Source organism: Pinus tabuliformis, chromosome 9 (genome assembly GCF_031772625.1).
Source record: "Pinus tabuliformis cultivar Carrire ecotype Pingquan chromosome 9, CPIR1, whole genome shotgun sequence".
NCBI classification, from domain to species: domain Eukaryota; kingdom Viridiplantae; phylum Streptophyta; class Pinopsida; order Pinales; family Pinaceae; genus Pinus; species Pinus tabuliformis.
Genome location: NC_142307.1, coordinates 1,442,533,052 through 1,442,821,409, shown reverse-complemented (window position 1 = coordinate 1,442,821,409; position 288,358 = coordinate 1,442,533,052). Strand labels below are relative to the sequence as shown.

General features: G+C 38.5%; 1 protein-coding gene across 1 annotated transcript; it reads left to right on the top strand.

The window, feature by feature from the left end:
- The first annotated feature begins 86,898 nt into the window (after positions 1-86,898).
- Positions 86,899-217,119, top strand: LOC149153990 (uncharacterized). Its single transcript, XM_089439206.1, has 11 exons — positions 86,899-87,057; positions 87,189-87,625; positions 118,553-119,108; positions 119,617-119,782; positions 120,161-120,274; positions 120,529-121,012; positions 140,587-140,895; positions 141,373-141,463; positions 170,670-170,824; positions 216,440-216,506; positions 216,663-217,119. Exons 2-11 carry the CDS (start codon positions 87,479-87,481, stop codon positions 216,809-216,811), a joined length of 2,238 nt encoding a protein of 745 aa, XP_089295332.1. The 5' UTR covers positions 86,899-87,057; positions 87,189-87,478; the 3' UTR covers positions 216,812-217,119.
- Positions 217,120-288,358: the final 71,239 nt, after the last annotated feature.

Genomic DNA, 288,358 nt, shown 5'->3' with positions numbered 1-288,358 from the left:
AGAAAGAGGGCTGGAAAAAGATAAAAACATCCACATACAGGAGCACAGAGGGGTGAAAACAATGAAATCAACTCCAGGATTAGCTACTAGAAATCCAGGAAAGAAGAGGGGCGGAAAAAGGAAAAATGAGCTCTTGATGGAGTGTGGAAAGCTAATGATAGATTCAGGTAAGATGAAAGATCTAACTAGTTACTCCTTTATACATATTTAATTATGAAGTTCATATCTTGGAATATCAAAGGTCTAGGTAGTAAAAGAAAATAGAGAATGCTAAGTAACAGAATGAAACTAGCAATGCCGGACATAATCTTCATTCAAGAAAAAAAATGCTCCATTCAGAAATTAAAACAAATCCATAACAAATGGCTTAGTAAATTTGAGTTTCTAGAAGTTAAAGCAGAGAACACAGCTTGCGGCATTCTCACTCTATGGAACCCCCAAAAAGTCAGCATAATAGATGCAGAGGCATCGAGAAATTATTTATTAGTTATCATTCAACCAGTGGGGGTATTGGACACCTTCCTGGTTACAAATGTTTATGGTCCTCAAAGAATAGATGAGAAACTCAGATTTCTTGACTCCCTAGTAGATCTCAGAAGCAGACATGTAAAAATCCCTTGGGTCATTGGAGGAGATTTTAACATGATAAAATCTCTTTCGGAAAAAAAAGGGAGATACCAGAATGTTAAGTAAAGATTCAGTAGTGTTCCAATCCTTCATAGAAGATATGAAAACGGTTGACTCTGAAATGCACAACGGCCTTTTTACTTGGAATAACAAAAGAGGTGGTTGGTAGAGGGAAATGTTACCCTAGGGCTTTTTGGGTTGAAACCCTAGCAGACTGAAAGTTATCTATTCAAAGAAACATACATTCATACAGCCATTATGCTATTATAAGAAAATTCTATGATAAGGGTACGTACCTTTGGTCCTACGTTTGAGAAGGCCTTTAGGGTGCAAACCCTTCTTGGAGTTCCCTACTTCTCTTTTGTCCTGCAAAACAACCAATCCAAAGGATATAGCAGTACATGGACAAAAACTTATAAAGAAACCATCTTCATGTTATAAAGAAAGGCAGTTAGTTATGAAATCCAAACAACCATTTACATATGAATTCTAAGCATGAATATCATTAACATAAAGAAGATTCATTTCGGGAACCAAGACATGTGTTTCTTTTATTATAGACAAATAAAGTACATAAAAAGGAATATTTTCACCTGAGTCACCTTCAGCAGGCTCCAAGTAAAGCTTCCTTCCGGATCCGTTCCAGCCTCAAGCCTCTAACAAAACTCCTTCCATGACTCTCTCCATGATGTCATAAATGGTGGATGAACATCAACACACAAGGAAACAAAGGTTTCCTGTACAAAATGGGGGAAGTGCAGAAGGCACAAGGGACTTCAGACCTGGTCAAGGGAAAAATCTCAACATAATAACCTTTCTCTCTCTTCTCTCCTCCCTTAGGCCTTCCCTTTGAGGTCTTTTTATATCATCTCCAAAGTAGTTTTTTAGTTAGGAGTTGGTTGGGAACAGTTGGGCCACGGGCACTAACAGGTGATCAGCAGGTAAAACCCGCGATCTCCGCCCGAAAATGAGCAGTTTTATATTTTTTTAAGTGTTTTAATACATACACGCGGGTTGGCTATACACATACCCGCGTATACACGCGTTTAACTCAGGGCAATGTCGCGTATAAGGGATAAAACACTGTTTTTTAAATTTTAGGACCAGGTCTGGAAGGAGGGGTTGCCCTAGGCCATGAGTACAACATCACAAGCCATAAGAGTGAGATTTGGAGCTATAACAGATGCCCCCTAATATATGAGGTCAGAAGGGGTACATGATGGCCGAAATATATTATGCGAGTACATGGAAAGGAAGTCTGTCAAAAACCGAGGAGGACTTCACCAGAATTCAGCCTGCTAACCACCAAAGGAGATCAGAAAGAAACACTGTCTGACGCAGGCATACCCATGCTCAGAAAAAGTAAAGCATGTCCGCAAATCAAGTACAAGCAGATCCACTAAGTATAAATGACTGAAAGATACATAATGGATCATTTGATCATAATGAACAAGTACATGTCTGAATATCATATATAAGACTGTCAATGATGCTGAAATATGCAACGGATCACTGATATCAAAGACTGATCCCCAAAAGGTACATGTTAGCGCTTGAAATTTCACCTCAGGCTGAGAAAGGTAAACCTCAAGGCAACATCAAACCACTTAGCCTCGTAGCTAGCCCTACGGGGCAGGAGAGGGCTCTCTCCGGTCTATCTCGGTAAAGCTATTCAATTGGTGAGATGACCAATAGGGCAACATTGATTTTAGGCTAGTAAACTTATCAAAAGGGTTGATTTGGGGTTTTTAGGGTTTTTTGGTGGCAAATTGAGGAGATGGCAATTTTGGGTGCGGGAATTGGACACAGTTTCTGCAGGGGGTTCTTTGGGGCGAGATAGGAGACAGTATTGATGCCTTAGATTGAGGTGAATGGATGAGAAAGACAAGTGAGGAGCTAAGGAGAGCAAACAATAACTTTGAATTCTCCTTAAACAGTAGAAAACATTGAAATTAAACAAACTTAAAAGCAGAGCATGACAATCATGAGTTCTACTTTAACACTTCATTTGCTTAATGTGCAGAAGGAAAAGAAAGGAAATGATTCACATAACACACTTACAAGTACATAGAGAAACACACCATCAATACATGTAACCACAAGAATCCCAAAAAGGACTGCAAAACCCTGGTCTTCCTTAGCCAAAAATTGCAGAGGTACAGTGAATAATACAATGATAGCTTCTCCCTCAAGAGTCCAACCATGAAAATGAGCCAGAAAGTACATAATATAGATCATATAACATCTTTCCCTGCCTCTAGGGGTCGAGATCACTATCCTAGGAGCTATTTCAACCACTTCTAAACTAAGCACTGAAAACTAGGCAGTCAAAACAACTTGCCTCTGTAAACTAGGAAAACAATTCATTCATTTAATTTTCACCTATTTCATGAATGAATCTTCTAGAAGAGATACATGAGTGTAAAAGTGTCAAAAAATTACATTATTTACATCAAGGAGGATAACAATCCACTCCAAAAAGTCAAACATGGTCAAAACTGCGTTTTTCTGGGCTGTACAATGAAATTTTGAGAAACTTGCCTGATAGGTCCCCCGCCATTCCCTGACGGGTCGCGCGCCTTTGAGGGAACTTTTAGGGCACTTCCAGGTGTCCAAATGGGGCAAGAGTAGGCTTGTTGGAAAGCTCTGTGAGTCTACTTTCCAACCCAACTGGAATTTCTGAATTGGGAGGTCATTTGCCCCTCCAAAATTGCAATCTTCCAAGACTGCTTTCTGTGTCTCAAAAATGTGGCAGAAAGTCATTTTTTGCTTGTTTTTTGACCTTCTGGAGGCCCAAAACTTCATAAAATCTCTTGGCAATGGATGAGAATGTGTAACTTTTCATGAAAAATCTGGAAATGCTGAGTTTTTGCAAAATGGAGTTGCCAAGTGAAAGGGTCGCGCGGGGGGTGAGACCCGTTAAAAGGACAAAACCTGTAAATTGCCTGAAAAAACCAAAATTGACCCAAAATGTTCAAAATTTCTTGGGATTTGTGCTGTGACTGAGCTATTTAGTGCCTTGCTCCTTCAAGGAAGCCTCGGCCAAGATGTGGAGGGGATTGGGCCTTTTTCTTCTTTTTTGTGCCTTGGCCAACCGCCTTTGGAACATCTTCATCTTCGCCTTGCACACGTGCATCCGCGCCCAATAATGGTTCTTCATGTTTCTCAACAATTTCTTATCTTGGTTGGCCTTAGCCAATAGCCTCTCCAAGTGAGCATTGAGCTGGATAAGCATGGACTCTCACTCAGCGGGCAATAGATCACCGGGTCTTCTTCGATTCAAGTTGCGGTCACTACGAATCCTCCACAACTCATCAAGAGCTTGCTCATCCTCCAACTGTTTGTTGCGCTGCTCTAGATATGAGATTTTCCATTGTGCCCCCTCTAATCTCCTCTGCAATGCATCATTTTCAGTCTAAGGTGTTTAATGATCTCCTTCGACTCTAGGCTAGGAGAACTGACATCAAGATCAATAAGCTCTATATCTGGAACACCTGATGGCCCCTCATCAATCTTGGGCTGCTTGCCCCTTTGTGCTGCCGGTGCTGCTAAAGAAAGCGAGGCCCCTTCCACCTGCTATGGAGATAACACTCGCTGAGCTGACGAAGAAGGCGAGACCCCTTCCACATGATGTGGAGAAAATACTTGTCGAGCTGCTGCAAATAAGGCCCTTTGGCCTCTCTGATAAGTGACAAGCGGAGGAGAGCTGACATGGCTAGTCCCAGGGATATCATGCTACTGTGATGGTCCTCCCTCCTCATGAACAATCTCCAGATGTGGTGGTGGTGCTGTAAAGAACTCACGAGAGATGAACTCCTCCCATGAGATGCCCTGCTGAGCCAACTGATGTAAGACCACAAGCTGAATCAAACCATAATGGTAGAGGCTCCTATACTGTTGTGCTGGGCTCTTCCGCTGCATCACGGGCACCATCCTCTCAATGTTCTGGCAGAAGAAAACAGGGATGTTCATCATCCGTACCCGTGTGAAATGCATCAATAGGCGAATATGGTACGAATATACCTGTGAAAATATGCCCTCACAGGTAAAATAGAGCATGATAAGCCTCATCATGGGAGCATACTCACTCCTGAGAAATCTGAAGGGAAACACACCTGTCAAGTGTCTCATGAGTGTGGGCCTAACGAAAGGCTCAAACTGAACACTGTCCAACACCTTGCGCTTATTCCATACCTCTCCAACATTAGGTATCCCCATGGCCTGTGCAATCATCTCGGGTGTCAATGTAAAGTCCACCCCGGCAAGGTTGACATGTCCATCATGCAAATGTAAAACAAATAGGCGAGCCAACTCTCTGTGATGCTGAATCCGAGAGATCCTCTCGCAAAACTCATAACAAGACATATACCGGAAACATGAGACTGCCATAGGACAAGCCTGTAAATCTGTCAAAGAAGTGGGCTCCTCTCTCTTATGATGACCACCCTTTCCACCCTTATGAGGCCTCCTCTGTACCTCAAAATCTGAAGTTGATGCCTGGTCATCACTTTGCTCGTAATTGGTTTCGGTTTCTGACATTGTTTAAGGAGCAAAGTGGCTGAAATGTATTGTTGTTTCTGCTTGGTAAAATGCTGATTAAAATGTTGTTTCAAGGGGACAAGGAGCACGAGGGGAATGTTAGGGGAGGGACATTTTAAAGGGAAAATGGGAATAAATATATAAAACAGGGATTTTTGGGAAAAATCATTGCAAAATCATTTCATATGCATCATTATATAAATGTGTTTACATGGGTATTATGAGAGGTAGGGTTAGGGCTTGATTTTTTTTATTATTTTTTAGCGAAGAGGGGTAGGGTTTAGGTTTTCTTTACAAATTTAAAAGGGAAATTTACATAGGAAGACAAGGAAAATGAAATGGGAAATGGGGAAAAAATGATTTCAAGGGAATACCTTAAAACAACATAAAACCCTAGCCATTTTTTACAATTTTAAACCACAGCCACATGGAGCTTTTCTCTTGCAAATATAGATCTTTAAAAATGCAATCACGATTTCCTTAGACCATAACAAGCAACAATTTTTAAGTTGGAGGGCCTACCTTAGGAAATTCAGCGATTTTTGTGGTTCCTTGGATGAATTTGCAGGCAGTTTGATAAGGAGGGTGCTGACGGGTCGCGCCCGTTAAAAAATTGCATTGTCGGAGGGCGCTCAACGGGTCGCGCGCCTCTGACGGGTTGCGCACCTGGTCTGACGGGTCGCGCGCCTGTCCAGCTCTCAACTTCGGCCAATTTCTCACCCAATCTCTCTTGCAAGTGACTTAGATGCACAATGAGGCTCGATGGAGGGAGATTGGGCTTTTATAACCTTGATTTGAATTAATTTCATGCCCAAACCCACTTTATAATGTTTTTCTTTGACACTTTATAAACTTGATGTTTTTGGTTTCCTTTTATCCTGAAATTGACTAATTTGATGCTTTTTCTCGATACTTTTTGCAGGGATAACATCTGAGGGATCTTGGCAAGGGAGCCAGGGTTACATGCTATCCTTTGAAGCCTTTTGAAATTTTACCATTTTTTACAAAATTTTGAAAAATGACCTTGGCTTTAAAAACAGGGTTTTTAAATCCAAGGTGAAAATTAACTGTACAAGATAGAAATTTTCGAAGAAACACCTTGAAAATCATCCCTCTGGCTTGCTGAGCACTTATTGACCTTCAGAGACATGACCTTGAAGACAAACTTGACCAAAACCCTAGACCTAGAATTTTGACTTCAAGACAAGACAAGTAAGCTTTAAAAAAATTTAAGGACTGAAACAACTTTGATCCAGCAATGCCAAGAGGGGGACAAAAACACCAGCTCCTCCATCAGGGTTATGGCATGCCTAATGGAATGCAAAAATTGACACTGATCAGACACCTACTTATGCAAATGCAAAGAGTTTTGATCGCTGATGGAGGGCTACTAGACCGACTCTAACATTGGCTCCAATGGGGATGGTAGCTCCTTGGAGGTACCAAGAACCTTAGACCTCTGGGAGAGCAGACCAGTGCTTTATCATCATTGGGCAATGAAGTCAATATTTACACATGTGACCCAAATTTGGACAACTTTATTGACTTTGACAATTGATTGAAATTTGAACTAACTTTGACAAAAACTGACTCACTTTATGCAGAAAAAAGACTGATTAAAGCAACTTGAAAAACTCACACCAACTAATCACCAGCTTCAGAAATATAGCCTTCACCGCGGGCCCTAGACTGAAGATGGAAGATCAGTTCACACTTGCTGCAGAATGAAAGTAAAATGGTAATTACAATGAGACTGATTAGAGCAGAAAATGCTCAAGCATGATACCTTTTGAGCAGCCGGCCATTCACCGACCCACCGAGACAATCATCACCGTTCATTTCTTTGAGAAGAAAGGCATTTGGACCACGGTATGCTGCAATTTTGTAGGGACCTTTCCACAAGTTGTCGAATTTTCCATGTTTCCCTTTGTCTTCATTTCGGGCATCCCATCTCAGAACAACATCATCTATCTGAAAATCATCCGGCTTTGCTTTTCTGTCATAAATTTTCTTTATGCGCTCCTGCAACTTAAGGGAATTTTGAAGAACCTCCTCTCGTGTCTGCTGTAAATGAATCATTTGACTAATCCGCCGTTGCATAGGATCCTCCTCGCCACCAGCTTCTTGAAGCAACTTTGCTACCGGAATACTAAGAGAAGTAGGAAACACTGCATCTGTCCCATAAACCAGTTCAAAGGGTGACATACCAATTGACTTCTTTTGACTTACCCGATCAGCCCATAATGCATTTACTAACTTTTTGTGCCAGCTCTTCTTATTGATTTCCAGCAATTTCTTTATGATGTTCACTAGATATTTGTTCGAAGATTCGGCCAGCCCATTTCCTTGCGGATGGTAGGCGGTCGAATGCCCCAAGCTGATGTTATATTTGTAGCAAAAATCAACAATTTCTTCGACTTAAAGGCTGTTGCATTATCTGTAATCAACTTATGAGGACAACCGAAACGTGACAATATGTTATTCTCAAGGAAAGAAATAATTACCAAATCTGTGGCCTGCCGAGTGGGAATGGCTTCAATCCACTTCGTGAAGTAATCTGTGGCGATCAAGATCCATCGATGCTGCCCGGAAGATGCTGGGTGGATTTCGCCAATAAAATCCAAGCCCCATTGTTGAAATGGTGTGCTGATTTCAATGGGCTTGAGAGGTAACGGCTGTAATTTCTGCTTTCCTTGAAAAATTTTACATTCATGACAACTCTTAACTGCTTTATATACATCAGAAAACAATGAAGGCCAATAGAAACCAGCTCTTAAGATCTTGTTAGCCGTGGTCTTCCAAAACAAGTGACCCCCACAGTCACCTTTGTGAAAATCCTCAACAGCTGTCTTAGCTTCTTCTTCGACTAAACAATTCAGCAATATGCCACCGGGGTCTTTCCAAAAAAGTGCAGATTTGATGATACAAAATTTGGCAGCCTTTAACTTCAATGTTCTAGCTTTGTTTCTAGGCATCCCAGGGGGTGAAGACAAATTTTGAAGCACATATACAATATTAGCATACCAAGGAGAGGAAACAAAGATATCTGATACCTGTAGAGCTGAATTCTCTTCGTCTTCATCGGATAAGGCAGCAATCAAATTGATGTCTAATACATGAAGATTTGTTTCAACCATCAACTTAGCAAGACCTTGACCCTTGATCAACTTGGTAGGCTTAATTTCCACATCATACTCTAATAGTGCAGCGATCCACTTACCCCTTCTTCCTTCCGGTTCCGCTTGTACCAAAACATCCTTAACAGCTGCGTTGGGAACATATGCCAAAATATGAGAATTCAGTATGTATACCCGGAAATCTTTCAAAGCTTTTATCAGCGCCAATGCTTGCTTTTCAATGATATTATAATTCAGCGCTCCGTCCCTTATGATGCGGCTGAAAAAAGCTATGGGCTTCTCAACTCCATCTCTCTTTTGCATCAACACGGCTGCCAACGTATGCTCAGAAGCAAATGAAAATAAAATAAAATCTTGTGTATAATCCAGGCTGATCAAAGTTGGGGCTGAAGATAAGATTAACTTTACCAAGTTGAAAGACTTTACCGCCTCTTCGGTCCATTTGAGCTCGCTGTCCTTTTTGAGCATGTTGGTTATTTCTCTAAGATGTTCGGCAAGATTGGGAATAAAGCGACGCAGAAAATTCAATTTACCATTGAAGGACTGAATCTCCTTTTTGCTTCGGGGCTACTCTAATTACTGAATTGCTTCCACCCATGTAGGATCGATACGAATGCCATCTTTAGAAATAATATGGCCCAGCAGCTTGCCTTCGCTCATAGCAAAAAGGCTCTTCTTCGGATTCAACGAAATACCATACTTTCTGCACTTTTGGAACACCTTAGTCAAATGAAACAAATGCTCTTTATCAGATTTAGAAAACACGGTCAGATCATCAAGGTAAACGACCAAAAAGACATCTTTCTCATTAGCAAAGGCCATGTCCATTGCCCGCTAAAATGTGGCACCTGCGTTCTTCAATCCAAACAACATCTTGGCATAATGAAGTGTCCCCCACGGAGTACTGAATGTTGTCTTGTCTCGGTCATCTTCATGTACCAAAATCTGATTATACCCGGAATAACCATCAAGTAATGACATCCTTGATGCCCCAACTACCCGCTGCAATATATGATCCATTTTGGGCAGCGGATAATTGTCCTTCAGCGACACCTTATTGAGATTTCTGAAGTCTATACACAAGCGAATCTCACCAGTCTTCTTTCTCACGGGCACCAAGTTGGAAACCCAATCAGAAAATCGGATTGGCACTATGATTCCAGATTTATATAACCTGTTGACTTCCTTCTCGATCAATGGCAGCAACTTAGGATTAATTCTTCTCAACTTTTGTCGGAAAGGCTTTTGATTTGGCTTTATGGGAATGGTATGCTGAATGATACTTGTGTCATAAGTTTTCAAATCTGAATAGTCCCATGCAAAAACATTAGAAAACGAAGACAACAATATGATATATTCTTTCTTTACCTTGGGCGACAATGCTTTCGAGAGCTTCACCATCTTTGGATTTTCGGCTGTCCCGAGATTCACATCTTCGACACCTTCTTCCGTTGGCCTCAAAGTTGGTTTGCGGGCCACATCATCTTGATCGAACAATTCTTCTAAAGGAATTAATCCTTTAGGAATGTAATTGTCCTTGAGTTGCAACACATCCATCTGATTTACTCCTTCAGCTTCCGTGTCTATTGAGATGTCTTCGAATTTACCCTCAATTTGCAGAAAATCTTTGATTTCTTCGTCATCTTGGAAAACTTGCCAACACCTTTGATTATCTCGAATTGTAGGACGATGCTTCACATATATCTCAAACTTATTGCTGGAATTCATGGGTATTTTCAGATTACTTGCTGCCTTAGCCAATGCATCCGCAACACCATTTTGAATCCGGGGCACACATGTCAAAGTATGTTCTGAAAACAGTTTTAAGATATCTAGGACAGCATTCCAATATGCTCGCATACGAGGATGTTTGGCCTGAAATTCACCTTTCACTTGCTTGATAACCAACTCGGAGTCGCCATATACCGCTATCTTCTTTGCCTTCAACTTCCGAAGGATTTTCAGACCAGCAATAAGAGCCTTGTATTCCGCCTCATTATTTGAACAATCAAATGCCAATTTATATGAACATACCCGTACCTTGCTAGGGACTTGGTTTTGAACTGAAAATGGGCTTCGAATCCACACACCTATACCAGCACCATCGCTGCCCATCGCGCCATCAAAATCCATGGTCCAAAGACCATCCTCATCGTCTTCTAAGTGCTGAAAATGTGATGTTGATGCATTCTCTGTTTGCTGCCCATTTATTTCAGCTGATGGCTTTATGACAGCAGACCTTTCTTCACTTTCCTTTCTCAAAACTTCTCTAAAATTTTCTGTAATATCTGGTATATCTTCTGCTTGAACTGACTGACTATCTATCTCATTTAAATTATCCGCAAACAAAACAAAAGATTCTAAATCTGTTTGTACATAATTTACAGGATGATTGACGGGCTTTTCCTTACTAGTGATCATGTATTTCATCTTTTGTTCCCGATACAACTTCCTCATCTGACCAAAAACGGGAATTGTAGCATAGGAAAAATCGAGTTGAAGTGTACCTTTGAGCTTGGCTCCCCATGACCTCGAAAGCAACATGCCAAATCGCGGAGGAATATCCGCCACCACCACGTCCATCAAAACATTCTTTGCTGGGATTTGATCTAGACTCACCACCAAGTCCTTGATCAAACCAATACATTTCACCCGGCTGGAATCAAACGAATACAAATCATGATACTTCCTTGTGATGTCAAGTCCCAGCTTCTCCATAATCGCTTTAGGCATCAAATTATGTGAAGCTCCTGAATCAAACATGGCATTGTGTAGCACATACTCATGTAATCGCAAACTGATATAGAACGGAGGAACATCACTCTCGGGAGACTCACCATCTAAAGCGGGCCCAAAAATCAGCTCAGGCTGATCATCTTCTACATTCACCGTGTCTAGCATTGGATCGAAATTCAGCATCTTGGAAATCTGGCCTCGGTAAGTGCTGTTCTTCATGATTTCCGTCAAGGGAATAGACACCTTCAACTTTGCAATCTCATTCTCCAAACTGAAAGCTGAAATCTTCTCACCTTCTTTAGCCGGATTGTCTCTTTTTTCACCTCTATCTCTTGGTGCGTTTGATGGCTGATCTATCTTGGCTGCTGATGGTAATTGACTTGCTGAAGGACCAACTATGTCTTTTCTTGTTGTGTGTGGGGAAGCCGAATCATTCTTTGCTGATGTATCTTTCCTTTTCTGAATGGGATTTATGGGAACAGCTCGGTTTCTCAATTGCCTTTGCTGACCTTGCTGAGCTGATAAAGCATGCAAATACCCTCTTTGATACTCTTTGGATTCTTCTTGAAGTGCTGCATCGTTTGACAAAATATAATGCTCATCTTGGGGAATGATGGAATTACTCACCAACTCTTCCTCTTCTGTAATATAAGTGGGCAGATCATCAGGAGTGAAGAAGTGATTTTCCTCTCCAACATTATCACCTTCATCCTCTGATTCTTGGCTAACAAAATTCTGCTGAAAAGGAGGTTTCATTTGCTGCTGAACTGCTGCCTCTTGTTTTGTTTCACGCTGCTTGATTCTATATTGTTGTTGCTGTGCACCTCGGAAATTAGGATTACGGATCTGCGGTTCCGGCTTGTCAAGACGAACCTTTTCAAGTGCCCTCTTTATCTGTTCAACATCACGAAGTCGTTGATTTGAGGTGGATGCTTCCTCTTTGATTGTGACTCGCTTTTCTGCCTTCATTCTTTCCCTTTTATCATTTAAGTTTGCCTCAACGCTAACAACAATTTTCTGCATATCCTCCAAGGTAGGAGGATCTCTGTCTCGCAATGAATAAGCCATCTCCGGATCAAAACCATCCGGGAACTTAAGAAGTGCTGATTTTCTAGATGGCCTCAAATCATCTGGAATAGCATTGTAAACTGTATTGAATCTGATTATGTAATCTTGAACGGACTCACCCGGATTACGCTTGAGGTTGTTGTATTCGGCATTAATCTGAAGCGGATCCTTTCTAATTTCCCATCGATCTAAAAACTAATTCTGAAGTGCTTCCAAGGTGGCAATGCTTCTAGCTGTCAACCCTCTGAACCACTTTCTAACTTCTCCTCCAAATGTTTGCACGAACAATCGCATAGTAACATCTTCTTCATCTATCTCATATAGATCAAAGAAGGTGGTCATTTTGTCAATATGTTGCTGAGCAGAAATACTTTGTGGAGTGCCATCAAACATGGGGATTTTACTTTGATAATCGCCTGGCATATCATGAAGATTTTGGGGAAGAGCAAGTGGGGAAAATTGGGCAGCCATTGCTTTAGGAGGGGGAGTAGGACGAGTATAAGGAGGAGGAGTTGTGATAGCAGGGATTATAATAAGAGGAGCTGTAGTTTGTGGAGTTGGGGGAGTCGGAGGGGTATGGGATGTAGAAGGAGAACCGACTGTGGATTCGGGATAGGTGATTATAGGCGAAACTGAAACAAATGGAGGATAAGATTCTTCGTGAGCCGTGATAGTGGATCCAATATGATCAGAGATATTCTCAACAAAATCCGCAAGGGTAGTAGCTTGAATATGTGTCTGGAGATGTCTCAAGATGAAATTTTCGACCAACTTGTTGTGTCTCTCAAATTCAATGGCAGCTGCAAAATCAGGGTCAAGGACTAGAGAATCGAGCGCACTTTCAGACTTGGCTTTAAACAGGGACAACTCAAAGCTTTCGTCAAAGTCTAGATCTTCAAAATACTTGATGATAGCTGGAGATGAATGGGATTTGAAAACGGGTCTAGGATTTGTAGCCAGGTTGTTTTTCTCAAAAAGACTAGGAAAGAAAAACCATTCAGCCTGTGAAAACTCTCAACCTATCATCAACGGCTTAGAGTTAACAATTATACTGGGATAAAGTGTCAATGAAGCGCTACGTTCACAAGCTCACGGAGATTGAATGAAGTAGCGTTTATCTACTAACGATGATGTAAAACAAGAGCGTTTTCGAAGGCTACCTAGCGTAACTTCAGGCTCCGTCTAAGACTTATGAAATAACACGTCAATGAGAAAACGATTAATTTGTTCTCCCCAGTATGGTCACCAATATGTTAGCGCTTGAAATTTCACCTCAGGCTGAGAAAGGTAAACCTCAAGGCAACATCAAACCACTTATCCTCGTAGCTAGCCCTACGGGGCAGGAGAGGGCTCTCTCCGATCTATCTCGGTAAAGATCTTCAATTGGTGAGATGACCAATAGGGTAACACTGATTTTAGGCTAGTAAACTGATCAAAAGGGTTGATTTGGAGTTTTTAGGGTTTTTTGGTGGCAAATTGAGGAGATGGCAATTTTGGGTGCGGGAATTGGACACAGTTTTTGCAGGGGGTTCTTTGGGGCGAGATAGGAGACAGTATTGATGCCTTAGATTGAGGTGAATGGATGAGAAAGACAGGTGAGGAGCTAAGGAGAGCAAACAATAACTTTTAATTCTCCTTAAACAGTAGAAAACATTGAAATTAAACAAACTTAAAAGCAGAGCATGACAATCATGAGTTCTACTTTAACACTTCATTTGCTTAATATGCAGAAGGAAAAGAAAGGAAATGATTCACATAACACACTTACAAGTACATATAGAAACACACCATCAATACATGTAACCACAAGAATCCCAAAAAGGACTGCAAAACCCTGGTCTTCCTTAGCCAAAAATTGCAGAGGTACAGTGAATAATACAATGATAGCTTCTCCCTCAAGAGTCCAACCATGAAAATGAGCCAGAAAGCACATAATATAGATCATCTAACATCTTTCCCTGCCTATAGGGGTCGAGCTCACTATCCTAGGAGTTGTTTCAACCACTTCTAAACTAAGCACTGAAAACTAGGCAGTCAAAACAACTTGCCTCTATAAACTAGGAAAACAATTCATTCATTTAATTTTCACCTATTTCATGAATGAATCTTCTAGAAGAGATACATGAGTGTAAAAGTGTCAAAAAATTACATTATTTACATCAAGGAGGATAACAATCCACTCCAAAAAGTCAAACATGGTCAAAACTGCGTTTCTTTGGGCTGTACAGTGAAATTTTGAGAAACTTGCCTGATAGGTTGCGCGCCATTCCCTGACGGGTCGCGCGCCTTTGAGGGCACTTTTGGGGCACTTCAAGGTGTCCAAATGGGGCAAGAGTAGGCTTGTTGGAAAGGTCTATGAGTCTACTTTCCAACCCAACTAGAATTTCTGAATTTGGTGGTCATTTGCCCCTCCAAAATTGCAATCTCCTAAGATTGCTTTCTATGTCTCAAAAATGTGGCAGAAAGTCATTTTTTGCTTGTTTTTTGACCTTCTGGAGGCCCAAAACTTCATAAAATCTCTTGTCAATGGATGAGCATGTGTAACTTTTCATGGCAAATCTGGAAATGCTGAGTTTTTGCAAAATTGAGTTGCCAAGTGAAAGGGTCGCGCGGGGGGTGAGACCCGTTAAAAGGACAAAACCTGTAAATTGCCTGAAAAAACCAAAATTGACCAAAAACGTTCAAAATTTCTTGCGATTTGTGTTGTGACTGAGCTATTTAGTGCCTTGCTCCTTCAAGGAAGCCTCGGCCAAGATGTGGAGGGGATCGGGCCTTTTTCTCCTTTTTTGTGCCTTGGCCAACCGCCTTTGGAACATCTTCATCTTCGCCTTGCACACGTGCATCCGCGCCCAATAATGGTTCTTCATGTTTCTCAACAATTTCTTATCTTGGTTGGCCTTAGCCAACAGCCTCTCCAAGTGAGCATTGAGCTGGATAAGCATGGACTCTCGCTCAGCGGGCAATAGATCACCGGGTCTTCTTCGATTCAAGTTGCGGTCACTACGAATCCTCCACAACTCATCAAGAGCTTGCTCATCCTCCAACTGTTTGTTGCGCTGCTCTAGATATGAGATTGTCCATTGTGCCCCCTCTAATCTCCTCTGCAATGCATCATTTTCAGCTCTAAGGTGTTGAATGATCTCCTTCGACTTTAGGCTAGGAGAACTGACATCAAGATCAATAAGCTCTATATCTAGAACACCTGATGGCCCCTCATCAATCTTGGGCTGCTTGCCCATTTGTGCTACCTGTGCTGCTGAAGAAAGCGAGGCCCCTTCCAACTGCTGTGGAGATAACACTTGCTGAGCTGACGAAGAAGGCGAGACCCCTTCCACATGATGTGGAGAAAATACTCGCCGAGCTGCTGCAAATAAGGCCCTTTGGCCTCTCTGATAAGTGACAAGCGGAGGAGAGTTGACATGGCTAGTCCCGGGGATATCATGCTGCTGTGATGGTCCTCCCTCCTCATGAACAATCTCCGGATGTGGTGGTGGTGCTGTAAAGAACTCACGAGAGATGAACTCCTCCCATGAGATGCCCTGCTGAGCAAACTGATGTAAGACCACAAGCTGAATCAAACCATAATGGTAGAGGCTCCTATACTGTTGTGTCGGGCTCTTCCGCTGCATCACGGGCACCATCCTCTCAATGTTCTGGCAGAAGAAAACAGGGATGTTCATCATCCGTACCCGTGTGAAATGCATCAATAGGCGAATATGGTACGAATATACCTGTGAAAATCTGCCCTCACAGGTAAAATAGAGCATGATAAGCCTCATCATGGGAGCATACTCACTCCTGAGAAATCTGAAGGGAAACACACCTGTCAAGTGTGTCATGAGTGCGGGCCTAACGAAAGGCTCAAACTGAACACTGTCCAACACCTTGCGCTTATTCCATACCTCTCCGACATTAGGTATCCCTGTGGCCTGTGCAATCATCTCGGGTGTCAATGTAAAGTCCACCCCGGCAAGGTTGACATGTCCATCATCCAAATGCAAAACAAATAGGCGAGTCAACTCTCTGTGATGCTGAATCCGAGAGATCCTCTCGCAAAACTCATAACAAGACATATACCGGAAACATGAGACTGCCATAGGACAAGCCTGTAAATCTGTCAAAGAAGTGGGCTCCTATCTCTTATGATGACCACCCTTTCCACCCTTATGAGGCCTCCTCTGTACCTCAAACTCTAAAGCTGATGCCTGGTCATCACTTTGCTCGTAATTGGTTTCGGTTTCTGACATTGTTTAAGGAGCAAGGTGGTTGAAATGTATTGTTGTTTCTGCTTGGTAAAATGTTGATTAAAACGTTGTTTCAAGGGGACAAGGAGCACGAGGGGAATGTTAGGGGAGGGACATTTTAAAGGGAAAATGGGAATAAATATATAAAACAGGGATTTTTGGGAAAAATCATTGCAAAATCATTGCATATGCATCATTATATAAATTTGTTTACATGGGTATTATGAGAGGTAGGGTTAGGGCTTGATTTTTTTTTTATTTTTTAGGGAAGAGGGGTAGGGTTTAGGTTTTCTTTACAAATTTAAAAGGGAAATTTACATAGGAAGACAAGGAAAATGAAATGGGAAATGGGGAAAAAATGATTACAAGGGAATACCTTAAAACAGCATAAAACCCTAGCCATTTTTTACAATTTTAAACCACAGCCACATGGAGCTTTTCTCTTGCAAATATAGATCTTTAAAAATGCAATCACGATTTCCTTAGACCATAACAAGAAACAATTTTTAAGTTGGAGGGCCTACCTTAGGCAATTCGGTGATTTTGGTGGTTCCTTGGATGAATTTGCAGGCAGTTTGATAAGGAGGGCGCTGACGGGTCGCGCGCCTCACCCAACGGGTCGCGCCCGTTAAAAAATTGCACTGTCGGAGGGCGCTCAATGGGTCGCGCACCTCTGACGGGTCGCGCACCTGGTCTGACGGGTGGCGCGCCTGTCCAGCTCTCAACTTCGGCCAATTTCTCACCCAATCTCTCTTGCAAGTGACTTAGATGCACAATGAGGCTCGATGGAGGGAGATTGGGCTTTTATAACCTTGATTTGAATTAATTTCATGCCCAAACCCACTTTATAATGTTTTTCTTTGACACTTTATAAACTTGATGTTTTTGGTTTCCTTTTATCCCGAAATTGACTAATTTGATGCTTTTGCTCGATACTTTTTGCAGGGATAACATCTGAGGGATCTTGGCAAGGGAGCCAGGGTTACATGCTGTCCTTTGAAGCCTTTTGAAATTTTACCATTTTTTTACAAAATTTTGAAAAATGACCTTGGCTTTAAAAACAGGGTTTTTAAATCCAAGGTGAAAATTAACTGTACAAGATAGAAATTTTCGAAGAAACACCTTGAAAATCATCCCTCTGGCTTGCTGAGCACTTATTAACCTTCAGAGACATGACCTTGAAGACAAACTTGACCAAAACCCTAGACCTAGAATTTTGACTTCAAGACAAGACAAGTAAGCTTTAAAAAAGTTTAAGGACTGAAACAACTTTGATCCAGCAATGCCAAGAGGGGGACAAAAACACCAGCTCCTCCATCAGGGTTATGGCATGCCTAATGGAATGCAAAAATTGACACTGATGAGACACATACTTATGCAAATGCAAAGAGTTTTGATTGCTGACTGAGGGCTACTAGACCGACTCTAACAATACCAACTGAACATGATGGAATAGGATGGTACTACACTACAAACTTAGGTGCCAGCATATAGGATGTCGCCATGACTGACTGCAACATATAAATTGGAGTGGTATCAACTAGCAGCAACAGGAGCAACTGTCAAGTGAACCAATGAATGTTGATACAACCTGAGGTCTTCACCGACCACCGTGGTACATTTCTACACCATGGGAATAAATGATCTGAAGTCGACCATGTGAGAAATCGTTTGATTACCGGTCATTGATGTATACCGTTAAAAAACGCGAGACTACTCACCGATAATGATAATGAGCGTCAAGGTACCCAGTACAATCTAACAAGTGTGAATAGATGAACTGGAGTCGAACACCTATAAGAATATATCGATCAGGAGACAATGATGGTTTCCCACTGTCGATAGCGAAGGATCTGCCACTAATGACTCCAAACCCCAAGGTACTACCAAATGGACTCTAGATCTTTGCCCCAGAGCAATGAGTCAGAGTCGATAGGGAAAGATCCGCTAGAAGGAAGGCATTAAGGCATCCTTCATCAATCTAGCGCGAGTGTAACCCGTAGGCCAATAATGTGGAAGGAATTGGACGAAAAAGATGTAGTAACCCAACCGAAGTATGTTTCCGGTGTATACAAGATGTGGCTAGTGCACGGTAGAAACCCTCTGAACCAACCAATGATGAAAGCTGACACAGAGGTGAGGTATCCACCAATAGGGTCAAATGGAAACCAAGGTACTGCATGAATCCCAATGTGTGATAATGTAAGCTGATGTTGAACACAAGGGAAACCACTCAGTCAAAGACCCATGATATTGATCGATGTTGAGCACAAGGTAACCTATCAATAATGAAAATAGGGCCAGGGTGCAGCTCTAGGCCTGTCCTCAGAGCAATGTGTTGTCGTCGATAAGGACAAGACCCGCCAGCAAGAAGTCAATGGGGACCTTCTCAAACCGGCACAAGTAAAGGACCAATATAACTAATGTGATGATAGACATGATACTGACAACCAGGGATGGCCGACTGAAAAATGAGTCAAGAGACACCACAGAGAGGCCGACTCAGGCTAACTTCCCTTGAACAAAAGCACGACTCAATGTGACTATGTGGTAGCATATGATGAATCTGTATAAGTTCGCTATGCAGGAGGCACGAACGAACCCTCCATATGATTGGAAGAGATAACCAATTGAGGGAGAACTGACTCAATAACAAGGTTATGGTGTACCTAAGTAGAACTAAATCCCACCCATACGGAGGAGACTTTGTTTTGAGTGCTTTGTTCAAGGGCGACACGACTGACTCTAGCTGCCAACAATAAATGGAAATAATGTCCCGTTCCTGCTCTTTTTGGAATATTTAATTTTTTTGTCTTTTTCTGTTAAGCCGGAAAAAGAATAAAAGAATGCTATGGTACAGTGGAAAGAACGAGTGTCGGTGAAACAGATGATCTAGTTCCTAGGAAAGGAACGTTCCTATGCTCAATGCAGGGAGGTGAAAACTGGTCAGTGACACTCAAAGGTATGTTCCTTCCACGAGTCAAGGTGTGTCAAGCAGCAGAAGTCAAAGGTATGCAAGGTTGATTTTGCAGACGTCATGGTCAAAAGTTGGCTTAAACACGAGTCCAAGTGAAGCCGGCTCTAGTTCAAAAGGTGCAAGTGGTCAACATGCAATGCAGTAGTACAACTCAACACAAAGGAGCCTCTAGGGTATAAGGCCAGAACAAAGTGGAGAAGCTAAGAGGAATGAGTCTTCAACGCATAAGTCATGGCGGGACTACAGAGGACTCCCGAGCCTACTCAAATCGGAGCAGCATGAGCAACAAATGTCAGTGAGGTGCTAACTAGGATGCCCATGTAAAGGATGGCTCTACCATCGTGTCATGATTTAAAAAATCGGCGAGTGAAGATGGCTTACGAACCATAACACAATGGGATCGATCCTATGGCAGATGTATCGGTCAAATGGAGGCTAGTATGCATAATGCAACGGAAAAATGGTGTCCCTAACCTATATGCCAGTGAGAACACGATACCTGCCATGACGGGTCAGCAGTCATGGAACCGCCTCGAAACTGAAAATCGTCCAAAATGTCTTGAAAAGCAGACCAATCTCGACATTCCAAGCTCCCAAGTTAAAAGTCACATGAGGCCAAACAAAATAAAAATAAAATTTTGAAAAAATTTTGCATTTTCAAAACTTATAAAAAGTATTTTGGACTCGCCATTTTTACCATTTGAGTTTGAGAGCAAAGGATTTGGAGCAAAAGGAGCAAACTTCCCACAGCCAGATTCAACCATTCAAATTCATCAAAAACCTCCAGGTAACTCTTATACTTAGCTTGCAATTGATTGTGACTGGTTTTAAGATTTTTGATTGATGTTTTACCGTTGAACTTTTGTCCAAAATTTCCTCGCGGCGTATACGCGGGTTGGTAATATTGAACCCGCGTACACGCGGGCCCTATACGCGACTGTGTGCACAGGGACCCGCGTATACGCCGCGAACCATTTTTAAACAAAAACTAACGGTCTTAAATCGATTTTTTCTCAGGATGCCTGTCACGTGGTGTGAAAGAGAGCACGCAGCGGTAGATAATGAAGTTATGAACAGTACAGAAGCATTAGATGCCCCACAGGGATGCGGTTTGCTTAAATTTTTCAAATTGCCAAATATGAAAGCGAACACGCGTCTACTTGAGATGCTCATTGATTATTGGGATGTCGATGAGGAAGCTTTTATGATCGATCAGATGCCGCTCAGGGTAGAAGTGGAGGATATCTATTTTATTACGGGCCTTTCCCGAAGGGGAGAGGTAGTACAGTCCCCGAGCAGGACACGGAGTGCCCTCTCGATAAAGGACTATGTACAGATATACTGCCCAGGACATCCCAAGAAGGTTGGGAGCCAAATTTCCATCACACATGTGGAGAGTTTATCACTTAGGATAATCCTGTTTACCATGGCTTGGGTGAACGGATCATCCTCTCTGCATCAGGCGTCACGGCAAAACATGAGCGTGGCAGTTGATTGTCTCACTACTGTGTTCGACTGGTGTACTCCTCTTCTGACCATCATGAAGAGCTAGCTCACTTCTATCAGGAGGGGACAGACTAAAAACTTTGGATATGGTAGCATCTTTTGTAGTTTCTTTTTCGAGAAGGTTCCCGCACTCCGCCCCAGGGTAGCAGTTTCCATCAGCACCCCATGCGATCCACCCATGGGCCGATGGGCTGATCTGATGAAACGTCTGGGGGGTGGGGAGGTCCCAAGGACTGCCTTTGACGATGACTTCTTCACCTAGTGGGATCAACAGATCATTGCCGTGGATGACTACCCCTATGCTGGGCTGGATTTCCGAGGAGATCCTGATCTAGTGTTACCACCGAATGCAACATGGGGCGAGATCGGTAAGATTTTTTGATTTTATGATTTTTTGGATTTTTCAAATATAATAATGAATTTTGAAAATTATTTTTTGATGAGATTCAAATGACTGATATGATGATCATGTTCCAGACATCGGGCCTATACGACCAGATGGACGGCGCGGCCGAGGAGCCGCAGAGGCGGCTGCTGATACATAACGGACTCTAGACAACGTTCAGCGACACTTGGCGAGATTGAGCTGCCGAGTACCAATGGCCGTCATAGAGGACCTTCCTGAGGATATGCAGCGTCATGTGGTTGGCATGCCACGTGACTGGGTTCGCATTTTCCGGCGTGTGGCCAATGCTATAGTGACATACTTAGACGCTCATCCTGAGCCGAGGCATTAGATATGCCGGACATGATTATGGGCATTTGAGTCCCAATTTTGTATATTTTTTGGACACACATATGTACACTCGAGACGATTTACAATATATATATATATATATATATAGTTTGACTTTTTGATGCTTGATTTTATTATGATGAATGATTGATGTGCCAGTCTAATGCCTGATTTGCGATAGAATCAGCTAACCAATTATGAGATCTTGGAATGTGAAAATAATTAATATAAATAAATGATCTTTGCAACAACCTCACCCTTAAATACTGGCAATATAAAGATGGATCCCGTACCCGATAAATGTTATTTAATTGAGACACTAACAATTGAGAATCAAGATATACTACCAACGAGTCAATCCCATGAGAGATTGCCTCGGATAATAAATTAATAACAGCAGTATACTCGGCCATATTGTTTGAAGCAGGACCGATGCACACGCCTCTTGATGCCATCAATTGACTAGTTGGATAATCGAGTACCCAAGCTGCGGAATCAAGATTCTGAGTGTGCCGACTAGCACCATCAGCGAACCCAAAATAGACGAAATCATCCATCAACACCTGCCACAACAGACCAAAAAGTGCTGATATCATAAAAACTCTCGACGAAATATGTACAAATATACATAAAGTACAAAAGAAGCCATTGCCTGACCAAAACTAAGCAAATTACTTCTTTAGGTAGAGCCCGTTTTGGGGCTCCACCAGCTTGTTTCCCTCAAAGTCGATTAACTCATACGACCCTTTTTCTAAAACTCGTTTAATAATGAAAGGACCGTACCACATAGGCTTAAATTTTCATGCCCCCAAGGCGTCTTTATCTTGGTCATAGACCAAGACAAGGTCACCTTCAGAAAATACTCGAGGACGGACAGACTTATCATATTGGGTTTTAACGCCTCATTCATCGTGGCGGCATCTCGACGCTGCTCATCGAGATGTTCCAAGTGAACTAGGCGCTCTTTGAGACTCGAAGTCTCAGGAAGAAGCTCAATAGCCAACTTAAGAGATGGAATTTCACATTCAACCGAAAAGATAGATTCCATCCCATAAACCAACTGAAAAGAAGTAAAACCAGTAGCCGTTTTGACGGAGGTTCGATATGCCCAAAATTGCCGAATACAACATAATGTGCCAATTGGACTGATTTTTATCGATTGTCCGTTGGAGTATCGTCTTAAGAGTTTTATTGACTGCCTCGACCTGTCCATTGGCCTGAGGATAATAAAGGGACGAATGCTCCTGGCGGAAACCTAATTTAAGAGCCAATTCAGACATCAGTTGATTTTGGAAATGACTGCCATGGTCAGTGACAATCTCTCTTGGGATACCGAATCTTGAGATAACCTGATTGAAAAGAAACAAAGCTGTCGTGTCATTATCGTTCTTATAAGTAGGCATGGCCTTAGCCCACTTCGTAAAGTAGTCTACAACCACGATAAAGTACTTGTGATTCGCCGATGAAGGCGGAATACAAGTTGTAAAATCAATACCCCACTTAGTAAAGGGACAGATAGTGACAACGGGAAAAAGGGGAGCTGGATGCGCGCGCATCTTGCGAGTAAAAATTTGACACGGGTGGCAGCGTTTGACCACTTCCACACAGTCCTTAAAGAGTGAAGGCCAACAATATCCGGCACGTAAGATGCGCTGGGCTATAGCAAGCCCTGATAGATGACCACCACAAGCTCCACTGTGGCAGTCATTGAGCACTGACTCTGCTTCCTCTAAGGTTAAACAACGCCGAAGGATTGAATCAACCCCTCGATGGTATAATGTGTCACCAATGATAACATAGTTTTTAGCCAGGTGACGTAATTTTCGACGTTCATCCTTGGAGAAAGTAGAGGGAAACTTCGAAGTCTGGAGATAGACAATGATATCTCCATACCAAGGGTCGAGTGAAGAGATGAGGAATAAATTTTCGTCGGGAAAACTTTCCTCATAAACAGTATCCTCTCCACAAGGAAGCTCAGAAATTAGCTCCGCGAAAACCATGGATTTCTTAGACTTGGCTGACAAGAACTCGAGATCGAATTCTTGCAAAATGACTATCCATCTATTATATTTGCCCCCAATCACTCGCCTACTGAGGACAAATTGAAATGGATTGACCGCCGCTAAGACAAAAGTTTTTCGTAGCAAGATATAATGATGGAGCCTCTGGACAGCGTGGACAGCTGCCAAGGCCAACTTCTCAACCGGAGAATAGTGGAGTTCAGGACCTATTAAGCCTCGGCTCAAATAATAAATCACGTGCTCGGCGAGAGCATCGTCTTCCTGAACGAGAACCATACCAATGGTTGATTCTGCTGCAGCGAGATATAAAAGGAAGTCTCTACCATAATCCGGTGGACTCAAAAGCGGGGCAGAGACTAATGCCTTTTTCAAAGCATCAAACGACCGCTGCACAAAGTCATCCCAGACAAATGTAACTCCTTTTCGTAGCAAACACATAAACCCTTTAGTGATCTCGGCATAGTTTGCTACAAACCGTCTTAAGAAATTAGCCTTCCCTTGAAGACTTTGAAGTTGTCGAATTGAGGACGGGGGAGGCAACTGAACTATTGCCTCAACCTTGAAGGGATCAACATGAATCCCTTCATTGGACACGATGAACCCTAACAACCGACCGGACGTAACCGTGAAAACGCACTTGTTGGGATTCAACCGGATTTTATAAAAACGACATCGTTCAAAAACCAATCGAAGATGACTAGGATTATCAGTTCTCTTTCAAGAACGAGCAGCGAGATCATCCAAGTATGCCTCCATGACATGTTTGATGGCGTGGAAAGCATATGACATGGCCCGCTGAAAAGTGGCTCCAGCATTTTTAAGACCAAAAGGCATCTTTCTGTATGCAAAGGTACCCCAGGGACATATAAAAGTTGTCTTATGTTGATCTTCAGGACGGATAGAAATTTGATTATAACCCGAAAAACCATCCATGAAGGAAAAAATTTCATTACTCGCACACTCGTCGATAATCTGATCAATGAATGGCGTGGGGTAATTATCTTTCGAAAAAACCTTGTTTAGGTCCCTAAAATCGATGCATACGTGGATTGTTCCTTGCTTTTTGTCCACAGGGACTGGATTAGAAACCCAATCAGTAAGAGGAACAGGGTATACAAAACCCGCCCTTAGCAGCTTCTCAACCTCAGCTTTGATAGCTGCTGCTTTCCTAGGGTTAACCGGTCGGAGCCTTTGACAAACTGGTTTCGCGCTTTCATACGTCTTGATCTCATGTTGAACTATAGAAGGATCAATGCCAGGCATTTCTTCATAAGACCAAGCAAATACATCACGATATTCCTTGAAAAGGTCGATGTAGATTTGAATTTCTTCAGGCGAACACTCAATTCCGATGAAGATATTCTCGATGACGCTAGGGTCCCTAGAGATGTTTATAGGTATCGTTTTTGAAATTACCAACATATTACATTCGTCACGAATTTGTGCTTGAACCAAAGGGTTTGACACCGTACAAAAATCACTAGTGAGGAGCTCGGAGAATCTAGATTCTACTTCCTGCAATGGAGGAAGAAAGTATGAACGACGGTGTAAGTCTTCCCAAGGTCGATCTATACCCATCATTACTTCGAGGATTGCTTCTTCAGAAGGTAAAACCAAATCTAAGCAGCCCAGGGCAGAGGTAGAATCAAGGCTCCAAGCCGGGGCCACATGACCATCTAACTCCTCTTCGGAAAAAGGAGTAGAATGGTTGTCTGCAGAGTCTACGATAGACTGATATCTAAGCTCAGCTGCAGACATAGGGAATGCCATTCCATTTACTTGTCCTTCAATTAATGTGGTCGTAGGTGAAGGCAAGGTCCAAGGGTCTGAAAAATAATGAGTTCGAAAGAACTCTTCTCGAGGAGACTCCTTAGATGATGAAATAGCATTGATTTTAACGAAAGGAGAGGGAAGATCAAATGTATCCATAAATGAGGAATAAATCCCTACTCCTAAATTCTCAGTCGGCGGGCAAGGGTTATCCACTAAAGGGATAGTAGAGTCAGAACTTGCTTGAGGATCGACTGGACAATAGTCCAATTGATCAACCTTAACGATTTTCCCCTCATGAGGAAAGCAAATGACACGAAACAGAGTCGAAACAACGGCATCCATCTCGTATAGCCAATTCCTTCCTAATAAGAGATTATAGTCTAGGTTAGCTTCTACGACCTCTACTTCAATATTGACGACCTTTCCCCCAACACATATAGGAAAGGTCGGGATAATCCCATGCGGCTTATGAGAATGACCATCAAATGCAGTCAAGATGGTGGGTGAAGGAACAGCCGAAGGCGATCCAATAGCCTTCCAGCATGACATCGACATAACGCATGTGGAAGCTCCTTCATCTATAACGGTGCGAAAAATATTGATTTTTCGGTATGTAGACTTTATTTGGAAAGCCATATGATGAGGGAGTCGCTTTTTGACATTTAACATGTCAAAAGTGAGCATTAAAGAGTTAGTTGGATCGACTGCTCCAATTGCGGAGAGTAAAGCACTTCTCTGAGCCGGACACAACTGGAGAACCTCTAAAGCAGACATGGCGCACGGACTCTGAGCCAGATCCTCCACAATGGAGTAATTTTGGGCGGCCCTAGCATTAGGATTAATCGTCGCGCGTTTAGCGGAACCTTTCGGTATCCGTGGTATAGTCTCGACAGGGGGTCGCTCAATATGAAGGTTAGTACTTCCGGGAACAGTCTTGTCCTTGGAAGTTTCGGCTTCACCATAATCACGTGACCGAGTAGCCACATGGACGTTAGAACCCATCATGAAAACATTTGACGATTTTTCCCCTTCTTGGTTGCCCCCTGCGGAGGTTCCAGGGTTTGAATTCGCGCCAGCAAGAAGTTGCTGCCCTTTGGGAAACGGGTTGGTTAGCACAGCTTGAGAACTAGAAGTCCCTTGCTGTCCTAACAAGTGCCGAGCATCTTCAATCTTAGGGCAGAGATGAGTTAGATGGTCTCCATTGCACAATTTGCATGGAAACTTGAATTTCTTTCTCGACTCATTTCTACCACCACCAGCGTTGTTGCCGGATTTATTTGCATCAGGCTTCCCATCCTGGTTATTTTTCTTACCTCGTCCTTTCTTTTTCCCATTGGAATTTTGATTTCCTTTGGGGTTATCAGATTGGACGGCATTTATTGAAGAAGTTTGGGAAGCGGGGGGATTAGACGATGTGACTTAGTTGTTAGAAGCAGTTTGCAAGGACAACTGCTGCAATTGCTTCAACAAGTTCACGGTAGTTGCGTCTACTGACCCAACGATACCATCCGCGTGCGGACCTGGCTTCGACTTAGCTACATCAAAATTAGATCCAAGAGCATCTGGCAAGTATTTTTGTAGGATCCCAGACTGAGAGTAGATCAATTGTAATTGTTGGGCCCTAAAAATGGCTTTCTCCTCATAATAGACCCGAGACATGGAGACATCCTTGGAGATCTCGGGTTTTAACGACTTCAAAAACCACTCAAGACGGTACTCCGGAGGAATTTCGGCTTTAATGAGCCTCTTTCTCCGTCTCCATTCCTGAATATGGTCAAAAATGTGGGTTGCCTTATCCTGACGAAAGGTGGCCAGAAGTTCAGTTCCGGCATCATAGCGTACAGGCAACTGGAAATGATTTAAGAAAATGTTGGCTAAGTCAGCGAACGATGTAAAGCTGCCCCCTGGCAACTCTATATACCATTTGGCCACATTACCAGTCAAGGTGCGCTGAAAGAGTCTCAACCTAATCGAGTCATCGATAAGGGAGTTAGATGAGCACCACAAATGGAATGTGGTTACATGGTCACCTGGGTCCTCACCACTCTTCCCTTCGAATTTTGGAATGTCCGAAGGGAGTTTGGTTGGGACCGGAGGCCAGGCCGGATTGTACTTGATTGGGTCATTTGTTAACTTAGTGAGATCTGGCAAGTTCAACGTTGCCAGAAATGGAAGCCTAGGAGGACCTTGGGGATTCCACCTAGATTGGGCAGAACTCCCAAAGCTCTGAAAAGATTGTCCTGGAATTTGGGAGGCACCAGGCTGCCCAAAGTAACTAGTAGAACCGGCTGAACCAAAAGGCAAGCCTTGTGGTCCAGCAAAATTCGGAGTTTGACCAACTCCGGCCGTATAGCCTCCATAACCAGCAAAGTTTCCTCCTAAAGGATTGTAAGGAGTTGATAACCCTTGATACGGATTCCAAGCCGAAGCTAGGGGAGGAATACTTTGGAACGAACTAACCGTGGAGTACGACCTATTCCCTTGTTGGCCGATAAACGGATTCCCGGTTCCCGCGCTACTAACCCCAGGGTTATTCCAACCTTGGAAAGGATTGTTGCTTTGTCCTACAGAAGAAAAAGGCATGGATCCTACCGTCGGGTTGGAATGTGGTATATGACCACTTCCGAAAGGAAAACCTTGGAATGAAGCCGATCTGCCCATCATGGACGTAGCGGCACTAAACGAAACCGATGGAATACCCTGTGAGTGGGTGCCAAATGGGAAGAATCCAGTACCAAAAGCATTGGTTTGGGAATTTCCACTCGTGGACGGAATGGAGGTAGACCCAACTAAAGATGTGCTAGCAAAAGATCCAAAAAAGGAAGCAGAGGAGATGGAAATGGTTCCCCCCCTTGCACCGATGTTGGGGTTTGCATAGTCGTAGCACTTGTAGAAGCCATGCTTCCAGTAGTGGTCATCAATGGTAAGCGCGTAGCATAACCTGGACTTGATGGTCTATGCGTCGGAGTCCCAACGTATTGCAGTACGTCTGGATGATCAGATGGTAGTGGAGAATTTGGAGCCGCTAACGACTCTGAAAGTTCTTCTACCTTTATGTTATTCTCCGCTTGAAAGAGAACTCGAGAAAGGACTGGAGTGTCCCTCTCTTGTTCAGAAGTGCCAGACCTTGCTTGGCCACTAATGCCCCCGAGAGGAGGATCAATCACCGATGCGTCAACCAGCGTGGCACGGAATCCACCGGTAGTATTGCCTCTACGCCTTCTAGGAGAAGGCTGTAAACTTGGTGGCGAAAGACCACGAAGTCTTCGAGACCGTCTAGGAGATCGGTCAGCCACTTTGAATTTTTTGTTATGATCTAACTAAAGACTCAAAAAATTGAAAGCTAGGCCAACTAGGAGCACAGAGCACACACTATAAAGTCCCTAAAGATACAGCCAGTCAAACAACTTCCAAGTATTTCTGCTCCGGGTGATTAGGACCGGACACCAAAATACGAGAAAGTGAAATAAGGGGCCTTCCGAAGATAGTCCGGGATGATGAGGGCCCAGTCCTATCAACGAAGGTATCAGAGGAAGTTACGCTGACCTCCTAACAACAGCTTGCGCCGGTGTAAGCCCCCAAGCTTCGCAAGGGTGCCCTCCAGTAGTACTGTCGAGAGTGATGCAACGTCAACCTCAGGTGCCACAGGATTCCCCTCCGTAGCCACCTGTGTAGTTCCCTAGGAGCAGCAACTATGGATACCAACTCGTCGCAGAAGCCAGGCGGAATAGTCGTGAGGTAAGTTCATACAAGTAGGAGAGGGGGTATCTCTCTTCCCTGTCTTCACAGACCCTCGTGCTTAACTCCCAGATTCGGAGCTTTCCTGGTCTTCCTAACGCTATTGGATTTTCTCTCGTTATTCAGACTCCTACGTTTGACGTTTATATGGCCTTGGAGAGTTAACTCTCCACTCGCCTAATCCAAGGCCCTAAAATCCTAATCTTGTTGGTGTAACTAACCAAAACAAAAAGTTCTAGTGAATTTTAGTTAGCACTTGATTTTATTACGTTGTTCTTTAACTCACAAGGTAACGGAAGTGAAACTAGTGGTGTTTTTTGACGCAAAAGAAATTAATAAAAACTTAACTACATGCACATGCACTTTTTCGTTTTTCGATGAAGAGAAATTTCTACAGGGTTCAGAGGTACTTCTAATAAAGCAAATTTTTCTTTTATTTTCGTTAATACACACTTCACACTCACAAAAGCTAACAAAGCTATGTATGCCTAAAAAGGGGATGCAAATCTATCCTAATGCAACAACTATATGTGGATGCAAGATTCAAAACTACTCTAAAAACAAAAAATGAAAGTTTCTTGCTTATCAATCTTTATCTTGCCACTTAAAATGCCTAGATGGAATATGAAATGTTATCATTCATTTCGTCTAAACACTAAAAACAAGTTCTAAGACAAACATAAAGCACTTTCAATTACTAAAAGGAATTCAAACGAAAAGCAAGTTCAAGAAAGCAAAACTAAGATTTTCAAAAGATTTTCTTCAAAGCAACAAACAAAAAAGTCTTTTCAAAAAATGCTCTCAACAACACTGAAACTTGTGATTGAAGAATAGGTAATTAAACACTTTTGCGAATTGACACCACACAATGGATGAAGACTCAACAAAAATAAATGTGTTTGAAATCGCTCTTAACAATCAAAAGCAGAAATGAAAACCAAAAGATCAAAAAGACAAATTCCAAGAAAGTGTCAATCAACAAATTTCATGAAACAAATCAGTGGATGGTCACAAAGCGGTTTTGTCAAGCAAACAAAAAGTCACCCAAAAGCAAGTTTAACACAAAGATTGAATTCAATCTTCCTACCCTGATGAAACAGAGCAGCCAAGATTCCTAGCAAGAAATCTTGCGTGCTTTAGCAAAAAACGATGACGCTTGCAATCAACAAAAAACAAGACCAATACTCCTTATAATCAGAGAGAATTCGGAATGAGATGCTCGCTGTAAAACAAATAACTGATACTGGAAAATGACTGTTTCAGACTGACTCAAACCACTAAACAAACCTTCAGAGACTAAAAAGATTTATAGATCTTGAAAATTACAATATATACGCGACTGTACTTATGTACAGATTGCGTGTATACGCGACTGTGTTTGAGGAAACCTGCGTATACGCGGGTTCACTCAAAGAAACAAGCGTATATACGCTTCTGTATCTAAGAAAAACAGCGTATATGAAAAGCTTCAAGAAAAATAAAAAAGACAAACTGAAGAAACTGGCAAAACTTAAAGTTCAAAAACAGACCAGACAGTAACAGCAAGCAGACAAGGCAGCTGAGCCCTTATTGGCTTGAAAAACACCCAAACTAGGAACAACAAGAGTGTTGTCCCCAGTGGAGTCGCCAATTCTGGTAGAGGGAAATGTTCCCCTAGGGCTTTTTGGGTTGAAACCCTAGCAGACTGAAAGTTATCTATTCAAAGAAACATACATTCATACAGCCATTATGCTATTATAAGCAAATTCTATGATAAGGGTACGTACCTGTGGTCCTATGTTTGAGAAGGCCTTTAGGGTGCAAACCCTTCTTGGAGTTCCCTACTTCTCTTTTGTCCTGCAAAACAACCAATCCAAAGAATACAGCAGTACATGGACAAAAACTTATAAAGAAACCATCTTCATGTTATAAAGAAAGGCAGTTAGTTATGAAATCCAAATAACCATTTACATATGAATTCTAAGCATGAATATCATTAAGTCACCTTCAGCAGGCTCCAAGCAAAGCTTCCTTCCGGATCCGTTCCAGCCTCAAGCCTCTAACAAAACTCCTTCCATGACTCTCTCCATGATGTCATAAATGGTGGATGAACATCAACACACAAGGAAACAAAGGTTTCCTGTACAAAATGGGGGAAGTGCAGAAGGCAAAAGGGACTTCAGACCTAGTCAAGGGAAAAATCTCAGCATAATAACCTTTCTCTCTCTTCTCTCCTCCCTTAGGCCTTCCCTTTGAGGTCTTTTTATACCATCTCCAAAGTAGTTTTTTAGTTAGGAGTTGGTTGGGAACAGTTGGGCCACGGGCACTAACAGGTGATCAACAGGTAAAACCTGCGATCTCCGCCCGAAAATGAGGAGTTTTATATTTTTTTAAGTGTTTTAATACATACACGCAGGTTGGCTATACACATACCCGCGTATACATGCGTTTAACTCAGGGCAATGTCGTGTATAAGGGATAAAACATTGTTTTTTAAATTTTAGGACCAGCTCTGGAAGGAGGGGTTGCCCTAGGCCATGAGTACAACATCACAAACCATAAGAGTGAGATTTGGAGCTATAAAAGTGGTGATGCCCAGGTCGCCTCCAAGTTAGAAAGATTTTTGATCTCCAAGGAGCTGATGCTCACAAATAAAGAAATATCTGCAAGTGTTCTCCCCTTTGGAGGTTCTGATCACTGGCCAATTCATTTAGAAATCAAGGGGCTCGATTCTCCCAGGAATAGACCCTTCAGATTTGAGAATATCTGGCTCTCCCACCCAGATTTCATCAGCAACATTGAAAAATGGTGGTCCGAAGATCTGCAAATTCAGGGCACCAAAATGTTCCTCCTTCATAAAAGACTAAAGCACATAAAACTCAAACTCAAAGAATGGAACAAGAAGGATTTTGGTAACATTTTCATAGACAAAAAACAGTGGAAATTAAAGTACAAGAACTAAACCAAGCATTGATCAAAGATGGTTTTGATAAAGTCAAAAGCGAGCAAGCTGAAAAATACAACCAAGAATGGGAGAATTTATGCAAACAAGAGGAAATCTTTTGGAGACAAAAGTCTAGAGTTCAATGGCTCAAAGAAGGTGAATGAAATACCAGATTTTTCCATAGATCCACCATAGCCAATAAAATGCACAATAGGATCTCTTCGATATTGAATGAGAATGGGGAGCTTCATACCTCTCATAAGAATATTGAAACTGTGATGGTTCAGCATTCCAGAGGCATCACAAAGGAAAATAATCTAAACAGAGAGAAACACATTAAAGAAATTACAAAAAATATCCCTAGAATGGTGTCGAGAGAAGATAATTTTAACCTGAATAAACCAGGAACCGAAGAAGAAGTCAATGAGGTAATCAAAGATATGCAGAATGGCAAAGCTCCAGGTCCAGATGGTTTTAATGTAGACTTTTTCAAAGCCTGCTGGAATGTTGTCAAACAAGATATTTTGGATGTTGTACATGACTCTAGAAGAAGCAGGACCATTCTAAAAGCCCTCAACGCCTCCTTCATCTCCCTGATCCCCAAATAGGATTCAGCCCTGACTCCTGAGAAGTTCATGCCCATTGCTTTATGCAATGTGGTGTACAAAATTATTTCCAAGATTTTGGCTAGCAAACTCAAACCTCTTCTCCCTTCTTTAATTTCAGGGGAACAATGTGGTTATGTCAAAGGACGGCAAACCCTGGACAAAATTTTTCAGTCCCATCAGGTAGTTCATAAGCTTACTAGCATAAGGCAGGCTGGTATGATCATGCAATTAGACATTGCAAAAGCATATGATAATGTGAACTTGATTTACATCAAGAAGGTCCTTACTACTTTTGGGTTTGATCACAATTGGGTCAGATGGGTTATGGCTATGGTTACATCTTCCAGATTTTCAATTCTGGTGAATGGCTCGTCCTTAGAGATCTTTACTCCTTCCAGAGGCCTTAGGCAAGGAGACCTACTCTCACCCTTTCTCTTTATCCTCATGATGGAAGGACTAGGCCGATCCATTAAACATGCCAAAGTCTTAGGAAAGATAAAGGGCCTCCAATTAATGGAGAATGTTCAAGCTATGACCCATCAACAATTTGTGGATGACACCATGCTGCAGGGTATCCCCACAGTCAAAGAAGCTTCAGCGTACAAACAAATCCTAAATGACTTTGCCTTGGCTTCAGGTATGGAAGTTAATCTCTCTAAATCAATTTTTTTTTCTTAAATACTAACATTGCTATTCAGAGGAATATTTCTAGAATTCTGGGCTTCCAAAGGGATTCCCTCCCTTCAAAGTATTTGGGAATTCCCCTTACAGCTAAACCATTGCACAAAAGTATCTGGGAACCGGTGCTTAACAAGATGCAAGACAAGGTCAAAAAATGGACTTTCAGATCGTTGAACCTTGCTGGTAGGTTGATTCTGACAAAGGCCATTCTGCAAGCTATCTTTGTTTTCTTTTTATTAGCCCTTCTAGCTCCCAAAGGGGTCTTACAACAATTTAGGAATATCTAGAGAGACTTCCTTTGGGGTAAGCAGGAAACTAGGAAGAAATGGGCCATAGTTTCTTGGGATAAAATCTGTAAACCCAAAAGTCATGGAGGTCTAGGCTTAGATGATCAGGAGATTCTAAGTAATGTTTTAGGAGCCAAGCTCTGGTGGAGATGGGTTAAAGAACTAGGGGTTCAATGGGCTAAAACCTAGAAAGAAAAATATGCAAGCTCCTGGCAAACAAGTGATCTTATAAGAATGTCTAGAAACATAAAAGGCTCTTACATCTGGAATAAAGCCTGGGAAAATAGAAGCCTAGTACAAAACAATAGTTTCTGGGAAATCAGAGCAGGAGACCTAGCTCTCTTCTGGGAAGACAAATGGCAACAAGAACCAATGCTGTTAAGAGAGGACTTTATAAGCCTCAAGCAAGAAACTAATTCCCAAGGATTAATAAAAGTTAAAGATTTCTGGAATCTTTCTCATGACTCCGGAAAGTTGAGAAACTGGAGAAAAATAGACTGCAGAGGGGACAGAACCATAAAGGAAAAATAGAAGAACTCTTGAGCATGTTAAAACAAAGGAAGATCTTGGTAACAGATGGGCAGGATCAGCTAAGATAGGGCCACAATAAGGAAGGTATCTTCAATATTGAGGAAGCAAAAAGAATTATTCTAAACCTAGATCCATGTGTTTCAGCGAAGTCCTGGCAAAAACTTTGGAGCCACCAAGGATGGATGAAGATCAAGCTTTTTATGTGGTTAGTTCATCACAAGAAAATATTAACTTGGGAAAACATTCAGAAGAGGGGGGTTATGGGGCCCTCTAGATGTCAGTTATGTGAAGCTCAAGAGGAGACAATGGAGCATATTCTCAACAGCTGCACCTACACCACCTGGCTGTGGGATTCTTTTGACATCATTTTTCAACAGATAGACAGAGATAAGGGCAGTATCATTAATACCCTGAACAAGTGGAGAAAAAACTTTTCGGAGTATGAAATCCTTAATTTGGCCTGGACCTTTGTGCCAAGCTTCATTATCTGGAATGTTTGGAAAGAAAGGAATAAAAGAATTTTCAAGGAAGAAAAAACTACTCCTCTTCGCCTGATGGATTTGATCCTGAAGCAGATTAAGGAGACAGTTTCCACCACAGTGCACAGTCTTCCCAAGAATCCTCCCACAACGATTGAATTGAGAATTCTCAAGCATCTGGGAATGCATGAGATCATTCACCATGGTCTTAACAGAAAGGAAAGAGGGTGGGAAATGGAAAAGGAGTTCTGGCATCCTCCACCGAAAGGTTATCTGAAATGCAATATTGATGGAGCTTCAAAAAGCAACCCGGGGACAACAGGTTATGGAGGGGTGTTAAGAGATGAAGAAGGTAAAATAATCTTTACATTCCACTGTCATTTAGGCATAGCCACCAACAACATGGTTGAATTAATGGCATTGGAACAATGTCTAGAGCTTCTTAAACTAAATCACAGCTCAAATGTCATTATCGAAGCAGACTCAGAGATCTCTATAAATGCAGTCAAGAAGATCAGTTGTGGAACAATGCCAGAAAAGGTCTCAAAACATTGGAGACTAATACAAGTGTACCAGAGAATTCAAAAACATCTCCTGAGTCTTCGAACTGTTAGCTTCAATCATGTTCGACGAAAAGCCAATAAACTTGCATATTTACTGGCCAACCAAGGAGTTATTAATTCAGAATGTAGGATTGAGATGAAGTGGCAGGGGACGCCTCTAAGCAGGTTAAAAGCTCTCTGCAATGAGCAAGCGGTAGAGGATAGAGAAATTTTTAAGTATTGGGCTAAAAGGGTTTAATTTACAGTCAGCGGATGTTTCTGCTGCGAGTTCTGTTGTCAGCTTTCGCAGGATGGACGGATGGACCGATCCCACGTGGGAATTTCTCCTGCATTCCTCCTTCAGAACGGAAAACCAAGCTTTGAGCGGTATCCAAGCGATCGCGAGGCATTCGAATGGTAAGTGGTATAGGATTGTTGAGAGCGATTCCACTAGGCTCTCAACACGTGGCATGGGTGGGGTTCGTAATACCACCCTCCATCGCGCCTTATGGATCGTGCATCTTGGCTTTCCGATTTCTTTCTGAGCCGTTCATTTTTGTAGTGGGTTTCGACGGTCAGATTGGACCGTGCATTTTTGTGGGGCCGCTAGTATTATCAAACTTTGTGAGTTTATGATGGAAGGGATCACGGAGTTCAACTTTGGGTCAGCGTTTACCCGTGGGGACCATTTAAAAGGTTAGCTTGTCCTTTAGTTTGTTCTAAGGGTCACATCTATGGCAGTATGCCCTTGATGTTTCCGCAGTCCATGACAAATTTCGGTTTTTTTGTATATATTGTAACATTACTTTTGGTTTAATGGAATAGAAGGACAGTCTCTTACTTCAGCAAAAAAAAGAAAAGAAATCATATTAGAGGAATTGCATATCAACGTTTTGGTAATATACCACCCCTCCAAACCTTTGATCGCCAATATAGTGTTACCTCCGATCTCCGATTTGTTTAGAGCTATAAAATATGGGTATGAAATTCATTCAAAATAATATCGCGTATGATTTATTAAAAAAAAAAGTTAATTATCATCAACATCCTTACTGAATGTTAATTATCAACAACAACAAAAATATTTGTAGATTTGCACTTTTTCTTCAGTTTCTTGTTTTTCTTTTGCCACAGTCCTAAATGGAGCATAGTGTTATCATGGATAACCTTATCTACCTTGCTCTGCTCTTTGAGTGCTTCATTTTCCTACTTGATATGCCTATTTAGGACTTCTAATTCAAATACCTCCTGTTTCAAGGACTGAACTTGTGCATCTAGTGGCAGAGTGGTACTCGGACCTGTAGCTGATTGTTCTAAGGATTCCAGGTAGTTATATACCTCTTGTTGATTGGGATCTACCTCAGGTGTCTTTCTTGGACTAAGCTCAAAATCTGGTGGAGGAGGAGGGCTGCTCTCTATTTCTGGACGAAAAGGGCTTTCATCATGTGGAGGACTTGATTCAATGCTTGGCTGAGCTGGAGATTTCTCAAGTGTCTCTTCACCTAAATTGATAAAGTGAGGCTGTTTTTCTTGGGTTTTACTCCCCTTTCCTCTTAGCCTAGTGCTCCTCCTTAAGTATGGACTAGTACTATTTTCTTGTGTACTCCGTTTTTCTTTTTTCTTTTTCTTTGCTATAGCAGCGGCCTGAAGATGTACTAATCTTTCTGACAGTGGTTGATAATCCTCCTCTATGGATTGCTCAGGGGATGGATAGACTTCTTGGATGGTTCTTTTGCCTTTTTCTTTCTTCTGTTTCTTGTCTTTAGCTCTATCTTCTTCTTCTTTTTGGTCAGTTTCTTGAGTTTCTATAGTAGGGGAGTCTTGGACTGTAGTGTTCTTTTCTCTCCTCCTACTTTTTCTTGGAATCTTCGATGGACTACTTCCAGAGGCCTCAGATGGCTCTTGGAAGTAGTTTCTTATCAAGAATTGCTCCCAAGTATCTTTAGTTTTCTGCAGCTGGTCCTCAATAAGAATTTTTATGAGTCCATGATGATATAGATGAGGTTCAATGTTGCCTATGTGTTTTTGAACTGTAATACTCATTTTTTTCAAACTCAACAGTAGAAAATGAGGCAAATTAAGAGTGTGACCCTCTAAAAAATTCATCATTAGTCTAGCATGATACATATACATCCTTCACACGTGATAAATTTTTGGATAACTAACAGCAGACTAGAACACTCCTCTTTGAGTGCATGAACAGAGATGCCTCTTGTAAACACGGTGGTATCCATACCTTGGTTTTGTAGCATAATTCTCCATATCTGATCGTCCACACTTCTATTTTTAAGCCACCTATCACCTTCCTAAGGTAGGCCTGTGGCAGTTGCTACTGTGGCTTCAGTCACCGTGAGCTTCAAGTCTCCAATCTCCACTGTTTGGCCATCAAAAGACCGTGCAAAAGCTTTGGTCACCTCCTTGTTATGGCCTTTAAACTTTTGGATAAATCGTAACCATCTGACTTTCTTTAGCAATTCTTTAGTTTGAGGATAACCTTCCAAGTATTTCGGTCCTTCTGGCTCTGCTCTCAGTAATTTTCCCATCCTCTGTTTTGAATTTCAACTGAGAGCTCTTCTGCGTGGGAGGGTTCAGAGAAAAAAAATGGCTCGGTTACAGGGTTTAGGATAGACTGTAGTGGCTGCAATCGGGGTTTAGAATAAATTGTAGTGGCTGCAATCGGGGTTTAGGATAACTGTAGTGGCTATAGTCGGGGTTTAGGATAACTGTAGTGGTTGTAGTCGAAAATGGAGAACAGGGAATGGAAATACCTACATTACAGGAGGAACAGAGGGTGAGCAGCAGTAAACGAGTTCATAAAATGCGGATGCATGTGAGGAGTATGGTATTAATGGAGTGGTAAACGAATGGAGTAACATCGGGATTCTTTTGAATCGGATGACTGTGTATGAAATGTTACACGTCTCAATGGACGGCTGCGGAAAATACGGCTAAGAAGAACCGTAACAAAATAGGTCACGTCTCAAGAGTACGGGTAATAAATGAAAGTGCAGTCAGTCTTGAGTTTAAACTCAAAATAATCATGAGACTGTTGGAGAAATGAATGCAAGGTGTGTGGAGTGATATCATGGAATAGGAGTGGTAATGGAGCTATCATATCGAATCATTGCACATAGTAGAACTTTTCATGGTTTGATAACTATGCATAATCATGACTTTAATTGTTTTTTTGATAAAAAAAATTGCTCATACCTTTGGAAACTTTGTCGTTTCTTTTTTTTTTTTTCCGGGGAAAAAAGCAACTTTTTATTAGGATAATAAAAGTTTAGATCCAATGGTTCTTAAGCCACGCTGGGCTCATTGATACATTCACAGCTCAACCCGCAGGGAGCTTTTTTGCTGTTTGTAGCCTGAGAGAGTCTTCCTCCCGAGAGGAGGATGAAAATCCATAAAAACGATAAAACTAGTGTTATCCGGAGTCTCCATAATGGAAAACAACTCCATAACAGTAAAAAAAAGTGTCCACCGGCAATGTATATGTTCAAAAAAAAGTTAAGAGAGGTCTGAAAGCTGTGATCGGTCAGCCGAAAAGAAGAAAACTTCTATGGAGAAATATATACAATATATTAAAACAGTGTATAGAGAAAAACTATATAAGAGCCGTCAAAAATGGGGCGGATCAAAAACTGAAATTAATGCTGCTGATCATAAGGAGGCTGGTCTGATCTGAAAGACTGCCCCTGGTATATCTCTTCTATCGCCCAGCTGTCCGGATCCTGTTGTAGACCTGCCTTAGATAACTGATCTGCTTCTTCATTCCTTTCCCTGTAGATATGGCATAATGAAAACCTGTTAAAGAGAGTCTTCAGATATAAAATCTCTTCAACAATTGTCATTAAAATTTGATTTTGGCAAGCAGCTAAACCATTGATCCAATTTATAACATTAAGAGAGTCCCCAAATAACTGTATAGAGTTGATGTTTTTGTGTTGAAGCCAGCATAATAAGAGACGTAAAGAAGAGAGTTCTGCAAAATTGTTTGTTCCTGAACCCAGCCCAACCGAGGCTTTTAGAATGTGTTCTGAATTGATATGCATGCTCATGCCTGCGCCGGCCCGATTGTTTTGAGAGGCTCCGTCAAAGAAACCACAAGGGATATCCTCCTGAATTATGAAGTTATTTTGTTTTGTTCTGGTTTTTTTTTCTTCAGGGGGAGGCAGAGCAGAATAGATGGCTGTGATATTTGAGGCAATGACAGAGGGCGGTGTAATTTGATCTTGGAACAGACTCTTATTTCTCGCTAGCCACACACCCCAGCAGAAGATAATAGGCAAGTTCCTCATATTCCCTTCCGTATAAGTTTGCCACCACTTCCTCCAGGTATCGCCCAACGGCTCATTTCCCCATTGTGCAATAACCTTGAGAAAACCAGTGACCTCCTCCCAAATCTTCCTCGAGAAAGGACAGGTGGTGAAAAGATGATTTAAAGTTTCCTCATCAGACTTGCACAGAGGACAACGCCCTGGACCAGCTAAAAACCTAGATTGTAGGATTTCCCATGTTGGAGCCTTCCTTTTTAGAATACACCATAGAAAGAGCTTAGATTTTGCTGGGCTTTTGAGTTTCCATAAAGCTTTGGACCACCATTCCGGTACACCCCATCCTATCTTTCCCAATAGAAAAGAGTATCCCTCTTTTGGAGAGTATCCCCCCGTTTTGCTGTGAGCCCACATTAACCTGTCAGGTTCCTCCCTTATCCTAACATTGGATCGTTTTAGTTCTTTGATGAAACCTGTCCATTCATTCTTCCATCTAACATTTAGCCCTAACTCTTCATCATCCTTCCAGGCCTGTCCCCAAATAGTTGTCTGCCCAACTCTTGCCACCTGATTTAATGAGGTGATATCTTTGGACTCAAGATGTCGAAGGAGCCCTGGCGATAAGGCATAAGCTTCATTGCACCCGACCCATGGGTCTCTGCCGATCCTGATTTGTCTGCCATCTCCCACTTTCCATGCTAACCCTTGCTCAATCACTGAGAATGCATCCACCGTGGCCTTCCAAATTACAGAAGAGTTTTTTGCCTTCTTGTTCTGGCTCCGGATCCAATCTTCCAAGGGCGTTGGATCGATATACTTCCTTTTAACCACCCTTGTCCATAGATTTTCTATAGTTATAAGCCTCCAACCAGACTTTGCTGCTAACGAAGTGCTGAACTCAGGAAGTCTTTTAATCCCCCAACCTCCCCACTCTTTTGATCTGGCCACTTTGTCCCATGCCACCCACGGTAAACCGGAGAAATCCTTAGAGCCTGCCCAAAGAAATCTGCAACAAATTCTTCTGATTTTCTCCATTACACCTTTAGGAATCCAAGTTAGAGCAGCCCAGTAAACAGGGATGGCTAGCAAGACCGATTTGATGAGTGTTAACCTACCAGCTCTGGACAGCCATCTATAGCTCCAATGTGAGATTCTAGCTTCAATTTTTGCTATAATCCAGTTCCAATCTGCTTTTCTGTAAGCAACTGGTTTTAGCCAAAAGCCCAGATATTTGAAAGGAACATCCAAAGATTGGCTAGGAAAAGGAAAAAGATCGGCCAGAAGACTCCTTTCCCTTCTGTCCACATCTGCCAAACAAACTTGTGATTTCACAGAATTTATCTGCATTCCAGTTGCTTTTAGAAAAAGATCAAAAATGCATTTTATCTCCTTTAATTCGCTGTAATTACCATTTGTAAAGATCAATATATCATCAACGAAAAGAAGATGAGTGATGTAGAGATTTATAGCTACCTCTATACCTTTTACCTTGTCCTCACTTCTGGCTTTATGAATCAGCCTGCTAAGTCCTTCAGCCACAAGGAGAAACAGAAGAGGAGATAATGGACACCCTTGTCTGAGACCTCTCTGGCTAGAGAAAAAGGAAGAGGCGGCTCCATTGACCAAAACTGCAAAGCTGACATTTGTTATACATCCCATGATCCATCTGACAAATGGATAGTTGAATCCCACATGAGTAAGAAGCATTCGTAGATAGAGCCAGCTTATCCTATCAAATGCTTTGGAGAGGTCAATTTTGAGAACAGCTCCTTTCTTTTTCTTTATTTTGACACTATGGATTGCCTCCTGAGCAACCCCAATAGCTTCATGGATTTGTCTGCCATCCAGGAACCCAAATTGTTCCATAGATATGTTCCTTGACAAGATTGGAGCTAATCTGAGGGCGATAACCTTTGAAATAATCTTATAAATGCAGTTGCACAATGAAATTGGTCTGAAATCTTCAAAGCTTTCTGGCTCATTCTTCTTAGGAATGAGGGCAATAAATGTTGAATTAAATGGTCTATAAATGTCTCCTTTCAATCTTGACTCTTCTACAACTTCAGTTATCTCGTCTCCAATTAGATCAAAAAAATGGAGAAACAATTCAATAGTCCAGCCATCAGGGCCTGGACTTTTGTCTTTGCCTAAAAGCTTCATGGCTGCTTCAGTCTCCGCCTTAGTGACCGGTGTTGAAAGATCTTCAGATTCTTCTTCCTCAATGAATCTGGGAAAACATTGCACAGTTTTGAAGACTTCTGCAATAGTAGCCTCTCTCTGATCAGAATATAAGTTTTGAAAATGTCTTTTCCCTAATCCAGAAAGTTCTGAAAAGGACCTGACATCTCTTCCTTCTTCATTTTTAAGGCACCAAATAGTGTTTATTGATTTTCTTCCTTTTGCAAAATTATGAAAAAATTTGGTGTTTTCATCCCCAGACTTTAGCCAAACTGCCCTGCTCTTTATTCTCCATTCTTCTTCCCTTTCCAGAAGTATTCTGGTTTGCTGCTTCTCCAAAAGAAGAATTCTATCCTTGGATTCTTGAGATGAGTATCCATCTGAATCCAAACTCTCCATCTGCTTCAGTTCTTCCCTTATACAGATCAGCTCCTCATTTTGTTTCAATTTCCTAACCCTTGCCCAAGAGATTGTAGCTGATTTCAATCTTTTTAAATTTTCCATGAACAAATAGCTTTTCTCCTCTCCTGCATTGTGTTCTGGGTGAATCCAAGTTTTTTTAAACAGATCACTGAAAGAAGGATCTTGAAGCCAAGCAGGATTAAATTTGTAAGGGGCGGGGGGCTTGTGAGGAGGAGTAGATAGGTCTAAAAAGATTGGGAAGTGGTCCGAATTCCCAGTTTCCTCAACCCACTGTCTGATTAGGGGAACTTTGGCGGATAGCGAGTCTGACAGCAGGAAACGATCTAATCTTTTGGCAATCCTGTCTGCACCTACTCTTCGGTTCCTCCAAGTTGGCTTTAGCTTAATCGGGAGAGGGTCAACAAAGTTATTCTCTGAGATGAGATTATGGAAAAAATCTGTAAGAGGATCTTCTCTCGCCGATGGTCCCCAAGCTTCAGCACGACCCAAAGTGAAGTTTAAATCACCACCCAGAATCATCACAGGAGCTTTCAAAACAGATTTTGTCATCAAGTCATCCCAGAAAAGTTCCCTACCTTGACAAGGCCCATAGATATTTACTATGGTGATAGGGAAATGGAAATCAGGGGATATTATCTCCATTCCCATAACATTCTTCATCCCCCAGTTGTTGAGAACTTTAACCCTCCCTTCTTTGTACCCAATTGCTGTTCCCCCCGAATGTCCAAAGGCATCCATAGCACTGAAAGTCCACCCTGGAAGAAGAGCATTAAGCATAGGTTCAATCTCATAAGCCTTCCCCAGGGTTTCTTGCAGAAAGATAACATCTGCTTTTGAGTTGAAAATCCATTCTTTCAAGGCCAGTTTTTTGGGTTTGCTGGCCAAACCTCTGCAATTCCAGGATGTTAGGATCATTTGATAACTCCCTCAGGGGGATGTGCTGCTCTAAGAACCCCCTGGATGGAATATTGTTTGCCATCTGCAACATCCATCTTTGCTTTAAGTTTCGCCTTGAACAGGTCAGATTTCCGCCCTCGTTTGTTTTTGGATTTGTTCTGTGTAGGAAACATGCCCAGCCCACCTAAAGACCCCTGAGTCACTTGGTTCCCACCCAGAGATCTCAGATTGTATGGGCAAGGGGTCCGGGTCACAGGGAGAGGGAGAGGAGGCCAATTGTCTTCACAGTTTATATCCAGAAGAGGTAAAGTTTCAGTTAAAGTTTCCACATCCGGCTTTAACATAGTGACGCCCATATTATCAACAATATATTTTTCTTGCTCTTGATAAGACGAAGAAGCAATATTATGATTTACATTTGAATGCTCAGGAGAAATAAAAGAGGAGAGAGTCCCTGAGCACTTACCCTTCTCCGGATCGTCGGATAGAGTTAGATGTGTTTCCTCGACAGAACCTTTCACAGCTTCCGGGTCTTTAGCTATTACCTCGACGGCCCCTTCCACAGCTTCCTGATCTATGCCAATTCCCGCCTCCAATTCTATAGGTTGTGCGCTTGCATCCGATGGTCCTTTCTCTATCTCCTCTGCCTCCATATTCGTATGGTCTTGTGGCTCCGGCATGTCCTGCTCCATCCTTGTCTGAGCATCGTATTGAGCATTTACTCTGTGAGCGGATGTCCTACGAAAATGTCTCCTTCTTCTCTTATGGGGGCAATCTTTTGCTAAATGGCCGTGCTCATGGCACCAATGGCATCTAAAAGGCAGGTATTCATAGTCTAAAATCTGTTCATAGACATATTCATCAAATTGTAGGTTAATCTTTTGTGCCAAACCCCCGCTCGGTTTGAGCATTACTAGAATGCGCGCTGTTGCCCTATTATTTGTTGTTAAGAAAGACATATCCGCTGTCATGTATGCCCCCAACCTGTTACCGATAGTTCTGAATACATCCTCAGTCCATAGTAAGGAGGGTAAACCCGGAGCACGCACCCAGACAGGAAATATATCTGTGCGCTCCTTAATAGCATCAAACAAAGGAGACCATTTTTTAAATAGAACAGGAATGTTATCAATATGCCATATACGCTGCAGAACCCAATCCACCGTTTCTCTGTCATCAAATTTGAATTTGAACCATCCTTTTGCTAATACCTGGGCTTCGAAATTTACAGATCTCTCTGGTGTGAAACTTCTTTCGCCCCATTCTTGAAGAAAAACAGATGTATATGGCTTACCTCTGACTCTGCCTACCAAAGTGCAATCTGCCACCGCTAGAGCTTCTATCATAGATACCTCCATCCCCAGAACCAGGTTGTCCGCTATTACCTGTGTTCCAATGGGTCTTTTCTGTTTCCTTGTCGCTCCTCTTTGCCTTGAGCTTTCCACCACCGGTCTTCTTCCTTCACGATCCTCGTTATTATCTGGTGTTATCTGTGCTGAGCCCAAAAGGGTATCTGATTCCCACAGAGGCGGGATCTGTCCTGAAAGACCCAAATCGTCGTTCCCAGAGAACAAGTTATCCGCCCCCAAGCCATCATTTCCTTCCGGCCCACCTGCTAAGGAAATGCCGAGGACGCTTGGCTGAGTCTCGGGTTGGCCTTGGGAATCTCGTGGGAGGGAAATCCTCGTAATCGAGGTTGAAGCACCTGGAAATCTAGGTTGCTCAAGACCCGCTGGAAACCCTAGCTGGGTTATTTCTTCGAGCCCCTTAGGGTTTGTAAACCGAGATTTCAGAGGTTGACCCTTTGGATCCGAGGGCTGACTAGCCGCATTCACCCCTCTCCAATCAGACTCTTTCCCTTGTTGAATAGGGCCGACCTCTAGACCTTCATTCTGAGTCACTCTGTCCGGCTCCTTGCCTTGGAATAAAACCTGAGGGATCTCCGCCTGAGATGCAGACTCCAGACTGGGGATATCTACGGACCCAAAATAGTAGTTCACATTCTGAGAATTGATTTCCTTGCCCCACATGGAAAGTATATCTTCAACATCTGGGTCCAGTGCTAAAAACTCGGAGGGTTTAACCATGGTTGAAACTTCCAAGGAATAGAGACCACCGACAGACCAAAGTAAACGGAAACAGCAGACAGCAGACAGTTGACAGTATTTAATATTTTACTTTACCGACCAAAGGAAAAAGCCAAAACGCGGATTAACCTCCATCTGCCAGTTGCAAAAAGCTGAAAGGGAAGCTTCCGCGTCGGCAGCTGTGCGGGGAACAGGCCTCGTCTACCTACCCAAACCCTGTTCGGGGTTCAAGTCTCTGACCAGGGTTCGAAACCCTCCCCTGCTGCATCCTTCCCGCGTTGTTTTAACTTTGTCGTTTCTTGCTCAAGGCTTCTAACCAATTGCTCTTCCTTGATGTCTTGGAGATGCCCCATGTCTTTAGCTAAATTACACCTACATTTCATGATTAATGCAATAACAGTTGACTGTAAATTTGAAAAACAGAGTGATGGTGGCCGCGGAAATCATTTCTGACTGCGGAAACTGCTTCTGGCTGTGGAAACTGAGACAGCACCCACTTAGCTGAACAAAGATAGTTAGAGAAGAACTAACTGAATGAAAATAGTCCTGAAAGGGACTTTTATTGATGAAATGAAATGGAATGAAGTGGAGTGAAGTGAAATGGAAATGAGAATGAGATGGAGATGGAGTGAAATGGCAAATGAGAATGAGATGGAGATGGAGTGAAATGGAAAATGAGATGGAGTGAAGATGGAAAGAGAAGGAGAGGAGATTTTTTTTTTTAGAAAATATAGAGTGTCAAGTGTCCTTGATTTTCACTCCATATTTTCTGTATAAGACTACCAATCTATGATTGGTTTTCAGGCTTATACAATTTTTAATTTTATTTTATTTAATTAATTTATTTATTTTATTTTATTTTTTTAACTGAAAGAATAAAAGGTTAGGCTGATGGGGGAGAAGGATTCTTCTTCACCAGCCTTATTGCAGAATTCTCTTGGAACATTTTGACAAATTCCTCTTTTGAGAGTGGCTTATGATAAATTTTCAGTCGGTGGCCATTCACAACGAGAGGAGTTCAAAATTCATCAATGGTCTTGATTCTTACCGCTCCATTGTTAAAGACTTTGTCAATCTCATATGGCCCAAGCCAATGAGTATGAAATTTTCCTTTGAAGTCTTTAAACTTGGAATCAAACAGTAACGCCCAATCTCCCTCTTCAAACTTTCTCTATTTGATGTATCTGTCATGCCACTTAGCTCTTTGATGTTGAACTAGATCAGTCCATAAAATTGCTTCTTGTCTGATCTCATCTAGCTCATTCAGGTTCTCCATTCTGTGCTTTTGGGCTTCTGATAGATTCATCCCCAATTGGACTGCCATCTTGAAAGTCTTGACTTGAAACTCAATGGGGAGGAGGACCTCTTTCCCATAAACAAGTTCATAGGGAGAATGTCCTGTTGTGTTCCTCCATGTAGTTCTGTAGGCCCATAAGGGTTCAGGAAGCCTTTCTGCCCAATCTTTTCTATGTAGATGAACAGTTTTGGTGATGATGTTCTCAAGAACTTTGTTTGTAGACTCCACTTGGCCATTTGCTTGCGGATGGTAAGGAGTAGATTTTCTGTGCTTGATTTTGTATTCTTCCATCAGCTTCTCCATCAACTTAGATGTAAATTGAATTCCCTGATCTGTCACAATTTCTCTTGGGACACCAAAACGAGTAAAAATATCCTCAAAAAGAAATTGAACAACTGAATTTTCAGTGGCAAAAGGCAATGCTTTAGCTTCTACCCATTTAGTGACATAATCAGTGCATATCAATATATACTTTTTCTGTTTAGATGGTGGATTAATAGGTCCAATGAAATCTAAAGCCCATTTTTCAAAGGGTTCGATGAGTACCTGTGGTTGTAATGGCATTTCATTTGAAAGATTCGGTCTCCCAACTCTTTGGCAGCTGTCACACCTTCTGACATATCGTTTTGCATCTTTGAAAAGGGAAGGCCAATAATATCCCAAAGAAATGATTTTATAGGTCGTCCTTTTGTCAGCAAAGTGTCCACCACATGGTTCATCATGACATGCCTTGAGGATGTCAGACATTTCATATTCCCGAACACATCTTCTGATCACACAATCTAGCCCTGTTTTAAACAATTCATTAGAAATCCATGAATAACTTGAACTCTCCTGAATAATTTTTCTTTTTTCACCAGGAAATAGATGTGGAGGTAGCTTTCCTGTAGCCACATAGTTAGCAATATCTGCATACCAAGGAGTCTTAGTAGTTATTGCAAATAAATACTCATCTGGGAACTTATCCTCTATAGGAGAATCTTCATTAGTATTTTGGATTCTAGACAAGAAATCAGCTACTTTATTTTGTTTCCCTGGTCTATCCAACACAGTAATATTGAATTCTTGTAAAAGTAAGAGCCATCTTGTAACTCTGCCGTTAGTAACAGGTTTATTCATGAGATATCTAATTGCAGAATGATCAGTATGGACAAAAGTTTCACAGCCAGTTATATAGTGTCTAAACTTATTGATTGCATGAACAACAACTAAGAACTCTTTCTCAGTCACAGTATAGTTTAACTCAGTGGGAGTCAAATTTTTACTGGTGTAGTAAATGGCATAAGGAACTAAATCCTTTTGTCCCAACACAGCTCCTAGAGTTGTATCTGAAGCATCTATGGAAATATGGAAAGGAAGTTTCCAATTCGGCCCTCTCAAAATGGGTACTTCAGATATTCTTGTTTTCAAAGTTTCAAATGCAGATTGACAATCAGGATCCCATTTGAATTCACAGTCTTTTGTAAGTAATTTGAAGAGTGGAGATGATATTTTGGTGAAGTTTTCAATAAATCTTCTATAGTATCCAGTAAATCCAAGAAAACTTCTAACATCTTTTTGACAATTTGGAATAGGCAACTTGGAGATGACTTCAACTTTTGATCTATCAACTTTAATCCCATCCCCTGAAATATGATGTCCTAAAACAATCCCTTCAGTAAACATCATAAAGCATTTTTCATGACTTAATGATAGGTTTGTTTCTTTACATCTTATAAGGACTTTTTCCAAATTCTCTAATGCCTCTTCAAACGAATTACCATAAACTGTAAAATCATCCATATAAACCTCTACACAATCATGGATTAGATCGGAAAAGATTCCTAGTACTGCCCTTTGAAATGTTGCGGGTGCATTAAATAATCCAAAAGGAAGTACTCGGTAAGCAAAAGTTCCCCATGGATAGGTAAATGTGGTCTTGTCTTGATCTTCATGTGCTACCTAAATCTGATTGTAACCACTAAAACCATCCAAAAATGAAAAATACTTTTTGCCTGCTAAAGTATCTAATACCTGATGGATAAAGGGCAAAGGAAAGTGATCCTTCAAAGTTGCTTTATTCAATTCCCTGTAATCAATGCATACCCTCCATTTACCATTCTTTTTAGGTACTATAACCAAAGGAGAAACCCATCGGCTATCTGAAATTGGATAAATGAAGTTTACATTAAGTAACTTTTGGAGCTCTTCTTTCACTATCTCCATAAGGTTTGGATTCATCCTTCTCTGAGGTTGTCTGATTGGTCTATTGTTTTCCTCAATGTAGATGTGATGAATGCAAGTCTTAGGGTTAATACCTTTCATATCAGTATATTCCCATGCAAATGCAGTAGAATGTTTTTGCAACATTTTGGTTAGTTCTTCTTGTTGTGATCTTTCCAAATTTTTGTTAATATTCAATGTTTTTCCTAGAAAGATCTCAATGGCGGAACTACCAAACTCTTCCATAGAGAAAAGAGACATTTGTCTAGATGATAAATACTCAATGTCAGAATCTAACTGAAATTGTGTGTGGTCATATTCTGAAGATGTTTCAAAGTTTTCTAATGTGTTCAGAATTTGACTATCTTCACTAAAATTAGAAATGGTAAAGACAGGTTGTATAGTATCTTCATCATCAATCCACTCATTATCTCCTATTTCTGTAATTGCTTTTGGTGGAGGATACATATTGAATTTCTTTATCGAATTACCATCAGAAATATACATATCCCCAGACCTACAACTGATGAAAGCATCGGCTGTGGCTAGCCAAGGTCTTCCTAAGATGAGAGGTGTTCTCCTAAATTACTCTTGGGGGTTAAAATCATAAAATCTACTGGATATTCCCAAGAGTCTAAGGAGACTGAAATGTCTTCTAATACACCATCTGGTTTAATAATTGATCGATCTGCAAGTTGCAGTAAAGTAGGTGTAAAGAGAAGACTAGGAAGTTTCAGTTGTTCCATAGTCTGTCTACTCATAATGTCGATAGCAGCCCCTAAATCAATCAAAGTATTTGGAATTTCTACCCCATTGATATGTGTTTTGACAATTGGACTACCGGGATCTACATACTTCTGCATAGTAACTTTTCCCATCATGATGTCTGCAATTTTCCCTACTAGGTGGATTCTTCTTGTATCTCTAGGTTTCCTTCCTGGTCTTTTAAGACTCAACCCCTTTATTGTTTTTGCTAGAATAGGAATCTCTCTAATGGCTTGTAACAAGGGAATCTTGATACATACATTCTTCAATTCATCTAGAAAATCATAGTCAGGCAACAAGATTTGTTTTTCCACCCCTTTGTCAATTTGTAATCTTTCAGGAAAAGGAGGTGTGGATGAAGATGCAGGTTGCTCAACTATAGGAGTTGTGGGGGTTAGCTCTTTTTCTTTTTCTTTCTGAGTGTTTGGGTTTTGAAGAGATTCTTCAGAACCCTTATTGGCATCTATAGAAGGTTTATCTAGAACTCTACCAGATCTGAGTTGTACATCATTGAGAGGAACAATCATATAGGCAGGAAATTGTTGACCTTCTACCATGTAAGCATTTTGAGGGTTTTTATTATTGGGGTTTGGTAATGGCTGAGAAGGAAGTTAATTTGACTTTTGTTGGAATGGAAGCAAGAGTTGAGAATTTGGGTTCTGTTGAGAGGGTTGTTGTCGTTGAAATGGCAATGATAGTTGTGGGTTTTGATTTGAAAGTTGTGGAGCTTGTTGATTTTGAAAAGATGGAAGATATTGATAAAATTGAGCAAATCTCCCGTAAGGATTTTGCATACCTTGTACCCATGATTGAAAAGGATTTTGAGGTTGGGACCAAGGTTGTTTCCAAGGATTCCAATTTGGTGGGCGTTGAAAGTTCATAGAGTTGTTAAACCCTTGATTTTGTTGCCCCCGCCAAGGTCTCCTTGCAACAAAACAGAGAGACTCAATTGTATTTGGATCTTCTTGAAAGACAGCTTTGAGCCTAGGAATTGAAGGACAATCCTTGGTTTCATGATTTTCTGAACAAATTGCACATGTTTCTACAACTTTTTCATCCAAGGGACATTCCCTGAGAGCATATTTTTCTACATTTTGGGCAAAAGATGGCTAAAGCTTCAGCTTCTGCTTTCTGCTTATTGTGGATCTTAAGAGTGTCTAGTTGCTCACTAAGACTCCCTAATATATCAGTTTTGAATTCATCAAGCATGTTGCCAATCTCAGCCCTACTTACTGATCTAGTTGCAGATTTGTTTGCTCTAATGAGAGAAGGATCTCTAGGCCCTTTTCCAGTTTTAGATTTTCCTCTTGAGAGATGGACACACAGTTCTGCTATATCATGAAGTGGAAGTTGAGATATGTCTCCTTTTCCCATCATGTTCAAAATATCTATCCATTCATCTCTAATGGCTTTTAATAGAAGGGCTTTCAAGGTTTCCTCATCTAAGTTACTCATTTTTGCTCTTTTCAGATTGTATTGGAATCTTTCAAGTAAATCCTCCAAGTTTTCATCTTCTCGTTGTACCATTTTAAATACTTCATCCTCGTGGTTGGTAGGCATACAATAATCCATGTATCTATCCAGAAATGTTTGTTTCATATCATTCCAATTCCTAATGGATTGAGTGAGTAATCCCATGAACCATTTCAAAGCAGCTCCTTTCAATGTTTAAGGAAACAGTTTGAGTTTTTGAGAGTCTTCCAGATAATCATAAGTTCGACACACGACCTCAAACTCAAATAGAAATGTTTCAGGATCTTCATTTCTTAACCCATGAAAGTTTGGGAGGACAGATGGTGAAATATTTTTCATTGTTTCTCGAGAATCCTCATCGACTATAGGAAATCCAAATGAGTTATCTCCATCCCTATTTCCCCCATTGTTACCTCTACCTCCTCCATTATTTCCTCCTCCCCCTGCTCTACCTATACCTCTACCAAATCCGTTAACTCCCTCTTCTGTCATGGTAGTTTTCTCAGAGATTTCAGAGTCCTTTGGTTCCTCTACTAATGGCGAACGAGGAGGAATTTCTCCCTCTTCTTCCTCATATGATTCTACTTCTTCAATTACAATGTGTCTCCCTGTAGAAGAAAAGAAAGGATCTTTTCCTAATTCAGATTCGATGGATGGTGAGGAAGAGTCTCCTAACTCAACTACTGCCTCTTGAATTCCAGGAATCCTAGGGCTAGGAGTGTAGGTTGGAGATGATGGAGGTGTCTTTTGTCTATTCCTTGAGGTAGAAGGAGTTGTGAAAATCAAACTCTTGGCTCTAGCTAAAAACCTTGCCCTATAATCTCTTGTTCTATGCATGTCATTTTTTTATTTTTCTTCAAGTCGGGCTAATAATTCTCTTTCTGATCTTCCAGGTCACTCTAGGTGCAAGAAGAGAGCATACTCAAGAAACTATTAAACCAATAACTTTCTCTTTTCTGATCCTCTAGATCACACTAAGTGCAAGAGGAGAGCATACTTTGAGAGGCTATCAATTTTCCTTCCGTGATTTTTTTTTTTTTTTTTTTTAAGAAATTGGCTACTTAGTTTCACTTCCCCGGCAACGGCGCCAAAATGTTTGGTCAATTTAGTGTGTTCTAAATTGCTATTTAGGATTCGTAAACTAATGAAGTGAAGTGTACTGTATGTACAAGATAACCATTTTCTTAGTCTTTTGTCGTTTTTGAGTTTTTTTAGTTTGTTTTTGGATTTATCTTTTATGGATTCCCTAGTGTGTGATGGAAAAAATGAAAGTTAAGTATGGATGGTAATGGTGAATTCTACAATGATTTTCCAAACTTAAAAGTGTTCAAAAAGAAAGCTTTAAAATAACAGTAATGAAATCAATTCTTAAGAGGAAGTAAATGTATCAAACAATGAACTAATGACAATGGCCCAATATCCTTACTGTTGTATGAAAAAGAAAGTAAAAACTGAACTTAAAGCAACTCAAAGACTGAAAGCAAAGCAACTAATTCACACTACTTCAACTCTTCTGATCCTTTACCCTTCAACTCAATCTGCCTTATGGGAAGCAATCATGAACAAGTTAAGCAATATGATATCTAAATTGCAAGAAATTAAATTGCATAAAGGAAACTAATCACACTACTTCAACTCTTCTAATCCTTTACCCTTCAGCTCAATCTACCTTATGGGAAGCAATCATGAACAAGTTAAGCAATATGATATATAAATTGCAAGAAATTAAATTGCATAAAGGAAACTAATCACACTACTTCAACTCTTCTAATCCTTTACCCTTCAGCTCAATCTACCTTATGGGAAGCAATCATGAACAAGTTAAGCAATATGATATCTAAATTGCAAGAAATTAAATTGCATAAAGGAAACTAATCACACTACTTCAACTCTTCTAATCCTTTACCCTTCAGCTCAATCTACCTTATGGGAAGCAATCATGAACAAGTTAAGCAATATGATATCTAAATTGCAAGAAATTAAATTGCACAAAGGAAACTAATCACACTACTTCAACTCTTCTAATCCTTTACCCTTCAGCTCAATCTACCTTATGGGAATCAATCATGAACAAGTTAAGCAATATGATATCTAAATTGCAAGAAAGCAAACTAAATCACACTACAATAAGTAATATTCTGATTCCTTACTAATAGAGTCACTTAACTATAGAAAGAAACCATAAACAAATGAGTAGTATGATGTCTAAGTAGCAGAAAAATAAATAAGCAAAACACAATTTGAAAAATGACAGTGTTGGAATTAAACTTCAGAAAATGAAAATTAGCAGGAAGAACAAGATGATCTCATATGTCAGTAGTTATCAAAAAGATCAAAATTTTCCCGGGCTGCCTAAGAAAACCTGTAGAAAAGCACTGATCAGTTGACAGCTATAAGAAAACATAAATGAAAATGTAAACCGCAGTGAATTAAAAACATCAAAACAGCATGTTATATACAAGCTAATAATTATGAAAGCAGAAACATAATAAAATAAAATGAGAACTATACAAAGCTTTAGTGCACCTCAGCCAGTCAACGAACAGTCGCAAAAATGAGCTCAGGAAAGTAGTCTTCTCATGTATTAAAGCAACAACAAAACATGTAAAACAGAGTACAGTGGGGTGATAACAACAGTTCAAAAATTATATCTCCAAAAAGCTTTTTTACACAGCGTTTATCAACGCGTTATTTATAATGAAAAGTGTTGTAACTAACTCCTAAATCCTATGTTGTTAACTACATTGCCAGAGACACGTAGATCTCCTCAACCTGAGATCTAGCATAATGGTCATCATGTCCATTAAATCTTCGGAGTGGTAGCTGCTGGATTCAGGTTACGGGGTTGATCTCCAGGTGTGCCGATATCTCTGTGTGCTGAGGACTATGCCACGCAAACCTTCACATGCTCAAAACAGAGACGTGCCACCGCTAAATTCCTTGGTTGGCTTTGCCTTTGACCCTTGTTGACCGTGACCGTTTATGGATGATTTGGCTGATCTGAAGGGACACGTTTTATGTAAACGTCACATGTAGCTTGCCCATGTGGCTCATTTCTTCATAGGACACCTGTAGCATAGCCTTTCACAAAATGGCTGCGGAAACCTGTGCTGGCTGCAGAAACTAACAAGTTTCCGCAGCTGTTTGAACAAAAATCTAAACCAAAAAACAGTCATAAGCATAGTTAGAAAACCATGTCAGAAGCTCTTTTTAGACTATAATGCAATGATTTAACAGCTTGGTGGATGAAGTAAGTGGAAAAAAAAGGCTGAGAGGGTGTATAGGAAGGTGCAGGTTTGAGGCTCAACATCAGCCACTTCAATATCTACACTCCCAAACTAAGTTGCTACAATCCAGACATTACAGATGGATGGGTTTTCAACAAAAGTTTCATTTAGTCATCAGATATAAAAAGGGCATACATAACAAGGTTGCAGACATGTTATCTAGACCCATTATAAATGCATCTACCATACTTAAGCATAATTATGTGCTGCATGAAAGCTACATAGAACAGTATGCTCAGGATATGGACTTTAAGGATGTATATGAAACTTTGAGTCAAGGCAAAAGAGTAGAAGAATTGGACTATCATGTGAAGGACCGACGCTTATATCATTGCGGGAAACTCTGCATTGCACAAACCGAGAGAGTAAAGCTAATTAGGGAAGCACATACTTCTCTTATATCAGGTCACTTTGGGGTAAGTAAAACAATTGCACATCTACAAAGGTTCTTCTATTGGCCAAAAATGAATGAGACAGTTTCTAGATATGTAAAGGGATGTGCTATGTATGCTAAAAGCAAGCCCAGTAACAGAAAACTAGGCTTATACACTCCATTACCAGTTCCTTCTCACCCTTGGGAAAGAATTTCCATGAATTTTGTTGGTGGACTTCCTAAATCTAGGAAAGGTCATGTTTATCTGTATGTTGTTGTGGATAGATTCAGCAAAATGTGTATTTTGATACCTTGTAGTAAACAAATTACAGCTAAACAAACTGCAAAACTATTCTTTGAACATGTATGGGTTCATTTCGTATTACCCACTTCTATTGTATCTGATCAAGACACCCGATTTGTGGGGAAGTTTTGGTCAAGTCTGTGGGAACTAATGGACACCAAGTTAAAGAAAAGTACATCTTTTCATCCACAAACAGATGGCCAGATAGAAGTAGTTAACAGGATGGTGATCCAGTTACTGAGAGGATATTGCAGAAAACACCCTAAGCTTTGGGATGAACACTTGTGCTATGTGCAGCATGCTTACAATAGAGCCAAACACTCTACTACACAGAGATCTCCTTTTGAGGCCTGATTTGGTTTCATACCAAGGTCTCCTTTGGATTTTGTCTTTGGTAAAGATACCATGGTTGATAGACACAATGATGTGGAAAAGGCAACTAGGTTCATTGAACAGATCCAGGAGATCCATCAGGTAGTACAGGAACAGCTGGAAAAGAGCCAGGCCAAGTACAAGGCTAGGCATGATAAGCATCGGATGGAGCATAGTTTTCAAGTTGGAGACCAAGTCTGGTTGTATATCAACAAGGACAGGATGCAAGGTGAAGGTAAAAAGCTAAAACCTATCAGGTATGGACCCTTCAGGATACTTGAGAGGATTGGTGAAAATGCTTTTCGCCTTGATCTACCAGCTTACATGCACATCGACTCAGTTGCGAATGCGGATTGCTTGAGGTTGTTTGAACCTTCAATGAGTGAGGACCCCGAAGAGCAGAGTCAATTACCTTCTGTTGATGACCTACTACCTGAATATCTTAATGAGTTGCAGGAAGACACAGTGCTGGACAGGAAGGTAAGGACGACGCACAGTGGACAGGTGGAATACCTCAGGATTGGGCTTAAAGGTTCAAAGCCGAGCAGTGCGAAGTGGATTGAGATTGGACAAGTGAGACAACAGTTTCCTCACTTAGTCGATGCTTGAAGAAAACCAACTTTTGGTGGTCCAAAAGCTTTTTCAGTAGGGAGGTTGTGATCCGAATCAGATCCACAAAAGACTGTCAAGAACCTTGACTGTATTGAGTTGAACAAATCCTTGAAAATTCCAAAACAGCAATCGAAAACACCCTGAACCAGTGGCCATGGCAGTCAGCGTGGAACGACGAGGACCTCGGTCAAAGTGTGCTGAACGAGGCCAATGGAGACTGCGCGGGATGCCAAAATAGCCCCTGGGAGCCCCAGATCGGGAAAATGAGCCGATTTTCGATGCACATCGGTGGGAAAACAGGGCCAAAATGGGAAAGCCTGAGCACCCAATTGCGTGGGGGAGATCAGAGGACCGCGGGCGGAGAAACGAAAAGAGCCAACATACGAAGGTGGGACCCACGACCTGGAAACCAACGGTTTTGATCGGGCGCCCTTGAACGGTAAGAGGTTTTGGACAGGAGCGGAGTGATCCCATACACCGAGCGACGCGTGGCGGCGGAGGAGAGAGAAAAACCACCGTTGATCGCGCGCTATCGGTCGAGCAAGTCAACCGCGCTCGACGTGCGTATGATGTCGGATCTTGAGGAGCCCAGATCGGATGGCTGAGATTGCACCCGATAGAAAGAAGCGGAATCGACAGGGAATTAAGCCGTGATTTAAGGGGATTTGGAATCCGTTTGACCACCACGATGGAGAAAGAACGTATCCACGACATAACCGAAGAAACGAATCGACGAGCAGGCTGGCGTTGTTCCGATGGGGACGCGTGGCTACTTCCCGAGTGTTCATGTTGACGCCGAACAGGGAACTCCAAGCACGTAGGCGGTAGGCGAATCGACGTAGGCGGGAGAGGAACCGAATAGGCATAGGGATTGAATGACTAAAGCCATGAACAGAGACAGTCAAATTCAGATTCAGATAGGAGGAATAGAGATGAGTCCAAGCAACTAAGAGAGACAGTGAACAATGAACCCTGAGAGGAGGACTAAACACATAGAATAGTAAAGCCAAGCAGAGGAGACAGAGGGCCGAGCCGACCACAGGCAGCGTCGAGTGCCAGAGAGCTTGAAGATTCAATCCTTTCCCTTGAGGAATCTGTCCAGACTGAGCATCACATTTGGCTCTTTCCATTGTAGATCAAGGGTCACAGAGCTGGTAGGAAGAAAAAGAGTCTGTGAACTCCAAGTGGCTTGGGGAATCCAAGAACCACCCTACCAAGCAAAATCTGCTTTAGGAGAACTCACATTGAGTCCCTGTATTGTAATTTCTCTGCTGTAAGACACAATAAAACAAGGCCACCACTGAAGCTGGACCAGAGACGTAGCCCTGGAGAATAGGGTGAACTCCTTATTAAAAACTATTTGTGTCTTTGTGTTGCTTACTGTATTTCTCTGTTGTCTTTCCATTTATTTTCTGTGTATTGGCAATCTGATCAATCCATTGCTTAAATAACACAAAACACACACCATCACATGAGTCTGTAATACCTTTTGTTTAATAAATCTTTAACTGAGGTCACTCATAGGGTGATTATCAGATCAATGTGGAAAATCATCTATGTACAATAGCATATGGTCCCAATGAGAAAAAAACTCAGGTCGACACACTCATCTGACCCCCCCTCCTCCACCTCGTTTCAGTATCTACCCAGAGGCGCATCCTAGGCTCCTCTGGTCCCCCATCATGAATCTATACATGAGGTCAAATCGTGGGGATCTTCTCAAAGGAGAGTGAGCATAATATTGTCCCAAATGAATAGTTATCATTGGTCCTTTGTTTGCATAGTGTCAACTATCGTTTCAACGACGACAACATCATCTGGGCCCACCTATAGTAGGTCCCTCCTAGCACACTCTCCACCAGCATCATCATCCCTCCAGTGATATGGTGGAAGGTATGACTACCCAAGATCCGTAACACAGTTGCAACTATAGCTTGTGTCTCAAGCCTCTCTAGGTCACTGATGTGTATGGTTGTGCCCTTCTCATAAATCCCTGGTACATAGTGGCGATCAACAAACTCACCTATGTGCCTCTCATGAGGAAGAATTGGATGTATCTCCCCTACCACCCCCAAGGGGGGAAATCCTGTCAGAAAATATATGTCTTGGATCATGATCTCGATCTTGTGCCCCTATACTACAAAGGCCTCTTGATTTGGGTCCCAATAACTCACAATCCTCGATAGCAAGGGCTCACTAGCCCTCATCATAGGGTTCTCTAAGAACTTCAGCATACCATATTGTGCCAACACCCCTCTCACTGCTTGATTCCCCTGAATCTCAGCACAGAGGGACTCCAAATCTCGTTCTCACCATGATACCTTCAGCTCTACCATACCTGCAAAATATCATTATGTTTTGTCAGTCCAAAGTCAAAGGCATGCATGTCTAGTACTTAGCTTCAAATCACAACATACCACCAGTCCTACCCGTCCTCTTAGCCCAGAATATAGTTTTTACCCTCAAAACTACACTGGATGCACTTATGGGCCCAGTTTCTGCGCTCTATAGTGCAAAACAGGCCCCCAAAAGTGCGTTGCGAACGTGAGGATGAGCAGGGGTGCCCCATAGTGAACTGAAATCCTAATCTGAAAATATAATCCACCAAAAATGATGAGTAAGGTTAGGCCACCTACCTCACCCTTGCAGATCCTGATTCCGAAGGTCGGTTTGTCCACTACGATCTCCGCAAGATTTAGGGCCTTCTCCTCCTCTCCAAATTCTCCTCAACTCACTATGCAAATGAGTTGGATTTAGGGGCAAAAAGCCATTTTATAAGGAAAAACCTAGAGTTTTTTGTCGCTTATTGCGACCAAACCGTAGCTCCGTTTAATGAACCATATAATGGGTCTCTTTTTTGTTGTTGGTAATTTGACGCTTCACCGAGAAGCCATTTTTTCCATGAAGTCTCACTTTTCCACCTATTAAAATCGAATTTATTCATTTGAACCACCCATACTCTGGTACCGCTTTACCTTTGCATTGGTTGACTCATGTGTCAATTTTCGTCATGAGTAACCATCATTTACTCATGTTTTTATGATCCCCACCAGGCCTCCCCCACGTGGTAGCATCATTGAGTCACCCTTGTTCAGAGCACTCGTGATGAGTCACCTTTGTATCTATGGAGTCTATTTTGAGTCCAGTTATAATGTTCCATACATCATTGTGTCGCATCCATCCCATTATATTCACATGTGTCCTCCAACTCTACTGCTCTGTCTTTGTCGAATCCCTGTTTGAGTCATTGACCATTCCCTCTGAAATCGAGTCAACCATTGCCATGTCAACCATAATTACTATGCTCTGACAAGGGAAGTCATCAGTCAACCACCCATCTTGTTCCCTTCCATCATCATCCCTCGTGTCAGTCCATCAGTCACTCTACTATGAGTCCTCGTGCCTTAGTTAAGGATTCCTCGTTGCCTTAACTCTGGAAGGCCCTCTCCTGTCGACCTCAACACATATATTCCAGAAGAGTGGTCTAGAGGGCAGTGTACCTTGGTTCCAGCTTCCATCTTTTTTCAGTGTCTCAGATCAAGTAAAGGGGATCATCATTGCCCTTTGACTTGGTTGTTTCTCACGTGCTTGACATCAACTCCTTATCGCAATATTAAGATTCGTACACTTCACAGTTCGGTGATCTAGACGATTATCCCAATGATTCCCGGGTGTGTGTGAGATGTTTTAGGCCTCATGAGGGGGTGGCCCTTCAGGAAGCCCCCCACATGCCTGGATGACCATAGATATTGATACAACCTTAGATGCAGTTTCGTAGATGTGATGGGTTCGGTTTCCACCGCTTGCAGCTCCCACAACACGTATGTCTCATTTAGATGATCCATTCAGATCTTTAGAACCCTTTCCTGTTTAGCAGGGCTTCTTTGGTTGCGATCCCCCCTCACCATGTCAGCTTGAGGGACATTATGTCTTATGTACTCAAATGTTATTGTATGTTTGTCCAAACGCATTATGTATATGAGATCCATTGTATTATTTTCTAGCCCGTTGATGCCAATGTATCATGTATCATGTACTTTGTAGCTTAGTCATGCATTATTAGGCTCATCATTATTCTTTGTACGCAGTTCTCTTAGCGGGAATGGTTATGCCTCCCCCGCCTCATTTGAGATCATGTACTCCCACATAAAAGGAGACTTCTATCAGTTTAGTAGGTCTTGCCCCCTCCATTATTTGTCTGTCCTTGCATTGCTTCAGTTCTTTCTCTCTCTTTGACTCCCCTTTGGTGTCTCATGAAAGCGTAACCTATAACATATTTCAGTCATATGATTTTCTCCTAACACTCATACGTTGGGGGGTAATCTGTTATCACCAAAAAATGATCACCTAGCCATTTCTAACTAAGCGAATCGAAATACACCATGTAGGATTAAGTTTTCCATAGTTAAATCACTTTCACTATGGAAATTAATTTAGTAAACCACTTTTATTAAATTATATTCTGATTTAACAAAAAAAACCCTTTAGAATAATTAGACAAATAATTATTTATTTAATTTTCTCTAGGAGTAATTATTAAATCATTGTTTAAATAATTATTCCTTGTCATATTTGACTAAATCCCCTATGAATAATTAAATAAATCACTATTTATTTATTATTCCTTATTTTCGTTATTGGAATAATTGTTAAATCACTATTTAATAATTATTTCAATTTCACACCATTCTTAATCCTTGCGAAATAATTAATAAATCATTTTATTTGTTAATTATTTCTAAATAAAGATATTTGACCATTTTAAATATATTTTCCCTCTCCAATAAATATAATAAACTATTCCTAACGGTTAGATCTTGATTTGGTCAATATTATTTTATTATTCTCTATTTTTGAGATTATTTGCTTCAGTTCTTTCTCTCTCTTTGACTCCCCTTTGGTGTCTCGTGAAAGTGTAACCTATAATGTATTTCAGTCATATGATTTGCTCCTAACACTCATACGTTGGGGGGTAATCTTTTATCACCAAAAAATGATCACCTAACCATTTCTAACTAGGTGGATCAAAATACACCATGTAAGATTAATTTTACCATACTTAAATCACTTTCATTGTGGAAAATAATTTAGTAAACCACTTTTATAAAATCATTTTCTCATTTAAATAACAAAAAAATCTTTAACATAATTAGATAAATCATTATTTATTTATTTTTCTCTAGGAATAATTATTAAATCATTGTTTTAACATAATTAGATAAATCATTATTTATTTATTTTTCTCTAGGAATAATTATTAAATCATTGTTTAAATCGTTGTTCATTGTCACATTTGACTAAATCCCCTATGAATAATAAAATAAATCACTATTTATTTATTATTCCTTATTTCCATTATTGGAATAATTGTTAAATCATTATTTAATAATTATTTCAATTTCACACCATTCTTAATCCTCGCGAAATAATTAATAAATCATTTTATTTGTTAATTATTTCTAAATCAAGATATTTGACCATTTTAAATATATTTTCCCTCTGCAATAAATATAATAAAGTATTCCTAACGATTAGATCCTGAATTAGTCAATATTATTTTATTATTCTCCATTTTCGAGATTAACTCAATACTTTGTTATAAATAGGAGGGTTTTCCATTCATTCTTCATCGTGATCATTATCATTGTCACCATTATCATCTTTTCTCTTTTGAGCTCCCATTTGAGTTCTTCACATTGTTTAAGTTTTTCGCATATTGAAAGAGAAGATTGGTTACTGAAGCATCATGGACATCAAATGACCCATCCCACGAAGGGGGATTTACAGACCCTTTTTGTAGATCTCCTTCATGAAGTTGTATCAATAAATAATTTATTCAATTAAAGTCTTTCCAATTGCATTATTGCATTAGATATCTTTACTGTTGTTTGCTATTCTAGAACGTATGTGTTTTTGTTGTACGTTTTTCCATTTTTATTGCATATTTGAATCGTAATCAGCCATCAAATTGTTGTTAGGGTCACTTCTCACCTAGTGACTTAAGTGAAGTGTTTTTCGTACACCTTCCAAGAAATTTCACACTAACAAATGGCGACTCCACTGGTGTAATAACAACGTTCTTGGGTGACTAAAGTTTCAGTAAATTTCAGGGTTTTATACATTTATTTTTAGCCTCTCAATTTCTATTTATAGTGTTATTTCCTTTTTTTGTCAAATTTCTGGATTTTGTTCGTCTTCGGGTTCTTTCTGCAGGTCACAGGTACCAATTGAGCAGGAGACGACAAAATTTGTGTGAGATATGCCGACCGAGAGTCCCGGAAGCAAAACACACTTTTCAGCCCCTCATCTGCGTTCCAAAGCGCACTTTTTGGCCCAAAAACTGTGTTTTCCACTGTTCGAGGTTAGTGCCTGCGTTTTGGTATTTTTCCATAAATTTTTCAACAAAAAAAATCAAAATTGCGAAGAGAGTTGTCTACAGACTGAGTAGGGTACTTCACCTCTTTTTTTAGTCTCCCCTAGTCCTATATACACTTAATTTGTCTCTTTGAGGAAGGAAAAAGGTCCTTAGGCTTTAGAGTACACCTCCACATTGTTAGGATGAGATTTGTTGAGTGAGGAGTCCAGGGTTTCAACATTTTCAGCCATTGATTTTCATAGTTTGATCCATTAGTTTTTAGCACTTTTGGATAGGTTTATTTTACCTTTTCTCCCTCTAGAGTTTGGGTTTGCCTTTTCCTCCTTACGATCCCCTTGAGCATCCTAGGTTTTAGAGCTTCACTCCTAACCTTTCTAGCATTTTCACCTCTGATTTTTTTTTTTGTCCGCACCATTTACAGCAGATTACTGCCTCTATATCTCAGTCCCTCGACATTAGATCTTTTAGGTCTTTTTACGTGTCTTTGATTAGTTTGTTTTCCCTCTCTTTCTTAGCTGATTGGTAACCCTTATGGGTGGGGTTTTGTGTGCTTGATTGGTTGTTTATTTTCTGTCATTTTCAGATCTATTTACAGTATTTCAATACTTTATTTTTAGTAGCACATGGCATCATAAAACTTTCTCAATTAACTCTTCCACTTGACACATCATTTCACACAGTTAGACCGTAAGCAAACATGAGTTGGTTAACACCGCCAAGCTAAGACTTAAAACACTACACCATCACTCTTTGTGCTTAGGACGATCATCTCTCATAGCCCCTTGGCTTATATCGCAATGGCATAATCAAAGTTGTCGGCAAAACTATCTTTATTGACATTGAAGTCATCGATGCTCCCTTAGACTATAACATCCTTTTGGGTCGTAGTTATACCTATGCTATGCCAATTGTCCCATCTGTAGTTCATCATAAGATGTGATTTCCACACAATGGAAAGATCGTCACCATTGATTAGTTGACGTACTATGATCCCAAAGCCCAGACTTCACCTCAGTGCAACATCTCTTCCGTGACTTACAATAAGATTGTCTCATCCCTCGCCAATGTCTGTCTAGGAGTCTACAAATATTCCATGTTGCTTGGTGCTTATTATAGTCCACCACCTACCCCTTATGAGCCTAGCTCATCCAGTGTTTTCATTCTCCAAGCATCACGGGCTGCCCACAAACGGTCTGGTATGCCTTCACAATAGACAACACCTTAGCAACATGTTGTTCCAAACTCAACCTAGCCTTCTCGAACTACTCCACGAGGATCATTTCCTTCTGTTGGCATCTCTCCTAATCCGTTTCCGCTCGAAACCATTCCCTCAGGTCTTCACCATCTCGGAGCAGTTCCTTCGGGCCATTATCCTTCTTGTCAAATACTGTTCTTATTCCCCCCCCTAGATTTTATTTTACACCTACGTTGATTTTACCCAACATTACCTTGGGGATCCCAGTTTGGTACATCGATCCTCTCGCAAACACTCCCCCTAATCAACTCAAACCTTACAATGCTTTGACCTCGGTCCATCTTGTTGTTCCTACCCCTTCCTTTGCTTCAGTTCCACAACAACCTCAATAGGAACCTACTCCTTTTGCAAAAGCATCTAGCGAGGGGGGGAAAGCCCATAAAAAGGGAACCAAAGATAAGGCACCCTAGAAACTTCATCTCCTCCTAAGCCGCCAAATCCTATTCCTCCATGTGATTTATGTGATGTTATTGGTCATGCCACCAATAATTGTCTTGAACTCCCTCATGTCAGGAATGTGGTCTCTGACACCTTACCTGATTCTAACATTCCTGAGGTCCATGTCACCTTACCTAAATCAGCTAAGAGGAACATATAATTACGCATGAATCACCCATGTGCTTGGTGTGATAATTATGGCCATTATTCTCGAATATTTTCGTGATACACTTCAAGTGCTTCGCGAATTAGAGATCACTCGTAGTGAGTCTACCTCTGCTCTACTTGAGAATTCTGGTCCCACTCCTACATAGGAACAGGAGGTCTCTTAGACACCCATTGTCATCCCTCCCCCTGATGTTGAGATTATGGATAGTACTGCTACCCTTCTCTACCTGTTGTCATCCATGAGATTGATACCTTGGAACCCCTTGATGTCTCTTATCGCGATTCAGTTGAACCTTTTTCGATGAACCTTCTAGAGACAATTTTGTTCTTCAAGTTTCACCTCCTCGAGTATAATAACTTGAGGGTTCTCATCTTTGGCTAGATTATTTATTAGTTTCCACTTTTCATCACTCCCTATGCCTCTATAATTCCAAAAGATGGGTTTCATTATATATGGAAAATCAAAGTATTTGTAGATTAGAGTTGACTTTCCTTACTTAATAATCACTTGTGATATTAGTTGGCCTTTTATTACTTTTATTTCCTCTTCATCAATCAATTACCAAAACAATGAAGATCACAAAGATACAAAGTACACAAGATCTAGGCTCCAAGATAGCCCAAACCCCTCCAAGGGGAAAACCCAAAAAGAATACTTCTCTTCTTATAGAATCAAATCAAAATGAGACTTCCAATACCCAAATACCAAAGCCAAGATTCCTTCCAAGCACCAAATCAGCCCTCCAAAAATATCTCTTCCAAATAAGTCAAAGTCTAAAAAGAGTCAAAAAGGTCAAACTGTTCCAGTTAAAGCAACTTCAGGTCTACAATTCAACTTACAACTTTCGACCTTGCAACTTGCCCAGAAAACCATAATTTTCCACATGTGTGAGCATAAACAATCTGAATTCGAGGCTCTCTACCTTCACTCTAGACTTGTCCTTTTATCCTTGACTTTCTCTCTTGAAATACTTCGTTTTCTTATTACATATCGAACTTGTATGTGATCTTTCAAATGAGTCAAAGTTCCTTCTATTTATACACTTCTCAAGAGGTCGAATAGGCCTCTTCTAGGTTGACTTCTCCATGGCAAGGCCGACTTGGTCTTGGAGGAAAAATTAGTTTTGTAGAATAAAAAATAATAATTTTCTTTTGTTACAACAAGTCAAATAGGACTATAATACATGACAAAAATTCTTACTTGACTCAACAAGCCCTAGATGCATGAAGAACATGCTTTGACCTAGACTTTGAACATGAAACCCATGCTTGAATAAATAAAAAAATATTTTTCTCTTTTTATATAAAATATACAATGTGATGATTACAAAAATTTTTATGAAGACCAAATCTAGTTACATTCTCCAATACCCCCTCTTAACTAGGGAGGTATTCATAATCCCATCATGTGGTACAAGGATTCTCAAATTGAAGTATTCTCATAAGAAGAGTAAGTTCGATGAGCCATCTTTCAAGCATCATTATAACAACCAACATTGTCAACATAGCAAGGCATTAACTGACAAGCTCTACACATATTTTGGAAAATGCGAAGATAGTTTTTGTTGTTTTATCAAAGTCCATCAGTTTAATTTTCCCAAAGTATTTCCAATATCCTCTAGGATCTGATGGTGCCTAGAGGAAGGGGGGTATTTGTTAATCTCACCCAAACAAACGCTGTTGTAACCACCATGTGTGTGGAATCAAAATTAGGAAACTATGGGGTAATGAAGAGCCTGACTCTACCCCAAAACCATGGTCCATCATTTATAACTTTCTATAAGTAATTTTTCTATCAAATTGAACTATGAAGAAACCCATTGAACATAAATAGATTTCACAGTTGGGTGTTCAAGAAGTATACACCCACTCATGTAAATCTTCATACCACCACCATAAACCATTAAATATGAATATTAACAGCGTAAATTGAAGAATAGAAAATAACGATTTTGCCTGTGGCCATTTTACTTCCATGGCTGGTACTTGTTTCACTTGCTCAACTATGTAAGATCCTGGAATTTTTTGGCTCTAATCAACAAAAGTGACAACATTTCCTTTCACTGAATCCTTGAACGAGACAGGTCCATTAAGGTTTCTAGTTCTCGAAGCTCCACCCCGTAGCCTCATATTTAATATTATGGTGGATTTCCTTGTATTGTCATAATATTACAGCTAAAGGGCATCTCAGAGTAGTTTCCCCTCAAATATCAAACTCTATAAGAATAATAGTAATACCCATATTGTTTTGAATGATCTGCTTCAAGTTTTTCACTAGGTCTGACTCCTAGATCTGTTGAAGGAAATGTAACTAGGCTAGGTGTTCATAAATGTAATTTTGATATTTGTACTTATTCAAGAAAAGAGAAATTATTTTTGTATTATTTTCCAATGAGTTTCTTGCTCATTGAAAATAGGTCAACCACATTTTGAAGTGCTTCTAGAGAGTCAAAGTCAAAATGTAATTATGATAAGACCCTTTGAGGGCATGTTACATAATGTATGTCATCATACAAGGTCATGGGAACACCTCCAATCATAGTCAAATCCTCTCATAGCACCAACAAAGTCTACAAGCAGCAAAACAATGAATAAAAATGAATTATAGAGCAAACTGCCATGTCGGCCTAAAAGACAGTCAAGTCGGCCCAAAGAGGAGGGACATACCTCTATTTATAGAAGCTATCCACTCCTCATACAACGCATCACCAAGCTCTGAAATTATGAAGAAGGATAGCCGAGTAAGGGTGGAGGAAAGACAGGTTTGAGGAGCCTCTAGTGTAGCGAAGGAGAAGAAATAAAAGCCAAAGTCAAAGGGACAGTCTTTAAGGAGAAACACAGTCACACGTGCAATAAATAGAGTCACCTTTATGGTCACATCAACAACAATATAACAGTCTCAATTTTATCATTGTTTGGGCTTCTAAATACGCTTACAAGGCCTCCCATCCAATCGAAGAGAGAAGGACCTCAAGCCAAGTTAGAAGGAGCCATATACCTACAACTAGGACCCTCCCACGTGCGAATACTAGGGCTGTAGTGCTATCACACTCAGCCTACTACCATACATCAAGAGGGAACTCAGATGATATAGAGGAGTGAGTATCCTTAGGTGAAGGATATCACTAAGTAGAAATACCTCTCCTAGAAGATCTACTTACTATAGAAGGAAGAACGAAGTGCCGAAAGTTATAGTGCAAAAGGAGGAAGGATTTGACTTATGCTTGGAGGATATCCTAGTCAAGGTCTAGGGTTTGACAGTTGCTCAAATAATAAGCTTTAATAAGAGAAAACTTACAAAGGGTTTTCCTCTCAAGAGTGGAGAGGTTTTGTCCCTTGCAGAGAGCCAAACTTTGTGTTTTTGTTATTTTGTTTTGGTAGCAGTTTGATGAAGTACACACATATACACTAACAAGAAGAAGAAGAAGCATAAGTTAACAAGAAAAGCAAAAATACTCCACAAATTGTTATCAAGTAACAATGAATCATCACAACACTACTTTTCCCTAGATTCTTCAACATGGTATCAAAGCATAGGTGACACATCAAGGAAAGGGCAACTCAAGAACACTCATCAAAAGAAGCATCTGCAAAGTTGAAGCATCAAGCATAGAAGTCTCAACCACTTCATGGACAAGAAGGGTATACAATCCATCATTCATCAAGAAGAGCCTTATATAAAGGCACCTACAAAGAAGAGCAGATTGAAGGAGGACCTACATCAAGCTACAATTCTTCAAGCAAGTCCACTTGAAGGAAACTTGAAGAACATCAAGATCCAGGGAAGACAAATCGTCAAGCCTTCTAGGAGGAAGCAAATACATTACATCTAAAAATCTATCAAGTAAGTACATGTCGTCTTCTGAATATACATCAATGTATTTTTGCAAGGAAAACAATAAATTGGTAGGTGCCAATAACTTTCTTGCATGGAGGAAGAGGATTGATATACTTCTCAAGGAGAATGAACTCCTTGAACATGTCAAAGGGAATATCGTTATCCCTGGTAAGGAACATACTCAACCCTTAGCCAAGTACAATAAGGATGAGACAAGAGCTCAAAGGATTCTGATTGAATCAATCAAAGACTCTCTCATTCCCTATGTCTCCAAGTTTGAGACATCAAAATAAATTTATGATAAGCTAGTAGAGTTATTCTCGATATCCACCACTTGAGAAGTAATATCTTTGAGGAATGAATTATACAAAATGAAGATAACAAAGGAAGGAATAGCTTCCTACTTCATGAAAATCTCTAAAATGAGAGATATTTCAAGAGCTTGGGGAAGTCATGTCTGACATAGAGATGACAACTGTTGTACTCAATGCTCTACTTGAGGAGTGGGGAAACTTCAAATCTAGAATTTATGCCAAGAAGGAAGCAACCACTCTCAGTGAAATGTGGTCTCTGTGCAAAATAGAGGAAACTAGACTTAAGGCAAAAGAAGATGTGGGATCAAAGGAGCAAGAATTTGCTACAGTGGCCAAAAGAAAGGGTAAATTTGGCAAGTTTGGTCCACGAAGAACAAACAACAAATACATGTCCAATATCCAATGTTTTGGATGCCAAGAATATGGACACTACAAAAGGAATTGTCTTAAGCTTAAGGGGGACAACAATAACAAAAGGAAGAGGGAAGAAGCTCACATATCTCAAGAAATGAAAGAAGAAGGAAAGAAGCAAAAGAAGGAAGATCCTTCAGATCTCTACTATGACTAGGTCAAACTCTTTACTTCTAGACTTCTTTCAAAATTTTGAGTAGAATACGAGCATGTAGGAATAAATTAAATTACATGGCTAGAATCACCCTCTAGAATCTAGCAGCATAATGTACATAGAGTTCTAAGCACTCATGTATATGTAGCATTTATGATAAGAACAAAAATGCATAAGTAGAAATATCTTCTATAATATAGGAGCATGACACATATAGATCAAGATATTCATGTATAAGAAGCATACCTAGTATAGGACCTCATATATGATGAAAGAAAATTGACCATGATAAGAATCTTAGAAAACCTACATCATCAAAAAGAAAGGAAACATTTGTAAGGTAAGGATATTTAAGATCATATGACAGGATCTTCAAAAGAAGGTTCATGGACCAAATCAGATGTCTCATTGGGAATCCCACTCATGGGATTCAAGAAAAGGATGATATGCACGCAAGCTAAGATGAAGCAAGAAGGGCCACACCAAAGGATGATCAAAGGAGAATCAAGACGAGGTATGAATGCATTAAAGTTTAGTCATATCATTTGTGTATTATTGAGTTAGGGTATAGTTCTATAACATGATCAAGCATGAAACTCTTTCACCAAGGACATGTTTGAAGGCATGCACTAAAATGCGATGAAGGTCAACAAAAGAATATGCTCACATAAGGAGCATAAGATTGCTGACTAAGAAGCAAGAAGAAATGCTGACAAGTCCAGAAAGAAATCAATGAAGGAATGCTCTCACAAGAAGCATTAGATGGTTGACCTATTATAGGAAGAAGAAAATGAAGAAAAGAGATCAAGCATGTGAAGAGCACCATAATCACCGAAAATCACTATATGATAAAGGCCTTGAAGACATCTCCCGAAAGAAAGCAGGAAAACTATGATAAAGGAAGAAAGGACCCTTAACACCTATGAAGGCCTTGGAGATGCAAAAGATGCAGATAATTGATTCTACTCTACAGAGGTGTCGTGATGAAGAAGCCATCCAACAAAAGAAAAAGCAATGTTGAAGCAATATCAGGATGAAGTCATGATGGGCTACTAGGTCAAAGCATGTAACCTAGCAAGTACATCGAAGCATCCATGAGAAGAATATTCCAAAGCATGGACAAGATGACAAAAGAGTAGCCAAGATGACAAGAAAACCTGATGAATGACAAGAAAGCCACTTTCCACAAAGGAAGCAAGACATGACAATCCAGGAAGGAAAGTGATCGATGGATGGTGCCCTACATAGAAGAAGTTTGAACAAAGACTTCATGACATCAAGAAAGGAAGGAGATCAAGCAGCTAGAGGACCCACGAAGAAGAAGTTGTTGATGAAGGAAAGAGTCCCTAGTTAAGAGGGAGCTCTGATAGGTCCCTGATCAACAGGGATTTTTGGATCACCCCTAATTACAAAGGAGCGACAATTGTGTTTTCCATTTCATGGGTCATGCACTATAATAGCCATAAGTATAGATGAAGGCCATGAATGGAAATGTAGACACAAGATAAACACAACATTATTGTCCTCACTTGGGAAGAAAGAATGGGTGGATTAGGTAATCATATGGCATACGATACTCTTTGAGGACGTGTACGATATCCAAGACAAGAGTAGGAAAGAGGACCGATATTCTTTGAGGGTTGGGAACCAAAAGATAAGAATAGTCCTAGAAGGTCATACTTGGAGAACACTTGGGTGGGTATGTACCTTGAGAGACAATGATGAAGGTGTCTATAAATCATTAGTCTCGCCATCTTTATAGCTCATGGTATCATAAAATCATGGAGCTGTTAGTCAAGGCCTTACACTATGACAATGTTGATGGATATGATGCTATAATAGATGGATTGCAAATCCAGTTTCTCTTATGTGAATTCTTCAAGATTGAAAATTTCCAAACAAGTTGTAATGTTGTATGAATACCTCCCTAGTTAAGAGGGAGTGTTGAAGGAAATGTAACTAGGCTAGGTCTTCATAAGTGTAATTTTGATATTTGTACTTATTCAAGAAAAGAGAAATTATTTTTGTATTATTTGTCAATGAGTGTCTAGCTCATTGAAAATAGGTCAAGCACATTTTGAAGTGCTTCTAGAGAGTCAAAGTCAAAATGTAACTATGATAAGACCCTTTGAGGGCATGTTACATAATGTATGTCATCATACAAGGTCATGGAAACCCCTCCAAGCATAGTCAAATCCTCTCCTAGCACCAACAAAGTCTACAACCAGCAAAATAATGAATAAAAATGAATTATAGAGCAAACTGCCATGTCAGCCTAAAAGACAGTCAAGTCGGCCTAAAGAGGAGGGACATACCTCTATTTATAGAGGTTTTCCATTCCTCATACAATGCATCATCAAGCTTTGAAATTAGCGAAGAAGGATATCCAAGTAAGGGTGGAGAAAAGACAGGTTTGAGGAGCCTCTAGTGCAGCGAAGGAGAAGAAGTAAAAGCTGAAGTCCAAGGGAAAATCTCTAAGGAGAAACATAGTCATGCATGTGAGAAATACAGTCACCTTTGTGGTCAAAGCAAAAACAATATAACAGTCTCAACTTTATCATTGTTTGGGATTCTAAATAGGCTTATAAGGCCTCCCATCCAAGCGAAGAGAGAAGGACATCAAGCAAAGTTAGAAGGAGCCATATACCTACATCTAGGACCCTCCCATGTGCGAAGACTAGTGTTGCAGTGCTGTCACACTCAGCCTACTACCATACATCAAGAGGGAACTTAGATGATCTAGAGAAGGAGTGACTAACCTTAGGTGAAGGATATCAATAAGTAGAAATATCTCTCATAGAAGATCTACTTACTATAGAAGGAAGAACGAAGTGCCGAAAGAAGGAGCAGAAGTGCCGGAAGACAGAGGTCCATGTGCCAGAAGTTATAGTTCAGAAAGAGGAAGGGTTTGACTTATGTTTGGAGGATATCCTAGTCAAGGGTCTAGGTTTTGGAAGTTATTCAAATAAGAAGCTTCAATAAGAGAAAACTTACAAAGGGTTTTCCTCTCAAGAGTGGAGATGTTTTGTCCCTAGTAGAGAGCTAAACTTTGTATTCTTGTTATTTTGTTTTGGTAGCAGTTTGATGAAGTACACACATATACACTAATAAGAAGAAGAAGAGTCATAAGCTAACAAGAAAAGTAAAAATACTCCACAAAGTGTTATCAAGTAATGAAGAATCATCACAACACTACTTTGCCCTAGATTCTTCAACAAGATCTAGCAGGCGTAAGTCTTCCCATTAAAGTTTTTTATGAAGATCTAGATTTTTTCTATCTTAATCTATCTCTCATTCGGATCTAGTAGAGAGAGACGAAATGGTATCCCCAAGGAGGACAAAACCCCATTCTTTGGTATTTCCAACCTTAGATCTAGCACAAGGGGTTTTTCTTTTTATGGGTTTTCTAACTTTCTTCCAATCGACTTAGATCTAGGATATCAGACCAGATCTCCTTGCATAGACAAAACTCCCTTGAGCACCAGCCAAGACACCTCCTTAATACGAAATGGAAACCATGCATAACATGTAAAAGCAACCATATTTAATAAGAAAGGAGGTTTTAATGGTGTCTAAGATCTACACAGTCACCACAACCACTTTGAAAGATCTAAAAGCTATCATCGAATGTGAAAAGGTGCAACACAAACCTTGTGCTCCAAAGGAGCCATCTTTCCAAGAGAGAAAACAATCCCACAAAATTATGCAGGCACGATCTAACGTATGCATTAAAATAGGAGGCATCCCTAAAAGGTTGACTCGTCTTACACTACCCTTTAGGACACATGTCGTCATAGTTATTAGTTTCTTTATTCAACAACTGAGCTTTATCGTCTGGGTTGAGGGAGAGTCAGTCATGTGTGCACTATATCGAAAAAACTAGCCACTCCTCCTCATGAAACTCTTTTGATTTGTAGTAGAGATGGTTCATAAAAACCCCTCACTCATTGTATCAATGGAAGCAGATAACTGCACCATTGCAACGATCATTGTTTGAAATAATGTAAGAGATTGTATAATAAAGAGACTAGGTCAAAATAAAATAAAGATAAAAATAAAATAAAATAATTAATTTCTATATTCAAGTTTATGTGATCCATAATGAATTAAGCAAAGTTTTCGGTGGAAATCACATAAGAGAATTTTTTGGCTGACGCGTTTCGAACCAACAAATATGGTTCATCACCAGGACAGATGAAGAGACAGACCATGGCAAAGGCTTAAATAGAGAGCAATGTAGAGACATAATAATATAAATAGCCAAAAAATTCTCTTACGTGATTTCTACCGAAAGACTTTGCTTAATTAAATAAAATAAATCAATAAACATTTTGACTGGGTCAAATTAAATAAAAATAAATAAAATATAATATAAAATTAAAAATTAAAAATTAAACCAACTTAGATCCATCTTAACTCTTGATCTACCAAGTGGGGAAAGGGATCAAATCTATTGAGATGCAAACATTTTTTGAAGTAAAAAGAAATTAGATCCCTCGTGGCACTTGGTAGATCTGGAGTTGAGATGGATCTAGGCTAGTTATTATTATTAATTGTAAAAAGAATTAACATCCTAGATAAACATATAGACATTTAAAAAAACATGTAATAAATAAATATAGTAAAGCTACAATAAGCAATTTGTTTAATGACACTTGTGGACATGCTATTTTTTTAATTCAATTGAAAAACTACCTTTAAGATAAATCTCAACACTCTATTCTAAATATTACTAAAAATATTCAGAAATATTACATGGAAGTAAAATCACTACCATTTACTTAATAATTAATTAATAACTAAATTAAAATTATGGAAGCATACCTATTCCAAAATGCACACTCTGGGGTGGTCATAATATTGGGTAAATTTATAATATATAATAACTATTATAATAATAATATACTCAATATTATCCCCCACTCCAATAATAATTTACCCAATGTTATTGCCCTCTGTAGATTTGTAATTTATAATAATTATAATAATAATATTTTACTTGATATTACCCCCACCCCCAATAATAATTTATCCAATATTAACCTCCACCCCAACCTTATAATTATGGTGGGTGTGAGGGGTAATACTGAATAAATCCCTGATAAGGGTAAGGAGCAGGTTCTCCCACCCTCTTAGGGTGGAGGTAATATTGGGTAAATTTGTAATTTATAATAATTATTATAATAATATTTTACTTGATATTACCTCCCACCCCCCATAATAAGTTGCCCCACGTCCACCCCACATTTATAATGAGGGTGGGTGTGAGGGGTAATATTGAATAAATCCATCGTGATAAGGCCCAAGGAGCGGGTTCTCCCACCCTTTCCGGGTGGAGTTAATATTGGGTGAATTTGTAATTTATAATAATTATTATAATAATATTTTACTTGATATTACTCCCTACCCCCAATAATAATTTACCTACCCTTTCGGGGTGGAGTTAATATTGGGTGAATTTGTAACTTATAATAATTATTATAATAATATTTTACTTGATATTACTCCCTACCCCCAATAATAATTTACCTACCCAATATTAACGTCTACCCCACCCTTATAATGAGGGTGGGTGTGAGGGGTAATATTGAATAAATCCATCATGATAACGGTCAAGAAGTAGGCAAACCATCAATTCCTAGTAGTGGCATCCACTAGGTTTGATCTTGGGTCTTACCTAGATTACTCCAATTGGTTACATCTTCGCCATGGTTAAAAAAAAAATATTGAATAAATCCCATTGGGGGACATCTTTGACTAGTTGTGATAAGGCTCAAGGAGTAAGTTTCCCATCCTCGTGGAGTCTTTGCTCTTGCTAAGTCATAAATTCTTGGCATATTTGATCTTGGGCCTCAACCCAGATATTACTCCAAAGAGTTACAAACAATATTGAATAAATTATTAGTCCTTGCCAAAAGCAATACTCTCTCAATATATATGCTTGTTAACTACTATTAGTTTAACATTCACCAATGCCACTTATAATGTTTAACTTTGAAAATTCAATATTTATTTTTCAATATTATTAAAAAACTAATTTTCAAACATTTGATTGGACCATGACTTAAAGGTCTTAATCAACCTTTGCCCAAGATAATGCAATATGGATAATTGCATCACATATTTTATGCCTTATGGATATGGTTGCAATAATCATACATTATTGTGTAGAGATGTTGTAATGTAATGTCAAATAAAAAATCATAAAATTAATTATAATTATACCAACCTAGATCCATCTTAACTTTGGATCAAATCTCTTGAGATGCAAACATCTTCTTTTAAAGTGAAAAAAGATTTGATCCCTCTTCGTAGATCTTGAGTTGTGAAAAAATATTTGATCCCTCTTGGTAGATCCCAAGTTAAGATGGATCTAGGTGAGTTTTTTAATATTTGTGTAGTGATTTCTTATCCTTAAACTTTGAAGGAAGTAAATAACATATTCACCATCACTTACTTCCCACCATAACTTAACCAAGTCTTTACATCAAAAAAGAAGAGGAATAAGACACAACTAAATATATTTACCACAAGTTACTTCTCACTGCTATTTATGTTTCCCTCAACACTTATATAAGAGTAAAATTGTAAATGTGTAGATTTACTAGTGGTTACTACCCACCAAAAATCATGCGAGTCTATGTGTGTGAGAAAACAATTAATTTATCCACTTCACATCTCAATTTATTAGTTTCTCCCAAAACAATACTATAGGATTCCATTTGCATATTACCCACTATTAATTTAACTAACATTAACAAATGCGGGTTATATTTTTTTATACATTTTTTCCCATAACATAATTTTTAATTTGAGTGGTAGAGACTAAATTGCCCTGCAACACTTGTTATAATAATAACTTACCCAATATTATCTTTTACCCCGCCCTCATATAATAATTTACCCAATATTACCAATAATCCTACCCTAATATCAAAATGGAAAGTACTATTAGGGAAATTATTATCATAATAACATATACATTTTATTATTAGGGAAATTATTATCATAATGACATATACATTTTATAATTAAAAAAAATATAGCAAATAGTCCTATTAATTGAATTTTAATTAATATCAATTTTAAAAATAAATACATATTCAAATTTCATTACTATCAAACATTGTTCATAATATACGAGGGCAGGGTGAAGGTGTCACGTACCCATAAGTAAACTACAGTAATACAATTTTTATTTTTTTTTATTGACTCCTTTCACATATAATACTACCTTTACTTAACATGTTAAATATATCTATTTAACCTGCATCCGGAATCACAATTTAAGTTATGTAATAATCATAGTGTTTATATTACATGTCAATGCACATGCGTTGACACATTCTATATATATGTCAACTGTTGATTATCCGCACATAATATTTCATGGTGTAAATGATAAGGTTTACAATATGCAATTACATGATTTGATATCACGGAACCACAGTTGGCAAGGTATTCATTGCATTATTTATGGCAACTGCACTTTTCATATCCCGAGAAATCTAACGGAGGAGTTGGCAAGTCCGGCTCTGGCAATGATCCACATGGTGGCGTTGATGATGTCCATCTGGCTAGATCAACGGTGAGTTGACATGCGGCCATGTGCTTGTACTGTTGCCTTGGACTTGTTATCTCCGCGCCAAATCCCATCCCGAGGTCACCGACTAATGAACGATGCAGATGTGCTCACCGCAGATCCACGGCTCCAGTTGAGCCACGAGGCGGTCATTGAGCTGGGCTATTTGTATGTTGGATTTTGTAACGCGGCTTTAGACTTTCCATTTCATTACACAGCGTTGCAGCTGCAGCTCTGCAACCATCCAACGCTGTTCCACATCCTCTGTCTTCCGAGGTTCACCGGTATGCAGCCATGGCTTCCAGGTTCTGCACACTTCGTCGTTAATGGCATTGGTTCCTCCAGGTCTTGTTTCCACAGGTGATGAACCATACCTTCCGATGTTTGTTTTACAGTTTGCATTAAGGTTCTGCCAGGGTTTATGTTAACATTTATTCATGGTGGTACGCAGATGGTCACCGACCTCGCCTCTGGAGCAAGGGGTTTCCTCTTTTCGCCGGCTACCCAGCACCGGGTAAGGGTTTGAACACTGGCCTTATTCTTATGTGGGTTTTTTAAGATTTAGCTAAAACATTATTCCCTTGGCAGGGATTACCGGATTGATACAATTTCCTCTCTGTTCAAGCTCAGAATCTCTTTTGCTAATGAGGCAGAAAGTCTCGGTTGATATATGTACATTCTTAGATGTCGTTGGTTATTCTATTTCACGATATTAGACTGGTTCTTCTGAACCCAGCTGTAATCCTAATTTTTAACTCTGTTTTCGAACCTTAAGACATTCCTGCTCAGGTTGACTGTGATAAATGTGTGTTATTCAAGCGCACAGTTATGTATAGACTCGGTCTATTATATATGGAGATATATTTTGGTCTTTACCGGTTCAATATAAATGAATAGCTTTGTGCCTGGTTAAATAGTTGTGCGTATTTCCCATCGAGGCACTGTGTATTGCTTTCTTAATGTTTATAAATGTGTCTTTTAGTTTATGGACGCCGGCTTGATGCCTCGACCAGCCTAGCGTAGGCTACGGCTCGGCCTGAGGGGTTTCACCAAGCGGTATTTCGATGTGAAGAACCGCCGGGGTCATGGACTTACAGTCACAGTTTTCCCTTGTCTCGGCGTTCCTGTTTATACTCTTGTTTTGTTTCGTTAAATGAAATAATGTGCTTTCCATAACATGCAATACAGTTGTTATTTGAATGCGTATTTATATATATAAGATATCTTCAGGAATGTAATTCTTCTGCAATCTCTGTAATGTTTATGGTCAGGTTGTTCATAATAAGGTTCTGTGGTAATGGTTCTTGGCTTATTGCAATGTATATAACGATGATTTCATTGCTCTGTTATCTCGCTTGAACGCGAGCCTCTAGATTTATTTTCTGTGTATACAGTGTATTATCAGGGTTTTACCCCATTCGAAGTTACAGAGAACGGCTGTATGCTTTATTGCTTTTGCTAAATAGTCATATAAATATATGTATCTTTATTCCAGCTTCTCGCTTATACTTGTTCACATTTTCTTCGTTCCTGTTTCATATACACAGGGTTTCGTTCCGAGTAGGTTATCTACACTGTAATCACAAACCCTTATAGAGTATAGGCTAGGGTTTTAGTAGAGTACTGTAAACGCAGACTCTATTAACATTTCTCATGTAGATTTTTAGGTTCTTTCTTCAGATTTCTGTTCAAGTCCGTAATGCACTTGACTCTGTTGTTTTTATAATTTACACAGTAACATATACATATTTTCTAAGGCTGGATTTGTTGTCTATAATGCACACAGAGTATCATGTCTGTTTTCTTGATACTGTCTCATAATAGAAGCAGTTAATACTTAACTTATTTCACTTTTCTCTGTACAGAACAGAAAGTAAACATTTAACCTTTAAACAGTTGCATAAGCAAGAAGCCATACCTGCTTCTGTGCCAAACCTGTTGTAATGCTTGTCAATCCTCCCGTCCGTAGGAAGAGTCCTTCTCAAATCTTCCACCCCCAAGCACTTGCAGGTCCTACTCGACCGCAATCACACTGGTCTCGCCAGTAACGCTATCTGATCCTAACCAGACGTAGCGTGCACAGGAAATTCCTTCCTCTTATGCCATCTGATCCTAACCAGACATAGCATGAATATTTTTCCTTTTTTTCTTTCTGCCATCTGATCCTAACCAGACTTGGCATTCTTCCCCTTTTCCTCTGGGGTCTCAACTACCTCAAGGTAGTTAGGGTTCCAATGTAACTGATTCCTCAGTTACTACCCATAATTAGTCACAACTCAGTTCAAATAATAACCACACAGTTATCTTTTATTAACATAAATTCATAACAGGATTATAAATGTAATTTTCAAATAAAGTCTTTTACTCAAAATTACTTTCACAATTACTAATGTTACTTTTCACAAGGGGCGTTACAGAAGGGTAAATTATTACTGGTGGCGGGATAGTATAGAATAAATTATTATAATTATAATTTATGGTGATGAGAAGCATGATCCATGGAAGGATATTGAGGTCCATATGAATAATCTTTGGAAAGCAATAATGGGAGAGATTTTGGTAGAGCTTTAAGTAGGAACCTTGCAAAAAAATAGTCTCTATATTCACCCACTCTATGAATAGATGGATCTTAAAGGTGATATCATTGAAATGTTTGCTTATATTCACCCACTCTATGAATAGAAGGATCTTAAAGGTGATATCCTGGAAATGTTTGCTTATAGCTAGGATTTTTAGATTGTGTATGTATTTGACTTTTTATAAGGAGTAGAGGGATCTTAAAGGTGATATCCTTGAAATGTTTGCTTATAGCCAAGAGTGCTCCTTGAAATGTTTGCTTATAGCTAGGATTTTTAGATTGTGTATGTATTTGACTTTTTATAAGGGGTAGAGGGATCTTAAAGGTGATATCCTTTAAATGTTTGCTTATAGCCAAGAGTGTAGTAGGATTTTTAGATGTTGTATGTATTTGACTTTTTATAAAGAGTATTGGGCCATGTGTTAGATTTAAAAAAATTGAAAGGTAAAATAAAAGGTTTGTTGCCATAACATTTTTAGGAAGAAGTTATATTTGCGATAACATAAATAGATATTGTATTGATGATGATGATGATGATTAACATTCACTAAGACCAATATAGTCTATCAGACTTTAAGAAGGTAAGAAATTAGTCGAAATTCTTTAACATATTATTTCTATGCTTGAAGAGAAGTGAGAGAAGTGATCCCAAATCACTAAAGTTTTTGCTGCCTTAATATGTTAAGAAGGTTGGTAGTGTGGCAAATATTTTGAGAATTAGAATGGATTTGACTATAAGTTGGGCAATCTGAGAGAAAGTGTTTTTCACCTTCAACCCTTTTAGTATCACACAAGGGACAAACTCTTTCTTCTCATGGCTTTTTGGGAGTAGACTAACTCCCAGTTTCACTATGAAGCTCGTGAGAATTAGTTCTTATCTTAACAATATTCATTTTCTTCTTAACACTAGAAGGCATATAAATAATTACGCTTTTCAAGATTAGGGTTGATCACATACTCATAATATCTTAGTTTCCTTTTTCCCTCTAACTCTTTATCACTCCATAAATTCTCCCTAAATTTGAAGTAATAATACCTTTAATATTATCATTATTATGCAAGACGATCTCCTTCTTTATCCCCCAATGTTCTAGCCAAGTTTGGACATCCTTATGCCATCCTTGCTTGAGCTGAAGGTGAGGGTTTTGGCTAGAGTTAGAAGCAATTTTAGGAAACCTTTTGGCATCCATGTTGTATAACTTATTCTTATACATGATATACTTGGTCATAACCATGCTTTCAAGAGGGAAAATGCTAGCTTCAATCAGGAGGACATGGTAGAGAATAAATCCGTTAATCTTGAGGTTGTAGGTTATAAACTACTTTTGGATCTACTCAATCTTCCTTTGTAATTCTCCACATATATTGTAGCCCCAAACCTAACATCCATATAAAATAATAGGGTTGACGAGAGCCTCAAAAAGGAACTTTTTTTAAATTCCAAATCCAAAGCTCTATTGACTTACAATTGTTTTTAAGTCCAAAGTCCATCCTCCACTTATCTTTTTGTCAATGCTATAATTGCCTCTTCCTAAATGAAAGTTTTGTTTTCTTGGAGAGAAGCATGCAACTATCCATCTCCATGATAGCCCTATTTGTCAGTTATGTTACTCCATTTTGTTAGCGAGTCTAAGAAACATTTATTTGTGAAGAGATGCCTTGAAATATGAGAACTCAATGCAAAATATCACTAATATATCCATCTCGGCCATTAGTGCTAAGACACTTAATCTTCTAGTTGCTTTAATTTCCTATTTAGCTCCCCCCAATAGAAGATTGATTTGTAAATTACCATGGATATTCCACTAAAACATTTATATTACTGATTGAAACAATGAAAAGTTGCTAAAGTTTGTGCAACGTGCTATAATGGGGGCACATGAAGGGAGGATTCCCACCTATGTTACGAGAAAGAGAAACGAAATGGGAAATGACAGCAGGACAAGAAACCAAGTTTGAAGGTTTCACATTCAAGAAACGAGGAGAGAGAAAAAATATGGAAAATAAAAAACATAAAACAAAACATTCATTGTTTACATAACTGAAAGTGTAATAATCACAACTAACCATAATAGATTAGGTACCCTATCTTATTAGTTAAGATGGGCAAAATTTTATTAGAATTCTAAGAGTGTTATGTGTGAGTCTAATTAGAAAGATCGTTAAAACAATTTTTACTATTCATTTCAAAAATTTATTTTGGTAAATAATATAAAGACATGTTCCCATTTACAAGTCTCAGTGTACAATTTGCAAAGAAACATTTGGTATTCTTTGGTGAAAGAAACATAATCTGTCACGTATAAGTCTTCTCTTATCTTATTCCCTAGTCAAGGGCCTGCTAACAGATTACAAGAATGGCGATTGGAGGCCCTACATAGTCACACCCACGGACGATGAATTGGAGATGAAAGGGCTCCAAGGAGTTAATTGGTTAGATTTTCCAGATTAATTTATGAGCGCTAAAAATGAAAATGAGAACGTAGAAAACAACATTTTTCATCCCGTCCTGTTTTTAGTGTGTTTTTCTAAGAAACAGTGGCTATCGTCCCGTTTCTGGTAATAGAGATTCCCACTCAATACCTCTACCACTCCGAGTAAGACTAGAGCATTAAATGGAATGTTGTGCTATGCTGCTTCTCCTCCTCATTCACTCAAAACTCTGACAACTCTGACAACTATGAAGAAATTGGAGAACAACTTGGTTCATTGTGCAGTTGTCTGTAATGAGATTTTTTGGAAGCCTTTCCAGTGGGTTTTTCTGGTCAAAATCCGGCATCAATTTATTGGAATCGCAAGTTTGATAGCTAGTTTCTGCACAATCAAGGCGTCCCAGGGGTTTTTCAGGGTGCTGAATCCAAATATGCAGTTAAAAAACCATTTTAACTGCAACAAATCAAGATTTAACCTCAATTTCTTCCACCAGATTCCGTCACCGGAATCTCCAAAAAGTCACATTATAGACAACTCCGTTCATTATAAGCTAATACTTATCATATTTCTACACCCACTGAAGTCAAAATAATCATACCTTGAAGAAATTGGAGAACAACTTGGTTCATTATAAGCTAATACTTATCATATTTCTACACCCACTGAAGTCAAAATAATCATACCTTCCCATGTGTGTAAGGTGTTGTGATAAAAATTTTCTTGAATGAACTAATTTGTAATAAAGTGGAGCAAGTACCACTTAAAGGAGCCTATCTTACATGTGAATAAGTTGGGAATCTTCTTTTGCCTGCCTAGTTAATATTCATCTCACTTCATTGTTTTGATGGAATCAAATATAATATAATGCAAACAACATGAAACTAAATAGAACAGGGAAATGATGCTTGACTCCATACATTACATGGAATGGGCTGTACACTTAACGACCACTAGATTTCCTTCTCTTTTCGTTCCATCGACATCAATATCAATATCTACATCATATATGTAAATTCGTAGTGGTGACACTATAAGAGAAGGCAAGGGATAAAAAAAAATGAATGGTAATTGCTTTGGAGTTTTTAAATGTGGGTTGGGTAACACTTCCTTGTTTTGCTTTGGTATTATAGTTTATAAGTCTTTCCTTTTATTTTATGTAGTGCCATGTTATAGGGTTTCTCATGTTGTTTCTTTTTGGTATGTTGTTTCTTTTTGGTATGGCAGTGCAAATGGGAGATGAAGAGGGTATTATAGTTTATAAGTCTCTTTTTATTTATTTATTGTGTGCCATGTTATAGGGCTGCCCATGTTGTTTCTTTTTGGGATGACAGTGCAAATAGGAAATGAAGAAGGTAGCGATTGTTGTAACAATTAATTTAATATTATTTTCCACTTTATTTTTATATCGAATATTATTTAAGATTTCTTATTTATTATGATTTTTTATATTTGAATAATTATTATATTAATGTATGGATATCTTTCAATAAATGTTATTATACAAAGAACAATTAACTAAAGAAATGATTAACATTTGATTATGTTGAATTATCAATGTTAATTGAACCATTTTCAATTAACTTTGTTGTTACCATTACTTGTTTTATAATTAATGGAACAACAAGAAATATTTATATTAATTATATGGACTATTTTTTATCATGGCTTATTAAACATCTAGGAAGCAAAGTAAGGAGTGGAGTCAATAAAAGATATTTTAAGAGATGACATGCAACATGGCTTCAAAATAATGACTATTAACTATGAAAAAGTCGTTGTTATGTTATAGTTTATTTATTTATGCAATCATGTATGTTCTACTATATCAATGTAGATATACTTGTTATACTTTATTTATATGTTTGTAGATGGAACATTAAAAGGAAAAACACCACAAATAAGGAGATCAAAGAAACATTAAATTAAATGACTAAAGTACAATATCACCTGCAAGCAATGAAGAAATGAGACATGTGCTTAGCTTGAGCAATAACAACAATTCAACTATTGAATTTAGGCTTCTGTGATCCATATCAATTTAGAGAAGAATCTTTGGCGAAAATCACATAGAGATAATTTATTATCGACGCGTTTCAAACCAACCAGTGTGGTTCATTGTCAGGACAAGTTGAATGAGCAGATCTTGCTATGCATTATAAATAGATCAGGCAGAATATCCAGGTAACGGCTAGATTTGACCAGGTAATCGGGTGTTAAGCCACAGATCAAGTGTCGGTAATACCAAGGAGAGAATGAACCGTCGGATCACTACATATCGTGACCATTGGATTGTAAGTTACAAAATGTACAACGGTAAAGAAACACACTTTACCTAACTCTATACCTAACTCTACACTAGACCAAGTTGTACTTAACTATTTCCTATGTGTCGGAATATCCTAACATCCCCCCTTAAGAACAACTTGGTATAGGATTGAAGGATTTACAAATATGACACAATAGGAGAAGGAAGGAGGCACTAGAGCCTATCCCCCCTTAGTGACAACTTCTTGAACTCCAACCATAAATCGAAGTTTAGTGAACTTCGCCTCTGTGAGAGCCTTTGTAAAGATGTTTGCAACTTGATCATCTGTTAAACAATATTGCACATCAAGAACATGGTCGTGGATGAGCTTTCTGATGAAGTGCATGTGCAGTTCAATGTGTTTGCTGCGCTGATGTTGGACTGGATCTTTGCATAGTTGAATGGCACTTTGATTATCACACCAAAGTGTAGTCGGATGTTGCTGCTGAAAGCCAAACTCTGACAGGATTTGACAAAGCCACAAGGCTTCCTTACTAGCTTCTACGGCACCACGATATTCTGCTTCTGCTGAAGAAAGAGAAATGGCACCTTGTTTCTTGCAAGCCCATGTAATAGGTCCTGAACCAAGAGTGAACACATAACCTGCAGTAGAATTCTGATCATCAGGGTCACCAGCCCAATCGGAATCAGTGAAACCAACCAATAGAGGAGATGCTTCGGCACTGTAATGAATCCCAAACTGAACTGTACCTCGAACATAATGAAGTATTCTTTTAGCTGCTTTCCAATGACTTTCACGTGGGTTTTGCATAAACTAAGCAACAAGGCCAACAATAAAGGAAAGGTCAGGACGAGTATGGGTTAGATACAAAAGTTTTCCTACAAGTTGACGGTATAAGGTAGCATCAACTTCAGGAGAAGTACAAGTGACTGAAAGTTTGACTCCAGACTGAAAGGGAGAAGGGGCTGGCTTACAGTCTTCCATGTGAAAATGGCGTAGAATATCACAGGCATACTTGGACTAGGAAAGGGAAATACCTTCCTTGGATTGCAAATCTCCCTTTATATGATATTTTATTTGAAATATAATTAACTTATATTTATTTAAAATATAGTCAACTATTATCTATTACTTATGTTTATAGTATATTAACTCACTTATTTTAATATATATTTATAAAATTGTCTATTTACGTTAATAAGAAAATTAATAACCAGATTTAACTGATTTGAATAAAAATAAATAAATAAATAAATAAATAAATATTTTGGTCTAGCCGTTTCCTGGTCAAATCTAGCCGTTACCTGGATATTCTGCCCGATCTATTTATAATGCACAGCAAGATCTGCTCATTCAACTTGTCCTGACGATGAACCACACTGGTTGGTTCGAAATGCGTTGAAAAAAAATTATCTTTATGTGATTTTCGCCGAAGATTCTTCTCTAAAAACAATTCAACTAATGAATGCCAATTAATATAATTGAATGTTACTACAGATAGTATGTTTTGGAATATTATAATAATAATAATTTATTTTATATGATTTATCCAATATTATTCTCTACTATATATAATAATTTATTTAATACTATTTTCCACTTCCACACCACCTTTATATCATGGAGGGTAATCTCGTATAATTTATATCCTAAATTTAAAATCAAAAGAATGAATACAGTAACTAACTTTGTTTCTTAATTGATTCAATATTACCTTAATGTTTATGTGTCATTTAATTTATGTAAAAGAGATAATTTGTAAAGCTTTATCCTCCACGATATATAATAATTTATTTAATATTTCCTAGGTGAAGCATCCCTACTATGACATGTGAGTGGGCCGTGTGAGTAAGAACGTTGGTCCTAGAGGTTAAGGGTTCAAGTCCTTTATGAGTGAATAATGTAAACATATGTAATATAATATCAACCTACAAAAAAAATATTAATTTATTTAATATTACTCTCCACTTACGTACCATCTTCATATATGGAGGATAATCTTGTTATAATTTATCTTAAATTTAAAATTAAAAAAATTATATACCAACTAATTCCGTTTCTTAATTTATTCAATATTACCTCAATGCTTATAACCCGCAAAACAATTATGTGCCTTTTAATTTATGTAAAAGGGATAATTTGTCACGCTCTTAATAATTTATTTAATTAAGTGGACTATTTAAAAATCACGAGAAATTAGTCACTTATGACTACCTATCATGGAAATGGTCACAAATGAATGACTTACTTGGAAATGGTCATAGATAAATGACTTACTTATATAATGCACTGCCAAAGCCCGTTAATACTTAAATTTATTTAATATTATCTTCCACTTCCACACCACCTTTCATATATCATGGAGGGTAATCTCGTATAAATTATATCCTAAATTTAAAATTAAAAGAATTTATATACTAACTAACTTCGTTTTTTAATTAATTCAATACTACCTTAATGTAAAAAACAGAAAGAAAAAAATTATTTTAATGTCCACGAGCCTAAAAATAGCTTATAGGTATAACCCATAAAACAATAATATGTCATTTAATTTATGTAAAAGATATAATCTGTAATGCTTTATCGATATATAATAATTTATTTAATATTATTTTCCACTTCCACACTACCTTCATATCATAAAAAGCAATGTTGAATAAATTATATCTTAAATTTAAAAATAATTTTTTTTTATAGAGTAACTAACTCCGTTTTTTAATTTATTCAATATTACATTAATGCATATAACTCACAAAACAATTATGTATCATTTAATTTTTATAAAAAATAAATAAAATACAAACACATAAAATACATTTTGGAATTTTTTTTGAAAACTCAAAAAATATTATCAGATTATTAGATTAAACCATCAATACACTTTTAATTTTTTAAATAAAAAATTTAAAATTAACCAAACCTTTCCCTCCTTAAAAACAAGAAAATAAATAATATTAAATAAATAATTATTTTTTAATTTTTTAAAATTAACCAAACCTTTTCCTTCTCCAGAACAAGAAGATAAATAATATTAAATAAATAATTATTATAATAATATACTAGATTAAATATTCATAAACCTGATATACCAATTATTAACTTTAATTAAAATCAATTTAAAAATTAATATTAAAAAAGCATATTCAATTTTTCATTAATAAATCAAAACGATTTAAAAAAAAAACATTTGAATCCTTTCTTAAATCTTCCCTCTCAACATTAATGACTAACCTCTCCATCCTTTCATGCGCACTGCCATGCCAAAAGGAAACAACAGGGGCGGCCCTGTAATAAAGGAAAGCCTTGTATACTAAGCTACCAAAGCAAAACACGGAATTGTTACCCAACCCATATTTAAAAACTCCGAATAAATCGCCATCTTTCTTTATCATCTGCCTTCTATTTATAGTGTGGCCACGGCGAGTTTACATATGTGAGGTTGAGGTTGAGGTTGATGTTGATTTTGATGTTGATGTTGATGGAATGAAAAAGCAGGAAATCGGGCGGTCGTGGAATGTACAGCCCACTTCCAGCAATGAATAAGTCAGGCCTGCAAACCAAGCATCATTTCATTGCTATTCTATTCAGTTTCAAGTTGTTTGCATTGTATTATATTTGATTGCATCAAAACAGTGAAGTGAGATGCATATTAACCTGCCTTGCCCTGCATGCAGAAGAAGATTCCCAATTTGTTCACATGCCAGGCTGGCTCTGCAAGTGGTACCTGCTGCCCCTTCTTACAAGTTAGTTGATTCGGAAATCTTGTATCACCGCGCCTCACACATGTGGGCAGTTCTGATTATTTTGACTGTAGTGGGTGTAGAATTATGACAAGTATCAGCTTATATTGAACCAACCCGTTCTTCAAGTTCATAGCTATCAAGAGTTTTGAGAGATTCAGGAGTAGGAGCAGCGTAGCGCAACATTCCAATTTGGGTTTTGAATTGTTCGGGTGTGTAAGGAGATGGAGTTCACAGACACTGAGGAGGGAATGCCACCCATGGAGGACAGTATACATGCTTTCGTGTCGACTCTGGTGGACCCTATGCTGAACGAATATCAGCGGCATGCAGAACCATCCGATTCTGCTCACCAGCAAGTTGCTAAGCAGGTATTATCAATCATTATATTCCCCAAGATGGTTAAATTTACGTTATAATTTCAGGAATGGATGAACTCTGTGCTAAAACACTCACATGTATCTGAGCCGTTTTCTAGTAGAGGCCAACCGGTTTAAAACCCTATCGCCTTGCTCTTTTTTGAGGTGTGGGTTGTGTTAATGTAGCGACATTGGTTCCATGATAACACGGAGGTGTAGTTCTGGTGTAACTGTAGCTTTTTGGATGAACCTAAATACAAGCTCTGGAAATGATACCCCTCACTAGGTCTTTCGAGTGTTATTTCTGTGAGGTTTAGGTTTTGACCAGAGGGATGCTTCGAGAAAAAGGTGTGAGAGGTCGTTTTAACTTCTATTCTCCCATTGTCTCAGAGTGATCTTTATATGGTCAGGTTTCTGGCTTTTTGATTTCAACACCAAAGTTAAGTCGTTTTTTTCTGGTCTTTTATGTCGTGTTCTTCAAGATTACATCCTTTTTTAGAACACGAGAGAGTAGTCAATGTTGCTTCTCGACAGAAAGACAGTGGTCCGATTTGCGAAGTCTTTAATTGTTGACTTGGACCTTTACCTTCAGGAGGTTAAAGCTTTTGGTTTTCAATAAACAATTGCCCTCAATTTTATCTAGGAAGGATTCGGCCACTCTGGTTGGTCACTTTGATTTTACCCAGCTTGTATTTCCACTGTTTTGTAAGTTGTCTGTCTAGTTTGTGGGTTGCTTTTAAATGCGTAGATTCTATGTGGGGGACGATAATGCTTTTGCGCTTAATATTTCTTCAAAAGGGGAGAATTTAAGGTCTTGGATGGCTGATAATCTTGAACCTACTTTCTGTATTGTTGTTGGTGATTTTATTGTGGTAGAAGTGTTATGGACAATTTGAAGTTTCTCATTTTTCCTGGAAAGGAGCTGGAAAATCCGCATGATATATTTAAAAAAAGAGGTTGCATGTTATCGATCCACCAGCTTCACTTTCGCGAAACTCTTCTAATAGGCATTTGGTCTCCTTGGCACAAGTAACAGAATGGAAAACATATAACTTGTTCAAGCATTAACAAGTTTCACTTTCACATTAACATATTAATATAAATAATGTATTTCCTGAGAACTCCGATGAAGATTATCCCGTTAAAGTTGAACTTTTGCCCTAATCCTTGTTGAATCATCAAATATCTCTTTTACATTTTTTCTCCTGAAATAGAGTTCAATTTTTGATAAACTTTCTTTTATTTATTAATCGACTGTTACTCTGCTTAGCCGTTAATTTTGTAGTGATCGTATTCATTCAACTTGGAAAGTGCTTTCCTCTAATTCCAGTTTTTTATCTGCACAAGCCCATTGGTCTCAAGCTTTTGACTTGGTTAGGATTTTAATTAGAATTGGTGGGCAAATGAAGGTTTTTCCTTCGGAAAAAATCTTATATTCCCAAAAATAATTTACATAACCTGTCCACTGTACACGTGACAAAAATAACCTTACAGCCTCAGATTCTGTCCTTTTAAACTCCATTACTTACCAGACAGTCATTAAGTATATCTACTCTGTTCCCCACGTTTCATTCTGACAAGAGAGGCATACCTCCTGATCACAACATTCCAGAAAACCAAAAAACAGTATCCTTTCTTAGTGTTTGACCAACAATATCAGAAAATAAAATCACTGGATGTCTGTCACCCTGATAATTTAAAAGGAATTTTAAGAGAGAGACTCCACACTCTTGGTCTCATGTCCATTATAGAACTCATAAACAGAAAAAGCGCTCTCATGAAATTCCAAAGCTTCTTTTGTTAGCTTGTCTGCCTGCTGGTTTAACTCCCATAGAATGCGAGATAAGGAAGACCAAACCAGGTCTTGAATGATAATGCATCTTTGGGACAGCAGCGAGTGGAGATGGGCAGTGTCCACGTTGGCTTTACCTGTTGCTCAATCAATAACTACCTTGGAGTCCCTTAGAACCTGAAGACGGTTGAATCAGCATGATAATGCAAAATGAAGCAACGTAAAAAGTGCAAAGAAATATATCTGCCTTTGAATTAGAACCATATCTAAGAATATATCTGATGTGATATTAATGATTTGGATTTACAAACAGAACAGTTCAGATCCCACATTTTGCAGAGTGACGCTGGCTGGTCCCATCGAAAAAGCCCTAGGCAGTATCATAGTCTAGAGCAGGCATAACAGAGTATGTGGGTCATCTTATTAATGGCAGCTGATATTTTTCTTGGATCCCTCTCATCGAGAGGTGTAGGATAAAGATCGTTCAATTCCGATAAGTATTCATAGAGATATGAATTTATTTGTGTTATGGGACAATTCGTCAAGGTCAGCCAGCAACCAAATAAACCCCACATGTGCTCAATGTTTTAGTATAAATATAGGTGCCTTGAAAGTCATTTGGACACACTTACTTGGAATCTCTTCATCTCTACTTGTCTTTGGGTTTTAGTAGGAGGAGATATCCTAAGGGATAACGCTGCCCTAATGGAGAAAGGTTTTACGCTATCTAGAGGGAGTGCCCTAGGCTCTACGCTGCCCTAATGAAGAAGCCCTAATCAGCCTTAATGCAGTCATGGAGGAGACTACTATAGTGCAGCAAGGAGAAGTTCTAAACTGCCCTCAACGCTAGTCTAGAAGAGACCTAAGCTGTTGTCCTAAAGAAGTGTTAAATTTTAGGTATGTTCTATGCTTAGAGCAATTTATTTCAATTTTCAAAGTTTGCTCAATATCATATCCAGATTAGCAATCACATAAGCATTAAAGTAAACTGCAGATAGAACATAAACATAAATCGCAGAAGACAAGCCAAGACAAGAGGACACAAGATGTGGCGCTAGCCAGGGACAAATCCCAATGTGGGGAAACCCTTGTGTTCTTTAATAGTTTAGCAGAGAGAGAGAGAGAGAGATAATACGTTTACAACAAAAGTCAACACTTTGACTTATCTAGATAAGAGCATAGATCATTTCTAAGAAGATGATACATGAGATCAGTTGAAGACATGCTGCTTCAACTAATTCTCCAAGGTGACTCCTTCACCTATCGTTGTGCTACATATCGTCATCATGCTGCACCTCACCGCGCTGCAGCTTGCTGCACCCATCATCACTGTGCTGCATCTCATCATGCTTCATTAATCATGACTATACCCATCACTGTACTGCACTATGTGCCATTGCTGCACCATGTTGCCATCCTAACCTATGTGTTGGCTGCACCTTGTTTGCTTGTTGTCCCTAGCATGCTTGTTGTTGCATGCTAGTTGTCCCTTGCATGCTAGCTGTAACATTGCATGCTGGGTGTATTTGCTGCTAAGTACCATACAACTATCCAATGTTAGTTAGTTGTCCCTTGCATGCTGCTCTCCTTCGGAGACAAATGCTCGGGCTGTTTCGGTGGTTCCCGGTAGTTCTGGCAGTTTCGACAGTTCTGGTTATTCTCGGCAATCCTGGCAGTTTTGGCTTTTTCGATAGTTTCGGCTTTTCTAGCAGTTCCGACATTTCCGACTTTTCCGGCAGTTCTGGCATTTCCGGCTTTTCTGACAGTTTTGGCAGGTCCGGCTTTTTCGACAGTTCTGACTTTTCCGGTAGTTTCGGCAGTTCTGGCTTTTCTGCCCTCTGGATCAGGGCAACGTTATTCATTAGGATCTCTCCTCCTACTAAAACCCAAAGACAGGTAGAGAGAGGAAGAGATCCCGAGTGCGTTGAAATGACTTGAAGGGCACCTCTATTTATACTAAAACGTTGAGCACATGTGGGGTTTATTTGGTTGCTGGCCGACCTTGACGAATTGTCTTATAACGCAAATAAATTCAACTCTATGAATACTTATCGGAATCAGATGATATTTAGATCAATCCTACACCTCTCGATGAGAGGGATCCAAGAAAAATATCAGCTGCCATAAATAAGATGACCCACATGGAGTTTGGCCCTAGTTGCCAATTTTAACAAGAAGAGATGCGCATCAAGGAGAAGTTCTAAATTGCCCTCAACGGTGGTCTAGAAGAGATCTAAGTTGCTGTCCTAAAGAAGAGAACTAGCCCTAGCCGCAGTCATGATAAAAGCCCTAGCTGCAGGTGGAAAGGAGACTTAGCCGCAGATGGAGAAGACCTCTAGCAGCAGTTAAGGTAGAGGTTTGGCTGCAGTTAAAGAAGGCCTAAATCCGCAGTTAAAGGAGGCTTATAAAGGAGGCCTAAATCCGCAGTTAGAGGAGGCCTAATTCCGTAGTAAAGAGAGGCCAGATTCATAGCAATTGAGGAGACCTAGCCACGTAAGAAGGACCCTATGTGTGTTGTAGGTGACAACATGGAAATCTATGTGTGTTGTAGGTGACAACATGGAAATCTATGTGTGCTGTAGGTGTTACAGTGGGACAACAGTATAATTGTACATGATGCAATACATGGACAACAAGTACATGAAACAGTTACATGGTGCAGCACGGTGAGGTGCAGCATGATGACGAGATGCAACACAATGACAGGTGAAGGAGTCACCTTGGAGAATCAGTTGAAGTAGCATGTCTTCAACTGATCTCATGTAGAGATGATCTATTCTCTTATCTAGAAAGTCCAAGTGTTGACTTCGGTTGTAAATGTACTATCTCTCTCTCTCTCTCTGTGCTGAACTATTGAAGAACATATAAGAAGAATTGATCAAGGGTTTCCCCACGTTGGGGTTTGTCCTTAGCTAGCGCCACATCTTGTGTCCTCTTGTCTTGGCTTGTCTTCTGCGATTTATGTTTATGTTTTATTTGCGGTTTACTTTAATGTTGATGTGATTGATAATCTAGAAAAGATATTGAGCTAACTGTGAAAATTGAAATAAATTGCTCTAAGCATAGAACATACTTAAAATTAACAGACTTGTCCATCCTCTCTTTATACCATTGTCCCAGGTTAACAATTTGTTGCTGAGGGTGAGCCAGAGGACTATTTTAGAGTTTTATCGACTCAAGTAGCTTCCAGATGCGATCCCACTACCACATTTGATGACCTTGTATATCCTCCTCTATGAGTGCCTTGTAGCCCAATTTGGCCATGTAGATTTCCAGTTCAGAATTTATTGACTAGATTAGATTGTCTTGGTCCTCTTCATTCAACTTAATGTGGTTAGAACATAGTTTACATACATAATTGTGCCACTCTGCGCTAGAGCACCTTCCAAATGCAACACCTCTTCTGATTTCCAGCTATCACTACCAATTTTGATTACACCTTGAGTCTGGTCATCTCACAACAGGAAAACACCTTGTTCATGTAGTTGGTCCACTATATCAAAGCAAAGCTTGAATCGATTATTTGAGCTTGCCTAAGGATCCTCCATCATCCTTAATTTCTTCTCATCACCTATATTTTGTACCGTCTATCTTCTTACCTCAGGAAATGCCTCCACCATGGTTCTCCAAATGACTGAGCCATTCTTGGCTCATTTATGTGGGCATTGAAACCATTCTTCAATGGATAAAGCTTCCATGTATCTGGTCTTCATGACATGCTCCCACAGAGCATGATTCTGAGTAAACCTCCAAAAGCTTTTGCCTGTGAGAGCTAGACTGAATCGAATGGATTTTTTGATGCCCCATACTCCCATGCACTTAGGCTGAGCCAATACTGACCATTTAACTTGAGGTACTCCTCCTTGACCACGTCCTCTTAACCATAAGAATTGAAGACACTTTTTTTGAATCATTGTGAGACTATGTTTTGGAACCTTGACAATGGATGTCCAATAAATGAGGATGCTTTGCGGGACTGACTTTAGAAGGACAAGTTTTCCTCCTTTATAAAGCCATCTGTTAACCCATAACGAGATACGGGCCTCCACTTTCTTATATAGCCACAAGCAGTCCTCAAGCCTACAAGAATTTGGCTTGAGATTAGATCCCAAATACTTAAACCCTTCCTCGCTACTATGCTTAGGGGAGTTGCCTCTAGGATAGTGACAGGTCCTACCGAGAGAAAAAGAAATGTACGCACGATTTGGTCCAATTTATCTCCATCCTCATTGCCTTATAGAACAAGTCCAATTTTGCTGTACTTTTGATACTTTGAAATTCTTGAGCTGATCTTGCACCAAAGAGCAAGATGTCATCAACAAAAAGCAATGAGAAACAAATTTTGAGGGGGAGATCTTTAATCCTTTTAGTTCACCTCTATTATGTTATTGATCATAAGCTTGTTTAGCCCTTTAGCTATAGGTAGGAAAAGGAAGGGGGAAAGAGGGCATCTTTGCCAAAGCCATTGAGATGCACCAAAGAATCTAGATGGGGACATATTTATAAGGACAACAAAGTTAGATGATTGGACACACCCCAATATCCAGTTGATAGATGTTAGGCTTATGCCCCTTTGGATCAGAACAAGTTTGAGGAAGGTCTGGATGACCTTATCATATGCTTTGGAAAGATTTAGCTCAAGAATCACAAAAGGAGTTTTAAGCGCTTTGACTGAGTGTAGAGCCTTTTGGGCAATAACAACAACATCATGGATATGATGTCTAAATAAAGTTTAAAAGCCAAATTGTTCCTTTGAGATAATATCGTTTAGAATAGGCTTCAATCTATTTGCTATGGTTTTGTAAATCACTTTATAAGCCACGTTGTAGCAAGAAAGAGGCTTGAAGTTGTCAAAGGAAATTGGGTCTTGTTTCTTTGGGATAAGGGATAGAAACATTGAATTCATATCTCCTACGATTTTCCCACTCCTCTTGGATTTTAGAACGACTTTAAGGAGGTCATTTTTTAGAAGCTCATAGAAATTGAGAAAAAAATCTATTGTGAAACCATTAGGACTATGGCTTTTGCCTCTCTTCATGGCAGAGATAGTAGAATGTAGTTCATTCTTCGAAACATTGACATCTTCATTTTGTAACTAATCACCCTAGGAAGCGACCTAAGCATTGCAAAAAATTCTTTGACAAGGCACCTGATTGACTCTAAGGATAGGGAGATGAAATGAGCTCTGTTGGCCTCTTCTCCTCAAGTGTTTTAGTTGATGCTCCATCTTTGTTAGATATCTCCCAAATTGCGTTTTGAATTTTTTGAAAGGAGGCATAATTGTGGAAAAATTGTGTTATTATCCCCCTCGGCTAACCACACAACTATGCTCTTCAACCTTCACCTAGCCTCCTCTTTGTCTAAGACATCCTCCTCATACTCGTGAAAAGTTTCAATGCCCCCGCTTCCACCTCCAATATAAGACTTGTCTTGTCTGAAGCATAAAGAGAGGAGATTTTTAATCTCGGTCTCCCTAAGGAGAGCTTGGGCTTTTTGATTGAAAGAAACTACCCACTTCTTCGTAGCCTCCTTGACCCTTTGAATCTTCATGAAACCAACACATAAACAAACTTCTTGTGTTGGTTGAGAGATGGACCCAAACTGAAGCAATGAGGTCTCTATAATATTCTTGTACTAGCTAAATATGGTTAAAACTTAAAGGTGAAGGAGGTTTCTTTTACTTGGGATCCAATTTAAGCAGGATTGGCAAGTGGTTTGAAAGCCCTTATGAAGCCACTTGTGCATTCAAGTTCCATGGGCAATTGATACCAAGAATTTGTTTAGTTGTTTTGCAATACTTGCTCGCCTCTTCCATTCAGTAGGGGTAAAGCTTAGATGGCTTTGTTGATTTTTGGCTAGTCGTGGGAGGTATTCCTTAGCTATATGAGTTAAAATCAAAAGAAAGAAAATTAAATTTGATTTAAGAAAGAAAATTAAATTCAATTTAGAAAGAGAGGTGCGTCTCTGAGGCAACTTGATATCACCATAAAAAGTCATTTGAACTTCTCATTTAATCATACACTCATTACACACTTATCACACACATATTTCTCTCTCTCACACGTAGAGGTAATCTGAGGAAGAGGTCGAAGCTTCTAAAAAGTTGAACTTTTTTGAGTGTAATTACTTAATGATGTTCAAACTTCATATATCATTGGAAATAATTACTCAATGCAGAAAATTGTGCTTGTCTAATTAGCACTGAAAATCAACATGGGTTAAGAGCTATAAGATCTTGCAAGAAAATACGTGTTAAATTTTTGGGTTGTTACAATCTTTATGTAACAACATATTTACTTTTTACAATTGCGCAAATTTATGCAAAGAATTCCATAAATTATGGTGGCAGTAGTTCTTGGTAAATTTGTTTAATTACCATAATATAAAGAATGTACGACATATTACTTTTTACTTCTCCAAAATTTATGCAAAGAATTGCATAAATTATGGAGGAACAATTTTAAAAAGTCAAAGACAATGTGGGTGGATTGTAACCTAATTCCAAAGGAGTAAAATACAAATTTTAATAGGAGGATATATTTAACCTCATAGTCCCAATGAGTAAATGGTTAAAGTATATGTTTGGGGTGAATAACAACAAAGATCCGCTAGTGATCATATGAAATTAACCTAGGAGATTTAATTCTCCTAGGATCGAGCAATCATCTAAGATTTGCTAAGAATTCTGGACCATGCTAATGCCACTTGAAGTTGGATCAATTGGTTGAGAGGAAGTATTAGGGCCGAACTAAGCTCTAGAAAGCAGAGTAGCAGAACTAAGATAAGGGCTCACATTTAGGCCTTTTTGGGTAGTTAAAAGGAACAAAGTTGAAAGATACCCCAGAGCCAGAAGGAGTTGATGAGAAAGGTTTCAAGTGATGTGATTCACAGGGTGCTGATGAAAGTTGGATGTCTTAGGGTTTGTAAACCCTAGAAGACTAGAAATCTCAGATAAGAAAGCATTAGGGTTTTTGGATAAAACAATAGAGCTAGACCTACATTGATGTTTCTATTGAAAGATGGAACCCTAGCTCATGCCTGAAAGGAAAGGAAAGCAACATGTTGATGATGAGGACAAGGATGAGCATTTCTAGCTTGATGAGATTGCAATGCTTCCTGCAAAAGGGACTCAGGGAGTTGACAATTCCCTACAATCCTTAGATTAAAAGGACCTCCTAATGAGGGTGGCATCAAGAAGAATGAAGCAAAGTTTATGACAAGAAGATTCTCCCAGGGTGGAGCACAAACTCAGTTAGAGAGATTTGTGTTCAAGAGGGAGAAATGGAACAAGACATCTAGAACCATGCCAGACAATTAGAAGAGATTCTAGTTTAGAGGGAGAAAACGGTTAGGTAGAGTGGAATGATGCAACCTACTGAAGATCCAAAGGGTCTCTCATTATGATGAGCAGATGGCTCCCAAGGATGTGGATTCAGGTCCTTTTGTACATATGGAACATCCTTTAGATCATCAGGAAGAGCCAGAAGGGCCCATTGAGCCAGTGGATCCACTTAGGGTCGTTGTTCCAAAATCCAAGAAGAGGCTGGCATGGCTTCAAGTACATTGAAGGATGCAGAGGGACATGCAACTCTTCATGGCACCTTCAGGGAAATCAAACATCCTAAGAAGTACTCAGGATATGCAACATTGATGAGTCACATCATTGATTTTGAGCCATCCAACTATAAGGAGGCAACAGGCCAACAAGTTTGGAAGGATGCCATGATGGAGGAATATCAATCCATCATGAAGAATGATGTGAGGGAAATTGTGTTGAGACTTGAGGGGAAGTCAATGGTGACTTCCAAGTTGATCTACAAGATCTAGCATGTAGCAAATGGTAGCATAGAGAAGTACAAAGTGAGTCATGACAAGTAGGTTGTCCTAGAAAGAGGGGGAAGACTATGACAAGACGTTTGCTCCAATTGTTAGGTACAATTCTATTAGAATTATTATTTCTATTGCTTTGGAAATCACACTTAGTTGATGTGAAGACCACTTTCCTCATTGGAGTAATTGAGGAAGAAGTGTACATAGGACCACGTCAGGGTTTTGAGGTTTATAAGGAGGAGTCTCACATTTGCACACTGAAGAAGAAGACTTTGTATGGACACAACAGGTACCTTGCTTTTTGATAAGCCTATAATCTTGTTGATGACTTATTCTGACATAGAGGAAGCGACAATGGTAGGAAGATTTGCTTCCGTGATAGAGGGAGCAATCAAGATTACCATAGGAAGCCTTGCTTCAGTGTTAGAAGAAGATGACCTCAAAATTTGAGATAAAGGATCTAGATTTGATGCATTACTTCCTTGGTCAAGGAAGTATACTATTGAGATCCTTCAAATGATGAACTGCAAGATTGTCATGCTAGATGCTTAGAGACAGGAGATCTCTAAGAGCAGTATGCCCTCTATGAGAGGACCATGCAAGACAACATATATGCTTCAATGACTAGGAAACAACAATGGTAGAGGGAGCAACCAGGATTGCCGCACCAAGATCTATTTCAGTGTCAAAGAGAGCACCTAGTCAAGGTGACCAGAAAGCAGTTGTGGTTATGGATTTTGTAAAGGAAGCCGTCTATTTATGGTTGAGCCGAGGCATGCGACACACCATGCGTTGAGGTACCGACATGGTACACTTGGATATGGATTAAGATATGCCTCAAATGATGAAGTACAACTTTGGTGATATACAAATTGCAATTGAGTAGGGAGTGCTGAAGAAAGGAAGAACACATCAGGATGTTGCTTTAGTTTGAGGTTTGCAGATACCAACCATCTGTTGCACTTAACATTGTAGAAACTAAGTATATTGTAGCTAGTTTGGCGAGTTGTGAAGCAATGTGGCTTTGGAAGTTGCTCGCAGGATTGTTTGACCAGGTGCAGGAGATGACCGCGATGACAGGTCAAAGCACATTGAGATCAAGTACCAAGACATGGTATAGAAGGGAGTAGTGTAGCTTCGATACTTTTCTTCAGACAAGCAGATTGCTTACATTCACAAAGCCTCTCTCCCAAGATGAAGTTTGTTTACTTTAGGGACAAGCTTGGAGTGATTGAGAATGTTTCCATTGGTTAGAGGGAGTGTTGATGTTGTAGCATCAAGGGGCAATCTTACTCCCTAGGTCAAGGATATTGATAGGTCAAGGGTATTGACCAGGGGCCATGTAATGTGGCTAGGGAGATTGGCCCAGTATCATCAAGGCCTAGAGTGCTCCCTTGGTTAGGGGTTACTTGACCATATTGCGAAGGGTTACTTGGCTAGTGGGTAGAGTGAGTTCCTCAAGCATCAAGCAAGTGCTTTATCATTCAATATTATGTGACAACACGAGGGAATGGTAAATTGGCCCAAGGTGTCACCATTGGTCAGGGGTACTAACTTGGTTCCAAGCATTGTTTTAAAAAACAGCTGAGTCGACTCTGACTCGGTTGAGCCAGACTGAACCATTGCCTGGCCTTGTCGGCTCGGTGGCTGAAACAGAACGGCTAGCCGGGTTGTTACCGAGCCAGTCACTGACTCGGTCGACTCGGCAACAACTCAACTGACTCGGTAATGACTCGGTTGGCTCGGTAACAACTTGACCGGCTCGACTCTTTAACAAAAATCCTGAAGCGCATTTGTCAGAAGTTGTTTCGCCTCCTACATATCAATGGTTGGGTTGTTGTTTATTGCATATTTATACCCCTAAAGTAATCTATCATTGTGAGAAAGTTTTGAAAATTACAAGGCTAAAGTATGGTTATCCGAGTGGCATGAATTAGAAAACTGAAACAATGCATTGAGCCATACAATGTTTTTAAAAGGCAAACATTCTGGCAATGGACTAATAAATACATATTTACCTCTGATTGTTTTGGAGCTTGACCAATATTAAATCAAGGGTTTTGAGACTTCATTAGGGGCAGAGAATTGGTATTATTGTTGTTATGGTCAAGTGATTGTCCTTAGGCTGAGGCAGAAAAGAATCCTGGCATTGGTGGCTAAGTATGAACTTTGTATTGGAAAGTGCATTGGGTGCCATTTTGATATAATGGATATATTCATGAGCCTACTTTGATCATATGTTGTCTTCTCTCTATATTCTAAAGCTTTGTGTTTGGAAACATGAATGAAAATCTTTAAAATTATGTTTTTTTTATAAAAAAACAAATATTTAATGTATTTTTTTTACGACGATTGAGTCATTGAAATCAAATCGGCCGAGTCGATACCGAGTCGGAGTCGACCCTCAGCCGTTTCCAAGTCGGAGTCGGAGTCGGAGTTTTAAAACATTGGTTCCAAGTGTCGACTTGGATAGTTGGTGACCCAAGACTAGTCTTACTTTGGTCAAGGGGAACCTGTCCATAACACCAAAGGTTATTTGGCTAGTGGGTGATTAGATCCATTTGCAAAGGGGATTTTTTTAGTAGGTAACTAGATCCTTTGCATGATGGTGATGTAGGATGCTTTTGGAGGATGCTTTCCACATGAGGTGGATGGATTCATCAAAATAGTTGAGCTCATTTAACCTTTTTTTTGGGATGGAGAAACTTTTCAAAAAAGAGATACATTTGAAGAAGTTAAAGTGAATTAGCTCCCTAGATAAGGAGTGTTGATTTTTGGGTAGCTATGGAAGGTATTCCCTAGCTACATAAATATGATCACAAGCACGTTGGGCTTAGTATTCATAGATTGATGGATATCTGATGACCCTTGGTCGATCTTGTTATTATATGACTTGTTTCTGATGGGAGCAGAAGGACTCACGTGACATAGGAGTAATAGTGGTAGGAGGACTTGCTTCCATGATAGAGGGAGCAATCAAACCCTGCTTCAGTGTTAGAGGGAGTTGACCTTTGAGTTCGACATATAGGATCTTGGTTGGATACATTACTTCTTGGGACTAGAAATGTGACAGAAGCTAGGTGAGATCTTCCTTGGTCAATGGAAGCATATTATTACAATCCTTAAGATGTGGCATGATCGACAAAGAGTCCGTAGCAACTTCCATGGTAACAAATTTTTAGCGAAGTGGACATTTGAGGAAGTCAAGGTGAATACCTCCCTAACTAAGAGGGAGTGTTGATTTTTGGGTAGCTGTGGGAGGTATTCCCCAACTGCACAAGTTGAAATCAAAAGAAAGAAAATTAAATTAAATTTTAAATTTAATTTACAAAGAGAGGAGCCTCTTTGAGGCAACCTAATATCACTATAAAAAGACACTTGAACCTCTCATTTAATCATACACTCATTACACTTATCACAAACATATTTCTCTCTCTCACATGTTAGAAGTAATCTAAGGAAGAGGTTGAAGTTTCTAAGAAGTTGAATTTTCTAGGTGCAATTACTTAATGATGTTTATATATCTTTGGAAGTAATTACTAGATGTAGAAAGTTATGCTTGTCTAATTGGCACTAAAAATCAACAGGCTCCAGGTCCAACATATGATGATCGTCTAGGAAGTTTGTAAAAAACATTCATGAGTTATCTTGACGTGGGTGATCCCTCCCAGCATGCAAGTGATATTGTCCCCTGTAAATATCATTGGTGAAGCCAAACCTTCCCAAAACAACTTCTTGTTAGGATATAGGCCATACAAATTGCCAATTTTGTAAGGCATTGCAGCATACAAAGCTTCGACCTTCAACAAGAATTCTTCAGTTCAGGATGGCGGAAGAGAATACTTTGAAATTTTGGACCACATGCCGTGATAAACCCACTTTAAAGATCTTTCGAATTCAGAGAATGAAAGGGCTAGTCTTTTAACCAATAAGAGAGATACTGCATTGCCTTTATTCCAAGGCACACCATTTCTTGCAAGAGAATGATGCTCGTAGAATAAGCCTTAACTAGTCTCTTAAGGGCTAAGAGCTTGGGGGTGCCCACCCACAAATACTAAAGGAGAAGCAAGTCATGGTTTACCCATAGAGTGGGATTTCTTTGCTATAAGGGCTCGTATAATGGCAGATTATATGCCAACCCTAACCTCCTTTGCATGTAGTTGGGCTAAGGAAATGTGGGATTTTTGTCCAACTTTAGAAGCCAAGGAGGTTTGTAGAGTGAAACCTTTATCTATGACTTTAGGATCCTTGGACTTACTCGTGAAAAGAGAAGGTTCCTAGAGAAACGGGGAGAGCTCATATAATTATTCCCTTGGCGCATATTGATCCTACTCTTCCTTGAGGAACCTCTTGGAGAATGGTTTGTAGATTTTTACTGTATAGATTCAGCAAATTATGTGATATGCTAAAACACAAAACAAAAATCTACTCTACTCTTCAATGGAAACTAAAATTGATCGGTGAAAACAATAAGCAAAAAAGGAAGAATATAAATCGGACATAACACAATATTTCTTTGGGGAAAACAACTCCTCAACCCAAACAATTCCTGCACAAGTATAATCTATCTCTCTGCTTCCTAGGCTGACTTTGGCCAACACTTATTACTAGCCTTCCAAGTCCCTACTTCCTTGTGCAATCCCTAAGGGAATTAGCCTCTATTTAATGTGAAAATACCCTATCCATAATTGCGCAATCCAAACACAAGTCCTCAACTGATTGCATGCACCATTTGTATAACTTGGAAAATTATACAACTGATAGTACATTGCCCCTAACTCTAATCTCATCTGGGTCTTCCTCTGAACTAACATGCATGAGTTATTTATGAGTGAATCTTCAGTTAACTGGTGTGGTATTGGTGATGCACTGGTGCACTACTCCACTACTAGACCTCTACTAGTTCCTCCAACTGTTAGAAGTAGTTTAACTAACTATAACTCAGTTAGGCGAACTCAACCTGGGCCCCTAAAATTTAGGGATCACTCTACATGACTCTAGATAGACTTCCAACTTGAATTTCCTAAGTCAATTAAGTCAATTTAACTTAATTAACTATTACAAGTTGCTATGAGAATAGAATCTCGATTTAATTCACAATTTAATTCAAGGACGAATTAAATTGGAATTTCTAGATGTTCTTTTGAACATTTTTTGTTGCAAATTTCAACATGCTTTAGGGGAGGGGGTGTGGAGAGGGTGGCTTAGATGAAGGAATTGACAAAATACCAAAAGGAGGGGGGCTACAAGTTGGTGGGAGGCTGACTTAGCATGCAAACTTGGCTATGGTAGAATGTATAAGCACTTCACTAGGGAGGGAACCAAAAAAAGCCTCATATATAATTCCATCATTCCCACAAAAAGGAACAAAAAAGGCAGATTACTTACTAGTAAGGGTAGCTTGTGGGATGCTTCACATTGGTCCTTCAATTCCTTTGATTTGTTAGAATCTTGAAGCTTTTGTCCAAACTAGGGATCATCATGATTCCAATGTTCCACCTAGGTTCCGAGACGAGGGGGCGAGGGAGCGAGGGGGCGCGGGAGCGGCCTATGCAAAAGCTCCCTACCATTTTTTAGGAAACGTGGGGGAGCGTCAGGGTCTTAAAAGTTTATAAATATAAAATATAATTTATTAATTGAGTCCACTATGACAATTTGGTTTGAATTGAAAAGCTGCAAAGCATGATCATTGATATGAATATCATTTGACATTATCCAAATTTATAATATCATATAAATAATAAATTTAAAATTCTAATTCAGCTTGGTCAAATTCTAATTTAGATTTTGGTCAGACAGAGGGAGAGCTTCAGCTTGATAAGGTAGCCACTGAATTCTGTGAAAAGGTAAATGAATAGATGAGGAACACTGCGTTGGCAGTAGAAGGGGCAACTACAATGGGTTGTCCAGCTGTATTGGATCCAACAGCTAGAAAGTTTGTTATATTATATATAATATAGACAGTACACCATATGCTGAAAGAAGAGTTTTAGTTCCAGGAGAGATGAGAAGATCACATGAAAGAATTTCTGACAGTTTACTATCAAATGACATTGACTGCAGGATGACCATCTGCGAACCAACTTGGGTGACCAACGATGGCATGGATAGTTTGTCTACCTTATTAGAGCAATGCCATGCAGTTCAAACTTCAAACTAGCAGTGTATTTCAGGGGTGAAAATAATTTTCAAACCTTATAATTCAAGCTGAGCCACTATGCTCTGTGTAAATTTTGTAACTGTATAAATTCATATATAACGACGGTTCCTGAGATTTCTTGTTTCCCATAGTATTTTGTCATGCTTGCAGTAAACGCATGTTAGTCTATAGTCCACCCAAGTATTTCCCACATGACATAGGTGCTGCTTCCATAGTTTGTATGTCAAATGTCATGCAAATTAAAAACACAAACTGAATGTCTCATATTCTTTGCCTGTCACTCCAATTATTTCCCCACTGTAATCCAACCATCACTTGAAGAAAAAAGGAGAAGTTTTAAAAGGGAAAATTCATGTACGTGCTATATGGTCTAGCAAATTTCCATGATATTGACCCTCTAAAATAACGCTTGTTGAAACCAAAAGATAGCACAAGACGTTATCCCCATATAGAAAATGATTAGCTTTGTACCACTTTAGGTCTATTAAATCATAAACTATAAGCAAGACCATTTTTTTGGGAGCGTGGGGAAACGTCCCCTCAGGGAAGGGAAACGTTTCCCTGGCACGTCCCCTCGAGTTTCCTCCATTTTGGGAGCGTGGGGAAACGTCCCCTACTCGTCCCCAAGTCCCCGGAGCGCGGGGGAGCGAGTAAACTAGACCCCTAGGAGGGGGGGCGAGTCCCCGTGGAACATGATGATTCCTTTACTCTTCAAGTCAATTTTCGATTTTGGAGTCTTAATCAACTTAGCCCTCCATATCTTCCAAAACAATAGCTTCAACCTCAAGGGAATAAGGTACTGTGCATGAGTATGGCCTACCATATTGCAAGAATAACGAAACCGAATGTGCCAATAGTCAATGAATCAAGTCCATGTGAAATCCACCAAAACCAATTTCAATTCCTTCCTCCAAGAGACCTCTTGTATCAAGCTCCACCTACACCTAGGCCCATATCTAGTTAGTTTTGTCGCTCTAACTTTCCTCTAGGTGGATGAACCAACCCATTTTTATTCTAATGGATTCGTGATTTTTTTCGTGCCAGAAAACCATAGGAAGCCATGGGAGGATTGCCCAAACCACGATGGATACAATTGGTTCTCTCATGGGGTGAAAATGAATTATCGACTCCTTTGAGAATAGTCCAAAATGACCCTAGCTCCAATCCTTCATTAAAATGACCTGCGTGTCCTTTGATGATCTAAACAAGAAACATATCTAGCGGCTAGCCAATAGATGGAAATTTGGATAGTGCCTAAAACTAGACACCAAGAAGAATTTAGCCAATGCTTAGGACTTCCCTCGCAGAGGATTTCCTGAAAACTGCCCAACCACTTCCTTTCCCACCAAATTTGGAATGCCATCAACATAAACATCCTTATCGAGGAAATCCCTTTTGTGGATCAAATGCACTTGGCTCTCTTTGCATGCGCTGAACTATAAGGAGCATGCTAAGTGTTAGATGAGGAGTGAAGGTCACCCTAAGAAGTTGCTTTCGTTTTAGTCTATCTCGACTACAAGTTGATCGAGGATCTAGATCCTTCTTGCCTTCGCATGCAGGAGAGCTAATTTCTACATGTACGTTACCTTGTGCATCTACTCTACCACTTTGCATATCATGATGCATTTCTTTGTTGCTCACCACATCGCCTTCACCTAGACCTCTGTTTGTTTCGGACACCGGTCTGTAACACCTTGCATCTAGAGCCATGTTGTCCGTTTGTTGTTCAATGAACTCTTTACCTATGCAACATATCTCCATCATACCCATGACATCTGCCCTAAAATCCAAAGCTTCCTTCTCCATGTCGTATTCACTTCTGGCGCCGCAAATGTGCGGGTCTCTCGGCCTATGACCCTCCTACAATAGCTAGACCTAGGGCATACCATTTGTGCCCAAGTTGTCGAGCCCACCTTCTGTGCTTAAACTTTGTGGGGAAATGAACGTTACTATAAATAGGAAGGAATTGTGCATTTAGCAGTCTCTAAAGGTGGTTGATACAAAGTATGCCAAAAAATAAATGAGAAGCTGAATTCATGAAGCATCAAGCTTATATTACTGGGCGTTGGAAGATAAGAGCTTGCATTATTTGGTTAATTTCAGGTGACAAAGGTTCCAAATACTTTTATAATATATTGAGGACTAATGAAAGAGAGAGATCAACCCCAAGGGATAGCGCAGTTTGTTGAACCACCCTTAGGGATGCATTATTTTGGAAATGGGCAATGATGTCTATTTTTGTAGATTGATTTTTGTGATCATGCTATGTCTTATTGCAATGAGTTGGTCTTCATCGCTGGTAGGTTTTGTCGCCCCTTGATAAAGATACCATTACAAGCAGTGAACTTTGATATCATATTGTTCATTTGCTAACACTGAACTTTAAGATGAAGAGCGCTATCATGGGTATAATCTCCTCTTTGCTTTTTGTAGGCTGTAGCTAGACCAAGTACTCAATCAAATTCCACAGTGATCGAACAATGCCTTTGCCCCAAGGCATGTTACAGACGGGATGGCCAGAGGTCACAATGTTAAATCTAGTTGAGTCATTTGCAGCTACCAACCACTATTGTGGCTTGCAGTTGAACCTACCTTCATCTAGATATTCCAAGGAAGAGAGGAGGATCCCATGAGGTTTACCTTTGAAAAAACACCAAAGAGAGAGTTAATCAAATGGAAATCCTTTCATTTTGGGGGTCAAATTGTTTCTTGGCGCGAACTTCCTTTTATCGGAATGAGGTTAATGTGACCAGATTTCTCATTATGGGGGAACCATTAGGACCATTCGAATTGGTTACCTTTGGATAAGTAGCCACGAGTGCGCGGTAGATATTCAACCAAAGTTGCCTATGATTTACACCTTGCCCCAACTGTTGTTGAGTGTGCTGGTCCAGATCTACAAGCACTAACAAGTCACTTTGTAGGACTCAAATCTTGGCGGGGGTTACAGTAGCTACCCGCTTTCACTAACTTGCAAACCATTATTGATAGGGGTCAAATTGTTAGTAATCAAGATGAAATTGTAGATGCCTTATTTGCATTCTATATATAATCGTGTATACCAAATATGCCAACTCGATTTTGATGGAAGAATTAGAGCAAGACATGCTCGTAGACAAGCCACTAATGAAAATAATCTATTGATATTAATGCTTCATTGGACTCCCTTCTTTCTTTGGAGGAGGTTAAAATAATAAAAAAGTAGTATCTATTTTGTGAAAAGTATTGTTTTCATTGCTAATGACTACTTTGATTTTATAAGGACGCTATCCTTTCCAGGACCTCTTGGCTCTGGTGTAAAAAGGGGACATGCTCATGGGGCAGCCACCCATGAAAATAATTTATTGATTTGAATGGTTCCTTGGATTCCCTTCTTTCTTTGGAGGAGGTTAAATGATAAAAGGGTAGTATTTATTTTGAAAAACGTATTGTTTTCCTTGCTAATGACTACTTTGATTTTATAAGGATGCCATTCTTTCTATGTCTCATGGACCTGGTGTAAACAGGGGACATATTAAGCTAATTCTTAAGATTGGGGTAAATTTTGGATAGAAAATTGGAAACATACCTCTCTGCTCATAATGTCTTATAAAATTCTGGCAAAATCCGTAGGTTTGAGGTTCAGACTGTGTTGTTGGTTGTAATTTCTACTTCCTGAATTAGATTTGTTCCTAGTTAATATTTCTAAGAAAACCTTGTTTCCACTTTAGAATGTATGTATTGGGCCAAGAATTCTTGTCAAAGTATCATGATGAGTTTGAAAGTGATTAATTTAGGGAAACCTATGATAGGGTTGAATGGGTTTGTAACCCATTTGGGTTGGTCCCATTGGGTCTTTGAGAAAGTTCATAACTTTATTACTATGTTTAACCATCAATGTTCCTTTTAGAGGTGCTTCACAGTTAAAAATTAATTGAAGCATTTAACTGATCCAATTTCACTCCAATGAACAGCAACCCTCTTGTGCTGGCCCTTTTTGTTTTGTTTGTTGAAACCTTGCATTGTTTTGTTAGAGGTCTCTCTGTAGTTCTCATTCCTAATGGCATGGTATTGGTTGAACTTCAATTTTCTGACAATACTTCTTTCAGCTGATGATATAAACTTTTCTCTTTAGGTTTGAAAGTGGGCCGCGTTAAATCAGAGTTAATATTTTGTAGTCACTCTCAAACTCATCATGATAGAGCAGGGTTTGAAATGGATTCCCCCTTCAAATGCTGCTTGATATGTGGGTATTCCTATTGCATTAAAAACACCATTTACAAATATGTGGAATTTGTTTTTGGAAAAGATAAACTAGTTAAATGGCATAATGGGGCTTTGTCCTTGGCAGGCACATTTTGAGTATTGCATAAATTGTTATCTGTTTTGCCTGTTTATTGTCCTTCATGTTGTTAACTAACAATGCTCAGTTTGAGGAAGAGGCATGTAGTTGCCCATAATATTTGTACTCTACCTAGAAGTAAATGTGCACTAGGACTGAGAAATCTAAGACGTCAAGAGGATGCTTTAGCCTCTAGATGTATTGTCAAATCTATTCAGGGAAATGGTTTCTCTAATGTTATATATAGGAACAAATCAGATGTGGTTTTCTTAAGAAATAAATAAATGGAAGATTTTTCTCTTTGTTGTGTCAAAAGTTGCTTTCTACAACCGAGAATGAGTGAGATGTGTAATCCTTCCATGCTCAACATGGAGTTGACGCATGGCATTTAGAAAATATTTCAATGTTGGGCATAAATAAAATATTTCCATATATACCTAATGTAAAATAATTTATATCTATCTATATAAAGTAACTGAAAGTATGTGGGGAGATGTGTAATTCGATTAGTGCTTAACATGTACAAGTGGCATTAAAAAATATTAATAACAAAAAAAACTTTTCTATGTTGGCCATAAATAAAATATTTGAATGTCCATATTGAATAAAATATTTCAATATCAATTTTATATATACATCCATCAAGCAATTGAACGTAAAAGAACTCTTTTGTATTGAAAGACACTTTCTACAAACCAGTGTGAGGGAGGTGTAATTCCTTTTGTGATCAACCTGGAGTTGACATGTGGCATTTAAAAACTCTCTGTGTCTCTCTCTCTCTATATATATGTATGTATGTATGTATATATTTGAAATAAAATATTTTTAATGATTAAAACATTTGCATGGTATGTTGCTTAATTTGAGGGAGATGTTTAATTTCTTTAGTTCTCAACATAGGGTTGATAAATGGCACACACACACATATTTTTTTTCATGTAACCAAGCACTCCACCCTCTTGTAAGGAAGGTTAAGACATTTTTCAAGGCTCAAAACATTTAGCAAAAAGGCTCAAAACCATTACAACAATATACTCAATATGAGATCAACTTGTCATTTATGGAAATTGAATTTGAGTGGGGAGGATAACAATCATTCCTTCCAACCACCTAAGATAAACCCAATTGATGGTGTGTATATATGTGTGTGTGTGTGTAACCAACGTAGATCCATCTTAACTTTAAATCTATTATTCATTTGAGTTTCTACGAAAGTTAATTTTGTTTTGGTGGACAAGAAGATATTTTGTAGTAGATTCTTGATTTAGTCTATGCATTCACATAAGAAGACACCCTCCTATTGTTATCCTTTTATCCTTTGACTCCACTTGGCCAATGGACTTGAACCTAGTTTTTCTCCTTCCATCACCCTTTTATAATTTCTCCTTCACAACTCTGTTTTAGTAAAGTCAACTTTTCATTTTCACCTTGAGCCTTTATGATAATGCTTTAATAATCCTATTCTTGGGGAAGCTCCCCTTATGTCGAGGAGAGCTAGACTAAAGTGTGGGAGAAAGTTATGGTGACATTAGATAACCTCTTCAAGTTCCGTGTAGGCTAGAAATGCTCTTTTGCATCAAATGTGTCAATGAAAGAGTAGAACATAGGTAACAAAATTCCTCATTAAGAAGATTGTTCTTTTGCTAAGAAGCAATTTAATTGTGATTTAGTGTCCCTTTAATTCCTTTGTGTATATTGATAGAAAATTTCATTATGTACCTTCTTTCTTAAGTTGGATTAGCTACATATTCCATTTTTTGTTAGTAGACACACTCTCATACACATTTATAGGACTTTATTCATTTTTATTCCTACAAAAGTTAATTCGTTTTGGTGGACAACAAGATAAGTGTTATATCTCTGATATGAAAATATAAGATAATAGAAATAAACCCAAGAAATAGCAGATAGAAATACATAAAAATGATTCACTTTATTGATATCAAACCCTTAAGGTAGGGCAACACCATACATTCACTCCTTAAGGAAGGAGAACACTCCACAAGTCATATGCCTGTTCATACAATAATCCTTGACATCTCTCAATGGGGAGTCTCTAGCCTCTATATAGGCCTCATACATACAATACCATGGGTCATTACCATGGTTCCCTCAATACCATCTATCTAATACCATGGGCTTATACATTATTGCTAACTACTTGTGGTCCCTTACATGATACGGGTTAACCACTTTATTTATTACTATTGCCCATCCCATTATTATTCCGTTGGGTACCTCCCTTTGTACCCCGTATTATCCCCCTTAGGTATACTACATTCCACCCCCCTTAACATGTTTCATCCTCGAAACATGGGAAGAACACAAATAATACGATCTACTCAAAAGAGTAGTCCACTGGTACCATGCACGTGCATCTAGCCATCCAAGAGAAAGGTGAACCCTTGATCCAGCTAGTGCCTCGCTCGCTTGAGATGGAAGTTGACCATGGCGGCTCTTCCGTGTTGATGTGTAGTAGGTGGATCGCCGATACTCTCTATCTATCATGTGGGGGTTATTGTCCTTGTGGCTAATTCGTTGCTATCTTGTTGGTTGTTTTCTTGCGGGGTGATGTGGGTGGTGATATGCTAAAGTTTTAACCAACAGTGGAGGCTGAGTGGTATCTGGTACATGTTGTGGTGCCTGTTGTTGTTTTTTATCTTCCAATATTACTTCAACCATTGAGTCCTCATCTGATGTATCAGTACCTGTGACCTTTTCTGCTTCAGCCTCTACCTGTTTTTCTGGTACGTGGTTTGATGTTTGTGTGTGGTTGTCGACCATCAATGGCTCATCATCTGATATGTCAGTCCCTGGAACATCTTCTACTTCAGCCTCCGTGGACTCTACTTGTTTATTAATGGAAATATCCTATAATGTAATTTACTTCTTTTAATACCAGAGCTTCAGGAATTTCTTCTGCACATTAATATTGACAGTACCCACAGATTCCATCCAAGGATATCCTAAAACAACATCTATGTTATCCATATTTGAAGTGTAAAAATCACAATGCAACACATACTTATGCATCGAAAGCTTCATATCTTTATAAACTTGCACATCCTCATCATTAACATGTGTGTTTTCAATGTGTTTTGCTGACACTTGCAAATTTTTTGCCAAATTGACATTTATGAGATTTTTCTTGCAACTAGGATTTATAGATACAATAATCTTCTCCTTCTGAATCAATCCATGAATCTGCAATAAGGAGACACTCGTAGAAAATAACCCTTTACGTGTCTCATTCTCCTTTTTTCTAGCACAAGACCATTTGTTTAAAAGGACTCTTCCAAATTTTGCATCTGAAAGTTTGGTCAGCTGCTTGTAGTCAAGTGGAACCACCATTTGGCAGCCTCATCTTTGAAACCAAGCCACACTGAATCCTTCCAATCTTTTGCCCATACTGACTTTTTTTGTTTTATGTATTCTTCAATAGGAGGACCATTATCTTTTCTTGTAAAACTTAGAACAACCATGAAGAGGGTTTTGAAAAAAATTCACTTAGCGAAAATTTGAAATGGCCACAGTTTTGTCAAGATTGCTCAGAATCCCTATTATGACCTATTTTTGGGAATGGAACAACCATTCTGCATCTTCTCATGTGGTAGAAATCCCGATTTAGGCACTAGAATTTTCTTATTCACGCTACAACTGTCCTGCCGACACAAAAATTTGCTGAAAAATAGCTGATTTTAAATCAGCGATATCTCCCTCATCTAGACTCCGATTTGACTGATTTTTTTTTGAACTTGGATATTTTTTCACAAACAATCCAGATCTGCAATTAGATTCTGCAGATTTTGCACTAGAATGTACAGATTTGCTCCGCAAACTCGCCGCCTTGAAAAATGTCTGCCACTCAACTGATTTTTATATCAGCGATATCTCCCTCATTCGGATTCCGATTCGGCCAATTTTCTTTACAAATTGAGTATTTTTTCACCAACAACCCAGATATGCAATTATATTTTGCAGATTTTGCCCCAAATCATACAGATCTGATCTGCAAACTCGCTGCCCCGAAAAATGTCTGCAACACCACTGATTTTTAAATCAGCGATATCTCCTTCATCCAGACTTCGATTCAGCCTAATTTTTTTTTGAAATTGGGTATTTTTTCACAAACAATCCAGATCTGCAATCAGATTCTGCAGATTTTGCACCAGGACGTAGAGATTTGCGCTGCAAACTCGCTGCCTCGAAAAAATGTCTGCAACACCACTGATTTTTAGATCAATGATATCTCCTTCATTTGGACTCCGATTTGGCCGAATTTTTTTTTTGAACATGGGGTATTTTTCACAAAGAATCCAAATCTGCAATTAGATTTTGCAGATTTTGCCCCAAAACGTACATATCTGATCTGCAAATTCACCGCCCCAGAAAGTTCCTGCAAAAATTATAAAATTTTTTTTCCACTTTTGCCCAAGAAAGTGCTCTGATACCACTTGTTATATCTTTGATCTGAAAATATAAGATAATAGAAATAAACCCAAGAAATAACAGATAGAAATACATAGAAATGATTCACTTTATTGATATCAAACCCTTAAGGTAGGGCAACACCATACATTCACTCCTTAAGGAAGGAGAACACTCCATGGGGAGTCTCTAGCTTCTATATAGGCCTCATACATACAGTACCATGGGTCATTACCATGGTTCCCTCAATACCATCTATCTAATATCATGGGATTATTACATTATTGCTAACTACTTGTGGTCCCTTACATGATACGGGTTAACCACCTTATTTATTACTATTGACCATCCCGTTATCATTCCATTGGGTACCTCCCTTTGTACCCCATATTATCCCCCCTAGGTATACTACAATAAGATTGTGGTAGGCTCCTCATTCTAGCTACACAATCACATAAGAAGACACCCTCCTATCGTTATCCTTTAACTGTGCTTGCCTAATTGACTTGACGCAATTTTGATCCTTCCATGACACTTCTATAATCTATCTTTCACAACTAGGTTTTGCTAAAGATAACTTTTCATTTTCACCTTTAACTTTCTTGACGGAACAAACAAAGTTTGTTTTTCAAGTTAAATACTCCTGAAATAAATACTCCTGAAGACTTGGAATATGTAGATCTCCATTGAAGATACAAGATTATATATTAAATGTATGAATAAGAATGACGATACAATTGGGAGTTAGGGTCCTGTATATATAGTCAGGTAAGTACCCTTTCACGAATAATCATATCTGTAGAGACACGCCTCTTTGTTTAACTAATTATTATTTAATTACATATTATTATGATTATTTTTTATTATATATATTTATTACTTTTACATAAATTATATTCATAACATTGCCTTCCCCTTCAAAAAGCTTTGTCCTCAAAGCTTGTTGATGAAAAGACTTGATCTCTTTTTTTTGTTTCGAACATCTTCTCATCTTGGTACTGTCATCTTCGTTGACACAAGTTGATATGATCCTCTAAGTGACAAACAAAACTGTCCGTACTGAGAAGGGATCAGACCATCCTAAATCAATCTTTTGGGGAATCTTGTGGTGACTGGAAACTTGTGATGAATTGTTATCACATGAGTGCAATGCGTTGACATTAGTATTCTTTAGAACATCATTTTGTTGTTTTTGTTTTAAATATGCAGCTTGATTGAGTTGTCTACTCTCATGATTCAGATGTCGATAAGGAATTCTAATGATTTGATTTTCCCTTATCTTGTTTGTGTCGTTTTCTTGATTTATTTGAAGTACCTGATTTCCTTTAGTTATGGAAGTTGAATGGTTAATTTCTGGATCTTCACTTGAATCTTTTGTTGCTGGAACTGCAACATCTGAGTACATCTTTACTAAAACTAGTTTGCGCTCTTCTTGAGTTGTGATATTGACTGGATGAGTATTTGTTGTTTTTCATCAACTTCAATTTCTACATTTGATATTTCCTTCTCAGTAAGTTGTTGTACCTTGTTTTCTAATGAATTTGTCCTTCTTAAGCTTCTTAATTTGTGTCAATTATTTTTCACTATGGTCTTTAAGTCGAGAAACTTCTTCATTGTTGTGAGTGGTGATCTTGTCAATTTCTCTTTTTATATTTTGTAGTACCTGTTTACCTTCTTGAAAATTATTTTTGAAATATCTTGTATGTCTTTTGGTGTTATTGAATTTGGCTTTAGGGTCCCAGAGTTTCCATCCAGGGTGAGCCCAAAATAATGTCGCCTTGATTGTTCCATAGGGTTTGAACTGAGTATTACTCCATGGGGGTTTATTAGTATGCAACAATGAATTCTGAGTACAATCTTTGGAAGCTCAACTAGGTGTCCAAACAACAAGATCTGAGAGAAAATATTTAGAGGGAATAATTCTCACTCCACAAGAAAACCCGAGGCCTCTGAAACCTGGCTGTCAACCTTTGTGCAGGCTGAATCTGCTTTTGACGATCCGCGCATCTGTTTTGGGAAAACCGGTGCGGCACTAATCTGTGACGTTAGGAAAACCTGCACGATCCTTGTGACTAATTTGGGTTAGTTTCTCTAGGAATACTTCAGTCACTTGCTTCTGCCTCTTCGGATCTGGAAATCTTCCTCCGGATCACTGTCTCTGCCCCTCTAACACTTTGCTACTCGATCTTTGACTTGATCACTCTTGCTGACCTGCACTGGAGGATCAATTTGTTTAGATCACTGAGTATCTGCAACTAGTCACACTCTCAAGTGCTCCTCACGTGTATTTTCCATCTACCCATTGATTTCTTCTTATAATCCTCTGTTGGGGCTCTAATGACCAAGATTAAATCTTAATCAAGGGCCCAAATTAATTCCCAGGCGATCCGTGTGAGTTTCTAGAGAATTCTCACCTTGACTTAATTAATTCCTATGTTGCAGGAAACGTTAGGTCTGAGCCCATTTATGGACAAAAATGATAAGGAAACGCGTTTCCAGGTTGTACAACCACGTTTCAATGATAAAGTGACTTTTTTTTCAAAATTTTCTTTTGATTTTTCATTTTATTTTTTTATTTTCACTCCCTTGCAATTCAGGGGTGATAGAGGGAGCTATTGAAGATTGGAAACAATTTTTTTTGAGTGGGGTAGTCTATTGTTCAAGCTTATGGCCCTAGTGTTGATATGCAGTGTATGATAATGTTAAATTTTTAAAGTAAAAGTGACATTCTCCTTGATATTTCATTTTCATCATTTTACTTAAATTTTTAACATTACCATGAAATGACTTGGGATGTTTGAGAATGGTTTCGCCCTCATTGTATTTCGTATGGAGAAAGTAGAATTTTAGGTCTCACTCAAAATCCAACAGACTTATCAATTTTTTTTTTTAGTTTTCAGGATTTCAGGATTGGGGGGATTGCAATATTTCCATTGGATTTTGTCATGTACTATGGTATAGAACTTGTATTTAACCAAGAGAACCAAGCCCTCTATGCAGGGGAGACTCCCAATAATCAAGAGCACCTAGTGTACTAAGGCCATTCAACTATGCAGGAGGAGACTCCCAATCAAGCATGAGACAAGAAATTAGAAATTTCTCGTAGCTGATTTTGGATATTGCTATTTTCATTATGTGATCATTCATGAGTAAATGTGATGTAAATTTAGAGACTTATAGTTTATGCATTGACATTGGACAGTTTAATCATAATGTAATAAGTTATAATGTATTATGCTTTATGATTGCACATATTTCTTAAATGTCCATATATATATATATATATTGCGTTTCCCCGTTTCCAAAATTAGGGGGAGGGGGGCGGGATCACGTTTTGTACCCGTACCCGTTTTCTCGTATCATGCAACTTAAATTAATTATGATTAATTAACCATTTTTCCTAAGTTTAGACTTAGGAAATATCAAAAAATAGATTGATAATCTAATTAAATCAGTTCTAGGTGGAATTTCTAGAAACGATTTCTGGGTTTTGGAGATCTCATGCATTCTAGCCCCTCCACCAAATTTCATGGCTAGAACATATCCGATGTACAAAAACTAACATAGGACTCACAAAGATTGAGAAGAAGGAGATCTCTCTTGTCTACACACACACACTATTTATTCAAAATTATAGACATCAAATAGAAAGATCTACAACTTCCACCACAACTTAGAGCATTTAAAAATAGGATGATCCGGAGCCCAAATAATGATTGGTTCATAACCCTGATATGACATGGGAGGGTTTGCACGTCATTTGTTGACCCCAACGTTGGAGATTGTTTTTGTATGGATGTCTCCTGGGATTGAATAAGTGCTTCTCTAGAAAGAGTTTGTAAGTTTAATGCCTATTTTCTATATCTTGTCTATTGTATTTGTGTAGTAGTGTTTCTATTTTTTGTGCCATGATGAAACTGCTAAATCTTTTTTGAAATCTTGCTCCTTTATGATATGCAAAATTGTCTTTCTGGAAACTTTAAGGGAACTCTGAGTGTGCATCTCTTAAGTTTAAATTTTCCCCTCACAAGAAAAATAGCTAGGGTTTTAAAATTGCACACCCTAGTCATCCCCCCTTACTCCAACAAGGCCATTCTTGTTGAACTTTACCCTAGGAGACTAGATTTAGCCCATTTAGGACAAGGCACTAGTTATAATTATGTTGATCAACCATCTTATTAATTAAATTTCTCCTTCTTCCTAGATATTTAGGGTTAGGGCTAGGGTTTTATGTGAAAAACTGCTAAAAATTAAATTCATGTTGATGTTCTATGGTATTTAAAGTAGGAAATGCATGAATAAATAATATAATAGCAAATCTAGCATTGTTGGATGCCAAATTCTCCTCTCTAGGGCTGATGTCATCATTTATTTTGCTGTTTATGTATGATTGCAGCCATAAACTCCTTTAAGAACCCTAGATCCTTGGTATTTATTTGAAGTTCTTATCTTCTTTGTTGAACAACGATTAGAAGACCTTTTCTTTAGGCTGTTGTATGACATCACATGCCTATTGGTGTAGGAATTGGGTACCTGAAATTTGGCATGGAATATTTAGGACCTCCAGGCTCCACCGGTATTGTATCCTGTCCTATAGACGTCATTACCTGCACCTTCAGCCATATTCATTGAATACGTTTGGGTGAACCTTTAGAGAAGCTTCCTTTGTGGTCAAAGACCACTAAAGAGCAGGAGAGAAAGGTTGCTAAGGTGATGGTTGCAACTGTTTCTCTTGTTTCCCTAAGGTCTGGTTCTGCCTACTGTGCTTTGCACTAGGCCTGCTAGATTTTGTGGCGATGTGTACCACTGGCATCAAGGAAATCTGCTATTGTTGTTCTAGATCTACTCCTTTTCTGTGAAGTTCCACTAGCATTAGGGAATCCATATGTGGTGACTTTGAAATGGCCAAATTTAGCTGTGGATCAGATTGAACCTTTAGATCTAAACAAAATATTACGAAGAATGAGTTTTGGGCTTACTCCTTTAGCTGTCTAACTGTTAACAGCAGTAGTTAGTGACTATGGTGGCTTTTGATCTCTCCAAGCTCTCACAAAATTTGCTTTCCTCGAAACTAGCTAGGCTTCCAGGCTGTCAAATCTAAACAGAAAAACCTGAGCCAAAGATGAATGGAAGAATGGAAATGAGGAAGTTGATGCATGGGAGTGCTTCAGGCAATTTGGTAATGCCATGGGGTGTGTCTAGGGAGTGAGGGTGATTTGATGGTGGAGTGGTGTTAGAGCACATCCTGAGTGTTGAACTCAGGAGCAATTCTGACAGTTTCCAGAGACAGGCAAGGAACAATATCTAAAGGGAGGGAGTGCACTCCTTGAGCACTCCCATTGGCAAATTGTTTTGGTTGTGCTCTTAGGAATGCTCCCTGAGCGAACAGCTTCAGGAGTGTGAATCCAGAGCAGGATCACTGCCCTACAGGGAAATTATGGTATCTCTGATGTAATTGGTTAATGGTGATGGTTCACTATTCCAGATATCCATTCTGGCTGTGGGGGATTCAGGAGGAGCCCAAGTTGGAGGATTCTTTGAATGCTCGTGGTTCACCAATGAAACCCCAAACTGATATTGAGTTTACTCCGGTCAAATTCTCCTGACCATCAAGGGTATAATTTACACCATGATTATACCTAGGATACTCATGATTGAAAATGTTTTATTCTTCAGTGATGCTGAACTTTTTTAATTTTTTTATGGTGTTTTTGATACAGTTGCCCTTGGTTATCTTTGGTAAATTGATATAGCTGGTCTTATTTTTTGCTTGGTTATATTTGGTTTTAATTTTTTTCGCCCATGTTACTGAAATTTTGTCTTTTACAGTGGCATTTTTGTAACTTTGTTCCACAATTCGTTTTTTACAGTTTTATCTAGAGAATGGCATAGGTTTGTACTTTTGTTTTTTTCCAAGGTTCAATATTTTAAAAAAGGTTTTGCTTTTATAGAAACTATTACTACAATTTCTTTAAGTTGAAGCATACTTTGAACTTTGGATGTCAATCCTTGGAAACGAGAGCTGTATATCGCCAAAGGATAGAAGTCCATTTAGCAAATCGGCTGCCGTGAATGATTGATATATTCATTTTTTTAATTAGTCACTCTTTGAGAGTAAAACAACAGTGACGTTTTTATGTTTTATGTGGTCAACTTTAGCTACATAAAAAGTCATTCCAGTTTGCAAACTAAGAGAATAGACTAATAGGACGATACTTTCAAGATATATTGGTAGGAATTTTGTGAAGCTCTTATTCATGAGTGTGAGTATGACTAGTTACTTATCAATACATGGATTTTCTTGTACAGGGAATTATTCAAATGAACACAGAAATAATCTCTTTATAATGCTTTTATCAACAGATATGTTAGCTTTCTCTGACAATATTGTCCCTTTGTTTGGTGCAGATGCAGGCAGTTGCATTGCTGTACAATTATTATCATCGGAAAAATTATCCACATCTTGAATTCCTTAACTGCCTCCCTTTCTGCAGGCTTGCTGTCGTTACATGCGCAAAACTTATAGCGTATATGGGAGTCATGAAGGGTGGTAAGCAATCAGAATCTAATTACCCTCAGCATCTTGCTACACCCACTGAGAGAATGGTTAAAGAGGCCTGTGAAACATGCAAAGCGCTTGAATCCCCAAAGACAATGCCTGACCTAAAGGCTTGGCCAACGTCTAAAGTTGCAGTATTCATAGTTGACACTATGAAAGAGAGGTGCATCCTCACTTATGGTTCAATTACAAAAGGAGTCTGGTCTCTTGTCGAGAAAGAAGTCGATGGTTTTGACAACTTACCTGGAGGATCTTTTGAGTCTGACAAGAAGAATTGGGTAAAGCAAAAAGAAAAAGGTGCAAATAAGAGGGCAGTGGGAAGTGTTTTAAATGCTGGAGATAATGAAGGTGTAATGAAGGACAAGTTTCTCCAGTTGGCCTTTTCAGCTGTGAAGGAACAAACAGGTACTTCTCTTTGTCTGCCTTCACTCTATATCTGGAATTGTTTCAATCTGCCCACACAATATCTTATGATGAGCAAATATTAAACAACCAAGAAAGAGTAACATCACAAGATTGCTGTTGAGCAAATATGAAACTGCCAAAAAGGAGTAAACATCAGAAGAGTGCTTTATTACTATTGTTGTTGTTGCAATCATTTTCCAGAAACAGTCTGTAGATTATCTACTATGCAGTTGATTTATTGTATTTTAGGCAATCCATCACTTGTACACACACATTTAGGTCTGTAGCTTCTCTTCTATATTCTTCATTCTTACTTCTTGGCTTTTATCGGCATTCAGTTTTGGTGTTAGATCATTAACATTTGTTTTGTATTTTGAAGAAACTGTTTATTTAAGAAGACCTGTTCCTGGATAACAACATAGTTTGATTTATTATTTTAGATGGAGGTCTACAAGGAAAATATTCTGAAGATGAGATGATCATGTTGCTCACAATGTATTTTGAACAGGCATTGATGAACATAGCCTGGAAGTAATGTCAAAGATTTTGGTTTATTCTTTATCCAAAACTAAGACAAGCTGTCTTCTATATATGATGCGGTACGTAAGGGAAACTCATGAGTTTGTAACTCATAGAGAGGCGAAATGGGTTCCACTCAATGAAGCTCTTAATAGGTATGCAATGTCAGTTAATTCACTTGTCAAGGATTGTCATTCTTAAGTTGCCAGAAAAGATATGTTTATAGTATTCTTTCATTAGAGTTCTTGATTTATGCAGGATAAAACATTGTATCCCTTGTCTAAAGTACAATTTTTCTTTTGGATTTAAACTCAGATGTTAGGATCTCCTCTAAGTAAAGTTTGGTCAGTCCTTTTGGGTGAATTTTACATATGTAGAAATGGTAGAAATGGATGCTGTGGGTGAGATGTAATGATTATCTCCAGTCGATATGCGTGAGTCCATCGCAGCATTTTGTCTTCTATTTTTCAGGTTACAGGTGCAAGCAGCTGAATATGTAACTGAAGTGTATAAACTGTATTTTTTTGTTGCAGTGTAGAAGGGCCGTTGATTGAAATTGTCTCACCAGGTAATTTTGGGGCTGCAACAACAGTTTCCTACTTTCATCTACGACCATATTATGATGCTATCCGTGCTTGGTGGTCCAGGTACATAGTGATATATAATGTTGAACAATTGCAATTTGTAGTAGTTTGAATTAAAATGTTTTATGTTTTGAATCATCTGCTTTGCATTAGCTAAATTGTGTGCATGCTCTGGAAACTTGTAATTTTTCACTTTTAGCCATCAAGCTGCAGAGCTATGCCAGTCTTATATTTTTTTTTCAGTTATAACTTATTATACCTTAGCCATATAGATGATTATGTGGCATGAATGATAATTGTTGACTTCATCTTTGCAGAAAGGATTCAGCACAGGCACTAGAGAATGTACAGTGTGCCGAGGGTCCAATTTCTGTGGCACTGGATCATCAGGACAACCCAACACATTCACCTACAGTTAAGAACAATAAGCAAGGAAGTACTGCACCAAAATTTTCAGCTACGATAGATGACCTTGGCAATATGAAAGCAGATTTCCCAGAGGATCCCTTTGACAGTATCAGAGAAGTCAAAAGTGGAAGTGAGCTGATTGCGCCTGGAATGAACCCCGCAAGAGATTCAACTAAGCGCACCTTAAGGTCCACAGAGAAGCCTTCAATTCCTGTAAAAGATAAAGCTATCATGGCTGAGAAGAGTATAGTGACAACAAAAGAAAGAGTGGATAAAAGAAAATCAATGCAGCAGTCCTCGGGCAATCATTCCATCTCTATGCAGAATAATTCCATTTCAACTGAGCAGATTTCATCACCATCGAATGGTCAAGGGATTAACAGGAAAGGCTTGGTATGTTGTTTTCTTTGATACATTTGTACTTTAAGTGCTTTATGGTGGGGTCATAATTATATCTTTGCTCTGTGAATCTGCATATAAGGTGGGTTGGGAAGGTGCTCCGGATTAGTTTTTATGTTGGTTTGAGAGTGAGAATGATAGGCGATACTTTTCTTGATGCTTTTATTGGGTGGTAATTTTGGAGTCAGAGACTCAGAGTTGATGCTTTCTTGTTCTTGACACTTGTCTCATTAGCTGTATACAGAGAACTCTGGATAGTGCCTGAAAATTGCCTGCTGTTTGAATGTTTTTGGCAACATTTTCGGTCGAAACATGCAATTTTTTTTCAGACGTTACTAAGTGACAGTGTTACTGCACAACTTTATTCTGCAGAGGGAGGCCGGCAGGTTGTGAATAGACTCCATGAAAATGTGGGTTTTCATCCATATTTTGTTCAGGGTCCACAAAACAGGAACAGTGGTAGAGATTGATGTTTCACAATTGTTGGCTTAGCGAACGTATGGGTTGCGTAATCTCTACAATTATAGTCATTAATTTGCAGGACAGGTTTCGAATGGTGCATTTGATGGCTCAGAGCTGTATGGAGGCCAAAGATTGAAGTGAACAGAGAAAATTGAACCCCAACACATGACAGATCTTGAAGGGCACATTTGACAGTTGTATGGAGGCCCGAGGACGAAGCGAATAGAGAAACCAAAACCAAATCTAACCTTAGCTGTATTTGTGCCGAACCTAAATTATTTTGAGGTTCACCGAACTTTGAACCTTAAGGTTCAGTTTCGGCAAACACAGTGACTTAGGCTGCAATAGCAGCTGGTGTCCTTCTGGAATTTGGTGCAAATGGACCCTATGACCTGTTAGGCATTATGCTTTAGTGGAAAAGGTGGAACCTTGTGAGGAAACCCAAGGTATACTGCCTGATAGGATGGCATTAGGATAGACTAATGTGCCTAAACCACAGAGACTCGCACTGGGCGCTTGCAGTCATGGAACTATCCAAATGCCCAACAACATTGGTGACAACCAATTGAGCTTACCCCTTGTGCCATATATATATATATATATATATATATATATTATATTCATTGGTTTCTAATGATCTTGGTGCAACAAATTTTCCCCTACCCAATTTGACAGTTTACAAGTATTATAGCTAGTGTACAACATGCCAATTAAAATACTTTAGCCAGGGAACCATGAGTGGTGGTATCTTTTCTGCCAAAGCAGCCTGAGATCTGTACTCGATCCCAGCTATTATTGCAAGCATTGGCACACAGCAAGCTTGACTCAAGTTAGAACGTCATTGGAGAGATTTGAACTTGGTGGGGGTGATTAAAACACCCTGTATTCACTAACCCAACAAACCATCATTGACAAAAAGTAACAATATTTAATGTATATGTCATGTGATAAGGGAAAATAGAGCTGGTAAGCAAATAAAGGATCTACTTGGTCCATGTTGACATTGACAATTGGTGGATTACAGATTAATGTGCGTCACTCAAAATTTGTGGAACAAGAATATGAAAGACAATTGTAGGAGTAGGCAGTGGAATAAATCAATGTGGAAAAAGTTGAAGTCGGGATTAATTCGGCAAAAGGGTCCAAAAGTTGAAAAACTTGTTCAAGTCGGGAGTTTTTTGAAAAAGTCAGCAAAATTGAAAAAACACAAAAATATTCATTTTTTTAACATCTAGAGTATCCACAACATCAAATAAATGCATTTCCACATAAACGTGTAAAGAAAGATAATATATAATATGTATATGAAGTCTAGTGCTACATCACATATCAAAATTGTAAATCAACTCCTAAATCTTGAGTCTTGTTTGAGTCTCAACTCTCAAGAGTCAAAATATCAACAAAAAATATAATAAATGTATATCATGAGTCATCTAAAAGTCATAAAGTAATCAGTGACTGAGATCCTCTTCCCCTTTTACGGGAATAGGGAATGGATTTTTCTTTTCCTCTAGAGGAAGAAGGCCCAACCCCTGGAAATACAAATGGAGTCAGTCATCCTCTAGAAGCCGATGGAAGAGGTGGCCTCTGTCCTATGCTGCTGCTGCCCATCCTAGATGGAGTCACCTCCTTCTCATCATCCTCAACCAACTCTGCCTCCTAACACTGATGTTGCTCTTCCTCCTCTACCTCTGGCTCTCCCTCCCCTGCAACTGCTACCTCCTCTAGATCCACACCTAACCAATCCGGGATCGAGTCCATGATCGACCTCTCAATCTCGACCTTCCATGCAGCGGTGGTATCAATATTGTCCAATGAGATGGCTTCCACATCAGTAGGTGTCTAAAGTTGTCTCACCCACTATCGAAGATTGTAGTAGACGTAGACCATGTCATTGAGGTGTTGGGACTCCAATCTGTATTAGGGTCATAGATTGTAAATTAGGGTCATAGATTGTAAATTAGTACTTAGAAAATTTAAATATTAAAAATAATCAAATGAATTCAAAAAATTTAATTTGAATTTTTTTTACCCGTTGCACTTTTTGCTGTGTATTTTGTCAAATATAGTCCAGTTGCGATCACACCCAGAGGAACTACATGTTTGGTTGAGCACTTGAATGGCAAGCTTTTGGAGATTGGGTACTCTGGCACCATAGCTTGCCCACCAAGCATCTACAAGTTAAAAGAAAAATGAGAAACATAAAAAAAACATTGAAATTCTAAACTTGAAAGTTTGAAACACGCTGAAGCTTATTTGGCATTTTGGTTGTCCTATTCTTAAGAGCCATGGTAAGACCAAATGTGCCACCTCCCATCCTATATACCTCCATTTTTTTAGAAATATCTTCATGTTCTTGCTCAGATGACACCATCCTCTCGACACAAGTGAAGAATCCATCCATCTCCTCGGCATCAAATTTGAAACCACAAGGGTAAGAAAATGCGGGGTTGAGGTAGATACCTGCAGCATGAATGGGGCGATGGAGGGTATTGTTCCATCGCTCATCAATCACTCTCCATATGACCTATTGTTTCTCTAACCCCTCGTCTCCCATATCTTCATAATAAGCACAAATGGCTTCTTTGGCCCTATCCATGGCTTCATACAAGTAGCCCATTGTGGGCTTGTCTCCATCAACCAACCGAAGAACCCTTACCAAAGGTTCTGAAATGGCACACACCTCCTCTACTCCTGCCCAAAAGCTCTGATCATATGCAACTATTTTGCATATGCCCTCTCCCTCTGCTTTGTGGCTAATAGATAAAGCACGCCAATCCAGTGAAAGAAACATGCTCTTCACGTCCCACATAGAATTCAACAAAGATTGAAGAGATATGAAAGTAGTGGCAAATCATGTAATGGTAGGACGCACCAACTCTTTGTTTTTGGTGAATTTTCTCTTCAAGCTAAGCACAAATGCATGGTTATATATAAATTTTGTTATGCTCCTGGCTGATTCAACAATATCCCTCACAATACGAATCTTACCTATATCCTACAACATCAAGGCAATGCAATGAGCAGCACAAGGTGTCCAAAACAAGTTAGGATACCTCTCCATAAGCAACTTGCCAGCTGCAACATAATTTGTAGCATTGTCTGTTATGACTTGGACAACATTGCTTGGGCCTACTTCCTGAATGAAGAGGTCCAACAACTCACATAATGTACGTGCATCTTTAATGTGTGCAGATGCATCAACATATTTGATAAACATTGTCCCTTTGGGACAACTAACCAAGAAGTTAAGAAGGGTCCTACCCTTCTGGTCAGTCCAACCATCTGACATGACTGTGCATCCAGTTTGTTCCCATGATGCCCTAAACTCCTATAATATAGAAGTGCAATCAGTCTTTTCATCTTGAAGAAGAGGCCCTCTCAATTCTGCAAAGGTGGGGGCTTTGTACCCCGAGCCAACGACAACAACAACATCAAACATAGACTGGTAGAATGGGTTTGTCTTGGCAATGTTGAAAGGAACATCACTCCATAGAAGACACTTACTAACCAACCTGTCAGCTTCTGCCTTTTCCTTTTTTTAAGTGCTGATTTGATGCTAGATTGTGCACCAGCTGTGGTTCTAGGAACAAAAAAAGATGAGATAGATGAGGGGTTGGGACATATGAGTGAGGAAGGTGATGCTGAAGAAGCACTGCCACTCTCAATTCCCCCCACTCTTGAGGCCCCTACAAGTTGGAATTTTAGTCCTGCCTTGGTGTCTTTTCCCTCTTTATCCATCAATGATTGAATGGCCCATTGGATGATTTCTGAAGTTGTATTTGGGTAAAGGTCAACATTTTGCCCTGGAATTGGCCCCAAATGGAATTTTAATCTATTGATACCTCCTGACATATGCTTGCCACACGACTTGCAAGTCAAATACATTCTATTGATCCCCCCTAGATTCGTGTATAGTATCAGGTTCATCATATTCCCACATAGTGTCCAAAAGCCTTGGCATTCTGTTTTAAACTTTGAACTTGAATTTGAACCTGGGCACAATTTTTTTTGAAACAAATTAAAAATTTCCCATCACATCAAAAGCAAACACAAATGCAATAGTTGATTTTAGATTTTAAAAATTAAATACCTCTTCTCAGTCACTTGAAAACAATCAGATTCAGTAAACAAGGGTTTGAATTTTTATCATTTTATTCTTGAAAGTTGAAGTTTTGGTTCAATCTAGATTCTAAACAATGTTTACCTTTCAAAATTCTAGCCGAAAATAAGATATAAACAAACTAATAGAATTTTAGAGAAGTATAGAAAGATTTAAGAAGCTATTTGTGTAAAAAAAACTAAGAGAGAAATTAAGATACATACTTGGCAGCAACAATTTGACACTATGAATCTCTCACGTTGAGCAGTGGACAAATCTCCAATCCCCACAAAACTCACAAATATTCTCCTCTAGGGCAATGGAAAACAGCTATGAATCTCCACAACGTCGAATGGGAGAAAAAACAAAAGAAAATGATATCATTTGTGGCCTTTTCGGCCTCTTTCTTCGCGGCCTGGGAGGACGACCGAATTTTTGGGTCGACTCCCGTAAAATTGGGCATATAACGAATAAATCACGATTTTTTCGTTTCTGAAAAAGTCTGCAAAAAATCGGAGGATTAAATCGTTTTGTTGAAAAAATCGCAATTTTAGGAATTAGTTGCTTCAATAGCTGAATAGCCTAGAACTAAGAATTAGTTGCTTAAAGAGAAGAAAGGTGCCACTACAACATGGGATGGAAGATATTTGTCATGTGGTTAGGTAATGCAAGTGAACTAAAACAAAAAAGGGTTGATGTCCAATGTCTAATGTTAAAAAAGAAGAGTCAACCTTTTATTTCTTTTAATCAATTACTATAATTTAAAAAAACTGGCATAGATCTGCCTTAACTCTGAATCTTTTAAGTAGCATGAGCTTCACTATTGTGATCTCGTCCTTTTTTTGGTCTCTCTCAGTGCTTAATAGATCTGAAGTTAAGATGTATCTATTTAGTATCTTCAATGCGAATGCCTTTTTCATTGTATCATTACATAGCAAGTTGATTGAAGTGGTTCCCACCATTGTTATCAGAACCGAAAAGGTCATCGAACTGAAAAACCTTTTGGATCGGGAACCGGTTGAAATAGACTGGAACCGGAAAAAAAACGGTTTACCTAAAACACATAAAATATTCATATTTTAAAGAAAAAACAGATATATTCATGTACATCCATGTGAATCCAAACCATTTATACAGAAATATGTAAAATTTCTCATTTATATAGCAAGTAATAGTGCTTATAACCAGATACTTGATATGAGATTTTGGAAAAGGATTCACGGAGCTCCGCATCAAGCATGCTGGACTAGGGTTTACAACAGGGTTTCAGAGCTGATCACCATGGAGGGGCGAGGAGGGGGTATTCCACTCCCTCCTATAGTCATGTAGTTTCGAACTGCTTCAAGAAGCCGATGGAGACATGTATGGGGAGCATCAACACTGAGAAACAGGGAAACATCAGATCTTAGGATCAAGAATAGGAAGAGAATCACGAGGAAGGCAGAAGAGAAAAGAGAACGGGAGGAGGCAGTCAGAGAGTGAAGCAAAAGAAAATGATAGGAATCTGCAAACCTAGGTCAACCATCACACCCTGGGTTGTTTTAAGTGACCAGACGCTTTAGTCGCACAAAGATCACATGGTGACTTATGCAGTAATATGCAAATTTATGGGGATATGGCCAACGGAGAAGGATTTGTATGCTTGGATAAAGAACCACTGGAAACCTAAGGGAGAAATAAATCTTCACCTTGGGTCCAAGGGTTTCTTCATAGTCGTGTTCACAAACTTAGAGGACAAAGATAGAGTATTCGAAGGAGGACCATATTTTTACGTGGCTGCAGGCCTCTATATGCGACCATGGGTGATGAATTTTGTCCCAGAACGAGAGACATTCACATCAATGCCGGTATGGATAAGACTCTACTCCCTACCTTTAGATTATTGGCTGCCAGAATCTTTAAAAGCCATAGGCAATAAACTAGGTCATTTTTAAAAAAATATCAGATGCGACTCTGCGAGGGAAATACACCTCCTTTGCCCGAATATGCGTAGAAATGGACCTATCTGGAGCACTTTCGGACAAAATCATTCTAGAAGTTTATGATGAAGAATGGGTGCAGGTGGTGGACTATGAACATGTCCCATTCAGATGCCGCAAATGTCATGTACACGGGCACCTCTTCAGAGACTGCCCATTGAACAGGATAGAGAACAATATTAAAACCAACATAGGCAAAGATACTGAAGGCTTACCAAGGTGGGAGGCAGAGGGAAAGGAGGGAAAAAGAACCAAAATAAAATCAGTGAGGAGCAGCAACCAAGTTATAACAGCTTCAAAATATTAGAAGAAGAAGATGGGAACAATGGTACGAACCAGGTAATGGAGGATAGTCCTACAGAAAAGAGAAAAGATGATAACATGGAGGATTTCCTTGAAAACAATAAACAAAAGGAGGATCTGCCTAGCACTATGGAACTTGACAGGGACCATGAGATGACCCCAAGTGAGGTTGGAACAGAGGACCATGAATTGCAGGAAATTCTTGAAAGGGAGAATCTCGATCTAGAAAAGTTCTTGGAGCAGGGAACCATCAAGGGGGTTGATTCCCTACCACAAGAGGAGTATGACAGAGTACAACAACTCTTCCTTTGGAGATCTCAAGCAAAGGGCTCTGCAGTCAAAAGAAACCATGATAGCCAGGAAAACAAAGGGGTTAAAACTATGGAGGCAACACCGAGACACGATCCCAAGAATCCAGGCAGGAAAAGAGGAAGAAAAAGACAGAATGAGCTGCTGATAGAGTGTGGGAAACTCATGATCAACTCAGGTAAGATGAAAGATCTTACCAGTTACTCTTTTACAAACCTTTCTTAATGAAGCTCACCACATGGAATATTAGGGGACTAGGAAGTAAAAGGAAACAAAGAAATCTTAGCAATAGAATAAAAGAAGAAAAACCAGATATGATGTTTATCCAGGAAACAAAATGTTCAATAGATAAAATAAGAGAAATACACAGCAAATGGCTCATCAAGTATGAATATCTAGAAGTTAAAGCAGACAACATAACAGGAGGAATTCTTACACTTTGGAACCCCCAGAAGTTGGGAATCCTAGATGCTTCAGCATCTAGGAACTACCTATCGATGGTAATCCAACCTTTGGGTGACAAGGAAGTCTATTTATTCACAAATGTCTATGGTCCTCTAAAACTGGAAGACAAGCTGAAGCTTGTCATCTCTCTGGAGGAGCTAAGAGAAAGATATCCTGTTATGCCCTGGATTCTGGGAGGGGACTTCAATATGATTAGATCTCTTACGGGAAAAAAGGTGGGACCAGAACACTCGACAGAGACTCCATAGTCTTTCAGAACTTCCTAAATGACATGAGGCTAGTGGACACAGAGACAAAAAATGGCACTTTTACCTAGAATAATAAAAGGGGAGGGGCTGCTCAAGTTGCCTCTAAGCTTGATAGATTCATAATCTTTGAGGACCTCATTCTCACAGGCCTTGACTTGTCTGCTTTAATCCTCCCTTTTGGAGGCTCGGATCACTGGCCCATCCAACTGGAAGCTTTGTTTATAGGCACTCCAAGAAATAGACCTTTCAGGTTTGAGAATATTTGGCTCACCCACCCTAACCTCATCAACAATATTGAAAAATGGTGGACAAAAGACATGCCTGTTTAGGGAATTAATATGTTCCTTCTACACCAGAGATTGAAACACATCAAACTCAGGTTAAAAGATTGGAACAGAAATGAGTTTGGCAACATCTTCAAAGCCAAAAATGAAGTTGAACAGAAACTATAGGGAATTCTCCAGGTCCTCATTTTAGATGGTTTCACCGAGGAAAGGAAAATACAAGCTGACTCTCTCCAACAGGGATGGGAGGAAAAATGCAAGCAGGAGGAGATCTTTTGGAGACAGAAATCAAGAGTGCAATGGTTAAAAGGAGGAGAAAGAAACACAATTTTTTCACAAGTCAACCATGGAACACAGGTCTCATAACATGATTTCTAAACTTAGAGATACTCAAGGAAAACAAGTCAGCATCCACAAAGAAATAGAATCTGCTCTGGTTCAACATTTTCAAAGCATAGTAGAGGAGCCTCTCATAGACAGATCACAATTTATCAATAACTTCACAAAGCACATTCCTAGGTTGGTAACTAGAGAAGACAATTACAATCTTAACAGGCCAGTGACTGAAGAGGAGGTCAGCGAAGTTATCAAAGAGATGCAAAATGGGAAAGCTCCAGGCCCAGATGGGTTCAATGTAGACTTCTTTAAAGCATGTTGGGAAACAATCAAACATGATATCCTTGAGGTAGTGGAGGACTCGAGGAGGAATAAAACTGTTTTGAGGGTGCTCAATGCCTCTTTCATAACTTTGATTCCAAAGCAGGAAAAAGCTATGACACCTGATAGATTTAGACCCATAGCTTTATGTAATGTGGTGTACAAAATTATATCCAAAGTAATTGCAAACAGGCTCAAGCCCCTTCTACCAACTCTTGTGTCTGAGGAACAAACTGGATATGTGGAAGGAAGGCAAATTCTAAACAACATCATCCAAGCTCACGAGGTGGTACATTCTCTCAAGAGCAATAAGCAAGCAGGTATGATCATCCAACTTGACCTAGCAAAAGCTTATGATAAGCTAAGTTGGGCTTATATCAGGGAAGTACTAAAAGCGTATGGCTTTGACCACAACTGGATAAGATGGGTAATGGCCCTTGTTACCACAGTTAGTTTTTCAATCCTGCTTAATGGCTCTCCATCCAGAACTTTTAGGCCTTCGAGAGGCCTCAAACAAGGTGATCCACTCTCCCCCTTCCTCTTTATTCTCATGATGGAAGGTTTAGGCTATGCGATCAAATCAACCAAAGCAAAAGGAAAAATCCAGGGTCTTAAACTCACCATGAATGGGGATGCCTTGACTCACCAACAATTTGTGGATGACACTATGCTGCAGGGTACACCCATGGTCAAGGAAGCTAAAGCTTTCAAGCAAATATTGAACGACTTTGCTATGGCTGCTGGGACAGAGGTAAGTCTTACCAAGTCAAAGATTTTCTTTTTTAATACTGACATTGCTATTCAGAGAAACCTCACTAGAATTGTAGTCTTTCAAAGAGATCAACTACCCTCCAAATATTTGGGTATTCCCCTAACGGACAATCCTCTGAGCAAGGCTGTTTGGGAGTCAGTCACTAATAAACTCCAGGACAAAGTCCGTAATTGGACAAGTAGGTCTTTGTATCTAGCAAGTCGTCTAGTGCTAACTAAAGCTGTCCTACAAACTGTTCCCATCTTCATGTTTTTAGCCCTTCCTGCTCCTAAAGGAGTTGTGCAATAGATCAGAAATATCCAAAGAGACTTTCTTTGGGGCAAAGGGGAAGAGAAAAAGAAATGGGCTTTAGTTGCTTGGGATAATGTCTGTAAACCTAAGACACATGGAGGTTTGGGACTGCATGACCTGGAATCCCTAAGCAAAGTTTTGGGGGCAAAACTGTGGTGGAGATGGCTAAAGGAAACAATATCCTCGTGGGCCAAGATTTGGAAACAGAAGTATGCTAATAGTTGGCAAGAAAGGGATCTCATTCGAATGTCTGGGCTCATCAAAGGCTCCCACATTTGGAACAAAGCATGGGAGAATAAAGCCATTGTACAGAAACACAGTTTCTGGGAGATTAGATGGAACCTAGCTTGGTTTTGGGAGAACAATTGGCAACAAGAACCTATTCTGTTAAGAGAAGATCTAGCCTATCTCAAGAATGACACTGACAATAAGGGTCTACTTAGGGTAAGTGACTTCTGGGATCAGGCTAGGAAAAAGGGAAAATGGAGAACATGGAAGGACCTGGTTTATAGTGAAGAGACCCCTCTGAAGGCCCAGGCAGAAGCTCTTGCAGTGATCTTGGAACAAAGGAATATTTTGACATCAACATCGCCAGACCAATTGAGATGGGGCAGAAACAATGAAGGCAACTTCAACCTTAAAGAAGCCAAGAGATTAACCCTAGGGCTTGACTTACCCTACCCTGATAAGGTATGGAAGGACCTATGGCAGAACCCACACTGGATGAAAATCAAAATGTTCATGTGGTTGGTGCAGCATAAGAAAATTTTGACTTGGGATAACCTTCGGAGAAGAGGTGTGGCAAGCCCATCTAGATGCAAGTGATGTGAATTACAGGAAGAAACAACAGAGCACCTTCTCAATCTCTGCCCTTTCACCTCCACCTTGTGGAATTGGGTGGCTTCAATCTTTAGACAAACAGATAGGGACATTTTCAGCATCACTGGAACTTTGAAGAACTGGAGGAGAAACTTCTCTGATTATGAAATAACCAACAAAGCTTGGACTCTGGTTCCAGGCTTTCTAATCTGGGATGTCTGGAAAGAACGCAACAATAGGATTTTCAAGAACAGAATGGCCTCATCCCAGAGCATCATAGCTCAGATCATTAGACAACTCAAAGAGACTGTAGGCATCCTTATAAAGAAACCCCCCGAGAACCCACCTCAAGACCAGGATGTTCAAATACTTTTGCATCTGGATCTTCAGGTGCCTTTCACCCAGGGCATAAGCAAGATTGTTAGTCACATAACAACAGATAAGGACTTCTGGCAACCTCCTCCTCATGGATTTTTGAAATTCAATATAGATGGAGCTTCTAAAGGAAACCCTGGGGTGGTTGGTTATGGTGGAGTAAGATGAGCAAGGATACATAAAAATCATCTTTCGTAGTTATTTGGGGAAAGCCACTACTAATATGGCGCAACTCATGGCCCTAGAGCAATGCCTAGAAATCTTAATTGAATCAAATTTGCATAACACCATCATCGAAGCTGACTCTGAATTAATAATCAATTCGGTCAAGAAAATATGCAATGGCACAACACCAGAAAGAGTGTCGAAACACTGGCGGTTATTGCAGGTATATCAATGCATCCAATCCCACTTGAAACACTGAGAACCCTCAATTTTGTTGATGTTCGTAGAACTGCTAACAGGCTAGCAGATCGGTTGGCGAATGAAGGGGTACTTTGTTCTAAAAGTAATAAGAGATATAACTGGATGTTGACTCCCTTAGGAAAATTGCGCGAAGACCGTCATCAACAGGCTAACATAGACCGAGAGTACTTTCAGAGCTTGAGAAATAAGCAAAGAAAAAACTAATGGAAATTGAAGAAAGAGGACCATTCAAAGGGAAGATGCAGAAGGTAAACAACGGGCAGGTTGGAAGGTTCTTGACCAAAGATGGCCCGGATCTCTATCATCCTATGGATTTCGGGCCGACAAATATGCGTAGGTTAACTCTACATTCGGACCCGAAAAAATATAGATTGGTGGCCTATTCTTTCTTCGGGTCCGAAAGAAATGTTAAAGGGTGGGCTATTTACCGAGATCGCTGCCATCCTACGTATTTCGGGCATAAATATGCTCGATCTTTAATTTTCAAATCGGACCCGAAATTTTATAGTGAGGGGCTTATTTATTTTTCGGATCCATAAGAGAGGTTAAAAAGGGGGCTAGTTGCTGTGATCCCTTTGGTTCTCCTCCATCCTATGGATTTCGAGGGAGAAATTGCACTACTGATAATTCCTCGTTCAGACTCGAAAAAGTTTAGAAAGGCGGGCTAAGGTCCTCTCCGGGTCCGTAAGAAGAGTTAAAGTGAGGAATAGGTGTCAACCCGAAATTAACTCGTGACCGTTGGATCGAACGGTCATCGAGATAACAAGTTAAATAATAGTCTATGGTTGGTCTTTTGTTGTAGTTTTGTGGGCCATCGGATCTGTGGGCCCGTCCTCAAAGGCATTCAGTTTTCTATTTTGATGCACGACAGTCCGACTAATAGGCTCCTCTGTAGTCTTGTTCGGGCTTTTTTTGGTTTTTGAAGTTTGTTTCGATTTTTTGACAGCCCGACTGTTGTTGAATTTTCACAGAGTGGGTGCAGCTTTATAAACATTATGTATTTTACTAGTTTAATATAAGGTCCCACTCTTACTTGAGCAAAATAGGGCTTATAACCAAAATAGCACTTAGTGCAAAATGTCGCTGAACTAAAAATGTTTCAAACATCAAGAAGCAGGCTCTAAAAGGCCTTTATAGTCCAAAATAACATGTTAGATCATAGTATTATACTACATCCTACAATGCTACAAGCTACAACTATAGCAAATCAATGATCAAATCATCAATCATCATCAACATCCTCCTCCTCCTCCTCATCCTCCTCTAAAGAATGAATAACATCCAAGTCTGCAATGGGATTACAACTTGATTCCGCTGGTCCTGAAGCTGCTACTGGTGCTTCTGATATATTTGCCTCTACATCCTGTGGAGTTGGTTCCAAGTCCAACCAAGAAAGGTCTTCATTGTCAAATGTTGTTGGTTGACTCTCCACGACCCATTCTGATGTTGGATCAAAGTCACCCAAGACAATGTTGCTTGTTTTAGGGGTTTTATTCAGCGATTGATTGCGCCTCAACTAAGGTTGTACTGAACAAAAACTATGTCATTCAACCGCTTTTGCTCCAAACGCTTCCTCTTCATAGTGTGTATATGCTCAAACACACTCCAATTCCGCTCACATCCTGAAGCACTACATGTCTGACTCAAAATTCTAATTGCAAATTTTTGCAATTCAGGGCATTCACTACCAAATTGTTGCCACCAATAGGCTGTGGAAGGAAATAAAGTATTAGCAAATGAATTTGAAAGTTGAAATCAAATGAGTAAATTATTAATATAAGAATTTGCAAATTTTAACAGTTTCTACCTGGGCGACTCCAAAGCTACCAAGACTCTCACTAAAATTCAAGAGCTTGTTATGAATTTGTTCTTGAGTCTTGGAATGTGGGACCATGCGCTCAATGCATTTATACAATTCCCCCTAAAACCTCCCCATCAGCCTTAAAATTTGTAGTGTACTTTTTCCTTCAAAATTCAGAAAACAAAAACATATTCATCAAGTCAACAAAACTAAAAGCTAAAAGCAAAACTTAAAACTTATAACTTATAAGCAATGAGAATTGAAATCCAAAATTACATACCTTGGATTTAAGTAGTAGCTGGTTGTATGTAAAGGTCTATGGAGTTGTTTGTTCCATCTTTCATCAATGATTCTCCATAGAGGAATGTACTTTTGTCTTTTATCCCCATATGCTGCTGTTATTTGTTCCTTGGCCTAATTCACAACCTCATAAACAAAACCCATAGCAGATTTATCACTATCCACCATCCGCAAAACTCTGGCAAGAGGCTCACTAAATAGTACAACCTCCTCTTCCTTTGACCAAAATCTTTTGTCAAATACTTGGTCAACTATTTGTTTCCCTTCTGTCTTTTTGCTCCACTGAGATGAATTCCATTCATCACATGAAAACATCTTCTTCAAGTTTTCTTTTTGTTGAACAAGGGATTGCAACGAAAGGAAGTTGGTTGCAAATCGTGTGATCGCTAATCGAACAAGCTCTTTACCCCTTGTGTGCTTTCTCTTAAGGTTCAAAACCCATGAGTGGTTGTAGATGTACTTGGTTATGGATTTTGCATCTTCCACACACTTCTTTACCCACTCAATTTTGTCGATATCCTCAAGCATGAGGTCCAAACAATCTGCTGCGCATGGAGACCATCAAATGGTGGGGTGTTTTTCTTCCAACATCTTTCCCGCTGCAACATGGTTAGAGGCATTATCTGTGATAACTTGTACAACACAATGTTACTTGGGAGCGGGAGCGACATTTTCAGAAGCTCCCGGTTTGGGAGCGAATCCTGAAGCGTTTTTTATACAATATATATATTTTTTATATTTTGATACATATATGTCAACAAAAACATGTAGAATAATGAATTAGATATAAAAAACAAAAAAAAAAACATAGATTGAACCATATAACAACAATCATCTAGAAGTTATAATCTTCATCAATCACGTCCACAAGTTAGTAACACAGTAACATACAACATATTGAGTCTCATGATTCATCAATCTTAAAGTTTCAAGCTTTCAAAATTCAATATATAACATTTATCATCATTGATCACCAAAGTTGTACTTGTAAGCTAAGTGTAACCATTACAACAAATAATATCTAACATGAAATGAAATGTTATAAAATGAAATGAAATGAAACAACCTTCAACTTTCATGAAGCATCATATTCATAATTCATTACTAATGAGTTATAATTGCCAACTTCAAACTTAAATTGTCATATATTGTTTAAAAAAATATCATAATAAGTATGAAAGAGTCAATAGTTATAAAAGATACTAGAAACTAGAAAAGAGAAGTAAATCTATTATCTATTTTTTATGCTTGGGCCTCTTGCCACCATGAGAAATGTCTAATTTTTTAGTCTTGTTGGAAAATAAGGATCTTTGTCATTAATATCACCCTCTAAGCATTAACATAAGATAGAAAAAGCATAGCAAGTCAAGTCAAGATTTTGTTTGAGTGATGCGTACATTTTTAGGAGGGTCATGATAGAGCAATGTTCCACCAAGGTTCCGGGACGAGGGGGCAAGGGAGCGAGGGGGCGCGGGAGCGGCCTATGCAAAAGCTTCCTACCATTTTTTAGGAAACGTGGGGGAGCGTCAGGGTCTTAAAAGTTTATAAATATAAAATATAATTTATTAATTGAGTCCACTATGACAATTTGGTTTGAATTGAAAAGCTGCAAAGCATGATCATTGATATGAATATCATTTGACATTATCCAAATTTATAATATCATATAAAATAATAAATTTAAAATTCTAATTCAGCTTGGTCAAATTCTAATTTAGATTTTGGTCAGACAGAGGGAGAGCTTCAACTTGATAAGGTAGCCACTGAATTCTGTGAAAAGGTAAATGAACAGATGAGGAACACTGCGTTGGCAGTAGAAGGGGCAACTACAATGGGTTGTCCAGCTGTATTGGATCCAACAGCTAGAAAGTTTGTTATATTATATATAATATAGACAATACACCATATGCTGAAAGAAGAGTTTTAGTTCCAGGAGAGATGAGAAGATCACATGAAAGAATTTCTGACAGTTTACTATCAAATGACATTGACTGCAGGATGACCATCTGCGAACCAACTTGGGTGACCAACGATGGCATGGATAGTTTGTCTACCTTATTAGAGCAATGCCATGCAGTTCAAACTTCAAACTAGCAGTGTATTTCAGGGGTGAAAATAATTTTCAAACCTTATAATTCAAGCTGAGCCACTATGCTCTGTGTAAATTTTGTAACTGTATAAATTCATATATAACGACGGTTCCTGAGATTTCTTGTTGCCCATAGTATTTTGTCATGCTTGCAGTAAACGCATGTTAGTCTATAGTCCACCCAATTATTTCCCACATGACATAGGTGCTGCTTCCATAGTTTGTATGTCAAATGTCATGCAAATTAAAAACACAAACTGAATGTCTCATATTCTTTGCCTGTCACTCCAATTATTTCCCCACTGTAATCCAACCATCACTTGAAGAAAAAAGGAGAAGTTTTAAAAGGGAAATTCATGTACGTGCTATATGGTCTAGCAAATTTCCATGATATTGACCCTCTAAAATAACGCTTGTTGAAACCAAAAGACAGCACAAGACGTTATCCCCATACAGAAAATGAGTAGCTTTGTACCACTTTAGGTCTATTAAATCATAAACTATAAGCAAGGCCATTTTTTTGGGAGCGTGGGGAAACGTCCCCTCAGGGAAGGGAAACGTTTCCCTGGCACGTCCCCCCGAGTTTCCTCCATTTTGGGAGCGTGGGGAAACGTCCCCTACTCGTCCCCAAGTCCCCGGAGCGCGGGGGAGCGAGTAAACTAGACCCCTAGGAGGGGGGGCGAGTCCCCGTGGAACACTGTGATAGAGGAGTTCGACAACCAATGTCAGTAACATCAAGGTACATAGAGGGATTGGTGCTCTTGATTAAATACGAGTTCCATACCCTAATACATGGGAAAATTCAATGGAAACATTGCAATCCCCCAATCCTGAAATCTTGAAAAATTGATAAGTTTGCTGGATTTTGAATGAAATCTAAAATTCTACTTTCTGCGTATGAAATCCAATGAGGCCGAAACCACCCTCAAACATCCTGAGTCATTTCATGGTAATGTTAAAAATTTAAGAATTTAACATTACCATGAATAGCATATCAATACTAGGGCCTAGACTTGATCATTAAGCTACCCCACTCAAAAATTATTTGTTTCTTTCAAAAAAAATTGCATTTCGAACATTACTACAAAAAAAAAATTGCAGAAAAGGCAAAACGCTCCCGAAAATGCAGGGAGCGAAAACGTTTTTAGGGAGCGCGCTCCCGATCCGGTCCCGAGTCGCTCCAACGCAGAGCGCGGATTGGGAGAGGGATCGAGGGGGGGGGGAGCGCTCCCCCGCAACATAGGTACAACATTTTCAGCCCCTACTTCCATAACTACGCCATCCAAAAGACGAAATAGCAATTGTGCATCCTTCACCTGATCATATGCATCAATAGATTTGAGAAACATAGTATCTTTTGGACAAGCAATTATGAAATTTAGTATGGTGCGAGATCTACCATTAGTCTATCCATCAGACATAATTGTGCTTCTTGTTTTGGTCCATGATTGCTTGAACTTTGTAAGGTACTTTCTATTGTTTGGACCTCATTTTGTAAAAGTGCCCCCTTTGATATTATGAAAGCTAGGGCCTTTGAAGCCGGCTCCACATGAAGCTATAACATCAATCATGGGTTGATAATATGCAGAATTAGTAGCATTAAAAGGTATGTCTGCATCATACCACCATCTACCAATGCATTCATATGCACCCTCCTTCTCTATTTTCTTCCATTTAGCATCAAGGGTTGGTTGAGAACCAAGGGTGGTGCGGGGTACAAGGAAGGAGTCAATCCCTTTACGGATTGTTGTCCTTTTCAAGTTTAAACCACTTGAACTACCCTCCCCAACTTTAGAAGGGAAACTAGAGGATTCTTCAAAACTGGGCACATATGCTTCAAAATCAGGGTCACTATACATGGCATCATCCTTTTGACTTTTGGCTATATCTTTTTTAAGTCTTTTGTTTTTCCTCTTCTCGTCATTGTAGGATTCAATTAAATTTTGCATTTTTGCTTAAAGACCATCCGAGACATTTTCACAAGGTTTTACTTGCCCTCTCCAATGTGCTAGGTGTTCTTTGATTTTATGGATCCCCCACCCTTAACTTTTTTCCCACAATAGTTGCAGACTTTTAGCCCTTGTTCATTTAAATGACAGTGAACTGAAGTTGGATCATTCTTGTTTTTGGGGGTTATGGGGAAGAATAGAAAAATCTGCATAGAAAACCCTATTGTTTTTAGAATTTTATGATATATTTTTTTTAGAGAAAAATAAAACAAGAGTAGAACCAATGAAATACCTAGGGAAGATCTGTAAATTTTGAGAAGAGAAAAAGCTCCAACCAAGATGAAAATAAACTCTTCAATCAACTCCAAAATCTCCTTCAGAAATTTGCCAACGAAATCTCTCAAAATAACCTTGCAAATTACAATAATTTTTGAGAAAAAAATAGAAGAAATCTGAAATTCTGAATTTTGCATAAAAAAATTGGGGTTTTAAAATTTTAAGAGAAGAAAAAAATAGTTTTTTGAAGAAAAATAGAACATTAATGGTTGAAAAAAATACCTTGTATTTCCCTCTTAATTTGCTAAAGAAAATCAGCTCCAAACTCCTCCAAAATCAGCTCTAGAGCAGCCCCTACAAATCTGCATAAAAACACTAGGGTTTTTAATTTTTATGAGAAAAAAATAGCTGATTTTTAGAGAAAAATAGAAGAAAAAAAGGGTTGCAAAGGCTCCAAAAACAACTCCAAAATCAGCTATGTAGCAGCCCCAACAAAATAAAAAAAATTCTTCTACCAATTGCAAAAACCATTGAAAAAAACCCAAAAATCTCTGGGAAAAAATAAATCTTTGAAGTAGCTCAAAAATCTTCCAATCCAACAGCTCTCCAAGACTCCAATCAGCTCTTCAAATTTGCAAAAAATCTCCCCTAGACCAAGCCTGCAAAAAAATTTCCAAATTCTCCTCACCAAACTTAGCTCAAGAAATGCAAGAGACTCGAATGAATAGTGTGAGTAAAATAGAGGGGGTGGGGGTGTTTAAATAAGTTTAGGGGGGGCTAGATTAGGTTTAGAAATAGGAAAATTAATTAAAAAAACAAAAAAAAAGTTTATTTTTGGTTGCCTGGCTGCATGGCAGTGGGGCCCGCGGACTGGTAAAATCGGTTTGGAACCCATTCGGTTTGGTACCAAACCGGTCATTTCTAGTTTGGAGGGTCAGTTCGGACCGGTTTTGCCTTCAAACCGGTCGGATCAGCTGGTTTTGCTGGAACCGGTTCGGTTCCAATAACTTTGGTTCCCAAAACTTTGAACGAGAAGTTTAGCTAATTCATAGGATTTGCTAAACTTCTAAGTTTGAGGTTCAAATTTTGGTGAGAACTCCAAAGAAAATTTTAAACTCATTTTGTTTTGGCCACAAGTTCATTCTAGTCAAACTATCTGTCTATAGTCTTTATTTGATGTATGTATATAGGACCACAAGGATGGATGATGCGAGCTGAAGGGAGAACATGGAAGTAGAACACCCTACAATTGGAGGTTTTTGGCAAGGCTTATCACGAGATAGGGATCAAACCCAACCCAGAGGATCTGCATGCATGTTGTTCTATTTCTAGTGTTTCTTTTGGAAAGATGTCCATCCAAAAAGAAGATGATGATTGCCAACAAATTAATAGTAATTTTGTATAACATGGACACTGTTGATAGTTTTACTTTTTTAATGCAGGCCATGCTTTATAACTTTTAGCTATAGTTATTTTATTTTTGTGAGGATCTGAAAGCTTTCGATCCATGTGAAAGGCTATCCTTTCATGCTCTTGATTGTCATATGATTGTATATTTATTCATATTAAAATATTTGTTCTTAGGATTGGATTAACGACTTTTGCTATTTAAAACTTCCATATCCCCTGTTTAATTTGCATTTGTCTGAATATTTCCTCAGGAATCAGTGGAAGAAAAATCAATGGGAAAGTTAGTTGAAGAAGTTAATAATTCAGTTGGAATGAAGTCAAGAGGACAAGAAACACGTGTTCCTCCATATACAGAGTCTGATGGAGGCAAGCCTCAGAATTACAAGAGCAATGGTGTGCATGGGGTTAGTTTTGAACAGAATGATGTTACTCACAAAATAGTACTGCATGACAATTTCTCAAATGGACTAGGAGAACATGCGATTCCCAAGGACACTAATGTTTTAAAAGCTGCTCTTCAAGAAATCTCTAAGAAACGAGTTGATCTAATGGAGGATCTGGTATGCATTTTAAGTATTGGCCTGTTGATATGTAACGTGTTCTTTTACTATATATTAGAGATTGTGCTGTTAATTTACTTGAATATCTGCTTCTAAGCTCACTCTATGTCTATAGAGGGAAAATGGTGACTTGTTACATTGGAAGATGAATGCACATTCTAGTTAAGGGTGGTTCAATATATATTTAATCTGGTAACATTTCAGGTCCAAATTTATCTCTGCACTATTCAGGTTCTCACATTCTCTCCATTTCCTGGCCATTGGGAGATCTGCACTTGCCATTCTGTGTTGCAATGAACAGCCCTGCTGGCTAAGAACATGATCCATATCTTCCTTTGTTGTTGGAGGACAATTGCTAAAATCCCATTAGTCCGGCTCAGTGTGCTTTGGGGAGCGTAGTCTGGGAAATTCATGAAAAACATGCATTTGTGATGTAAATATTCTGTGAATTTCTTATCTTCTCCTTTATTTTTGCAGAAGACTTGCCAGTTACATTTTCAAGCTCGAACAAATGAACTTATTAGGGAGATTGCAGAACATGATGCTAAAAGCAACACAATTCTCCGTGGTAAGCTTCATTAGTCCAATCTGCTCATCCATATACATTTGCATAATCAGGATTCTGAACTTTGGATGAAACTAGATTCATGGTACAATATCCTCAGGTTTCTATATGTAGTTTATTCTGATAACACATGTGAATATGGCAATGCATTGCAATTTTATATAATACAAAACCCTGATGTTTCTTTTGGCATATCGTTTGACATGCTTGTTAAATGAGGGGAAAGAAAAACAGTGCTGTGAAATAGTCCTAATTTACCCTTGTATTCCAACCTAAGTTGCATTGAATTGAATATTGATATTGGGGTGGAGGGGAATGGTTATGGCAACTTTTTAGAAAAGCTGGATATGCTGGACATGATATGACAAGGTAATGACAAACACACACATTTATTTATATGCAAAATAACCATGAGACAACAAATTCAGATAAAGCATTCATCAGTTAGATAAAGATTTAGAAGCCTAAAACTCAACATTGTAGATCATCATCACAATTATTTAGTATCATGAATTCTACCATGAAAAATAAAATCTGTACAATGTGAATCATTTAAAAATTAACACATTAATTTCGAATTGCTTGATGTTGAATATATGAAAACATAATATCCACAAGCACGACAGCAAGTCTGGGATACAATTTATTCTCAAAGGGATCTTTCCCCATTTGTATGTAAAATAGTTCAATTGCATGTTTCCTCATGCTTCCTAGTGGTTATAACTATAGGCTATGTTTTCTTTATGGTCTGATAATTTTTAAAATCTTCTGAATCTACATGCAAAAGGTCCTCTTCCCTTCCATGCCAGTATGTCTGGGAAATATCCGTTATGTCCTTCCTCAAAGTCTTATATTTTTGGGTGCAGTTTGCCAAGCCATGTTTGGAATGCAGTTCCACACATGCTTGTACTATATAATCTGAAGTATAAATTGCTCTCTGGGTAGCATTTTCTTTCTGCTGAACTGATTGTATGGACATTGGCGTCCTTTGAGAAACTATCCTTATAATTTGCTTCAAACCACCATGAGCAGTTACACTCTGCCTCTTCGAAGACATCATATTACTGTGATCAGTTTCAGTCATACTTGTAGCCTGTAGGTACTGATTGCATGGTTTAAATTCTTTAAAACCCATGCAAGCCTTTTCCCTTTAGAAAAGCCAGGGTCTCGTCCTGCCATATACAGCTATTGTTTTACCACTTAACGATCCTATAAACTGAATATCCTGCATTTCTAAAATGACTGTTCCCTGCATGCCTTAGATGACCATTCCCAGAACAATTTGTCATGCATTTATAGAGGTTGAAACTTGAGGGACTGGCTATAGAATATGTCTGTATAGATCCACTGGTTAGAGCCCCTTGAGAAGGATGTACTCCTATTCTAGCAGGTACAGGAAATGAAGGGACTGGAGGCATTTTAGTTGTCATTTTTCATCTGAAAAGTTTGATTTCTGGCCTTAAATGAAAAATTCTAGCAGTCGTACATTTCAAAAAATTATGAAACTTTCAACCTGTTGAAATATGTAACTAGGCTCAGTCTTCATAAATGTATTTGAGTCACAATGAAATGTATTTATTAAAAGAATGAAGAAAATATTATTCTTCTTATTATTATTATGACTTATTAAAGCACAGGTTTCATGCTTGGGTCATCTTGTTTTAGGTCACAGTCCCCATTGAGGATTTCTAGCATTTATTCTGAGTCATTAGAGTCATTGCCCATTAAAAGAGACCCTTCTTGGGCTTTTGAATCATGTAAAAAGAATTAATATTGAGTCAAATATACTATTTGTCCCCTCCACACCAAGTAAGGAGATCAAGTCGACTTCAAGAAGGACAGGACAATTCGACCTCACTGGAAGGCTATATATAAAAGGCAGTTCGAATTCATTTGGAGCATTCATTCTCTCTCTCATATTTTCGATATCGAGAAGCAAGAAGCTAGGAAGTGCGAAGTTGGAATAGAGCTCTGATGAGAAGGATGGAAGCCATGAAAGATTCTCCGATATCGTAGAAAAGAAGTTGAGCCTCCTAAGTTAAAATGGAGCTTGAATGAAAAGAAACTCCCTAAGTGGGAGCTTGGATGAAAGGAATGTCCCTAAGTTAAGACGGAGCTTGGATGAAAGGAATGTCCCTAAGTTAAGACGGAGCTTGGATGAAAAGAAATCTCCCTAGTTGAAAGGGAGGGCATCTCATAGTCACGATGGACATTAAAAGAAGAAATTGGAGAATGCATTTTGAGGAGCTACTGAGATAAGAAAAGCAGGATTTGTTTGTAGAATATGTTGCTGCATGTGAAGTAGGAAAGGAAGATGTATGGTTGAGGAATCTACTGTCAAGATTCGTTTGAAAGTCCTATTATGATAAATTGAGAAGCAACATCTAGTTGTCTGGAAGACCCCAAAGGTTTGTGTTTACTTATGTACATTTGAAAGTTTGTTATTGATTGGGGTTGTGTTTGTACAGGTAAATCTCTCTGAGGTTTGATAGCATGCTGGTTACATGAGAGAGATTTGTTACCGATTGAAATAATCAGGAGTGTTGAGGCTTTGTGTTGAAGACACTCTGCGTGGGAGAACATCTTTGTGTTGATGTCTAGATCCCGAAGTAGGGAGGGTGGCATTGGTCATAGAGCTCTGACCATAGATACGCACCTAGAACCCTAGGTTGATGGTTAGCAAGTAAGCTTGATGGTATCTAGAGAGGTTGAAAGCTTTAGTCCATCTTAGTCCCACCTGGATAGATTGCCCTGGTCAAATCTAGTTCATGGCATCTTGAGTGCCTATTGCAGGATCTTGGATAGATTTCCCTGGTCGGAAATCTAGTCCATGGCATTGCGGTGCCTAAATTCGTCATGGTTCATGTTTTTTGAGATCTTCCTTGTACTTGGTACTCATGAATATCTCCTTAGGTAAGAGGGAGTGTTGAAATATGTAACTAGGCTTGTTCTTCATAAATGTATGAGTCACAATGAAATGAATTTATTAAAAGAATGAAGAAAATATTATTATTATTATTATTATGACTTATTAAAGCATGGGTTTCATGCTTGGGTCATCTTGTTTTAGGTCAAAGTCCCTATTGAGGACTTCTAGGATTTATTTTTAGTTATTAGAGTCATTGTCCATTAAAAGAGACCCTTGTCCCCTCCACACCAAGTCAGCCTCAAGGAGATCAAGTCGGCTTCAAGAAGGACAATTCAACCTCACTGGAAGGCTATATATACAAGGAAGTTCGAATTCATTTGGAGCATTCATGAATCATTCTCTCTCATAAATTCGATATCCAGAAGCAAGAAGCTGGGAAGTGCGAAGTTGGAAAAGAGTTGGAAAAAGGTGCGATGTTTGGAGGGAAGAAAGAAGACACCAAGATCGAAATTTTGTGCCATCTATCTCTCACTTCAGAGGAATATCTAGGGAGATCGAAGTTTTTCTTTGTCTTGTCGAAGCTGTGGTTGTTGTTGTTGCTGCCTGTTGCTGGGTCGAAGTTGTTGTTGCTGCTTGTTGCTGGGTCGAAGTTGCCACTACAAGTTGATGCTGCTTGTCGCTGGGTCGAAGTTGCTACTACAAGTTGATGTTGCTAGGTTGAAGTTGCTATTGAAGGGTTATCATCTACAAGAAGGATTCAGGGCTGACTTGGTGTGGAGGAAGTCTTTGTCTAGGTCAAGAGACTTGGATTATCTCGAGAAACTATTGAAGGAAGAATCGTTGACTGGGTTTTCCCCTAGATAGGGGTTTTGCCCTGGCTGTCTGCCTACATCTGGTGTCCTTGTACTATTGTTTTGGTAATTGCTTGGTGAACTAAAAGATAAAAGAAGAACATAAAGATAAAAGAATCATAAGTAATTATCTATATAAGAAAATCTTTCTGCCTTTCTGATTTTCTAACACAACCAAACAGATATATGTTTCATCAGGGCACAAAAACGTGGGCAGAGACAATGACTGGATAATCGTATGCAGACTTGTTTTTTAATTAAGACTGAGGGATTACTGTAATTTTGAATCCTTTATTGAAATTTTGTAACATGGGGCATTACCTTAAAAGAAAGGGGATCCACAACTATGAGAATTTTCACATTTATAAATATGTATTTTCGTTTTGCTATCCATTATGCCTATTTCCATCAGATTACAACAATTTGATATTTTCATTTCACTATCTCCCAATTTCCATCTGTTCTGTCTCTTCCATTGACATTCCACCAATTTGTGACTTTTGTTTCACTATCTGCTTTTCTCTTCCATTTCAAATAGCTCTAGATGCTTACATATGTTGGAGATAACAATGGCATTCCATTTCTGCATTATGAGTATAAAATATTGCAGTTATGGTTTTGTGTCTTTCCATGCTAATATCACTACTTTGTGATCTTTTTTGGATTGGATTATTTTGTGCAAAGCTGCATCGCCCTTTCACCCCAATGGACTCAAAGGTATCACCTTCATACAGGTATTGATGTTTTTGGACGACCTTGTGAATGTGAGCAATATTGGCCAGTTGCAGTGCTAGCCACTAAAGTCTGAAACAGTTAGCAAGAATCCTGATTTAAGAAACAGAATTAAAAAGATAACATCATGCTTTGGTACAAGGCAAGAAGAATCTTGCTCCAAGAGTTCGGGTTTTAACAAAGAAAATTTCTATAGTTTGCAAATGGTCCTAGAACATTCTGAGGCTAAAGTCTCTTAAATTAAAATACATGTTTATTAGGAATCTCCTCTGCGAGTTGCAACTCACCAAATAAATTTGAATTGCTTATAAAGATAGATTCTCTTTGGAGAAAAGAACTAGTATTTCGTTATTTCATCCAGATGGATGAAAAATAAGTATTAAGGTGGTAAATTGAAAGGTAAAAGAGGATACTCCTAATGATGCTTGTAGACAACTGGTGCATGCCTGTAAGGTAGTAAAGGAGAAGGAATAGTTAGGTAAAAGGAAGGGAAAAAAAGATGGAAATAAGGAAAATTTAAGAAACGTGTAATAGGTCGTTGAATTTTGTAAAAACTTGGGTTCTTAGTGCTTAATTTTGGTGTTGAATAAGGAATCCTAGGGATATAGAGGCACCATTATAAGGGATTTTGATTGCTCTGTTTGCAGCCAATGTGGGAAAAAAGGCAGATCAGAATGATTTCTAGAAAATATCAGTACCATTGTTAGATAGGACATTGACAATTTATATTGAGTTGAGTTTAATATTTTTGTTGACACATTTTGTTTTATTTGCTAGTGTGTCCGTGACTTGTGGGACTAGAATGTGATCTAAAAAGCCACAACCCACAGGCATTTAAGCTGTCAAGATCACTCGGAGATTGATCCTGGCATGGGCCAGACCAACCCTTTACTTGGCTGGATTTTTTTGTTGTCTCCTAGTGACTACCAGAAGTTTCGAACCTTGACTTATACAATAAAACTGTCTAAATCCAATCATGCTAGCAGGACTTAATATATTAAAAGGATGAAATGGGGTTGTGCTTTGATCCACTTATGTGTGCATGGGTGATGAGACCATTTAATATAATCTCTCTTTGTGCAACCACATGTTCGACCACCACCTTAAGGTGCCCCCTGTTGAAAAATGTAACTAGGTTCGGTCTTCATAATGACATGTAATTGTGATTTTATGTAATTAATCAAAAGAAGAAACATAAAATTATTATTGTAATGCTTGTCTCATGGGTTTCATGAGCAAGGGATTTTATTTTTAGTATGACTCCCATTGTGAGTCCTTAGGATTGGTCATAAAGTCAATTTGAGTCAAAGTCATGTATGAAGGACCCTTCTTCGGCATATTACATTTTGTATGAGTCATTAGATAAGTATAATTAGCCCTCCAAGACCAAGCAAAATCTCCTCCTCAAGTTGGCATCAAAAAGAAATAATATAAACCCTCCAAATGTCGGCTAATTACAGAGGAAAACAACTATAAATAGGAGTGCTCAGCGTCATTTCAGACGCAGATTTTCAGTCATCACAATCTGAAGTGCAAGGTATAGGTCTGAAGTAAAAGCAGTGCGAAGGGAGCTTAAGGACCAACAAGTAGAGAAGAGGAAATTGCAAAGTATTCCAGCATTGTTTGGGACTGTTTTGGGCTAAAGGTATCTCCACTAGTGTGAAGTTGCAGACCTGTAAATTGCAGCAAGGAGGCTGAGAAAGTTACAACAATCAAAAGGTAACTAAATTGGGTAAAGGACTAGTTAAGAGGAAGTCGAATTAAATGGAAGAAGTCTCCTACTAAAGAGAAGCTAGTTAAGGGCTAAAGTTGGTCAACCACACAAACTAGGGTTTTTGATTTGGAACCAGAAGTTGCAGACTTAAATCAAGGGGTCGAAATTTTGAAGGAAAGCCCGAGAAGAAGAAGAAGCAAAGGGTTTGATTATAATTGACCCAAGGAAGAGGAAGAAGGCTTGGTGTCTTGATCTTGGAGTGGCAACTAGGTCAAGGGTCTTGTTCTTGGTACTCGTCAATTGAAGTCTCTATAAGAAGAAGAATTTATGCAGGTTTTCCTATCAAGTGGGAGAGGTTTTGGCCCTGGCGAATAGCCTGCATTTTGTGTCTCTTATCTCTTTATTGTTTATGCATTGGTAACTGTTTGATGAAAGAAAACACAATAATAATCTAAAGAGAAGAATCTAACCTAAGAAGTAAAAAGCATTCACAATCAGTGATCTCTTAGAGAAATCACCTTATACTTGATGCCCTAGATTTCTCAACATGGTATTGAAGCTAAGGTGACTAAGTCAAGGAAGGGCATCTTATTAAGGGACACTCAAGGATCAAATCTCAACGAAGGCATCAATGTGAAGATCATATTGAAGTCAAAAGAAGCATCATAACCCTAGATCAAAGAAGTCGACAAAGAAGTATTGGGATCATCATCAAGAGGGAGAAGGCCAAAATCCTACATCTACTCAAGTTAAAGTGTTTTGAAGACTATTCATCCGAAGGAAGCTAGAGAAAAAGGCGGTGTCATCTCACTCTCTGTGGGATCAAGGATCATTCTTGAAGAAAACTACCTTCATGAAGGAGAAGTTTTCTATCCTCTATATTATCATCAACATCAAAGAAGCGACAAGGAGCATACTATCAAGTATATATATTTATGTCCACATCTGAATCTATCAAAATGTCTGTTTGCAAGGAAAGCAACAAATAAGTTGGGGCTTCAAACTATCTTGCATGGAAGCAAAAGGACAAATCTAAATCTTATTGAAAATGAGATGGATCATGTCAAAGGATCTATCACCAAACCAGGAGAAGAAGATGCTCAAGAACTTGCAAAGTATATGAAAGGGGAAATTAGGGCTCAAAGGATTCTCATTGAATCCATTAAAGATCCCCTCATCCCATATGTATCTAAACTCGAAACTTCAAAAGAAATCTATAACAAACTGGTAGAGTTGTATTCCATAAGCAGTGCTGGAGAAGTCATCCAATTAAGGCAAGAACTCTACAAGCTGAAGATGTCTAGGGAAGATGGAATAGCCTCGTCTTTATGAGGATATCTGAGATCCAGGATCAACTACAAGCATTTGGAAGAAGTCATGTTTGATAGTGAAATTATACAATTTTATTAAATGCACTACCAGAGGAGTGGGGTAACTTTACTTCAAGTATTTATGGGAAGAAAGAAGGTACTCGATTCCAGAATCTATGGTTACTATGCAAGATTGAAGAATCTAGACTAAAGGCCAAATCTAATGTGGGAGCAGGTGAGCAAAGTCAAGCTTATGCTATAATGACAAGAAGAAAAGGAAAATTTTGAAAGTTTGGTTCTTTGAAAAAGAAAAGGGACATGACTAAGATCCAATGTTATGGGTGTCAAGAAGATGAGAACTACACAAGAGATTGTCCTAAGGTCAAGATGTAAAACAAAAGAGGAAGAGAAGAAGCCCATATCACCAAAGAAGTAGAGGAAGTTGAAAAGAATAAGTCCAAGAAAGAGGAAGTAAGAGATCTCTATTACTGAGATAGTCTTCCTCACCTAAGTTCTTCTGAAGTTCCCTAGTCTTCTGTTGTAAGATATGTCTATCATGATTCACTAAATGGAATGCATCAAGGCATCATAGAAGTATTGAAAGCAAGAGCATAAAGAAGCACGAAAGAGGTTTTGGGAGTTAGGGATATAACTCTTGGGAATCTCATTGGGAACATAAGTGGCAAGGTCATCTAGTACAAGGTTCATCATAAATCTGTCAAAAGGAAACATATGGGGATACTTTATATCCTTAAGATTCTTTGGTTGAATCTTCATTGAAAGGTTCACTGATCATGAGGAAAAGCAAGTGTTTCATCAAGAATTCCAATCTTGTGGAATTCATGGGATGATGGTATGATGGCATAAAAATGAAGCAGATCAAGGGATTTAAGCTCTTTCAATCAAGGAAGTTGCTGTAGGAAGTTTGGATGGCCCAAAGGAAATATGAGGTATGTATGCTTACATTTGATATTATGGAAGGCATGTCATATGGTTACAGATATCATGAACCAATGCTCTATCTTTAGAGCATGATCAAAAGAAAGGATTTGCTCCCTCAAGGGGATGCAGGAATGCATGGTTCACACATTCACTAGATGAAATCAACATAATATGTCCTCATATGAAGTATGAGGTGGTTGACTACAATTGAGGAACTCTGATAGAAATCCCTTGGGAATGAAATGTGTGAAGAAAGGAAGGAAGAGATCATGGAATATGCAACCATGGTAAAGGCAATCAACAAGCGAAAGACCAAGAAGATTTGACTAGGATATCTCCATGGAAGACATGAAGACTCTGATGGAGTCTGAAAAAGAAAGAGACCCTTGACAATATATATCTTTGGGAGATGTGTCGATATGTATGCTGGATGTTGATGCAAACTAGAAGATGTCATGATGAAAGACCATTACAAAGGTAATGTTAATGTTCATTCCTTTATTTTTGAACAAATATCTGGATGGGTTTATGCAGGGCCGTTGAGGGAAGATCTATGGATGTCTTCCACCACCGATGCACATGTAATAGGATGAAAGATCATTAAGTAAACATGGCATGAAGGCTAGATATGGATTGATGGATCACTTTCCGATGATGACATAGTTGACTCATGAATGAAAGTGATGTAGAAGTCCCAAACACGAAGAAGTTCATGATATCATTGACTCTTAGGTAACGAAAAGAAGTTCATGACATCGTGAAGAGGAGTTCTTCAAACGAGTTGCCCCATCATCTCCACATGAGGAGCTGCTGTAGGTCCCTAATTAAGAGGGAGCCTAGAAACGAGTTTCTTACTTGGAAGAAACTTGGAAACTCCTAAGACAAGAGTTAGCTTAGGTACATTCCTTTTAGTGGAATAGACATGTCCTCCCTAATTAAGAGGGAGAGATAGACACATCATTCTTGTCTTCACTTGGGAAGACATAATGGAGGATTGGGTAAGCATGTGGCATCCGATGCTCTTTGAGGATGTATTAAGGCATCCAATATAAGAGTAGTTGTCGAGGACCGATATTCTTTGAGGACTGGGAATCCAAGATAAGAATAGTCTTGGTGGAACACACCCTCAAAACCCATGTGGGGTATATTCCGAGAGAGACAATGATGAGGGTGTCTATGCATCATTGGTCTCGCCAACACTGAGCTCAAATCTCGTGGAGGGATAGAGCTGTTAGTCAAGGCCTTGTTATGTGACAATGCTGGTTGATATGATGCTATATAGATGGGTTACTAATATGGATCTTCTTATGAAAAATTCTTCAGCTTAAGAATGACCAAGTATCATACCTCCCTAGTTAAGAGGGAGTGTTGAAAAATGTAGCTAGGCTCGGTCTTCATAATGACATGTGTAATTGTGATTTTATATAATTAATGAAAGAAGAAAAATAAAATTATTATTGTAATGCTTGTCTCATGTGTTTCATGAGCAAGAAATTTTACTTTTAGTATGATTCCCATCGTAAAGTCATTGGGATTGGTCATAAAGTCAAATTGAGTCAAAGTCATGTATGAAGGACCCTTCTTGGGCATATTACATTTTGTGTGTCATTAGATAAGTATAATTAGCCCTCCAAGACCAAGCAAAGTCTCCTCCTCAAGTCGACTTCAAAAAGAAATAATATAAACCCTCCAAAGGACATGTCGGCTCACATACACTCATGTCGGCTAATTACAGAGGCAAACAACTATAAATAGGAGTGCTCGACTTCATTTCAGAGGCATATTTTCGGTCATCACAGTTTGAAGTGCGAGGTATAGGTCTGAAGTAAAAGCAATGCAAAGGGAGCTTAAGGACCAATAAGTAGACAAGAGGAAATTGCAAAGTATTCTAGCATTGTTTGGGAATGTTTTGGGCTAAAGGTATCTCCACTAGTGCAAAGTTGCAGACCTGTAAATTGCAGCAAGGAGGCCGAGAAAGTTACAGTTATCAAAAGTTAACTAAATTGGGTAAAGGATAGTCAAGAGGAAGTCGAATTAAAGGGAAGAAGTCTCCTACTAAAGAGAAGCTAGTTAAGGGCTAAAGTTGGTCAACCATACAAACTAGGGTTTTTGATTTGGAACCAAAAGTTGCAAAATTAAATCAAGGGGTCGAAATTCTGAAGGAAAGCCGAGAAGAAGAAGAAGCAAAGGGTTTGACTATCGTTGACTCAAGGAAGAGGAAGAAGGCTTGGTGTCTTGGTCTTGGAGTGGCAACTAGGTCAAGGGTCTTGGTCTTGGTACTCGTCAATTGAAGTCTCTATAAGAAGAAGAATTTATGCGGGTTTTCCTCTCAAGTGGGAGAGGTTTTGGCCCTGGCGAATAGCCTACATTCTATGTCTCTTGGCTCTTTGTTGTTTATGCATTGGTCACTGTTTGATGAATGAACACAATAATAATCTAAAGAGAAGAATCTAACCTAAGAAGTAAAAAGCATTCACAAGCAATTATCTCTCAGAGAAATCAACTTATACTTGATGCCCTAGATTTCTCAACACCCCCATGGCTCTAGGTTAGGCCTTCATGGTATTTGAACCTTGCCCAATGATGAAAAACTCCTTTCTACCATTGGATCCAACCCCTTTCGGCTTCGCTGACACTTCCAGTTTTCTCAATAACAGTGAGTTTTAATGAACAATTTTTTGCTTTCCATCTTTATCTAGTAGTAGCAATATTCCATCAATTTCATGCAATCTTATTACTTGGACTCCAATGATGAAAAACTCCTTTCTACCATTGGATCCACCCCCTTTCGGCTTCGCTGACACTTCCAGTTTTCTTAATAACAGTGAGTTTTAATGAACAATTTTTTGCTTTCCATCTTTATCTAGTAGTAGCAATATTCCATCAATTTCATGCAATCATATTACTTGGACTCCAATGTAGAAGTGAAGCTTAATAATTTCTTTTATAACTCAAGATTATTGCTAGACAACTCATTCGTAACCCAACAACTATAACATTCTATTTTCAATAACTGTCCCAGATTTCTTAAAACCGTTTGGGTCAAAACCAAAACAACCATCATTACAATATTCATAATTCCTTTCAGTTGCAACTCTCCTTTTCCTTACATAGGTGTATATTTATTCTAGATTACGGGATCGGGTTCCATGTAGGTTCTTCATCATTCTTGCTTAAGGCTCCTTGTGGCAGGAGGCATGCCAAGTTTGCTTTTGCGTCTGCTTCCTTATTTGAGCCATGTAGAATATGGAAAAGGAGATAGGAAGAGAAGTATTGGAGCACATATCTCAGCCTTTGAAGTGTCTTGTTGAGCGCCAGATTGCTGAAGTGGTCCTCCGAATTTAATATCTTTATCAAAATTTTTGAGTCCCCGAAGACTTGTATTTCCTTAATGCCTTTTTCACATGCTATCTGACAGGCTTTTAGCAGCCCAAGGATTTCTGCCTGGTTGTTGGTTCTCTGTCCAAGTCCCCAACTGAAGCTATCTTCACGAATACCCTCCGGGGAGTAGATCACTCCACCTGCTCCTGCTGTCCCTGGATTGCCTTTGGAGGCACCATCAAAAAAGATTGTTGTTTTACCCTGTTTCCTCCACCAAGCTTGAAAACCTGAGTCTACTTCTCGTAGTCTCCGTACAAGAGTTTTACTGGGGCAAGTGGTGTTGTTTATCTTGTCTCGAAATATATAAGTTCCCGTCCATTTTTTTTCTTCTTCTGGGAGAAGCATGTTATCGTTTTTAAGGGGATGATTGGCCACAGTCTCGAGGAGTAATGCTTTTGCTTTTGCTGCCACCTTCAAAGGGGAGTTTGGAATGCTGTTGAAGATCTGGTCGTTTTTGGCGAGCCATATTTTCTAGCAGACGTATTTAGGTACTGCTTTCCAGATTCTGTTCCATGCTGTCTTTCTTTGGGTCATGTGAGGATAACACATTCTCCAGGTGCTAAAAAGGTTAGCTACTTCGAGTTGTGATGGGGTAGAGACATTGAGGCCTTGAAGGATACAGTCCCAGACTTCTTGAGCAAAAGAGCAATTCACAAACACATGCTCCATGGTTTCCTGGGCTTTGCAGCAGAGAGCACCGATGTGGCCCGTGAATACCTCTTTTACTTAGATTGTCGCCAATTAGCACTCTCCCATGCATTAATACCTAGGTGAAGAAATTTATTTTGGGGAGTCCGAGAGGGTGCCAAACTTGTTTCCACACAAATGCAGTATGGCTGAAAGCTTGCTGTGGTTGAAGAGAGGCGAATCCATGCCTTGCGTTGTAGATTCCAGTCTTTCCCCATCCCCATTTGTTCGTCAAACGCATGTGAATCGGTGCCAGTCCCGTTAACGCTTCTTCTAGGAGGGTCTTTTGACTGTGCATTTGATTTGGAACTCGTGGGATTTCCCAATTTCGCCATTTTTCGGAGTCGTCTCATGTCGAGATATCTGCCAGGGTGAGGAATCCTTGTTGAATGAGCCAGTTCCTAATTTCTTTGATTGCTTCTTTTTTGCTCAAAGGAGTCGTCCCTTTATACTGTCTTGCCACAACATCGTGTTTTTTCCATTTCCAGGAATGCGATACAAGTGGTTTTGGAAGAACTCTATCCCACGACGGTAGAGATGCCATATCGACGTCCCTTTGATGCTGTTATCTATCTGAATGTTCCTTAGCGATGAGCCTTTTATATATTTTTTTCTTTATGACTTGACTGACACAGTGTTTGCTGTTTGAGAAGAGGGTCCAAAGTATTTTACCTCCAAGAGCAAGATTGGCAAGGTCTGGGTCTCTTATTTGCAGGCCTTCAGAGATGGGGCGTTTAATTGTATCCCAATTCACTAGATGGAATTTTCATTGGGTTCCTCTTCCTCCTCTCCATAGAAAATCCCTGGTAAGTCTGGAGATTTGTTCTGTGAACTTCTTTGGAGCCAGAAGAAAGGAAGCCTCATAAATAGGCAGGGAGGACAAAACAGATTTTATAAGGATGAGTTCACCAACATTGGTGAGCTATTGACCTCCCCAAGTTGTAATCTTGGACTTGATTTTGCTTATTACCTCTTTCCAGAACGATAATTTGTTAGGGCCCAGGGTTATTGATAACTCGAGGTATTTGATTTTATCCCAAGAAGAGAATCCCAAAAAGTCCAATGAGAGGGCTATTCTCTGAATTGCTTGTTGATCCACAAACCACCCGTATATTACACTTTTCCTTTTATTTATAAGAGCTCCTGATATGCTGCAGAATTTTTGAAGAATTCCACTGTAAACTTTGGCTATCTTGATGGAGGTTCCGCCCAAAAGAAGAGTATCATCTGCAAATAGTGCGTGATTGAGAGGCTCTAGCCCTTTCGTCAACCTGACTACTGGAGCTGTCTCTGCTTTCTTTTCAGCTGTCAGTTTTCTACTTAACGAGTCTGCCATCATAATGAACAAGAAAGGGGAGAGGGGGCAGCCTTGCCTTGTTCCCCTCGAGGCTTGGAAATAGTTTGCTAGCTTGCCATTAACTAAAGGAGCTATCCATGGCTTTTCAGTACAAGCTTTAATCAAATTGACAAAGTTAGAGTTGAAACCAAAGGAAAGGAGGACTTTGTACAGGAAAGAAAGATTTACCCGGTCGAATGTGTTTGCCATGTCTAGCTTTATGAGCATACATCGCTCCTGCTGAAGATATCTGGAATGTATGACTTCTTGCGCCTGTATTACATTGTCCAATATATGTCTCCCTTTGACAAAGCCGCCTTGGGTGGGAGAAATGAGTTTCCCAAGCAGTGGCTTGATTCTGTTTGCCAACAATTTTGTCAAGATTTTGTATGATGCATTGTAGAGCGAGATTGGCCTAAACCTGTCAAAAGTGTTGGGATTCACTTCTTTTGGTATTAATGCAAGAAAGGTAGAATTAGTACTGCCTCCCACTTTAGCTTTTTGATGAAAAGCTTTAATCATCCTTAGTAAATCAGTTTTTATTATTTCCCAGCAGATTCTATAAAAATGAATTGAGAAGCCGTCAGGTCCTGGTGCCTTGTCTGGCTCCATGGACCAAATTACTTTACAAATTTCTTCCTCTGAGAAAGGTTTCGTAAGACTAGTGTTGTCCTCCTTGCTTACCAAAGAAGGAATGTGAGAGAGAAATTCAGAGATGACTTCTTCACTACCATTCCCATCCTCTTTATAGAGATTCTGGAAATGATCTTCTGCTGCCTTTTTTAGTTGTTCTTGACCTTTGAGCATAGTCCCATCTGAGCAAGTGATTTCAGAGATATGATTTTGGGATAGCCGATCTCTATATTGCCTATGGAAGAGCGAGGTGTTTCGGTTTCCAGCTTTAAGCCACGGGCTACGAGACTTGAGCCTCCAAGTCTCTTCTTCTTGGCGGAAAGCGTGGAAAGATTTGATTTGGGCAGCTTGTTCTTTTTTTAAATCTGAAGCAGAGATCTCCTTATTTTCCATATCCATTTGCAGATCTGTTAAAAAATCGAACTCCTTTGTGTTGCTGGTGGGAGAATTTGAGGGTTCTTTAATCCATTTTTTCAGAGCTCTCTTGGTTATTTTTATTTTCTGCTCCCACACGAAGCTGGGAGATCCTGTCACAGGTGTGGACCATGCCTCCAGAACAATTTCCATGAACTCTTCTTTTCCTGACCAAAACAGGTTGAATCTAAAAGGGATAGGGCCCAAATTTTCTTCCTCTTCCAGCTGTAAGAGGATAGGTTTGTGGTCTGAGGCCAGCTTTGGGAGAATTTTCGAGGAGATCAGTCTTTTTCCTAGCAACGAAGAGCTCTATGCTAGGAAACGATCTAGTCGGGCAGAGATGTGTTCTGCCCCAGCGCTATTGTTTGTCTAGGTATAAAGGCCTTTCTTCAGCTTGAAGTTAATAAGATCCCAATGAAGTATGAGCTCCTTTACTAATGGAAGCATTTGGTCCCTGCCACTATTACCGCTGCTCTTTTCATTTGGCTCAAAGACGAGGTTGAGGTCTCCAGCCACAATTATATTCTGAGGGGAGTAAATGTCTAAGAAATCAGACAAGGTCAGCGAGCATTCTTTCTTCTCTATACGGAGGACTGGGACATAAAGGTTGAAAAGAGCTAGATAGATGTCGAAGTTCGGTGTATATCCAATGTTGGGTCTCAAAGGAACTTTCTAATTGAAACTTGTTCTCCGACCACAATGTTGCTAGGCCACCAGAGGAACCTCTTGAACTAGTGGCCTTTCCTGCACTTTTTCCCCATTTTATTTCGCTGATCTCAAGAAGGGTTTCCCCTTCAATCTTAGTCTCATGGAGCATGAGGATATCGAGAGTTTCTATTTTCAGAAGGTCTTTAACTGCTTCAGCTTTTGCAAGATTGCCCAAGCCTCTACAATTCCAAGAGACTAGTCTCATTAGTTAACGGGAGTGGAGTGAGTTGATCCCCCCTTAGGGGGCCTTGCTTTGGTGTTTCTCTCGATAGACATTTCAATGGTGGATTGGCTGCCTTGCATTTTTTGCCTCTCCGCCTCTTCTTCCCTAGCTTCCTTGTGAAATTTCCTCCCAACTCTTTTGGAGGGTCTCTCGAATGTCTCATCTTTCGATGACTGAGAGGTTTCCAGAGGTTTTTTCCTTGTCATTTCTGCATAGGTAGGTGAGGAGGAGGTTCCTGCTGGGGAGTCAAGTTGGGTTACTTCTATGTTCTTCTTTTCTGCTTCGAGTGAAGGAACTTGGCGTTCAATCTCCTCTATCTCTGATTCTGTAATTTCGTTTGGTGTGTTGAGGGTTTCGAATGGGTTTATTGAGGCTGTTGTCCTTGGCTATTCTCCTCTTCCTTTCGCTTGTACCATTTCTGTTAAGGGAGCTCCAGATTCCGTTGGTGCCTCTTTCCCTTTGTTCCTGTTATTCACCTTGGCCTAGACTGCTCTTTGCACCTGGGTCCATTTTTCTCCTTTTAACTTCTCTAGATCTTCCTCCTTTTTTTTTTGTAGTATCTTGCGAAATGCCCGTATTCATGGCAATATCTACATTTGAATGGTAGCTGCTTGTAGTCTAACTCTTGGATATAAGACCAGTCTGCTATTGTTAACTTTACAGCTTCAAGTAACCTATTTCCAAATTGACTTTGACGCATATTCTTGCTCATGAGTACTGATCCCTTCTCTCTGCTCGATCTATGTATTTTCCCAGGGTGTTACCAATTATTTCTAGTGACTTCGGGTTCCAACAGTTTAATGGTAGATGAGGGAGGCGCACCCACACTGGAACTGCTGTCGGCACATCTTGTGTCAGATCGAAATCCAGTGACCACGAGTTTAAATACATACCCTGAGGTCCCATGAAATATAGTCCATTTCTAAAAATGAGATTTTTGTCTTCTACCGAATCAAAGACAAAGACAAAATAGCCCTTACCAACTAGAAAAATGTTGATGCCTTCCTTTGCTAATGGTCGCCAGTTCCTTTGTACACAAGCCTCAGCAGCCTTGGGGGAAGGCCATAGCCCTGTAAATTGTCTGATGAGCCATCTTTTAGCTAAGTTCATAGCGGATCTGCAAGAATCTTTAACGGGCAGGGCGACTGTGGGGATGCTGTCAAGTTTCTTTACGAACTTGCGTTGAGTTTCCCCTTGCTGTGCATTTACTACTGTCACCGATCAACTTCTTGAAAGCAAGGATCTTTGGCAGAGGAGGCGAAGGAGGAGGGGCCTCGGGACGCCCTTCTGGGGCCATGGTAGTGATGGCAGACATTTCTCACCAAGGGTATGCGCATGCAGATTTAAATTTTTCACTATTGCTCTATGGGTTCATCATTCAAAATTGCACTTTAAATTTAAAAAACAACTATTTTTAGAATTTACAAATAACTACAAATTTCATGTTGCAATCGACTCGAGTTGGTGGCCATTTTTTATTATCTATTATGTTATCACAATCTTAGTTAATATTTTTAAGGTGCTGACAGTTTCAGTGTCAATGCCAATTTATATTTAATAGTATAAAAGCATCGACAAATAAAATATCAACCCTATGGTGGATTTGTAAATAAAAAATGCGTTGAGAACAAAAGCAGCAACGCAAATATGTAAAATTGGCAAATTAAAAGGAAATTATAAGTTTGGATGGTCAATATTAAAAGGCGTTGATCGGGTACACGTCAACGAAAGAGCGGGCAATTCATCAAGCGAGCACTAACAATTAATCTGTCAATGACAAAACTCTGTTTTACTTTGTTTTTTATTATAAAACACAATAACTTTGGGCGCAGATATTGAACAACTGAAAACGAAATTTTAAAAACCAAAAGAGGTTTTTGTTGGTAATAGGCTCATTTAAAAAATGTCTTTTAGTTTTTACACAGGTGTAATGGTTTGAGAGTTTCGAGTGAATATTTGAGGCCTATTTTTCCAGATTTTGCAGTTCAATTTTTTCCTGTTTAAGTCGTTTCAAAAATCAGTTTCCGAACAACTAGGGATGAATTTTTGAAACCCAAAGATGTTTTTGGAGGGAACAAACCAATTAAAAAAAACCACTTTCAGTGTTTACACAACTATCATGGTTTGAGAGTTTCGAATGGATCTTTGAAGCCTATTTTTTAAGAATTATTTAGAATTAATGTTTTCTATTTTTAGAAAAAACTCCCAATCAGTTGGGGAGCCACCTCAACAATTCGACTCGAGGTTAGATCTTATCTCCTTGATTTTTTTGATTTAGTAAGCTATAGATAGATGAAGAGGCTTGAGATCCATTATTTTTGGATCTTGGACAATTTATAAGTGGTTTATAAAGACTATCATTTCTGTAATGTAGAGGGTTGGAAATTTTTGAAGAAGAAGATTGCGTGTTCAACTAGGATATCAATATAGTGCTATATACAATGTTATGTATACAGTTTTGTAGAGATTCATGTGTATATAACTTCATGGCTGTCTTTCCTCATGTTTTTTAATTTATCCTCATATTACATCTCTGAATCATGAAGTCTTTAGTGTTTGGATAAAGCACTATGAACTAGAATTCTTCATGTATGCTCTAATTCAAGTTATCATGATACTTCATATGTTTTCTGCTTAAAAATTTATAAAAGAATTCTTATTGCTTTGTTGTGATATTTATTTTCTATATTCTGTCTCCACATCTTTATGATTATTTATCTAAGAAGTTGTGTCCTACCTTGTCTTTGTTAAGAATTGTTTATGTATCGTGTGGTTAGTAGTTTTTTCCACCAGTCTCCATGCCGAATGGTCCTTGTTCTCTTCTTTCCCAACCAATTTCATCCTACAAACTAAATCTGGCCAATAAGCTTACAAGCCTATTGCTAAGGTAACAATGAGTGGTAGAGTTTTAAAGAGATATCCCTCTCTGATTCGGAAGGGCTAGCTTCCAATTTTAAAGTGGTTAGAGGTTACCTTAGTCTTTTCCCTTCACAGCTGAGGTTTTTTCTAAGTGATAACATATTCATTAATCCAATTTGTTTTTTTTGGGGGGGGGGTAGGTAGGTGGACAAAGTAGATTAATGGCCCCAACATTTTAGTGAGGTTATTTTGGAAGATTATAGTCCTAATCCTTTGTTTTCTCTGCAAACATGATTTAGTTAACATGTTCCTATCATTTTATTGTTATATAGTTGTACACTGTTAAAAAATAACACACCCTTGTTGATGGTTCCTGTTGTAACCTTTTATTGTATTGTTTAGACAATGATAACATGTGAAATATCAATATTACCTATATTTTTCAAGTCAGATGTGTCTGTATCACTCTTAAGAAATCGTCATTCTCCCCTATCAATTTTTTAAGTTTAAGATCAAGCATCCATTTTTATCATCAATCCAGAATTGTTGTCAAGGAATTGTATAGTTTAGAAGTCATGCTTTTGCTGCAATAATCGTTCTCTAGAAAAATGGTGTGCTTAGGTAACTTTGTTGATTTTCCACGGTATTGGTGTCTAGGATAGAATCTTAAATCAGAGACACTACCAAACGAAGTACCACAACAAGTCTACTTTGCACAGCGTAATAATATATAGCAGTAAATCTACTAGTGCTCAAAATATAGACAATTTTTTACAATTTTTACAATAACCCAACTTTGTTATATTAATAAAATTGATAACACAGCAATCTAGGGCTTCCGCACTAGGGATAATGCCTCGCATACATCCACTGATACGACATATACAACAACTAGAGCTTGGTGTTTATCATGATGACCACCAATTTACCATGAACAAGATCCTTTGACAATCTAGTTGTAGTGTGCTCTCTCAACTCCTCTCTGTCGTACCCTGTAGAAACATAACTCTGCCTCTATTAATGAACCAACTCCATTAGGTCACTGAACTCGACTCCACCTGCTCTCACATTGACCGTTAGTCCTTCAATGCATCAACACATCAAGACTCCTGTTGAGTTGTTCACAACTCCGTTTGTGAACAACTCTCATATGCCTAATGCTGCTCCTCAACTACTTAGGGACTTCAACCCACTATAGTCTTTCTGTGCTGCTCCAATGAAAACTAACATAGGGCATGGAGGGCTGCCACCTATCACTGCAAGATGTCGTTCTCCCACAATGTAGATGTCTTTCCCCACAGGGCAAATCTAGGGCTACTCAAATTGCTCCTGGCTGATCAGACCTATTAACTCTTCTTCTGCCACATCTAACAATCACTTAATTCTTCAAAGGAATTGTTTCTTTGGGCTTGGAGCAAGCCTCTACAATCCTCCCAAGTCGTTCTTTAGGATGCTCCAACTCTGCCTTATCTAGGCCCACACTTGGTCCATCATGTTCCTATCATTTCATTGTTTTACATTCTATGATAGTTATACCGTTGTACACTGTTAAAAAATAACTCACCCTTGTTGATGGTTCATGTTGTAGCCTTTCATTTTGTCACTTAGACAATGATAATATGTAAAATATCAATATTACCTATATTTTTCAAGGCAGTTGTGAAACTAAACCATTCATTGTGTCTGTATCACTTTTAAGAAATAGTCATTCTCCCCTATCAATTTTTTAAGTTTAAGGTCAAACATCCATTTTTATCATCGATCAATAATTGTTGTCAAGCAATTGTACAGTTTCGAAGTCATGCTTCTGTTGCAATAATCGCTCCCCAGAAAAATTCCATGCTTCGCTCAACTCTGTTGATTTTCCATGATATTAGTGTCTAGGATAGAATCTTAAATCACTGATGCTACCAGACCAAGTAATCATCACAAGTCTACTTTGCACAACGGAATAATATATAGTAGTAAATCTACTAGTGCTCAAAATATAGACAACTTCTTACAATTTTAACAATAACTCAACTTTGTTACATTAATAAAACTGATAATACAACAATCTAGGGCTCTCGTACCAGGGGTAATGGCCCTCATACACCCACTAATACAAGATATACAACAATTAGGGCTTGGTGTCTGTTGTGATGACCACCAATCTATCTTGAACAAGATACTTTGACCATTTCATTGTAGCATGCTCTCTTAGCTCCTCTCGTTCGGACGCTGTACACATCTTCCTGGTCCTTCATGTCCTTACCTGCAGCAACACAACTCTGCCTCTATCATTGAACGAACTCCATTAGGTCACTGAACTCGGCTCCACCTGCTCTCTCCTTGACCATTAGTCCTTCAACGCATCAGCACATTGAGACTCTTGTCGAGTTGTTAACAACTCTCATCTGTACACTGCTGCTCCTCAACTACTCAGGGACTTCAACCCACTATAGTCTTCCCGTGCTGTTACAATGAAGACTAACATAGGGCATGGAGGGCTGCCACTTATCACTGCAAGATGCTCTTCTCCCACAATGAACACTGGCTAGGAGGACTGCCCACCTTTTGCTGTAGATGCCCTTGTCCACAAGGAAAGTCTAGGGCTACTCAAACTGCTCCTGGCTGATCAGACCTATGAGCTCTTCTTCTCCCACAGCTAACAATCCCTTAGTTCTTCAAGGGACTTGCTTCTTCAGGCTTGAAGCAAACCTCTACAATCCTCCCAAGTTGTTTTTAGGCTGCTCTAACTCTGCCTTATCTAGGCCCACATTTGGTCCACTCTCATGCTGCCCTCCAACAGTTCACGAGCATCCAATACATTGTCCAATAAGGACCCTTCAGATCTGCTCACACACCATCCAAACTTGACTGATCTATAGCTCTGAGAATGCTGCCCTTTGTTCTGCAATATAGGAACTATTGCACAAATTTGGGCTGAACAAACTGCTGTAGCATCTGCTCACCTGTTAGGGTCCAACCACTATGTTCACCCTTCCACTTGGATGCTAACAAACTTCACAAACTGTCCATTCCTAGGACCTCATCCTCTAGCAATCAACCGTCAACAAGGTGATATCTGCAACATACTGCTGCTGCCTTCCTGTCCTTGACTTCTGTGCTTCTGGAAGACTGGTTAGGGCAGACCAACAGCCCTAAGCCACTGAGCTGCTCCATCTGCTGTCCATTTCTAGGCACCCAATCATTGATCTAGGGTTTGAGGTTCCTCCTCAATGCACCCTACAGTAACCCTGTACCAACAGCAATCTAAATCTGTCCCAAACTCATGGAGGAAGCCCCTGTCACGACTCACAACTGCGCTTTGACCTGGGCATATGTGGCCTAGAGAGAGGGCCTCATACTAGGCTCCATGTCCTCCAAACTGCCTCCCTAACATTTTGCTGTAGCATCCATTTTCTATGACCTGAACAGAAGTGCCATACTACACAAAATAGCACAGAACACTCTCTAAAACATACCTTAACACTGCGGTCTGATCCTCAAGAATTTTGCTGCCCTAAACAGTCCGGAATTAGCCCTTTGCTGGCTGCTTCAGGCCTCAGACATCTGTGGTCTCTTCTGCAATAAATTCGGCCCCAATCTCAGAGATAAACTTCTCCAAACTTGGCTCCTTTGCCACCTTCTTTCTTGCCTCAGAACCGCCGCCAATTTCAGAGATCTATCTTGATGATTGATGCACCTTGGATGTGATGAAATGCCTCACATATGACTTTAATTTATATCCTCTCATGTGGCCTCGACAAATGCCCTTGATGGGCTTGTTCAACTGTCTTGAGGGCTAATATTGCCCTAGCCGACCTCAACCAAAACCACAAGCCCACACACTAACTTTAAAAATTAATATCTTCATTTGTAGAGCTCGGATTTCGATGATTTTCATTGCCTCTGGTTGCTCTTGAAGTCCTCTATTATCCCGATCACTCTGATCATCAAATTGCGTCTCGGATTCACACCCACATGCTTGGGTGCAAAGCCCACAGTCTTGGGTGCTTAGCCCACAAAACATATTTGTGTGCCCATTCCTCCAAAACCCTCTGGGTTTGGAGTACCTCCCAAGCTACAAATCTCAACAAACTCATGATCTATTTGATGAAAGGCTCTCTTTTCGTGCAACCTCCCATAAAATGAAAGTGCTCATGGTCAAGTTGTAGCTTGCACTCAGCCACTTAGTTATGACCAAGTCAAATTTCTTGTAAATGTGTTGTTTGTAACTTATGTGGGACATCACATTTTATACAAAAGAGATTAAAAAAAATGAAAAACTAATATTGATATTGGGATATTTATTTGTTATCTACTTTGCCTCTTCCATTAAGGTTGACATTATCACATTTCCTTTACATAATCCTCCAATTTTCCATCCATTTTGTTTCTTCCATTCACGTCCAACTAATGTAATATTTTGTACAAAAGGTACAGTCTCAAGTCCAATCCAAAAGAAATAACCAGTTACTGATATTATCATGGAAAGAGGGAAAAACATGAACTGCAGTGTTTTCTACTCTGAATGCAGAATAGAAATGACATTGTTATCTCCAACATATGCAAGTGTCCAGAGCTGTTTAAAATGGAATAAAAAAGCAGTTGGTGAAACAGAAGCCATAAGATGTTCCTCATGGAAATAATGTAGCAATTCAACCCAACTAGAATATGCGTCCCTTTTCTCTGGGTCCAGATAAGTAGAGCAACACCTCTGATGAAACCTGCGTATGCATTACCATATCTCTTCCTCTACTCCTTTTTTCCTGCATCTTGTTGTTCCCACTTTTCTAGAGGAAAGCTACCTTGAGATGTAAGTGTTTGGCCATGTAGACCAATCGACCTTTGTGGATGTTTAATAAAATCACATTTTCCATTCAAAGAGATGTAGATGCTTGCATATGTTGGATATAGCAATTGCATGCCAATTTTTCATCTGGAATGTATAGTATCACTGTTCACATTTTCTTGTCCCCATAATACTGTTAGTACCTGCAAAACACTTGTGGATTAGACTTACACTGAATGCACAGTTTTCTATTTTGGAGATTTTAAAAATGCAATATCGGATGGGTTCAATGCATTAAGTGCTTAGAAAGTTACTAAATTCCCAAGTTCAAAACTCAAAGCTAGAAACTTTGTATAAGAAAAGGGAATTATTTCCAGGAATGTTTAAGGTCCCCAAAAGGGTAATAGGAATTTTGGTTCAAGGGACTGGGGTGTTTGCTAATGGAGTAACTTTCATAGTTTGCATAAGCTCTGACAACTTTTGAAGTTAAATGCTCTGAAATTGAAATGTACATTGATTGAGATTGTAGAAGAGTTGAAAGTTGTTTCATGGATGTTTGTGTATCATTTTTGGCAATCCATGTCTATGGATGGTGAATCATTCTATTGATGAAATGTACAAACTTGTCAAGGATGGTCAAGCTTACTCAATGAAGCCATTCTAAGTCTCAAAGGCTAATCAAAGCCCTAGGACAATTGTCCTTTTCATTTTGTGACTAGAGAGAGAGGGGAGGCTGTTTCATTCTAATCAACATAGAGACATTGAGGCTTCCTTACACAGAGATTCAACATAATCAAAGAAGCTGGAAAGTGTTTACACTTTGTTTAGGGCTTGTTGCCCGTTATGTTTACATGAATGGTGAATGTGTTATTTTCATCACATGACAAACTTTCAGGGGTAACTTTTCATTTTTGCTTGGAGATGGTACATCTTGGTTGGGCATATCTATGGTTGTGGATTCCTATACTTCATCTCGGTGATGGTAGTTTGTGTGGTGGCTCCAATGTTTTAAAAACCGAAACCGGTGATCGGACCGATCCACCTAATGAACCGGGTTTCGAACTGGGACTGGTCAGGTCTAAACGAACCGATTTTAAAAAAATACATTAAATTATTAATTTTTAATGAAAAAAACTATTTTTAAGATTTAAACCCATGATTCCAAGCCAATAGACAAAAAATGCAAATATTTCTCATTTATATACCATGTAAAGATGAATATATCAAAATGGCACCGAGTGCAATACATATCATCGACAAAATACATAAGAAATGAGGCTCTAAATGGCCTCGAGTGCGAAAACAAAGCCTACAAACTATGGGGCCAATGGCCTACTACAAGTCTACATATATGATAATAGTGATCAACATTATCACGTGAAACTTCTCATGAGTCATCATGATAAAACTCAGTTGGTTGAGTCTCGACTCCCAAACTTTGCAAATGCTTGAGTCACAAACTTCTCTATTTGTTCAGTGACTTGAGTCTCAAACTTCTGAAGGTATTCTGCCCTAATATGCCCTATTGAGTCATTTGGTGCTTCACATGGCTTTACATGGGCCTCCTATCCCAACCAAGTGTTGCTTGAACTTGGTAAGACCCCCTCCAATAGATTTTTGGCAATATTTGCAGATCATTTTGCCATCAATCATATCACAATGAGCCCATGCAGTATCCTTGGCTTTTGGAAGCATGATGACTACTACTTAGCTTAAACACTTTGCTGTTCCACTACTCTAGCAAAAACTCAACACTCTCCAAGCTCCCAATCTCACTCGCTAATACTCCAAATGAGATGTGTGAGACAAGTGAGAGGAGAAGGGCCTTTTAAAGGCTTGGAGAGGGTGTTTTTGGAGGGAAAGAACCCTTACCCCCCCTCCAAAATACCCTAAACACTTGGAAAACAATGCTACGTGGGTTCTCCGCGGCTGTGGCAGCTAATCGATTGGTTTAGGATGGAACTGGCCGGTTAGGACCAGTTTTTCCACTTTTTTTGGTGAAATGGAGGGTCAAACTAGGTTTTTCTCCCGGTTTGACCCAGTGGGCTAGCTAATTGGCCGGTTTGACCAGTTATCGGTTTAGATCGGCCGGTTTTTAAAGCACTGGGTGGCTCATCTTAATGCATGGTTTTCTCTTCATGGTATACTTGATGCTTAAATGGTAGTGGTGACATCTTTTCTTGGTGCTATGTTTGGCTGGATCAACTCACTTGATGATGGTTCTGGTCTCTTGCTTCATGGTTCCCTGCATATTTGTATGGAGGTGCGATCATAACATTGACATGATGAGATGTGGCTCTTGTAGAGGAGCACCCTAGTGCTTTACATGTCTATTCTACTATGGACAGACAAGTATCTTTAAGATCGACTCGTAGATGCAATACCATGCTTCAATCGAACTATACTCAGAGAGTCAAAGGGAATGGTTCGAGACAAAGACATCACAATATGCCTCCCACCCACTAAACCTCCTCCCAACCACAACTCAACAGACAAAGAATAATCAACAACTTCTTCCCTTCAACCTCAGATGTTAAGAGTAGCTCTCGCTCCTCTACTCCCACCAGGATCATACAGTTGGATTCCTTGATGGTTCTAGAGGACCCAGATAGGGAGAGATTGTCTTGCTCGCCTCCCTTGTCATAGACCATCAAATCCACGAGATGCTGATTTCATTGGCCTCGTCTTCAACTCCCCTTTTGCTTCTTTGGAGTTACACAATGCAACAATGACATACTCCATATCTCTCATTTTTGTTCACTTCATGCGATTTATACATTCTCTAATTATACTTTAATTTCACTTTAGTTTTATTTAGTCATATTTCAGTCTTGTTAGCTTTGGAGTTACAATGGAGTCATATTTGTGTAAGTTTCTGTAGCATCAGACGTGTTCTAGCCACAAAATTTGGTGGAGAGACTAGAATACAAGAGATCTCCAAAACCCAAAAACTTTTCTGGAAATTCCATCTAGAGATGACTTAATGAGATTATTAACCAATTTTTTAATGTTTTCTAAGTCTAAACTTAGGAAAACTGGTTAATTAATGAAAATTAATTAAGTCAAGGTGTGAATCATCTAGAAACTCACACAGATCGACTCTGAGATGATCCTAGCCATTGATTAAGTTTTAATCTTAGCCGTTGGTGCTCCAACAATGGATTATAAGAGGAAGTCGATGGGCACTTGGCGGAGACACACCAAAACACCAGAAGTTCGATTTCCTTCACTGATAGATTTCCAGAGTAGCAATGGTCAGTTGTCGGAGAGCCAAAGATCGAAGCAACGAGTGAGGGACAGGGACAGTGAGTTCGGAGGAGATTTTCCAGATTCGGAGAGTCAGCTACAAGAGGGTCGAGTTTCCTCAGTGAGGCTGCGCAGAAGCTTCAGAGGCAGTAGATCAATTTTGCCAGACAGAGGATCGATTCAGTTGTTGGAGGTTGGGAAAACTTCTGGAAGGGACCAGTGAGTCATTCTTAGAGGCTAGATTGGGCAAACGACTTGATCAATTACAGTTCCAGGCAGAGATTACCAGTGGTTGCGTAGGCTTGACGTAGAGGCTGACACAAGGTTTCGTGGAGCCCATTTAGAGCTAGTTTTGGAGCTGGATCAGTGCCGGGTGAGACAAAATTTGTCTCACTAATTTTTGTGGTTAGTTTCTCCTGTAGCGGATTGCCAGTTTGTGCATCTAGATTGTACTCAGATTTTCACTACTACTTAATAATAGCAAATTAAAACCTTCAGCGGTTGCACCGGTTTTCCAAAGTTGGGTTTTTCCGGGGACTCTTGTCCAAAAATGACACTGTCAACTTTATTGTGTTTGTGTGCTAGTATTTTCTTAGTTTCTAGCGCCATTATTTCCACAGTTTTTATTTGTGAAGGTTGCAGTCTGATTTATTTGATATTTGCCATAACAGATAAATTGTTAAAATAATTAACAATTAGAAAAATAAATTCCAGTTGCTGCAATAGGATTCCAGTTGTGGAATTTTCTCAATTTGCTCTCCCACATGTCTTGTATTTACACCGCATGTAGCTTCTAGTCCCATCGACGTACTCTTGTGGTCACCCGAGGACGTTAATAAAATTATCTTATCTTGTCTTAACTTATCTTATGATGATGATGTTGGACATGATAGCAAACTATTTTCTGAGAGTGCTTATCTTGCGCTGCTTTGGAGCACTCTATAGGTGCTCCAACACCTCTCTGATGAGGAAGTGTTCACTACTTGTGAAAGCACGTGTGTTGCCCAATGTTGTAGCAGTGGAGTAGCACTGCCATGCATGTTCCATCACTTGAGAGAATTTATATTCTCTCAGTCTCTAATTGCGTGGTTGGTCCCAAAGGAATCATTGCCAAGGATGTAATGGCTCAATTTCCTCTATGTCATGTCACCGAGGACCAATTTGTCTAATGTTTTCAGATAACCAGCCTGAACCTTCGGATTTTGGTATGTGTTTTTCTTCGACCCTCCAGCAGGTGCTGGTGATGAAAGCCATGATGTTTAGGTGTGAGCACATATGCTAAGGCAGGTTGTGGAATATTTAGCATTTCCCACCATTTTTCAACCTCTACATGGATATGATTATACAAATTGTCATCTCTAGGCTGAGCATTGTCTTTAATCTGCCTGAGCGCGTCATCCATCTGCTCATACACCTCCCCAATTACTGGTTGATCTGAATCTGTAAACTAAACCATGTGATAAATGGCTTCATGGATTGCATAATGTACCAAACCCATGACCAAAAATAACTGTCAAGAACAATCTCCTTCAGTGCTCCATGCTCAATTCACCCCATGTGTCAGTTATCACCATAGCACCCAAAGTTTATGTCACATTTAATAGGCACCTAAATGTGAGGTAATTGCTAACAAGTCTAGTTTTTGCAATCTAGAGCGAGTGCCATAAGTGACAAATTTGATGAGTTGCTTCCCTCTCTTGTACATGTGATTAATTGATCCAAAAAAAACCAAACTGTTTTTTGAACTGGCATTGGAAAGATGGGTTTTAGTCTTTGGCAATGATTTTGTAAACAAAATTGCACAAGGATTTGCAAAGGGGTATCAGTTTTAGGAATAGTGGCAATGAAAATGGAGTTGAAAGGGAAAAAGTCTAAAAGATCTTCCGTGTATCTGGCATCGTCCACTGCCAACAAAAGGTCTACGCAAATCACATCCAAAATCCTTTTGAAAAATTGAATGTGTCATCCCTTAATTCCTGGAAATCTGTTATGAAGTAAAATATGTGAAACAAGAAACAAAACTCGAACCATTATCATATATATGATAAACAAATAAATTAACGCTCTACTTTTTTATTATGAAATGTTGTTGATCCTCGCATAACTACCAATTTGTTAATTTCTGTTTGGGTAAAGTGTGATATCCTTCCTTGTAGAAAATACTAAATATTAGCTTATTTAATTGTCATGTGATATCGTTCTATGTTCTGTTAAGAAGGATATGTTCTAGATAAACAACGTTATCAGATAAATTATTATATTGAGATGTTAAGTGATTATTACAACAAAAATGTTCTGTTAAGAAGGATATGTTCTAGATAAACAACGTTATCCGATAAATTATTATATTGAGATGTTAAGTGATTATTACAACAAAATACATCACACGCACACATGTATGTAGAACTACATTCCTATTTAGAAACCTGGGCTTTCTTTTATAGAAACTGACAAGTATTGTTTGTGGCAATTAGTGGTGTCATTGCTAAGTTTTCCATTTTTTTCGATACAATTTTTAATGTTGTAGGTGGCAAAGATGGAATGCTGTTAGCGAATGAAATTAATCACAGAACACTTGCAGCTGGCAACGTCAAGAGGACGTTTGACCTAGTTGTGCCTATAAATGATACGAAACGAAGAAAGCTATCTGAAGGGTTTGCTTCCTTGCGAAATTCCTTCCAAGTAAGTTGATACTTTTTTGACACACAAAAATAAATATAATTACAGTGATGCTCTTCATTAAACAAAAGAATTTGACATAATTATGAAAGTAAGTGCGTCATGTAGAAGAGAACACGTCAGTTTCATTTATTTTGATTAAATGTGTTAGCATTCCCTGTTATAAAGGTTGTTATTAAATGTTTTAATGTTGTAGCTTAACACAGAAATTTTCCTAATATATTCTGCAGGACTATGCGTCTCTTTTATTTGACCACATTTCTTTTGACGACATTAAATAAAAGTCAACAATTTTATAGGATATCTTATAACATGAGTTTTTTCTTTTCTAAGTTTATTCTTCCTCGGTAAGAAGAATGCCATTTTCTTTGAAGTCACGAGGAATTATTCTAATTTGCCTTATAATATGTTTTCTTCAGAGAGTAGAGCATGGAAAAGGATTGTAGTTGTAATGGTCATGAGTTGAGGATAAATTCTTTAATTTTCTGGGACAAATATTGTAAATCTAGATGATGATTGAGACAAGGAGAACTTGCAATTTTTGTATGCAAATTGAATGAATGCTTATAATATGCTTAAAGAATGAGTAACATGAAGAAAAATTACCTTAATCAAGATAGGAGGGCCTTAAGCATTGTTGCAGAAGAATGCTTTCCATTGCTCTAGGACTTGTCCATTGAGTTCCCATACCCCTATGGACTTATGACTAGGTAGGCGATCACCTATTTTGGAATGGGAGGACCTTTGGGACATTGGGAATATTCCCATGTCCTTGGGGGGATCCCTTTTTAGAATTGGGGATGTTGTAGGGACGTTTGGGCATCTATCACCTATTTTGGTTCCCATGGTATGGTGACTATTGATTGAAAGTGGCCTCTATGGAAATGAAGAAATAAATAAAGAATTGCAACAAACAAATGAAAACCCTAACCCTAGGCCCAATAATAGGAAACAATCCCCACCATTTTTTCAACTATTTGACATATTTTGGAGGCAATAAGGGACTTGTAGTGTCTACTAAGCACACAAATGAACCAACAAACAATCCCCGCTCATTATTGGTGTTGGGATATTCTCAAGCTTTGAACATTGTTGTGTTTGGAGATTCAAGGGTTTGCCATGGAGGTTTGAAGTAAAGGACCAATTTGGACACAAACCAATTTGGGTGCTTTTCCATTTTGGACCACTTTCTTGCTCGCTTTTATCAAATGAATTATCATTTTTTTTTATCTGTTAATATTTTTATTTATTGAGTTGTGAATGGTGTGTATGATGCACAAATGAAAAAATTGGTGAAAAATTGATACATTGTGAAAATTGAGTCTAAATATGAAATGAGAAATTGGCAGAAAAACTTGCATGGTTTTAAAAAACTGTGACATTGCAATGTTGAGGATAAATCCCAATTTCTTGAAAAAGATCCCATAGTGACCTAAAAAATCAGTAGGTAGTTAATTAACCCTCATAAAGTGTCACCTTTCAATTTTTTTGAGAGCGAAGGAGTTTAGCATCAAAAGTTGATCCGATTAGGGCCAAACAATCATTCTTATTGCCATCAAAGATTTCTTTCTTGGACTGGGGATTGATACTTATGGATTTCATATTTTCAAATCCCTGATATTTCTTAAAATTCCGCTCTCTTAACTAGTTTTTATCTAGAACTATGTAGGGTTTTCAAAGTGCATGTTGCTTTTCTCTCTATTTTTTTCATGGCTCATAAAACAATAGATAGGTCTGTTTTCCCTAGCAGTATCTGATGTTCATTTTTTTTGCCATATCTTTGAAGTTCAAAGCAGTTTTTAAAAATCATTTGGCCTGAAGCAGAACTGGTCAACCGGTTGGTTGGATCAGGCTCGGTAACGAACTACCAAAAGAACCAGACTGGAGAGGTGGTTTGTACCTATCTGGTATAAACCGGACCTAACTGGCTGGTTTTGATGCCAACTGGCCTAGTTAGCTATTTGACCCCTGTTGTAAGGACCTGCGGTCCAAAGGCATCACCGCCGAGACATGCGACGAGCTTGTTGGCAAACGAGCGGTGAACATGGACGAAATGCGAAGGCTTGTTGGTGAACGACGAGTTGGAAACTTGAACGAGGTGCAGCTCCATGATCGAAATGTGGGAAGGACATAAGCGTAAAGCGCATGAGGAGGAGGAGCGATGATTTATATGGCGTGGGGAGCGTTTGGACACACCCACGGCCAACCTACATACGAAAGCAAACGAACGAAGGCTGACCTATGTTGGAGGGCGTATTTGCGAAGGAATGTAGGGCATTGGCAAGTCTACTTGGGCAGCTCGACATGCCCAATGCATCATATATATGGAGGAGTTTTGGAACGAAGAGGCAAGCATTCGAACTCAAGCATTCAACAAGTAATGCGAGTAAGGAGTGCAAATTTGGCTAAGTATGAAACTTGGTGTTCCCAAGTATACTTGTAAAGCTTTGTAAACATTATATAATATATTGTATTCGACCAGACTCATTGTTCAGGGAGTTGCTCCTCCCTTTATACTGCGCAATTGTGTTCTTCATGTATAATCGCTGATGATAATGAATGTGTATGGGTGTTCATTGGTATAAAGGAAACATAATAATTACTTGGTTGAGAAACACAAACTAAGTAGGACAAGTGGTTAGGTGTAGTCCATGAACATAACTATTGGTGAAAAGAAAGTGTTTGGTGGTGCCGCACCTCGCCAAGAGCGGTTGAAAGACTACCACCGGCCTGGGGGCATGACAGTTGGTATCAGAGTAGGGTTGCTCGTGGCGAAATACAGATGGTATTGAAGCTGATTCAGGGTTGAAGAAGCTTGTCAGTTGATGACAGTGGAAGCAGATACTTGCAGATGAAGGAAGCTGGTTTCACATATGAGTGGAACAAGGGCTGGTTCATGATTGCAGGGAACTTGGTGAAGCTGGTGAATGGTGAAACAGGTTTAGCAGAGGTGAAGCATTATGCTTGGGCCAAGTTGAACGACAAGGCATGGCAGGGTTGGAAGAATGCGAAGGGAAGCTCTTGCTTACCTTATACAGGTTGAAGCGGATGAAAAAAGAGAATCCCTGGATTCGAGAGAAATTGAAGTCTTGGAAAAGATTGTTGAAGACGAACTTCTTCAACTTGGTTGGACAATGGAGCAAGATGAAGTTGCAGATTGTGCTGACAAGGAAGAAGAAGTCGTGATGATTGAGGACGTTGCAGACATAACAACGATGGAGGATGAACTTAAGATTGATCAAGTTGGACCAGAATCGTGCAGTTTGCAGGCATGGATGGATGAGGATACTCACATGGAGGAGCCTCATGATGATGATGTAAGTATTATTGATACTTGTGTTTCACTTGAGCATTTGGTAGATGAATCGTATGCAGGGAAGAGCAAAATAAGTTTGCCGATGCAAGGGAGCATCTTTCCATGGATGTCTATGATGAGACCTTGTATGGAGAAGCAAGGATTGTTGACTATTGCAAGACTTGTTGGGGTTGTTTGTGACCTTATGATAGAAGGTGCAAAGGCCCGTGACAAGGGAGGAACATGATGATCATTGCGGAGGATTGGGTCATGCTTTAGCCACATGGAGAATTGGCTAAGTGCCCGGCATGACTCATGGACATATTGGAGAAGGTCACACACTTGAGGTATGATGATACTTGGGTGGATTTCTCATGGCCGAGACCAAGAGATAGTCTTGGTGGAACCTTTAGTGGGGGAGCTATGATGGAAGGGACTCGTGATGACGATGATATGGTTGGGTGACTGAGTTCATTAGACCAAATACTGTAGAGTTGGATGAGGATGACCGATTGTTGTGATGGGTCTACTTGGTTGGACTACATGGGCAACTTAGTCATGGACATCAGGTTGGAGACATGGAGCATGGCAGTCTTATGCAGGGACATTATGCAGGAGCACTTGTAGAGGTGTCACTTATGGGCATCCAATGAGGAGTGCCAAGGTAGGGATGTTGTGTAGGTGGATTTGCTGGTGTGACATGGAGATGTTTTATGTATGAGTCGATGGAGAGGTTGTGCACTCTTGTACAACAAGGCCATGGACTTGGATGGAGTTGTGAGCAGACTATGGAGCATTCCTACTACATGGAGAGCTGAGGCATCTTGTAGAGACCTTTGGGCCGAGACTTGTATGCTTGCTGAGATGTTGGTTGGAGATGACTCATGGAGCTCATGATGGCATGAGATTGTTGTGACTTTTGGGGACTTCATATATGGTGGACTTAGAGGATCTGATGCATTGAGGAGCTGAGGTCAGAGACTTTGATGCAGAATGGGATGCATACTTTCAAGTACATGTATGGGTATGGCTTGAAAGAGTGACTTGATGAGGAGGATCGATATGAGACACTTTGAAGTGATGGAGTTACGATGATGATGATGCTTTGGTGGCAACACTTGGGCATGGGTTGAGCCGAGACTTAACCACTTTGACACATGGGAGCTGATTGATCTATGATCATGGGCAGCACATGGATAGATGAGACAAGTGTATACTTGTTTCTATGGCAGACTTGAGGGATGGCACGTTACAGATGTGATGGAGGTAGCTTCATGGACCTGGATGTGGCACATCGAGAGAGTTGGAGTTTGAGGATCTCTTCACCTTGAGGAGATGGATGTTTTGCAGATGGATGATGTTGGGATAGATGCGGTTGATTTCATGCAGCACATTGACACCAAACATCATGGACATCATGTTGCAGATGAGATGGAGATTACTTCATGGACCTGAGCATGGCTTACACTTATATGGAGATGGATTCTTGATCGGGTTGATGATGTGACGGGATGTTCAGAGAAACAACTGATGGTGGCATGAGGATGTGCATTCTCATGGTTTGAGCGTGACAGTTGGATTAGCTACCCAACTAGTTCAAAGGTGGATTTGCTGGTGTGACATGGAGATGTTTTATGTATGAGTCAATGGAAAGGTTGTGCACTCTTGTACAACAAGGCCATGGACTTGGATGGAGTTGTGAGCAGCCTATGGAGCATTCCTACTACATGGAGAGCTGAGGCATCTTGTAGAGACCTTTGGGCCGAGACTTGTATGCTTGCTGAGATGTTGGTTGGAGATGACTCATGGAGCTCATGATGGCATGAGAATGTTGTGACTTTTGGGGACTTCATATATGGTGGACTTTGAGGATCTGATGCATTGAGGAGCTGAGGTCAGAGACTTTGATGCAGTATGGGATGCATACTTTCAAGTACATGTATGGGTATGGCTTGAAAGAGTGACTTGATGAGGAGGATCGATATGAGACACTTTGAAGTGATGGAGTTATGATGATGATGATGCTTTGGTGGCAACACTTGGGCATGGGTTGAGCCGAGAGTTAACCACTTTGACACATGGGAGCTGATTGATCTATGATCATGGGCAGCACATGGATAGATGAGACAAGTGTATACTTGTTTCTATGGCAGTTGAGGGATGGCACGTTACAGATGTGATGGAGGTAGCTTCATGGACCTGGATGTGGCACATCGAGAGAGTTGGAGTTTGAGGATCTCTTCACCTTGAGGAGATGGATGTTTTGCAGATGGATGATGTTGGGATAGATGCGGTTGATTTCATGCAGCACATTGACACCAAACATCATGGACAACATGTTGCAGATGAGATGGAGATTACTTCATGGACCTGAGCATGGCTTACACTTATATGGAGATGGATTCTTGATCGAGTTGATGATGTGACGGGATGTTCAGAGAAACAACTGATGGTGGCATGAGGATGTGCATTCTCATGGTTTGAGCATGACAGTTGGATTAGCTACCCAACTAGTTCAAACATGGGGGCCGACATGTACAAAGATGTGTTAGCATTTGTTGGAGTATCATGGCAGCAGTTCACACGAGGACGACACATGATGAGATCGACACGATATGTTGCAGTGGGCATGTAGCTTGAGATGGAGGGGCCAGCCTTCCACGATGGGGAGCAGCATGTGGAGATTGTGACAGGGTCATTGATGATCATGGATTGAGATGATCTTCTGATATATGACATATCGATGGAGTATATGCCTTGTGGTATAGATATCTTGGTGACAGGTGGTTGCCGAGATGAGATATTGTCGAGGACGACAATGATTTCAAGTGGGGGAGGATGTAAGGACCTGTGGTCCAAAGGCATCACCGTCGAGACGTGCGACGAGTTTGTTGGCAAACGAGCGAGTGAACATGGACGAAGTGTGAAGGCTTGTTGGTGAACGACAAGTTGGAAACTTGAACGAGGTGTAGCTCGATGACATAAGTGTAAAGCGCATGAGGAGGAGGAGCGATGATTTATATAGCATGGGGAGCGTTTGGACACACCCACACCCGACCTACATATGAAAGCAAACGAAAGAAGGCCGACATATGTTGGAGGGCGTATTTGCGAAGGAATGTAGGGCATTGGCAAGTCGGCTTGGGCAGATCGACTTGCCCAACGCATCATATATATATGGAGGAGTTTTGGAACGAAGAGGCAAGCATTCGAACTCAAGCATTCAACAAGTAATGCAAGTGAGGAGTGCACAATGACAAGGAAAAGTGCGAGTTAGAGGTGAAGCTGCAGCAAGGGAGGCGCAGGTCGTAATGCACCCGTTCTTGGGCAGGCATACACGGTAAAACATCGCACGGTTTCGGTTATCGGTTAAGGGTGCAGGTGAAGGCGCCGAACTTGACACGGGTGTCTCGGGTGACTCGGGTGAGCGCCCGCCCGTCGTGCAAGGCTAAACGCGGAGGTGGTGAACGGGGACTCAGGTGAGGTTGCCCGCCCACCGTGTAGAAGCAAACGAAGGGTGACTCGGGTGAGGTCGCCCGCCCGTCGTGCAAGGTGAACGAAGTTCAGTTGAGGAGTGCGGTTGGCGGTCCGTGTGAGGGCGCGCCCGCCCAACTCAGGCAAGGAACTTGGTTGGCACACAAAGGTGTGGCCTTGATGTAAAATTTGGCTAAGTATGAAACTTGGTGTTCCCAAGTATACTTGTAAAGCTTTGTAAACATTATATAATATATTGTATTCGGGCAGACTCATTGTTCAGGGAGTTGCCCCTCCCTTTATACTGCGCAATTGTGTTCTTCATGTATAATTGCTAATGGTAATGAATGTGTATGGGTGTTCATTGGTATAAAGGAAACATAATAATTACTTGGTTGAGAAACACAAACTAAGTAGGACAAGTGGTTAGGCGTAGTCCATGAACATAAGTATTGGTGAAAAGAAAGTGTTCGGCGGTGCCACACCTCGCTAAGAGTGGTTGAAAGACTACCTTCGGCTTGGGGGCGTGACACTTGTGGTGCTGGAAAGGGACCCATCGTGGTTTTCTAAAGAAGTTTTGGAGGAAATTAGGGGTTGTTATCCCCCAAAATCAGCCCCGTTAACCTTTAAAACTGCTCTTCCCTCCTATTTGGCTCACACCTGTCATTTTGAGTTTTTTGTGAACAAATGTGGGCTTGGAGATTTCTGCAACAACCCTGGGTTTTGCAGCAGCAGTCTAACAGAGCAAGTTTGGAGGTTGTTTCTCATCTTGGAGCTGGTTTGGACTCTGGAGGTTGTTTCTCATCTTGGAGCAAGTTTGGAGGTTGTTTCATCTTTGGGAGGATGATTTGGCAGCTCGTTTGCATTCCCAGGTTAGCTTCCTCTCCAAAAAAATTGCAGATATTATTGCTGTCCCTGTTTTTAATTTTTTTTCAACCTTCGACTTTCAAGTAAAAATCAGGCTCTGTTTTTGTTTTAAAATTTATTGTACGTTTTTCATTGTACTTAGTTGCATATTTTTTTCCACTTTGCAGATTTATTTCCCTTGAAAATTGAATTTCCAACATCTACGACGGCCCGAAGAGCGAAAGTTGCTGAATGGGTTCATTGTGATGTTGTTGATGGAAAAATGTTGTGCAAATATTGCGAGCATCCAATGATGGCGCAAGGAGGGGGGGTGTGGAATTGCGAAGAAGAGGCAACTTGCGGAAACTATGAGAGCAAGTGGATGCGATGATTTCGATGTTATGCCCCCACCTTTACCTTTGTTAGTGCCACTGCCTACCAACCAAGTCTAACTCTCTTAGAGGCCCATTGGAAAAAACAATGCATAGAAGTTACGTTTCAATACATTGCCAGATGGTGGTATGATGCAGATATCCCCCTTAATGTTGCCTGCTCACCTTATTGCCAAGCTATGTAGGACTGTACTACAACTGCAGGAAAAGGCTTCAAAGGCCCTAGTATGCATGACTTGAGGGGATGTCTCTTGTAGAGCGAGGTTTAGTCCATTCAATTACTTGAAGGAGTTTGAAGAGTCATGGACCAAAATAGGTTGTTCCCTTATGTTAGATGGATGGATTGATGGAAAGAACTGTACTATCACAAATTTCCTTGTCCCTTTCCCTCAAGGAACAATGTTCTTGAAATTAGTTGATGCATCTGATAGGGTGTAAGATGGAAACTTGTTATTTGAGCATTTGGATGAGGTTGTTAAGATAGTGGGGGAGTAGAATGTTATGCAGGCAAACACAGATAATCTCATGGCCACGGATTGAAGTAATAAGGTGGAAAGCGACTCAGATGTGGATGAGAAGGTTTTTTGTACATCAGTGCAGAAGGAGGTGAATCTAAGTAGCCTTCGACAACATAAAGAGAAAAAATGACTAGATTCCTCCATATAAAGATAAGGTCAAGAAGATCAAAATTGATGCTCTATTCTACTTAGGATCACATGTGAATCTCATTGCAACAAATTTGGTCACGAAACTGGGGCTGGAGACTCCTGACAATCCTAGCCCATATTCATTGGGACTTGTCAACAAGGAAGCAAAGATAAAGGTAGCCAAACAATATAGAATAAAATATGTTGTTGAATGAATTTGCTATCAGTGTTTAATTCATTGATGAAGTAGAATTGGATGTAGTTCCACTGGATGTATGTGGTGTTGTGTTTGGGAGTTCCTATATATACATCCGGGATGCAATATTCATCTGTAGGGCCATTTAGTATTGCCTCACAAGGACGAAAAAACTTTCATCTTCAATGCACATAAGGGCAAGTTGAAGATCGCGTTGATAAGTGCCAACTGGGCCAAATAGTTGATCAATTCTAGCATGAAATATGTTTTGTTATTTTTAAGATAAAATTAGTTTGTAGAAGAGTCCATGAGAGCTAAGACATCATTGGAGGGGTGTATTAAGGAACAAAAACTGGAAAAGTTACTATAGGCATATAGGGGTGTGTTCCAGGAGCCTAATGAGCTACCACCCAGGAAGCAAGTAGAACACAAGATCCAGTTGTTTTCGGACTCTCTGTTGCTAAACACTAGGTTGTATAGGCAGTTCGTCATAGTGGCAAATGAGGTGAATAAGCAGTCGCAACGACTACTAGAATATGGTGTTATTCGACCAAAGTACCTCCCCATGTGGGTGACCTATCATCATTGTGCCAAAAAGGTTGGGTCTTGGGATATGTGTATTCATTACAAGGTGTTAAACAAAATCATGCTAAAGAATAGGTACCGCCTCCCTAGGATGGATGATTTGCTGGATTAGTAGAGACAAGCCAAATACTTCACCAAGTTGGACATAACGTGAGGATATCAACAAGTTCGGGTTAGTGAAGAAGATACCTAGAAGATTGCCCTCAAAAGCAAGCAAGGTTTGTATGAGTGGTTAGTCATGTCGTTTGGTCTATCAATGCACTAGTTATGTTTATGAGCTAAATGAATGATATACTGTGCCCTTTTATAAATTAATTTGTTATTGTTTATTTGGATGATATATCTGTATACGGTGCTACTTGGGAGGAGAACATCGCACATTTGATCCAGGTGCTAGAGACATTAAAGAAGCACCGACTTCTAGCAAATCTTAAGAAGTGTGAGCTTGCATTGCACTCTTTGGTGCATTTAGGGAATGTGGTAGTGGGTATGTTATGGAAGCGGTCTTGATGCATGGAGGAAGGGCCATATGCTACCATTCTGAAGTATTTCATGGGGCGATTCTTAACTACCCTACCTACGTCAAGGAGCTCCATGCCTTGGTGTACACTGTGAAGAAGTGGAAATGCTACCTAATAGGAAATGAGAATAATCCACACTAATTAGTAGCCACTACAGTACTTGTAGGCCTAGAGTAAGCTACAAAATTCCAGGTATTACAAGTGGATGGGGTTTTAAAATAGTTTTCTTTAGTGATCCAGTACAAGAAGGGCAACATAAACAAGTTGGTCAACAAGCTTTCAAGACCACCTACATCAAAGATCACAACTTTGGAAGCTCTTACACATAGAGCCATTAACCCGTGATGCATATAGAGAGGCATATTCAGAGGATGAAGACTTGAAGGAGGTGTTTCAATGGTTCCAAACCTAGAGTCATGTGCACAATGGTGACAACATAGTTGAATACCATCTTTAGGGTGGGTTACTCTACAACCTGGATAGGTTATGTCTTCGTAAAGGTGAGTGACGACAACAAATTAGAGAGGCTCATATCTCCAAGGGGAACTTTGGTGGAGGAAAGACAATTGGAAAATTGCAAAGTTATGTGTATTGCCAAGGATGCAAAGAGAGGTAGCTATGTTCATAAGAGAATGCATGCTTTGTTGTACTAGTGAGCCTAGTAATAGGAAATAGGGTGCATATCATTTGTTCCTTTAATATCTCGTCATTGTGAAAGCATTTCCATGGACTTTGTGGGAGGTTTATCAACAATCATGAAGGGACATGACTACTTGTTCGTGGTAGTTGACATGTTTAACAAAGTGTTTCTATTCTAATGCCTTATAAAAAGACCATCAATGTGCAAGAAGCAATGAACTTGTTCTTTGGAGATGTCTAGGTGCTCTTTGGGATACCAAGAACATCGTTTTAGACATGGACACAAGATTTCTCAATGTATTTTGAACTCCACTGTAGGAGAAGATGGACACAAAGTTGAAGAGGTCTACAACATTCCATCCACAGATAGATGGGAAAACAAAAGTAGTCAACAAGACTTTGGTGCAATTTTTGAGGGGTTACAATTAGAAGCATTTGAAGACCTGGGATGAAAATATGGTATATATACAACACTCCTATAACAGATTAGTCCTCATTTCTACTATTAAGTCTCTGTTTGAAACTTGTTTTGGATATTTGCCACCTTCACCTTTAGATATTGCATATGGGTAGCAAGGAGGAGTGAGGGAGGATCTTACATGGGATGCCCCAAGGGAAAAAAATACGTTGAGAAGATCAAGCAAATCCATCTACAAATATAGGAGACGATGTAGAAGTCATAGGAAAAATACATGGCCATGCATGATTAGCCAGAACAGAGAAGTCCTTCAAAGTGGGGGACAAAGCATGCTTATAGCTGAACAGGGAGAGGTTTCAAGGTCCTAGTAAGAAAATTAAGGCTTTGCGATATGTCCCCTTTAAGATACTGGAAAAGGTAGGAGATAACATATATAGACTTTTTGTACCTCCATATATGTGCAATTACTCAGTGGTGAATGTAGAGAATTTGAAGTTCTATGAATCTTCTATGCTGGATTAGGAGGAACAGGTCCAATCTCCTATAGAGGATTTGGGACCAGATACTTAGATAAAGTTGACAAAAGGTGCAATTTTGTAGAAGGGTTTCAAAACTACAAGACAAGGGTTTGGCATATGGTTTAAAAGAACAACTTGGCAACACTAAATGGTATACTCAAGAGAAGGTGGAGAAAACTCACCTCATTTAGTAGAAGCTTTTGGGGGCTAAGAGCCTCCTAAAATGTGGAGGTATGATCTGAATTGGAGCATTATATATTTTGTCATCCATATCAATACTTTCAGAGTAGAAAAATTGTAGGAATCAACACACATGATCGTTTTTAACGGTAGGTCCCAGTTTGAAAAATTGGGGTTTGAAATCTTATAGAAGCAACTTGAGGCATCAAACAATGTTTTTAACATGGTAGAACTTTGTTTTTTAGGCACTGCACCCCTCTAGTGCTATTCTACACAAAAATACCTTTCCAACAACGCAGGAATCGCCTTAGTTGGAGTTCATATGCAAAAGTTATGCCACTCGAAAGTTGACCTTCTTATTTCCACCACCTTGATTTGAGAGGATACCCTGTCAACCACCATTATTTATGGAAAAAGGGTCTAGGACTCTAGCCACATGATCATAATGAAGAAAACTCTAGAAGTGTCGATAATGTAACTCTAGTTAAGAGTTGAAGTAGACGAACTTAACCACTAGTAGGCTATTGGGCTGTGTTATAATTGGGCCACTAGGAGAAAAAGGGGTCCCATTCTATTCGAGTGTGTTTTGTTACATAGATGAGTAGAGTAGATGGGTGTGGATAGAGAGAGAAAGATCCAACAAAGAGGGTTTTATACTATAGCAACCCATTGGCCATAAATCTCACTCCTTTGTACTTTCATCTATTTCCATTTAGAGAAAGAGAGAGCATAACAACCACACCTTCTATTTGGGTTTTCTTGTGAAAGGGTTACTTAAGTCGTATCTTGTGTTCTTATGGTTGAGTGATTGTATTTTTGTCTGTTTTCTATTTTTCGTATTTTCTATTTTGCATGCATAAAGCAATAATTTATGAATCCAAAAATCTAAGGAAAAATTAATCCTCATTGTAGGTTTGGACTTTTAAGTATAATTTTATCATATATGTTGGGACAAATTGTCTAGTGGAATATCCATGACAGTTTACAAATCACATGTAATTTTATTGCAATTTGCACTCTTGTTTGGTGCACTAGGGTTCTTGTGTTAATGCAAGGAAGGCACTAGGGTTTGGGTTTACTCTAAGAAGATGAGTCGTAAGGTTTGGGAGAAATGCCAGGAAAGTAATGGGAGTTCTCATTTGCATGGTTCTTGTGAGAAAAGAGGCCTAGGGTTTGTGACATTCGAAATCTTAGTGATACTTGGAGCATAAGATGTGAAGAAGATAGTGGAAGACTATATTATTTCCTTTATATACCTTTTTGATGCAAGTGTAGGTGCCAAAGAGGACTTGCTGGTGTGTATGCTTACTGGCTGTAGAGGAACCAAATTTGGTTGGAAGTGATAACTAGCTAAAAGGAGTTGGCAGCAAGTGTTTGCTGGTTGAAATTGGGTAGCATCAGGAGGTACATTCACATACCCTTAGTGTTAGGCTTGTGAGAAAGAAACACCCACAAAATGTGATGTATGGGCTTTCCACCCAAAGTGATGGGGTTATGTCCCCAAGGAAATTCTAATTTAATGTTAAGGTTGTGATTGGAGGTTACTTGATGGATAAAGGGGTTTCCTAAGAGACCTAAGGACAAGTATAAATAAGAAACCAATGGAGAGGTTTGAAAACAAGAAGGTCAAGGACTATTCTTCTCGTGTGAGGTTAAAAGTGATCGAGTAATAGCCTAGAAAGGAGGCCGAGGACAAACCAAAAGGATTTGGGTCTAAAGGAGAAGACCAAGTCTGTTAGGGAATCCGTTGGGCTATAATTTGTGCAAGACATAGCTTGTAACGAGGACATAATCTAGGAGTAAGGCTGCAAGCCTTGTGGAAGGTTGTTTTGGAGGGTTGAGGCTTAGAAAGGAGACACTGAGGCTAGTTTACTGCTATTGTGGCAGCTCATAGGGTTTGAGGAGAAAGCTACAATGGGTTAAAGGAGTTGGCTAGAGGTTGTAGTTAGGAAAGGAATAGGTCGAGGACTAGATGGAAGGGTCGCAAGCTTGTGGATTTCTGCTATAGATGGGACGAGGGCAGTGCTAAAGGCCCAAAAGCAGTAAGAAAGAGGTGCTAAGGTCCGGTAAAATGTACAACAGGGCTGACAATGCTACAACAAGAAGATTGAGGGCTAAAGGAGTAGGCCAAGATAAGTTGTTTAATGTTTGGATGAATTAAGATAGGCAAAGGACTGCCATAGTGTTGCTATTTGGGCATGAAATGCTTAGAGGACAATGCCTCAGCCCTAGGTGTTTGTTGAAAAGGATTTGACATTGTATTTTGGCATTGTAATGGGATATAAAGCACCATTATCCCTGGTATGAGAGCCTTAAGGATTTTCTTGTTAAAGGACTAATAAAAAACATGTTTGTGCATTCATTATTGTGTACTTTACAATGTACATTGATCTAATTGTTGGTATATTCCATTGTGCAAAAGTTTAAAGTTAGGCATTTCGAGTGTGTTTACGTTTTCTAGGTAAAGCATATACTAGATTCGGGGTGCATTGAAATTTAACACAATTTGCGCTCTTGTCTAGTGCACTAGGGCTTTTGTGTTGATGCAACGAAGGCATAAGGGTTTGGGTTTACCCTAAGAAGAGAAGTGCTAGGGTTTGGGAGAAATGCCGAGAAAGTAACGAGAACTCTCATTTGTGTGGTTCCTGTGAGAAAAGAAGCCTAGGGTTTGTGGCATTAGAAATATTAGGACAACTTGGAGCATAGTATATGAAGAAGATCATGGAAGACTATCTTATTTCTCTTGTGTACATTTTTGATATAAGTGTAGGTGCCAAAGAGGACTTGCTAGTGTGTATTCTTACTAGCTGTGGAGGAACCAACTTTGGTTGGAAGTGATTACTAGCAAGTGTTTGACAATTGGTGTGATGCTAGCTTGTTGTGAATACTCTAGCTATGATTTGGAGAGCATCACATATTTTTAGTTGATGATAAGCTTGAAGAACTATATTGTACCTATGTGTGATATGTTGTTGTTATGTGTTTCTAACAAAAATTTATGTATATACGAAGTGTAATTTGTTGTCCAAACTTTGTATATGTTTATAGATTTGATTTTCAGCTTATACTCATGGTGAATGAGTAGTTTCTAGGGTTGTTGGTATGCAAATTTATTATATAAAATAAATTGATTTTATTAAGTGAATTGACTTGAAGTGGATCACAGGCAACACTTGAATGATGGTTATATAAGGGAATGGTGATAGATTTGGTAGGGATGGAAACAGGGAGAGGTATGAATATTGTACAAATGCACGAGAGGACAATATATGCATGGGTACAACCCTGTGTGATGCATAATTTTAAAAACTAGAACCAGTGACTCGATTGTTCCACCTAATAAATCGGGTTTCAAACCAAAACCGGTCAAACCGGGACTGGTCAGGTCTAAATTAACCGACCTTTAACAAAATACATGAAATAATTAGTTTTTGATCAAAAAACTATTTTTAAGATTAAAACCATGATTCCAAACCAATAGAGACAAAATATGCAAGGTTTGCTCATCTATATACCATGTAAAGGTGAATTTATCAAAATGGCATTGAGTGAAATACATATCAGCAACAAAATACATAATCAATGAGGCTCTAAATGGCCTCTAGAGTCCGAAAACAATGCTCTAAGCTATGGGTTCACTGACCTACTGCAAGTATACATATCAGTGACCAACAACATGATCACTCATCATCATGATCAAACTCATCACCACTACTAGACAAGAGATCATCAACATGAGCTACATAAATAATATGGCTCATATTTTGAGGACTCCTAAAGCTCCTCTACAACTTTAGTAGTAGTAGCAAATATATACATCAAAACTACAAATCAATGATCAACATGGTCACTCATGGAACTCATCATTGATTCAAGTTTCAACGCTACTAGAAATACATAAACACCATCAACAAGATATACATAAACATCATCTAGCTCAAAGTCTTCAGACTTGGATTACTCGACCTTATAACATGATGATAGAAATTGAAAAGGTTTAACATGCCTAACCAATGATTTTGGTTTGAGTGATGGGTTCATCTCCTCAACCTTATAATGTGGTAGAAAAATATTAGCATGCCTGACTATTTGTTTTCCTTTGAGTGAAGGGTGCATTCTTGTTAAGGCCATGGTAGAGGAGTTCAACAATCAATACCAACAACATCAACAAAGTTCAACAATCAATGCCACCAACATCAAGGTTCTTAAAGGGCTTCATGCTCTTGATCAAATGCCAATCTCATACCCTCATACCCCCAAACCATGAAATCCTGAAAACCATTAAGTCTGCTGAATTTTGAGTGAAATCTAAAATTCTATTTTCTCCATATGAAATCCAATGAGGTCGAAACTACTCTCAAACATCCCGAGCGATTTCATCGTAATGTTAAAAATTTAAGTAAAAGTGATGTGTCAGGAAAATGAGAGTGTAGGCATGTTTTTCTTGGAGGGACTATTTTTGGAGGAAAACAACCCCAAATTTCCCTCAAAACATCTTCAAAGCTCACAAAAATGCATTATGTGGGGTTTATAGCTACCCTAGCAATAAACCGGATGGTTTATGATGGAACTAGCCGGTTTGACCATAAACTCTTTGGTTTTGTCCAAAACCGGCTAGTTAGGACTGGTTTTCCTAATTTTTTGGCAAAGGGAGTTGTCAAACCGGGTTTTTCTGCTGGTTTGACCCGGTCAGTTAGTGAACTGGTTGGTTTGATCGTGGGTGCATTACTAGGAGATAGTATGACCACGGGTTTAGGTAATTTTACATGTGTAGGTTTGATTAAGGATGCAAGTGGTGAGGAGGGTTTGCCTTTAAACTATACAACATTTTGTATAAGTGACAAAGGTCATATGGTGGGTGATGGGGTTCAAGTTTTTAGTGGTTTCTCATGGTGCTAGAGAGCATATTTCATCTAGAGACCGAGTTGGTCATGGTATTGAAGGAAGGGATAATATATGTCATAGGAGAAGGAAATCTCGTGATAGATCTCCTCTAGAATACATTGCTATCAATTGTTATAAGAGTGATGACACTATCAAAGTAGTAGTTCGTTCTCTAAATGCTAAATTTATGTTAGTTTGGGCTTCTAGTTTGAAGAAGAGGAAGTAGGATCTGGTGTCCTCTTCCTTCAAGGGGAGTCGTTGTCGTGATGAGGAAATTCTAGTGGGATTAAGCTTAGATATGAAGGAAACATATGAAAAAAAGGAGAAGAGACAAATTAGCTTGGGTATTGAAGGCATGGCTCCCTTATGTAATCCACAAGTTGATGTGTCTTGTATTGCTATTATGTTTGGTCCACTCTTTTGATCTAGGCTTGGTTGATAGATTGTGTATGGTCTGTAGTCCTAATCTTAGTGCTTAGTATGGTAAATGTTGGGATTGGATGGCTTCCTCCCTCTTAGCTATGGATTGGATTGCTAGCGAAGATTTAAAATGGTGGAATAGGAAGTGTTATAATTTTATGAACCCAACACCTGATATTCAATTCTTAGCAGCGGACCGTATACATAGCTAAGTTCCTAACCGCAAAAAATATTTAGCGGAAGCAAAATTACTTGATATGAATCACATAGATAAACAAATTTCTACCCAATCAATAGTTCTTCATTATTAAATTAAACAAAAAACTTACTTGGGCTCCCATCTTGGGATAATAGCCCAACTGAGAAAATACAAATTACAAAATTGATCACCAGCCTCATTGCAGTCTCTCAGACCCAACACACGCTCACTGAGAAGCCTCTCTCAATCTTATGTTGCTGTTGTGTCCTTAGGCTGAATTTATAACTTTCCTATGCTATTATTGACGACCAAAATTAACTCGTCAAGTTATCTGAAGATAAATAATTTTACTTTAGTTAACTATCATATCTTTAGCTTACTCTACTTTAACTCAAGTAAAAGCCATAAATTTAGCTTACTTTACACAAACATCTCATGCATGTCACATGCAACACATTCACATTTGTGCAACTCACTTACACACACTGCATGTTGCATGCAAGCTCCTAAAGAGGCAAATCAAGGTCCTTCTAGTCAAGACACAAGACTAGAAGTACCTTCCAAGCTACAAAGATGAACAATCCCTCTTAGCAAGGGAGGTACTTTTGGAAAAGCTTCCTCCACCTGTATCTGTTTCCAACACCATCACATTATCCATTGTTGTAGTTGCTTCCTCTGAACAAGAAGACTTCCTTGCTACCTACTTCATAATTTGATTTGAAGACCTACTCCTTTCAACCATGCTCCCAAGATCCTACCCGTAAGCATCTAACAATGACATATGAGAATTTTTTTTTCTTCTTTTCTTACGAGATTGCAACTCACTTGCACACTCTGCATGTTGCATGCAAGCTCCTAAGGAGGCAAAGCAAGGTCCTTCTACTCAAGACACAAGACTATAAGTACCGAGCTACAAAGCTCAACAATCCCTCTTAGAGGAGGTAGTTCTGGAAGATCCTACTCCACCTGGATCTGTCTCCAACACCACCACATTATTTGCTGCTATAGCAACTCCCTCTGAACTAGAAGACTTCCCTGTTGTCTGCTTTGGAATCTGATCTGAAGACCCGTTCCTTTCAACCATGCTCCTAGGAACTTGCTCCTGAGCATCTAACAATGTCATATCATACCAGCTGAGGCTCTTGGCAGTACCTAAAAAATCACTCTTCCTCGCCACCTGCTCCCACTCAAAAACTGGTACTGATCCTGTATCCAAGACCCCTTTAGATATACCCACAGGTTGTCCCAACAACTTGTATTATTGCCCCTGTTTGATGCCAAGCACTACAACTGCATTCAAGGTTGCTCCCTCTGAATATAGAAGCACCTATCCATTTCGGAACAAAAATCTAAATCCAACATCCTTCGAGGCTGATTAGATGTTGATTGCCTTTACCATGGTTGCATATTCCATGCTCTCTTCCTTTCTTCGCACATTACATTCCCAGGAGCTTCCAATCAAAGTTCCTCAATTGTATTCAACCACATCATACTTCAAATGAGGACATATTATGTTGATTTCATCTTGTGAACGTGTGACCCATGCATTACTGCATTCCTTTGAGGGAGGAGATCATTTCTTTTGATCATGCTCTCAAGATAGAGCATTGATCCATGTTACCTGATACCATATGACATGATTTCCACAATATCAAATGTAAGCATACATACATCCTTTTTCCTTTGGGTCATCCAAACTTCCAACATCAGTTTCCTTGATTGAAAGAGATTCAATCCCTTGATTCGCTTCACTTATATGTCATCATATCATCATCCCATGAATTCCACAAGTTTGGAGTTCTTGATGAACCAGTTGCGTCTCCTCATGATCGGTGAACCTTTTAATGAAGATTCCATCAGAGAATCTTGAGGATCTATAGTATCCCCATCATCAAATGTTTCTTTTTGTCAGATGTATGATGAACCTTGTAGTAGATGACCTTGCTACTTAATGAGATTCCCAAGAGCTATATCCTTGTCCTTCTTGATCTTAGGACAATCTCTTTTGTAGTGTCCATATTCTTGACACCCATAGCATTGAATTTTAGACATGTCCCTTTTCTTTTTCCAAGAACCAGACTTTCCAATTTTTCATTTTCTTCTTGTCATTGTAGCATAAGCTTGAATTTTCTCACCTGCTCCCACATCATATTTGGCCTTCAGTCTAAATTCTTTAATCTTGCATAGTGACAATAGATCCTGGAATGGAGTAGCTTCTTTCTTCTCATAAATACTTGAAGTGAAGTTGCCCCACTCCTCCGGTAGTGCATTTAATACAACTGTAGTCATTTCACTATCAAACATGACTTCTCCCAGATCATGTAGTTGATCACGGATCTTAGATATCGTCACAAAGTATGAGGCTATTCCATCTTCCCTATACATCTTCAACTTGTAGAGTTCTTGCCTTAATGAGATGACTTCTCCAACAATGCTTATGGAATAAATCTCTATTAGTTTGTCATAGATTTCTTTTGAAGTTTCAAGTTTAGATACATATGGGATGTGGGGATCCTTGATGGATTCTATGAGAATCCTTTGAGCCCTAACTTCCCCTTTCATATACTTGGCAAGAGCTTGAGTATCTTCCTCTCCTGGTTTAGTGATAGATCCTTTGACAGGTTCCATCACCTCATTTTCAATGAGATTTAGATCTGTCCTTTTCTTCCATGCAAGATAGTTTGAAGCCCCACCCAATTTATTGCTTTCCTTGCAAAGAGACATTTTGACAGATATACTTGATAGAATGCTCCTTCTTCTTGCTGCTTCCTTTATGTTGATGATGTTATAAAGGATTGAAAAATTTCTTTTTTATGAAGATAGTTTTCTTCAATAATGATACTTGATCCCACAGAAAGGGAGGTCTCTTGGATCTTTTGATGATGATGATGATGTCGTCAATGGTAGGGATCATGTTTGAGAGAGATTGCCTTAGAGTCTTGATGACAACGCCTCTAGCTTCCTTTGGATGAATCGATTTCAAAACATTTTGAGTAGATGTAGGGTTTTGGCCTTCTCCTTCTTGATGATGATCCGAATACTTCTTTGTAGAATTTTTTGATTTAGGGTTATGATGCTTCCTTTGACTTCAAGATGATCTTTGCTTTGATGCCTTCCTTGAGATTTGATCATTGAGTGCCCCTTGATAAGATGCCCTTCCTTGACTTAGTCACCTTAGATTTGATACCATGTTGAGAAATCTAGGGCATAGTAATTATGTGATTTCTCTTCTATTAGTAACTACTTGGGAGTGCATTTTACTTCTTGAGATTAGGATCTTCTTATACTTAAGTTATTGGTGTTCTTCTTCATCAAATGACTACCAATGCATAAACCATAGAGACAAGAGACATAGAATATAGGCTTTCATCCAGGTCCAAAACCTCTCACTCTTTGAGAGGAAAACTCGAACAAATTCTTTTTCTTATAGAGATTCCAATTGACGAATAAAAAGACCAAGACCCTTGACCTATTAGACCTTTCCAAGACCAAGACACCAAGCTTCCTATCTTGCTCTCTTGAATCAATGATGGTCAATTGCCTGCTTCTTCCTTCTGCTTCGACTTCCTTTTAGATCTAGGCTTCCTTTCCTCTATTTCAGGCTTGCAACATTTCGGCCCTAAATCAAAACCCTTGCACATGTAGATGATAGTCCTTAATCTCCTTCACTTGAGGTGGAGGATACTTCTTTGGCAACTCAACCTTCCTTATGACTTTAAACTGGTTGCCTTTGAAACTCAGCCTTACTGCAACAAATGGTTACTTCTTTCCTTAGACAAGTGACAACTACAACACCCAAGAAATAGACCCAGGACTTCCTTCACCCTACGTTGATCCTTGGGCTCTTTCTTGATCACCTTCGCGTTGTTTTTTTGTACCTCGCACTTCAGACTTTATCACCAAAAATCTCGTGTCTAAATGAAATTCAGACATCCCTATTTATACTAGTTTGCCTCTATAATAAGAAGACTTGAATAATGTGAGTCAACATGACTATTTGGACGAGTTAATTAATTCCATTTGAAGCTGACTTGAAGAGGGATGCCTTGTGCTTGTCTTGGAGGGCTACATGACATTTCAAATTGACTTTTATCTCTAGATGGCAAACCTTAAAAGCTCACAATGGGAGCCATCACTAAAATAAAATTCCTCGCTCATGAAATCCATGAGACAAGCTACAATAATAATTTTATTTTTCTTCTTTTCATCAAATACATAAAATCAGAACTACACGTCATTATGAAGACCGAACCTAGTTACACTTTTCAACATGACTATTGTAGTCGGTTCACCTAAACCAAATATAGATAGGGGTGTAATAAGTTGTTGTCTAGATTTGACTAATTTTATGGAATTCGAGAGGGTATCTCGTTTTCATGTAGAGTTTGCCTTGTTTAGGTGTTGAAAGATGTGGTCTAATCACCTTTCTTTTCATGCTTTGATTTCTTTGGGAGATGTGATTGATTTTGCTCTTTGTTCATTAATCAAGTGGATTGTATCTCATTTGTAGTTAGTAGCCTTTTGCACTCTAGTCCAAAGATTTTGGTTCCTCTCCTCTAATTTAGTGAAAGCTCAACATGGAGTATGTTGTGGAAGGTTGCATTGTTAAAGTCCATGTGAGGTTGGGGTTAGATGATGACCCATTGCTATGAAAGGAGTTATGAGTAGTTAGGAATAAGCTTGAAGACATTCACATATTTATGGAGAATGATCTCCATAATATTACCTTTTTGGAGGAGGTTGAAAAGTTGGAGATGATAGTTTGTAGAGGTGAGGACTATACTTTCAGGGGTGTTAAGGTCCACTCTTGTCTTCAATGGATTCAAGAGGGGAATGAAAGGTCCATATTCTATTTTGACTTCCTCAAAATGAAGAGGGTTGATGGCAAGGTGATTGGCCTTTGTAGGGTTAATGGTACGGTTACCACACAATCTAGTAGGGCCCCGAGGAAGGGAAATCTAAGGAAAAACTACTATACTGAGTGACAGCAATGGGACAATGATCCATTGTCACCTTAGTCAAGGTCCCCTGCTCTTTATGGACTTTCATGATGGGAGGGGTCCTGGAATGAAGGAAATCACATGAAATGGATATGTTAATAACTAGGTATGAAGTGATTTCACAAAGTCCATTCAAGGAGAGACACAATAAAGTCTCAATGCTTCAAAGAAGCTAACACGCTCTCCAAGAAAGACCTTAGGGTGAGAAGATCAAGACTTGGGGATTGAAATTTGTAATGATAATAGGTATGCCTAATGTCAAGACTTCGAGAGATGGGATAATAACTTTTAAAGAAGCTCAATGTGATGTTTTAACACTTTTAAGAGGCTCTTTGCTTCCCTTGAGAGACCTAGGAAAGACTTGCGCTAGACCTAAGGTTTTATGAATAATCGTGGGAAGAAATACTTCCAAGGTACTCACTAGGTCAAGGCAAGGGAGGAGAAAGGGTTTCTTATGGTTTATTCCAACGAATACTGTATGCTCGTATAACCCTGAAGAAAGTACCCAAGGTGAGAGACAAAGACCCATGTCTTTCCTCTAAGAGTAGCACATAGGGCAAGAGATTTTATGGATGAAACTCGGGCAGATGGCAACCAAAATTGGAGTATAGATAGCCAAGACCCCGAGCTTGATGTCCTCCTTTTTCTTTTTCCTTTTCTTGATTTTTTCTTCATAGTACTGCTCGGGGCTCCAGGAGATGAGAAAATGTTGTGTATGATATATGCAGTTATCACCCCCTTAGGTGGGGTAGTTCATCGCCCACCAGGAGTTGGGACGTGCATAGGTTCTTTAATAATGTGGGGGCACTCATGGGGCATTAGGAACCAGGGTGATGGCCATAATTAAGGGGTCGAGTTCATGTTTGGCTTTTGCCCACGTGTTAATATAATGCCCCGACCATCTTTTGCATTTTATAATATTCTTTTCTTTTGTTTCTTGCTTGTGGCCATGATATGCTTTTAGCCTTTTGTTTAGCTACATCAACCTTCGGGGCAACATTTCCAGGCCCGACCCAAACATGTGGACAAGGGGAGAGGGTGTACTAGTGCCTTGTGGACCTAGTGGTCATGTGTACCCAGAGAGGGAAGATGATGAAATAGCGCTTGTAATGTGTGGAGGGGAGTGAAAAATGTGAAATGGGAAAATCGAATCGTGCTACCAAAATCAGGGGTTCTCGAGTAGTGCCCTTCCTGAAACTATAGGCCAATAACAAAGATCCCACGACACTAGGATTGAGGGTTAATACCCCATTTGAATTGAGGGAACAAAACTACATTCAAAACCCTTTCTTCTTCTAAGTCACCCAATGATCATTGCCTACTGTGCCCAAGGAAAAATAAGCACAAGCACTCGATTGCACAATGAAAAACATACCTTTAGGAATGGATTGCGCATCTTCAAACATATGATCTGAAGAGACGGGCGGGGGACATATGATTGGCTCAGGGAGGGGAGTTCAAATGGGACAATACATCGGCTACATTGGTGGCTGTTAGGGGCTGCTGGTTGCCTGTTGAACAGAAATCTAGGAGAAAATTTCTCCTATGGGGTCAACCACATTTGATGGGTAACATCTAGCTCCAACTGGGACATGAGCTCTTTAGAGTGCACGATCATTGTACTCGAACGCGGAGGTCATGGGAACACTAGTAATTCTCTCGGACCATAGATTTGTATCCTGCACAACACAAGTGATGTTGGAAGCATGTTTCCTGGGTCTACTTTTATCGCCCATGTTTGCATCACATAATAAAACCGTGTTGTAAAGAAAATGTATTCTATGATGCAAGTCTAATCTAAATGCACCTATTCTAGCATGAGAACATGATATGATGATATTAATTATGAAAAATCAATATGCAATGCATCCTACTCTAACATGAATGCTACATTATGCAAATGCTAAGTATAATCATATAACTAATGTAACCAACATATCATCAAATCAAGATCATATTTTGTATCCCTATGATCAATTATGATATACATTTGAAAGCAAAGATGACATTCTTATGCAAGGTCACAAGGGTGGGAGGTGGGAAAATAAAGCGACCATGAATCTTGTAAAGGAACAATGGACAAAGGAGGGGAATATGAGTCGGGCTTGCAACAGCGAGTTTTTCCTTTAATCGAGAATATGGAGAAGTCAATGATCAAATACCATACCTTTTATCAAAGGTTCTTTTATTCATGAAGTTCACTTTTATATCCTCTTGCTCTAGCCGAGAAGGATAGGAGCGAAAATAAGGAAAGCAAGGGGAATTACACCAATTAGGTTGCCTATTGTAAAGATCATGTTGAAAAGGGGAGATCATCGTGTGTTCATCATTTTTAACACTAAGGCCCAAGGATTGCTCAAAAGTGATCAATGTTTCTTGATGACATGTAATACATGACAAATCAAGATCCTTATCAGGTTCAATCAACATCATAAATGGGGTCTTTGTCAAAGCGGTAGCTAACAATATCCCATTTCCCTTCTACAACATGCAAGTAATCTTCAATATCAATTCTCAAAGGAGCCATGGGATCACCTTGCTCTTCAAGGGGCTCAAAAGGCGTATCATTAAGAATAATATGCTTGACCACGAATCATGTAAAGGAACAATGGACAAAGCAAGGGAATATGAGTCGGGCTTGCAGTAGGGAATTTTTCCTTCAATCGAGAATATGAAGAAGTCAATGATCAAACCCCATACCTTTTCTCATAGGTTCTTTTATTCATGAAGTTCACTTTTATATCCTCATGCTCTCTTTGAGAAAGATAGGAGCGAAAATAAGGCAAGCAAGGGGAATTACACCAATTAGGTTGCCTATTGCAAAGATCATGTTGAAAAGGGGGGATCATCGTGTGTTCATCATTTTTAACACTAATGCCCAAGGATTGCTCAAAAGTGATCAATGTTTCTTGATGACATGGAATACAAGGCAAATCAAGATCCTTATCAGGTTCATCATCAACATCATAAATGGGGTCTTTGTCAAAGCGGTAGCTAACAATCTCCCATTTCCCTTCTACAACATGCAAGTAATCTTCAATGTCAATTCTCAAAGGAGCCATGGGATCACCTTGCTCTTCAAGGGGCTCAAAACGCGTATCATTAAGAATAATATCCTTGACAGAAACAGGGCTAGCCTCAACCTCACTTAACACAAATTCCCCTTCTTCATCGGTGTCATAGATAAGGATATTTGTTGAAATGATGGCCCATGATCTCCCACTTCCCTTCTTGAATATGCAACAAATCACTAATGTCGAAGGGGTTAATGGGGTTGTTTTTCTCAAGGTCTCTGATATGTACAATGTCAGAGATAACGTCCTTGAAAAAGGTGGGGCTATCTTCAATTTTACTTGCTAAGGAACCTTCTTCATCAAACTCCTTAGCTTGCTTCCATTTAAGATGTCCCTTAATGTCTCCATCAATGATCTCATCTTGATGATCTAGAAAGGGATCCTTTTCTTCCTCATGATCCTCGTTATGCTCAGTGAAGGATTCCTTTTCAAAATCAATATCTAATGAAGGGCAAGCTTGGTCCTTAGTTCGATAATGCTCCAAAAAGTTATCAAAGAATGCTTCAATTGATGAAATACTCCTAGGCTTGCAATTATACAACCATCAGTCATGACCTTGAAGGGAACTTATGAGCACATCATGATGAACAACACCAACTTTTGTGGTATATTTAGAAAATCTTGTCACATGATCAATAGTAGGAGATGAATCACCATCAAGCTTGGGCACCCCCAGTATTGTGCGTAAGGTGACATGTTTTGGGGTACCTAGGAATGCTAGCAATGTCAAAGGTGGGGATTTCATCAAGGTAAGACATCCTATTAGGTTACACATATCAATCATGTAGGAGTCACTAGGGTGAATTCAAAAATTCCTTGAGAGATGCTTTCTTCATCCTACAAGCATTGACTTTGAGGTTAAATGAAGAACAAGGGCTCCATTCTTCTAATGGAGTTGCCAAATAATAGTTTATATATATATATTGTTGTTAGGGAATAAGGTAAAGGCTTTATAAAGGTAGACTCGCTTCTTCCGCGTTAACAATGCCAAAAATGTTACTACACAATCTCACAGGGCCATAAGGAAAGGAAACCTAAGGGACAACTACTAGACTAAGTGACAACAATGGGACAATGATCCACTGTCAACTCAGTCAAGGTCTTTGCTCTTTACAGGCTTTCATTGATGGGAGGAGTCCTAGTAGGAAGGAAATCACTTGAAATGGATATTGCAATAACTAGGTATGAAGTGATTTCACAAAGCCCATTGGGAGAGTTACAATAAAGTCTCAATGCTTCAAAGAACCTAACACGCTCTCTAAGAAAGACCTTGGGGTGAGAAGATCAACAACTAGGGTTTGAAATTTGTAATGATAATAGGTATGCCTAAGGTCAAGACTTCGGGAGATGGGATAGGACCTCTCAAAGAAGCTCAATGTGATGTTTTAACACTTTTAAAAGGCTCTTTGCTTCCCTTGAGAGACCTAGGAAAGGCGTGCATTAGACCTAGGGTTTTATGAATAATTGTGGGAAGAAATACTTCAAAGGTACATACTCACTAGGTCAAGGCAAGGGAGGATAAAGGGTTTCTTATGGTTTATTCCAACGAATACTATGCTCATAAACCGCTCAAGAAAGTTCCCAAGGTGAGAGAGAAAGACGTAGGTTTTCCCTCATAGAGTAGCACCTAGGGCAAGAGATTTTATGGATGAAACTTGGGCAGATGCCCATCAAAATTGGATTATAGGTAGCCTAGGCCTTGAGCTTGATGTTTGGAGTCTGGACCCTCAGATTCCTGAGAATTCACCTCCTTAAAATTTTGCTGCAAGCCTTAGATTCCCGCCGTACATTTGGAGGACTGAAATTTAGGAGGAGAAAATACAGAGAAAGAGAAGTTTGATCACCAAAATCCTTGGGCTAGTGCCTAGTCCTTTGGTCTATGGAGTCCTATATGCGTTAGATTGGCCAAATTTGTCCTCTAGGAGGTCGAAAGTTGATTTCCACCAACCTTCATCAATTATCTACTATTAGTATATGGATTTTCATGAAGAAAAATAACATTCATCACTAGGAACATTCATTGTATGTTATATCATGAGTAACATATGTAAGAGCCAACCAAATAGCTTCCAAAAAAATTCTTCAAGAAAATTAGGGCATAATAGCATTTACATTAATTGTAGTAATTACATACATTAGACATTTTCAAGAGAAAAATTTCATCAACAAAAGAACTTGCAAGATAATCATGCAATATATCCATCCATATTTAAGTAGCTCTAAGACAAGATCAAAAATCAACTCCAAATATTATAGTGCATCCAAGATACTCCATTAACATCCAAAGAAAAAATGCGAGTTCTTTTACAAGAGAAGAATGCAAGTGATGATGATGATTTCTCACAAATGAGGCTCACTTCTGTTTATATGAGTCTCTCTAAATCAAATTAACCTAATGAGCCCCCAAAATTATAAAATAACGTGCTAAGAACAAGCTTTGGTCAGAAGCTGACCAAGTAGCTATCACAAGTTATGAATAAGCCATCCATATGCAAGCCCAATTGATGATGTCATGATGATTTAGGGCATTTGGAGGGCCACATTGAGTCCTCTAAGTGCCATGCTACGAGAGTTGGATCCAATAAATATGAATTAGGTGATGGCCCCTAATTTTCCATGCAAATCATCATGTGGTGCCCCATGGCGGGTTTGGGGTACAAATGATGGTCTCATGGGTCTCTTGATGAAAGCTAAGCCTGTAAACTGCTCCAAATGAGGTCTTAGATGATGGTGCCTTCCCTTATAAGTCTCAAACGTGAGACAAACCTCCTTTGGGCTTTGGATCTGTTGACCTGATCATGTTAAGCCGCTGGTCCAAGTACATCATCTCGCGAATAATATGGGTCAATGAACAAAGTGCTGAAGGTGTTGAGGGTGCCAATGGCATGAAATGATGCTCTAACACATGATGGAGTCCCACGACTCTCAACGCATCCCCTAGGGGTGTCAATATGATCCTCTAGTGGGCTTGGTCCCCATTTAAGTTGCCCAACCCATGATGAAACCACTTGCCAGTTACATGATCCAATGTGCTTCCTCACCATTAGGTACACTAATTCATTTGTGCATCTAAGTGAACCGAGCTTGTTAATCAAGGGAACATTGAGACTTCATAGTGGGTTTCACTTCCAAATTTGGGGTTTTAAGCTTGTAATAGTGTTACCTCCCTAGGTAGGAGTGGCTAATAAACAACCCTATTATGTGTTTCTCACCCCTAAAAGGAAAGACATGTTCAAGCTACATCCTTCAAATTATAGGGGTCATGTGAATAATGATGAGATGGAAAGGGACGAAGGGGTCTCAAAGCCAAATGGCGTGGGTTCAAGGATGGTAATGATGAGGGATGCCCACATATTTTGGTCTATAGATGTAGGAGGGAGAAATCATGGATACATGAGTTACCTCGACCTTTGCTTTTCCACCCTTCTTCATTTGCATTTTGCCTTTTTTTGATTTCTTTTTCTTGTTACTGCTCAGGGCTCCAGGAGATGAGAACATGCTGTGTATGATATAAGCAATTATTACCCCCGTAAGGTGGGGTAGTTGATTGCCCACTAGGTTTTGATATGTGCATATGTTCCTTAATGATGTGGGGGACACTCATGGGGCATTAGGAACTAGGGCTATGGCCATAATGAAGAGGTAGAGCTCATGTTTGGCTTTTGCCCACATACTAATATAATGTCCCAACCGTCTTTTGCATTTTATAATATTCTTTTCTTTTGTTTCTTTCTTGCGGCCATGATATGCTTTTAATCTTTTTTTTTAGTTGCATCAACCTCTGGAGCAACATTTCCAGGACCGACCCAAACATGTGGACAAGGGGAGTGGGTGTACCAGTGCCTTGTGGACCCAGTGATCATGTGGACCCAGAGAGGGAAGATGATGAAATAAGGCTTGTAATGTGTGGAGGGGAGTGAAATATGTGAAATGGGAAAACGAAAACACACTACAAAAATTAGGGTTTCTCGAGTAGTGCCCTTCTTGAAGCTATAAGCCTGTGGGGGAGATCCCACGTGACTAGGATTGAAGATTAACCCTCCATTTAAGGCGAGGGAACAAAACTACATTCAAATCCTTTTTTTTCCATGTCACCCAATAATCCATGCCCAAAGTGCCCAATGAAAAACAAGCATAAGCACCCGATAGCACAATGAAAAACATCTTTTAGGAATGGACTGCCCAACTTCAAACATATGCTCTCAACAGACGGGTGAGGGGACACATGATTGGCTTAATGAGCGGAGATCAAATGGCACTATATATTGTTTACATTGGTGGCTATCAGGGGCTACCGGTTGAAGACCAATCTAGGAGAAAATTTCTCTTATGGGGTCACCCACTTTTGGTGGGTAATAGGTACTCTTGTAGAGGACCTCTTTTATGTCAGATGCATGTTTAGTTCTCATTTTTAGAATATCTTTTAGAATATTCTAGAATAGATGGGGTGGTTGTTGCAAGTTTGTTCCCCAAGGTGATTAGGACAAATTGGATAATTTTTTTGAGGGTAGTATCTTTATGCTTCATTAGCTTCCATGTAGAATAACAAGGCACCAAGTATATGTGGCCTTCTTTGTGATTTTAACATGGCCACTTTGGACACCATTGGTGATGATTTTGTCCCTTAGATTATGAAATATTCACCTCAAGTAGAGTTTAGAGTTGCTTAATGAAGGGCTGATAAATCTTCTTTTGAAGAACACTTCGAGGGACTCTATTGCGGGATGGAAACCTCCCAAATTGTTGAGAAATGGCAACAAGAAATTCCAATTTAATTTGTCCTTGAATTAAACTGTGAATTAAAATAGAATTCTTTTCTCATAGCAATTTGAAAATAATTAATTTAGGAAATTTGAATTGGAAGTCTTTTAGACATGTATATGTTCTCCCTAATTTATAGGAGTTAAGGATGAGTTATAAGATAAGATAATTTTATTAATGTCCAACAAATGACCATAGTAGGTCAACGGGACTGTCGGTTACAATGATTACATCATGCAAGTCGGTGGACCAAACGGTCCCCTTTAACATTTCTTTTAAAAACAGGAAATACATCTAAAATGTAAATGAAGAAGCAAGGAGCTCTCGGCTTCGAAATAGAGCGTTGCAATGAAGCAGAGATGAAAAAGAAGAGGAAGAAGGGGGGGGGGAGGATCTCCTGTCTATCCCCTACTCCTAACATCCGAGGTCGAGAGAAGAAAACCGAGGGAAGCTTGTCAAAGTCCGTTGTCTTGTAGATATATAGGGCTGTCGATGATGTCGCCTAGAAGTTCTAAGGCGCCTCCTAGGGGTGGAACTAATCTAGGAGCACCGATGCAGTCTGGTGGGTCGGCCCCTCTGGGACCGCACTGATCTGTTTTCAGTGTCAGTGGGATGGTCCATGGTTCTTTTTGTGCCCTGTGCTGAGGGTAGTGTCCTAAAGAAGTCCGTGATCTTCTGCGTAGTCTCTGATCTAGTGGGAGGCTGAAGAAAACGGGCCCGAAATCTGAAGGCCTCCTGGAGATAAAGTGCTAGGCATCTCGGATCAACATATCTGAGGAAGCTGGACAAGCTCTGAGAGGACCTGAAGAGACAATGGAAACGACCTCAGATCTCGTAGTACGCAGGGCATCCGAAGATGAAATGTGTCTCTGTTTCTATCTCCTGTAGGTGACATAGCTGGTAGATCCTATCTGCCCTATCGATGTGGTGATTTGTTTCCACCCGGAGTCTATGAGATCCAACTTTGAACTGCCCGAGGGTATTCTAAGGGCATGCATCCAATGTTGGAACGTGTATTGAGGTATGATGATGAGCCCATCCCTGATCTCTAGGCAGTGCTCCGCGTTGAAGGCCATTTTTGGGCACAACCCATTGGGAGGATTGGTCCATGTAGTCTGAATGTATCGTCTGTAAATATCCTCCTTAATGATTTTATTCAGCTCTTGCTGATTGGGAAGAAGGTGACCAAGAGCATTCAAAGAGTACTAAAAAGGAGGGAGGCGGTCAATTTGGATTCCTGAAGCCTTCAGAATCTCTGTCACACCGGTGTACCAACATTTGGATCGGCCTGTCTGCATACGGGCGATGTGCTCCGAGGAGCAATAAGCTAAATACGACTATTTGTCATGACCCTTCCTCGTGTCTGCTAGGCCTCAGAGTCTTTGCAGGAGGGACACTAAACTGAAAATTACCTCTAGACGGAAAGGCTGAGCCCCAACTTAGCTAGAATGATGTGTTGGGGAACTGTCTGCTTGCATCGGATGAAACGATGCAAAAGGAGGGTCTGGACTCGCTCCACTGAAGCCCAATTTGACTCTAGGAGACAGGGACCCCAAATCTCTGAGCCGTAAAGCACTGTGGGGCGAATCAAAGTGTCCATGATGCTCATTTTGGACGAGATGTCTTGGAAATGGTGTTGGAAACACTGCCTTTGTTGATCTGAGGCTGAAGGGCTGGTCGCAGGCTGAAGCGAGGCCCTGAAAACTGAACTCCCAAATATGTATAGGTGCTGACAATCTCGATCTCTTCTCCTTTAAATAGGAAGTGGAAATCCGAGGTTTTCTTGACTCCATTAAAGATAATCACTTTGGTTTTACCCATGTTTAAAGTTAGATGCCTCCGGTCACAAAAGGTTGCAAGTGTATCCAACTATCTCTGGAGGCCTTCTTGGGAGGAGGCAATGAGGGCCATATCGTCTGCAAAAAGGAGGATGGAAATTAGGACCTGGTGAAGAACACATCCATCTGTATCCTGGATATGCTCTCGGAGGAAAGACTCAAGCTCATCGATATATATCTCGAATAAAGTAGGTGAGGGGGGCATACTTGCTTGAATCCAATGGTGCTTCGGATGAAATCCGACATTCCTCCGACTGTATGGAGACGACCAAAGACGACCTCATAGAGACGCATGATAGCATTAAGGAGAGTCGAGGAAATACCAATCCCTCTTAGCCTATGGAAAAGATCTTCCCTTGGAACTGAGTCAAAGGCCTTCCGAAAGTCTACAAAGCAGCAGTACACTTTAGAGGATCGATGCCTAGCCTCCTCGATCACCGCTCGAAGAGTAAGGATGTGGTCGATCGTCTGGTGGCCTGGGCGGAAACCTGCTTGGCCCTTGGCCCTGAGTTGTCTCTGCTCAAGAAAGTGGGAGAGTTTCCTGTGGAGTACTGTGGCATATAACTTGGAGAATGTGTGCCCAACCATGATTGTCCTGTAATTGTTGGGATCAGAAGTAGGCCCTGACTTGTGGATCGGGTAGATAATGTGGTGTGACCAGCTATCCGGAAATCCATCTCGAACCACATGGTTTAAAGGTCCACCAGATATCCTATTAGGGGGTGAAGTCCATGCTTGAAGAATTTTGCCTAGAAGCCTTCTTCGTCTGCTGCCCTGCTGCTATTCATTGTCCAAATTGCCTCCCTGATATCTTTGTCGGAGAAGAGGTGGCAGGAGGGGGGGGGAGTAACCCGAATCAGGGGCTGCCCAGGGATGTCATATAGTTGGGAGGTGTGAGAGAACATAGAGGCAGGATCAAGGTCGATTGGGCTAGGAGAGCGTCGGGAAAGGATGGTCCCCCAGAAATCTTTAGGGGAGCGAAGGAGGAGAGTAGAAAGAACCTGTCTCCTATGGGCAATGAAAAGGCGCTTCTTGCGGCGAAGGAGGCGATGGTAAGCTGAACAAAGGTCTGGGTATGTAGGTAAAGAGTTCCGGAAGGCGTGTCGGAGGTCCTGATGCATAGACTTGCATTCTTGGTCATACCAGTTGTTCATATGGCAATTTCCTGGTTTGTGAGAGGTGGTGACAGAATGGGTAGAGAAGGGGAAGGATTGGAGTGCAGCTTTCCAGATTGCATATGAGAGACACTGGTATTTGCCCTTGGCGGAGCTGAGGGAGGTGAACTGGGACTTCGATGGGAGAGTCTGCCTAAGGATAGAGGAGAAGAGATCGGGGTCACCCTCCTCAAATCGGAAGGTGGTTCTGGGAGGGCTGCGGGGAAGAGTAGGGGGTGGATTCGGGAGGTCAAACTGCAGTGAGAATGAGAGGAGTGCATGATCTGCGAGGGGGATGGGGGTGATCGAGAAATTTTTGATGTAAGGAAGGAGATTCGGGTTTGCAATAGCATAGTCAACCACACTTGCCCCTCCTCCAAATGGTCTGCAAGTAAAGAAGTGCGAGGATGGGAAACATGGTAGGCCGTTCAGAATTACCAACGCATGAGATTCTCCCAACTGTAGCAGATATTTCCCATAGGTTGTGATGGGTCCCAAGTGATCCTTGGAGGTCCAGTGCATGCCAATTGTGATCGGGTCAATCCCTCGAGTGCAAAATATATCCTCTGTTTTATCATGCATAGGGATTCAGAGATCTTTGGTTCGGGCGTTGAAGTCTCCCGTGAGAATGACGTCCCCCACTGTCAAAAACCTGGTGATGTCAGAGTACAGATCTGTAAAAGGGTCTTCGTCTGAGCTATTGTGAATAGCGTAGGAAGATGGGATAGGTGGGAAGTAACAGACTGCGATATAAATGTCTCTCGGCAGTGATGTTCTGGCTTTGATCTGAATCCACATGAATTTGGCATACTCATTGGTCACGACTACTGCTACTTTGCTCCTGAGGCTATCACGGACGAGGCAAGCCACACCTCCTGATCCCCTGACACCCCCTGACTCCCTGTCTCCTATCTGCAAGCTGCGGTCCACCGATATCCTGTAATGTCGGGGAGAGGCCGTACTGGGCTCGTGTGAGTCTCGGTAACCAGGAGGATGTCCGCTGAGCTAAGGGCTTCATAAAGTAGGGTTGGTGAGGACCAGAAGGAGCCATTACCATTCCAGCAGTGAACCGAGAGATCCGTGCCCCGCCTCCTCTCCGTTCGGGCCTGTCCTTTGGAGTTACCTGAGCGGGGTGCCCATCCCGGGGGGAAGGTGTCCCAAATAACTGCTCGAAGATTTCTAATCACTGCCCATTTCCCTGCTTGTCTTGCTGCTGCAACCTGTTCCTTGGCTTGTTTTAGTTCAACTACTTGAGCTCTTGTGAGGTCTTCATCCAAAAACACTTTATTCGGAAGGGAAAATAACTTTCGCTTGGCTCGGAGCACTCGAAGTCTCTCTGAAGAGTCACGGAATCTGAGGAAGAGGGTAGAGTCCTGCCCTAGCCAGGCTTTGTCCAAGGTTGTCTGGTATGTTGAGAGTGTCGCATAGAAACTTGTTCCCCAGATCCATTGGATCTATTGGAGAGGGAGGAGTGGATGAGTTGTAATTAGTTAACTCAGTTTATTGAGTTAAGTCCAGTTAAATTAGTTCCGATCAGTTTCAGGTACTAATAGTGAGTAAACGGTCAGTTGGGACACTAGTGACCTAATTAGTGCTACTCTAGGTAAGTGAAGATTCTACCATTAGAAACTCATGCATGTTGATTCTGAGAAAGACCCAGTGGAGACTAGAGTGCAGGGACAATGTACTATTTGTTTTAGATTTTTCTGAGTACTGATAGTGCATGCAATCAGGAATTGATCTTTGAGGGATTGCGCTATTTTTAGAGGCTTTCCCTTCAAATACAAGCTATCCTTCATAGGAATTACACATTGGAATATAGACTTGGAGAGCTTGTGAAGAGGTTAAGCTTTGGCCTTGAGCTTGCTTATGAGTTGGAGATTGAATTTGCCGAGTGCTGGGATTGTTCTTGAGAGAACCAGCGTTGTAATTTCATCTTGATTTTCCATATTAATACAAAACAGATAGTGGGGTTTTGTGCTGTGGCTTTCGCCGGATATTTATTGTGTTATGTGCCTTCGATTATCTTCCTCTATTGATTATTGTTTGCTCAATGTTTATGGGCTTTCACTGTGAAGAGTAGAAGTAGATTCTTTTCTCTTGTTTTAGTAGATTACATGAGCTTGTGAATCTACAAGTTTTTCTACACAAATCTCATGGTAATAATCTTCCATTTTATCAAAGGCGCTTGTATTGGATTTGTTGCAATGGTCCATACTCTCATAAACAAAACCCATCCAAATTTTGTCACCATCAACCATGCAGAGTACATCAACAATTGGACTACACATCTTTATGACTTTTTTGAGCATCTTGCCAAAGGTCTTTCCGAGCATCATTTCTTCTACATTCTTTCACTTTGCTTCTTTTGAAAGTTGAGATCTCTCCCACTCTGTATTGCAGAAAATAGATCTGAGGCTTGTTTTTTCTTCAGCAACTCTTTCTAGAGTAATGTGAAATATGACAAAAGTTGTATCCTAAAGCCTAAACAACTCTCTGGTTGCATTTTTTTTTTGTATATGCTCAAAATGAGATGATGGTTAATGACAAAGTTTACAACTATCATTGCTCTCCAAATTTCATCATTGATCTATGGAAATTTGGTTAAATCATGTAGCAATAAATCCAAGCAATGAGCTGCACAAGTGGTCCAATAAATGGTCTTTTACTTTTCCATAATCATCTTTACTACACCAATGTAGTTTGAGGCATTATTTGTGACAACTTGGACAACATTTTCCTCACCAACCTCTTTGTTACTTTATGTAAAATTCAGAAAACATATTCAACTATCTTCACTTGATCCATTGCATTAATTGCCATAGCAAAAATACCCGTTGACGGCAATAAACAAGCACATTAATAAATTGTCGATGATATAAATCCGACCAACCATCTCTCAGAATTGTGCAACCGGTAAACTTCCAAGACTATTTAATAATAGCCAACCTCTGTCATTATTTCTTTTGTTTTCTTTAGTAATGTGGTCCTTAGAGCCTTAGACACAGGAGAAACACACTTTGTGCCAAATAGCCTTTTTGAATGCATTTTTAAAATATGGGCTTATGGCCACATGATTCGACTAGAACAATTCGTCACAACAGATCTTATAACATTATTAAATATTAGACTATTCAAACTAATTTTTCATAGATCCCCTATTAATTAAATACTAGCTTTGCTTGAATTTTATGAAATAATTGAAATATTAAATGAAAGAATAGACACATGTATACCATCCACAAAAACAAATGTACGGTTGATCCTGCAAAACCCAATACAAAAGAAAACACAGCTACAAGGTGAGACCTATGATCTTGTCTCTTTGTTTCATCTATAAAATGCACATACAAAGGAATGAGAACTCACTATTGAGTTACCTTTTGGCACCGTGGCTTGAATGCCTGTGACAAAATCCTCGTCTATTATGCTCTGAAAATAGCACTCCCAGAGGTTTTCCTTAGCTATGCAACAAGTATAATGCTCATGGATGAATATTTAACATAGCTTGATAGCCATCTAGGGTTATGGTTTTGACTTCCTCAACCCTAAATTATTGCTAAGATTTTAGACCTAGAATCTTTTTGGAAGTCCACACATGGGTAGCCCCACGTGTGAGTTATGGAGGCTGGCATGGCATCCACTCATACCATGGTGGTAACAAGGTAGATTAATTTAGGGGGAGGCTTAAATTTTGCATATAGGCTTCAATTAAGGTGATTTTCACTGTTGAAAAGGTTTTGGTGTGTAGGTCAATGTTGAGTTTGTGTGCACATTTTTTTGAATGTAGCAATTCCGAAAAGCTACTTTTGATGCCTCAAAATGGCTCTGAAAGGTTCTAAACCCCATTTTTCCAAGTTGGGTCCTATCACTAACATGGGCTTTACATGTTAATTTATCCAATTTTTTCACCCTGTAAGTTCCAAGATAGATGACAAATTGTATGATGATCCAATTTGGATTACCACATTAAACTGAATTGCACATGCATTAAAAAATCAACAATAGCATCATTAATTGTTGTTGCTTCTCTACAGGTTCCCAAATGCATTTAATGTTAATGCTACCCCTGTTTTTGTTGGGCTTGAACTTGAGCCACTAAAGTTTAGGTGAAAGAAGGAATGCTAGATGAAAAATACATGGCAATCTTCCTCTAAATTCGTTGCTTCTTTTCCTTTTTCTCCCTTTTTTTGAGTTTTCATAGTTTTGTTGTAGTACACCTTTTTGGTCTTCAGATACCGCTCGACATCCTTCGATGGCACCTCCATTTCTATTAGAGACACTAAGCAGGTAGTCCACTGCTCTGGTTGAGATGCCAATAAAATGTTTTCCATGTAACTGACAGATACAATTTGACCTTTCCCTTTTCACATATTTTTGAGGTGCCATCTAATTATATTTCTTCTCACTGTGCTCTGCTCAACTCTGCTCACTATGCTCTATAGTATACTCAAATATTTAGGTCTAGAAAGTTTCAAGGATTATGCTCAATGTTAAGTTTTAATTGCATTTTACAGTCATGAAAGTCCCAAATTCCAACTTCCATTAACTGGTATGTGAACAATGGCAAACTACAGTGTAGACACAATTCTTTTTTCCCTTAAATGTTGACTTAGGTTTAAAAAATGCCATTTTCATGCACAACTGAGAAAACCACAAAATATTTGAATCTATGAGATTATGGCCCGTACTAAGGCATTGGAAAATGATCCAGAGCATGGGTGCTGGACCCTGAACGCTGAAAATGCTTTGATTTGGAAACTAGACCCTAGTGTGTAGAGAAAACACGCATCTTGTTGACCTGGATGCAATCTAAGATCTAATTTCGTAGGAAATACAACGGTTGCAACGTTGGCCGCAGATTAGAAGTAACATCCATTTGCAAGGGCATTAGTGTCAGGTGGATGCATTTGTGGTTGCGGATAGGAAACTTGTTGGCATGGATTCTACAACTGTATCTTCCACTAAGGAAAGTTGGGTGCAGTGTCGGGTAGAGTCACGAAGGAGTATGCAATTGTGCTAAGGTAATGGGAATTACATCGAGTTGCTCTAGCCTTGGAAGAAATGAAACCATGACGTGAAAACCATGCGGAGTCAGAGAAATCCACGTGGTATGAGCGAATAGGATTTAAATTTTATCTATTTATTTTTAATTTGTTGAATTTTGGGGTTGAATTTGAACGAATCCTCGATATCTATTGATTTTATTTGCCTTGAAGTTTGAGTTTGAGCTCAAGTTCGGGTGCAATTTGAGATTCACCAAATCTGCGTGGAATTAATTTAAATTTCCTTCAAATATGGCGAATTTCAAATGGCGTTGTCTACCGAGGCCACAATTTCACCCAGACGACAAATTTCTTCCTGGAATCCAGCAAGAGAATTTTCAAAAAAATATGATTGCTGGAGTGTTTGAATAGCTTTTTTATGGTAGAAATAGATTCAACACATCAGAAACCCCTTGAGGCACCCAAAATCTTGAAGCTTGAGAGCTGTAACATGGATTTCCAAAAATTTCAGCCGAATTTTGTCAAAATTTTGTTGGAATTTCCATTACTTTTTGGGCAAAATTGTGGCCTCATTAGGTTACTCTTTCAAATTTCAAGGAAAAATTCGCTGTGGTGACATAGCTATAGGTCACCACATTCCGCTATTTCTTTCCTTGGAATTCAAAATTCACCAACTCTAAAGGCTATTTGCATTAATTTGACATAGTTTTGGCGAATCTCAAGTTGAAACCAAACCCAAACATGAACTGCAAGGTGAATAAAATTGGTGGAAAATTGAGGGTTTATTCAAATTCAGCCATGGAATTCAGCAGAGGAAAATTAAACCTTTGCTTCTTGTTCCATGTGGTTTTCATGTCCTGCTTTTCATCTCTTCCATGGCTTAAGCCACCTGATGCAATTCCCATTGCCTCCCATATTCTGCAAGTATGGTTTACCTAGTTCTAGCTTCCTCCTCCTGATGCAGCACCCAACTTTCCTCCGCATAGGCTACAACTTCAGACCCCATTGCTTAACGAGTTTCCTCCTGATAGGCACACTCCTTATCTGTTTGAATTGCAGTCTGACACTGCCCACAGATCAATTATTGGAAATTGGAATTTGGGAAAATGTATTAAAACTTAACATAGAATATAATATAATAATTCATAAGACTTTCCAGATTTGAAACATTGACATGGAGCACAATGAGCAGAAATTTAATTAGATATTAGAGCGGTGGAGCACATGCTTACTGTATCTCTAATGGAAGTGGCGGTGGCGTGTAAGGATGCCTAACATATCTGTCGATTAGAAAAATGCAATGCATTGAGTCTATGACAAATCAAAAGAAGAAAGAGAAGAAAGAAAATGAAAGGACAATGAATTTAGAGGGAGATTGCCATGTTTCCTTCTCCAGGCATTTCTTCTCTCATGTAAACTTCAATGGCTCAAAATTCCACCCAACAAAAACAAGTGGAATCTCAAATTGTGTCGGTATAAGAAAGGTGATTATAGAGAAGTATAAGACCATTTATGTTAATAATGACAGAAATTAAAAGACTTTGTAAATGTAATTTACCTCAGTAAGCCTTGTTTTACCGTTTAGATAGTTGTGTAACGATAGACAATTTTTGTAAAGGTGCCTTTGTATTAAAATGCTATTTCTCGAGAGGCTTATTGTATTGTTGGAGAGTCATTGCTGACCTTGAATAATAAAGCATTCCAATCCCTTGCCCTGTGGAGGTTTCCTTGACACACTGTCAGGGTTTTACCACGTAAAATTCTGTGCCTGTCTGTATGAATTTGGTTTCTTGTTCTTGTGTGAATTTTTCCTTCTTAATTAAATTACGGGCTCTAAATACCAACAATTTAATGGATCTCTCTTTAGCTCATTGTCATTAACCATCATCCTACATTGAACATATACAGAAAAATTACAATTAGAGAGTCATTGAGGCCTTGTGAAAAGGTTTGTCACATTTTAGATTACTTTGGAAAGAGTTGTTGAAGAAAACCAAATTTAAGAGCTATTTTCTAGCATTGCAGAGTGGGAGAGATCTCACCTTTCAAAAGGAGCAATGGGAAATAATGTAGAAGAAATAATATTGGACAGAGATCTCACCTTTCAAAAGGAGCAATGGGAAATAATGTAGAAGAAATAATATTGGACAATAGCTTTTGGGAAAATGCTGAAAAAATTCCAATTGTTGATGTGCTTCACATGGTTGATGGTGACAAACCTTGTATGGAGTTTTTAATGAGGGCATGGACCATTGCAAGTGTTTTTGATAATATGGATGCTGATTATTGGGAAATTTGGGAGGTAGTTGACCGAAGATGGAAGGTGATGCATAACCTTATACATGCAGTAGCATGATGTTTGGACCCTAAGAAATCAAGGTGAAGAAGTCCTGAATGGACTCTGTGAGGCTATTGATAGGCTAAATCCAGACCCATCAATTGCAGCTTTGGTTAGACCATAGTTTAGGGCATATGGGTTAGAAGAAGGGATATTTGGAAGTAGTGAAATATGATAGGGTCAAAAGTGCTTTAGCAGTATGGTGGGATTTTTATGCATTAGGGGCTGTAGAATTGCAAATGTATACAATTCATGTCTTGATCCAAGGATCAACTGCATTAGCATGATAAAAGAATTGGAGTGCCTTCAACCATATTCATTTCAAGAAAAGAAATGGATTGTTATTTGGAAAATTATAGGGTTTTGTTTATGGGCATAGTAACTACTAACTTGTAATTGGCTTTAAACAATTTGGCTAAAAACTCATACAATTCTTATACTCGATGTTTCATGCCTGTTTCAAATGCATTAGGAGATGAAGATCATCTTAACATTGAGAGTAATAGAGCTAGTCTTGACACCAGTGGTAATCATCCAATTCTCATGCTCGATGTTTCAAACTTGTTTCAAATGCATTAGGGGATGAAGATCATCTTAACATTGAGAGTAATAGAATTAGTCTTGACACCAGTGGTAATCATGCTTATAGTGATTTCACTGCCTATTGTGCCCTTGATGATATAGAGCTTTTTGATGGACCACAAAAACCTCAAGATAAAACCTGTTTTGCCATTCTTTTTGTATGTTTAATTGTATAAAACTTTTTAATGTTATGTTAGTGATTTTAATGTTATGTTTCATGAATAAGTTTTTAAAGTTTGACCAAAGATGAAGATGACGCGTTTTTGCTATAGACTTTTAATCATGTTTGACATGTTATTTTCATTTCTATCTATATTTTCATGTCAAATTGAATTTTTATTTTTTACACTTAAACGACACCAACCTCGAACCAAATGACAGTTCTTACCTCGTTGCCTCCAATACCCTCTTCTAGTTTCTCACTGCAGTTTTTTTCATTCTATGTTCCTTCGTTGAATTCTGCCACTGACCATTGTTCATGCTGCGAGACCTCACCTGACATAGGAAATAATTTTTTTTATTTCTATTGAATTTATATTTCTTTCTGACGTCAGACCCTGCTGGAAGCACCATCTCCACTGTTGGACAAGGATCCTGTTGAATCTTGTGTCACATCTGTTTCTGTCACTTTTAATGTTTCCAGTCAAACCCAATAAGACTAGAATCTTGATAAAATTTAATTTACTTTTTTGTAGTCCGTCCCTCTGGATGTGTTATATTTACGTTATGACTGAACAAAACCGACATTTAACAATAAAATAAATTTAACTCACCATGAGGGGACGATTGAGTGGCTGGCACATTTGGATGTTATCCATCCACGTATCAAATTTTACAGGGATATTTTAGGCCCCTTGTGATAAGGTTGAAGGAGTCACCACCCCCACCCTTCTGGGGTCTTTGCTCTTGCTAAGTTATTAATTCCTGGTATATCTGGCTTAATGGTTGTTAGATATACCCTCGGTGTTATAGTGGCAACTGCTAGGTTTGATCTCGGGCTTTGCCGAGATTATTCCAACGAGTTACCAATTCACCATATAAAAAAACCCTTGTCTGTTGTTGGTTTAATCAATAAATTTATATTCAATAATTTCATAAATAATAATTACAACTTGTATAATTAATAATTATAATTTATATTGTTATTGTTTTTAAATGTGTTTTTGCAGCCTTGTTTGAGGAAATATATATATATTTTAAATTATAGCTAAACATAAAGTTATGATATGATTTGAAAACAAATGGTAACAACCAAAAAAAAATGTTTTAATCTCCACCATAGTAAAATATTTAAATATCTATTTCAATTAAAATAATTTTAATTAAACTATATATAGAGAAAAATAAAATAATTATAAAAAAATTTCTTATTTTATTCATAAGTACTCTCTACTTACCTGTGTAAAGGAGGTGTACTTTCAATGTTTAATGTAGAGTTGACATGTAAAATTTTAAAGATATTAACAAAAATTTTTAATATGGATCATAAACAATTTTTTTTAATGCTCCCGACAACTAAAATTATTTAATATCAATTATCTATATGTAAAGAGAGTTGATATTGAATAATTTTATACACACATATATTAACATAGATTCATTTTAACTTCTTATCTACCAAGTGTTGAGATGGATCAAATATATTTTAGCTCAAAATTTAAAGAAAGCTTTTCACCTCAAAAGATTTGATTCTTCTAGAGGCAAGTTGATAGATCTTGAGTTAAAATTATTCATACTATATATAAATTAAAATTTCTTATCTCTCTAAATAGAAATATTTTAATTTTTAATTTTTTAATATTCGTATTGTCACTTTTCTTTGACATGTTTTATAATTTATAATTTTATTTATTTATTATTTTAAATCCTAGGTACATGATAGATCCAACGTTAAAACGGATCTTGGTCAAAATACTTTTAATGGATTTTAATGTTCATTACAAGGGAAATATGTTTATTCCTTTTTCCCTTAACAGGGGCACACACACACTCACAAAAAAAACCGTGTACATTCAATCTAATTTGGGATTTATTATGGGCCCAAAGGGCTCAAGTTTATAATTTTGAGGAAATGTTGGCACCTCAAGGGATTTGATCCCTCTTAGACATGACAGATCCAGAATTAAGATTGATCTTGGTTAGCCCGTTGCGCTAGGTCGAACAATGGACATTTTACACAGGAAGGCGTTTGTTGACAAATATTGGGGCACTGTCCAGATTTGAAACTCAGTTAACCCACCTAATGTGCTTGTGGACAGTTGCATTTGGCTCAGGTGTATAGGGACACTCCCTCCTACTCGACCTTGGGTGAGTATAGGGGTACTTTCACTTGACTCAGGGTCTCTATGACAGAGGGTAGGTCTACCAATACTCCTGATACAAAATGCTAGAATTTTGGATAGCTCAGAAGGTATTTCCGAGAGGGAAAACCCACCTAAAGGAATCGGCTGAGCGAGTTACCCAAAATTGGGGTTTTGGACTCAAGGCAGTAGGTTTAGGACCTACAAGAACTAATTATCTATTGTAATGGGTTGAAAGGCGAAAACCCTAAGTTCTAGTGGTTTCCTAAATGACCCAAGAGAAATAATAAATAGAGGAGCCAAATGAGAGGCTCATTGTGTGCATGAGAGATGTGGCTTCTCTTGTGCAATGAGTGTCCTAGGAAGTGCCAAGTTCTGCTCATGGAGGTCGAGATACCCTTGAGAGAAGACTAGAGATAAGGTCAAGTTTGGTTTTGGGTTTGATCGAAACCAAAGAATGAGATCCGTCCAAGTTGCTGAAGATTTGAAGGATCTCTGTGTGAACTGAAGTACTGTGGAGAGCCTAGGGCAAGGGAATCCATATGGGAGAACGGATCTACAACATAGCTATCTATCTTGTGTACAACATTAACCCAAGGAGCCATAGATCCTAGTGAAACAACTGTAGCAAGGAAGAAGATTACTTCTAAGAGGACTCGGTCTCTCTTCTGGATACGTTGAGCTGGTTGGTGGTTAAGGAAGGAGTAATCTGTGCATTTGCTAGCTGAAGGACACATCTGCAGCTAAGAGAAAGGCTACTCTGAGTTTTTTCTTTGAGATAACAAGTGGCCGTAGTGAGAAAAGGGTTTGGAGTGTTCTGTCCTGTGGAAGTAAGGCAGCTGCAAAGCCTAATTAGGGCTGGCCGCTGGCTGCCCCAGTCCTGTGAACAGGGCCGAAGCTCACCCAAGTAGGCTGAGTCCCTCAAAGAGACATAAAGGGCTGATATAGATGTCTTTTATGAAGGGCTGAGTACCCGAGAGTGAGAACAAAAGATTTCAGTGATACAAGGGTGGCTGTGTTTGTGACAAGGTGAGACTGCTGGTGTGAGGGCTCATATGTTAAAGTAGAGGATCGCTGAACGTTATTGATGAAGTCTATTCACAATTGAAATTATGAACATGTATTGATGGCTAGTTATGCAGTAAGTAGAGGGTCGCTGAGCGTTATTGATGAAGTCTATTCACAATTGAAATTGTAAACAACATGTATTGATGGCTAGTTATGCAGTTTTATTGAAGGATTAATAGACTGTGAGAAGCTGAAGTATTTCGTCTGATAAGTGCGGTGTATTTAAAGGATCAAGTGCATTGTGAACAGCTAACGGGACAGATATTAGGCAAAGGACGGCCAGAGGAACAATAGACAAGAGGACTTAAAATATAATTCAAGCATCGTCTCTCAGTATTTTGTGGGCAGATTGAGGATGAAACTGTTCTGATTTCAAGCCCTAATCTTTTGCATATATGTATACTAGCTGTACTAGTGATCTGAAGGGCCATGATCCCTAATACGAGAGCTCCATGATTCTTTTATTAATCGGGCTTTAGGTTCAAATCTCTGTGTACTTTATTGATTTCACTGCTGTAGGTTTCTGCTGATTTCACTGCTGTAGATTTCTGCTGTGCAAAGTGCTTGTAAGTTGAGGTTTCCTACTGTGTTTGTGTGTGATTAGCCATAAAGCATATCTAGGTCCTATGGAAAAATTCAACATAAAAAGAGAAAAAAAAGATGGATATTGGTTAAAACATTTTTATACTGAGAAAAAAAAGATGGATATTGGTTAAAACATTTTTATACTTTGTTATTCAAGAGATCTGTAAAAAAAATCCATTTTAACTACGGATTTGTCGAATTACTTTTAACGGTTTTCATTCAAATCCAATAAATCATATAAAATTTAGTTAACAAATTAATTTACTTTGCTGTAGTCCATCCCCTTTGGATGTCTTATATTTGCATTATGATTGCTACCACCATTATCTAGTGTTGGGTTAACCAATAAATTTACATCTAATAATTTCATAAATTACTATAATTTATAATGGTCTTTCGAGCTTTATTTATTTAATTAATTGGTGATGGGTTAATGAACAAATTTATATCTAATAATTTCATGAATGTTAATTATATTTTATATAATGGTTGTAGTTATTTTGATAGACATGCCTATTTTAGAATGAGATTTTTAGAAACTTAATTTAATTATCAATAATTAAATTAGTTAGATAGTAGGGATTTAACCTCTATGGAATAGCTACTAATTTTTTATAATATTTGCCAATTATATTTTATAATATTAGGCAATTTACCATTTAGTAAGAAGGTTCTGGGAATTTGTTTTTATTTTGCAGGAACTCAATGAAATCTGTACCAAAAACCAATGGTTGCCAAGCTACACAGTCATCAATTCAAGTGATGGTAAGATGGATCTTTTTGACTGTCCTGAATATAATTATTCATCTAAACAGAGACGCAATTGATCTTTATCTGGTATATCTGCTTTTGCACATACTGTAACTATTAACCATAATCATAGCGGTGAACTGATGCGAAAATGATGTTATCTTAAAACAGCCAAGGAACTCTCTTTTGCAACTGTTACAGTTCGAGGTGTAGACTTTGAACTTTCAGAACGGGGTGAGCTGAAAAGTAGAGAAATGGAAGCAAAAGAATCTGCAGCATCGTATATGCTGAGTACATTATATCGTATGAGTGGTCGGTAAGAGTGACTAGTTGTCCGAGTCCTTGAAATCCATGCATTTTTTGTATCATTTTCTCTTCCAATTTTGGGTTGCCACCCACATGGATGGGTGTTACTATGTATGCTTATACAACGCATCATAGATGGTGAGCAGATAAAGTCTTTGTGGACTCTTGTATATAATATCTGCTATAGTCCAAAAACATGACATAGTCTAGAACTAAAAACATGACATAGTCTAGAACTATATAAACTGCACTTGCAGAAGTATCCCTTGTTTGACTTTTACAATTTTTTAAACTTTTATATACGTGCATATGATGTTAAAAATTCAAGCTGCAGAAAGTTTAGAGGCATCAGGTGACCTCTCTAGAACATATACTCCAATTAAGAGTAAACCTAACTCCCCAAGTTGTTAGGGTGTGTGTAGTTTCTGCATTTTGGTTTGTTTTTTTAATAAATAGAACATAACCAATGATCACTGCTAGTAAACATCTTGCCATTAACATTACTTGTTTGATGGGAACCACTGACCATGTGAGGCACATTCTTCAATTTTAGGTCATCCAATACATTGACTTGATGGCAGCATAGATCAAAACTTACATGACATGAATCTATCATCTGTAAATTTGGACTAGGCAGGTTTCTCAGTGTGCTTTTGACTGATTTTCTAGATTTTCTACTGGTGATTGTGTGCAGCTAACCATGTTAGCCGAATATTTTATTCTTTATATGTTTTTTAATTAAAAACTTTGATAGTATACAGAAAAAATACTATTTTTCAGAGTCACGGAAATCGCGAAAACTTACTCATTTGGAGTAAACTAGCTTGTATACATTCTTCCGCAATGAAGAAACTTGCAATTTTTTTTTACATTAAAATAATGCCACCCTTGATTAATTTGGTAGTGGATGAATATTTTGGTTTAAATGGCTGGCCATTAAAAAAAAAAAATAATGCCACCCTTTGATTAATTTGGTAGTGGATGAATATTTTGGTTTAAATGGCTGGCCATTAGGTGTGACTTCATTGGTGACATAGACATCGTGAAAAGTTAGTCATTTGGAGTGAAGTAGCTTGTACACAATCTTCCGCAATGAAGACAATGCCACCCTTTGATTAATTTGGTAGTGGATGAATATTTTGGTTTAAATGGCTGGCCATTAGGTGTGACTTCATTGCTAACATAGTAAGATTTTGAATTTATAATATTATTTTTTTGCTACGAGATAGATGCTTAGAATTTAATCTTCATAATACATTTTAGAAAATTGTGTGTTAATTATTTTGGGTTGAGAGATGCTCTTAACTTTAATATGGTATGGATGTTAGGATTTAATCTTCATAATACATTATAGAATATTTTGGGTTGAGAGATGCTCTCAACTTTAATAGCGTAGAGATGTTTAAAATAAAATAAACTTTAAAATTAATAATAATATTTATACTTATAATTATAAATATAATTAAATTAATTATATTAAATTATATTTATAATAATTATAAATATAATTAAATTAAATTAAATTTAATAATTAAATTAATCTATATCTATTTGAAGTATTCTCAAAATGCAAACTTTTTTATAATGAAAAGATATTTGATCCTCATCACTTAAGATGGATCTAGGTTAGTAACATGAGCTGTGGTTTTATAATGAAAAGATATTTGATCCTCATCACTTAAGACGGACCTAGGTTGGTAACATGAGCTGTGGTTTTTTTCGGCATATTGTATTAATAGACCATTATATTGATATATGTTATGATAACAAAGTTTATTTATAGATTAACAATCTCCATGGTAAATGGAGGATGAATCTCCATATTTAAGTTTTTTTTAAATCTCTTTGAAATATATGTGTATTTAATTCATATATTAATTGTTTTAATAAAATAATAAAGGCTGATTTAGTTAATTTTTATGATTATTTTTTTAATATAAAATGTATTATGATTGAGTATTTTAATATTTATCAACATTTATTAGCTATTTTAGATATATAATTACACTAATTTTATAAATAATCAAAATGTTAGAGATGTTCTAATGTAATTTCTTGTTTAACATTTAAATAAAAATTAAATTAAATTTGAGATTGAAGGCTTTTGTGAGGAGAAATTTTGATCTTGTATTTTTCGGAAATACTCACATTGAAGTTTTTCTTGTTGACGTTTCGAGCTTTCAAGTGTGGTTCATTCTCATGACATAGATATGAAATCCGATCTCTTTGAAATATATATGTGTATTTAATTCATATATTAATTGTTTTAATAAAATAATAAAGGCTGATTTATTTAATTTTTATGATTTTTTTTTAATATAAAATGTATTATGATTGAGTATTTTAATATTTATCAACATTTATTAGCTATTTTAGATATATAATTACACTAATTTTATAAATAATCAAAATGTTAGAGATGTTGTAATGTAATTTCTTGTTTAACATTTAAATAAAAATTAAATTAAATTTGAGATTGAAGGCTTTTGTGAGGAGAAATTTTGATCTTGTATTTTTCGGAAATACTCACATTGAAGTTTTTCTTGTTGACGTTTCGAGCTTTCAAGTGTGGTTCATTCCCATGACATAGATATGAAATCCGATCGAAAGAATAAATAGGTTAGAGATGTTGGAAAAAAGAGACCTTGGGCAAATTCGAATGTTGATTATTACAAATATCTTAACATTCAAATTATCATAACGCCTCTTTTTTCCAACATCTCTCACCTATTTATTCTTTCGATTAGATTTTATATCTATGCTCTGAGGGTGAGCCACACTTATGGCTCAAAACATTGACAAGAAAAACTTCAATGTGAATATTCCAGTTAATAATAAAACCAACCTAGATTTGTTTTAACTCTGGATTTACCAAGCACTGAAAGGGATCAAAATCAAATCTTTTGAGATGGAAACCTCTTTTAGATTGAAAAGATATTTGGTCTCTTTTGACACTTAGTTAAGATAAATCTATGTTGGTGCATAGTTCAAATGTTGATTGTTTTATCTTGATATAATAATGAATTAAGATAAAGTGATCCATATTTAATTAATTACTAAATTTCAGATAATTTTTAGATAATTTTTGTTGTGATTATATAAAATTAGAAACACATATTAAAATAATTGAGATAGAGATCGCTGTAATACAAAGAGTGTAATGTATGTAAACATGTTTAATTTAAACGAAGGGGATGGAACTAGAATAGGTTGGGGCATTTTCTAGTGTTTATAAAAATGTAATAAATATTGTTAATGAGATTAAATATTAGTAATGAAATGGAAAAAACGTATATAATTATGAATATTTTTATATTTTTTTAAAATTATGTTGGGGCACTTTAAATTTAGTAGGGAGTGGATGTCTTATTTAAATATTTCAAATTAATATTCAACATCCAAACTGTATACTTATATGTTATTTTTACCAAGGAAAAAAGCGTAATTTTCATTAGGTCAATAAGAAAATTACATGTTGTATCATCAGCGTATGAGAATGCAAATTTATTGATAATGGAGTAAACCATTCAATCCAGTACAGTGACATATAATTCAATATTTACAATAAAATACATAATATATACATATATGAAAACTGTCGCAAATGCAAAATTTACTGATAATGGAGTAAACCATTCAATCCAATACAGTGACATATAGTTCAATATTTACAATAAAAGACATAATATTTACATATATAAAAATCGTCACCGTCCAAATAGTGCATATAAATTTAAATAAAAAATACGCCAAAATTGATGAATGTTCATGGCTGATCATTTAGATATAAACCCATCCAGTTGAATGAATGGTTGGTGAAAAGATTGATAGAACTCTTGATCTTAGAATTCTTGAATTAACCACTCCCATTTGTGCTGCTGCGGCCTCTTTGGAAAAAAACTTAGCGACCAAATTCTCTTCCATGTATATATGAGAGCATACAATAAAATGAAATTGTGATTTTAATGATATGACTTCATCCAGTAAACCCCTGAGTGTGTGCATGTGACAATGATATGCATAGTTGATCTAATTAATAACAAGCTTTGAGTCCCCAAAGATCTGAATTCTATGGCAGTTTTGTTCCACAACAAAAATAAGAAGGTATATGAGGCAATTTAGTTCAACATAATTGTTTGTGCCTCTCCCTAATCCCAATTTGAGTTTGAAATAATTTGATTCATTAATGTGTAGTACCACCCCACCCCCACATCCAGTGTTTTGTGTCGACCCATTGAAATATGCCTAGGGGATATTCTTATCAATAGCTCTAGGAATGATGACCCGAGTTGGTTGGTTTTCTGTTTCCTCTGGGATCAAATGATAAATAGTAGGAATGTAGTTATAAGTCGCTGGCCATAGAGTTGGTGCATCTTGAAAAATAATGCGATTCCCAGTCAGGCAAATACCCCAACAGACCAACAAAGGAAGGCTTTGAATTTTTGTGTTGCCGCAACATTCCACCAGTTTTTCCAGGCTTAAGATAGATGAGATCCCTCCCATCTTAGCACAATGTTGAGGGAAACAGTAATCGGTGACTACACCTGACAAACCACTGGGCAATGAAGGAATAGGTGTTCAATATCTTCAACATTCTTTTTGTTGGAAATAATATTGAGAGGGGTGGTGAATCAATATTATCAAGTCAAATATTCCCATTTTCAAATCTAGATCATATACGCTACTTCAGTTAGTGAAAACCGCGTATATACGCAACTACGTAGAAGGAAACCTTTGTATACCATGCAAACTTATAATTTACTTTATCTTACAGATGTTGATTATTAATCTGTGTAAAACAGTAAAACAGAGCAGAAGACAATCACACACAAGAACACAAGATATAAGGTGGAAACCCAATGTGGGTGAAAACCACCTGCTGCAATTCGTCTCTATCTTCCTTTTAATTAGAAACTTCTTTTTACAATGATTCTGTACTGATGCAGTCCTTTACCAGTGCGCAGGCTGCAACCTGCAGAGAGCTACAACCCTCTCTCGTTCTCCAGCTTCTCCTGGAAGGGAGCTACAACCCCCTTAGCTCTTGCACTAGCCAAGATACTAGTACGTAGGTGCTGACCTATAAAAGGCTACAACCTTCACTTTCTTCCAGGGACCACGCTTCATAAATTTTCAGACTGGATCCATGAACATCAATCAATCATCAAGAATCAAACAATCTCCTTTTCACCAATTAGAACTGAATCAAGTAGACACTTCTCTGACAGCTGTACCGAGAGCACACTAAAAGTACACCAAATTCTGAACCCAGAACACTGCAGCAACAAACAGAAGAAACTAGAACACAACTTAAGAGATGTACGCTACTTCAGTAACTAGAAACCTGCGTGCATACGCTTCTGTGTTTGGACCAACCTGCGTATACACTGTTTTTACTCACAGAACCAGCGTGTATACGCGCCTTTGCTTCAATGAACCTGTGTACAGATCTATAAAGGATAATTCACAAATATTCAGACCTTAATAACCTAGATTACCAGATTTATAGATCAAGCATGTGCCACATATAACGGATCAAAATCATACAAAGATATTATAATTCAAGCCTTATGAATATGACCCATCAATAAAACTTATCCTTCTCTTTGCGCTAATGTTCCTCCTTCATTCAGATCCAGATCTGCACCATAACCCAATCAATATTTAAGATCTAGCACTTTATCAAATATTCAATAATTCAGATCATACTTTGCCAAGTGATCTCCTTCCTCTTTTATAGTCTTAGGCCTTCCACAATACCATGGTCCAAAACCACAACAAACAATACCATGGACCCAATACTTGGGATCAACACTCTTGACGAGATACCATGGCCCAAAACCATAGGTTCAATTACCAAGGATTAGATACCACAGACCAAAAGTAAGTTTTCCAACATATACGCACTTTTCCTTGTGTGAAAGTGCGTGTATACGCTTACGCGCTTTCATAACATCTAACCCGCGCGTATACGCGTCTTCGTCTAGGTGAACTTGCGTATATGTCTTTTCCTTCATTTTGAAAGCCTGAACTGAGATCTGTCACCAGAATGAGTTGCCATCAAGGACAACACCTGTTCCATAGTTCCAAACTTGTGCCATAATGCCAACAATCTCCCCCTTTGGACTTGATGGAAACCCCAAGATCCTCAAAGTCATTCTCCCCCTTTGTCATCAAGGGCAAAGGGTTGTGCTCCCCTGAGTACATGCTGAAATCTCTGCTCTGCTGTGCTGGCCATGCTCCCCCTGACTGTAGGCAAGATCTGCAAAAAGATGTTCTTCAAGAAGAACCATGACTTATACATCATCAAAGACCTTCCTATCACCAAAATACTCTATATATACATCCATCACCGAACTAAGTGGGGATCATCCACCCAACCAAGTGGGGATACATCAAAAATTTACATATGATACCCAAGTACATTACATCATTCATCCCAGGCATAGTGGGGAAACCAAAATAGGGCGTTACATGACCTTGACATCATAATATAGATACATGACATAGAGACGAAATATCTAGAGCAAGACTAATGAAATTCACCAATCATTGATATCAACAACATCTGTCAATCACTATTCAGATCAACGACCATGTTTTCTTTCTGTTCTCCCTCTGCATTTGTTCCACCTGAGATCAACAACTGTGAACCTGAACCAAAAGCTTCTAAGATAATTCCAACAATGTATTATTAGAAGATTATCTGCTCCCCCTGAACCTGTGCCAGATGGTCTCTGTCAGACCCATATCAAACTATCTTCAACTAGAGATTGTCCCCACTGATTTCTTTCAAATTCCCATATACGCGATTGTCTCTGCATAAACCGGCGTATGTACGTGGATCCTCCTCAGGCAACTCGCGTACACCCATTTTTCTCCGAAACAGACAAGTTTCAACAACAAGATGATGCGTCAACTACTCCCATCTTCTGTCTGAGGTATTCAAATGTCTCCCTGGGCAGTGGTTTGGTGAGTATATAAGCAACTCGTTCCCTCACTTGTTCCTTAGAGGGAACATACTCCAATTTGACCTTTTGTTCCAATAATTGTTCTCGGAGAAAATGATACTTGATCGGTATGTGCTTAGTCATTGAATGTATGACAAGATTCTTTGAGATACTGATAGCACTTGTATTATCACATAAGATGGAGATAGGAGGAGTACAAGTGATTTGAAAATCCTGCAAAGTTTTCATCATCCAAAGGAGTTGTGTGCAACAAGATGCGGCAACCACATATTCTGCTTCAGCTGTAGATAAGGCAATCGAACTCTGTTTTTTGCTGAACCAAGATACTAATCTGGAACCCATAAAGAATGCATCACCACTTGTGCTTTTTTTGTCATCCATGCTTCTAGCCCAATCTACATCTGTATAAGCATGAAGAGTGAGATCTGTATCTCTCGGATACCATAAGCCATAGCTTTGAGTTCCTTGAAGATACTTGAAGATTCTCTTCACTGCCTGAAGATGAGTTTCCTTTGGATTTGCCTGAAATCTTCCAACCATTCCCACTGCATGCATGATGTCTGGTCGGGTACTTGTCAAATAAAGCAGACTTCCAATCATGGATCTATAGGTTGGTTGATGCACTGCTGCTGATTCATCATTTGCACTGAGGCTGCATCCTGTAACCATAGGGGTACATACTGGTTTTGAATCTTCCATGCCATATTTCTTCAAAATCTGCTTGAGGTACTTGGTTTGAGATAAAAAGATAACGCCTCCATTTTGTTGGATTTGTAGACCAAGAAAATATGTCAACTCTCCAAGTAATGACATTTCGAATTCTTTCTGCATCACTAAGGCAAAGTTTTGACTCATAGCTTCTTCATTGATGCCAAAAATAATATCATCTACATACACAACAAGTATTAGCAATTTGTCATTTTCAATTTTTATATAAAGATTGCTATCTGATGATCCTTTTGAAAAACCTTGTTGATGAAGGTATTTGTGCAAATGGTAGTACCAAGCCCTTAGAGCCTGTTTAAGACCATAGAGAGCCTTTTTTAGTCTGCATACAAGATTTGGATCATTCCCAATAATGAAACCATCTGGTTGCTCAATGTACACTTCTTTTTCTAAGTCTCCATTCAGAAAGGCTGATTTCACATCCATTTGAAATACTTTGAATTTCTAAAAGTTAGAGAGAGCAAGGAACATTTTGATGGCCTCAAGTCTAGCAACGGGAGCAAAAGTTTCTTCAAAGTCTCTTCCTTCTTGTTGAGCATACCCTTTACAAACAAGTCTGGCCTTGTTTCTAATCACTTCCCCATTTTCATTCAACTTGTTTTTGAAGATCCATTTTGTCCCTATGACATTCTTATCTTTTGGTCTAGGAACCAACTCCCAAGTGTTATTTTTTTCGATCTATGCAAGTTCTTCATCCATTGCCTTGACCCAACATTCATCTTTGCATGCCTCTTTTACATTTTGTGGTTCAGTGGAGGAGAGCAAAGCCAAATAGCTTGAGGCTTCTGCAATTGTTCTTCTTGTTTGTATATCTGCCTCTTTTTGCCCCAAAATTTGAGATTCTGGATGATTCTTTTGAACGTACCTGGATGGAGTCTTATCTTCTATCCTTATCTGTTCTTCTGGTGCCTCTTGAGCTTCTTCTTCATCATAAGTCTGATTTGATGTTGAAGGATAGTCCTCATCATCTTTGAAATCTTCAGAATTCACTTGCCTAGGAATGTTTCCTCTTCATCAACTACCGCATCAATACTTTCAACAATTTTTCCAAGCCTTTTATTGTAACACTTGTAAGCTTTGTTGTGGGGAGAGTAACCAAGGAGAATGCCTTCATCTGCTCTAGGTTCAAACTTGCCAAGATTTTCATCAGTATTTTTGATATAGCATTTGCTTCCAAAAATTTTGAAATATTTTACCAAAGGAGTCTCACCATACCAGAGCTCATGAGGAGTTTAAGTGCTGTTCACCCGGACATTTGTCTTGTTGAGAATAACTACTGCGGCAAATGCGGCTTCACCCCAGAAGGTTGTGGGAGTTCCGGACTCATCAAGCATAGCACGAGCCATTTGTTGAACCGTTCTGTTCATCATTTCCACTACTCCATTTTGTTGAGGAGTTCTAGCTGTAGAGAATTCCCTTCTTATTCCGTGTTCTTCACAAAAATTGAAAAAGTCATTCGAGGTAAGTTCTCCTCCTCGATCAGACCTGAGGCATTTGATTCTGTGATCTGATTCGTTCTCCAGCAAGGCTTTGAATGATTTGAATTTTTCAAGGGCTTCGTCTTTGTGCTTCATAAGTCCTATCCAACACATCCTGGAATAGTCATCAATGAATAATATGAAGTACTCTTCTCCTCGAGGTGACATTTTCCTAGATGGACCACATACATCAGTATGGACAAGTTCAAGCGGCCTGCTGGCTGATCCTTCCTTCTCAGGGAAGTTAGTTCTGGTTTGCTTACCAAACTGACATGATTTGCATATTGTATTGTCTGGGATTCTGATGTCGGAAGACCACGAACTGCCTGGTATTTGCATGCTTTCCTTATTTGTGAGAAGCTAAGATGCCCCGATCTTCTGTGCCATAGCCAATGTTCATCATTCTTGCTTAGATAGCATTGATGTTGTCCTTCTTTGAATATGTATAAATTATTTGGAGTTATTTTGCCTTTGATCATTGTTTTTCCTGTATCAAGATCACGAACACTACATCCATTTTATCGAAATATTACCTCAGTTCCTTGATCACACATCTGACTGACACTTAATAGATTATGCTTTAAGCTATCAACATACATGACATTTCCAGCTTTGACCCTTTCTTTCAACTGAACCTAACCTTTGCCTTTTATGAGAGTAGGGGTGTCATTTCCAGAAGAGATCTTCTTCTCCTTCTTTAAGGCACTATATGACTGAAGTTTTTCTTTATCACCTGTCATATGTTTCGAACATCCACTGTCGATGTACCATTGATTTTCCTGCCCTTTCGCATATAAGGCTATACCACATCTTTCTGGTTGTGGTTCTTTTATTCTCCATGATTTGGCACTTGAGGCTTGCTCCTTCTGAGTTGTCTGCTGAAACCTGCTCCTGCGTTCAGAATCTTCATGACCAAAATTGTTACAAATAGAACATTCAATTTCATTTTCAAGAGCAGAGAAGTTATTGTAGGTCCTTTTCATGATCCCAGTCATACTCCTCTGTTTATGAGCTTCTCTAGTCATGATTGTCTTATAGGCAACACATTGAGCTACTTTGTGACCAAAGTTATGACAAGAAAAACATTGGCCATTGAAGAAACTCCTGTGATTATCAAATCTCCCAGCTAAATGATTGTAGTTCCTATTGACATCCATTCTTGAGGTAAATTGAGAAGGTTTTACCTGTGGCTGGTTGTAGCTTCTGTTTGTCCTTAAAGTAGATTGCCCCCGATTTACCTGGTAATTTCCATTGGGTCTTTGTTCACTTCTCCTTGTTGCATCAAGATAACTCTTGGAGGTAGATGGTTTCTGCGCTTGAGTTGTTTCTTCATTATATCCCAGACCTGTCTTAATTAGTGGAGAGCGATGTACTTTGATAATCTCATCTAAAGTGTCAGATCCTTTAACAAATCTAAGATTAAGAGCTTTTGTTTTCTCAATCTCTTTTCTCCACAATTTCACATTCTAACTTTTCATGATGTTTTTCCTTTTCAGCAAGTTGAAATTGTAGAGTATCTATGATCACATTCTTTTCTTCTAAACAAATTTTGAGTCTAGAAATCTCTTCATAATGACCTTCTTCATCTAAAGCATCCACAAAATCATCATCTTCAAAAGCCATTAAAAGTTTCTAATTATAGCATTTTTCATCTTCATCACTATTTGAAAGTCCATCACTATCTTCATGAGTGTAATAGCTTTTCTTATTTACATTCTGTTTCTTGTTCCATCTAACAGGTTCCTTACCCTTGTCAAGCTTATCTTTATGAGGACATTTGGCAGCATAGTGACCGACTCTTCCACAAACAAAGCATTTGAAAGGTAACTTACCTCTGAATCTTCCAGCACCCCGTTGAAGGTTCTTGACAAAATTTAATTCTTCCTCTTCTTCTGGCATATGTCCTGACTCATAGTAATCTCCTTTGCCTAATGTCTTGAATGCAACTTCTCTCCTGTCTGATGGTCCTCATTTCCTCATTTCGTAAGCAATTAGAATTCCGTGCAACTGTGACATGGTAAGGTTCCATAGATTCTCCTTTTCTTTTATTGCAGAAACTTTTGATTCAAACTTAGGGGACAAAGATCTTAGAACTTTTTCAACCACAACAACCTCTTTTATTTCTTCACCCAAATTTTTCATACAATTAACAATCTCATCTACACAAAGGAAATAGTTAGCCACACTTTCATCATTGTGCATTCAGAGATTTTCATACTGAATTCTGAGGGTTTGAAGTTTTGCTCGTTTTACCTGTTCATCTCCTTCATAGCTCAGAACAATCTTGTCCCCTATTTCTTTTGCGGATTTATACTGCATAACCTTGACGAATTCTGATTGAGATAGACATCCTAATAGAGTATTGACAACCTTTGCATTTATTTCATATTGCTTCTTACCAGCAGGATCTGTAAGAGTTGTGGATGGAAAAGTATACCCTGTATCTATGATATCCCAGACTTTTGTACCAAGAGATTGTAGATAGGCTGTGACTCTTACCTTCCAATAGACGAAGTTGGTCCCATCAAAAATTGGTGGCCTGATAGATGCTTCTCTCTCGTAGTTGCTCATGATGATGGATCTTCCTTCAAGCGATCAAGCTTCTTCAGAAGGACCTGCTCTGATTCCAATTGTTGGAAATAATACTGAGAGGGGGGGTGAATCAGTATTATCAAGTCAAATATTCCCTTTTTCAAATCCAGATCATATACGCTACTTCAGTTAGTGAAAACCGCGTATATACGCAACTACGTAGAAGGAAACCCGCGTATACCATGCAAACTTATAATTTACTTTATCTTATAGATGTTGATTATTAATCTGTGTATCAGAATCAAATAAACAGTAACCAGAAACAGTAAAATAGAGCAGAAGACAATCACACACAAGAACACAACATACAAGGTGGAAACCCAATGTGGGTGAAAACCACCTGCTGCAATTCGTCTCTATCTTCCTTTTAATTAGAAACTTCTTTTTACAATGATTCTGTACTGATGCAGTCTTTTACTAGTATGCAGGCTGCAACCTGTAGAGAGCTACAACCCTCTCTCGTTCTCCAGCTTCTCTTGGAAGGGAGCTACAACCCCCTTAGCTCTTGCACTAGCCAAGATATTAGTACGTAGGTGCTGACCTACAGAAGGCTACAACCTTCACTTTCTTCGAGGGACCATAGTTCATAAATTTTCAGATTGGATCCATGAACATCAATCAATCATCAAGAATCAAACAATCTCCTTTTCACCAATTAGAACTGAATCAAGTAGACATTTCTCTGACAGCTGTACCCAGAGCACAGTAACATTACACCAAATTATGAACCCAGAACACTGCAACAACAAAGAGAAGCAACTAGAACACAACTTAAGAGATGTACGCTACTTCAATAACCAGAAACCTGCATGCATACGCTTCTGTGTTTGGACCAACCTGCGTATACGCTGTTTTTACTCACAAAACCAGCGTGTATACACGCCTTCGCTTCACTGAACCTGCGTACAAATCTATAAAGGATAATTCATAAATATTCAGAACTTAATAACCCAGATTACCAGATTTATAGATCAAGCATGCGCCACATATAACAGATCAAAATCATACAAAGATATTATAATTCAAGCCTTAAGATTATGACCCATCAATAGAACTTATCCTTCTCTTTGCGCTAATGTTCCTCCTTCATTCAGATCCAGATCTGCACCATAACCCAATCAATATTTAAGATCTAGCACTTTATCAAATATTTAATAATTCAGATCATACTTTTCCAAGTGATCTCCTTCCTCTTTTATAGTCTTAGGGCTTCCACAATACCATGGTCCAATACCATAACAAACAATACCATGGACCCAATACTTGGGATCAACACTCTTGACGAGATACCATGGTCCAAAACCATAGTTTCAATTACCAAGGATTAGATACCACAGACCAAAAGTAAGTTTTCCAACATATACACACTTTTCCTTGTGTGAAAGTGCATGTATACGCTTACGCGCCTTCGTAACATCTAACCCGTGCGTATACGCGTATTCGTCTAGGTGAACCTGCGTATATGTCTTTTCCTTCATTCTGAAAGCCTGAACTGAGATCTGTCACCAGAGTGAGTTGCCATCAAGGACAACACTTGTTCCATAGTTCCAAACTTGTGCCATAATGCCAACACTTTTTGCACAGACAACATCTAGAAGAACCATGTAATGCATGACTCTTTAGGTTGTCCTACGTGGGCACTTTATTTGATAGTAAACACCACATGAAAAGGAAGGTTTTGTGAGGTTCTTTAAGCTTCCATAGTGGGCGCCACCACCAAATTACCTCCTCCGGAACCTGTGCAGTAATCAATGTTGAGTATCCTTGCCTAGGGTTGTATTGATCATGTGGTGCAGTTGCCCATATGATTTTATCATCCTGTAAAGTAATTCTAATGTGTGATTCTTCCAATCCACCAATATAACGATGCCACACTCTGCTCCATCTTCCTGGAATCCCGAGATCCTGTGCATTAAACCATTTCTGTGAGATCCAAGATGGGTTTCTTAGGTCTGCAATATGAGAGAGCTGAGTGATGCTGTCTGTTGCAAGAATCTGTCTTAGCTCCAGTGGTAGAATGTGTGCATTACCACAACCAAACCATGCATTTATACCCAGTCGCACCAGCTCACCATTTCCAATACGCCAAGCTAGTCCTTCCTTAATGACATTGATGGACTGAGTAATAGCCTTCCAAATTATAGATACGCCAGCCTTGCCTTGGGTTGACGTGCAAATCCAGTCCATAATTGATAGAGGGTGAATGTATTTAAAATAAACCACCTCTCTCCAAAGATTACCAGATGTGATAATCTGCCACCCCATCTTCGAAGTGAGTGCCTTTGCAAATAAGTACAATTCCTTTATGCCCCATCCTCCCCATTTTTTTGGTTTTCCAATTCTATCTCATCTAACCTAGGGAAAGGTCCTCCCAACATCCCCCCCCCCCCCCCGGCCATAAGACTCGACTACATATTTGTTGTATTATGTTGATTATGCCTTTTGGGATCCAGGCAAAGGCCATCCAATATAATGGGATGGCCTCCAGGGAAAATTTTACAAGTGTGAGCATACCCGCTCTGGAAAGCCATCTCTGCTGCCATACACTAATGCACCCTTCAATTTTTGCTATAAGCCATCTCTAGTCAACAATACGATAACCATTTGGCTTCAGCCCAAATCCAAGGTATTTGAGACCCGTCTCGAATTCTTGTATGACAAATTGAAAATGATGAAGGGCATGTCTTTGCTCATTTTGTAAGCATGACAACAACAAGATGGTGGATTTGCTGAAGTTGTTCTCCATACCTGTAGCTTTACAAAACAAGGATAGAATATTCTTAAAGCAAGTGGCATCACAGATAGAACCATTTAAAAAAAATAAGTACATCATCTACGAACAATAGATGTGAAAGATATGAAACTTCAGACATCTTTACACCACTTATGGACCCATCTACATGACCTTTTGATATAAGTCTACTGCAACCGTCCATGATCAAAAGAAATAACAAAGACGGTAATGGACATCCTTGTTGCAAACCACATTCATTATGGAAAAAATTAGATGCGGCCCCATTGATGATAATGCTATATGATGCAGATGTGAAACAACACATGATCCATTTTATGAAAGAGTGAGGGAAACCAATATGGGTTAGAATAAGCTGGAGATATGTCCCGCTAGATCTGTCAAAGGCTTTTGATAAGTTAATCTTTAGAATTATACTCTTGGTATTCTTAAGCTTGATCGAATGCATCCCTTCTTGTGCTATCCCAATGGCTTCATGAATCTGGCGATGGTTTAAGAAAGCAAATTGTTCCTCGGAGATCATCTTGGATAAAATATGCTTAATGAAAATTGCAATAATTTTAGATATTATTTTTTATATGAAATTTCATAAGGATATAGGACGATAATCATCAAAGGTTTGAGGGTGATCAACTTTGGGAATGAGAGCAATAAAAGTTGAGTTGAAGCCCTCGTGCCTTTATCCTGAAAGTCTACAATCCTTAATAGTCAAAGAGATCTGCCTCAATATGTTCAAAGAAGGTGAGGTAGAATTCCATAGGCCATCCATCAGGTCCGAGACTTTTATCTCTTTTGTGCCACTTTAGAACAACTTCAATTTCCCCCAAAGTCACCGGCTCATTTAGATTTTCTATATCTTTTGCCTCAACAAATCTAGGTAAGGTGTTGGCAATGCAGAGTATCTCAACAATGGTAGCATCCCCGGGTGCTTTGAACATTTGTGAGAAATCTCTGATACCCATATTTGCAAGCTGGTTGAAAGTGTTGGCTTCCCTACCAGACTGATCCCTAAGAGTCCGAATAGTATTACTTAAATTCCTCCCCCTGGCACATTGTTGAAAGAACTTTGAGTTTTCGTCCCCTGCCTTTAGCCAAATCACTATGCTCTTCAATTTCCAAGTCTTCTCTTGCTGTCTCATGATACAATTTTTTTCCATTTCCAATCTTATCATATGTTCCTTACTGTCACTAGATGTATAAGTAGCAATACCCTCATTCTCCATCTCCGATATGTCTGATTCAATTTTCTGAATGGTAGCCTCATCCTTTTTTTTTTTTCCCATCTAATGGTTTTGTGTTTGATACAAGCTAAATTGTAGGCAATCACTTCAGTCAGGGGAGAGCTGATGTCTTGACCACAGTGAGTCCAGGAATCCATGACGAATTTATGAAAACCAGCTTCAGCCAACCAAGTGGCGTTAAATTTTAAATGGGGAGTTCGGCTTGTGGTTGGAGTTCATATTTTCCAAAAAAAATGGAGAGTGGTAAGATATTCCCTCCGATCCCACCCATTGTCGAATTCTGTCCAGCTTAGCCAAAATAGGTGTTTTTATAATGAAACGGTCCAGTCTTATGGCTAGAGAATCCTCTCCTATTCCTCAAGTCGACAGAATCTTGGCCGAATCAATGTTCATGAGGTTATTGGAGTCCATCAGATATTCAAAATAAGTAGTCAAAGGGTCAGTGCGTGCCCTATTTCCCCAAGATTCAGCTTGGCCGAAGGAGAAATTTAGGTCTCCTCCTATGATTAAGTTGCCATGCTACGTCGCAGTTGAGTTCATAAGCTTGTCCCAATAAGCCTCCCTATTATGGCAGGGACCATATATATTTATCAATCTGAGGGATGTATCTAATTCAGTAGCTGTGAAATCATCCCCCAAGTAACCTTCACCACCCCATATATTGTCAATCTTGATAGTCTTTTTATTGAATCCCAATGCACATCCCCCATATCTCCCTCTTACATACAAAGTATGGAAAATATAGTCCCAAAGCATGTTGAATAGGATCTTGTTGATGGAGTCCCCATCTCCCAAAGTCTCTTGCAGTGATATTACATCAATCCTATCTGATCCTAATAGTCTCCTGAGTGCCAGTTTCTTGTCCGGGTTGGTCAAACCCTTGCAGTTGAAGGATAGGCACTTCATGGGATAACTTGACTAGGGTTTCCTTTTGCTCTAAGAACCTGGTCAATATGAATTTGGATACCGGCTATGCCCGCTCTCAGGATGGCTTTTGACATATTTGATTGTCTACCTCTTGGCAATTTTTGAGCTCCAGTGGGTATAGGGTCCTCACCTAATCCGAAGGTGAGGGTTCGGGGATGTGGTTGAGATTGCAAGTTGTATATATGGGAGCCATTGGAGATAGATTCCTCCCTAGTGGGAATAGAGAGAGGGTCCATGATAATAGACAATATAGAGTCCAGTGCAAAGGGGGGCATCGATACAACATGACAGTTAATTGAACTCATTTTACATGCATTTGTACCCATTCCCGAAGTAGTGAATGATAACAATGTGGTTCCAGAATTCATAAAATATGAGAAGAGGGGAGAGAGGAGTTAAGAGTACCTGGAAATAAATCAGGACCCCTTGAACGTGAGCGAGTGACCCAAGCATTAGGAGTCCTAGTGCTTGCTTGTTTAGTTGCCTCCCCATCCACCCTTCGCCTTGTCCGGGGTTCCTCAGTGATGTTCGGTGCAGGAGTTGATTCAACCTCTGAATTAGTCTGGGTACTTGCAGCTACAAATCTTTTCAAGGGCTCAGGATGGAACTTGGTGATAAGAGGACAATCTTTATACAGGTGTCCCACCTCATGACACCTCCTGCATCGAAATGGAATCCCCTCATAATCCAGTATCTGCCATCGAATAATATCCCTGAGTTGGAACCGGTAACTCTCCACCAACCCTTCTCTCGTGTCTAGGTGTACTAGTATCTTGGCTATGGAAAGACATCCAAATTCAATATAGGATTTTCGTGATCAAGGTAGATTACAAGATATTCCCCTATGCATCTGAATATTTCCTCAAACCAGAATTGTAATGGCAGCCCTGGGAGTCTAACCCAAATCGGCCTCGCCCCCATTTTTTCCTTCTCAGGGTCGAAAAGTGGCGACCATCTCTTGAGGAGAACTGATGTCATTTCTGTATGCCAATATCTTGACAGGACCCAACTGGCTTGTTTCGACTGCGGGAAAATGAGTGTGAACTATCCCCGAGTCATGGTTAAAACCACAGGTGTCTGGTCCACTAAATGGACCCAAATTTCCATAGTCCACCTCTTTAATCGCGCTTGGGTATGTTTTCGGCCCCAAACTCTTCCAACCAACATAGTTCTTTCAGTAAATGCATCTTGATCCATGCTGATCCCCTCACCAAATTATTTGTTGAAGAATGTAACTAGTGTGAGTCTTCATAATTGTAGTTGAGTCATGTATTTGTCAAAAGAAAGAAAATGAGAACTATTTATAAAAATATTTTTTATTGACTTATTAAAGCATGTGTTTCATGCTTGGGTCAATGGTCAATAAGTTAAAGCACCCATTGAGTGCTCTAAGATTCTTTTGTTGAGTCAAAGTGAAAGTTTTATGTAAGAGACCCTTATTTAGGCCTCATTATGTCAAAGAAAGAAATGTATTTTATTTTTCAAACCCTCCATCCATAAAGTCAACTCAAATTGGTTCTAACTTCATCTTCTATAAGTCAGCCTATACTATTATTCATGTCGTCTTAATATATAGGTAGAAACGACCATACATACCCAAGTGAACTCGACCCAATTGAAGAGTTGTCAAGTTTGGATGGATTATAGGACAACGAAGTTAGGTGTGCTACAAGACAACAAAGTTAGGTATTGTTGGAAATAATACTGAGAGGGGGGGGGGGGTGAATCAGTATTATCTAGCAAATTAATAAATCTTCCTTATTTGATCTTTGAATTATTTTTGCATGTTAATACCATAAAATAATGAGCATGAAAAACAGATAGTCACATCAAAGAACACAAGATGTAAGGTGGAAATCCAATGTGGGTGAAAACCACCTGCTGCAATATGTCTCTATCTTCTTTCAATTTAGAAACTTATTTTACAATGATTTTGTACTGGTGCAGTCCTTTACCAGTACGCAGGCTGCAACCTGCAGAGAGCTACAACTCTCTCTCTCTTTTCAGTCTACTCCTGGAAGGGAGCTACAACCCCCTACTTCTTTTCATAAAGCATCAGATGATCAACAAGTACATAACAGTTACAGATTACTACAGATATCAGATCAGCAATAACAGAATTAACCCAGAACACCTTATCAACAGAGAAATATAATCAACAGAACAGAGACGCAGTTTTCCCTTCTGTGACCTGCGACCAGACGCAGTTAACCTTCTGCTGCCCTGCGTGCCCACGCACTGTTCCTTCAACTGTACTGCGTCTTTTTCTACAGGGACGCACCCAAAAACACTATCGCGCCACGTCCTGTTAACCCAAGGACGCACCCAGAGATACTATCGCACCGCGCCTTTTACCTCAGGGACGCACCTGAACCTCGTCTGTCCTGCGTCCCCACGCAGATCTCCCGTTACTGAGCTGCGTCCCGGACGCACCTGAGCCACGTCTGCCCTGCGTCCCCATGCAGGTCTCTCTCTGCTGCGCTGCGTCCCGGCGCACTTGCCCTTCACTGAACCTGCGTCCTTTCAGATATAAATGATATGAAGACTTCAGGACTAACCCAAACAGTCAGATCTACAGATCTGATCATGCGCCGTAGAGATCACAGTCCATTAGAAGATTCGCCCTCTTAGATCTGGACTAGATCTCACCATATAAGATATTCAACCAAAGACAATGTGTCATCCAAATGAACTCCTTTGCTTTATATAGGCAAGCTCCTCCTCAAAACATGGAACAATACCACGAGCCGACACCATAGGAACACAAAACCGTCGGCTAGATACCACACAAGAAGCCCCCACGTGCTTTTTCTGTGCCTTGAAATGTGTGCACTGGGTGGACGCACCCCCTGAACGGTTGGCCTGCGTCCTTGGACGCGGGTTCTGCATGGTATACCTGCGGGGACGCACTTTCTGAACCGATTGCCTGCGTCCTTCTTAATTTTCATCAAACTGAGAGCTTTACCACTGGAGTTGCCATCAAGTACAACATCTGTAACATACAGTCATACCAGAAAACATAATGCCAACAATCTCCCCCTTTGGACTTGATGGCAACCTCACAAACTTCAGCGTCATTCTCCCCCTTTGACATCAAGGGCAAAGGGTTTTCTCCCCCTAAGCTCATGCTCCCCCTGAATATGAACCAGATCTGCAGCAACGCACCACCATGAAAGAGATAGAGACATATTGCAGCTATTTCCAAGATCTCCTTCTCCATAATGCCAACAATGCATTATGTGCTCCCCCTGAGCCTGTACCACCAATAAGAAGAGGTTCAACAAGATGATGCATCAACAACCCCCAGCTTTTGCCTGAGGTATTCAAACATGTCCCTGGGCAATGGTTTGGTAAGAATATCAGCAACTTGTTCCTTGGAAGGAACATACTCCAACTTGACTTTTTGTTCAAGCACTTGTTCCCGGAGAAAATGGTACTTGATTGGTATGTTCTTGGTTTTTGAATGCATAACCGGATTCTTTGATATGCTGATTGCACTTGTGTTATCACATAAGATGGGAATAGGTGGTGTACCAGTGATTTGAAAATCCTGCAAAGTCTGCATCATCCAAAGGAGTTGAGTGCAACAAGATGCAGCAGCAACATATTCTGCTTCAGCTGTAGACAAGGCAATCGAACTCTGTTTCTTGCTGAACCAAGATACCAGTCTAGAACCCATAAAGAATGCACCACCACTTGTGCTTTTCCTGTCATCCACGCTTCCGGCCCAATCTGCATCTGTATAAGCATGAAGAGTAAGATTTGTATCTCTAGGATACCATAAGCCATAATTTTGAGTCCCTTGAAGATATTTGAAAATTTTCTTTACTGCCTGAAGATGAGTCTCCTTCGGATTTGCCTGAAATCTTCCAACTATTCCAACTGCATGCATGATGTCCGGTCGGGTACCTGTCAAATATAGTAAACTTCCAATCATAGATCTGTAGGTTGGTTGATGTACTGCTGCAGATTCATCATTTGCACTGAGACTACATCCTGTGACCATGGGTGTACATACTGGTTTTGCATCTTCCATGCCATATTTCTTCAAAATCTGCTTGAGATACTTGGTTTGAGATAAAAAGATTCCTCCTTCCTTTTGTTGGATTTGTAAACCAAGGAAATATGTCAGTTCTCCTAGCAAGGACATTTCAAATTCTTTCTGCATGACCGAGGCAAAGCTTTGACTCATAGCTTCTTCATTGCTGCCAAAAATAATGTCATCTACATACACAACAAGTATTAGCAATTTGTCATTTTCAACTTTTATATACAGATTGCTATCTGCTGAACCTTTTGAGAAACCTTGTTGATGAAGATATTTGTCCAACCGGTAGTACCAAGCCCTTGGAGCTTGTTTGAGACCATAGAGAGCCTTTTTCAATCGACATACAAGATTTGGATCATTTCCAAGAATGAACCCATCTGGCTGTTCAATGTACACTTCTTCTTCCAAGTCTCCATTCAGAAAGGCTGATTTCACGTCCATTTGAAATACTTTGAAGTTTTGAAAACTTGAGAGAGCAAGGAACATTCGAATGGCCTCAAGTCTTGCAACAGGAGCAAAAGTTTCTTCAAAGTCTATTCCTTCTTGCTGTGCATACCCTTTACAAACAAGTCTGGCTTTGTTTCTAATTACTTCTCCATTTTCATTCAATTTATTTTTGAAGACCCATTTTGTTCCGATAACATTCTTATCCTTTGGTCTAGGAACCAGCTCCCAAGTGTTGTTCTTTTCGATTTGCTCAAGTTCTTCATTCATTGCTTTCACCCAACATTCATCTTTGCATGCTTCTTTCACATTTTGTGGTTCAGTAGAGGAGAGTAATGCCAAATAGCTTGAGGCTTCTGCAACTGTTCTTCTTGTTTGTACACCTGCTTCTTTCTGCCCCACAATCTGAGATTTTGGATGATTCTTCTGAACATATCTGGATGGAGTTTTCTCTTCTATTCTTGTCTGCTCCTCAGGTTCTTCTTGAGGTTCTCCTTGGGGTTCTTCTTCTTCATCATTCTGTCTTTGAGGGTAGCCTTCATCTTCTTCTATATCTTCATGATGTACTTGCCTAAGAATATATCCCTTCTCATCAACCACTACATCAATGCTGTCAACAATTCTGCCAAGTCTTTTATTGTAGCATTTGTATGCTTTGCTATGTGGAGAATAGCCAAGAAGAATGCCTTCATCTGCTCTAGGTTCAAGTTTGCCAAGCTGCTCATCAGTATTCTTGATATAGCATTTGCTCCCAAAGATTTTGAAGTGCTTTACCGAAGGAGTTTTACCGCTCCAGAGCTCATGAGGAGTTTGAGTGCTGTTCACTCGGACATTTGTCTTGTTGAGAATAATAACCGCAGCATGTGCAGCTTCACCCCAGAAAGTTGCGGGAGTTCCTGATTCATCAAGCATAGCACGAGCCATTTGTTGGATTGTTCTGTTCATTCTTTCGACAACTCCATTTTGCTGAGGAGTTCTAGCTGTAGAGAATTCTCTCCTTATCCCATGTTCATCACAGAAATCGAAAAATTCATTTGAAGTAAATTCCCCACCTCTGTCGGATCTGAGGCACTTAATTTTGTGACCTGATTCATTTTCAACCAAGGCTTTGAAGGACTTGAATTTTTCGAATGCTTCATCTTTGTGCTTCATAAGTCCTAACCAGACAAACCTGGAGAAATCGTCAATAAATAATATCAAGTATTCCTCTCCTCTAGGTGTTCTTTTCCTGAATGGACCACATGTATCTGTATGTACTAGCTCAAGAGGCATGCTAGCTGATCCTTCTTTCTCTGGAAAGTTAGTCCTGGTTTGTTTTCCAAACTGACATGATCTGCATATGGTGTTGTCAGGAATTTTGATATCTGGAAGATCGCGAACTGCCTGATATTTGCATGCTTTCCTTATTTGTGAGAAGCTTAGATGTCCCAACCTTCGATGCCATAACCAGTGCTCTTCATCCTTGCTTAGATAGCATTGTTGTTGTCCTTCTTCAAATATGTACAGATTATTTGGAGTTCTTTTGCCTTTGAGTACTGTTTTACCTGTATCAAGATTACGAACGATACATCCATCTGATCTGAAAATAACCTCGGTTCTTTGATCACACATCTGGCTGACACTTAGTAGATTATGCTTCAATCCATCAACATACAAAACATTTCCAGCCTTGACCTTTTCTTTTAAAGGAGCAATACCTTTTCCTTTTATAGTTGCAGGAGTATCATTTCCAAAAGAAACTTTCTTTCCTTTTTCTAAAGTAGAATAAGATTCAAGTTTTTCTTTATCACCTGTCATATGTTTCGAACATCCACTGTCAATGTACCATAGATTTTCCTGTCCTTCTGCATAAAATGCTATCCCACATCTTTCTGTTTGAGGTTCCTTTATTCTCCATGTTTTGGTGCTTGTGGCTTGTTCCTTTTTCCCTTCTTGTTCCTTTTTCTCCTGAAACCTGCTCCTGCATTCAGAGTCTTCATGACCAAAATTATTGCAAATAGAACATTCAACTTCATTTTCAAGAGCCGAAAAGTTGTTATAGGTCCTTTTTGTAATCATACTTCTTTGTTTTTGAGCTTCCCTAGTCATGATTGTTTTATATGAAACACATTGAGCTGCTTTGTGACCAAAGTTATGGCAAGAAAAGCATTGTCCATTGAAGAAGCTTCTGCGGTTATTGAATCTACCAGCCAACTGATTGTAATTTCTATTTTCATCTATTCTTGAACCAAACTGAGAAGATTTTACCTGTGGCTGGTTGTAGCTTTTGTTCACCCTTAAGATGGATTGCCCCTGATAGTTTCTGTTTGTAATTCGTCCCTGCTTTACCTGATTGTCTTCATTGTTCTTTTGCTCATTTCTTCTTGCTGCATCAAGATAACTTTTTGAGGTGGATGCTTGAGAGGTTTCTCCATTATAGCCCAAACCTGTCTTGTTTAGAGGAGACCGCTGCACATTGATAATCTCATCCAAAGTTTCAGATCCTTTGACAAACTTAAGATTAATAGCTTTTGTTTTCTCAATTTCTTTTCTGAGACCAACAATTTCACCTTCTAGTTTTTCAAGATGTTTTTCCTTTTCATCAATTTGAAATTGTAGAGTATCAATGATCACATTCTTTTCTTCTATACATCTCTTGAGTCTAGTAATTTGATCATAGAGATTATCCACATCTACAGCATCCTCATAATCATCATCTTCAAAAGCCATTAACAGCGTATATTTATTACCTTGTTCATCTTCATCACTGTTTGATAAGCCATCACTATCTTCATGGGTGTAGTAGCTTTTCTTATTTGCACTTTGTTTCTTGTTCCATCTAGCAGGTTCCTTTCCTTTATCCTTATAAGGACATTTTGCAGCATAATGACCTACTCTTCCACAAGCAAAGCATTTGAAAGGTAGCTTACCTCTGAACCTTCCAGAACCCCTTTGAAGATTTCTGACAAAATTTGATTCTTCTTCCTCTTCTTCTGGAACATGTCTTGCTTCATAGTAATCTTCTTTGCCTGATGCCTTAAAAGCAGCTTCCCTTCTGTCTGATGGACCTCCCTTTCTCATTTCATAAGCAGTTAGAATTCCATGCAGCTGAGACATAGTGAGAACACGGAGATTTTCCTTTTCTTCTATTGCAGATACTTTAGATTCAAACTTGGGGGATAATGATCTTAGAATCTTTTGAACTACTATAGCCTCTTTTATTTCTTCACCCAATTTTTCATACAATTAACAATCTCATCTACCCGAAGAAAATAATTAGCCACACTTTCATCATTATACATCTTGAGAGTCTCATATTGAATCCTGAGAGTTTGAAGTTTAGCTTGTTTTACCTGTTCATCTCCTTCATAGCTCGTGACCATTTTGTCCCATATCTCTTTTGCTGATTTGAAGTGCATTACCTTCATGAATTCTGTTTGGGATATACTTCCTAATAGAGTACTGACTGCTTTTGCATTTGTTTCATACTTCTTTTTCTCAGCTGGATCTGTAGGAGTAGCTGAAGGAAAAGCATAGCCTGTTTCTACAATGTCCCAAACTTCTGTACCAAGAGATTGAAGATATGCAGTAACTCTTACCTTCCAATAATTGAAATTTGTCCCATCAAAAATCGGTGGCCTGATTGATGCTTCTCTCTCGTAGTTGCTCATGATGAACGATCTACCTTCAAGCGATCAAGCTTCTCTGAAGGACCTGCTCCGATACCAATTGTTGGAAATAATACTGAGAGGGGGGGGGTGAATCAATATTATCTAGCAAATTAATAAATCTTCCTTATTTGATCTTTGAATTATTTTTGCATGTTAGTACCATAAAATAATGAGCATGAAAAACAGATGGTCACATCAAAGAACACAAGATGTAAGGTGGAAACCCAATGTGGGTGAAAACCACCTGCTGCAATATGTCTCTATCTTCTTTCAATTTAGAAACTTCTTTTACAATGATTTTGTACTGGTGCAGTCCTTTACCAGTACGTAGGCTGCAACCTGCAGAGAGCTACAACTCTCTCTCTCTTTTCAGTCTACTCCTGGAAGGGAGCTACAACCCCCTACTTCTTTTCATAAAGCATCAGATGATCAACAAGTACATAACGGTTACAGATTACTACAGATATCAGATCAGCAATAACAAAATTAACCCAGAACACCTTATCAACAGAGAAATATAATCAACATAACAGAGACGCAGTTTTCCCTTCTGTGGCCTGCGACCAGACACAGTTAACCTTCTGTTGCCCTGCGTGCCCACGCACTGTTCCTTCAATTGTACTGCGTCTTTTTCTACAGGGACGCACCCAAAAACACTATCGCGCCATGTCCTGTTAACCCAAGGACGCACCCAGAGATACTATCGCGCCGTGCCTTTTACCTCAGGGACGCACCTGAACCTCGTCTGTCCTGCGTCCCCACGCAGATCTCCCGTTACTGAGCTGCGTCCCGGACGCACCTGAGCCACGTCTGCCCTGCGTCCCCACGCAGGTCTCTCTCTGCTGCGCTGCGTCCCGGCGCACTTTCCCTTCACTGAACCTGCGTCCTTTCAGATATAAATGATATGAAGACTTCAGGACTAACCCAAACAGTCAGATCTACAGATCTGATCATGCGCCGTAGAGATCACAGTCCATTAGAAGATTCGCCCTCTTAGATCTGGACTAGATCTCACCAAATAAGATATTCAACCAAAGACAATGTGTCATCCAAATGAACTCCTTTGCTTTATATAGGCAAGTTCCTCCTCAAAACATGGAACAATACCACGAGCCGACACCATAGGAACACAAAACCGTCGGCTAGATACCACACAAGAAGCCCCCACGTGCTTTTTCTGTGCCTTGAAATGTGTGCACTGGGTGGACGCACCCCCTGAACGGTTGGCCTGCATCCTTGGACGCGGGTTCTGCATGGTATACCTGCGGGGACGCACTTTCTGAACTGATTGCTTGCGTCCTTCTTAATTTTCATCAAACTGAGAGCTTTACCACTGGAGTTGCCATCAAGTACAACATCTGTAACATACAGTCATACCAGAAAACATAATGCCAACAGGTATATCGAGATAATTTAGATCATCTACAAACTGCCAAATTAAGTGTGCTACAAGACTGGAGTTATTTGCCATTGCAAGACTAAAGACTTGTCATTACAGGGTCAAAGTTACTTGTCATTACAGGACTGAAGTTACTTTCCATTATAGGACCGAAGTATCTTGCCATCGCAGGACCGAAGTATCTTTCCATTATAGACCGAAGTCTCTTAGAATTGAATGATTGAAGTTATTTATGGTAGCAGGAACAAAAGGTACATGAATGATAGATGCTGAATATCTTAAACAATTATTTGATGTAGACCTATGAAGGAATGAAGAAATTGGTGGTTTACTTGAAGCACCAATTTGATGTATGGAGGATGTTCTTAGTCTAAAGGGTCTTGGTTATCTCATCTTGATTTACTAGTGGAAGAGATGGACTGGGTTTTCCCTTAGATAGGGGTTTTTCTTTGGCTGAGTGCCTACATCTTGTGTTCCTCTTTTTGTGTCCGTGATCTTCATTTATTTTTGGCATTTGTCTAGATGATGGGAAGAACAATAATGTAATAATATCATAAGGACCTGTCAAGCTAAGAGAGAGAAATCATTTAATGAACCTTAACCTAATCATTGCCCTAGGTTTTTCAGCATGGTATTAGAGCTTGGTTCATTTCCTTAAGGGAAAGAAGGAGATCACAAGGATTACAAGTCTTAGTAAAGAAATCTAGTCATCTAGGACCGAGCTCCTAGAAAGACGGAAATCTAAAAATATGAGCACCTCAATTATAGTGACTAGGCTGCATACAAAGAGGGATCCAAATTCTGTGTCATTGTCGAACTTTTGTGTCAGACTTCATCTAACTCCGGTGATCACACTTCAGTGATTATCCAAGCCTTGTTGAAGAATTGTTTTATGCATGAGTCCTATTAAAGGAAGATCGAGATTCATTCTTCATACATGTGCATGAAAAGAACCAAAAGTCCTAACTGCATTGAAGAGGTCTTGTAGGCCTAATTGAAAGATTGTAACCACCTTAGAGAAAGGGAGCCAAGACCTCCTCTAGTTTTGGATCTAACTTTATTCAAAATCAACCATCACATTCATCAAAAGGCTAAAGGACTTGTGCATATAAAATTACTAAACCGAATTGTTTGATGGGTCTATCACCTATCAATCTTGGAGACAATTTTCACAAACCTATACAAGTGGAATAAAACCACAAAGAAGTGACAATTCTGTACATACTTGTAGTAGAATAAAAGATGAATTTGAAAGACGCATTGTTCAAGCCTAGACGGTAGAAGAATGAGCCAACTTGTGGAGCCTCTTCATCTGAAAGCATTCAACATGTCTTCGTCCTGCAAGAAAAAAGGTAACAAGCTCTATGGAACATTTATTCTCCAAAGGTATGTAAGTTTTTAGGTACGTATAACTTGCTTATTTTATAAAGTTGGTTTCTAGCATATTTCTAGGAATGGAAAACCCTCATTAGAATTTGATAATTTCTAGGAATAATACATATGACAAATCCTATCTCATAACTGTCTAGGGTTTATAAACAATCCATGATATATGACGATTATTGGCAATAGTAAAATTAAAGATTTCTAGATTTTGTAGCTCAGAACCCTAGAAACTCTCTTTAGACTCTAGATAGTCATCACAATATTGTACTTTCATATTTTGGTTGTACTTGTCAAGAATTGTTGTAAGGGCATATTAAGAATGGTGACTTGGTAAATCAAATCCTTAAGAGCACAAATTGACAAATAAGGAGATGAAATATGGAGATGCTATCATATTTAAGAGGGAGCCCTTTCATTAAGGAAAACCTCCCAGGTTTGTAAAACGAGTAACTCAAGGTATGTATAAATATTTATAGTAAATCTTCTTCATATTACAAGGTGGGGTCGTTTTGAAATTTGTTACTAACTCTTTCATTTATAGGATTTTGAATCATAAGGATTCTTGTTTGGGTGATTAATCTTTAGCTTGAGTCTACCCTTATCACACTATCTCTTGTTGTTTTCCCATTTTGGTGAAGCCTCTTAATGCTAAAGGTATGTCAATGTTGATTATGAAACCCTAGTCCTTTCAGAGTTTGTTGATAAAGTCTAGAGCATATGATGAAATCCTATGCTTTTGAAGTTTAGGGTTTTATTAATGTCGAATTCTCTGTTAATAATGAAAGGGTTTGGTGAATTAAGGTTTATAAACAAAACCCATGTAAGTAAGATCCTAGGAATGAAACCTTAGTTATATATTCTTCTGTACGATCGAAACCCTAACCTGGTCAAAATGTTTGTATATCTAACTTTGATGTATTGATGTTTGTATCTCGGGTTTACCTAATAGATATTGATATGAATTGCTAATGAATGACAATGAAACCCTATATGCATATGCGAGTATGCTATCTCAATTATTGGTGATTTAGTTTTAAGATATATAACAAATCCTAGTAGAATTTGTTATGAATTCTAGGAAGTGATATTGAATTCCTAGATGTATAGTGTTATGATGGGATTGATATCTTGATTGAGTTTCTTTATGCCTTGATGATGATTTCTAGGGTTTGTGACAAAACCCTAGCAATTTGTTGAAGTATAGTATATAAAAGATGTAACCATTGTTGATTATGAACCTAACTAGGTTTAGGTATTTGATGTCTAAAGTTTGAAAGTTTTGATGCTTCCATTATAATGACATGATTTTGATTGACTTCATGCTTCTATCTATTTATATTTGGTTGTACTTGCTATTAAAGTTTGTAGGTACACTATCTTTAATATGCTCATAATGATGAGCATGATGAAGGAAGCTTCAAGAATGATGATAATCAAAGATGACCTTGATGTCATTGTTAGGTCCCTATACTACTAGTGTAGCCCCTTATTGTTATTAGTGAAACCCCCTTATTGTATTATTGTGCCCATAAACGCCCACTATTGTTAAATGGTAAAAGTTATTGAAATATTATAAAATGAAGGAAGTTGTTGATCTCCCCAAATCAAGAGGGAGCTTGGATAAAAGAAAAGATATATCTCCGTAGTTGAGAGGGAGGAAATATTGAAGAAAGAGTGAAACCAAAGAATGAATGAAAGTACTTCAGATGGATTTAAAAACAAAATACTTGAGAAGCACTGAGGTTGTACTTAGTGCTATTGAAGAAGTGAAATAAGAAGAAAGCTTTCGACAAGTTGCATTTAGATAACTCGATGAAGATATAAGGAGCATTAGAATGACCTTGAAGGTTTGTGTTGACTTGTATATATATTTGAAGTTTTATTACTGATTAGGGTTGTGATTGTGCAAGATCTCTCCGTAAAAAGGTTTAGTGTTTGAAGCATGCTTGAAGCGGTGGATATATATATATTTGATTTAGTGGAAAAGGAGAGATTAAGCATCTTGTGGCAACAAGATGCTTGGGAGGACATCTGGCTGACCTCTGTGTTGATGTCTAGATCCCAAAGTAGGGAGGGTGGTGTTGTTCTTGGAGCTCCGACCTTGGATACACACCTAGATCCATGGGTTTGTGTTAGAGCTTAAAATCCTAATGGTACCTAGAGTGGATAAAGTTTGAGTACACCTTAGTCCCACCCGATTAGAGTACCCTGGTCAGGTATCTAATCTGTAGCACTGCGTGTGCTGTGACTCTTAATAGATTATGTCATTTTGAGATCTTCCATGTACCTATGGATGTATGTAATTATGAATACCTCCCTAGTTAAGAGGGAGTGTTGAAGAATGTAACTAGTGCCAATCTTCATAATTGTAGTTAAGTCATGTATTTATCAAAAGAAAGAAAAGGAAAACTATTTATTAAAAGAAACTTTATTGACTTATTAAAGCATGGGTTTCATGCTTGGGTCGATGATCAATAGGTCAAAGCACTCATTGAGTGCTCTAGGATTCTTTTAATGAGTCAAAGTCAAAGTTTTATGTAAGAGACCCTCTTTTAGGCCTCATTATGTCAAAGAAATAAATTTATTTTATTTTCTAAATCCTCCATCCATCAAGTTAGCCTAAAATTCATTCCAACTTCATGTTATATAAGTCAACCTCTACTATTATTCATGTCGGCTCAATATATAAGCAGAAACAACTATATATACCCAAGTGAACTTGACCTAATAGAAGAGTTGTTAAGATAATTCAGATCATCTACAGACAAACACATTAAGTTAGCTACATGGTTGAAGTTATTTTCCATTGCAACACCGAAGACTCTTGTCATTACAAGACCAAAGTTACTTAGCATTACAGGACCAAAGTCTCTTGCCATTATAGGACCAAAGTATCTTGCCATTGTAGGACCAAAGTATCTTACCACTATAGACCGAAGTCTCTTAGAATTGAAGGACTGAAGTTATTTATGGTAGCATGAACATAAGGTAGATGAATGATAAAGGCCGAATATCCTAAACAATTATTTGATGTAGACTTATAAAGGAATCAAGCAGTGGATGGTTTACTTCTTGAAGAATCATCATGATCGATGGAGGATGTTCTTAGTCTAAAGGGTCTTGGTTATCTCACCTTGATTTACTAGTGGAAGAGTTGGAATGGGTTTTCCCCTCGTTGAGTGCCTACATCTTGTATTCCTCTTTTTGTGCCCATGATCTTAATTTTTTTTTGGCATTTTTCATGATGACGGGAATAATACCAATATAATAATATCATAAGAACCTATCAAGCTAAGATAAATCATTTAATGAATCCTAACCTAATCACTACCCTAGATTTCTTAACATTATTCACCCTTAGGACATCGTGACATTGATTTTTGGGACAAGACAAAGTAAATTGAGGATTCATTTGATGATTTGAGCTAGTTTGAGATCACTAGAGAGTGTTCTATTTAAAACTCTGGAGAGAATGAGAAGAGAATATCCAATAAAAAAGATCTCTTGAATTTTTATTTGCACGATTTTTTTTATTCTTTTATAAAGAGCATAATCTTTAGCGACGTTGTTGGTCACCTCTCCCAATCCCCAAGCAAATTTGAATTCTTGATTATTATTAGGATGAATAATCACTCCCATGCTTCTGTTTCCCCTAATAATATGAAGTTTGAGTGAAGAAGATGGAAAAAGGTTAGTTTGACACATTTTTCTATACTTGTAAAAAACTAACACTTATTGTTAAGGAAATGGAAAAAAATTTAATTGGTGAATATGTTTATAAATTCTTAAAATTATATTGAGAAACAATGTACATTTCAACATGGAGGAAATGTTGTAGTAATAGGATAAATGAGATGTTGAAATATTGTAGTGAAGCGTTAGATGAAAAATTAATAATAATAAAACATTAAATTGGCTCAATTAAAAAAGTAATAGAAAGTAATAATAAAAACAACATAATGTCAATCGAATTAAAAATAAATAAAAAGTTTCCGTGGGGTCTTGGATAGACGGTGATCGGGTGCTCTGTTAAGGAACTCCTTGATGTGAAGTCACTGGTTCAATTCCCCACCATGATCAGGGTGATATATTGGGCATGTTAAAGATGTAGTCCTATCAAACCTACAAAAAAAGAAAATAAAAAAATAATTAAAAAAATATGTGGCAATTTTACTTTTATCAACGAAAGATTAGATGTTGTAGTAAAATATTGAACGAAAAAAAACAATAATAAAAAATAATATGAAATCACTTAAAAAACAATAAAAAATAATAAAAATAATGATAAAAATAAAAAGTAAATTAAATTAAATTTATTATATTGTAATTTTGTTTTTATTAATAAAATTATAAACATTTTCTTTAAGAAACAATTATAATTTATATAAACAATTATAACTTATATGTGTAACTATGATATTTCATAACTTCATATTTAAATTTAATTAATAAATATATAAAAATTTAATACTCACATCAAATACACACAATTTTTCTATATATAATTAAATGGATGATATGTATATTGCACTTAAAATAGATTAATGGTATTTTTAATTTATATTTTATTGATTATATATGTTTTTTTAATACATTTTTTATATTTCTTTTTATGGATTTCAAATATTTTTCATTACTATATTATATATTTTTTACATACATGAATTATTGTCCATTATATTGGTTTCTTAATTATGGGGGAGGCATTTTCATAAATTTTAACCTTTAACCCCATAACTTATCTTATTTTTATTACAAAATAGAAAAGTAAATTTTATTATTATTATTATTATTAAATATAATGAAAATTATTTTTTATATAGGAAAAAAATAAAACATAAACAATAAGATATATATTCACTTTAGAAAATAAAATCTCAACAAATAATAATAATAATAGTCGTGGAAAAATAAAATGTTATTATAGATAACATCATGTTTCTCAGAAATGATCTTATAAAAAGAAACTATAGTTCTGTTAGAGGTAAACATTTCAAAGTATCAAGGACCTTGTTTAAGTAGCTAAAGTTTTCGATTAAAATTATATTATACAAAACATAGCTAACAATTTATGAACATGTATTTTGAATTTTTTTTGCAAAGAAAAAAAACTGTAATTTCTATTAATGAAAATAAAAATTACATTCTATAGATGCACATTATGCATATGAAATCTTGAGCCAAGAAATGATCGATACAAATCTCATAAATCAGGTCACACAGGCTCACTGAAAAAACCCATAATAATGTGACATCAAAAGCCCCACTAAAGGTGGCCATTACATTCAAATAAAACCTTGGCAAATAGAGGGTCAATATACAAAATAGATAGGAGCTTTGAAGGAAACAAGGAAACCAAGAAAAAGGTGTCAATATCCAAGGAAGGCTGTGAACCCCATCCCTAGTTAGAAAGAAGACGTCGTAGAAAACAAAAGAAATGAAAACCCGGGCATAAGCCGCTTGACTAACTCATAAGAGAGGCACAAACCACTAATCTAAGCAGAGGGTTTTGGAGGTGGCATCAAAGAGAAGCAAAGGAAGTGGCGAGAAGTGGTCGAGAGTGCAAACCCATGCAGAAGGCAAACCAAAAATATATGGATGCGACCGGAGAATAAAATCTTTGCAAAGAAGGAAGTATCCCACTAAAAAATCGGTACCCATCACGGAAGACCCCTCCAAGTGTTGGCGACAAAACCCCATTGTGAAAAGGAATGAAATGGAGGTCCAAAATGTAGGAGTCCACTTGATCCTCCTCCCCGTCGACTCTTCTACCGAGAACCATGCAACAACATCATAAAGAAAGTTTATTGACCCGTGGCCAAGTTATGAAGCCAGTGAAGAATGGGTTTTTGACAACAGGGCAAATCATGAACCCCAACACATTCCCTGTTGTGGAAATGGAAACTATGCATTTCTCTTTGAAAATTAAGAGATAGGGACCAGATCTAGAATAAATCATGTCCTTATTTCATGGGTGCGAGAGGTCCGTTTCTCACTCATTGGTCTTTAGATTTTAATCCCATGATGGACATTTCATTTGCATTTGTGTGGATCAGATTTCCATTCATCCCTCTTCTTTGTTGGGGTGAAGGCATTTTTAAGGCTATATGAGATAATCTGGGCAGATTTATTTCCAATGATATGGAACATGGGAACAATTTTTGTGTGCCATAATTTGTGTGGAAATGGATTTCTCAAAAGGCCTCGTAGAGGTGATTCAACTAAATTTGGATGGATGGTCTCACTTCTAGGCCCTGGAATATGGACACATTCCTTTTAAGTGTAATCCGTGTGAGGAGTATGGACACTTTATGAAAATCTGTCCAAAATATTTAGTTTATTGAAGCTCCCCTAACCCATTGCCTCTAGAAAAACAAGTCAAAAATAAGCAAGGATTCACTCCAGCTAAAATGGAAACATAAGAAGCATGGAAATAAGAAGTAACAACCATATAAGGTTGTTGAGAAGTGCAATAAGAAAGTCTCAATTTGACTTTTCCCTAGTCAAATTGAGAAAATTTGAATTACCACATTAGCAGACAACTTGGATGTAGTTAACTTATGTGACATGACTCTTGTCACTCAGTTAGCTTAGTAAATTCGAGTTATAGGGCTTGGAGTTCAGTTAATCATGTGTGATTTCTAAATTTTAGTGTTCCAGTTCAGTTATATCCAATTGTGTTCAGTTAAACTAGTTCTAACTGTTGAAGGAACTAGTGGAAGGTCAATTATGCAATGGGAAAATAATCTAACTTAGTGATCATCCAATTAATTGATTAATCAACCTAAAATAACTAGTGCATGCAGAGAATTCGTGTTCCCAACTGTGGCGGAGATTCCAAGGCAGTGTAACAAGCAACTGTAAACTAGTTTGAGTGTACATGTGTTGCATCCAGTCAGATGATCAATCCTTGGGAATTGCATAATCAATTGGAGAAAATTCCTTAAAAAATGGCTAATTCTCTAAGAATTGCACAAGGAAATAAGGGCTCAAGAAGAGGCATAAATTAACTAAGTCTGGGTTAGAGCTTCTCATTGAGAAGAGAGATAGGTTATTCACTTGCAAAAAAGCAATTGTAATACATATATATTCATTTGACTAATGCAAAGAGGCTTGAGTGTTTTTTGCCAGCTGGGTTCCCCTAGAAAAAATATTGTGCATGTGTGTTATTTCTTATTGCATGTCTGAGATTGTTGTTTAAATTGTGAATTGAATTTTGTAGATTAGTAGAGTATAATTGTGTCTCTTGATTTAGATTAAAATTTCTCGAGTAGTTTCAATTCTATTGCCAAATTTCTACATGGTATCTAAGTAGGATTCACATTAGAACAAGAATTTTGAAGTTGTTTCTCAGGAGGTTCGAATTTGCAACTTCAATGTAGCAGGATCTCTTCAAAGTTTGGAGAATGACCTTTAATGGGCTAAGATTAGAGTATGCCTTGGAATCCAACTTGATTTCATTGCATGGCAGGATCACATGGATGCGGTGATTGATGACAATGGCTTGCTAGAATACATCAAGAGAGATGTTGCAAAACTAGCTAAATCCGATGTCCAGAACCTAGCCCAACGGAAGAAAGATGTAGCAAAGGCGAGGAGAATAATTTTGGAGGGAGTGTGAGACCACATTGCCTCAAATATCCATGGGAAAGAAACTCCTTTCGCAATGTGGAAGGCACTAATAGCTCTGTTAGAGAATAACAGTGATCATAGAAAACTAAACCTCAAAGACAAACTTCGAAATACCAAGATGCAGAAGAATGATACTATTTCGCAGCATCTCAACATATTTACACAAGTTCGTGATGAGCTTGGAGGGGTTGGTGTGAATGTTACAAAAGATGACCTAGTGAGCCTATCTCTTCTAGGCCTTCCTAAAAGCTGGCATAGCTACCAAGACTCTATGAATGGGAGGGAAAAGTTACCAAATTGGGAGCACTTCTGGTCCAATTTGGTACAAGAGGAGATCAGGCGGAATATCAGAGATGGAACCTCATCTAAGGGAGAGGATGAATAAAATTTTGCATTGGTTAGAAAGGGAAAGAATTGAAAAGGGAAGAAACATCAAACCAAACTAGAATCCAGCCAAGGGGGGAAAGAAGAGAGACTTGTCCAAAATAAAATGCTTCAATTGTCATGAATTTTGGCAATACATTACAAAATGTCCACACAAAAAGTCTGGTAAGAATAAATCAGGAAGAGAAACAGGTGAGGCATTGGCTCCACAGTTTGAGCTACACTTCACCCTTATCACATTCATGGCCAACACAGTGATGGGAAGTGTGTGGTACTTGGAATCTAGTGCCTCATTCCACATGAAAGGGTGTAGAGAGTTTTTCAGTGACTTAGAGGAGAAAGATCTCTAGATGCATATTGAGATTGGGGATGACGGAAGGTATAGTGCTACCGAGATTGGTACAACAACCTTTAAGAGGGAAAATGGATCCCCTCTTCACCTCAAAGGTGTCATGTTTGTTCCAAGCCTAAAGAAGAATCTCATCTCTATAGCAGTTTTGGAATATCATGGTTATGATGTGATCTTCAACAAAGGGAAAGCATTCCTGCGACATTAAGCAGTAAGGCAGAGAAAGTATAGATCCACGATGTCGGTGAGCTCTGGCAAAAAATATTGGCCCATTTGCATCATGGTACCCTGAAAATTATGTAGCAAATAACCACTAGCCTCCCTAAAGGAGCACTTGAGAAGTAGGATGTCTGCCAAGGTTGTACCTTGGGTAAGTATGTAAAATCCACATTCCATGAGCGAGACAACAAAACACATGCAATGTTGGAAAGAGTCCACCCTGATGTCTGTGGACCTTTATTGATAACCTCCATTTCCAGAAACAAAGATTTTGTTATTTTTATTGATGATTTCTCAAGGAAGTGTTGGATCGTCTTCATGCAAAAGAAGGATGAGAAATTATCCAAGTTAGTAGAATTCCAAGAACTGCTTGAGAAAGAAACCAACAAGAAGGTGAAGGCTCTCAAGAGTGATAATGGAGGTGAGTATGTTTCGAATGACTTCAAGGAATTCTATGCGAAAGAAAGCATTCAAAGAGAGATTAAAACACCCCACAACCCACAACATAATGGGGTGGCTGAGAGGAAGAACCAGAGCATTGTTGGAGCGGTGAGAGCTATGATACATGACCAAGGTGTACCACTTCGTTTGTAGTTAGAGGAATGTAACACAATAGTCTACTTGTAGAACTAGAGTACTAATCAAATTCTTGGTATGATTACATCGAAGGAGGCTAGCTTGGGGAGGAAGCAAGATATGTCTCACTTCAGAATTATTGGAGCCTCTGTTTACCACCGTGTCTCCAAATATTGGAGGAAGAAGCTTGAGTCAATAGTAGAGTTGGGAGTTTTTGTGGGTTATAACGAAACTCTACACAATTACAGTGTGTACTTACCCTCCCTCAGAATGACAGTTGTTTGAAGGGATGTAAAGTTTGATGAGGAGAAGCGATGTGGTACTATCTTGAGAGGGAGCTCCAGATCCCACCGAAATAGGAGCTTTTAGCTCCAAAGGAGGAGACTCAAGAAGTTGTGGAGACACGAAAATTAGAGGAGAAGAGAGTGGGGACATTCACCCAAGAAAAACCATCCAAAGAAGGGAGAAAAAGAACAAGGGAAGTTGATAGATTAGTGTAGGATGCGAGGGAGAATGTGGGCACTCCTTCAAATTTGTGTAGGCAAAGGAGGTCACCCAAGAGGTACTATGGCTACATGGATATAATGACTGCACTTGTAGATACTGAGCCATCCTTCTTCAAGGCAGTAATTGAGTAACCTTTTTGGGTTGATGAAATGGTGGAAGAATACAAATCCATCATGAAGAACAATGTTTGGGAAGTGGTCCCAAGACCGATAGATAAATTAATTGTGGGTTCGGGATGGATCTTCAAGATTAAGAATGCAGTAGATGGAAGCATAGAGAAGTACAAGGCCAAATTTTGTGGCCAAAGTATTCTCTCAAGTTGAGGGAATTGACCATGAGGAAACCTTTTCCCCTGTAGCAAGGTATTCATCCATTAGATCAATATTCGCACTAGCTACACAGATGGGGTAGAAGATCCACCAGATGGATGTAAAAACAACATTTCTAAATGGTGTTATTCAGGAGGAGGTGTACATTGAGCACAAAAAGGTTTTGAGGCATTTTATCGGGAGTCTCATGTGTGAAAACTCAAGCAAGTATTGTGGGGTATCAAATAGGCACCCCGGGCTTGGTACACTAGGATCAACAATTAACTCACTGGTTTGGGCTTCACCAACAGTGAAGAGGATGCAAACCTCTATCATATTTTGGTAGAAGGTAAATTTCTTATCATTTCTTTATATGTTTATGATTTAATATTGACTGGTTATGAGTAGCCGATCAACTCTTGCAAAGAGGATCTTACAAGGGAATTTGAAATGGAGGACATGGGTCTCATGCACGACTTTGTTAGGCTGAAAGTATGACAAGGAGATGGGGATTTTTGTGTGTCTCAAGGCAGGTATGATAATGAGATACTACAGAGATTCCGCATGGATATTTGTAAACCCATGGAGACACCTCTAGCGACTAACTGGATGAAGGAGACTGCCACTTTAGGTGAAGAGATGGATGCTACCATTTATCAACAATTAGTGGGTTCACTAATGTATCTTGTGAACACACAGCCATATATGTGCTATGAAATCAACCAACTGAGCCAAGCAATGGTTAGACCAACCAAATTATATTAGAAGGCAACTAAGCATGTTTTACGGTACCTCAGAGGAACTACCCAATATGGATTATGGTACAAACGGACAGAGGGAGTGAAGCTGTGTGGCTTCACAAATGCAGATTGGGCAGGGTGTCATTCCGACCGAAAGAGTACATCAGGTGAAATTTTCAGTTTTGGGTCTGCAACTATTTTGTGGTACATCAGGAAGAAAATATTCGTGGCACTTAGCTCATTAGAAACAAAATACATGGCTGCAAGTCAAACAACACGTGAGGCAATATGGGTGAGAAAGATACTTGTCGGAATGTTTGGTCAGATGATGGATCCAGCTGTGATCTATTATGATAATCAAAGCTTCATTAATATATCTAAGAATCTTGTATTTCATGATCGATCCAAGCATATAGATACACAATATCACCATTTATGAGACTACGTTTAAAGGTGGATAATGTTGCTACAATACATTCTGATAGAGGAACAAGATGTTGACATCTTGACAAAGGTTTTTTCAAGAGGGAATTTCGAGTTCCACAGGTGCAGGATAGGGGTGGTTGATAATCCCTTTCTTGCTGAGAGGGAGTGTTGAGAAGTGCAACAAGAAAGTACCAATTTGACTTTGCCTTAGTCAAATTGAGAAACTTAGAATCTCCACATCAACAGACAATTTTCGATGCAGTTAACTTGCGTGACATGGCTCTTGTCACTCAGTTAGCTCAGTAAATTTGAGTTAGAGGGTTTGGAGTTCAGTTAAGCATGTGTGATTTCTAAATTTTAGTGATCCAATTTAGTTATATCCAGTTGTGTTAAGTTAAAATAGTTCTAACTATTGAAGGAACTAGTGGAAGGTCATTTGTGTAATGGGACAACAATCTAACTTAGTGATCATCTAGTTAACTGATCAATCGACCTAAAATAACTAGTGCATGCAGAGAATTTGCGTTCCCATCTATGGTGGAGATTCCAAGGTAGTTTAACTAGCAGCTCTAAACTAATTTGAGTGTATAATTGTTGCATGCAGTGAGATGATCAATCCTTGGGAATTTCACAATCAATTGGAGGAAAATTCCTAAAAAAATTGGGGCTAATTCTCTAGTAAATGTGCAAGGAAATAGAGGCTCAACAAGAGGCATAAATTGAGTAAGTCTAGTTCAGAGCTTCTCATTTAGCAAAGAAATAGGTTATTCACTTGTAGGTTGCGCTCAATGTGGGTAAGCAATTGTAATACATCTCTATTCATCTGATTGATGCAAAGAAGCTTGAGGGGTTTTTCCCAGTTGGGTTCCCCTAGAAAAAATACTGTGCATGTGTGTTATTTCTTATTGCATGTCCAAGATTGTTGTTCTAAATTGTGAATTGAATTCCGTAGATTAGTAAAGTAGATTTTGTCTCTTGATTTAGATTAAATTTTTGTGAGCAGTTGCAATTCTATCACCAAATTTGTACAAATGCTAAATCTCAACAAAACCCCCTTCTAAAAGTAGCTTTGAAGTTTTGAATGTTCTTGAGGCAGAAGGAGAAAATTTAGAGGAAGAAGGTGAGAATCTTGAGGCCTAAGCACATTAGCCTAATAATCTTATTCCAAAATCTCCTCCTCGTTCAATTAATGAAGAATAATCTGATTAGGATCCTCCAAGGAAAACTCCCGTGGTGGGAAATCTTTCCCCAAAGGTCTCTCTTACATTAAAATATGAAGTAGTTGGTAAGGTGGTTGAGAAGAAGTCCTCTTATTCTCCCCCTTCCTATTCAAATGTGATTAAAATGAAACACTCCTCCCCACCAATAATAATAAACAAGAAATATCGGAGTCGAAAGAACTCTAGTCTAGACTCTTGCGGGCCAAGCGGAGGGCCATCTTCTAGCAATTTGTATAAATGTTCTTTTTTTTGCATTTTCTTGTGCAAGCAATTTGTTATAATTTACTCCTGCTCTCATGAAGTAGTAGGAGTAAAAATTAGAAGTCTTATTTTTGAAACTTTTCCCTCCCTTCTCTTATTGGGAGTAGGTTGGTCTCTTAGTTTTGATGTAAAAATGCAATTATTCGAAGCTAGTCAAAGAGGGTAACAAGAAGGATAACATATTGTAACTCATTTCCTGAGTAGCTGTTGCGACCGTGCACAAAATTTCATATAGACTCTTCTCATTTTTTTTAAAAATAAAAACAAAAGTTTAGTTTCTCAGATAAAGACATTGAACACTGAAAAGAAGTCAAACCAAGAAAATTTGGAACATGAATAATTAATCTATAAATGAACAATGACCAATCCAATGGAATTAGCGAAGTCATTAGACATTAAAATCCAAACCAACATGATATCGAATGCCAAAAAGATGCTAATGCAATTAGAACTTTAGCAATTGTGACTGTGCAACAAAGGTATTGAGTTAGAAGTTTATTTTTAGAAAAATCCTCTTATAATAATACCTACAAAGAAATACAAGAAAGACAATCAATTAACAAAATATAAATGAATGTGATGGAAACAAACTACCCTAAGACGATTCTTTGCACTATAGGTTAATCCACCTATCATTTTTTACTATCAAGAGGTAATGTGAAGAAAGGGGTGGAGGAATGGACCTCAATGCCCAATACATTGACAAGAAAGAGATGATGGGAGTCATGATTTTGTTTGGCAGTGTATATAGTCAAAGATCTTGTGCTAAAATTGTTAGGTATTTTTGATATCTTTGCTTTATAGAATTCGATGGGGATTGTTTATAATGTAGGTTTTAACCCCGTACAGAAATTTCCTGCATACGAATTCTAAAACATAGAAAATAAACAATGCGAGAGCATAACACATAAAACACATATACACAAATATTTTCCCCTGGATCCCAAAACCAGGACTACCAGCTTGATTTTTCATTATGTTCCTTTCAATGTTACAATACATATATATACATGCCAAAGCATCTAATACCATGGACCGAAAAATCATCGCGCCCAAAACCATGTGCTAAAACCATGCACAAAACCATAGGTAGGTTCGTCCCACCTAATATAGGGTCCCAAAAAAATTTCCTTGGGGTGCTACCTCAGAACCTGTAAAGGGGGGCTACCCGCCCCCCTCAAACCCCCTAGATAGTGGGGGATGTTGCCCCGCCATGACCGCCCCGCTACACAATTAGCGCAACGAAGGAGGGGCTTCGCCCCCCCTCTAACCCCCTGGTTAACTAGGTGGGCTAGTCGTGGAAAGAATATAACACAATCCAATGGATCCACCTATAATTTTTTTATTATCAAGAGGTAATGTGAAGAAAGGGGTGGAGGAATGGACCTCAATGCCCAATACATTGAAAAGAAAGGGATGATGGGAGTCATAATTTTTTTTGGCATTGTCTATAGTCAAAGGTCTTGTGCTAAAATGGCTAGGTATTTTTGATATATTTCGTTTATAGATTTCGATGGGGATCGCTTAGAAAGTAGTTTTCATATAGGCGATATTTTATGCAAATATATTTAGTGTATACTTAAAGTTTACTTGGTAAAATGAACTATTATACACACAACACAAATAAAGTTATTTGTACTAGAGGTGGATCCATTTATCTTTTTTTTTTTAATTATCAATAGGTAATGTAAAGAAATGGGTGGAGGAATGGACCTCAACGTTCAATATGTTGATAAGAATGGGATGATGGGAGTCAAGATTTTTCATTTTATGCAGTCAAAGAATTTGTGCTAAAATGGTTGGATATCTAGGATATCTTTGATTTATAGGATTGGATGAGGAGGGATTAGAAAGTAGTTTTCAAATAAGTGACATTTTATACAAAGATATTTAGTGTAAACTTAAATTTAATTGTTTAAATGAATTATTTTAATTTCTTGTCATATAATTCTGTATATGATTAGTAGGTCCATAATATTGCATTTTCCAATATTAGTTTCTCAAAAAAATTGAAAAACTTGGAATGATATTTGTAATGAGGACTCTAACTTGAAATACAGTAGTGCTACTGCTACTGTGACAATAAATTTCTTTACTAAGTACTTTCTATCAGTGGCATCCTCACTACTATCCAATTTGTTGTAGCAATATAAATAATGGAAGCATAGTTTAATTGGGGATACCATTGATTAAGGAATTAGACTTGTCAATATCATGTAGGTAGTAAAGTTCACTAGATAGGGACCATAATTTTGTACATATATAACCTTCATCTATTGTCAAATCAATATGTTCAATACAATAAGAACCCTTATGGTGGATTCATTTTAGTCAAGAAGCGAAACTTGCAAAAATGTAATTTATAGGGTCAATACACTTGTGTGGGGCATGAAAAGAGATTATAAAACATAGAGAGATCAGATGTAACTATGAAGGTTTTTATTAGCAAGGGAACAATGAAAAATAATGTAAGTAATATATCTACTACAAAAATAATAGGATGGAACATGCCATGCATATTCAATTGTATGATAAGCTGAGGGTTTTACAACCCAACTCTAGCAAACCCATGAATGAAATATTTAAATAAATATTAACTAGTTCTAAGGGTAGAAATCACAGGTCAAAATAATACCATATATCCCAAATTCAATAGGTGCCCATTAATCTTGACATGATATCACTGACCCAACTTCAATTTGAAAATATTGCATGTGCGTTTGATTTTCTTATTTTCTCATGCATGATTTTTTTGGGCTAATGGAGTTAATATTTCACAAAATGTTAGAAACCCCTTAACAAATCCGTTCACAAAATCTAAATTTTGTAGAATGGGGAACATATATCACTATAATTGATTCCCCAATTATTATTGTCCTTGTATATCTACTCCATTTATTATTTATTTACCTATTCTGTGTTGGCCTCGAGTACTTTGTCTCCTAGAACAAAGCCATTAAGAACTATTTTTAACTTATTTAAGGTCTAAGGATGTATCAGTTGATTCTAACTTAGCTTTGGTAGTTCACAATAATTATTGCATTCACCTTATAGAGAGAAATGATCTCCTGAAAGATACTCTAGAAGTTTGTCCCAAAAATCTTCAAATAAGTAATGACAATGCTCTTGAATATTGGAAGTGACAAAAATTAAAATAAAATTTATTGGAAAAAAATTCACTTCAAGAAAATATTTGGTACTGCGTGTAATTGTGGTGGCTTTAATAACAATAATATTCATGTAACACATGTAATTGTGCCAAGATAATTATATACTTATGTAGCTTAAGAAGCATAAACATTTTTGTTGTAATGTTGATAAGAGAAGATTGTTGTCTTATTTCGTGAGCAATAAAAATACCAATACCCTTTCTTAATGGATGTTTCCTTGACATATTATCAAGGTTTATGACATAAATCTTTATTTTGTTAGAATTCTTCTTTGTTATCTTGTTTCATTATTTCTATTCATCAATTTTATGTGGGATCACATATACCACCAAATGACATCCGAGCATAGGTGAAATGGGGTGTGAGGGCCTGTAAGCCATAAGTTTGTCTCTTCATCAAAATTTGCAACTTTGTCTTGGTGAGTATCTTTCCATATAAAGGGGATAATCAATTTAGTGAAAGGTTGTAAAGGTTCATCCTTGAATAGCTTAGTGGAGGTCGCGAAGCTCATTTTTTGGTGGATATATATATATATATATATATATATATATATATATATATATATATATATATATATATATATAGATATATATATATATATTGAGTATCTTTCCACATAAAGGAGATAATCAATTTAGTGAAAGGTTGTAAAGGTTCATCCTTGAATAACTTAGTGGAGGTCGCGAAGCTCATTTTTTGGTGGATATGTATATATATATATATGTGTGTGTGTGTGTGTGTGTGTGTGTGTGTATATATATATATATATATATATATATATATATAGATATAGATATATGCACACACACACACACACACACACGATGAAGATATTCTCGATTTTGGTAGAGGTCAAGTCAATCTAGTGGAAGGTCATGGAGCTAGTTGGAGTCAAATAAATAATTTTTTGTCGTAGAGGCCAAGTTTTGTCCAGGGTCTACCCAATTTTCTAAGGGGTCATGTGTATTGAAGTAGAGGTTGAGCCAAATTTGATGTGAGTTTGTGACGGTACAGAGGATAATCCATGTGAAGAGTGTTTCTACACAAAGGTAGATATAGATATAGATATAGTCTGCAACCCTATGTTTCTATGGGTTGTGGAGTGCAATCAAATCCCTTCTAATAACCTCCTTGAAACGTAATTCTTTGAAGGCATTAGACACACACTCTCCTCCATTATCACTTCTCAGATATTTAATTTTCTTTCCATTCTCATTTTCAACGAAGACTTTAAATTCAACAAACTTTGAATAAACCTCATCTTTATCCTTCATGAAATAGATCCAACATTTGTGGGAAAAATCATTTACGAATATCACATAATACTTGTGATTTGAAGTTGAGACTATGGAAAATGGTCCACACACATCTAAGTGAACTCGCTCCAAGATGGCTCCAGATCTGCTATCTCGACCTTGGAAGGAGGATTTAACATATTTTCCAAGATTGAATCCCTTGTAAACATCATGTTGATAAAGGGTGCATTTTGGAAGTTCAGTCATAATCTGCTGTATTATTTCCAAAGATCCATAGTGTAGGTGTCCCATGTGCCTATGTTAGAGCTCTCCAACATCTCAACCCTGAACATGTTCTTCTTTGCTACTCAATGTAGCACATGCATCCACCTACAGCTTGTAGATATTTTTAACCTAAACACCAATTATTTTTACTTGTCCAATAGAAAAATGCTTCAGATATACCTTCCTTCCACTGAACAACATCATATCCTCTGTCTTCAAGTACAACTACAAAAATTATTTTTTTCTTCAGACCAAGGACATACATTACATTATTTAGGAGAAGATGGGATCCTAACTCCCTCTTAAAGGTGACAGTGACAATCCATTTCGTACTATACCTCCCATCATCTCTAAGCTCTATGTGTAATTGCAGGTCCTTCTCCTCTAGGCTACTTAAGAAATGTTTATTTCTTGTCATATGAAATGAAGCACCAAAGTCTAAGTACCATACACTAACTCGTACAATACTTGAAATGCAAGAAATGAGGGTGAAATCCAACTCAAATTATGATGTGAGAGCATCTCCTCTTGCTCCTCCTGTAGGCTTCTTACTGGATTTCTTATGTAGACACTTGGTTGCATTCTGTCCATACTCATGTTGGCATTATGATTCAGGTGTTGTCCTTGATGGCAAACCCATTCAGGTGATAAATCAAGAAGGACGCAGGAAATATGTTCAGCAAGTGCGTCCCCGCAGGTATACCATACAGAACCCGCGTCCAGGGACGCAGGCCAGCCGTTCAGGAGGTGCGTCCGCCCAGTGCACACATTTCAAGGCAGAGAAAAGCACGTGGGGGTTTCTTGTGTGGTATCTAGCCGACGGTTTTGTGTTTCTATGGTGTCGGCTCGTGGTTTTGTTCCATGTTTTGGGGAGAAGCTTGCCTATATAAAGCAAAGGAGTTCATTTGGATTAGGCATCATCTTTGTTGAATATCTTTTGGTGAGATCTAGTCCAGATCTATGAAGGCGAATCTTCTAATGGACTGTGATCTCTATGGCGCATGATCAGATCTGTGGATCTGAGTGTTTGGGTTGGTTCTGAAGTCCTCATATCTTTTATATCTGAAGGGACGCAGGTTCAGTGAAGGGAAAGTGCGCCGGGACGCAGTACAGTAAAGGCTCAGGTGCGTCTCTGAGGCAAAGGACGCGGCGCGACTGTGTTATTGGGTGCGTCTCTGAAGCAAAAGACGCGGCGCGATAGTGTTTCTGGGTGCGCCGGTCGCAGCAAAGCATAGAGGAACAGTGCGTCGGCACGCAGAACAGTGGAAGGTAGACTGTGTCCAGTCGCAGGTCACAGAAAGAAAATATGCGTCCCTGTCTTAAGATGATCTGTTGACTGTATATTTCTGTTCATAAGGTGTTCTGGGTTATTTCTGTAATTACTGATCTGATATCTTTAGTGGACTGTATCTGTTGTATACTTGTTGATCATTTGATTCTTCATGAAAAGAAGTAGGGGGTTGTAGCTCCCTTCCAGGAGAGACTGGAAAACGAGAGAGAGTTGTAGCTCTCTGCAGGTTGCAGCCTGCGTGCTGGTAAAGGACTGCACCAGTACAAAATCATTGTAAAAAGAATTTCTTGAAAGAAGATAGAGACATATTGCAGCAGGTGGTTTTCTCCCGCATTGGGTTTCCACCTTACATCTTGTGTTCTTTGGTGTGACTGTCTATTTTCTTTATTCATGCTCATTATTTTATGGTACTGATATGCAAGAATAATTCAAAAGATCAAATAAGGAAGATTTGGTAAATTGCTTGATAATACTGATTCACCCCCCCCTCTCAGTATTATTTCCAACAATTGGTATCAGAGCAGGTCCTTCAGAAAAGCTTGATCGCTTGAAGGTAGATCGTTCATCATGAGCAACTACGAGAGAGAAGCATCAATCAGGCCACCAGTTTTTGATGGGACAAACTTCAATTATTGGAAGGTAAGAGTTACTGCATATCTTCAATCTCTTGGTACTGAAGTTTGGGACATTGTAGAAACAGGCTATGCTTTTCCTTCAGCTACTCCTACAGATCCAGCTGAGAAAAAGAAGTATGAAACAAATGCAAAAGCAGTCAGTACTCTATTAGGAAGTATATCCCAAACAGAATTCATGAAGGTAATGCACTTCAAATCAGCAAAAGAAATATGGGACAAAATGATCACAAGCTATGAAGGAGATGAACAGGTAAAACAAGCCAAACTTCAAACTCTCAGAATTCAATATGAGACTCTCAAGATGTATAATGATGAAAGTGTGGCTAATTATTTTCTTCGGGTAGATGAGATTGTAAATTGTATGAAAAATTTGGGTGAAGAAGTAAAGGAGTCTCTAGTAGTTCAAAAGATTCTAAGATCATTATCCCCCAAGTTTGAATCCAAAGTATCTGCAATAGAAGAAAAAGAAAATCTCCGTGTTCTTACTATGTCTCAGCTACATGGAATTCTAACTGCTTATGAAATGAGAAAGGGAGGACCATCAGACAGAAGGGAGGCTGCTTTTAAAGCATCAGGCAAAGAAGATTACTATGAAGCAAGCCATGATCCAGAAGAAGAGGAAGAAGAATCAAATTTTGTCAGAAATCTTCAAAGAGGTTCTGGAAGGTTCAGAGGTAAGCTACCTTTCAAATGCTTTGCTTGTGGAAGAGTAGGTCATTATGTTGCAAAATGCTCTTATAAGGATAAAGGAAAGGAACCAGTTAGATGGAACAAGAAACAAAGCGCAAATAAGAAAAGCTACTACACCCATGAAGATAGTGATGGCTTATCAAACAGTGATGAAGATGAACAAGGTAATAAATATAGGTTGTTAATGGCATTTGAAGATGATGATTATGAGGATGCTGTAGATGTGGATAACCTTTATGATGAAATTACTAGACTCAAGAGATGCATAGAAGAAAAGAACATGATTATTGATACTCTACAATTCCAAATTGATGAAAAGGAAAAACATCTTGAAAAATTAGAAGGTGAAATTGTTGGTCTTAGAAAAGAAATTGAGAAAACAAAAACTATTAATCTCAAGTTTGTCAAAGGATCTGAAACTTTGGATGAGATTATCAGTGTGCAGCGGTCTCCACTAAATAAGACAGGTTTGGGCTATAATGGAGAAACTTCTCAAGCATCCACTTCAAAAAGTTATCTTGATGCAGCAAGAAGAAATGAGCAAGAGCACAAGGAAGATCATCAGGTAAAGCAGGGACAAATGTCAAGCAGAAACTATCAGGGGCAATCCAGCTTAAGGGTGAACAAAAGCCACAACCAGCCACAGGTAAAATCTTCTCAATTTGGTTCAAGAATAGATAAAAATAGAAATTACAATCAGTTGGCTGGTAGATCCAATAATCGCAGAAGCTTCTTCAATGGACAATGCTTTTCTTGCCATAACTTTGGTCACAAAGCAGCTCAATGTGTTGCGTATAAAACAATCATGACTAGGGAAGCTCAAAAACAAAGAAGTATGACAGGGATTACAAAAAGGACCTATAACAACTTTTCAGCTCTTGAAAATGAAATTGAATGTTCTATTTGCAATAATTTTGGACATAAAGACTTTGAATGCAGAAGCAGGTTTCCGGAAAGAAAGGTACAAGAGCAGAAAAAGGAACAAGCCTCAGGCGCCAAAACATGGAGAATAAAGGAACCTCAAACAGAAAGATGTGGGATAGCATTTTATGCAGAAGGACAAGAAAATCTATGGTACATTGACAGTGGATGTTCGAAGCATATGACAGGTGATAAAGAAAAACTTGAGTCTTATTCTAATTTAGAAAAGGGAAAGAAAGTCTCTTTTGGAAATGATACTCCTGCAACTATAAAAGGAAAAGGTATTGCTCCTTTAAAAGAAGATGTTAAGGCTGGAAATGTTTTGTTTGTTGATGGATTGAAGCATAATCTACTAAGTGTCAGCCAGATGTGTGATCAAAGAACCGAGGTTATATTCAGATCAAATGGATGCCTTGTTCGTGATCTTGATACAGGTAAAACAGTTCTCAAAGGAAAGAGAACTCCAAATAATCTATACATATTTGATGAAGGACAACAACAATGCTATCTAAGCAAGAATGAAGAGCACTGGTTATGGCATCAAAGGTTGGGACATCTAAGCTTCTCACAAATAAGGAAAGCTTGCAAATATCAGGCAGTTCGCGATCTTCCAGATATCAAAATTCCTGACAACACCATATGCAGATCATGTCAGTTTGGAAAACAAACCAGAACTAACTTTCCAGAGAAAGAAGGATCAGCCAGCATGCCTCTTGAGCTAGTACATACAGATGTATGTGGACCATTCAGAAAAAGAACACCTAGAGGAGAGGAATACTTGATATTATTTATTGACGATTTCTCCAGGTTTGTTTGGTTAGGACTTATGAAGCACAAAGATGAAGCATTCGAAAAATTCAAAACCTTCAAAGCCTTGGCTGAAAATGAATCAGGTCACAAAATTAAGTGCCTCAGATCTGACAGAGGTGGGGAATTTACTTCAAATGAATTTTTCGATTTCTGTGATGAACATGGGATAAGGAGAGAATTCTCTACAGCTAGAACGCCTCAGCAAAATGGAGTTGTTGAAAGAATGAACAGAACAATCCAACAAATGGCTCGTGCTATGCTTGATGAATCAGGAACCCCCGCAACCTTCTGGGGTGAGGCTGCACATACTGCGGTTATTATTCTCAACAAGACAAATGTCCGGGTGAACAACACTCAAACCCCTCATGAGCTCTGGAGTGGTAAAACTCCTTCGGTAAAGCACTTCAAAATATTTGGGAGCAAATGCTATATCAAGAATACTGAGGAGCAGCTTGGCAAACTTGATCCTAGAGCAGATGAAGGCATTCTTCTTGGCTATTCTCCACATAGCAAAGCATACAAATGCTACAATAAAAGACTTGGCAGAATTGTTGACAGCATTGATGTAGTGGTTGATGAAAAGGGATATATTCCTAGGCAAATACATCGTGAAGACATCGAAGAAGATGAGAGCTACCCTCAAAGACAGAATGATGAAGAAGAAGAACCTCAAGAAGAATCTCAAGAAGAACCTCACGAAGAAGCAGAAGAACGGACAAGAATAGAAGAAAAGACTCCATCCAGATATGTTCAGAAGAACCATCCAGAATCTCAGATCATGGGACAAAAAGAAGCAGGTATACAAACTAGAAGAACAGTTGCAGAAGCTTCAAGCTATTTGGCATTACTTTCCTCCACCGAACCACAAAATGTGAAAGAGGCATGCAAAGATGAATGTTGGGTGAAAGCAATGGATGAAGAACTTGAGCAAATCGAAAAGAACAACACTTGGGAGCTGGTTCCTAGACCAAAAGATAAGAATGTTATTGGAACAAAATGGGTCTTCAAAAATAAATTGAATGGAAATGGAGAAGTAATTAGAAACAAAGCCAGACTCGTTTGTAAAGGGTATGCGCAACAAGAAGGAATAGACTTTGAAGAAACTTTTGCTCCTGTTGCAAGACTTGAGGCCATCCGAATGTTCCTTGCTCTCTCAAGTTTTCAGAACTTCAAAGTATTTCAAATGGATGTGAAATCAGCCTTTTTGAATGGAGACTTGGAAGAAGAAGTGTACATTGAACAGCTAGATGGGTTCATTCTTGGAAATGATCCAAATCTTGTATGCCGATTGAAAAAGGCTCTCTATGGTCTCAAACAAGCTCCAAGGGCTTGGTACTACCGGTTGGACAAATATCTTCATCAACAAGGTTTCTTAAAAGGTTCAGCAGATAGCAATCTGTATATAAAAGTTGAAAATGACAAATTGCTAATACTTGTTGTGTATGTAGATGACATTATTTTTGGCAGTAATGAAGAAGCTATGAGTCAAAGCTTTGCCTCAGTCATGCAGAAAGAATTTGAAATGTCTTTGCTAGGAGAACTGACATATTTCCTTGGTTTGCAAATCCAACAGAAGGAAGGAGGAATCTTTTTATCTCAAACCAAGTATCTAAAGCAGATTTTGAAGAAATATGGCATGGAAGATGCAAAACCAGTATGTACACCCATGGTCACAGGATGTAGTCTCAGTGCAAATGATGAATCTGCAGCAGTACATCAACCAACCTACAGATCTATGATTGGAAGTTTACTATATTTGACAGGTACCCGACCAGACATCATGCATGCAGTTGGAATAGTTGGAAGATTTCAGGCAAATCCGAAGGAGACTCATCTTCAAGCAGTGAAGAGAATTTTCAAATATCTTCAAGGGACTCAAAATTATGGCTTATGGTATCCTAGAGATACAGATCTTACTCTTCATGCCTATACAGATGCAGATTGGGCCGGAAGCGTGGATGACAGGAAAAACACAAGTGGTGGTGCGTTCTTTATGGGTCCCAGACTGGTCTCTTGGTTCAGCAAGAAACAGAGTTCAATTGCCTTGTCTACAGCTGAAGCAGAATATGTTGCTGCTGCATCTTGTTGCACCCAACTCCTTTGGATGATGCAGAATTTGCAGGATTATCAAATCACTTGTACTCCTCCAATCCCTATCTTATGTGACAACACAAGTGCAATCAACATCTCAAAGAATCCGGTTATGCATTCAAAAACCAAGCACATACCAATCAAGTACCATTTTCTCCGGGAACAAGTACTTGAACAAAAGGTCAAGTTGGAGTATGTTCCTTCTAAGGAACAAGTTGCTGATATTTTCACCAAACCGTTGCCCAGGGACACTTTTGAATACCTCAGGCAAAAGCTGGGGGTTGTTGATGCATCATCTTACTGTTGATCATCTTCCTATTGGTGGTATAGGCTCAGGGGGAGCACATAATGCATTGTTGGCATTATGGAGAAGGAGATCTTGGAAATAGCTGCAATATGTCTCTATCTGCTTCATGATGGATTTCTGGTTACAGATCTGGAGATGCATGAGCATAGGGGGAGCATACCCTTTGCCCTTGATGTCAAAGGGGGAGAATGAAGCTGAAGATTATGTGGTTGCCATCAAGTCCAAAGGGGGAGATTGTTGGCATTATGATTCAGGTGTTGTCCTTGATGGCAAACCCATTCAGGTGATAAATCAAGAAGGACGCAGGAAATATGTTCAGCAAGTGCGTCCCCGCAGGTATACCATACAGAACCCGCGTCCAGGGACGCAGGCCAGCCGTTCAGGAGGTGCGTCCGCCCAGTGCACACATTTCAAGGCAGAGAAAAGCACGTGGGGGTTTCTTGTGTGGTATCTAGCCGACGGTTTTGTGTTTCTATGGTGTCGGCTCGTGGTTTTGTTCCATGTTTTGGGGAGAAGCTTGCCTATATAAAGCAAAGGAGTTCATTTGGATTAGGCATCATCTTTGTTGAATATCTTTTGGTGAGATCTAGTCCAGATCTATGAAGGCGAATCTTCTAATGGACTGTGATCTCTATGGCGCATGATCAGATCTGTGGATCTGAGTGTTTGGGTTGGTTCTGAAGTCCTCATATCTTTTATATCTGAAGGGACGCAGGTTCAGTGAAGGGAAAGTGCGCCGGGACGCAGTACAGTAAAGGCTCAGGTGCGTCTCTGAGGCAAAGGACGCAGCGCGACTGTGTTATTGGGTGCGTCTCTGAAGCAAAAGACGCGGCGCGATAGTGTTTCTGGGTGCGCCGGTCGCAGCAAAGCATAGAGGAACAGTGCGTCGGCACGCAGAACAGTGGAAGGTAGACTGCGTCCAGTCGCAGGTCACAGAAAGAAAATATGCGTCCCTGTCTTAAGATGATCTGTTGACTGTATATTTCTGTTCATAAGGTGTTCTGGGTTATTTCTGTAATTACTGATCTGATATCTGTAGTGGACTGTATCTGTTGTATACTTGTTGATCATTTGATTCTTCATGAAAAGAAGTAGGGGGTTGTAGCTCCCTTCCAGGAGAGACTGGAAAACGAGAGAGAGTTGTAGCTCTCTGCAGGTTGCAGCCTGCGTGCTGGTAAAGGACTGCACTAGTACAAAATCATTGTAAAAAGAATTTCTTGAAAGAAGATAGAGACATATTGCAGCAGGTGGTTTTCTCCCGCATTGGGTTTCCACCTTACATCTTGTGTTCTTTGGTGTGACTGTCTATTTTCTTTATTCATGCTCATTATTTTATGGTACTGATATGCAAGAATAATTCAAAAGATCAAATAAGGAAGATTTGGTAAATTGCTTGATAATACTGATTCACCCCCCCCTCTCAGTATTATTTCCAACAACTCATGGCAAGGTTGGTATGATTTATTTTAAACCAAGCACTAGAGGGACAATTTTAACACATGCTAACTATGACTAGTTAAAGCAACCCTCTCCAATAAAAAGCTCACAAAGAGTGGATTCACTTGTTTAATATTTTTATAAGAAATGGAAGGCACACTTCAAAATTTTATTTATCTAAAAAGCGAAAATACTTTATATATATTTGGATAGAAACATCATTGTTACTAACTACTGTACATTGAGGCTTTGAATACCCCTAAGCATTGCAATTACAATTGTTGCATCACTCTATCCGAGGTATTCCCACACTCATATTTTCTAACAAAATCATATATATTTCCATAGGGGCAAACATAATTTAAAAAATAAACAAAATATCAAATGCATCACCAATGAGTCTACAAAAACCTTGAAAGCAAGCTCAAATATGAATTAGAATATATTCTCATTTGTCATTGCTAAGCTACAGGAAAACATAAGAAAACATACAAAACCAATAGCCAAAGGCTCGCTGCCTTTACAACCCTACTTGTTTAGATTAGGATTCTTAAGCACTTAGAAATTTTAATGTTTATTTTAGCATATGTAATAGTGACATGGATAAACCTTGTATCCAAATTATCTTTCTATAAAATTAGGGTATAAGATAGGTTGGATGTAGATCCATCTAAGGATGAAATATTTGCTTCCATCATTCTATTAAGAATGATAAATACCCTATCATGGATGTGTTACTTTTCAAATTATTCTAAGGTAATGTGGGATATAATAGGTGATGATATTTGTTATATGGTTAATGGAAATCTTTCATTGAGAACTTTAATGACCTCACTCAACCAAGGGATTTCCAAACTGATTCCAAAGTACCTTAGTGACTTGGTATATGGAGATATTTTCATATGGATATTTGATATATAATTATGTATCAACATTTTTTGATGTAGTAAAGAATCATTTACCCGTGTGATTTTTGAGGACAATAAAAACATACGATGTGTTTATGATTTAGCGAGCCCACACTTGGAAAAGAAGGAAGGGATCAAGATTAGGTGATGCTCAACATGGATTATTGCCTAGATAATTTGGAAGTTTGTTGATCTTGAGAATATCCCTTAATAAGAGGGTTATGAGGCATTCATGTGTCATGTTATTTAATTTGGTAGATTCTTGATTTAGGAGTTCAAGGGGGTGGAGTTCGGGAACTTAGGAATTCAATCCAAGAGATACATCTTCATTAGGGTAGCAAGGCAGCCTGATGGAGCCATAATTGGTCCAAGGCATTGTTTGTCAAAGAGAAGTATTTGAGGTGAATAATGAAATTATAGTTAGATATTTATATAAAACAACTATGTTATAACAATAGCATAACTACCTTCCCAATGATATAAAATGGGATCAACCCATTGTATCAATTGAGTTCATTGTGAAAAAATCATATCTTTTAAATGATTCCATTGCATCTATTTCATGTTTGCAAGCTTTCTTGAGCATTTAAAATATTAACAAATTTTGGGCCACATTTTGTTAGCATCTTCACCTTGTATTCTCTGAGTCAGAACATCTTGGAGGTGATATGTGTGTGTTGTGGTGTCCTTCCTAATAAGTTCATTGTTTCTAATAAGATAGGTTGGATGTGGATCCATCTAAGGATGAAATATTTGCTTCCCATCATTCTATTAAGAATGATAAATACCCTATCATGGATGTGTTACTTTTCAAATTATTCTAAGGTAATGTGGGATATAATAGGTGAGGATATTTGTTATATGGTTAATGGAACTCTTTCATTGAGAACTTTAATGACCTCACTCAACCAAGGGATCTCCAAACTGATTCCAAATAATGCACTAGATATACTATTAGAGGAATGGAGGCCCATTTCACTATTGATTATCTCTTATAACATTTTGACTAAAGCTCTTGTACTATGGATTTACATATTGGTTTTGAGAATTATCACATAAGGATATACAAGGTTTATGTAAGGTAATTTATTCTTGACATTGTGATTTCCATATGGGGGGCCATGGAATGGGTTAGGTAGATGGTGATTTTATAATGCCTCAGTTTTGGTTCTAGATGTGTATCAAAAAGGAATTCCATTTTTCTTAATCCCTCAAATTTTATTTTCATAAATGGCATGATTACAAGGCACATTCCATTTCATCGATCAATCAAGAAATGTAGTTTTCTCACTACTTATCCATTTGCTCTGGATGTTGATGTTTTGTGTTATTTGGTGGAGGTAATACAACCGCAAGGGAAACCCTAGGGTATCTCACTCTTGGATGGATTAAAGATGGTTGGAAATCATTTTTGAGTGACTCATGTGTCAATCTAGACATATAAATAGGGTAAGTGGAATTGGACCTCTTTTGCAATGTTTCAAGAGAAATTGTTAATGAGTGGAAGATTGATTTTTGGCTTATCGATATTGGATATTCCTACTTTGATTCCTTCTCTATGGAGTTACATTATGCTCGGGGTGATCTTGAATTACCTCAGTATCACATTTTTCATGAGGATTTCAATAGTAGCGTTGTGGGATTGGTCCCTGTAGAAGCTTCAAAGAAAGATCTAAATCTGACAATTGAAGGACCTTCCTTTCGAAAGTAAGCTAATAGTGGTTTTAGGCATATTATAGGCTTCATGCACATAGTGTACTTCTTGTTGGCTTCCTAGAGAGCCCTAGTTTAAGAAACTAGAGTGGATTCTCAGGGATTTCTTGTAATGAAAATATTGGGGTGAGAGAGGGTTTCATATGGTCCCATGGGGTATGTCTAGTATGCCTGAGGATGATGGCCCTGGGAATTATTGATGTTGTTTTGCAAGGGGGTATTCTTGCAGCAAAGTGGTTTTTATCCTTGGTGGAATACATCATAGGTTTCAGTTAGTGCACTATCTCTAGTTAAGGTTTGGGGTTCCTTCAGGTTATGTGATATTCTCTCCTTCCCACACCTTTTAAACATCTAAGGCTTCCTTCCTCTATAAGAGCATGTAGGGGGGATTGGAAGTTTGTTGCCTTTTTAATCAAGTGGAATTTCTAGGTTGTCAGGTTGAGTGGGCTCTTTTTTAGAGCCCCATTTAGAGTTGAATTCATCAAGAATAGGGTGTTATTGAACATCTAGCAGTTTTGGCAGATAGATTAAGTATGAAGGGTATTAATGTATTTGGGATTTTTAGTCTAGAACCTAGAAACACTTTAGCTTATTAGATTGTCAAAATTCCTTCTTGACTTTTGATTAACTAGTCATCAAGGACGTTAGGGGAATGGTACCCTCTAAGGCATCATTTACAATGAATATATTGAAAAACAATTCCATAGTTTTGAGTCTAAAAATATATACTACATTTTTCATTAAAAGCATCTCTTGTCCCTTATTTTGAATGCTTGGTGGATAGTCACTAACGTCAAGGATATGTGGATTCACAAGCTAAATATTGTTTCGTATTTTCATCTGAACTACAAATCTTGGATTTTTGCATGCTCATTATTTATGAAGGGGTTCCATCTAAACCTTGTCTAGCTACAAATGGCCTCATAAGTGGTATTTTGCGAGTTTGTCACAAGTCAGATATTATGTAGAATATTCTTTGATAATAAAATTTTGTTAAGAGATGTCAAAAGTATAATAATAATCAACACTCAAATTTCTTTCAAGGACAATTTCATTGGCGAGAAACATTCATGGGATATTCTTGTTTTCTAATGCACTCTTCTAATCTTAGTATAAAAGATAACTCCAAAATTGGATGCCATTCCATTAGCATGACTCTATTAGAATATAATGAGATGACTCTTGGTTTCATATTTCAAGAGGTCCTCTTGTTGGTTTTAACCCTGTACATAAATTACTTGCAAATGAGTTCTTCAAACAGAAAAATAAACAATGGAAATAGCATAAACCAAATATACAAACAGATTTTCCACTGGATCCCAAAACCGGGACTATCAGACTGATTTTTCATTATATTCATTTCAATGTTACAATACATATGTATACATGTCGAAGAATTCATAAACCCCAATCCATTAACCCTGGATTAGAACATAATAGTAGTTCCATTGACCAAATCTACAAAATACCATGGGCAGAAAACCATTATACCCAAAACCATGTGCAAAACCCATGCATAAAACCATGGGTAGGTTCATCCACCATCTTTGGGTCTGCCCCCCATCCATGGGTCCACGTGGGACTAGTCGTGGAAATAATATAACACACACCCAACACCGCTAACCTTTCATATTCACATATCTATTGATATTTCTCTAATATTTACAAATTATTTACATTGACAAAAAATCCTAAAGGATTAGGTGTTCAACATTCCCCATCTTAAGTTGAAGGGGTGTTTATAAGTCCAAGAATCATTCCAATTTTTTCAAATTTTTCTCTTCTAAGTGCTTTGGTGAAGATGTCTACAATTCATTCATTTGTGGACCAATGTCTCAAATGAGTAGTATTGGCCTATACATGACGTCGAATCAAATGATATTTTGTTTTGATGTGCTTGGTTCAATCATGGAATTTGGGATTCTTGGCTAACCTGATTGTAAATATTCAAGTATTTTCCTGGGCCACACAATCTCCTCTGCTACTTCTATGACTGCCACATATTATTCATCTGTTGTGGAATCTATTCTAATTGATTATTTGCATGACCTTTAGCAAACATCTATTGATCCAAGACTCATGAGATAACATGAAGTAGACACTCCATTTTATTTTTCCACATTAAATTTTGAATGAAAATATCCAATCAAGTTGAATTCATCCACTTGTGAATATTCTAGTCCCTTTAAGTATTTTATGATTCCCTTTGTAATAGACCAATTTCCTTCACAAGGTTTTCACATAGACTTGGAAAGAATCCCAATAACATAACTTGGAAAGAATCCCAATAACATATGGGATATCCTGCTAGGTGTTTTTAATGTAGATAAGAATTTCCACAAGCTATTTGTACTTGGTTGTATTCTCAAATTCATTTCCTATTGGGTGTGTGTTATCTTATTTCCACGACTAGTCCCACGTGGGGGGGGGGGGGGGGGGGGGGGGGGTCACAGGGGGGGAATTAGCCCCCCTTGTATGTTGCACTAGGGCTAGTAGGGAGGATGGCATCCTCCTTTGTCAGGGGGTTTTTAGGGGGGTGGTGGCCCCCTCTGCACGGGGTTCGGGGCAAACACCTTGGGATTTTTTTCAGACCCAAGGATGTGGGGCCGACCCAAATATGGTGGGCGGACCTACCCATGGTTTTGTGCATGGGTTTTGCACATGGTTCTGGGTATGGTGGTTTTCTGCCTATAGTATTTTGTAGATCCAGTCAAGGGGACTACGGTTATGTCCTAATATAAGGTTAATGGATTGGGTTTTATGAATGCTTCAACATGTATATATATATATATATATATATTGTAACATTTAAAGAAATAAGATGAAAAACCAATCTGGTAGTCCTAGTTTTGGGATTCAAGGGAAAATCTTTGTGTTTGGGTATGATGGTTTTCTGCCTATGGTATTTTGTAGATCCAATCAAGGGGACTACGATTATGTTCTAATATAAGGTTAATGGATTGGGTTTTATGAATGCTTCAACATGTATATGTATATATATATTGTAACATTTAAAGAAATATAATGAAAAACCAATCTAGTAGTCCCAGTTTTGGGATTAAGGGGAAAATCTCTATGTATATTTGTTTTAAGTTCTTGCCATTGTTTATTTTTTTCTGTTTTGAGAATTCGTTTGTAGGTAATTTATGTACATGGTTAAAACGTACATTGCCTTATTTTGATGTGAGCTTAAAATTATGTTTCATCCCAGTAGACAAAGGGTTTCATTCTGCCATGCCAAACTTATTCAACAATTATCTAATGTACTTATTTTGGGAGATAAATATTTAGTTAGGATGTTGAATCACTTCAATGCCCAAGTAGTAGTGAAAATGTCCCAAATATTCCATCTCAAATCTATTCTTCAACTCTTCTTTTATGGATGCAATATAGAATTTCATTATTCCATGTCTTCAATAGATCACCTACATACACTACAAGATATACAACTATTTTTCCAATTTTCATGACAAACAAAGTTGCATCATTTGTTAGAAATTAAATAACAGAGCAACAAAATGCATAAAATATTGCGGAAACACAAACACAAAATAACAAAAACAAGAGAGATAAAAATATACATAATACATCCAATTTGGGCTACGTCCATGGAGAAACAAACAATCCTTCCTTTTATATTATCCAACAAAATGAAGAGATATAACCTACAATATATCCACAATAATTTCCTCTTCGCTCTCACATAGTCTCCTCTCTCTTTCTTGCACAGAATAATAATACACAATCACAATACAATTCCCTCATATAAATTGAGGGTTGCCTTCTAGGGAAAAAAATCATAAATTAACATAACTTCTACCATCAGATCAATCACCTAATGAACATACCAGATTGACTAAAAAATTATAATATTTTTTAAGCCAAATTTTCATCTTATTTTTGTAGTCTTTCCCCCTTGGACCCCCCACGCAACAATAGTGGGGGAACAAGCCCCCCCACCCCCCGTCCGCCCCACCCTCACCCCCCATCAGGGACTAGGATCCAAACGTGACTGAAACAATACCTATAAATCAAGAAGATAATCAGCCTCCACACCCAACATCGTGAAATATTAAAGCATTTTAAATTCAAATTCAGAAGATACTTAATCAACTTTTCATACCATGTTCATGTTGCTTGTTTTATGCCATACAAGGATTTTATGAATTTACATATTTTTTGTTCTTTTCTCTTCACAACAAAACCTTCTGGATATGAATAAATTCTCTTTTAGGTATCCATTTAAGATATTAGTCTTCACATCCATTTAATAGACTTTTCATCCATTTTGTGATATCAAGGAAAAGAGAGTCCAAATGGTGGTCCATTTCGTTGTGTGGGAAAAAAGTATCCTCATGATCAACACCTTCTTTTAGTGAAAATCATTTTTCCTTAAGCCTTGCTTTGTGCTTCTCAAGTCAGCCATCCAATGTTCATTTGTTCTTGTAGAACCACTTGCAACTAATTGGTTTGGTTTTGAATGGAAGGTCCACCAACTTCCATATACCATTCTTGATGTGAGCATCATACTCCTACATTTATTTTTTCCTCTCATCATGAGAAGCATCTTGTTTAAAGGGAGTTGGTTAAAAATTAATAGATAGATTAAATTCACGGTCATATGAAATATCCATATCATTTACATCACCTCCATCTTGTTTGGTGGAACTTTTAGTTCCCATTTTTTTGACCTCATCAGGATGGACATTTTTAAGTATTTTAATGAGCCACTTTGATGGACCTTTTGCTTCACTATGAGATGGTTCAGGTTGCTCCATTATATGAGATGGTGTTGCATCAAGATTCAACCTTCCATTCTCTCAAGCACATCATTCAAACGATCTTCCTGATATGGGTGAAAAACTTCTTGATATTGATCCAAGATAGGCATCTCACCTTTAACATGTGGAATCTCATTATCAAATTCATATCATATGTCTTTACATGTGTGAATATATCCATATAATCAAGCTAGTTCTCAAATGTATTGTTAGTATTAAAAGATTTAAGAAAATTACATCCCTGGAAAGAATAAACATGTTTTTTATGTCGTTGTAAAGATGATATGCCTTGGTGGAATTTGAATAGCCCAAGAAGATGAACTTAACCATCAAATATGTGCATGGAGTGGACTTGATTTCAAATATTCACAAGCGAAAACAAATATTGTCATGACACTTGAAGACAAAGTATATCATGCAGAAGAAAAGCAAGAAATCTAAGCAATTTAAGCCTAATCGTGCCAATTTATCTACAAAAGATATTATGCCATCTACATTGTCACTAAGAAATTCAAAGAAGTCTTTCTGGAAGGTCATTTGACATGTTGCACTTGTGTCAATTAGCCAAGTATCTCTCTTAAAATCAAGTGAAGTATGAAACAAAATTTTAATTACTCCAATATTACAATGGGTAACAATGTAAAGAGCATATTCAGGTGCTTTACCTTTCTCTAGATCTAGTGTTTTACCTCTATATTCTTTCTATTTTTGTTTGTACTTGATATTTTTGTGACACCCCTGTGTTAAGTATGACCTTTATAAACATTTTGTGTAATTAAGCTTCTCATCACAATATCTGGTTGCTGGTAGAAAACCCTATTTTAATATAATGAAAACCATTATTGGTGGAATGCATTCTTCTTTTGGTGAAGGTACCAAACTATATGAATACTTTGTTTAATGTCTAATTTAACACTCTAATTAATGCCAAAGTTAAAATAGGCATATATTCATGCTAGAAATAAATTAATTATGGATTAGTGTTTTAACTAAATATAGTTAATTAAATTTTAAGGTTATAATTAATAATCCATTAATATTTTTAATATTACTAATCAATTAATATTTATAATATTAATAATTAAGTACGTATCTGATTATTAAAATCCAAGGAGAAGAGACATAGGCCAGAGTCTGAGGGGACGAGGTTGATGTGAATCACCATAATGATCCCATCTAATTTAGTGTCAATCCCTCAAGGCTAAAAGAACAACTTAGATCTAACTTGGCAATTAATGCAAAGTTGGTGCCATTCCAAATCGGTGCCCTTCTTGTGAATCAAAAGGGTGACATGTTGAGTAACGTAGTGCAAGGGCAGAGTGCCTCCTCTCGGGAACACTTGAGAGGCAGCTCAAGAATATATAAAAACGAGCAATTAAAATAAGGGGTTCAATTTTGAGTATTGAAGAAGAAGACCCGAGGAAAAAATTTCATTATGAATAGGTCACTAGGAGTATCCATCACATTGGATTGTTGCTACACAATTCTTAGTTTTTATCTGATGTCGAAAGCTGAAGTGTGGAGTGTGATTGAATTAATATATTGAGTGCTTGTTGGGGGATGAAAACCCACAACTAATTGCTACGAATGATAAACCATCATGCTTGTCCTTAGCTGAGAAACCACCTACACAATGAGTCACTAGTGTTTGCAAGGATTGATAAACCATTGGTGCTCGATATGGTTGATAGACCATCGTTCTTGTCCCTAGATGATAAACCACCTACAAGTGACATCATTCCTATAACTCAATTGGTGAATTGCCCATTTTTTTTGTCTTCCAGACTTTACCTGGCATAGGGATGGTGATTTATGGGATCAGAATGCATAACTTCCTATGGTTGGGAGGATAGTGCGACACCCCTTCAATTTAACTAGATAAATAGTCTAGTGTTTGTTTGTGAATTTTGAATGTTAAGATACAGTACCCCTGTGAATACTTGTAAATGGATTATGCCTGAACATATATTTGTATTCTCACGTTTCTGTTTTTTGAACTAAATTTACATATTTTGAATTTACATGCATTTATTTATATATAATTATGTTGCTTATATATATATATATATTACCTGGGTTAAATTCCCATAATATATATACCCTCGATAAATCTCATACAGTAAAACCATAGATCCATAAGATAAATAAAATTAAATAGAGAAGTCATGTAGTAAAAATATGGAATGCTAATGTTAACATGACCCACATTAATAAAGTAGATTATACTCTAAAGTATACTTCCAGTCCATAATTCTAATAAGTAGTTTCACATCTTTAGAAAACTCTCACCAAATTGGGCATAATGGTTACATTAATAATTAATTCTGCAAGTTTTATAAAAAGGACATTTTTATGGTCAGTGCATTGTTAAACATTGAGAAATGTGTTTTAAAATGCAGGTAACACCTTCCACAACCCATATTATTGTTAGGGAGTGGTAGGTAGTGTTACAAAGTGATATCAAAGCCCATGTTCAAATCTTGGATTAAATAGGCCTTGAAAAATAAAGATTCACAAACAAAACCTAAATATGTCTTAGCAAATGCACTCATGATTATTATATGAATGAATATTAGTTGGCATGTTGACATGTTATATAATATTTGATTGACGGTTCCATGTGTGTAGTAACACAGAGAGATAGATAAATAAGGTGGCACTTGTTCCAACCAAAAAATAAGGGGATGAGTAGCAAGATGGTGCAATATAGTATAGACAAAGCCCCATATGATCAAGAGGACGAATTTGTTGGGAAGCGGGTGGAGGAATATTCTCCTAACTAGATGAACACTCTCATAAGTCTAAGGGCCAAGTTAAGAAGTTATAAGGTAGACATTGAAAGGAAGTCTAAGGGTCAAGTTAAGAAGTTATAAGGTAGACAATGAAAGGATCATCAAGGCTTAGGAGAAACAAGCAGAAGTGAATGTGATTATCTTGCAGATCATATCATACTTATGAAGGAAAAAACAATATGAGCCTGGTACCAACTACCTAGACAAATACAAATCTAGGCAAAGCCCCACTGACATAGAGAAGCATGGATTTGGAATTGATAGAGCAAAAGATAGTAAATAAAAAAGGCACAATCAAGCTAACGAAGATACTGTGAGGAGAAACCTCATAGAACACCCTGGAGAGAAGGGAATACAACCCTAATCAATCATCAAGAATGAAAAATCAAAGACATTATTAACATGGAAGGAGTGAAAAAAGATGAATATCGAAGGAATTTATGAAAGCGAAAACCCCCACCTTCGATGGAGAGAGTAAGAAAGTTAAAGAGGTGGAGGAATGGTTTTCTAAGGATCAAGAAGTATTTCATAGTGCATGACTACTTTGAAAAAATGAAGGCCAAAGTAACAATATTCAAATTGAAAGGAAAGGTGGATATATGGTGGGTAGATTTAAGCAATGTTAAAGTCATTTGAGAAAAGGAGTTACAATGGAGTGAGTTTCATAAATATTTTAGAGAGAAGTATACATCAAATAAGTATTGTGATGCTATGATCAAAGTGTTCCATGAACTCAAGTTGGGACAACTTACTAAATATGAGTACACAAATAAATGTTTAGAGCTACTAAGATATGTACCTTATATCAAGGATGAAAAAGTGAAAATTCAAAGATACCTCAGTGGGCTATCTTAATCATTTAAAGATAGCTTTGAGTTTGTTAAACCTAAAACATTGGAAGATAGTATCTGAAAAACCAGTTATCGTTACAAACAATCCAAACATAATATTAAGAACCAGATTGATTAGAAGAAGAAATATCAAAGCAATTTCAAGGGGAATGGATTGAAAACCTTTTAGCATAAGAAGATTGGAAAAGGGGGTAAATTCACCAAAGGTGAATTCCAATGGATACATGCCACTAATAGAGACAAACCACCCAAGCTAGTAAGAGAAGAAATAGGGGGGTATAAGATATCATCAAATTAGAATGAAGATTGAAGACATTCTGAAAACAACATTCATAACTCATGAAGGTCATTATGATTTTTTGGTCTTGCATTTTGGCCTTACTAATGCACCTTCAAAATTTCAAGGTTTGATGAATTCAATTTTCAAACCCTAAGAAAATTTGTGTTATTATTTTTTGATGGTATACTAATATACAACAAGTCTTGAAAGGATCATGTTCAACATGTTGGAAGGGTGGTCAAACTATTGGAGGAGAAAAAATTGTATGAACAAATATCCAAATGTTTCTTTGGGGTACATGAGGTGGAATATTTGGGTCATATTGTATCTCATGAGGGTATTAAGGTATAGCCTAACAAAATTAAAGCCATTAGATAATGGAAAATCGCCACAACCTAAAGGTATCTTCGAGGATTTCTTGATTTCACAGGGTATTATCGCAATTTTGTTAAGAATTATGGGAAAATGGTAGCACCTCTAATGACATTACTGAAAAAGATGCATTTTCTTAGACTACAGAAGCAACTAAGGAATTTGAACATCCTAAAGACGCAATGTTCCGAGCTCCGATATTAGCTACACCAGACTTCATAAGAACTTTTATTGTGGAATGTGATGTCTCAGGAAATGGAATTGGTGTTGTTTTAATGCAAGAACGAAGACCCGTTGCCTTTGAAAGTCATCAAATAAAGGGAATAATTTACAAAAACCCATTTATGAAAAGGAAATGTTGGCAATTATGCATGCCCTAAAGCAATGGTACCCTTACTTATTTGGAAGACACTTCAAGGTAAAAGCAGATCATGATAGTCTTAAATACTTCTTGTAACAAAGATTATCTTCATAAGAGCAGCAAAAATGGGTCGCAAAGATGTTGGGTTATGACTTTGAAATTATTTACAAGAAAGGGAAGCAAAATGTGGTTGCAGATGCACTTTCAAGAAAGGATGATGATGTGGAGGTATTGTTTTGTTCCATTTCTCTTATCCAACTTGATTGGATAAATGAATCAAGGGATGAATGGAAGAATGATGAAGAGGTGTGGACACTCATTCAAAAGTTGCAAGAATATCCCAGTGCATCTGATAATTTTATCTGGAAAATTGATTCACTGTGGTACAAAGATTGCTTATGAAAAATTTCTTCTGGAATTGCACACCTCTCCTATAGGAAGGCACTCAATATTTTAAAAAATTACCATAGGGTCAAGAAGGAACTTTTTTGGGATGGCCTTAAATCTTATGTTCAAAAGTGTGTGGTCGAATGTTTGGTTTGCCAATAAAACAAAATCGAGACAATTAAAACTTCAGGTCTTTTACAACCATTATCCATTCCATGTTGATGTTGGAATGAGGTCTTAATGGATTTTACCACATGTCTACCCAAGTTCGAAGGAAAGAGTGTGGTGGTAATTGATAGAATTACCAAGTATTCACACTTTTGTGTGTTATCTCATCCTTTCATAGTCAATACAATCACCACTACATTTGTGGAAACAATTCAAAAGTTTCACGGAAATCCAAAGATTATTGTAAGTGACAGAGATTCCATTTTCACAAAAAAATATTGGACAAAATTATTTTCTTGACTTCGTACTCAATTGGCTCATAACTCATCTTATCATTCTTAATCTGATGGGAAAACTAAGATAGTGAACAAATGTTTCAAGGGATATCTTTGTTGCTTTGTGTTTGATAAAAACCACAAATAGTCAAGTGGTTACCTCTAGTAGAATGGTGGTATAATACTTCCTTCTATATCACATCAAAAATGACCCCATTTATGGTGCTTTATGTGTATCATCCATTTTCCATCACATCATCTCTAAGAGACAATTCTAATGTTCAAGCACTGAAATATCACATCAAGCATCAACAACAAGTTCTCTAACTCTTAAAGGATAATATGACCTCTAGCGCATAACCAAATAAAGCAACAAGCATATCAAATTACATCAAACTAAGTTTTGATGTGGGCGATTGGGTATTTTTACAAGTACAAACATACAAACAAATGTCGCTCAAGAAAGCTAAGAAGGATACCAAGTTATCACCAAAGTACTATGGACCTTATAAGGTATTGCAAAAGATTGGTATTGTGGCATACAAATTGAAACTACTTGCATCTTCATTGAATACACCCAATTTTCCATGTTTCATGTTTGAAGAAGGTTATAGTTGACAAGCTTCCAGTTCAAACTATATTGTCGGAACTTGATGAGGAAGGAAAAATCATATTGGAGCCTAGAGTAATCATGGAAATAAGAATCTGACAACTACGAAATAGATCAATTTTAAAATAGCTCATTAAGTGGAAGAACTTACATGTTGAAGATTCCACATGGGAGGATGAGTACTTTATATAGAAGCATCCAAAACTACTCAAGCATTGAGGACAACTCTTTTTTGAGGGAGAGGGGCATGTTAGGTCCCTAAAATACTAGTCTAGCCCCCATATTGTTATTGTTGTTCCCCATAGAAGCGCAATATTGTTATTATTGTGCCCCATAGAAGCCCACTATTGTTATTGTGTGTCCTTACATTATTATTGTTATGTAGGCCCTAATTATATTTTGACCCTTTAAACTCTTATTTATACCAAAGAGGCCTTGTCATTTGAATCATCCAAGAATTGTTCATTTATGTGATGTAAAAGGAGTTTTCCACTTGAAGAGGCTTAATTTCAAGTCATTGATCTATCTTTTCTTCTATTTTGTGATCTGGTTCATAAAAAAAACCATAAGGGAAAGATTGCAATCGAAGGAGAATTTTGATATGGGTTGTGAATTCACACATGCAATCAATGTTTCGCATGCTAGGAATTGATCCTCGTATATATGAATGACCTTATATAACACATCTTTCCAATTCCATCAGTGCTTTGCCCAACAAAACATGACGATGGTTGCCCAGATGGCCGCAATGGCATAACTCTCCATGGTGATCTGTGGCCATTTCACTGATACAAAATTTAATGAATAATCAAAGTAATACAAAGGAAATACATTTGAAAAGACCCAACTCTCCATTCCAAGCTTAGTATACATTATGATGAGAAGCATACTATTTTTGGGGTGAAACATTATGGAATTGATTTAAAGGACAATTCCTCTTCATCAATTTTTAATTCACCTTGTTTTAGGAGTACACCTTGGTTAGCCAAGGAATTTGCCACTGTATTAAGATTTCTTTTAATATGAAATAAATTAATTATTTCATACTTATCCACTGCTAGTTTGATCTGATGGATAATAGAAATGGAAATTTGCTCCACTTCTTTAATTTTGATTACTTGTTGGACCACACTTTTTGAATTGCCAAAGATTATCAATTGGCGGAGTTCCATGGAATAAGCCACTTCTAATCCTTGCCAGAGAGCTAAGTATTCAATTTGGTTGTTTGTAGATATCCCTAATCCCCAAGCAAATTAAATCTCCATTTTTTCATCGAAAAAACATATTACCCCTCCCGCTCATGCCTCCCTAATTTGAAATAGCATTATTGATAAAAAATGTGGTTGAATATTTTGAAACTACAACACTTTTAATACTATCATATTTTTAAATGATCCAAATCTTATGTCCTTTTCCTCTAATATTATAAAAACATGAAAATCATATTTTAAACCGAGTAAGCTTGGTCTTAATGTTATGTTTTTCAAATTACTTTCTAAATAATAAAAAATTATAAATTGATTAGTAGTACTAACAAAATAATATTAAATAATAAAATATTAATAATGTGTATTATTAAAGTAAAATTAAAATAATATTAAATAATAAAATATCAATAATGTGTATTATTAAATTAAAATTACAATATGATTAATGTGTATTCTTACATCAGAATTATATTTTATTAATAAAATTTATATATTTATTGATAACATCACAAAATATTTTTAAAAAATGTAGTTAGTTTATTTTTTAACAACAAAATAATAAAAATATAATTTGTTTTAGGCCCAGCTTAATGTATAGCCAAAATGACATTTTTAGGGCATTTTTTCTAGTTAATTTTAATGAAAAACTTGAGTTTAAATGATTTAATTTATGGAATTCCAGTGCTCTAGTGGTTTTTCAAAGCGCTAAATCTATGTGTCAAAAAAATATTTTAAATAACAAAAAATCACAATCTTAATTCAAATTATATTGTTGTATTCTTGTGAAAAAATATAGTCTATAAATTAGACTACACCTTTGTTTTATATATATTTATATATAGATGTAAAACTCCTATTTTATAATCTATTTCTAAATATTTGGTATTTTTTTATATATATATTATAAATGTTTTAATTTATTTATAAAAAAAAATAACACAAATTTATATAATTATGTTAATTTAAATTATATTTGTTAATATAGTTGTGTTAATTAATGGTCGAGTCTAGTTTTTAAAGCATCTTTGTTATTGAGTGGTTATGAGTTCAATTTTCTAGACACTCTCGAGGTCAACCTCAGCAATTGAGTCTAGTGATCCTAGTACAAACATTCTGTGAGGGTAAGGATCATTAATCTCGAGAATCCCTAAACTATATAAAAAAATTAATTTATAATAAAATACAATTTTGTATAGATCCCTTTTAGTTAATATGCCTAGATTTAAGAAAATTAAAAATATAAATCAAATCAAATCTTTATATATATAGACACAAAAGGATTGAGAATCCTTCGCTGTTGCAATGTAATGAGCCATTTGTTTAGCATTTTCTATATAAATGATAGTGTTTCTCAACATATTCTACACAGTAAAATATAATTGTTGATTTTTAATAAAATATAATATGTATGGATCCCTTTTAGTTAATATGTTTATATATATATCTATATATATATATATATATATATATATATATATATATATATATATATATATACACACACAAAAGGATTAAGAATCCTTAGTGTTGCAATGTAATGAGCCATTTGGTTAGCATTTTCTATATAGATGATGGTGTTTCTCAACATATTCTATACAGTAAAATATGATTGTTGATTTTTTTAAGGCCGTTACTTTTTCCACTTTAATTGAACATAGAAATGAAATGAAATGAAATTTTAACATCCACGAGACTAGATATAGTCTAGGGGACCACTAGCTTCCTTGATTTTTGTCATTTGTAATTCAATCCTCTTATTATTCAAATTAATGATGAGCTGACCCAACCTTATAACAATCCCCTCATTGAAAAGACAATGCCAAACAACATATGTTAACATATAGTTGTAACTATCTCTTGAGGTCTCAGAAAGCATCACATTCCAAAATGAAATGTTTTTCTTTTCCACTGACCTGTTTTGCATCATAGTTGAGAAGAGCGCCCATAAAACACTGTGAGCATGCACGATCATGAGTGAAATTTCACAATTCCCAACTAATCCCAAAAGAGGATAGCACGACGGGTTCCCGTGGTGATGACACGAACAAAAAGTACCTGGAAATGTTCATCTACTCACAATTCCCAAATAACCCCCAACAATTGGCAATGTTTTGATGGATAGCACCAGGAAGTACCTGGAAATGTTGATCTGCTCACCCACCCACAAAATTCAATAATGGAGGATTCAATGTGGAAAATCTATGGAAATTTATCATGTACCAACCAATTTCCTCCATGGAATTGTTTTCCATTGAGAAAGTTGTGTCCATTGACAAGATGGCTACGGAAATGTATCATGTACTATCCAATTTCCTCCATGGAAATTGTTTGTCATGGAAAAAGTTGTGTCCATTGACAAGATGGCGGTGGGAAAATTGCTCCAACTAGGAAATGGAAATTTCTTGTCATGTAGAAAGTTGTGGCCATTGACAAGATGGGTGTGGAAAAATTGCTCCAACTAGAAAATGGAAATTGCTTGTTGTGGAGAAAGTCATGGAAATTTCTTGTCATGTAGAAAGTTGTGGCCATTGACAAGATGGGTGTGGAAAAATTGCTCCAACTGGGAAATCTATAACCGTGATTCATATCCTATTATAACGATGATTCATATCCTATTCTTTCATTCACATGAAGCCATGAATTGGCTAATAGCATGGTATTTGTATCCTCCTTTCACCTTTCTTTCCTCATGCTCTACTACTGCAGGCTTACTGACGCCATGGTAGTTTATTCTCTATCTTTTCCTTTTCTATCACAAAACGAACCATTGTTAACTTTCTTCCCTCATGCTCTACTACTGCAGGCTTACTGACACCATGGTGGTTTATTCTCTATCTTTTCCTTTTCTATCATAAAACGAAGCACTGTTACCTTTCTTCCCTCATGCTTTACTACTGCAGGCTTACTGACGCCATGGTGGTCTATTCTCTATCTTTTCCTTTTCTATCACAAAAAGAACCATTGTTAGAACCTGGGTCTCCATCAATTGGGTCCATGCAGCTCATTTTTTACATCTAATTCACCTCAACTCGGATACATTCAGTGTTTTGGGGGTAAAATTTTGCTTCTTCATAATCGTTCTACACTCGCAAATTTCTTCTGCAAACTCTGCCTTTGCTCTCTGCTCGGGTTTTCTTTGCTTTGAAGTTTCAAATCTATGGAGTCCGTTGGGACTGGAGCAACAACCAACATTATAAACGAAGTTTGCAAAGTTGTTATGGCTCCACTTGTCCAACTCATAAAAGATGTTGTTCACTTAGATCGCAACACTCGACTTTTACAAGAAAAGTTAACAACTGCAAGAGCCTTGTTACAAGACACGGACAACCATTTTCAACAGCAGCAAAGAAGTATCCCGGGTGTGGTGATTGTTGGGTTGAAAATGCTCGGATGGTCCACTGACGATGCGAAAAGGATTATAAATCGCTCTCAACAACAACAAGGTTGTTTAGATGGCAGCATATGCAAACCCAAACTCTGTAGACAGATTAGAAAATACAATATGGCTATCGACAATCATTGCAACAATCTTCAAAGTGTCATGTCATCTGCACCACTGGAATCAAGGGCATTACTTCAGACAGTAATGAAGTCTGGCTTTGTGGGCTCGGAGATAAAATCGGTGGAGATGCAGCTTAATAGATGGCTTGAAGATGTGGAATATTATCAATTTCGGGTAATAGGAGTCTTTGGCATGGGTGGCACTGGCAAGACAACGTTACTGAAAACAGTCTATAACATCCACAAGAA

Excerpts from the sequence above, each read along its gene's own strand:
- LOC149153990 (XM_089439206.1), top strand. The coding sequence starts at position 87,479 with ATGGAGTTCACAGACACTGAGGAGGGAATGCCACCCATGGAGGACAGT. Across the intron at positions 119,109-119,616 it reads AGCTGTGAAGGAACAAACAG|GCATTGATGAACATAGCCTG; the intron begins GTACTTCTCTTT and ends TATTTTGAACAG. Across the intron at positions 216,507-216,662 it reads AGTCATCAATTCAAGTGATG|CCAAGGAACTCTCTTTTGCA; the intron begins GTAAGATGGATC and ends ATCTTAAAACAG.